The 288,358-nt window shown below is 37.6% G+C and overlaps 1 protein-coding gene across 8 annotated transcripts; it reads right to left on the bottom strand.

Moving 5' to 3' along the window:
* Nucleotides 1–77,797: 77,797 nt before the first annotated feature.
* On the bottom strand, nt 77,798–239,974 carry MPDZ (multiple PDZ domain crumbs cell polarity complex component). 8 transcript variants are annotated; one of them, XM_061132568.1, is made up of 47 exons: nt 239,783–239,974; nt 215,047–215,126; nt 212,690–212,856; nt 188,390–188,599; nt 187,815–187,954; nt 186,744–186,957; nt 185,701–185,829; nt 183,550–183,759; nt 180,867–180,981; nt 180,420–180,508; nt 170,664–170,847; nt 169,761–169,850; nt 166,064–166,161; nt 163,667–163,813; nt 162,672–162,836; nt 161,101–161,286; nt 159,740–159,949; nt 157,063–157,179; nt 155,524–155,691; nt 148,935–149,219; nt 148,558–148,681; nt 141,436–141,634; nt 135,465–135,569; nt 131,174–131,266; nt 124,359–124,536; nt 121,465–121,575; nt 116,335–116,433; nt 113,119–113,281; nt 111,206–111,402; nt 109,770–109,861; nt 109,472–109,562; nt 107,105–107,185; nt 103,841–103,933; nt 103,676–103,750; nt 98,259–98,433; nt 95,985–96,130; nt 95,170–95,253; nt 94,794–94,987; nt 92,662–92,809; nt 90,033–90,119; nt 89,155–89,245; nt 88,207–88,250; nt 87,288–87,410; nt 85,937–86,041; nt 85,237–85,349; nt 84,253–84,376; nt 77,798–82,396 (listed from the first exon to the last, which is right to left on the bottom strand). In XM_061132568.1, the coding sequence occupies exons 2-47, from the start codon at nt 215,060–215,062 to the stop codon at nt 82,250–82,252; spliced, it is 6,222 nt and encodes a 2,073-aa protein (XP_060988551.1). In that variant the 5' UTR covers nt 215,063–215,126; nt 239,783–239,974; the 3' UTR covers nt 77,798–82,249. The 8 variants fall into 8 exon arrangements, with proteins under 8 accessions (XP_060988551.1, XP_060988544.1, XP_060988547.1 ...); XM_061132561.1 differs by lacking the exon at nt 116,335–116,433 and having other exon boundaries at nt 239,783–239,973; XM_061132564.1 differs by lacking the exon at nt 116,335–116,433 and having other exon boundaries at nt 148,558–148,657; nt 239,783–239,973.
* Nucleotides 239,975–288,358: the final 48,384 nt, after the last annotated feature.

Raw genomic sequence — 288,358 nt, 5'->3', positions numbered from 1 at the left:
TTACCAGTTGAGCTATCAGCTGTCTCTAGCACACATTTTAGAACACCCTAGGTGAGATTATATATTCATTCTTCTGTCAATTCGTGGCCATTTGCTAACCAACCCTTTACATAAGGACTTTATTGCTTTTTTTTTCTAAGTTAATTATGTGCTTGATTTTCCCATCTAATTGCTTTTTAACTACCTGGAAACAGAATGTTTCATTTTGTGCTAAGGAAATCCCTGTATTAGTTTCCTATAGCTGCAGTAACAAATGATTACAAACCTGGTGGCTTAAGGCATCAGCAATTTATTCTCTCAGAGTTTTGGAGGCCAGAAATCTGAAATTGATTTCATGATACAAAATGGAAGAAAGGTCTGTCAGTAGGGCTGCATTTCCACTGGAGGCTCTAGGAGAGAAGTTGTCCTCTGATCCTTTCAGCTTCTGGGGGATATCAGCACCCTCTGACTTGTGGCCACATCACTGCAATCTCTACCTCTCTTGTAACATTGCCTCATCCCCTTCTTTATGTGTCTTATCTTCCTCTGCCTCAGGATGCTCTTGATGGCATTTAGGACACACCCAGAAAAGCCAGGAAGATTTCTCTATCTTAAGATTCTCATCACATCTGTGAAGACCCATTTTCAAAATATGGTAGTATTTACAGATAGCAGGAATGAGGACATGGGCATATCTTTTTGAGTGCCTCATCAGCCTACCACACTCCCCAACCCTTGTCCAGCTTGGAGCTCAGTCCTCTGAACACAGTACACACTCAGGAACATCCTGAGAGCAGTATCTGCCTGTCTCTGTCTCTGGTTGCAATGTTCCTTATCTCCACTTCTCCTGGGGTATTTATTACCTTTTGGGGGGACTGACTTATTTGCACACCATTAAAGTAAATCTAAAATGGCAGCCTTCATCTCAGGGACTGCCTAAGTGTCCCCCGCCTTAGTCTCCACAGATTACTAATTCATTCTCTCAGTAGCCTCATTTCAAAACTCATGAGAGCAACTATAAAATCCCTTCTTTTTGTCTCATATTCACTATTTCTGAAGGCAGCTTAGACCAGAAGGAAGAGCTCAGAATTACAGATGTTGCAGATTCTCTTTTAAAGAAGAAGGGATGGGAGAAGACATAACTCAAATATAGTGGAGGCATATGATAGACACTTCTTTTACCTTTGGTTTTGCAAGATTAACTTCAGTCTACAGGCTTATTAATCAGAGTTTTAGGACCTAAATTAGAGGAGATTTAGTGAATAACATCCCTTTCTTTTGTTTCCTACATACCACCTTCAGAAATCTGGAAATTGTTTTTTATTTGCACGTTTTGCTGGGTAACACAAGGATTTAACCTTGGACTCCCTGTGGTCTCAGGGCAAGGCATGTGATGTCTAACCCAGTTTAATCTCTACTTCTCTATATGACGTCTTTTGTCAAAATACATTCCTTCTAGTTCTGATTTTCTAACGTCAATAGGGAAACACTGTATCTTAATATACCATTCTCCACTAACTTGAAAAACTCCAAACTAACATAAATATATGCTTTTATATTATTGTTGTTGTTCAGTCACTAAGTCGTGTCCAACTCTCTGTGACCCCATGGACTGCAGCATGCCAGGCTTCCCTGTCCTTCACAATCTCATGGAATTTGCTCAGATTCATGTCCATTGAGTCGATGATGCGACCTAACCATCTCATAATATAAATTTCTAAATGAGTGCATTTTATTGCCTCTCCAAAGTAAATCACATGGTACATTGTGAAATCCAGTAATAGAAACAGAAACAAGGAGAAAAAAACAGAAAAATTCTATTTTGTTGCTGCCAACAGCCTGGAAATTCCCTTTAAGAAATATTTTAAAATTAAGATAGCAGCTGGAAGCATTTAAATATTCCAAAATACTTCAACATTCCTTATGGTCTGACATTTAAATAAATTTTTAAATCATGTATTTAAAAAAGAAATAGAGTGGATTTCTTAGCAAAACAATTTTTAGAAAAATTAATTTCTTATTTCTTCTGTGTCTTCAAGAAAATATCTCTGATTGTGCTTGCTCCTTCTCTTCTCCCCACTCCTACTTGAAAGGGGTACAGGCAGAAGACAGGATATTAATCCTACAAACACTGAACCAGTAATTAAGTAAAAATGCTTATGGTATTTCCTCTTAACATTTTACATGTATTTTTGTCTGCTATTTTACAGTTTGGACTTTGTTCTCCCAGGAGACTCCTAAGCCTTTTCCTTAAAATGCTTCTATCCTTTTGTTTTATTTTTCTCAAAATTTCCCAGGGCATTCTTTTGCTCTCTAAAAGCAAGGACTTTAATTTTATGAAGCTGGTTAGCTTTCCACATGTGAGAGTTGTTCTGGGTACTCAGCACAGAATACCTATCTATCTATAGGAGATGGGATCTGGTTTGAGGTCTGCATTACCTTAATGTCTGCTTGCCTACCACTAAATTGACCATAAAATATATGTTCCATGAAGCTTAATTATTGTTAATTAAGCACACTCACATCCTCACATGAAAGATAATACTTAATATTAAATTTTGACACATATTATATTTAGCTATAAATATACTTTATGAGGAAAGGACCATAAATTCTTGGAGAAATCTTCCCTGACAATATTTTCACTTTTCTCTCCAATTTAGAAACTTCATCATCAAAGACTGATGTGAGAACAAGACAAAGAAAGATTAGAGTTTAAGAATTCTGATTAAGGAGAAAAAAGTCTGGATTTGACAACAAATCTCTTTTTCTTTCTGTTCTGAAAATTCCAAGTTCCTAAATGCTTTTCTTTTCAAAGCTGAGAATTAGATTACTGTTAGGAAATCTTACACAATAAACAGTAATCCTGGGCAATCAAAACGTGCCTCTGGTCAAGTGTGATTAGGGATGCCTCACTGTTAGTCTACATCAGGCTGGAAGATATATGCACACTAATTCCGAGTCCAGTCTATGTATGCATATCCATTTTGTCACACTGAAACAGTCCTCTCCTCAAGAATCCCCAGTCTGTCTGTCTAGACAAAGTAACAAAATGGCCCTTAAGTTGTTAGTTTCCATCCTGTGATACTAGTGAAAAATTAAAATGAGTCTGCAAAAGCTTGAAATTAAATATATCATGTGTTAATCTTTTCTCTATAAAATACAAATGTTCCTATCAAATTTAATAGAGCATATATTTTTAAATTTCTTTCAATGGTTTATGCCAGAAACTTGAAGGTACAATGAGCCAAGAACACACAGGCAGGAAGTCTTTAGTGTGTCCTTGAAAAACTCCTTGCCATTTGGCAAGAAAATAATCCAGAAAGAAATTTCTATATTATCTGCATTTTGTATTAGAGAAGAGATAGGCATAAACTTCTAATTTGTCTTTACTGACTAAAGACCTCCATTTCTCAACATTTTAGAGAGAGAGAAAGAAGGTGGAGGAGACAGAGAGGGAGGGAGAAAAAGCAGAGGGCAAAAGAAGGAGTGGTAGATCATAAGACTGAGTTGTGCTTCTTGTTTTCCACACTGTCCTCACAATACCAACTTAATGTTTGGGAGTAAAATTTTACAAAAGCAATGGAATGAAAATAAGGTATAAACATGCTTTCTAAAATGATATTAATTTATAACTATAAATGAAAGCCCCTGTTTTTTGTTGTCATGGTAAAATCTATTTTAGCTTTAAAACTAATATACAGAAATCTGTTACATTTGTATACAGTAACAATGAATTATTAGAAAGAGGAAGTAAGGAAACAAGCCTATTACCATTGTATCAAAAACAATAAAATTCCTAGGAATAAACCTATCTAATAAATCTATCTAAGGAGGTAAAAGACTTGTACTCAGCAAACTATAAGACCTTGATGGAAGATATTGAAGGTGACACAAAACATAAAGATACACCATGTTCTTGTATTGAAAGAATCAATATTGTTCAAATGAGTATCGCATCCAAGAAAATCTATAGATTCAATGCAATCACTATGAAATTACCAATGGCATTTTTCACAAAACCTGAACAAATAGTTTTGATATAATTTGTATGGAAACACAAAATACCCTAGCCAGAACAATCTTGAGAAAGAATAAAAGACTGGGGGTATCATACTCTCTGACTTCAGACAATACTACAAAGCTAACCAATCAAAACAGTATGGTACTGGCATAAAAACAAACACACAGATCAATGGAACAGGATAGGGAGCCCAAAAATAAACTCACACTTATGGTTAATCAATCTATGACAAGAGGCAATAATACACAAAGGAGAAAAGACAGTCTCTTCAATAGTGGTGCTGAGAAAATTAGAGAGCTAAATGTAAAAGAATGAAAATAGAACATTCTCTAACACCATATATAAAAATAAACTTAAAATGGATTAAAGACCTAAATGTAGGAATGAATGCTCCTAGAGGGAAAACAGAGGCAGAATACTCTTTGACATAAACCACAGCAATATTTTTTTAATCCGTCCCCTAAAGTAAAAGGGGAAAAAAGCAAAAATAAATAAATAGGACCTAATTAAACTTAAAAGCTTTTGACAACAAAGTCATTGAAAAATAAGGCAACATACTAAATGAGAGAAAATATTTGCATCAATACGACCAATAAAGGATTACTATCTAACATATATAAACAGTTCATACAATTCAACATCAAAAAGCAAACAACCCAATTTAAAAATAGGCAGAAAAACTAAATAGACACTTTTCTAAAGAGGAAATGCAGGTGACCAACAGGCAAGGAGAAGATGCTCATCACTAATAATCAGGGAAATGCAAATCAAAACCACAATGAGATAGCACCTTTTATCTGTCAGGATGGTATCATCAAAATGAACACAAGTAACAAGTGTTGGCACAGATGTGGAATAAAAGGAACCCTTGTACACTCTTGGTGGGAATGTAAATTGGTGCAGCCACTGTGGAAAAGAGTATGAAGTTTTCTCAAGACATTAAAAACAGAACTACCAGTTGATCTAGAAATTCCACTCCTGTGCATATATATTAGAAGAAAGAAAAAAAAAAAAAAAACACACTAAATCGAGAAGACACATGTACTCCAATGTCCCTAGGAGCATTATTCATAATTGCCAGTATGAAAGCAATCCAAGTGTCCATCAACAGATGAATGGATACAGAACATGTGTGTGTGTGTATATATATAGTCTATACAGCATATATATTCTTCCCAGGTGGCACTAAAGGTAAAGAACCCTCCTGCCAATGTGGGAGACATAAGAGACACAAATTCCAAGCCTGGGTCAGGAAGATCCCCTGGAGGAGGGCAAGGCAACCACTCCAGTATTCTTGCCTGGAGAATCTCACGGACAGAGGAGCCTGGCAGGCAACAGTCCATAGGGTTGCAAAGAGTCAGACACAACTAAAGGGACTTAGCAATGGAATACTGTGTTGTGTGTGTGTGTGTGTGTGTATAAAACACAATAGTACCAAGCCCTAAAAAAGATGGAATTTTACCATTTGCAACAACATAGATGGACTTGGAGGATATTATGCTAAATGAACTAAGTTGACAGAGAAAGGCAAATACTGTATGATATCACTTATATGTGGAATCTGAAAAATACAACAAACTAATGAATGTAACAAAAAAGAAGCAGACTATTAGAAATAGAGAACAAGCCAGTGGTTACCAGTGGGGAGTGAGGAGAGGGAGGCAACATAGGCATTGGGGCATGGGAGCTACAAACTATTTCATATAAGACAGACTACAGAGGAACAAGATGGTGGAGGAGTAGGTGGACGTGAAATACATTTCTCTCCATGGATACATCAGGAATACACCTTCAGACATAGAAGTGCATGCACAACACCAGCTGAGAGCAGGCAGGAGTACCTGACCAGCAGAAAAGAATACACAGACCCATGCAAAACTCAGTAAAAATTGGAGTGTTAGTAGGACTGAACCTGCCCTCAGTGGTGGGGGAACTGAAGCAGGGGGGCAATCTCCACATCGGGGCAGTTGTCTGAGTCAGAGGAGAAACATTTAAGGCTGAGAGGGAAACAGCTGATCTGTGGCAGCCTAAATGGAATGAGAATCAGACAGTCCTTGCTGCAGCCATACATACCCTAGACGGTGCAGTGGCTGGGAGCTGAAGTTGAGGGACTGTGGAGCAATCCGAGGGTGAGGGCTGCTGTTGACCGTGGAGAGGCAGATCAAGGGGATGTGAGGGAGGAGACTGTGGTGGGAAATGCCTGTGGAGGAAAGCCGGGCAGCCATGGAAACAAGGTGATACTGCTGAGTCACGTGTAGGGGGTGGAGCCATCATCATAGCCTCTCCCCCCCACCCCACCCACCAGTATTAGCAGCTGAACAATAGAGAGGCTGGCCCACCGAACACCTGTCGCACTGAACTACAGAGTAGGACCCCACCCAGGGTGCCCCTTTAAGTGCCTGACACGCCGATCTACAGAGTAGGACCCCAGGTGGGGGGCCCTTCTATGTGCCTGATGCGCCAAACAACAGAGAAGGACCCCAGACAAGAAAGCCTTCTAAGTGCCTGAATGGGCAGAGCTATGGAGAGCTATGGAGAAAGACTGGCCAAAGAGGTCTTCTGATCGTCAGGTACAAGACGCTCAGAAAAAGACTCTGAAAGGGCCATAACTCCTGTGGTGGAGGCAGTCTGTGTCCCTACACACTTGGCACCGCCAGGGCCCTCGCAAGCCAAGCAGCTGCACCACCATCACGCTCAACTCTCACTGGGGCAGAGCTGCCACAGGCAAAAAAATGTCTTGCATCTATGCGCACAGGGTGGCTTCGGTAGTGCCCAACTCTTTATGACCCTGTGAACTGTGGCCTGCCAGGCTTTTCTGTCAGGGACTGGGGTTCTCCAGGCAAGAATACTGGAGCATATTGGCCAATACTGTTGCCATACCCTTCTAGAACACTACATTTCCTGCTGCCCTAGCCGCCAACTCCCCTGGGTACCTGGTGCTGCCAGAACCCCTGCGACCCAAGCAGCTGCACCACCTCCACACCTGGCCCTCACAGGGGCAAACCCAAGTCCTCCAGGGCAGCCTCAGGAGCAAACCCCAGTGGATGACCCATATCCAGAGGTGGAAATAAAACCACAATTGAAACACATGGGCGGTGACTAAGGAAGACCCAAAACCTTCCCACCAGCTGTACAACTGCAGATTAAATCCACACAACCAACTAGGCAGACTCTGTGTGGAATATATGAAGACATTGAGAGCTCCTACAAAAGAAAATGCACTAGTTCTGATAGCTGTGGACATTGGAGGCAAGAACACAGAGGAGGAGTAGGAGCAGATTAGAATCTGAGCTGCCCTCACAGCAGGTCCAGCGATCAGCACAATGTTAGAGGACATCCTAGGGAGGTGAGGCGGACTGTGACTCCCCGCGAGGGAAAAGACTCTGACAGCAATGACTCAAGAAAAACATGTTATCCTTATATTTCGACTTGTTCTGTAGATTCTTTTGGATTTTTCTCCTTTTTTTTCTCCCCTCTGTGGTAGTCGATTTTATTGGCACCATGATATCTAAGTTTTTGAGCTTTTTTTTTTTTCTCTTGAATTTTTTATTGTTGTTATAAACCTCTGCTGCTATATCAAGCGTTTGCAGTTGTGGGGAGTTTTGTTTTTTGTTTTTTTTTCTCTTATTTTAACTTTTTAAACCTATTACTTTTTCTAAATTTATTTCTTTTTTGCTTTTCCTATTGTTCTTTTCACCTTGCAGTTAATCTTTAATATATATAAGTCTTCTTTACTTACTTATATTTAACCTTGCATGTCTATTCTTTCTTTCTTTTCTTTCTTTCCTTTCCTCTCACAATATTTGTTAGTTTTGTTTTCATTGCTTTATTCCCCACTTGGCATCTTGCTTTAGTTTTGTTTTCCAGTTTACGCTTTAGTTAGTTTTGTTCCTGACTGATAAATATAATTTCTTTTGTTCTCTGGCTCAATCATTGTACTTTATTTTTGTTGGACTGTTTTGACTTTGCTCATGGGTGTATATGTGTATATTCCATTATTTTAATTATTATCTGCTTGGTTTTGTAACTGCCATTTGTCTGGGGTTCATGTTTGGTTTCTCATTTTTGGATATTTGTTTTAATCACACTTAATACCATAACAAACCACTTGTGGTATCTTAGTTCCTGATCAGAGATCAAACCCTGAGCCTTTGGAGTGGCAACACTGACTCCAAGACCCTAGATTACCAGAGAACTAACCCTAAGGGGTATCAGATAGACCTAAAGACACATATAGACTTTAAGTGAGAGGATGGAAAAATATGTTCCATGGAAACAGAAAGCAAAAGAAAGCTGGAGTAGCAATCCTCATATCAGACAAAACAAACCTTAAAAATAAAAAATATTACAAGAGGTAAGAAGGACACTACATAATGTTCAAGGGATCAATCCAAGAGAAAGACATAATAACTGTAAATATAAATGCAGCCAACATAGGAGCACCTCAGTACAGGAGACAAACACTAACAGACATAAATGGAGAAATTGAGAGTAACAAAATGAGAGTAGGAGACTTTAACACCCCACTCACATCAATGGACAGATGATCAAAATGGAAAATTAATAATGAAACACAAGTCTTAAATGATACATTAGATGAGATGGATCTCATTGATATCTTCAGGACATTCCATCCAAATGCATAAGAATACAATTTCTTCTCAAGTACACACGGAACATTCTCCAGGATAGATAACATCTTGGGTCACAAATTAAACCTCAATAAATTTAAGAAAATTGAAATCATATCAAGCATCTTCCCCAACCACAACAGTATGAGACTAGATATCAATTACAAGAAAAAACTTGTAAGAAATACAAACACATAGCAATTAAACAACATGTCTCTAAATAACCAACATATTACTGAAGAAATCAAAAGAGAAATAAAAAAATTTCTAGAAAAAAATGACAATGAAAACACAACTCAAAACCTATGGGATGCAGCAAAAGCAGTTCTAAGAGGGAAGTTCATAGCAATACAATCCTGTCTCATAAAACAAGAAAAACATCAAATAGACAGCCTAAATTTACACCTAAAACAACTGGAAAAAGAAGAACAAAATAAACCCAAAATTAGTAGAAGGAAAGAAATCATAAAGTTCAGAGCAGAGATAAGTGAAAAAGAAATGAAAGAAACAATAGTAAAGATTAATAAAACCGGTTCTTTTGAGAAGATAAACAAAATTGATAAACCTTTAGCCAGACTCATCAAGGAAAAAAAGAGAGAAGAATCAAATCAACAAAATTAGAAATGAAAAAGAAGAGGTTACAACAGACAATGCAGAAATACAAAGGATTATAAGAGACTATTATGAACGATATGGGAATAAAATGGATAATCTGGAGGAAATGGACAGATTCTTAGAAAAGTTCAATATTCCAAGACTGAACCAGGAAGAATTAGAAATTATGAACAACCCAATTACAAGCACTGAAATTGAAGCTGTGATCAAAAATCTCCCCACAAAACAAAAGCCCAGGACGAGATGGCTTCCCAGGTGAATTCTATCAAACATTTAGAGAAGAGCTAATGCCTATACTTCTAAAACTCTTTCAAAAAACTGCAGAGGAAGGAACACTTCCAAATTCATTCTACAAGGCCACCATCACCCTGATACCAAAACCAAAGAAAGACAACATGAAAAAAGAAAACTACAAGTCAATGACACTGATGAACACAGATGCAAAAATCCTCAGCAAATTTTTAGCAAACAGAATTCAGCAACACATCAAAAAGCTCATACACCATGATCAAGTTGGGTTTATTCCAGAAATGCAAGGATTCTTCAATATACGCAAATCAACCAATGTGATATACGATATTAACAAATTGAAAAATAAAAACCAGATGTAAATCTCAATAGATGCCTAAAAAGGCTCTGACAAAATTCAGCACCCATTTATAATTAAAACTCTTCAAAAAATGGGCATAGAAGGAATCTACCTTAACATAGTAAAGGCCACATATGATAAGCCTACAGCAAACATTATTCTCAATGGTGAGAAACTGAAAGCATTCCCCTAAGATCAGGAACAAGACAAGGGTGTCCACTTTCAGCACTATTAGTCAATATAGTTATGGAAGTCCTAACTATAGCAGTCAGAGAAGGAAAAGAAATAAAAGGAATCCAGATCAGAAAAGAAGAGGTAAATCTCTCACTGTTTGTAGATGACATGATACTATACATAGAAAACCATACAGATAGTGTCAGAAAATTACTAGAGCTAATCAGTGAATCTAGCAAAGTTGCAGGATACAAAAACAATACACATAAATCACTTGCATTTCTATATACTAACAATGAAAAACCAGAAAGAGAAATTAAGTAATCAATCCCATTCACCACTACCACAAAAAGAATTACATATCTAGGAATAAACTTACCTAAGGAGACAAAAGAACTGTACACAGAAAATTATAAGACACTGATGAAATAAATCAAAGATTACATAAACAGATGGAGAGATAGTCCATGTCCCTGGGCAGGAAGAATCAATACTGTGAAAATGACTGTACTACCAAACACAATCTACAGATTCAATGCAATCCCTGTCAAATTACCAATGGCATTTTTCACAGAACCACAACAAAAAATTTCACAATTCATATGGAAACACAAAAGATCCAAGACAGCCAAAGCAGTCTTGAGAAAGAAGAATGGAGCTGGAGGAATCAACCTACCTGAATTCAGATTGTACTACAAAGCTACAGTCATCAAGACAGTATGGCACTGGCACAAAAACGGAAATATAGGCCAATGGAACAAGATCAGTTCAGTTCAGTTCAGTTCAGTCGCTCAGTCCTGTCCGACTCTTTGCGACCCCATGAATAGCAGCATGCCAGGCCTCCCTGTCCATCACCAACTCCCATAGTTTACTCAAACTCACGCCCATCGAGTTGGTGATGCCATCCAGCTATCTCATCCTCTGTCATCCCCTTCTCCTCCTGCCCCCAATCCGTCCCAGCATTAGGGTCTTTTCCAACGAGTCAACTCTTTGCATCAGGTGGCCAAAGTACTGGAGTTTCAGCTTCAGCATCAGTCCTTCCAATGAACACCCAGGACTGATCTCCTTTAGGATGGACTGGTTGGATCTCCTTGCAGTCCAAGGGACTCTCAAGAGTCTTCTCCAACACCACAGTTCAAAAGCATCAATTTTTCAGCGCTCAGCTTTCTTTATAGTCCAACTCTCACATCCATACATGACCACTGGAAAAACCATAGCCTTGACCCAGACAGACCTTTGTTGGCAAAGTAATGTTTCTGCTTTTTAATATGCTATCTAGGTTGGTCATAACTTTCCTTCCATGGAGTAAGCGTCTTTTAATTTCATGGCTGCAGTCACCATCTGCAGTGATTTTGGAGCCCAAAAAAATAAAGTCTGACACTGTTAGAAATGCAAATCAAAACCACAATGAGACATCACCTCACACCAGTCAGAATGGTCATTATCAAAAAGTCTACACACAGTAAATGCTAGAGAGGGTGTGGAGAAAAGGGAACACTCTTGCACTGTTGGTGGGAAAATAAATTGATACAGCCACTATGGAAGACAGTATGGAGAGCCCTTAAAAAACTAGGAATAAAACCACCATATGACCCAGCAATCCCACCCTAGGCATATACCCTGAGGAAACCATGGTTGAAAAATACACATATATCCCATTGTTCATTCCAGCACTATTTACAGTAGCTAGAATATGGAAGCAACTTAGATGCCCATCAACAGATGAATGGATAAAGAAGTTGTGGTACATATACACAATGGAATATTACTCAACCATAAAAAGGAATGCATTTGAGTCAGTTCTGATGAGGTGGATGAAATTAGGACCTATTATGCAGAGTGAAGTGAGTCAGAAAGAGAAAGATAAATATTGTATTCTAAAGCACATATACAGAATCTAGAAAAACGGTTCTAAAGAATTTATTTACATGGTAGCAATGGAGAAATGGACATAGAGAATAGACTTATGAACATGGGGAGAGGGGAGGAGAGGGTGAGATGTATGGCAAGAGTAACATGGAAACTTAATTACCATATGTAAAATAGATAGCCAATGGGAATTTGTTGTATGGCTCAGGAAACATAAACAGGGGCTCTGTTCAACCTAGAGGGGTGTGGTGGGGAGGGAGATGGGAAGGAGGTTCAAAAGGGAAGGGATATATGGATACCTATGGTTGATTCATTTTGAGGTTTGACAGAAAACAACAAAATTCTGTAAAGCTATTATCCTTCAATAAAAGAAAAATTGAAAAAAAAGTTACTTAAAAAGCAGAAGATATTAAGGAGAGGTGGCAAGAATACATAGAAGAACTATACAAAAAAGATCTTGATGACCCAGATAACCACAATGGTGTTATCACTCACATAGAACCAGACATCCTGGAATGTGAAGTCAAGTGGGTCTTAGAAAGCATCACTACGAACAAAGCTAGTGGAGGTGATGGAATTCCAGTTGAGCTACTTCAAATCCTAAAAGATGGTGCTGTGAAAGTGTTGCACTCAATATGCCAGCAAATCTGGAAAACTCAGCAGTAGCCACAAGACTGGAAAAGGTCAGTTTTCATTCCAATCCTAAAGAAAGGCAATGCCAAAGAATGCTCAAACTACCGCATACTTGCACTCATCTCACACGCTAGTAAAGTAATGCTCAAAATTCTCCAAGCCAGGCTTCAGCAATATGTGAACTGTGAACTTCTAGATGTTCAACATGGTTTAGAAAAAGCAAAGGAACCGGAGATCAAATTGCCAACATTTGCTGGATCATCAAAAAAGCAGGAGTTCCAGAAAAACATCTATTTCTGCTTTATTGACTATGCCAAAGCCTTCGACTGTGTGGATCACAATAAACTGTGGAAAATTCTGAAAGAGATGAGAATACCAGACCATCTGACCTGACTCTGGAGAAACCTACATGCAGGTCAGGAAGCAACGGTTAGAACTGGACATGGAACAACAGACGGGCTCCAAATAGGAAAGGAGTACATCAAGACTGTATATTGTCACCCTGCTTACTAAACTTATATGAAGAGTATATCATGAGAAACACTGGGCCAGAGGGAGCACAAGCTGGAATCAAGATTGCTGGGAGAAATATCAATAACCTCAGATATGCAGATGACACCACCCTGATGGCAGAAAGTGAAGAAGAACTAAAGAGCCTCTTGATGAAAGTCAAAGAGGAGTGTGAAAAAGTTGGCTTAAAGCTCAACACTCAGAAAACTAAGATTATGGCCTCCCATCCCATCACTTCATGGCAAACAGATGGGGAACCAGTGGAAACAGTGTCTGATTTTATTTTTCTGGCCTCCAAAATTACTGCAGATGGTGACTGCAGCCATGAAATTAAAAGATGCTTACTCCTTGGAAAGGAAAGTTATGACCGTCCTAGACAGCATATTTAAAAGCAGAGACATTACTTTGCCAACAAAGGTCCATCTAGCCAAGGTTATGGTTTTTCCAGTAGTCATGTACAGATGTGAGACTTAGACTATAAAGAAAGCTGAGCGCCGAAATATTGATGCTTTTGAACTGTGGTGTTGGAGAAGACTCTTGAGAGTCCCTTGGACTGCAAGGAGATCCAACCAGTCCATCCTAAAGGAGATCAGTCCTGGGTGTGCATTGGAAGGACTGATGTTGAAGCTGAAACTCCAATACTTTGGACACCTCATGTGAAGAGCTGACTCATTGGAAAAGACCCTGATGCTGGGAAAGATTGAAGGCAGGAGGAGAGGGGGACATCAGAGGATGAGATGGTTGGATGGTATCACCGACTCAATGGACATGATTTTGAGTAAACATTGGGAGTTGGTGATGGACAGGGAGGCCTGGCATGCTGCTATTCATGGGGTCACAAAGAGTCAGACATGACTGAGTGACTGAACTGAACTTAAAGAATTATATAGACTATAGCGATGTATTAAATATAGCCAATATTGTCATAACTGTAAATGGGTATAACCTTTAAAAATACATTAAAAATATTTTTTTTAATAAAAAACAATCTTTGTTTTTTAGGTGAAAGCTGGCATAATACTTAAAATTTTCTTTCCTAATTTTATAAACTCACGTCTATTGTTCTCTAGAAGGAGGAAGGTATTTCTAAAAAGAAATTATACATCCAGGTAGCTTTTGATGTTGAAAATGATTTTCTATTATTTATCTTTGGTTACAATTTGAAATTCTACATTTTCATTGCTAGTACAAAGAAAAGTGAATAATTTTTGTATATTAACCTTGTATCCTGCACCCTTGCTCTAATTGCTCATTTGTTCCAGAGTTATTTTGTCAGTTATTTTGGATTTTTAACATAGGTGACCATATCACATGTGTAAAGACAATTTCATATCTTTCTTATCAATCTTGCCTTATTGCATTAACTAGAGCTGAACTGATTTTAATGTAATCAAATAACAAAGCTTTTCCTCATAATACCTACATATATCATAAAGGAAAGGAAAAAATGTGGGAATGAAATAAATTCAAATTTAATAGAATATAGCAATATAACATCTGTTAAAAAAAACTGTATATATTCTAGCATATGTGTATGTTTACTAATGTATTTAGCTAACACCAGATTTGAGGAAAATAAATTATTTCAGGTCACATCTCTGACCTTTGTGAGGTTACTCAGAGTCCAGCAACAGGTTTCTCAACTGTGCAGGTGGGAGGCATCCATAGTTAGCTCATTCCAAAAGGATAAGGCTTAAAGATGAGTAACAATGAGACCTCCAACCAAATGTATTCACTTAAAACGGGAAAAAAATTCATAAGCAATCAGTTAATTGATCAATTGTACACAGCATCCATCCCCTAATATAAGAGAGCTGTAAATAAGTCTAAGAAGTTCCTTGGAGATTGTAAAACTTAAGAAAAAAGGAGTTTTGAATGGTCTATATAGTCTGTCACCTGCCCAGAAATGTACAGAGTGAGACATAATCTTCAATAGGATCTGAAGAGATTCTTTTGACTTAATTACCATGACTGAGTAAAGTAACAATTTCCTTTCTCTTCTCATCATTATTATGACTTGGAATAGTTTCTACCTGTGAATGCTTGGAATACTGATAAGCTCCTTTTTGCGTTTTTAAAGGTCTCCAAGTCAAATGTAAGATTCAGATTCTTCTCAACCTAAATGAATTGACTTGATAGTTTTGTGGTTTAGTGGAGGTCCTGAACATCAAGCACCATGTTAAGCAACATTTTCCCCTAAAGGACAGCCTTGTGGGGCTGATGGATAGAATATACAAGTGTGTATAAATTGCAAAACTAATTGACAGATGACAAATGCTTCACTGCTCTGCCCTGGAGCCAAAGAACAGCAGGTAACTTATCTTTGCTGTTTCATTGTTCCCCTTTTCAATATTTTCTTTGCCAATAGTGAAATCTCATTATTCCCTATGCATTTATAGTTTGGTATTTCAAAATTTTCTCTTATTCATTTCCAAAACATCTTAAAATTTGTCACTTTTATTTCAACCTGTTATAAATACTGGATCATGGTTGCCCCTTTATATAAAGTAGTAACTGGTTTTCAACACAGATGAAGACAGTAAGTACATAAACACCAATCCTAAGTAGAAATATTTCTTTACTGACAGCCAAGAGCCCACATGCATTATCAGGCCTGACCATAATCAGGTGAAGAATGAAGGTTAAAATGTGGTTTTCAGTATATCTTTCTAATTAATCAGCAGTAGCACTTATTATAGCAAGCGTTAATTTTAGCAATTCCAGAAGAGAAACACAATTCCTACTTTCAAGAAGGAAATGCCACTGAAAATAAATAAATAAATAAAGGGGAAAAAAAAAAAAAAGAAGAAGGAAATGGCAACTCCCTCCTGTAATCTTGCCTGCAAAATTCCACAGACAGAGAAGCCTAGTGGGCTACAGTCTATGGTGTCACAAAGAGTTGGATATGACTGAGTGACTAAACAACAAAACCTTCAAGATGGTTATTAATTCTGTGAAAAGACAAAATATTCACACATGAAAAAGTGAACAATATGAAAGTTAGTTTCTTTAAAAAAAACAGCAGAATAGATGTCTGCAGGTATTATGCATGAATATGATACAGACAATAAATGCTATGGAATTCAGATGAATTCAGGGAGCAAACTTAGAGAATGTTTCATTGCTCGTCAGACTTGAAAGATAGGTAGGACTCACAAAAAATAGAGGACAAGGGTGGATGTCTGGATGGGTGAAGATGGAGTAAATGGTGTGAACAGCTATGCTGGCAATAAGCATGCTGTATTAAAAGAGTGACTTTATCAGCCTGAATAGATATGGCGGTCAAAGATAGAATGCTCTCTTTCATGTCTTACAGAACATTTGAACACTTCTTCTTTTGTGTTCTCAGGGGCTGTTTTAACGACTTTACAACAAAGCATATCCTATTACTCGAAGTTTTGTTGTAGAGGTTTGTTCTTCAGCTCATCTGAGACCTCTGAGACAGAAGCTGCCTTCTTTCTCTACTACCATGAGCATTTAGTACACATCTGGTACATGGAAGTCATTTACTAGAACTTAGGTGAATTAAAGAAAGCAAAATAAATACTGAGAAATGTTTCTTTTAGTAAAGATCATCACGCATGCGTGCGTTCTCAGTTGTGTCTCTTTGCAACCCTGCCAGCCTCATAGCCTGCCAGGCTCCTCTGTCCATGGAATTTTCTGGTGAAGATCATTTTCCATTAATTACTGGAGTTTTAATTCTCAGTAAGAAAGGCATAAGATATTCAAAGCGTTTCTAGTTTCCAATGAAATTTTATCTAGCTTTCCACTAAAAATGGGATCAACTGAAAAACGTATTTGAAAATGTTGACTTAGACCCCGCTAAACAGGTTTATTTTTATGTATTCATTCACAAATATCTATTGAGTACCTACTATTTACAGATCACTGTTCTAAGTGATAAAAAGTAAGGAGCTAAAAAAAAAACAAAAAACCGCCTTTAAGGAGCTTATATTCTAGTAGAGGGAAACAAAAAATTTAATTAAAAGTTCCAACAGGTATGGTAGTTTACAAAAGGACCCTGAACTGCTCACCTCTTGCTATATCCACATTTTCTTGGTATGTATTTTTTAAATTTTATTTATTTTACAATAGGTCCTTGCTGTTTATCTGTTTTAAATGTAACAGTGTGTATGTGTCAACTCCAAACTACCAATCTATCCCTCTCTCAACCCTGCCCTCACTAACCATACATTCGTTCTCTAAGTCTGTGGGTCTGTTTCTGTTTTGTAAGTAAGTTCATTTGTATTATTTTTTTAAAGATTCCCCAGTGATAAATGATATGATATTTGTCTTTCTCTGACTTACTTCACTCAGTTTAAGGCTTTGTAGCACTGAGTTCCTGCCTGCTCTGAGCTTGTGTCTGGCCATGTGACCTGCTTTGGCTAATGGGACATTAGCAAACTGATACAAGCACATAGAGAGGTTTGCTGGCTCTTGCGTCTCTCTGTCCGGAGACTAGTCCTCTGCTAGTCGAGGAGTCAAGGCTGAGAGGCACATGCAACAGAGCTAAGACACTCCCCTCATCTCACTGAGGCCCCCCTAGAATACCTAGCATCCTGGAGACCCACAGATAGTGACTGTGCCTAACCCATTTCAAATAGAGTTGCCAGAGAGTGACAGAGAGACAAGGGAGATGAAGACAGGAAAGTAAAGGGAATAGGTCAGACCCAATTTTGCAGAGCTCCAAAGTCCATAGCCTCGCAAAGAGTCAGACATGACCAGAATGAGCACACACACAAGCACAGGCATTCTCAAAGCCTTAATGTGCTAATAAGTCTTATGAGTTTCCAAACAGGAGACTTGGAATTCTGCAATTCCTCAAATGTATCTGGTAACCCAACACATTTTCTCTTTTTGACACAGAGCATCTCGAAGCTCTGCCAAATTCGTCAGTGGGTGGTTTTCATCTTTAGGTCCCAGGCTAGGCGGAGATGGAATGGTTGGAGACATGCTGAAACCAGCACCCTGACAACGTTCCAAAAGATCCAAACACTTAGGCGGAGTCAGCTCCAAACCGTGCCTCTCCTGGCTATGTAATTTGACGTGCACCAGATATACTGGCTTTTTTCATTAGAAAAGCTTCATATGTAGCATATTACATCATCACATAAAGGTTCCAAATGAAATAAAGTTCTACCAAGAAAAAATCAGATGGTATGTTAAAATACACAGAAGTTATAAATCACTAAGCCTTATAAGCTTTCCATTAATTAAAAAAAAAAAAGGTTAGGTTCTCCAGATGTTCCTAATCCACAACACTTGGATGAAAACCCAATACCTTAACCTGTCTCAGCAAAGAACATCTTATTTCTACATAAAAGAAATGGAATTGCTGTGATAATTTTAAGGATGGATTAACATTCAAGTGACTTACATATAAATGCACATGGCTGTTGATTTGTTACAGGAAGTATTGTCTCAACCCAAGATCCTGATGCCAGGGAGGTTTTGCTCTCTCTGCCGCATTTAAGACCATGTATGTATACACAAGACAAGAATTTTCATTCATAGTGTATTATCTGATCCCAAACTCTGTTCTTTCCCTAACTTCTTCATTATACCTTTTCACACCAACTCCTTCCAATTACAGCTACTTTTTCTGAGAATACAAATATTAAAGGTGAGGATGTATAGCATCTCCACCCAAATAGTATCCCTTGTGCATATTATATTTAAATTGAAAAACTCTTGGCCATTACAAAACTATTTGATCAATTATATTTTCCATATTTTCCCTCTGTCATATTGTATATGAAAGAATGTATGCAGAAATAATATAAACTAAGCACTTTAAGGAAATGGATTCTCAAAACAACATATCATACACACTTTTAAAAATTGTTGTTTAATGGCAAGCTTCCCTTCTGTAAAATGAGAAGCGGTCCCTTTTTTCTTTGCTCCCCTGAAAGGTCCATATTCCCTCTCTCTCTGACTGATCACACCCTGTCAATTCCTTTTCTGTAGGCCAGAAGGGAGATCCCCCCTGCCCCCAGCTTCTGTTCCATATTGCTAATGGCAGAGAAGACTTAAACACATGGAATTGCCAGAAAGCACACACAGGAGAACCAAAAGCAAGTTCCTAAGAGTCTCCTGCTGCAGAAACTCTGTTTCCTTCCCACCACAGGATATACTTCCTGCTAAGATGGAGTCCTCCCAGTGAATCCACACATGAGCATAGCACTACATCTTTCCAGGGGACAGAAAAGAAATATCTATTCAACCAAGAAACACAGATTTATTACCTACCCGAGAAGCCATGTATTGGGTATTTTGGAGACACGCACTGTATAACACCAATCCTGGCCCCAAGGCAAATTCCCTACCGTTGGGGGAATAAGGTAGCATTTTCTCTGTAAAAAATATTAACTGTTCAAAATATGTTGACTTATTCAGATAATAACTACATAGTTCAGTAGAAGAGATACTATTTGGGATGAGTCAGGTCCTCAGGAAGGAGAAGCTTTTATTTCAGTCATGCAACATAAGCCTCAATTCAGTTAGGTAGGTAGAGAAATAAGGAGATGGACACAAGCAAGGCTTTTGGTGGGGAACATATATTTCCTCCAGGGGAAAATAAAAAACAAACTTTCTTAAGTGTATCAGGTAATATTCCAGGTGGAGAGATGGTAACACCAGACAAGGCTGGTTCCCTTGGCTCTTACATGCTAGAGGAAAAGATAAATGAACAAGTGACTAGCAATAAGTACAATCATATCAAATCTTGACAAATATTATGAAGAAAATAAAACAGGAGGATGGCACAGGGGAGGGATGACAACTTCCACCAGGATGGTCAGGGAAGGCCGTTCTGAGGCATCCTTGGACCTGGGCAATGAAAGGAGCAAAGGATGGGGGTGGGGGTAAGATTTCCTAAACTCTAGGTCAGAGAACTCTGGGAAATACCAAAGAGTAACTCAGGAAAACAAAAACAATCTTTTTCCACAGAGATTCTTTTTGAAGTTTCATAATACACATGGGAACACTGAAGACATCTGAAAGTCCTTGAAGAAAAAGAACCTATTAATATTTGGCCCAGTGCTGCCCCAGTACACTACGGAAAGTAGTGATCCTTTCTTTCTTGGTGGTGGTGTCTGCATTGCAGGGGTTGGGAGAGTGGAGGGTGGTTCTAATAATATTTTTAGTATTGGCCCTCAAAACACTGCTTAATGCTAAACTAAGAAGTCTGCAGACTCCAGTAGAATAAAACCTGAATAGGGTTCCCTGGAGTTATGCCATAAGGAGACCTCTCTGGAATTTGATTTATAATAAATAGGAAGTCCTTCTAACTTTTGAACAGAGAATTGATGAGGTAAAAGTGTGTGTTTTGATGCTGTTACTGTGATACTGATAACGCTGAGTGGGTTTAATAAAGGAGAATATAGAATGAGGTAGATTGGCTAGGAAACATCTTTCTAGCATAAGTGAGAATGCTTGAACCAAGATTTAAACTGGATGAAGGGGAAGGGAGAGAGATGAAAAATAAGGAAAGAAGATGTGGCCAAACAAGCAGACATCTGTCTAGAACTTGGGAGAGACACAACACTCAGCTCTGAGTTGGAAGCAGTGGGTTGGTACTGCGATGGTGGATCAAACATAACAAATCAAACTGATTAACATTTCACAAGCAAACAAAGGAAATGCAAAGACAGAAGGATGAAATGGCAATGAGGAAGGAAACAAGGTTGGGGTTATGATATGAACAACCTACAGAGGAATGTTTAGGAGTTTACTATGCATTTTATTGGCAAACTACTAGGATTTTCTCAGCAAGAATGATTTGAAGTATGTTTTAGTTAAGTTCCACCGAGTACAGCGTGTAGGATTCCCTGGAGAAGAGAGAATGAAGATAGAGCCGCTCAAGGTCAATTTCAAAAGTCCAGGTGAAAGATAAGCAGTTGCCAAGGAGAGAATGGAACCTGGGGATGGGGACGAGGAAAGAGATGCTAAAGGTGTCTCACAGGTAGAACATGGGAACTCGTGGAGACCAAGTGTGAGTGAGGCATCATTGATGCAGATGGAAGAGATGATGGCATTTTCATCACAACTGAGGTGAGTCAGCCAATTGAAGTCAAGGGTGGAGGCAGCAGGTACCTGGGAGCAGATCCTCCATTCCATCTGGAATGTGCTGAATCTGATGATCCAGTGGGCTGTTTGGGAAGATATTCTGCAACCCAATCTGAAGTTGAAGGAGGAGTTCAGCCTATAGATAGGGATTATGGGGAGGATCCATTCAGCAGGAAGAGCAGGTGACAAGACTGTCTTGACTCCACCACCTCCCCTCGTGATGACTCTGGATGTTACTCCTCCTTCCTTTGATTCAGTTCTCTCCTCAATAAAATGGGAATGATAATAATACCAACCTTATAACACTGTGATAAGGGTTAAATAAGTCAGTATATGCGAGATGTCTAAAATGGTATCTAACACACAGTGTGACCACAGTAGTGTTATTTTATTGTGGTTATTGTTGTTATTAAACAACACAGTTGAGAAACTTTTAAAGCAATGAACTAGAGCAATAATCTTTAAAATAACCTTCTGCTGTCAGTGTCCAGTTATACAAACTTTCTTTTCCTTCATGAGAATGAGTAAATAATGCTATTGCTATGCAGTTGATATTTTGATTTTCAAATTCAGGCTCAGGAAAATAGTCTCATGAAAGCATAATACACTATATCATTCATTGCCTTGTGTACAAAACTATTATTTTCTTTGTACTGGTTGATTAATTAGACCCTTATAGTAACATAGAGACTAGACCTACATATGGAAGGGATTTTAAAGACAATTCAAGACTCTGTAAGACTGGGATAGACTTGGAGGTTCAGGGGGATGAGTTGAGAAAGTGTGACTTTATTCCTGAAGATTCTATATCAACTGTTTACAGTATTGATGACCTTCATCAGATGCCTCAGGTACCTTAGGGTTAGGCTGAGGGAAATTTTAAAGAAATAAGTTCCCCAAAAATGTATGACCATGAGAATACTAATTGTTTTCAATAGAAAAGTCTATTTATTTGACATTAGAATATCACTAGTTACAGTTACAATAAAACTGCAAAGATTATAAATACAGTTTAATGAAGCTGGCTGTGAACCACCACTTCAAAAATGCATGCCTGCTAATCTGTCTCTCAAGCAGCCCTTCACAAAGGCAAGGGGTATCTCATCAAGTACGTACTGTTCTGCTGTGCAGTGAGGACACTTCATTGGTTCAACCAATGATGGTTCTCGAAAGGCAGTTAATATCCTGAAGAGGCATGCTGGGATAAGAACAGCACAATTTCTCTTCACAAAGGTAAAACAGTTCATTCGTAGGTCTTAAATGCAAAGACCTCAAAAATAAAATTGCAAGGCATGCTTTCAGGTGACTTTTTAAGGTCTGAAAAGTATTTAAAATGTGCATTTAAAAATGAGGATTCAGTTCTCTTACTGGACTTATGTAATAGTCATCAGTAAAGAATTTGCTTGCCAACAGAGGACACTCAAGAGATGTGGGTTTGATCCCTGGGTCGGGAAGATCCTCTGGAGGAGGGCATGGCAATCCACCACAGTATTCTTGCCTGAAAAATTCCATGGACAGAGAGCCTGTGGGCTACAGTCTATAAGGACACAAACAGTCAGACATGAGTGAGCAAATGAGCACAGCACACAATAATATGTTTAAAATTCTGATGAAACCTAACTGTTCTTATGTATAAGCATACATAGATCAGATTTATGTCCTTAAAGGTTAGAGTCAGAGATACACAGAAGAATTTTCTAGTATTTCAGTTTGGTTATCAAAAGTATGTAGACAGTACCTTCTTTTAGCAACTGCAACCAAGTCATGTAAATATACAGAGATATAGGAAAAGGATATTTTCCATTGTTGATCACAAGGTTTTTTCCCCAAAGATTTTGCTTTTTTTCCTCTTGGATGGTACTCTGAATCCAAAGACATTTTCCTTGAAATTCATAGAGTGTAAGGTTGATTTGGTGTTTAATGTTTGAAACTCCTGGAACTATAAGGAAGTTGCCAAAGCATAGAATTTTTCCATTATATTTTACATGAAATAATACATAGTCTATATTTAGCTTCAAAATTTTTTTTTTAATCTCTCTAAAAATTTAAACAGAAGATTCTTTCCAAAGAAGCCAAACAGGAAGCAGAAAAGACTTACAGGCATGAGGCGCTGCGTGCGTGCTAAGTCATGTACGTTGTGTCCATTCTGGGCAACCCCATGGACTGAAGCCCGCCAGGCTGCTCTGTCTGTGGAATTCTCCAGGCAAGCATACTGGAGTGGGTTGCCACGTCCTCCTCCAAGGGATCTTCTTGACCCAGGAACCAAACTTGCATCTCTTGTGTCTCCTGCACTGTAGGCAGGTTCTTAACCACTAGCGCCATCTGGGAAGCCCCGAGAAAGCTGTGGCCCTGGGCTGTTAAATTTGGTGGGGAGGGTAGTTCAGTTTGAAGGGGAAACCCTGGGCTTCCTGGCCCTTACCTCTAGTGAGTTCCATACGATTATTTCAATCTTCTTTCATGTCAGGTCACTAGAAGAGCTTCCCTTCCCTGATCTGGCTCCCAAAGCTGGAGCAAATGGAAAGACAGCCTAGTCTGTGTGTGACTGAGGGGCTGAAGCTGTGGTCCTCTCCCTGACAGCCGTGAGCGCAGGGCGGGGGGTGTACATAGAGTGCTGCCAGCTTCCCACAATTTGCTATTTATTTTTCTTTCTTTCTTTTTTTTTTTTTTTTTACAATTTGCTATTTTGATCATAAAATTCTGAGACTGTCCATGTTTATTACATGCCTGACCCTAAAGCAGCTGGGAGAAACAGAGTAAACCTGGCAAATGAAGCATTTAATAGAACCAAGACAGAAGTCTTGTCCCAAATTCTGACTTCGCAGCTTAACTAATAAATGAAACCCTTCTGAGCAATAGGAAGTGCAGTCAGTTTCCCAGAACCCCTGAGAAAGAAGTCTTGATTTAAAAGTTTAAATCAAAAATTTTAAAATCAAGCAGTTTGACTTAAAAATCTCAAACTAACTTGAAACAGTTTAAAATAACTGTTTAATAATAAGTGGGGAATGGATAACATGACTGGGAAAGAGAAAATAAAAACAAAAAACTGGCCCAAAGTAAGAAAATACCATATGTGTGTGTGTGTGTGTGTGTGTGTATATATATATATGACATATAAATATTTTTTCTTAATAGTTCACTCCCCACACATAAGCTTAAAAATAAGAAATATTCCCTATCTTTTCCCTTTGTATCTGCATCTCCTGGCACCTAACAATAGTGCCTAGTATACAGTAGAATCTCAATAAATAATTATTGAGTCAAACAAGATATCAATCAATAACTATAGCTAGATTTTATAAGGTTTATGGGGAAATGACACAAGCAATAGGATCAACACAGGCTTTTCAGGGAATAAGATTATAACACCAAATATGGGAGGGGGGGGCGTGTAACACAGGAAGTCTGGCAAATATTAAAAGCTTCCATTTGGCTCATTTCAAAGGCACTGCCCCTCTCAGTCCTGCCTTAGAGCATTTGTGTGGTTGCTCTAATATTTCTGTCACAGGTCTGTCTGCCCCATAAGACCATGATGCCTGTTTTCCTCCTGCTTAGTACAGTGTCTGGCACAGAGTGTTTAATAAATGTTCCATGAATGAAGGAGCAAATAACAGATTAACCAGAGAGCAAACACGATTCCAGATGTGTTACTAATTTAGTTGCCAAGAATCCCTCTCGTTTTTAAATGGAAAAGAATTATACGGTGATATTCCTCTCAAGGTTTCTCAGACTCTTGGGACCACTTGGATTTTTAATTCCACTCTTCAAAGGTATTGAGGAAAGAATGCGTTTCGGCCTCTGAAATTCCACTGATGACCACATGATGGCGCCGGCACTGCACCATAAATACAGAAGCAGCTGAGCAATGCGGGTTCCCTCCAAGGGCCTCCCTGTCTCTTTCTCCTGCCCCCACTTTTCTGCTGCGTTTCCCCTCAGGTCCTCTTTTCCATCCAGTCGCACTTGATACACATAATACTTGCCAAGAAGCTGTCAGATCGGAACTGGATACTGCCCACCTGAAGGTGGTATGTTCTTTGTTCTCAGACAGGCCAAATTCTGTCTGTTCCTCCCATCTGAAAATTGCCTTAGAACACTTTGAAGGTTATTTAAAGCTGTGCATTCTTAGTTTGCAATACAGGTCTTTTCATTTTGCATCTGACTGGCTCTTGAAAGTGACCTACTCCTTCCTAACAAAATAGCTAACATAGCAAATTATGTCCTGATAAATTACGAGAATCCTCTCAATTAAGGAGATTGAAATCTAAGGTTTTGCCAACATTTACAGAAGTGGACTCTGACAGATGTTTGAATATTCAAGGTATACTGGATAACTTAGAGAAGAAAAAGTAAATTACTTGATAATACAGCTTTCAAAGACAGAAGGGATAAACATTTTCATAAAATTAAATGATTTTCTCTTTTTAAATTGAGGGAAATACCATATGTGATGAAATGCTCCAAGATTTATGTTTCTTTATAACATATTTGTTGAAATATGAAAGTGGTGGAATTTGTTCAGTTGTGTCTGACTCTTTGCGACCCCATGGACTATACAGTCTCTGGCATTCTCCAGGCCAGAATACTAGAATGGGTTGCCTTTCCCTTCTCCAGGGGATCTTCCCAACCCAGGGATTGAACCCAGGTCTCCCACGTTGCAGGCGGATTCTTTGCCAGCTGAACCACAATGTAAGTTGAGATATAATATACATTTAATAAAATGCATCTACTTAAATACATAGCTCAGTGGGTTATGATAAATGTTATATCAAATGTTATACACTAATATAAACAATGCCACATGTCCACAATGGAGATACAGAACTTTCCCAATACCTAAGACAGTTCCTTCAGGCCCTCTCAGGTCAACGCCGCCCCCCCCCCCCCCCCCAATACTGGTCTGATTTTTATTGCCTGAAAATACTTTTGCTTGACCTTGACCTTAACATAAATGGACTCATACAATATAAATACTCTTTTTGTTTCTGGCTTCTTTTACTATCTTGTCTGGTTTGGTTTTTTGATGTTCAACCATGCTATAGACTTTATTCTTTTTTTATTGCTGAATAGTGTTTATTTTACACATTTGACTTGTTTCCAGTTTGGGTTATAACAATTGAAGCCACTATCAATAGTCTCATACAAACAGTTTTGCACACAAATACTTTCATGTCTTTGTGGTAAACACTAAGAAGTGGAATTGCTGAGTCATAAGATAGGTCTTCCCAGGTGGTGTGAGTGGTAAAGAACCCACCTGCCAATACAGGAGACATAAGAGATTCAGATTTGATCCCTAAGTCGGGAAGATCCCCTGGAGAAGGGTATAGTAACCCACTCCAGCCTTCTTGCCTGGAGAATCCCATGGACAGAGGAGCCTGGCAGGCTACAGTCCATGGGGTCTCAGAGTCAGACAAGACTGAGTGACTAACACTTCACTTCAAGGCAGATATATATCTGTGTAAGGTTATATGCAGAGTACATCACGAGAAATGCTAGGCTGGAAGAATCACAAGCTGGAATCAAGATTGCTGGGAGAAATATCAATAACCTCAGATATGCAGATGACACCACCCTTATGGCAGAAAGTGAAGAAGAACTAAAAAGCCTCTTAATGAAAGTGAAAGAGGAGAGTGGAAAAGTTGGCTTAAAGCTCAGTATTCAGAAAACTAAGATCATGGCATCTGGTCCCATCACTTCATGGGAAATAGATGGGGAAACAGTGGAAACAGTGTCAGACTATTTTTGGAGGCTCCAAAATCCCTGCAGATGGTGACTGCAGCCATGAAATTAAAAGATGCTTACTCCTTGGGAGGAAAGTTATGACCAACCTAGACAGCATATTAAAAAGCAGAGACATTACTTTGCCAACAAAGGTCCATCTAGTCAAGGCTATGGTTTTTCCAGTGGTCATGTATGGATGTGAGAGTTGGACTATAAAGAAAGCTGAGCGCTGAAAAATTGATGCTTTTGAACTGTGGTGTTGGAGAAGACTCTTGAGAGTCCCTTGGACTGCAAGGAGATCCAACCAGTCCATCCTAAAGGAGATCAGACCTGGGTGCTCATTGGAAGGACTGATGCTGAAGCTGAAACTCCAATACTTTGGCCACCTCATGTGAAGAGTTGACTCATTGGAAAAGACCCTGATGCTGGGAGGGATTGGGGGCAGAGGAGAAGGGGATGATAGAGGATGAGATGGCTGGATGGTATCACCAACTCGATGGACATGAGTTTGACTAAACTCTGGGAGTTGGTGATGGACAGGGACGCCTGGCGTGCTGCGACTGATGGGGTCGCAAAGAGTCGGACACGACTGAGCGACTGAACTGAACTGAACTGAAGGTTATCACTTAAGTTTCTAAGGTGGTTGTATTCATTTACTGAGTGCCATAACAAAGCACCACAAACTGGGTAGATGAAAACATTAGAAATGCATTGTCTCAGAGTTCAGGAATCTAGAACTCCTGAAATCAGGTAGTGTGATATCAACGTGCTATCACAGACAAACTCCCTCCAAAGGTTCTGAGGAAGAATCTTTACTTGCTTCTTCTAGCTTCTGGTGGTTGCTGGCAATTCTTGGCACTCCTTGCCTTGTGCCAGCATGACTCCAATGTCTACCTAGTCTTGACACGACCTTCTTCCCTGTATGTCTCCTCTGTCTCTGTGATTCAATTTCCCACTTCTTACAAAAACACCCGTTATTAAATTTAGGATCCATCCTAATTCACGCTGGGAACTCCAGTTGCTCTGCATCCATACCAATCCTGGGTACGGCCAGTTTTTAAAGTTTTGGTCATTCTAGTGTATGCGTAGCAGTATCTCGTTTTGGTTTTATTTTGTAGTTCCTTGATGACTCCTGATGTTGAGCATCATTTCACATACTTGCTGGCTAGTTAGGAATCTTCCTTGGTAAAGTTCTTTAAGATATTTTCCAATTTAAAAGTTAGGTCATGGGAAATACATGTAACTCCATGGCTGATTCATGTTAATAATGTATGACAAAACCCACTGCAATGTTGTGAAGTAATTAGCCTCCAATTAATAAAAATAAATGAAAAAAATAAATAAATAAATAAAAATAAAAGTTAGGTCATCCTTTTTTTCCTGATTTGTAGGAATTAGTTACATAATCTGAATATAAATCATTAGTCGATATATATTTTGCAAATATCTTCTCCCTGTCTGTGGCTTAGCTTTTTATTCTCTACAGTGGTTTTCAATGAATGGAAGTTTAATTCTGATATAGTGTCCCCTCTAAGAAACTCCCCAAACACAAGGTTCTGAAGATGTTATATATTTTCCAGGAGCTTTGTGACTTTAGCTTTTTTGTTTAGTTCTATGATTCATGTTGAATTAATTTTTACATGGTGTGAGGTAAGAGTAAATGTTCATTTACCCCCAAGTTTATTTAATAGGCCTGACTATATTACTGAGAAGACTCTTGTTACTCCATTATAAAGCTTTGCCTGAAAATTAACTATTTTATGTTGAAAATTGATGGTACATGGTTGGTTCCAAGGATCTCTGCCTATTCTTGCCACATTAATTTAACTATGATAGTTTTATTGTTAAGTCTTAAAATCAGGTAGTTCAAGTCTTTCAGCTTTGTTCTTTTTCAGGATAATTTTGGTTATTCTAGGTACACTTCTTTTTCATATAAATTTCAGGGTTAGTGTTTCAATTTCCATCAAAAAACCTGTTTTGATTTTACTGGTTTCAATCAAATATATAGTAACTAGGCTTTTAAATAGTTATTTTGTTAAGTCCATTTCTTGCTAAGAAAACCTCATTTTCTAAGCTTTTTTATTTTTACCAAATTGCCTTGTCTTTGAAAAATATGCGTTAACAGTCTTAAGCTAGATCAGAACATTTTTAAAAATCTTTGAAATTATCCAATCCATTTTAAGCTACTCTTCCTTGAAAATAAAATAAAAACTTCTCAATAATTCAAGTCTAAGAAAGAATTTTTCTGACATTAGAAAAAAATGTACCTATTTATGACAAGTAAAAACCATAACTCCCCAAATGTTTTAGAAGTGTTATTTTAAAAAAAACAAAAAACATTAATTTCCATTTAACTGTTACATCTAAATACATCTCCAGACTAGATTTGATAGAAAAGTATGTTGTCTAGTCAATTTAATTCAGTATATTCAAATCATGGAAAGTTAGTAACAAAGTTACTTTTCTTCACATATCTTTCTTATTTCTCATTCCACTTTAATTATATATTTCACAATACGAGGGTACAGAGCGTTTGAGAAATCCACCACACAGAAGAAAACACCTGGCATATTTTACTTTGCAAATATTTTCAGCCTCAGGTTATTCTTGGTCTTGTTTGTGTTTCTTCACACATGAAATATTTCAATGTTCAGAAAGTAAAAACTCAAAAACAAAGTCTTAATTATGACGGCCCCACATTCCTTTCAAAAATCTTGTTCCCTGGTGCATTTCAAAGAAAGAAATCCAACTGCTACCCCTTCTCAGACATCTCTAAGCACTTTATCCTAACCTCACTTCAATTTTCAGTACATGAAATATCTGGATTCTAACATGCTGTCCTTTATCTTTCCAAATTAAAAGTGACAAGAGCTGCAAAAGTAAGGAATTTTTCTGTCTACAGAATTACAATGATTCAAGGAAAACTGCAGCTCTCCCCAGGGTGCAATTTAAGTCTCCACGGTGAAGGTGCCATCTGCTGGGCGGGTCAGGAAGCACAGACCTGCTGCTCATCTCCCTCACTGATTCAACAGGAGTGCTTCCTGTTTTTCTTCCATCATGATGTAGTATCCCCTCAGTACAATATTTCCTAAAATTTAAATGCACTGGAAAATCTCCGTTAAAATTTAACCGGAATAAGTAGTAACATCCCTCAATTAGAGAAATACACAACTGACTTTACTGAAGTTAAACCAATACAACAAAGCTTGTAAGCTTAGATCTGTTTGGGGAATGCCCTGGAGATTACTTACAAAGTAGCTAATTGAATGAATTATGAAACATCCATATAATGAATCCTTAGTAGTTATTAAAGATATTTGAAAATGTCTAATGAAAAGTAAAATTATTTTTATTTTATTATTAATGGGAAAATAAAGATAACAAAATATATGTACCATTTAAGCCCAAACTAAGGCATTAGTATTTTCTGGTTCAGATCAAATCAGTCCTGGGTTCCAATCGTATCTCTGACTTTATTTCCCATGTGACAGTGTGAAAATTAACGACTTTGAGACTGTTTCCTCATCAAAAAAAGCTAAAAATTACAAAATTCATAGCATTGTGAAAATTAACTGAAGGTAAAGCCCTGAGAATGATCCCAGGCAGAGATTACACTTTTATGGGACATATTTATGAGTTTATAAGAAAAATAAAATAATTCAGGCCAAAACTTAAAAATTTGATTATGAAAAACAATTTTAATTCTTCATTAAGTATGTTTGCTAGAGTCAGACATGGCTGAAGCGACTTAGCATGCGTGCATGCATGCATTGGAGAAGGAAATGGCAACCCACTCCAGTGTTCTTGCCTGGAGAATCCCAGGGATGGAAGAGCCTGGTGGGCTGCCGTCTATGGGGTCGCATAGAGTCGGACATGACTGAATCGACTTAGCAGCAGCAGCAAGTATGTTTGCTGTTGTTGTTTAGTCACTAACTTGTGTCTGACTCTTTTGTGACCCCATGGACTGTAATCTGCCAGGCTCCTCTGTCCACGGAATTTTCCAAGCAAGAATACTGGAGTGGGTTGCCATGCCCTTCTCCAGGGGATCTTCCCAACCCAGGGATCAAACCCCAGTCTCCTGCATTGGCAGACGGATTCTTTACCACTGAGCCACCTGGGAAGCTCCTAAGTATTTTTCCACTTCCTAATTTTTTAAGAGTGAAAATATTTGATTTCAACAATCAAGAAAATGAAGTAAAAATAAAAAAATAAGAGATAGCTATTAATATTAGTGTTTACAGGCCTGCGGACCAATTACAAAAATAAGGAGAAAATAACTGCTATCTGGTTCTGACGTAGGCTTCAAGAGTGGTGGGCCAACTATCAGAAAAGCAGCTGTTTCCATGTAAATCTTACACTGGTCCTAACTATGTTAGAGCTGTCGGTAAGAAATGCAGTGCAGTGCATTTAAAGACCTGGGCACCTGGGACCATCAAGATGGAGAGGCATCACTTCCTCTAGAATCTTATACACAGTTTTGGAAAAGCACAAAATAATTAATATAAAAAGTGATGGGTCCATACCTTTATCAGCAAGAGATGATGTTCTTCATTTTTCTAAGTACTAAGAACTGCACAAACCTAAAATTTCCTCACAAATGTATACCAACTAGGTAGGTGGGAACAACTTTATTTCTTATCCTAGCAGTTCCTATTTCCCTTTAGGATCCCATAAAAACAAATAATTCTTAATTATACAAAGATGAAAGGGAAAGTTATAATAAAGATACTGTAAAGAAGGTATGAAGGAGCATTACAATGTTAAACCCTATACTGTGGCAGTTAGGAAATACAGAATGTATCAGTTTTAACAATATGTAACTGTTCATGAGTTCCTTATTGCAAAATGCAGGCTTAAATTGAAGAAAGTAGGGAAAACCACTGGGCCATTCAGGTATGACCTAAATCAAATCCCTTATGATTATATAATGGAGATGACAAACAGATTCAAGGGATAGATCTGGTACACAGAGTTCCTAAAAGCTATGGACCAATGCTGTAACCCTACAGCGGGCAGTGATCAAAAACATTCCAAAGAAAAAAGAAATGCAAGATGGAAAAGTGATTGTTTAAGAAAGTTTTACAAATAGCTGAGGAAAGAAGAGAAGTGAAAGGCAAGGTAGAAAGGGGAAGATATAACTAACTGAATGCAGAGCTCCAGAAAAGAGTAAGGAGAGGTAAGAAAGCCTTCTTAAATAAACAATGCAAAAAAAAAAAAAAAAAAAAAAAGGAAAACAATAGAATAGGAAAAATGAGAGATCTCTTCCAGAAAATTAGAGATATCAAGGGAACATTTCATGCAAGGATGGGAATGACAAAGGACAGAAATGGTAAGGATCTAACAGAAGCAGAAGAGATTAAGAAGAGGTGGCAAGAATACAAAGAAGAACTATACAAAAAAGGTCTTAATGACCCAGATAACGAAGGCAGTCACTCATCTAGAGTTGGACATTCTGGAGTGTGAAGTCAAGTGGGCCTTAAGAAGCATGACTATGAACAAAGCTAGTGGAGGCATGGAATTCCAGCTGAGCTATTTCAAGTCCTAAAAGATGATGAAACTAAAGTGCTGCACTCTATATGTCAGCAAATTTGGAAAATTCAGCAGCAGTCAAAGGACTGGAAAAGGTCAGTTTTCATTCCGATCCCAAAGAAGGGCAATGCCAAAGAATGTTCAAAGTACTGTGCAAGTGTGCTCATTTTACATGCTAGCAAGATTATACTCAAAACCTTTCAAGCTAGGCTTCAGCAGTACATGAACTTATGTACCAGGTAGGTTTAGCAAAGCAGAGGAACCAGAGATCAAATTCATTGAGTTTGAGGAACCAGAACCAATATTCACTGGATCATGAAGAAAGCAAGGGAATTCCAGAAAAACATCCACTTGTACTTCACTGACTGTGCTAAAGCCTTTGACTTTGTGGATCACAATCAACTGTGGAAAATTCTTAGAGAGATGGGAGTACCAGACCACCTTACATGTCTCCTGAGAAACCTGTATGCAGATCAAGAAGCAACAGTTAGAACTGAACAGGGAACAACAGACTGGTTCCAAATTGGGAAAGGAGTACATCAAGGCTGTATACTGTTGCCCTGTTTATTTAACTTTTATGCAGAGTACATCGTGCAAAATGCTGGACTGAATGAATCACAAACTGGAATTGAGGCTGCCATGAGAAATATCAACAACCTCAAATACGCAGATGATACCACTCTAAAGTAAAGAGGAACTAAAGAGCCTCTTAATGAGGGTAAACGAGGAGAGTGAAAAAACTGGCTTGGAACTCAACATTAAAGAAGCTAAGATTATGACTTCCAGTCCCATTACTTCAAGGCAAATAGATGGGGAAAAAGTGGAAACAGTGACAGATTTTAGACAGTGTATTAAAAAGAAGAGACGCGGTCACTTTGCCTACAAAGGTCCATACAGTCAAACCTATGGTTTTAGGTATTATTGTTCAGTTGCTAAATCATTGTCCACCTCTTTGAGACCCATGAACTGCAGCATGCCAGGCTTCCCTGTCCTTCACTATCTCCTGGAGGTTGCTCAAACTCATGTCCATTGAATTGGTGATGCCATCCCACCATCTCATCCTCTGTTGCCCCCCTTCTCCTCTTGCCCTCAATCTTTCCCAGAATCAGGGGTTATTCCAATGAGTTGGCTCTTCCCATCAGGTAGCCAAAGTATTGGAGCTTCAGCTTCAGCACCAGTCCTTCCCACTGAATATTCAGGCTTGATTTCCTTTAGGATTGATTGGTTTGATCTCCTTGCTTTCCAAGGGATTCTCAAGAGTCTTCACCAGTACCACAGTTTGAGAGCATAAATTCTTCAGTGCTCGGCTTTCTTTATAGTCCAACACTCACACCCATACCTGACTATTGGGAAAATCACAGCTTTGACTCTACGGACCTTTGTTGGCAAAGTGATGTCTCTGCTTTTTAATACAATGTCTAGTCATGTATGGATGTGAGAATTGGACTATAAAGAAAGCTGAGCGCCGAAGAATTGATGCTTTTGAACTGTGGTATTGCAGAAGACTCTTGAGAGTCCCTTGGACTGCAAGGAGATCTAGCCAGTCAATCCTAAAGGAGATCAATCCTGAATATTCATTGAAAGGACTGATGCTGAAGCTGAAACTCCAATACTTGGCCACCTGATGCAACGAGCTGACTCACTGGAAAAGACCCTGATGCTGGGAAAGATTGAAGGCAGGAGAAGAGGACGACAGAGGATGAGATGGTTGGATGGCATCACCAAGTCAATGGACATGGGTTTGGGTAAACTCTGGGAGCTGGTGATGGACGGGGAGGCCTGGCGTGCTGTGGTTCATGGGGATGCAAAGAGTTGGATACGACTGAGAGACTGAACTGAACTAGATTTATTATAGCTATTTTCCAAGGAGTAAGCGTCTTTTAATTTTGTGGCTTCAGTGATTTTTCCAGGAGTCCTGTACAGATGTGAGAGTTGGACCGTAAAAAAGGCTGAGTGTTGAAGAATCAATGCTTTCAAATTGTGGTGCTGGAGAAGACTTTTGAGAGGCCCTTGGACTGCAAGGAAATCAAACCAGTCAATCCTAAAGGAAACCAATCCTGAATATTCACTGGAAGGACTGGTCCTGAAGCTGAGGCCTCAGTAGTTTGGTACCTGATGCAAAGAGCCAACTCACTGGAAGATTCCCTGATACTGGAAAATACTGAAGGCAAAAGAAGGAGGCAGCAGAGGATGAGATGGTGAGATATCATCACCGACTCAATGGACATGAATTCAAGCAAATTCTGGGAAACAGCAGAGGAGAGAAGAGCCTGGAGTGCTTCAGTCCATGGAGTCATGGACTGAACAACACTTAGCTACTGAACAACAACAACTGTTCACATATATTGTGGCTGTACAACTCCTACCAATATAAAAGTCTATTAAACTTACACATGAGGAAGGAATATAATGATGTGATCTCAGATATTTAAAACTACTCTGATGAGGGAATTAGCTTCTTGCAATGAAGATTATATCTTAATATTTCTATCTTCTTAGTACCAGACATTAGCTTTAGTCTATGCAGCAGGTATGAATTTGCAACCTCATATTTAGGTAACAGAAAGAGCACACTTTATTTTCTTTAATTCACTTAAATTTGACTCTGAGCAGCATCCCAACAACAGGCTGTCAAGAAATCCAGTCTCAACCAGTATTGGGACTCTGCTCCAAAGTCAAATATTGCAGCAAAGCTTGAGAGTTTTGTTTGACAAGGGGTACGGGGTGAGAGTAAATACTAGTCTTCCAGAAAAATAATGACAGCTGCTGAGATGCAGAATCCAGGCTCTCACGGTCATCACTGCCTCTATGTCATCCTCAGGGCATGTGAACTTGTGCCATGCATGGGAACCTAAAGGCCAGGAGGACACGCTCCCCTTCAAGCCTCTCTCTTATATCTTGCTGTCACAATCCTTCAGGCTAGAAGGAATTGGCCTTGGGCTTCCAACATCCTTTACATAATTTTTTATCCCACTTGGGCATAAGATAAAATTTTATGTTTTAATCAGCGAATGATAGAAGAACAGAGATACTTTTTTCTATCCTTTGTCAATCCTGACTATCCAATGCCTGGATAAGATGTCCAAACTTTCTTATTGAAGGACAGAAACTTAATAGTAACTCTTTTATATATTACTACAATAAATTCTTTAAATCTTCTCTAGTCCACTCATCCCAACACCCACACGTCCCTTGGGTCACTATGGAAATCACATATACAGAAAAGAGTCTGCCTGCCAATGCAGGGACATAGGTTAAATGCCTGGTCCAAGAAGATCCCACATGCGGCAGAGCAATTAAGCTCATGTGCCCTAACTACTAGGCCTTATGAGCCACAACTACTAAGCCAGTGTGCCTAGAGCCTGTGCTCTGAAACAAGAGACGCCACCACAGTGAAGAGTAGCCTCCACTTGTCACAACTACAGTATGTCCGAACGCAGCAATGAAGCCCCAGCGCAGCCAATAAATAAATAAACACATCAGTAAATGAAAAGCAAAGAGGGGCAGAACACTTATCTTCCTGAGTGCTGGCCCATCCATTATGATCTCCCTCCTACTACCTCTGCTAGGACCAGTTACATAATTTGTAGGGTCAAGCGCAAGATGCTAGGTCCTTTTATCGAAAATTATTAAAAGTTTCAAGACAATGATAACAGAACATGAAAGCTAGCCCCGGACCTTTCTAAGTGGGGGGCCATTCTTACGTGACTGCACAAGTCACATGACCTCGAAGCTTGTCCTGATCTCTATTTCAGCCCTTCACCACCTTCAACAACCTCCTAACTGATATTCTTCAGACTTACTCCCTTGAGAATCATCCTGTACACATTCTCCATATAAAATGCTAAAGCAGACATCTGGTTCTGTCACATCCTTGTTTAAATCCTTCAATAACTCTCTGAAAGGGGGGTGTCCATGCTATAAATGCGAACTGCAGCACACTCCTCCATCTGGCCTCTGATTGACCGGTCGTCTCCTATCTGTTTCCACTCTCTGCTCCACACGCAATGTTCCAACTAGAAGTCAAGATTCAGAGCCATTTATCAGATTCCACCCAAACCACCTCAGAAAGATGGTAAGTCAACATGAGATTATGCTACATACAGGCCTTTGTTTCATGGTGATAGCAGGCTGTCCTTCTAGAACAAACAGCTTCCAAAGACATTATTTTGTCAGCACAAGAAAGCTCAGGAACCATAAAATTAAATGCTATTTTAAACATGATTGAGATTTATAGACACTATCAATGTCATTATTTCTAATCCTGCTACAGTACAAATTCTCAAAGAGATTTCACCATTCATATATCTTTTTTTTTTAATCTTTTGAGCAAATATGTATTATACAATTGCTATGTGCCAGGCTCTTTGCTAGATGCTGAGGCCAGACTGATGAATGAGAAAAAATAAGATATAATCCCTTTTTTCAAGGAAGTCATTGTTTAAACAAGATGAAGACAGTTAACAAAGCAATTAGGATGTAATCTATTGTGGCTGTTATATGGTGAGCCCTTACAAGTATAGCATGGTATATTTCATACATGCTATTGTTAATCCTCATAAAAACTAAGTATTCTTATTCCTTTTTGACAAATGAGAAAACTAGGTTTCCAAGAGTATAAATGATATGCTATGTAGGTTATAAACGAGGACTTAAGTTCAAGTTTGATTCCAAAGCCCCCTTCTTTCTAGTATGTTACAATGCTTTATCTCATATACACTAAGAATGGTACTCTAAAAGCTGGTGTGTGCAGAGAAGTAACCAGCAAACCCAACCCAGGATTATCTATAATCTATATATTTCTATCTAATTTCTAATCTATATATTTCTATCTATATAATCTATCTTATTATCTATAATAATAAGCTAAAGAGAAGGGATAAGAAGTGACTGGTCTATGGACAAGAGTAAAGAACGGCATACAAAGGAAGTCCACGTTGCCAGGCACAAAAGAGTGTCATATTCTAGCAACTGCAAGTAGACTGGAAGGAAAGGATCATGTATGAAGTGAGGACACATGGAACCAAAAAGTCAGGCAAAGGGCCCTATCGTAAGTGCTCGGCAGGCCACCGAAAGAGCTCAGGCTTTGTTCATTAGGTGTGGGGGTTCCTGCAGAAGACTTCAGTGGGAAATGATACATCAGATATGAATTTTAGAAAAACACACTGTTACCAATTTGGGGAACATATCAAAGGAACAGGAGACCACAGGCAGAAAGATTGTTCAGCAGGTCACTGAAGTCTAGACAAAAATGGAGACAGCCTGAACAAAGTCAGTGAGGAGAATAATAAGAGGAAGCCCATTTTATGACACAGATAACAAGAAGAGGGATTTGGTGATCAGTTAAATCAGGACTTTGTGATAAATGTGAAAAAAAAAAAAACTTACATAACTTGAAGGGTTCTAATTTAAATACCGGAGTGAACGTTTCTTAACCCAGTTGCTCACCCAGATCTACAACCCCAAGTAGCAGACGTGTGAAGTTTTATCTTCTGTCATAACTTTCCATTTAAGAAACCACTACAGTCTTTATCTTCTTCATAATTGAAGCAAATCTTCATTCCCACTTTCTTGAATCACACAACCTTGTTGTTGTGTCTCTTTTCAACAGAAGAGTCAGTGATTACTTAGGGATGTTGCCTTTCTTCTCAACTATTTTCTAAGAAACTGTTAACTGTTCCAGGATAAAATGTTCCATAGCTTGTGTATTGGGAAATCTTTACCCTGTTAGAGCGCTCTACACCATACACTGCATTTTCACGAAAAGTTTCTGCTTGAATTCCCTATCTTAAAATATGGAAAAGGAAACTTTCAGAGAATCTGTGTCATTCCTGTTCAAACAGGGAACAGAACCCAGGTCAGGCTGGTTTTCTGAAAAAGGTGGGCATTCATTGCCATGACTCCTCCCTCTAGCAGCCCTGTCTGAATTTTATTTACGAGTATCAAAGTAATTAGCATGTGCCCTGTAATTAAACATGAATTTTTTTTTTTTAATGTATAAGGAGCCAACAACTTTCAGGATTTGGGGAAGCTAAGGCTCAAGCCAGTTGCTGTTAAATAAGGATTCATCTGGTCACTTGAATTTCCTCCCCACCCTCCTGAGACATTATGCGTGATTGGATCCAGGCAGATTGCACAACGCAGTGCATCAGTTAATTGCTCCTCTGCTTACGATAAGTACAATTGGCTACACTGGTTGGAAACCCAACCCAGGGAATAGGCTATGAAATTGGTATTGAAGCTTTGGCAGTGGACTGGCTGATCAGGATACTGAATGAAAAGCTACACATAAAGCACAGCTTGTTTTGTTTGGTTCGGTTTTTTTAACAGTAGTTTCTAGTGGCGGAGACAGATGTTTCTTGAAGTGGCAAGAGATTTGCTAAGCAGAACGTTATGGCACTTACTGTAATTGCTTTATTAATATTGTATGTGTTTATGGTTTCTATCTGTTGGCTTGTGGCACCTCTTATTTCAAATGACTTTAGGTTTCCTGATGACTGGCAGTTAATCTTTACTCCAGAGATCCTTTGAGTCCCATATTCAGCTTTGTTCCTGCACAGTGAATTATTTCATATGAAGTCACATTTTCGTTTGCTTTTATTACACTTAGAAGCCCTCAGGGGGCACTGGAACACCATCAGAGATGGCGGTCCAATATCTGCCAAGGAACCTCTAGTCTGCAGAGATATAAACACCCAGATGCAAGCCCATCCTTGAGAAAGAAATGACCTAGGACATCCTTAGCCAAGTCTCAGAGCTTAACGTCAGCTACCGTATCAGGAGAAGGGCCTGAGAGATTTTAGTCCAGGGTCTTGAAAATACTGGATTCATTTGGGAGGGTCAAGTTTGTAACAGGCATATTCTAAATAACCTCTTTTTTGGTGCATGGTTTACTCTGCTTGGAAAAGCAAGGACGGTATATTGATTCTCTTCTAGTGTGTGACCAAAAAAAAAGGGGGGGGGATAAGGAATTGATAAGGAAATTGACCAACAAATGCAAGTTAAATTTGGAGGTGATATTTCCAGAGAAGTTTGGTTGTTTTGCTCAATAGCTATTGTATTTCCTCTCTCCGCTTCCCAGACCCACCTGAGTGGCTCTGAGTGGGTCCTTCATCTTCTCTCAGCAGGCTTCTGCTGCCTTCTGTGCTTGCTCACTGGGCTTTCCTGGGTGAGGAGGGGAAAGGGGAATCCTTTGGGGTGTTTTCCTCTGTTTCATGGCTGACATCATTACTGTTGCAATTTGCTATAGAATTGCCCCTAATGGATCTGCGGGTTCAATGCAGGCCCCACTCAAACAAAGGCCATAAAGGGCGCAAGGAAAGAGCAGCAGAGCTACAGAAAGATTCAGATCACCAAGTCCTTTCTGAGCGCTGCTAGGACCCCCTTGCTGCTAGGACACCAACCTGCATGGCGGACGGAGCGGGGCATGATGTCCTCCGCGTTCTGTGCCATGTTGCGACGGTCATTCCTTTGTGAGTCCTTTTGCAAAGACTCACAACAGGAAGCTTCCAGACTCACTGGTGAAAAAGAAGCATCTTTCTTTGATTCATGTCTCTAGGAAGAAGCCTGCTCAATATTTAATTTTAATCTAACATGTCACACTTTTTCCATGCCAAGAACTAACCCTCCAGTTATGCATAATTCATCGTAGTGGACAAGACTGACAACAGCCCTCCTGCAGGGGATGCTGTCGAGAGGGGGTGTGTGGCAGCCAGCACTGTCACCTTCCCGCAGACATTCAGAAGAAGGCATTTTTAAAACCAATCACCATATACAGAAAATGTCTGATGCAGAGAAGAAAACACTAAAATGGAGTAAAAACATGTATATTTTCTTTTAATACACTCTGCACGAAGCATAAATAAGTGCAGAGCTAACCACTGCTCAGAGCTAAGCTTTCTGTGCTTCAGTTTCTCCATCTGTCCCAATGGCCCTTCTTTAAATAATGTGTGTGAGACAGATTTTAGAATAACTCAAGACAAAGAAACAGGACAGCAGATATACTTCCATGATGCTCCATTATTGTTGCCTTTCAGTTGTAACTAGTAAGAAATTGAGCCAGCCTTCTCATGGTGGAAAAAATACAAAATGATAAGAATTAACTGGAGCCAACATTCAACCTTCACACCTACAGAGTCACAGCTGCTTTTCTCTTCAATAATCATCATTCCTCGCCTCCAAATCTAATTCCTCTCCTTAAAAAAAGACATTAATGCTACTTTGTTAATACAAATACAAAATCAAATGAGGATACGTATCTATAGAAGTGACATTTCTGTACTTAAGCTAATACCATCTTGCAGGTAAACAAAGATGATTTATAAAGGCCAGGTTACCACATAATATTATTAAAATACTGCCATTCCCTCAAGCTGTTCAACAGCACAACCAATCTGACGCATTAACATACTGCATAGTGAAAAGGCTGCACTTGCAAAATCCCCAGATTTTGTTTCCTTTAAAATATTGTGTACAAAAAAAAAGTCATATTCAAGACTTTGCTTATCCACAACATCCGTGAAGTGCTTTGACAGCTATGAGACTTTTTTTAAGTAACTGAGCCATGTATACATGCATTTGTTCCTCCTTAATGCTTATTCTTTTTGTATCACTTACCAGCATTTAATTTCACTTTTCCTTATGGTTAGTTCTTAACGTTGTACATTTTTTTTTTCTATGTGGTAACCAACTTTCCAAACGGATACTTCTGAGAGGAAGCTACTTTATCTCATCTATATATTACATCTGATGCCTTTCTGGTGCATAGTTACAGTATCTTAAATTGTTTCCTTAAAAAGAAAAAAAACCAAGAACCTCAGGTTAGTATTCTGTGATGACCTAGAGGGGTGGGTTGGAGTAAACTCCGGGAGTCGGTCATGGACAGGGAGGCCTGGCGTGCTGCAGTCCCCAGGGTCGCAAAGAGCTGCACACAGCTGAGAGGGCTGGGATGCAGGATGCTCGGGAGGGAGGCTCACGAGGGAGGGTGTGTATGTATACTTGTAGTTGATTCATGCTGTTGTGCAGCAGAAATTAACACAACGTTGTAAAGCAATTATATTCTAATTAAAAAAAAAAAAAACAAGAAAAAAGAGAAAGAACAAGTGGAGGGTAGTGAAGGAAGGAAGCAGAGAGAGAAAGAACCTCATGGATATTTTTCCCTCCAATTTCTCATTTTCTTCAAATCCAAGATGTGCAATTCTCAAGAATATTATGTTCCCTGGGCTGATCAGTATTCTCTTTCAATAAAACCACAGGACATAGCTGTTGGGCACAGAAACTAAATGTCATGAATTCAGTGCCCTGCTACTTGGCAGGAAACGCTGGCTGCATGCTTTTTTTGTCATGTTTTTTTCACCTTCACTCCTTTATTGTGCTTTTTTTCATAAAAGTTAGACAGTAATAACGAGCACATTTACACACCGCAGTTAATGACTGTAATAGTATAAAGTAAGAGGATAAATACTTATTAACACAAAAAAGTACAGTATAACCCTGCAATGAATAGAAAAAATTATTTCAGCAGTTAATGAAAACATGGATACATTTGACAGAATTACTTAGGGGAAGAAAATCGCTTACATGCCTCCTGGGGTCAAATTAACTGGGTGTGTATGTGTTTAATCCTTTCAGGACTATAAAGTATAATTGTTGTAAACTGCCACCCTCCTTGCCTCCTACCCAAGTCTGAGTAGGCACCCCCCCAGTTCTATCTTACCTTTTGGTAGCTAATCTGAGTTTCTCTTCCCAAGAAGCACCACAATGTCTGCAGGAAAGGAGGCTAATAATGCCTTCCTGGGAAATCCTATATTCTATTCCCTGGGGTTAATTGTTGATCGAATAACAGACAATCAGAGCAGTAGCCACTTGGATGAAGAAGGAGGAAGGTGGGGAGCCATGGATAGAACAAGGGGAAAAAAAAAAGGATACTTTCAAAAACATTCCAAAAATTACCAAAGTTAATTTTTCTTTATTAATTAGCATTTTTATGTTTTTTGATACTGCATGCTGTTAACTTGATAGCCCAGACTAATAAAATTGAATATTTAAATATATATTAATTAATGGTCTTTCTACAATCACCTGGTTCCTTGTTAATCTAGGCATTAGCAAATAGCTTTTCGCAGTATATATGGAATATATATCCCCAAGGAGAAGGCACTCACCACATATATAGAGCCAGTCTATCCAGCCTTAGATGAGTAAAATAATCTTAAAGACATTAGCAAATAATTGAACAAGATTAGTAAAGGAGCAATCTAGAGTTAAGATCAATCCTTTCTGATTAGAAATGTCATGAAAATGAAGAAATTCTCTTGAGGCAATTCACTTATGATGGAAATTTTTTCTATAATTTTTGCAAGTTGAGGTGAATCACTTAATTACTCTGGCTCTCAGCTAAATCACAGCATCTATAGAAGAGCATGGCTGGGCAAAGCAGCTACAACTGTAGAGTTACTTGATTTATATAATGCTAAAAACCTGTGGGTATCATAACTGAAAGATATACATATATACTTCAGTGTTCACTGCAGCACTATTTACAATAGCTAGGACATGGAAGCAACCTAGATATCAGCAGATGAATGGGTGAGGAAGTTGTGGTACATATGCACAATGCAATATGACTCAGCTATAAAAAGGAATACATTTGAGCCTGTCCTGACGAGGAGGATGAACCTAGAGCCTATTATACAGAGTGAAGTAAGTCAGAAAAAGACAAACATCATCTATTAACACATGTGTATGGCATCTAGAAAGACAGTACTGGGGATCCGATGAGCAGGGCAGCAAAGGAGAGACAGAGAATGAACTTTCGGACGTGGTAAGGGAAGGGGGGTGTGGGATGATTTGAGAGAACAGCATTGAAACACACATATTATTTTATGTAAAACAGATGGTCAGTGGGAGTTTGTTGTTTGACACTTGAAACCCAAAGCCAGTGCTCTGTGACAACCTGGGGAGAGAGGTGGGAGGGGGGTACAAGAGGAAGGTGACATACGTATATACCTATGTCTGATTCATGTTAAAGTAAGGCAAAAACCATCACAGTATTGTAATTATCTTACAATTAAAATACAAATAACAAAAAAAGAGAAAGAAAACATTTGTGGTTATCAGCAAACAAGGAAGATTCAGGATATGAGGACATGAATATATCATCTTAGACTTCTTGATAACATAAACCTTAGCAATGTAGATTTCAGTAAGTTGTGTGTAGAAATATGTGGGATTCTACTGCCAGAGAATCTAAAAACATCCCTAAGAAAGAGTGGGAGATACTAAATATTGCAAGCAATCACAGAACAGAATAAAAGGGAAACAACTTAAGGAACTGTGTCTCTTGGAAGCAGACATGAAAAGGGAATTTGGGGACAAGATGTTTAACAAGGGAGAAGGGGTGATGATGTCCATCAGAGACGGGAAGGAGCAGGAAGCAGGTGTGGGTAAGGAAAGGCATCTGGTGACAATGCTGATCTGACCCTTGTGGAGGCAAAGCAGTGAGGGGGCAGGATGGGGCGAAGTTGCTGAAGGCAAATCTCCACCAGTAAACAGGAACTACAGATAGAAAGCTGAGTAACCATGTCCTGCCAAAATGGTCAGGTTCTAGAATCCCCCTGCCACCACATGCTCAGACATTGGCTGGGGACTTCCCAGAAAGTTTGAAGTCTTGGTCCAAAGCTAAAGTGATGATGTCTCACTGTGGATTTGATTTGCATTTCCCTGATGATCAGTGATGCTGAGCACCTTTTTAAGTACCTGTTGGCCATTTGTATGTCTCTTTTGGAGAAGGATGGCTATTATCAAAAAACTCAAAAGACAACAAGCATCAGCGAGGATGTGGAAAAAAGAAAATAGTTGTACTCTGTTGGTGGGAACAGAAAGTGGTGTAGCTACTATGGAAAACTGTGTGAGGATCCTCAAAAAATTACAAATAGAATTACTTCTGGGTATATATTCAAGAGGATTGAAATCAGGATCTAGAAGAGATATATTCCCATGTTTATTATAAATTATTCACAACAGCCATGGAAACAACCTAAATATCCATCACTGCACAGTGCAAATTACTTTTCAATTTAATACCATTTCAGACTTTCATTTTTCTCTATTGCATCTTATTAAATATTGAATTACACTGTATGTGAGCTATGAGTGCATCTTTTCAAGTATGAGATATAAGCACATGGCTTGTTACTGCCAATGAATTTAACTCAATTTTTTTTTCCACGCACCAATGCAATATTGGAATGTGTTATTTGACTATCTTAAGAAAACACCACAGATGATTATGATATCTACTTAATTTTAATTTATAATTAAATTGAAATGAATGATTTTACAATGATATTATCAACTTATTTGTATGGAAAACTTATAATTTAAAATAAAGAGTGGAAATGGTAAAATTAATATTGTAACTGAAGCAATAAAGAAAAAACAAAGAAGAATATTTGCCACAAATATACTAAATGCAAAGTGAAATTTGTTGGGGCAAAAAGAAGAGCTGTTTGTTGTATAAAATTTTTAAAACTAAGATACATGACTCTATGCCTTTGCTAAAATCTATTCAGAGTGGATGTTTCTGTGAGGATACTTTTCCATAAGATTAACATTTAAATCAGTCCACTTGCATAAAGCACACGTTCTCCCATAATGTGGGTGGCCCTCATTCAATCAGTTAAAGGCCTGAATAGAATAAGAGACTGACCTCCCCTGAGCAAGGAGTTTTTGAGCAGATGGCCTTCAGACTTGAACTAAAACATCTGCTCTGCCCTGGGTCTCCAGCCTGCCAGGCCACCCTGTGGATGCCAGACTTGCCAGTCTCCGTAATCACAAGAGCCACATCCTATTGGTTCTGTTTCTCTGGATAACCCTGACTAGGGTACACTGCAACTCATACCTCCACTGAGTAGGCAAACCCCATTGCCCAGCTCTCTCGTACCTTTAGTCCCATGTCTGACCAGAGCAGGAATCTAAGAACTTTAATTTCCTTCCCTTGGACTTCTCTTTTGATGGCTGTGTTTCTGAGAATGACTAATAATAACTGACATCCTCAGAGACTGTCAACCTGGGCCCCCACAGAAAGACAGTTCAAGGTTAACCCTTGGAAAGCACAGAGTTGAAGGGGCAGAAAGGCACCTGTGAGTGTCCCATCTTCCTGTCATTGATCCTCGTCCTGATGCTGAAAGACAAAAAGAGAGAGAATCGGGAACTTCATGTCATTCCCCTCTATCTAGACAAGATGAAGCTATTCATCACTCACAAATAAATGCTTTTCTGGATTGACTTCGTTACAATCATTTATTGCAATCAGTTTCTCACTTCTGTTATTCGTTTATTTTAAAGTGGATAAAATAGGACTTCCCTGGTGGCCCAGTGACTGAGATTCTATGCTCCCGGCGGAGGGGACCCACGTTTGATCCCTGATCAGGGAGCTAGATCCCACATGCCTCTACTAAGACCTGGCACAGTCAAATAAATCAAGTGGATGGAATATTTTGTCATGGTTTCTTCTCTGAAAAACTCAAGCAATGAAGGTTTCCTCAATTTGAGTCCTTCATTGACATACCCATCAGCAGTCCTTGGCTGAAGAAGACACAGATCCTCAGAAACATCTGTGCTTCGTTCAGTGGGATTCTGTTCCCCACTGCCCTCCAGGTCAGCCTTCACACAAGGAGAAGATTATCCCAGAGACAGCAGAGGTAGAAGGCAGCTGATGAACAATGTGGAGAAATATCACCTTGGGTGTTCTGAAATACCTTAGAAAGACAAATTATCACCCCTGATTAACAGTGTTTGGGATTTTCCCTGGAAACTCTACCAGACCTGGGAAGGTGGTCAGTGTATTTTGCACGGGAATCTCCAGCTCCACTCTGAACTCTTCCCTGCCCAGCTTCTCCCCCTAGAAGGATGGTGTTGTATTACTTTCTGAGAATTTTCATTCAGGTGTCTTTCTGTTCCTGGGAGCTGTTCCAGATTAAAGGAGATTAAAAAAAAACATTTTAAGTAAAGGATCCAAAATATGTGATCCTTAACTGTATTTTGAACTGGAGGGAAAACATGCTGCAAAGGTCATTGCTGGGTGGGTGAACTGATAAATACTGAAATAAAGATGGTAGGTAAGACAGAAGCAAATAGGACAAATTGTGAACAATAAGTGGATCTGGGTACTGTCTTTACAAGTCTTGCAAATTTTCTGTAAGTTTCAAACTGATTCCTAATGAATGGTATTAAGAAACAGTCCACTGATCATTCCTGATGAGTTTTAACACTGTGTGTTTGAGACACACACATTGGTGCCCACAGCTGCCACATCTGACTCCTAGAAGTGAGAAATTCACATTTTTTACAAAAATTATTTATTTAGTTCATTTTTGGCCATGCTGGGTCTTCATTGCTATGCGCAGGCTTTCTCCAGTTGCAGCAGGTGTGAACTATTCTCTAGTGGTGCATGGGCTTCTCATTGCTGTGGCTTCTCTTGTTGCAGAGCTTGGCCTCTAGAGTTCAGCTTCAGTGGTTGTGGTACCCCAGCTTAGATGCCCTGCAGCATGTGGAATCACCCCTAAAGAGGGATGGAACCCGTATCCTTGTGCTGGCAGGTGGATTCTTAACCACTGGACCACCAGGGAAGTACAGAAATTGCAACTTTAAAGGAATTTTATTAGATTCTGACTCAGACAAAAACACCAAGACATGATTACAACTATGGTTCTAACATTTTCAACATGGGTTTCAAAAATTATTGGAAAATGCAAATAAAAGAAAAATACATACATGTAAACATACAAAAAAGTAAAAGAATCATGTTAACATGATTTTAAACCTTTGCCCTGTAACATTCCTGCAGTGTGGCCTGGGAAACATCACTCAACTGCTTTCTTTCTCAGTTCCTTTATCTGGAAAATAGACATAAAAATCCTTTGCCACAGAAATAGAGTCATGATTAAGAATACTAACAACCAAAAGAAGATTTTCTGGACCTAAAATGCCTCTATTCAGAAGATTCCAATTTTTCTAAATGCACCTGGCACAGTTCCTAGTCCAACAGTACATGGGACACAGTCCTACAAGCTGATAGAGTGATCCTCCTCAACAAGGTAAAGAAAGTGCTCTGTTCTTCATATTTTTGCATGTTGATATCACTACCCCGTAACACTGGTCTGTTGAAGACCAACTCCAGGCAGACATCCCCCACTTCAGCCTTTTACGTGATCCTCCTGAGAGTTCTTTCCCCTCAGCCTTTCTCTTCCACTAAAACCCATTATTGGGTTAGCAGATTTCACTTCATTTCTATTTCTCTTCAAAATATTTCTACATTGGGGTAAAGCTGCCACATGTTCACTTTACCATGCCTCCTGTGACCTGTGAAACATCTCCCTTTTAATCTACAGTTGTCATTTTCTACCAACAGAAACATTTTGTTTCCAGACTCCTACAGAAGAGAAATAAATATTCAGGTATAATTAACCATGGCTGTGCCCTCTGTGCCTCACTGTATGTATCTAAAAAGAAATCTACATCTAGAAAAAAGTCTATAATTGCATGGAGAGTATGAACTGTTATTTGAAAACTGCAGCCTGCCAAACCTGAGGATGAAGGGTGTGTTTCACTAAATTCTTGAAATTCCCAATTTGAAAGCTTAAACCAATGAAACATAAGGCTCTATCATGTATTCCAATGCAAAATATTATTATACAGTTTTTATTAAAAAGGAAAGAATACAAAAGTTTTGGCACTTTTGCTTATGTAGTTTCAAATGCATACCAAAATATTGACATTTTTAAGATAAGTTTCTTTTAAAGTAATTTTTTGCCTCAAACCCAATTTTTTTCCCGGGTGTTACTTTTAAGAAATCCTATGGAGACTTAGCATTTCAGGGTTTCATATAATAAAATCACATTTGAGAAACAAGAAAAACTGTAACTCATACATGGCATAACTGAAGATAAAATGATAACCAATATTTCTGCTCTCTGCCTACGTTCCCCCAAAGAGAAAATAATTACCTTTATTTCTAGGGAATCAGACAAGGGACTTGTGGAATGAAACATATGGATTACAAAAATGTACATTAGACTTAGGAAAGAATCTAGGGGGTAAATTAGATTAAGGATTTAATACAAAACTGAGTCCTGAAGAAGGTTTGTCCATGGCTCCTCAGTTAGAAACGGCATCTCTACTACGTTGGTCTCCGTGCTTCCTGTCTTGTCCTATTTCACGGTCCTGCACATTCTACCAGTCCTATAGTCCTATCTCCGATATCCCTCCCCTTTAACAAGGCCCCCTAAGGGCTTCCTAGACAGGATGCTTCAGAATAACATCTTTAAAAATCTTTATTTCTACCCCACTTTCTTTCCTTCTGTGATATTAAGACTCTTTTCGATTCTAACAGAAATACCCCATTTTTTGTTCACTGAAATGCAATTTGATAGCCTTCACATCATTTCCTTTTTTCTTTTACCTCCTTTTATCCAACATTATTCAACTACTGCTGAATGAGAGGAACTTTGACAGATGTGGAGGACGTAAAGTTAGACCAAGTTCCTGCCAGAAAGAACCCACAGTGTTCTTTGAGTTATTTCTACTGTCATTATTGAGGCTATCTACCAATTTGCAATTCTCTTGTTTCTTCCTGATTTTTTCTATTCGACATGAACACTGGGTGACATTTGTTTACATGAGTACTAATATTGTCTGCTCATCTATCCACTGGTTCATTCTTCTATCTGTCCATCTATCTATTTATCCCATCAGCTAAAGATACCATTCTGTTGCCGTGGGCACCAACCTGCCTGATTTATTAGTTGGCCTAGCATAGACATGTTGAATTATATCACCCACTTCTCATAATGAATGGGCTTTTGTCCATAGGGGAATTAGTTTGGAGTTATGTAAGATGAAAATCTGTAATACAGTGGTTTTTACTCTTGTCCCCTCGGGATGATCATTTTGTTAAGGTTCTTCCTCTGTCATTTTTTAAGCTATAAAATGACATTTAAAAATAGTACCATATAATCAAAACTTCTCAAAATACCAGAAAAGAATCAGTAAAGCTCTGGAAACCTGAGTCTTCATGTTCTTAATGGTTAGTCTCTTAATTAACAGCTTAGAGATCCCACCTGCTGTAAAAATAAATGTGCCGTCTTTTCAGTTAATTTTTCTATGACCTCAAAAGCCTCCCATTTTTTTTCCTTCTTGGAGATTGACTTTAGTTCCCCATACTACTTTTCTCATAAAGTGCTTCAATACACATTCTAACTCAAAGGAATACTAGGGGGGGAAAAAAAAGAGTGTTTTCTTTGTTAACATACAAGAGCCTTCTTGACAGGGAGGGGCTCTGAAATAAAGAGAACAGCCTTGTTAAAACTTTGAGCTGTGCTTGAACACATCCTACAATGTTTAAATCGTCTGTTCCGGGAATAAATTATAAGCTTGGTAGTTTAAAGTCAACTCCCATTGACTAATAAAATGGAAAATACTGGAGTGGGCCAGATACCAGTTTTCGGTGAACAGCTTCTCCATGAATTGCAATGAGAAATGTTCAGTACAAGTGATGGTAAACAAAAGTTAGATTTAAAAACTGCCTGGAGGATGTGTGATTCATGAGAATTACAGAATTTGTTTCTGCTTCCCGATAAAGATGACTAATAAATTATAAGCACGTCAAATGTAGCTGCTGATACGATAATAAATATTGATATAAAACAAAACTCAGAATACCTTCTTTTGCTGCCTGAATCTTGCAGTCCAGTCTGGCAGCTCTATGTTACTCAGACTTTACTAAGGGAAATCTTTCTTTTTGTTTGTTTTCTTCAGATTAAACAGCAATAATAGAGAGCATTGTGTCTACAAGGCATTGCAGCTCACATGAGAGTAACAGTAGTCTCCGGTGGATAAGATTTTATATAATGCTAAGTCCCCAAAGGTCAAATAATGGATACCCCTAAAAGAAGCAATCATATCACAACAGCAATAAAAGGTGAGCTTAGATGCTGTCATTCTTGGTGTTTCATGTAAACCACAAAATTTGAACCTATTTCTACTTTTCTTCACAAAAAAATGATATCCGATCTTAAATTTTCCACTGGTTATTCCTACTCTTTGCTTTCCTCCTCAAAGTTCTTCTATTCTGAAACTCTATGAAAAATATTTTGTGTGTGTGATTGGCTTTGAATTTCACTATACACTAAAATCTGGAAAGTGCTATGTAAGAGGACCCCCAGTCTAGAAACTGGAAAATCTCCACTCTGGTTCAGTGCTTGCCTTGCATTAGCTGTGAGACCACAGGGAATTCACTTCTCATCTCTGTACTTCTGTTTCCACTTATGACATGAGAAAATTGGCCTGAATGGCTGATACAATTCCTCTCAACTGTAAATTGTGACTTAGGAAGCTCAGCTTTGCATATGCAAGAAAATGGACAAGTTTGAATCCATCCTATCTATGACTTTTTTAAAGCTTACATTAGTTTCAGAGTGACTTACTTCCCAGAGAAAACTAAAAATGAAGTGAAACATGTTCTAGCTTTTCGGACCAGGTCTTCATCCCATCTTCCTGACTGAGCCTGGTACAAAAAAGGATGTTTTTGCATTAGCTTTGCAAACTGCAGTTACTCTTTCTTCCATCCATCCTCAATTATGCCAGGCCTTTTTCTTTAACACAGTTCTCCTTTTACCATTCTTCTATATCCAGTCTTTGCATACTCCCTGGCTGCTATCACTTCAAATCTAAGTATTCTCATCCACCTGAGGGACCTTCTCCATCAACATCTCCTACCACCCTCCTCACATACCTTTTATCACAAGTTCCCACTGCTCTAAGCAGCTAATCACTTCTCCCCACAGCCACTGATGTCATGCGTTCATTCATATTGTTATGCACTTCTTCATTCATCTAGTTTACATTCCGATAGCATTTTTGGCAAAGATGGAAATGTTCTGTGCTGTCCAATTATGTAATCACCAGGCACAAATGATTATTGAGCATATGAAGTGTGGTGAGTCAGCTGAGTGAACCTTTTATTTCTAATTAATTTCTAATGGTCACATGTGGCTAGTGGTGAACATGTTGGCTAGCAGAGCTCTAGATGATACTATGATGTGATATCTAGCTCCAATCCCACTTCTTGCAGCATAGGGCTCATTAAAATTACCTCAGAAAATGAAAAAGAGAATTCTCTAAGCTCCATGCATCAGATTCTCTAATCTAATGGATCTGGGGTGCGATCTGGCCATGAATATTTTTGAAGGCTCTCAGACCATGCCAGGGAGCATCAAGTTTGGCCACTGCTGCTCTGTGAAACCCACTCAGGCTTCCCATGTCTCAGTATTTATTGCTGGATGTCTCTTAAACTCTGCACAATAGTCTGAATCATTCAAGTTAGCATTTCTTTTTACTGCCACTTTCAGTTTTCTTTCATTGGAAGCATCTTTCTCCTGTTTTGCCCACTAAATCTGCTGTCACTCATGGCAGGTTCTGAATACACTTTTGATTACTGAACACTTTTTACGTAGTACCCATAGCCTTGAAATGAGAAATATTTATAGTTACCAGATTTAATAAACTCTAAATGAGGGTTTCTATCCTGACTGAAAATCATTATCATGTACTGTATTGAGTCTATTAATGAGACTTGTGTGCTAGATGGTACGCTCCCTGAGAGCAGAGGCCATGGCCCTTCGCAGTGTACCTCTAATACCTAGTGCCTAGTCTGACACAAAGAGGCACTGAATAAGGCGTTGCTGAATAAGTCATTTAATGAAATAGTAAGTACTTGAATGAATGCTTTGAACATCATATCAATATATTGTCTTATTCATGGAATGTGAGCATACAGTCATCTGTACATTGAGGTGGTGTGTGTGTATGTGTGTGCACATGAGCATGTACACACATGCATGAATGTATGTACTTGCAGGCATGCGATATGTTATGTGGTGTGTATGTGTGTGTTTCAGATGCACAACCACTGTGAGCATCCATAAGGGGATCCGAAAGTTGCTGAGTATTCCAAAGGATCCCTTAGCGCCTCCTGACTCTGCACAGCTGGTAGCTCTGCTCTCCACAGCTCTCGTCCTGGGAAATATGGTATTAATGCTGAATGAACAGATGGTGCAGGGTGTGTTACTTAAGACAGTTTTGCCAGGAGGTAAATTTATGCTTTATAAATGTACTTCAAAACTATGCTATTTGATTTAATCACTTAATGCAAAGACAGCTGCATACTATATTTGCCTTAACTGCAGTTATATGGGTTATCTGCCAATCTGTTAATTATAGTATTTTGAAAGGCTTCAGGAAAAAAAAAAAAAAAAACAGTAATTACACAGATTGGGAAAGGGGGAGGAACATTTTTGAAGACTAAATTCAGACATTCATTTCCAGTGAACACAAACTTATTGAAGATTTAGAAAACCTGTTAAGAAAGTGGGAGTAGATGTGATGGCTTTCCTTTGAAAGGGGCTTCTGTGCGTGTTCTCAAGTCTGCATTAGCTACTGTGAGTTAACTCCCTGGGAGATGGGAACTGTGTGATGTTCCAATGGGGCAGAGCCCCGGCCCATTCTCCAAGGTCTTGGAACCACTGCTCAATTCTCTGAAATTAAAAAGAGAAGGAGGATGGTGATGAGGAGGAAGACCAGGATTAGGAGGAAAAGAGGGAGTAAGAGGGAGAGGAGGAGAAGAGAGGGAAGAGGAAAAGGATGAGGAGGACAAGGATGGGGAGGAGGTTCAACTTTAATTATAAACATGATTCCATCCTTGCTGTTCTCATACTTTTCCACAATCTGCTTGCTCCCTGAGTTCTCTGTGCCTATATCTTCTCTGCTAAACAGTTGCAGAAATGATTAAGCAGATTTAATTAATACTGTATCGGTGAAGAGGAATATTTCAAGTTTTAGTCTGACAACTTCCTTTTCTTGCCAAGGACTAAATGCCACATACTTGAAGGAGAAGTCTGGCCCATTTCTCCTACCCTCTGGGGATTCATGTTCAATGAATTTCATTGTCATTTTAAGAACAAGATTTCCTCTCTGTGGGCAACTGTACCAGGATGAAAGGACTGAATGGGATCCAAGCTGTAAATCAAAAAATTAGGGAAAGAGTGTTACAGGTTATCTGGTCCACTTCTCTATTTTCACAGATGAGGAAACCGAAGACCTTTTAAACTAATTCAGTTTGCCAAATTAGCTAAGGAATAATGGGGCTTTGACCATGAACCCTCGTCTATCAGTTTAAGCTCTTTTCACACACTCAGACCCTCTATAAATTATAAAGTAACAGGAAGTAAACAGAAAGAGCAGAGAATTAAATTTTCCTGTATTAGTCCACAGGCTGAACTGGCTGGAGCTGTCTTTGGGCAAAATTTAAAAGTAGCAATAACAAGAGTCATCACAGCTGTCTGCCTAGGACCTCCATGTTCCGCGGCTACCGGCGTCATTCACACCTAGAACGCTGCCTCATGGGCATGGCAGCCTGAGTGCTGGCTACTCTGTGCTAGGTATTTTCCAAACATCATCTCAGTTAAAACTGTCAAAAACTGACAATGCAAATATCATCTCCTGCACTTCACATACAGTGCTCTCAGAGCCTGGATAACTTGCTTAAGTCACACAACTGATTTCTAGTAGAGTCTTCTATTCAAACTTGGATTTACTGAATCAAAAAATACTATATTCACCATCCCAAGAAAATGTGCTTGTTTCTTGGCAACCTCCTTTCAAATATTCCCCCTAATTCTCTGAGGCCCTTTACTATATCTGTTCTCCCTAGCCTAAAGCCACTTTGCGGCTTGCTACTCCTAGGGGTACACTCTGCATCACAATTCAACAGACGGACATCTCACCTGCATAGCCAGGCTATGTGCAATGTTCAACAAGCCTCAAGTGATGAACTGATACAGGCTTAGACAAGGGCACTGATGCACATACGGAGGACTCACCTTCTTTTGTTGTTGTAAGTATACATTTCCATACAGTCTTAGCAATGCTGATACATAGGTGTCCAACTGACCTACTGGAGTAGAATTACTTCAACTTCTTTTATTAGGCAGAAGGAGAGGGTAACACCAAGGTTGGAGGTGAAGAGGAGTTAGAGGGGGCAGGCCTGACTTTTTGTACTTCTCAATTAATATTTAAATGAATATTGTACCTAATCTATGAAGAAGCTAGAAGGTACTTATTTCTTTAAGTGGTCTCTAGTATTTCCATTTCCTTGAGATCAAAATTATGGACAATGCGATCTCTCTGAGCCTTCACATCTCTGCTTTGAACCCATGCCATATATTAAAAACAAGTGTTTCATTAAAATTTTAAATGTATGCCTACAATCACAATCTTCATGTTTTAGGGCAATGTAATTATCAATATTCTTTGGCTGCTCTGTTTCTTTTTGTAGTATCTCAAATTTTTTTAAGAAATATTAATCATCTTTGAATGAAACAACTTTATCATCTACTAGTTAAACAAATGGTTTGATTTCTCGTGTATTATAAATATTGATATTTTACCAACAGCTTTTTCTATAGCTTTTGAGATTATCATATTTCCCTTTATTCCAAGGACAAGCAACATTTTCTAGAAAGGGCCATATAGTATATATTTTTGGCTTTGTGAGCTATATTATCCTTGTTGCAGCCAATCAACTCTGCTACTGTAGAATGGAAGCAATTACAGACCATGGGTAAATGAATGGGCATGATTATTTCCCAATAAAACTTTATTAACAAAAAAAGGAAGTTCATGGATGAAAGACTAGCATTCCAAAATAAGAAAAATTCTTTCTGGTTGATATTGAAGTACTTTATGTAACAGAGTTGAGTGTGAGTGTCTGTGTGTGTCTGTGTGCTTCTTTATAGTATAAAATTGCTTTCAGGAAAGTTGTGCAACTAGCCCAATTACCAATTTCTGTTCTTCCAAAGAAGGAATTACTCCTAGGAACTATATTGACTCTGGGGAATTCCAGCTAGTTAGAGATTCACAGCCCCACACAGAAAACCTAGGTGCCTCCTGGCATCCTTGTTTAACCAGCACAACTTCTCCCAATCCTTCTTCTGGATACTGTGATTTAGAGTTTAAAAAAATCTCCTCCAGTTAGCAAAGATAAAATCTGTGTCTGCCACTATCCTTATTGCTTTGGAGTGATTACTGAAACAAAGGGCCAAAATTACCTTTATTCAACCATCTAACAAATGGAAGCCTTCTCTTCATAGATAATTTGTGTTTTTCTTAATTATATTTCATTTTATTTTGTAAAATGTAGAAAAAACACCGGGTCCACTCATATACAGTCATTTGCTTTGTCACCAAAAAAGCAAATTAATAGAAAAAAGATCAGTCTTTTCAACAAACGATGCTGGAACAATTGGCCATTCATATTGAAAACTATGAATTTAGACACAGACTTTATACTCCTCACAAAAAATAACTCAAATGGATCATAATTCTAAATGTAAGATGCAAAACTATAAGCCTGCTAGAAGATAAAACAGGAGTACTTCTAGGGGACCCTGAGTCTGACAATGACTTTGTAGATACAATACCAAAAATATAAGAAAATATGCTAAGATTGACATTATTAAAATTAAAAATTTTTGCTCTGTGAAGGAGAATGACCAAGTAAAAGCACTCTAGACCAACTCATGCATGCTAAGTCGCTTCAGTTGTGTCCAACTCTTTGTGATCCTGTGGACTGTAGCCCACCAGGCTCCCCTATCCGTGGGATTCTCCAGGTGAGAATATTGGAGTGGGTTGCCATACTCTCCTCCAGGGGATCTTCCTGACCCAGGGACTGAACCCAAGTCTCTTATGTCTCCTGCATTAGCAGGTTGGTTCTTTACCACTAGCACCACCTGGGACTGCTTAAGCCTGGGATTGCTTAAGACCAAGACTGCTTAAAAGTAAGACTCTAAAAGTTCAAGCTGATGCATTCATAGGTAACTATCTGTCAGAACCAAGCTCAGCACTGTTTTAAGAAAAACAACAAAATCAAACATTTAATTCTATGTAAACATGATCCACATGAAAACTACAATGTTGAGTGGCCAATATACAGTAAAGTAATTACTAAACATGCAAAAGAACAAAACAATATAGACTCATTAAGAGGACACAGCAATCTTAAATATTCTAATAATGACTTCAAAATACATGAAGCAAAAACTGATAAAACTATAAAGAAAAAGAGACAAAGCCATAATTTCAGTAAGAAATTGCAATAGCTCTCAAAATTAAAAGAACATAAACAGATCATCATCACTGTAGATACAGAGGATCTTACACTGTCAACCAACTTCACCTAATGAGCATTTATAGATCACTCAACCCTATGAGAATGAAATGTGTATTAATATTTGTTCACAGCCCAGCCAATCCACAAAGAAAACTCCAGGCCCAGATCACTTCACTGATAATTTCAACCAAATACTTAAGGAAGAAATGTTGTCATTAAATATAAACTCTTTCAAAAAATTGAAAAGGAGATAATATTCCCCAATTTATTCTATGAGAACCACATTACTCTGACATCAAAACATGAAGACATTAATAAGAAAACTAGATGCTAATATCCCTCATGAATGCAGATGTAAAAATTCTAAACAAAATTTTAGCAAGTTGAGTCAAATAAAATATTAAAACTATAATACATTACAACCAAATTTTTTTTTCTCTAGGAAGTCAGGGTTGGTTGAACATTTGGAAATAAAAATAAATGTATTTTAACATATTAATAAACTCAACAAAAATAACAATTTAAGGGAAACAAAAAAGTCACTGAACACAATCTAACATACCTGGTATATATTCCCAGCAAACTAGAAAAAAAGGAATTTACTCAACTGGATAAAAGGCAAAAACAAAAAACTCACAGTTAATTTCATACTACATAGTGAAAAACTAAACACTTTGAAATAAGACAAAGATTTCTAGTCAATATTACACTGGAGGTTCAGCTAATGCAATAATCATGAAAAATAAATTGAAACCATTCAGATTAGAAAGGAAAAATAAAACTCTTTTATTCATAGATGAAATGATTTTCTAGATGTAAAAGCTAACAATCTGCAAAGAATGCTGTCATCACTAATAAGTGGTTCAGTAAGTTTGCAGAACACAAAAACAATAAAACCAACTGTATTTCTATATAACAGAAGCAAAAAACCAGAATTTGAAATTTAAAAAATACCAATCACAATAATAACAAAAATTTAAGAGCAATAAATCTAATAAAAGACGCAAAAGAACTGTACTCTGAAAACTGCAAAAGATTGGTTAGAAAAACCAAAGAAATCTAAATAAAGAAGAAATAGACTTTGCTCATGGTTCAAAAGACTCAATGAGGTTAAGGGGTCATTTCACCCCAAATTGATTTACATATTCAACATAATCCCATTCAATATCTTGAAATACTTGTTTTTCAGAAATTAAAAATTTGATTCTAAAACTCTTACGGAAATGCAAAGTTCCCAGAATAGCCAAAAGCATTTTGAAAATTAAGATCAGATTTGGAGGATTAACACTACCAAAGTTTAAAGACAGTGTGATATAAATGTAAAGACAGCAAAATAGATCAACAGAACATAAATAAGGTCACATGTATATGAACAACTGATTTTCCGAAAAGTGCAAAGATAATTAATTCAGTGGAGAAAGGACAGTCTTTTTAACAAAAGTGCTGAATCAACTGAATATGCTGCTGCTGCTGCTGCTAAGTCACTTCAGTCGTGTCTGACTCTGTGCAACCCGATAAGACAGCAGCCCAACAGGCTCCGCCGTCCCTGGGATTCTCCAGGCAAGAACACTGGAGTGGGTTGCCATTTCCTTCTCCAACACGTGAAAGTGAAAAGTGAAAGTGAAGTCGCTCAGTCATGCCCGACTCATAGCCACCCGTGGACTGCAGCCCACCAGGCTCCTCCCTCCATGGGCTTTTCCAGGCAAGAGTACTGGAGTGGGGTGCCATTGCCTTCTCCAAACTTAATATACACACACCAAAAAAAAAAAAAAAAAAAAAAGACAACTCATATTCATAGCTCATCCAAAATATAAAAATTGCATAAAAATTAACTGACAATAAATCATTGACCATAATATAAACTTATATCTAATAAGCATTTAGTAAATTAGAAAAAAATCTTTGTGACTTTGAGTTAGGCAAAGATTTCTAGATACACAGAAAAATGGATGACCTATAAAAGAACAAATTAATAATTAGACTGCATCAAAATTAAAATTCTGCTTTTTGAAAGACACTGGGATGAGAAGGAAAGGACAAATCCAAACTGGGAGGGAAATTACATATAAAATAAAGGATCTCTTAAAACTCAGTATTTAGAAAAATAAACATGCCATTTAAAAAATGTGCATAAGAGATATGGAGCGACACATCTAAGAAGACAGAAATAAAATAGAAAATAAACACATGAAAAGTTGTCCAAATTGTTATTCATTAGGGAGATGTAAATTAAAACCAGAATACAACATCAACACATGCCATTTAAATAAATACAATTTAAAAAGACTGATCATATCAAATTTTGGTGAGAATATCAACTAAAACTAAAACTCAAGCTTTGATGGAGGGAATCCAAATATTTCCCTTGTGACCCAACAATTCTATCTAGGCCTTACCCGAGAGAAATAAAAGTGCTATATGGACACGAAAACTTTTTTAAGAATCTTCCTGGTATCTTTATTATAATAGTTGAAAACCTGAAACAAACATCTATCCTAGTGGTATGAATAAGCAAAGTGGACATCTCAACAATGCAATACTACAGAAATTAACTATGAAAACATACAGCATATATCTCACAGATGGGCTGAGCAAAAGAAGTCAATACAAAGGTAACACATACTTCATGTAATTTTACTCATATGAAATTCTAATACAGAAAAATTAATTGATTTTACAGAGAGCAAGTCAGTGGTTGTCTGTGAACAGGAGTGGTAACTTGCAAATGTGGAATTTGACTGAATAGTGACACAACTGAATTCTGGGGGATATTGGAAATGATTGGCATGAAAATTTATCAAAGCGTATTAAAATCTACAGCTAAATCTGGTACATTTCATTGAATATAAATTATATCTTATTAAAGGTGATTTCGGCTACAGTTCGTCTTATCTCCACGAAACATCCTGACCAGAATACCCATTCAATAGTGAACAGTGTATCTACATAATTTTCTGTACTTAATGTAATTGAATTCATCTTTATTCCAAAAAAAGAATAAAGGGCATCAAAGGAAAGTTTGAAAATAACCTTCTAGAGATGTACCAGCTTGTTTTCAAAACAATCATTTATACCACTGAGATTAAAATGTAACTGGCCTTTTCAGCTGAAGCAGATAAAAATCTGGGTTGCTGAAACTTGTTTAGCTGCTCTATAAAATAGCTGCAGTATCACTGGCACTTACTAGGCATGAATCATGGTGCAATCTTCCTGTTTAAAGACGTTAGCAGAACAGCTGCATTCCAAGTTATAATGATGTGTTTGAGGGCAGCGTAAAGTCTGTAGGTGCAAGAAGGCTACGGGGGTTCATGCAACGGTTCCCATTAATAGCAATGACTCTTAACTTGGTCTGTGCTTTCAAACCCTGACTTAGTCCAGTTCATACCACTTTCCCTCCTTGGCATGGAACTACAGCTACAGTTTTGGCCAAAGCAAGAATGGAAATTGACATCAAAAGATGTGGCTTTGATTCTCACTCTTGCCCTTTAAACTGTGTGACCTTAGATTGATAATTGATTTATCTGGTTTTTTATTTTCTTCATCTGTAAAATGGAGATCACTGTTCCCATCACATGAGTGTTTTAAATGTTCAATTCTGTAATGTAATGAGGGAATTAGTCATCATAAGCTCTGAGTAAACAATGGTTGGATAGGAAATCAGAGTCTGGTGTAAAAAGCTAAAATGTTGGAGGCCACTGAGATATGACGCTACAGATACCAGGGGATGACTGAACTACGAGCCTAGAAGACGATTAACTGAAGGTTGCTCTCCAGGGCAGGCTGGCTCGCAAGTCCAACAGAGGAAATATTGGCAAAGTGGTAGTCTAGGCTGCAATGTTAGCTGAATTGGATTAAATACTGGGTTAACTCAGGTTACCCTCTTTCCAGCTTAATCTGATCAAGTATCTCTTTTAACTGTAATCTGATCCACAGAGAGGAAGAAAAGGATCTCTCCCTACCCTCAGAAAAAACCTTCCTCAGGAATAATTGCCAAGTAAGAATGTCTTATTTAAACTCCGCAATTTCATGAGACGAACAGCAGCTCTGACAGGCTTCCATTTTCGGAAAAGTCACTTGACAAATGCAGGTCTTCATACCTGAAATACCGACGTTCTGTTTTAGGGTCTGAGGATTTCTATTCCGCTCTGAGGAGAACAAAGTAGCATATTTGAGGTTAACTTGGATTTTTTTTTTTTTTTTTTTAAGAAAGAAGTGTTAGAATCCATGATGGCTGCCTCCCAAGGAATCTCGTTAAAAAATAAGACTGGATTCTTTTGATATGTGTGCACTGTTTCCTTAATATCATGTCCTCCTAGTTCCCTAAGAAGGGCCAATGTAAACTGAACCATTGCATGAGTAATAGACTTACACACCAAAGAGAAACTTAAACTGAACCAGGATGATTTTTGTCTACAAAGCTCTTACTGCAAAGTCTTTCCAGGAAGTTGCCTATCAAGCCCTAGGCCACATCCAGAATTAAATCTTTTGCAAATTTACAAAGTGAATTTGTGCAGGAGGGGCAAAGTACCAAAACTATGTAAGGGAGTTACCAAAAAAAAAAAAAAAAAATCCTGCTGACAACATGCAGGGAATTTGGAGAAAATTTATCACTTAGGCCAGTAATTGAAAACACTGTCTTTGAGACACTGCAGTTTGCCTGCAATAGTCTTTTAAGTTTTTTCTACAATGCTCTGCCACAATAACCCAATTCACTTTCACTGGAAAAAAATACTTATCACGGAGCACTTTTGTGAGGTGATTGGGAAACTTTAACAAAAATTAACAAATACAAGTTTTAAAATTAATTTATCCTAGAGTTAGCAATAGTGAACATTTATTACTCTAGAAACTATTAACTTCCATAAGGAATGGCTAAGAGTTCCCAGCATGTTTGGAATTTAGATATAACCAACAGATGCTAATTTTTCTTGAACAAATTGAGTATTTGCTCTATGCCCAATACTGTGTAGGGGAATAAATAGTTGTTCAAGAGTACAGGTGAAGGTTTAACCATACTTAATCAAATTTTCTAAGGAAAGCTCATATTTCTCAAAAAATACTTCTCTATAAAATTCCATTCTTTAGCAAGTAAAACTACCAGTTCTATAAGTATGTTCATAGAAAAATTTAAATTAAAATGAAAAATTTAAGTATTTTTACTCCAAAGATCCTAGCTAAGTTTACTTTATGTTTTTCCCCTGCAGAGGAAATTTTATGCACAAAATGTTGACAAATGCAGTGATGATCACTGATAAAAGTGGAAGCAGAAACCAGAAAAATGATTTTAACTTATCAGTGATGTATTAAAACATAATCTTTCTTTACTGGATAAAACACAAAGTACGTACTCACACAATCAGTTTCAACTTAAGTCAAAGAACAATTTCGGCCAAATCTTTTGTTTTGCCAAAGATAAAAGCTTTTGTTAAGAGAGAGAAAGATAAAGGAAACTGAAAAATAAATTTGAAAAAGCCTTTTTTCTCTTCCAAATTCTAGCAATTATATGCAATGATAACATCAATGAAAATCTAGGCTTCTAAGTTTCAACTATTTCATGTGGCTATTATTTTATGTTCTTCATACAGAGTTTCTTATTAAGAATACAAAGAGCTTGGCTTTATCACTTTTATATTTTCTCACTTTAAGTTAGCTTTTCAGGAATGGAAGATTTCTTAAGAATTGACTTAAGAATTAACTAGTATGTTGTATTAATTTTTTCAATAGCTACAGAAAAGCCTGTGGATATGCCCCCTCCTTTTTTTGCCCCAAGTATTTACTTCAAAATAGAGCTAATTTTAATAGACACAAAAATAATATAATCACACCCTTAAATTTGGAAAAAGATGCAACTCATATTCTACCTGTATTTCAGATATGTTTCTAGAAAATGTAATGCTCCAGTATTTTAGAAATAAGAAACAGTCCCCTTTCTGAAAAACACATTTATCTATTCAGAAAGAGAAAGATGGGCATAAGACAGAGTGGGGACGGGGGTCTGAGGAATGGGGCCGGCAATGGAGCTCCAAGTCAAAGTAGCATGGACTCTCCTGCCCTCTAGTGGCTGGATTCTGGAAAAAAATTAAACTGTTCCACGGATTTCTTTTCTTCTCATGGGTTTATTTTCTCTTTGAAAATTTAAACTAAATACAAAGGTGTTCAGCCAATTGGCAACATTTTTTGGAGTATCAGGAACAGCCTGATTTTATTCCATCAGGCATATTTATGATCTGGTCTGCATTTTTTCAGTCACTGAGGTAGCATTCCAAACACAAAGTCAGCACTTTGTAAAAGGCACTGGTGGAAAGTTGTCCCCCAAATTCAATAGCATAGTTTCACAATCACCCACACACTTGACTCAGTTATCTCCATTTCTCTTAAACATCTAACTTTCTTTAACACCTTGAAGCTTAAGAAGTAAGATAAGTCTGGCCCGGTGGTGTCGCTGTCGCACCGTATGTACGTACACGAACCAGCAACGGTTCTCAAAACCAAAATACCTGATGTTCACGTCGTGAGCCTCATATTTAGGTGCGGGTGTAAGGTTAGTTCATCTGTTACATTTATTATTGTATCTCTAAAAGTTGTACACTAATCCTCAGTGTATTTACCCTTAAATTTTCCCTTTAAATGGGACTTGTACTTTCAAAAACTTACACTGAGATATCTTAATAGTGTTCATTGCTAATTTCAACCTGTCAATTTGTAATGCATTTCCATTTATTGAATGAGCTTTATAATCACATATGATTCCAACTGACTATACATGCACAAATGCTTTTAAACTTCTCGAAATATTAATTTACCATAAAATGGATTTGTTCTATAACTTAATATTACAATCACTATCAAACAAGCATAGACATTTAATCAAGCTTATGCAGGGCTCTTGGCTCAGTAATAAACACAGTAATAATCAAAATATAATTTTGTTAGGACTTCCCTGGTGGTACAGTGGCACAGGTCTTGAGTTTGATCTCTGGCAGGGAACTAGATCCCACATACCACAACTAAGATTCTGCATGCTGCAACGAAGATCAAAGATTCTGTGTGCTGCAACTAAGACTCAGCTCAGCCAAACAAATCATATATACACACACACACACACACACACACACACACATATGCATGCGTGCATGCTAAGTCACTTCAGTTGCGTCCAACTCTGCGAGTTCATGGACTGTAGCCCAACAGGCTCCTCTGTCCATAGGGATTCTACAGGCAAGAATACTAGAATGGGTTGCCATGCTGTCCTCCAGAGGATCTCTCTGACCCAGGGATTGAACCCTTGTCTCTTATGTCTCCTGCATTGGTAGGCGGGCTCTTAACCAGCAGTACCACCTGGGAAGCCATATATTATATATATATATGTGTGTGTGTATATACATATATATGTAATATTGCTTATTTTTGTTTTTCTGTATCTGTCGCAAAACTTAGTTGCTGGAATGATAGTATACTGATGGGAGGTTTGCCTTATATTTTCATGGAGAATGTAGATGAAAATAAATTAACGCCAACTCAGAGAGACAATCTGAGAAAGAATAAACTTCAACAGCAACTGAAAAAGTTGCTCATCTGCAGCTTACTCCTGTCAAAGAAAGAGCTGAATCTGAACTATCTTTCAGATAGCATTCTACTAGAAATTTCTACATAGTGATGATGATGAAGTCTTATAGTTTAATGTCTGAACTTTTGAAAGTACAGCTCAATAAATTAATGACAATAATCAGCTATTATCCATTCATCTTCTTGGCTCCAATTTCAAATGTACAAGATTAACACTTGGTTAATTTCCCTCAATGAAATTAATATGGGAAGATACTATTATTATAAATCATTTAAGTACTGAATTCTTTTAAAAAGAATTCAAATCACATTTAAATACTTGTGTTCAATGAAAAGAGCCACTCATTGTCAGGAAACCTGAGTTTTAGTCCCAGTTTAACCACAGATTGCTGGTAACTTTGAAGATAGTTCCTTTATGATATCAGTGGATTAGATTCTTCTATAATTTAAAATTTTTAATCTTATGGAAAGTCAAGGATTTTCAGGCCTCTTATTTAGTATTCACTTTAGAATGACCCCACGCCAGATCCATAATATGTGATCAAGGTTTTGGTCAAATTTAATAACCTAAAAGATGTAGATATTGGAATACTAAAATATACCCATACATAAGAACTTGCCAAGGAAGAGCAGCCAACTTGGAAACATATTTGACTGTAAAAGGACTGGCTTGTACTCTACAACCTAATCTTGTAATATCAGCTAAATTACTTTGTTGCAACTTTGTGGACATGCCAAAAGCTGACCCAGTATTTCCTTGTCCAGCTCCATGCTCTCTGTGTGTTGGACAGGCACAGAGGGTTTCCTTTTTACCAGTCACAACTCAATTAATTTCTTAAACATAATAAACACATCCTCTCTACCTTCCTTGCTTTCAACTCCTTTCCAGTTCCTTTAGGAAAAAAAAAAATCTTTCTCTCTCAAAAAGAAAATGTAACATGGCCTGCTATATGATACATGTAATATTTCATGGGGGAAAAAAAATGTTGAATGAGACCCAATCCAGCCAGAAGCTTAAAATCTATTGGGGAAGAGAATATATAGCCAAATGACTTTTATCAGATCAAAGTCTGGTGGAGCAGAGATATGCTTCCTTAAAATGTATTCCTTGGAACTTCAGTCTCACCAGATATTTTTGGTCAATTTGGTTTGGAAAATGGCATTCCACACTCAGTGAAGATTTACAATATATTGCTATATTTGCATTCTGAGAAGCCTGACATAAAACAAATATCTTTAACTGAGTTTAACCAATGATCCAACAAATTATTTTTAGACCACAGAAGATTTTTTTTAGTAGGTAATATGTAACACTCAAAAAATTCTATGCCAGAGATAAAAATTTTTTTAAGTTTTACCTGTTTATTGCTACCAACTCCTCTCCATGGAGAATTCCATGGACAGAAGAGTGTGGGTTATAGTCCATGGAGTCACAGAGTCGGACACAACTGAGCGACTAACACCTTCACCGTCACTCTCCACCCCCCATCCCCTGCATGCATGCGTGCTCAGTCATGTAATCCCATGGACTGCTGCCCGCCAGGCTCTTCTGTCCATGGACTTTCCCAGGCAAGAAAAATGGAGTGGGTTGCCATTTCCTTCTCCACAGAGATGAAATTTTATGAGCATAAGAAGAAAGATGAGTTCTGATTAACAATAATCAGTGTTATAAGTACTTGCTATGGGAAGCACTTTAACACATACTAGCTCAATAAAGAGAAAACTTGATGAAGAATAAATGATTTGAGCTAGGTCTTAAAGAATGAATAATCCAGGGACAGGTTAAAGAAAAGGTTATTTCAGAAAAAGTTAAGTGTTAATAGAATCATGGAGGCCAGGATATACCAATCATGTTTGGAAAATTATAAACAAGAGCGATAGGACTAGCACTTCTCTGAAACAGAACTGGAGAATCAGATTGGAAAACTCAGGGCCAAGTTGTAGACTAAGCAAAGTATGGACATGTTTCTACACAGCGGAACGCCTAAGATGCATCTGGGTAGAGTGGCATGATTGCACAACTAGTCCAAATGAGTAATGTTAGTGACACAAATGGATCAAAAAGCTTAGAAAACACAGACGCCTTACACTTGGAAGCAAAATCAGGACTCACGAAGAACCAGCTCATTTGACTTCCAGAGTTCTTGAGCACATCCAAGGTTTCCTTTGATCTCCGCAAAAGTGTTTGACTTATCTTCCTCCTCTAACAAAGCCTGAAAATGAAAGTTGCTCAGTCGTGTCTGACTCTTTGTGACCCCATGGACTATACAGTCCATGGAATTCTCCACGCCAAAATACTGGAGTGGGTAGCCTTTCCCTTCTTCAGGGATCCTCCCAACTCAGGGATAAAACCCAGGTCTCCCTCATTGCAGGCAGATTCTTTACCAGCTGAGCCACAGGGGAAGCCCCTTCAAACACTGGTATTTAACACATACCAAACACTAGTTTTTCTATGTCAATTGTTTAAAAATTTAAGAGAATACAACATAAGCAGATAATCTTGGGGCTTTCCTGGTAGCTCAGATGGTAAAGAACTCACCTGCAATGCGGGAGACCTGGGTTTGATCTCTGGCTTGGGAAAATCCCCTTGAGGAGGGGCATAACAACCCACTTCAGCATTCCTGCCTGGAGAATCCCCCTGGAGAGAGGAGCCTGGTGGGCTACAAGTCCATGGGGTTGGAAAGAGTTGGAGATGGGTGAGCAAATCAAAACAGCACAATCTAGGCCAAGGACAAAGACAAGAACAATAAAAGGTCTTCGTAAGAGACAGGAAATGTGAAGTGGGGCTTTGAATCAAGGTCATGCTAGAAGCCAAGATAACCATTTTGACCTGCTGATTGCACAATGAAAATAAACTCTTTCCCTTCTGGTCTCTGCTTAGCACACACCCTGACAAAACAGGGATAGACACCCTCAGTGATCACAGAGCCCTGCCTTGTGGGAGGACAGTGCTACCAGGTTATATCTGAAGTTTCAGTAAGGGAAGTTTCTCCCCTTAACAAACCAGTCTGTGTCCAGGTTAACCATTAGCTAGAGCAGCAGTAAACCATGTTCCAAATGCTATTCTCAACCACCACCCTCTTCATCTCCACTTATTCTCGTTCCACAAAATTCTGCAATGCTAGCCACCCAGGAGTTAGAGATAACTCTTTGTATGGAGACTTCAACGTTTGCATGTGAGAAACAGAAGTGCCATGGCCCTTGCTCCCCTCTTACAGAACTTTGTGACTGACAATGATATGCAGTCGCCCTAACCAGGGAGTAAGACTTTTCCCTCCTGTCACCAAACCTACCCAAGTCCTTCAGCGCCCCTTCCTCCAGTTCCACGACCTGGAGTGTCTGTCAGAATCAGGGCTCTGCTGGTGGATTCAAGCAAACTGTCAGTGGGAGACATTCACTCAAGGACAAGAGGGCAGCGAGTGCCTTCCCCTCAGCTCCTGCGTCCTTACATCAGGTGATTCTGTCCCCCGCTTCCCACTTTAAGGCCTTTAATTCCTTCTATTCCTTCTTCCTCAGCAGCCATATTCTGATATAGTTTTGGGGAATGAAAACACTGTGTATTAAGAACTTAAACTTCTTCCTCTAATATTTTTGCCAGCAGCTACTTTGAGAGTTTGCTTATATTTTACTGTGGCCTGGGGCGGGGGGGGAAGTTTTTTGTTTTTTTGTAGGAGAGGGAAAGAAAGAAAGATAGGTAGAGGGCAGAAGGAGTGGAGTGAGAGCTATGCAGTGCACAGAAAAACAGATATTCAAAAAAAAAAAAAAAGAAAAACAGATATTCCACAGTTCCAGATACAATCTCACTACATGTTTATGCTATATTCACAAAAGTCCACCTAACCTTCCCTATACATTCTTCCAAGAAGACAGATTTCTTTTCTTTCTTCTTTTTATCTTTTTGCTTGCTATCATTTATATATGTGTTGAAACCAGATAATGAGATGATTTTGCCAAGAGGAAAGGTCAGAGTTAGAGATCCAATTCATTTCCTATGGGCTACTCTGCATTTCCCTCCATGACAGTCAAGGAGTTTATGTAGAGTTTCTGGGTTAGCCAGGAGTCCTGGGTCAACCTGCCCTGCTTGCCAGGCATACGTGACCATTCCAGTCTGAAGATGGAGCAAAGAAACAGCGTAGCACGTAGTATGGGAAAAGGATTAGGAAATGAGCAGGGCAGGGGATGGAATTTGCAATCCCTTCTTTGAGAGTGAAGACTGGAGTAAGATAGAGATCAGTCAAAAGATTTTTAAGAAAGTTTAATGAGCATAAACCTAAAGTTCTATAAATGAAATAAATACTTAAGTCTCCTTTCAGTTACATATTTTAGTTGCCAGTCTGTGCTTCTTTGAATATAGCCCATTTATCATTAATTATAGTTCATCCACTGCTCATGTTATAAAAATCAGCTTTAGACTTCAAGTCTACCATATAATACGTACTGGGAATGTGAAGAGGGCCGACAGGAAAGCAAAAGTGATTGAGAAGTTGATAAATAAGCTACGGACAGAAAAGACTGAGTTACTAGAGACGGCGCATTTTGCTATCAGAGAGTAAAGATAATGAGACTTCATGAAACTGTCTGATTCCTTAACTTCCACAAACTTCATTTTTTTCATTTGTCAAAAAGGTGTTGAGAACACTTCTTCTAGATGAAGTGTTACAACAATTCTGAGAATGAGCTGTGGTTCTTCAGTCTTTGTAATAAAACAATGGGTTACTGGGGTTTTCCCGGACAGTCACAGTCAGATGGCCCTTCCCTCCTCAGCTTCCCATAGCAATGAGCTCTCTTCATCTCACTAACCAGAGTCCTTAAGGTTATGACACTTCTCAAGGAAATGTTTGCAGTCACTGCTCCTTCTCATTTTTTTTTTTTTTTTTTAAATCCAAGGCAACAATTAAAAGATTTCCAGGAATTTAGCTCTTATCTATTTAAGAGAGGCATCAAATCATCTTTGACAGTTGTAGACAACACTGAAAAGAATCACAAGGACAGGAACACTGTTGGTATTGCAAGGGAACTGCTCCAATGGGCACAAATATTTTCGCTAAAAGGAGAGGGTTGTTTGGTGGAGGGAGAAGGGAAGACTGGGGAAGATCCTACAGAGGATGTCCCGACAGTCACTGAACCTCTAATCAATCATCTATTTCCAGGAGACATTCACTGTCTAACGAGTTCATGCAGAACACAGGTGAGAAAAAAAAATATTGGGCCAAAGAGTACTCTGGTTATCAACTCTTAGCTCATTTACCAAAAATTAAATCTATAACTCTATGTGTTGAATATTTTGTTAATACTTTGATTAAACTTCAAGCTAATCTACACTGTATAAACTGAAATACCTAGATTATGGCTTTACTTTGCTTTTCCATCATGCCACCTCTAAGGATGCTTCTCAGAGGACTTCAGATGGTTCAAACTAAAGTACAGAGGAAATATTCTCTGCATGGTATCAACTGGTACCACTGGAATAGACTATTGATTATCATTAGTCTACCTAAGGTAGAAGTCAAAGTGATAAACAAGGCCTTAGGACTAATATTTATGAAGATTTATTGTTTGTCCAGTAGATGCTGTATTCAGATTGATATATTGTGGAAAGTGGGCTTGATCAAATAAGATACACATAATATATTCTTTATTTTATAATAAAGACTATCTTGGGGACTAACTTCAATTGAGTAAGAAGAAGTAACTTTTCTTCAAGGACATTCTGGAAAGGTTAAAACCATTCTGCCAGCTTCTACCTAGATACCAAGCATTCCTATGGAAACCATCCATTGGCCCTAAGTTTCAGCAATGTCCGCAGGAACAAACAGCAGGAGCATTCTGCCCTTCAACCCCTTGAAACCTTGTGTAATTTTCCTACTTCCTCAGAGAATGAAAAATATCCATGATTTATCACCATTCTCTTAGTCAAAGTTAAATTAAAAGTTTGAAAAGAAGAAAAAGGAAAAAAAGTTGCAGAAGATGCAAACTAGCATTGGGCCCACTGGCATTATTTTTGGTTTCTTTTACCTTGATTTGGTCAAGTCTGTTCCAAAATGATTCTATCATTCATTTATTTGTAATTACTAAGTACTTAAAAAGGTCTTATTATTTATTTATATGTAGTACGTGAGATTTTCTAAATTCTGCTCTTTTGTCTCCAAAGTGTAATTGACCCCCTCCTTTTGTTTTCCATTGACTCTGAGGAAGAAAATATTTAACTTTCATATTCAATAGTAGAAATTTTATAATAGTCTTGGGGCTAAAGATCTTCTCCTTTTCTCTAAATCAACTTTTTCTTTCTTCCTGCCTTCCTTCTTTCCCTCCCTCACCTCTCTCTACATTGCTGAGTAAGACTCCTGAGCTAGTATGATTTCCCTCACCTCTGTATGGGGTAACACTTCTGAGAGGGGACTAAAGAAAAGATATTGTATGACTATCCTAGAAATCATTCCTCATAGTCCTCCTTTTAGAAATGAGGACACTGAAGTTCAGAGAAGTCACCTACTGGCACAAGGTCACATGGCAACTAAAGAGGCTCTTGATGAAGGTGAAAGAGGAGAGTGAAAAAGCTGACTTAAAACTCAACATTTAAGAAACTAAGATCATGGCATCTGGTCCCATCACTTCATGGCAAATAGATGGGGAAACAGTGGGAACAGTGACAGACTTTATTTTCTCGGGCTACAAAATCACTACAGATGGTTACTGCAGCCATGAAATTAAAAGACACTTGCTCCTTGGAACAAAAGCTGTGACAAACCTAGACAGCATATTAAAAAGCAGAGACATTACAATACCAACAAAGGCCGGTCTAGTCAAAGCTATGGTTTTTCCAGTAGTCATGAATGGATGAGAGAGTTGGACCATAAAGAAGGCTGAGCACTGAAGAACTGATGCTTTTGAACTATTGTGTTAGAGAAGACTCTTGAGAGTCCCTTGGACTGCAAGGAGATGAAACCAGTCCATCCTAAAGGAGATCAGTCCTGAATATTCATTGGAAGGACTGATGCTGAAGCTGAAGTTCCAATACTCTGGCCACCTGATGCAAAGAACTGACTCATTGTAAAAGACCCTGATGCTGGGAAAGACTGAAAGCAGGAGGAGAAGGGGACAACAGAGGATGAGACGGTTGGATGCCATCATCGACTCAATGGACATAAGTCTTAGCAAGCTCCAGGAGCTGGTGACGGACAGGGAAGCCTGGCGTGCTGCAGTCCATGGGGTCACAAAGAGTCGGACATGACTGAGCTACTTAACTGAACTGAATAGAGCCCATAAGGTACACAAATTAAAGCAACATGATGTAACTATTTGCTGTAAATGGTTATGTTCAAGATAGTAATGGTGGAAAGATCATGCTTGGGAATGAGTGTGGGTTTGTCCTTTAATGGATTTATCATTAATAATTTTTAAAAAATTATATAAAACAAATTTTAAATACATACACCACCTCATACTTTTGGAAAAGAGTGGCATATATAAATTTTTCATTCATTAATAAAACATTGTATGAGTAGGAACATTTCTAGAGCTATGTAACAGGAAAATGACAAAACATATTATTTTGACAGGACTGGTCAATTTGATAACTTTTAATCAAAAAAGTATGGTTTAGCTAATATATAATAACAATGATCTATGCTTTGAGATATTTCAAATCCTAAAAGATGATGCTGTGAAAGTGCTGCACTCAATATGTCAGCAAATTTGGAAAACTCAGCAGTGACCACAGGACTAGAAAAGGTCAGTTTTCATTCCAATCCCTAAGAAAGGCAATCCCAAAGAATGCTCAAACTACCACACAACTGCACTCACCTCACACACTAGCAAAGTAATGCTCAAAATTCTCTAAGCCAGGCTTTAGCAATACGTGAACCGTGAACTTCCAGATGTTCAAGCTGGATTTAGACAAGGCAGAGGAACCAGAGATCAAATTGCCAAAATCCACTGGATCATCAAAAAAGTGAGACAGTTCAAGAAAAACATCTATTTCTGCTTTATTGACTATGCCAAAGCCTTTGATTGTATGGATCACAAAAAACTGTGGAAAATTCTGAAAGAGATGGGATTACCAGACCACCTGATCTGCCTCTTGAGAAATCTGTATGTAGGTCAGGAAGCAACAGTTAGAACTGGACATGGAACAAAAGACTGGTTCCAAATAGGAAAAGGAGTACATCAAGGCTGTATGGTTGTCACTCTGCTTATTTAACTTCTATGCAGAGTACATCATGAGAAATGCTGGGCTGGAAGAAGCACAAGCTGGAATCAAGATTGCTGGGAGAAATATCAAGAACCTCAGATATGCAGATGACACCACCCTTATGGCAGAAAGTGAAGAAGAACTAAAAAGCCTCTTGAGGAAAGTGAAAGAGGAGAGTGAAAAAGTTGGCTTAAAGCTCAACATTCAGCAAACTAAGATCATGGCATCCGGTCCCATCACTTCATGGCAAATAGCTGGGGAAACAGTGGAAACAGTGAGAGACTTTATTTTTTTCGTCTCCAAAATCACTGCAGATGGTGATTGCAGCCATGAAATTAAAAGACGCTTACTCCTTGGAAGGAAAGTTATGACCAACCTAGACAGCATATTAAAAAGCAGAGACATTACTTTGCCAACAAAGGTCTGTCTAGTCAAGGCTATGGTTTTTCCAGTAGTCATGTATGGATGTGAGAGTTGGACTATAAAGAAAGCTGAGTGCCGAAGAATTGATGCTTTTGAACTGTGATGTTGGAGAAGACCCTTGAGAGTCCCTTGGACTGCAAGGAGATCCAACCAGTCCATCCTAAAAGAGATCAGTCCTGGGTGTTCATTGGAAGGACTGATGTTGAAGCTGAAATTTCAATACTTTGGCCACCTAATGCGAAGAGATGACTCATTTGAAAAGACTCTGATGCTGGGAAAGATTGAGGGCAGGAGGAGAAGGGGACAACAGAGGATGAGATGGTTGGATGGCATCACTAATTCAATGGACATGAGTTTGGTTAAACTCTGGGAGTTGGTGATGGACAGGGAGGCCTGGTGTGCTGTGGTTCATGGGGCTGCAAAGAGTCGGACACGACTGAGCGACTGAACTGAACTGATGCTTTGAGACTAAAAACTTTCACATCTATTACCTATTTCAACTTTAAAAATCTTAGGTGGAAGATATTATCCCCACTAAGAAATATATTTGGCAAAACTAAGTATCTGGCCTTAGTATAGGAAAGACTTATGGCTCTAATTTCATTTTTTTCTCCTTCAAGTAGGGAACATTTTCCACAATCCGATTCAAATTCTTTAGCAACTAAACTATCTTCTTTAGTATTTGGAATCCCTGTATGGAAAGTTAAAAGATATTTTAATAATTTTTTCTTGTTTTCACTTGGAAAATAGTTTTCTAAGTAATAACATCATCACAAGTGAAAGTTGCTCAGTTGTGTCCGACTCTTTGTGACCCTATGGGCTATACAGTCCATGGAATTCTGCAGGCCAGAATACTGAAGTGTGTAGCCTTTCCCTTCTCCAGGGGATCTTCCCAACTCAGGGATCAAACCCAAGTCTCCCACATTGCAGGCAGATTCTTTACCAGCTGAGCTACCAGGGAAGCCCAATATCATCACAAAGTATCAAGAAATATGTGATACATGGTCATCAGGGAAAACTTACCAACGCTTTTCCACTTTAGGACTTCCATTTCCAACTTTCTCAGGAGCTCATCTACCTGCAAAGGATCACTTCTGCACAGCTGATATAAACATATACATTCACTGGGATTTCAATACCTTTAAAGGTTTAAGATGATTCTTGGCTCTTAACTGGCTACCAATATTTACCAATATTTAATTGAAAAGCATGATTTCTTCTGTAAATACCAATAAACCATTTTATTAACAAGTGGGGACTGAAAATGCTTTATAGGCTTACCCCTCCCAATGTCCAAACCTAGAAATTAGGCTTACAGGTACTAGTCATGTGCTCTCTAGTACGGAAAAACATCACCCTTCATCACACCTAAAGAAAAGCATGCTGCAGGATCCAAACAGAGGCTTCTACTCTCTCGGCTGTCACCTCAATCTTTAACAGTGTGAACCTTCAAGAATCAGATGTTCATACACCTTGAAGCTGATTTTATAATCAACTCTGATTGTCACTTGGGAGTAGTCCTCTTTAAAACCTAATAATATTTCCTTAAATCCTTGGGGCGGGGGGAGGGGTGGTGGAAGGGAAGGGACTAAAGCATTTAATCACTAGTAGTGCATACCATTTCCACCTTACATTTCCCCAACTTGTTCAGTATCAATCACTTGATAAATATCTAAGAAAGGAGGATCTGACAGTCTGATCTCACCAACTTCCTTCTAGATGACTGTTTAGTTTACCAAGCTCATTTCTTCATTCCCTCCCTTCTGAGAGATTGTACCTAAAAAGGAAGATGAAAATAAACTTTACTTTTCCTATTAATTGAATACAGAGGACTAGGAGAGATTATGGGGTGATGAATATTGTACAACTTCCCATTTACTTTCAAAATTAGAAACTCTGCTTATTATGCAAGAGATGGGGCTCAGATTGATGATAAAAGCCTCTCACTAGGCTTAAATAACTCCCATACCAAAATATCTTATTTAAAATGTTAAGGAGTGACATATTTGCTTCAGCAACCAATGAGATTATGTCGTTCTCAGCTCTTCTGGAATAATTTCTGACTTTGCCTTCCATTCTAACAGAAAGTATGAGGACATTTCTAGGATGAGAAACTAAGAGGACACTTGACAAGTTTATTTCAAAGTTGAGATATAATTTAAGCCTAGTGACAGCACATTCTATTCTAGATGACCCCCACAATTTCACTACAGGTATCATAGCAGCCCTGAAGTTACACTAACTTAAGAAATACTAAAAATATGTCTATCAATTTACCTAGCGCCACCATGAGCAGATACATCATCTCATTTGACACTAATCAAGCTGTGAGGAAGATGCTATCATTTCCCTTTTATAGTCAAGGAGGCAGAGACTCCAAAAGGTCAACTGCCCTTCAGTCTGGGACCAAGCCAGGAAATGAATCCAGGGCCTTGAGACCCAGAGGCTCACGATGGATTTCAGAGAAATCTAAATCCTTCAGTGTAAGACATTCATCAGCTCTGACTTACATTCATTCAAGGCAGTCAAAGTGGATGTTGAGACTTGATGACTTTGTTACATGAATACCTGTAACATACAGAAAGGAAAATCTATAAAAAAATTAACTACTGAATAGGACAAATAGGTACTTAACAATAAATGTAGATTACTGAGTTGAACCTATTTCCCATTTTTTTTATCCAGATGCCAAAAAACATTACAAATGTATATTTTAAAATGCATAATTCCTTTATTCATTAGCCCTAAGATTAAATAACAAGATGAAGAAATTATATGCTCCCTAGCCCTCAATTTTTTTTCTTTAAAATGAGCCAGCAACCTTTATCATAAAATGAACATCTGGCACTAGATCTATTTTGAAAAAAACTGTGTCTGAAGAATACTTTACTTGCCATTTTTAAAATGTAAGTTATATAAATGGGCTTTCCAGGTGGCACTAGTGGTAAACAACCTGCCTGCCAATACTGGAGTTGTAAGAGACAAGGGTTCAATCCTTAGGTTGAGAAGACACCGTGGAGGGCATGGCCACCACTCCAATATTCTTGCCTGGAGAAATTGACAGAGGAGCCTGGTGGGCTACAGTCCATAAGTTCGCAGAGTTGGACACAACGAAAGCGACTAAGCATGCACATAGGTTACAAACATACATCTAATTATAAGAAAAATAAGGGCTGTATATAAGTATCATAAAAGTATTTAAAAAATTATTCTGAAGCTAAAACTTGGGAAGTTGCACTTTTAAATGCATAGGTATCCAACTGCAACAAAACAAAGCCAGAATTCACATTCCCTGAAGGAAGAAAATACATAATAAGTTTTATAAAGTTCAGTGACATCACTGAAATACCTGTAGTAAAAAAAAAATTAATTATTACTGACATGTTTTCTAGAGTAGCTACTTCTTAAACAACTGAACAAATTTATACATATCTTGAGTGATATTTGGCCAGTCTAGTTTGTACCTAGGGTAAGAAATCAAATCAACTGATTTAGGATTCTATTGTAAATTTGTCTTTATAACTAATGCATAGAAAGTAAAAATGTAAACTTAAACTACTTCCTAGCTAGTTTGAGAAAATCTTTTCCTAATGGAACTGACATATATTCTAATATTCACAGAAAGGACAAAGACTATGACTCTAAGAATGATTTACTTTAAAAACCAGGCAAATATTTAATCATTCAACTTACAGAATTACATGTTTTCCTCAAAAAATATGTTAGGCTATATTTTTTATGTATTGTGCTTGCTGTCTTACTCAAACGTGTCTGGAGCCACTGAACGAACATATTTTATACTCAGCTGAGATTTTTATCAGTACACTTAAAGGCAGCAGGGTGCATAATTAGGTATGCCTACCATCTGCATCGCCCTCCAGGTGCAGGAGACATTAGCTTTATTTAATATTATCACAACATTAATTTTAGTCCATTAATTTATGTCATTTGTCCTTTATTTCAAACTCAGATTGCCAATACTAAAGCACTGGAGGTGATGACCCAGTTCTGATTTCAGTGAAAGTCTTATAAACAAAATCTTAACCTCATTAATTAAGAATACTCTTAAAATAGGAATTGAATGGCTTCCTTTTACATTTTAAAAAGAAATTTACAATCAAAACCATTCAGAGTTTTTTCCAAAGAGATAGTATATTGAGAGATTTTTTTTTTGTAGGGCATAATGACAAGGCACTAGAAAACTTTAAATCACATTATGAACAAGCTATTTTTCTTTCAGTTCTTTTAAGTTCAGGAGTGTCTCCATTGAGTCATTAACACCATTCTAGTATTTGTAACTCTCCCTCACAGAGTGTAGACTTCAAGTTTTCATCCTTGGTAGGCAATGGTATTTTGACAATTTAATAACATTGCTTTTGCTCACAGTTACCCTAAAATTTATGGCAAATAACATGGTTTTCCACTTAAAGTGGTGAGATACAACTCTGCTTTTAAGCACACTTAAGTTAAACAGGAGTCTATTTTCATGATAAATATTCAGTAATTAATAGCAGAGTTATAGGAGGATATGGTAAACACCATGAAGATTCTATGCAAAACAACTCAAATTTTTGTTGTTTAGTTGCTAAGTTTTGTCCAACTCTTTGCGACCCCATGGATTGAGTGTGCCAGGTTTCTCTGTCCTTCACTATCTACTGGGGTTTGCTCAAACTCATGTCCATTGAATTGGTGATGTTATTTTGCATCCAACTTCAGAAGAAAAAAGACATGGTTATACAAAAATGAAAACAAATCTATTTAAAGAAAGCTACTGAATTTACATTATTCTATGTCTTTCAGGATATAATACTACAATAGCCATCACATTCCTTGACAGCTTATCACATGCATGGTTTAAATAGTTATCTAATCTTCCAAAGCAAGGTAAATCTGTTAAGTTTTACTGAATGGAATAAAGGATCTTTAGGGAAATGAAATTTAGAGAGTGGAATTTTGAATGCCAAATACTTCAGGGTAGACTCATGTGAAAAATCACAACTTCTAATACATCAATAAGAAAATAAGAGAAAAAGTAGGTTTTCCAAGGATAATTGTTTATTTCAGAAAATACACATGTGAGGAGGGGGAGGATGTTGGAAGACGAGAGAAGGGATCACAAAGAATCAGCAAATGACACAACTTTCTGAAAAATGTCCTTTATTAAATGAACAAGTTGAAGCACCCTCTTAGAAGCTGCCTTTTTGATGATGGTTGTAACTTTTCTGAAACATCAAGAAACATTTTCAGTGAGAGAATTCTGAGGTCATTACCATTCGTCTGTCACTGTCTTGAAAGAAATCCTTTACAGGGCCTATGACTGAACTTACTAATACTTGAATGATAAATAAGATTCCTAGAAAAATGATACAGTTTTTTCTAATTTACATAAAATGGAGTAACCATATTTTGAAGGCAAAAAGCTGCAAGGTCAATTATACAAAAATCATAGTAACCACATTTGCTTTCCTAGTCTCCACACTATTCATTTAGAAATGTTCCCGCCGCCAACATTTTTTCTTTCCTTGAGGTAACAGAGTCCAATCCCACCGTAAAAATAAAATAACTCCCTTTAGGAAGAGTCAAAGTTAAACATTACTTTTTGGTAGACAAAGTTGAGGAACATCTTTGCACAAATCAAATGCATTCCAGAATACTTGTCACTGATACGAAAGAACACACCAGGGCTGCTGAAAGCAGGTGATGATAGTTTTGTCATTTCCACACCTAGACCTCAAAAGCTTATTGATTCTTGTCTCCCTGCAGGCATCCTTTCAACTTTTCCACTCACCATGATGGAGATCTGAAGAAAGGTACTAAATCACTGTCTGGCATTCTCAGACAGTAAGCTAGATGACCAGATCTAAGGCAGCTTGGCACAGTAATTTCAGAGCAGGGAAGAGCTTCCTTTGCTTCTTTGAATCAATCAAAATCTGCTTTATCAAGAGTCTTAAAATGGAAAAAAAAAATCTTTTTCTTGTCTTTCATGAATTTTAATCTTTCATGTTTCCAATTTCATCGCTATTCTGATAAATGGGTTCTACTGACTTGCTACACCGCACTGCAACATCAGCTGCTATGTATCAGTAGATGTTGAAATTAAACACATCATCATTGTCACCATCATCATCATTCAGAAGATGTCACAAAGAAACCAGAAATGTCTGGCATTCATGGATGTGATTTAATCACACAAGCAAATATTCTGAACCTATTACGGGCAAACCACAATCATGACTTGCGCATGGTCTTGAGTTGCATATGGCATTAATACTATGATGTTCAAGTCTTCAAACTCTTTGTTCAAACACTTTTTTCCTTCCCCACAGAGAAATCTTATGTTTCCAAGAAGGAATAATATAAGAAGCATAAGCCTCTGTCATTCTCTAATGCTGATGCATCTATATTCTTTTCCTCTCAAATCTTCTTTTCCTTCCTTTTTTCCCTTCTTCTCTTCACGTCCACATGCTTCGACTTTGTTAATTAATAGCAGTTCAGGAGGGACGCTTTCCCCTAGTGTTTCGCACCCCTAAGTGGCATTCCCACTGCTTTCTGTTTTGAATTCAATATAAAGACCGTAGCTAGCTTAACTAAAACAAGGTAATACCATGAATTAACCACAACTTATAATTCAATCATCTACATACTGAATAAAAATGTATACAGTCTCTCCTATTTGCCAGGCATAGCAATGGTAGCTAAGAATATAAAAACATCCAAGATTATAGTGTCCTAGGGCTTCCATTGCAAAGTACTACATATGAGGTGGTTTACAACGGCAGAAATTTATTCTCAGTGTTCTGGAGGCCAGATGTCTGAAAGTGAGGGACAAGGTCTCTCCAAAGACTCCAGGGAAAAATTCTTCCTAGTCTCGTCGAGCTTCTGGTGGCCGCAGATATTTTTGTTTGTTTTTTGGTCCCTATCTTTACATGGTCTTCTATGTCTTTATGTCTCTCTTTGGCCTTCTCTTAAGAATTTTGGGCCTATTGTAATCCAGCATGACTTCATTTTAACTGAACTGACTGCATCCACAAATATCCTGTTTCCAAATAAGGTCACATTCTGTGGTTCCTGGGAGATGTAATTTTGGGGGCAACGCTACACAGACTAGTACAGTTACCTCTTGGGCTGCTGTCACTGTGGTACTCCCACACACACTCAAGCCAACACTCACTGGTTAAGCTGCCTTCCTAGGGCATGCCGTACAGTGGCCTCCATAAGACCTTTGCTAGTTAAAACATATAAGCGGGTGGTTCAGCTTCCAGCAGCCAGCCACGAAAGGATCCTGACATGCCTTCATGATGAAGGGCCATTTCCTTGGTGACTAAGAAGTTGACTGTGTCACTGGGATCCTGAAATGCATTTTGTAGCATCAGGTATCTCAGTTTACAAGAGATAGTTGGGAAGAATATCTCCTGAATTCTTGCAACGTGTAGCTCTATTCCGGAGAAGGCAAGGGCACCCCACTCCAGTACTCTTGCCTGGAAAATCCCATGGACGGAGGAGCCTGGTAGGCTGCAGTCCATGGGGTCATGAAGAGTTGGACTTGACTGAGCGACCTCACTTTCACTTTTCACTTTTATGCACTGGAGAAGGAAATGGCAACCCACTCCAGTGTTCTTGCCTGGAGAATCCCAGGGATGGGGTCACACAGAGTCAGACATGACTGAAGTGACTTAGCAGCAGTAGCTCTATCCATTCATTTTGTATATCTAAGAACCACAGAATTTTTATTTAGAACTTGATAACAAGATTTGGGATAAAATAACCTATCACTTCACACAGGAGATAAATCAGAGGGAATGCATATGTTCATTAGGTAACTGGGAAAGAACTGGCAGAACAAAGGCTCCCCAATTCCTTGCTCAGGGTTCAAATCATATTTCTCATGTTATTAAAAATAATTTTCACTATGACTTTTTTCTATCTGAACATGCTTTAGGTCTTGACCCCTCTAAAGAACAATTCAAAACACTGTTTCACTCATATCATTTCAGAAAACCACATACAGGCACAACACCTCTCTTTCTTCAACACTGTTTTCTTCCTCTACTCTATGCAGAGTTTATGAATCTTTAGCATAAAAAATCTGGGCAAAAAAAACATTGAGCTTTTCATAATGCAGTTGTCCAAAGTTCCTCTAACTGTAACTATGGACACCATATGTTCAGTTAGACATGATAAAAACCAATTTTAAATTGCAAATTTTGAACAATAAAGCTCTTTCCCAGTAAAAAGAACAAAAAAATTATATGCCTGCCTTTTTTTTTTTTGGTGCACCATGAAGTTTATTTATTCATTTCAATTCTGCATTTACACAAAAGTGCTGTAATAAAATATCTGTACACTACTTTTGTTACAAATATAGATAATATTCAAAATGACTTTATATATTCTAATGTAGGAGTTTCACGCTCTAAAATGGGAATGAACACATGATAATTCCTCACCAGTTGTCTCAATAAACAGCTCCATCTGTTTCCCTTAGTCTTAAACTATTGTATTATAAGATGTTAATATAAGGCAATGAAATGAAGTTATGTTAATCCCCTTAATTTTTCTATCAATTTACTAATGGCATACAACCAAAATAATTACTAACACATTGCTTTTTTCTCTGTCATTAAGATTAATACTAACTGAAAACCAATTGCACAGCACACAGACACATTTTCAGCAAAGCATCCCTTCATACCAGCACTAGCAATTCAGAGACCCTTCCACGTGCCTGCATGGTTAGCATGGAGGCTTTCTAGAGAAACCACAGTCAATACAGGACAAGGCCATCCTTTTACTTATAGAAAGGTGAAATGTTATACAATATGTCAAAAATGAAAATGAACCTCAAGATGTGCAATAAATGGTTTCTTTACAAACTTAGGGACATTGATTCCTATTGCTGCTATTTTACTCAATCATGAAGTCCATTTTTGGAGAAAACTATATATGTATATATTAGAGCTAGCAGATGCAATGTTTTAGTAATATTTAAAATAATTAAATATTGAAAGAATTTTTAAAGACTTTCAGTACAACTTTTCTAAGCTAGAAGTGGGGAGAGAAGGTAGATTAACAAAATACATTTTTATAAAACTCGAGATTTTCTTCCTTATACTTTCATTTTTCACCTTAATTTCATGAAGCCACTTCTCCTTGGTTAGCTTTTGAGTGACTTTTTCTTTCTCTACTAACCACTGATCATGCATTAAAATTTGCCCACCTGATTATAAAATGTCAGGTATCTTCAGGAAGTAAGACCAGCTTTATCTATGCAAACAAAGAGCCCTTCTCTTTGAGTTTACATCGCAAAATATAAAGAGAATGGGAAAGTGATGCTAGGGTGTCAGTAAGAAAATTATTTCCATATGACAAAGCAAACCTAAATGTTATTTTTTTTCCTACAGTATTGAAGAGCCCAGTGAACGCAGCCTGGGAAAAATGTGCAGGATCACTCTCTTTATAACGTGAGATGTGAGGGAGAAGTTGAAGTGGCTCAATTCTGGCAGCAAATTCAGGAGAGGACCATCAGAGTGACACTGCCTTTTGTCCGCTTAAGGATGGCAACCGCTTCTTCGTGGGTTACCCCTTCCAGACTCTGCCCATTGACAGCAATGATCTGATCACCCCTCTTTAGACGGCCATCTTCGGAGGCTGCTCCCTGCAATTATAAAGTGGGCTTATTTACTTCTCCAAAAAAAAAAAAAAAAATGCTGTCTCGCAGCTACACAATAGAAAAAGATCCAAACAAGAAGGTAAACTGCTCTGCGTGTACACACACATTGCTCTCAGTGCTCCAGGGTGCTCCACAGCCATTAAGCAATGATGAACAGACACAAAGGAAGCCTTTCTCCTAAATGGCTTTAGCACTGAGATTCCAATTTGAGAGAGAACTTAGCAGTCAGTAGATTAGTTGGATGGTTTTTTGGCTGTTCAGCACAGCAGCTGGTGGGAACTCAAATTAATAAAGAATATTTGGGAATATGCCTAGTAGGAATGATTTCATAGAATCCAAGATTTTTTATCCTGTAAAGAAGACCTACAGAAAGAAAACAAGGGATTAGCAGTTTTGTAGGACAAAAGCGGTTTTATAGGACAAGGACATGAGGGCCACCGAATCTCAAGTTCTACAGGACCACAAAAGCCCACGTGTATGTTGACAAGCACAGGATGAGGCCCAAGTCATGCGAACTCTAATCCTAATTCTTTCTGTGGCTTTCAAAAGGTGGCTTAAGCTGCTTGATTCTTTACTTCCCAAGCATAGATGGAGTCTTCATAGTCCTTGTGGGCCCGAAATGATTAAGACTGAATACAGACACTACTGTCTGTAGAAGAACCCTATCCTAAGGCATACTTACAGTAGGCAATTATGTAATTAAATATAAGATAAAAAATATGGAAAAGTTAATGAGGAACCCATAATGATGAAATTCTTAAAATATGCTCTAACTAGCATGCCTTAAATAAACTGTTCTAAGGCTGAGAAAAAGGACTGCATGACTCTTTTATTTACTGGAAAATGCTATTTGTGTTTTTGGACATACCAATGGCTTTAAAAAAATCTCACAAAATAGGCTCATTGTTAGATTGCTATAGATATAGCACTTTATATTGGTTAAAAAATAATAATAGAATGAAATCTCCATAAGTAAGCACTCAAAAGAATGACAACACTAATCTAAAGCCCCTAAATGAAATCTTTTAGTAGGTTAAACGTAATTGTTTTTGTGTGCTGCAAAATTTTGAGAATCTGAATTTTCTCCTGGAGGAAATTTTGTCACATTTTATAGTTCCTAAAAATTGTCTTCACAACAAATCACCAAATAATAATTATATGGGTTTAAATTATTTTAACAGCCTAATGTTTTAATAACTTGTATCCTAAACATTCTTACCATCCAACAGGATGCTCTATGATTACAACTATATATCAATGGTTTTCTTTTCTTCACTGAATCCCTTTACATAGAGCTCGTTTGTGGTAGGTGACAGGGCTGCTGGATACGCAAAAATTTTAGCAGTTATTTTTCTATTCCATTTAATGAAATGAAACTTGCAAAATAAACACATCTTAGCTATTCTGCATATGTATTATATGTACTCTTCTGTGCCTATTTTATATTTCACAACAAAAAAATGCAAAGAAAAAGAAATGCCAGGGCTCTTTAACATATACATATTTAAAATGCCCTATTTTCAAAAGACATTCAGTTATATGCATCTTGTTTGCAAAGGAAAACAATCAGGCCTGACTGTCTAACTCAAGTTCATGAATTTTATGTATATTGTTGACAGCACCCATGAAACTTCAATTTGAGCCTATATTCCTTTAAACATAACGAAACCTCAAATTGGACAAAAATACTTAATGACCTGTTCCTGCAGGGAGTTGTGCAAGAAAATAATCAAATGTTGACCATTTGGCATTACCTCAGGCTATAAACTAATAAGCCAGCTGCTGACCACTATTAGTGAACATTTAGGGGGGAAAAGGGTAGTTAAAATTTGAAAGCTTACCTTCGCAAACACTGTTTTAACATAAATGGGTAAGTCTCCATGAGGACTGCCATATCCTCCTACTATACTGAAGCCTAAGCCATCTGGTCCTCGGTCTAGTGTAATAGACTTACACTGAGGAGGCCTACGGAAAGGGAAGAAAACAAGAGCCATTAGATCTTATGTGTACACACACACACACACACACACACACACACACACATGGCATATATAGGGATCTGTATGAATCAGCGGGTTATCTGACACCCACCTAAAGCTGACCTAATTCTCTGTGTCACCAACAGTGAGAACACCATGGGTATTTAGGGACGCTTCCATTGTCAGTGTCTGCTGCGCTACATATCTTAAATTTACATAATCTAATGAAGCCCTACTTAACACCCTAATTCTATTACCCATGTATACTACCCTTAACCTAACATATTCATGGCAAGTTCTCATTGTACACTGTAGCAGCTCTTTTTCCAGTTCATTTAAAGTGAGAGGAAGAAGCACTGAAGACTAAGATGGAATAAGTCATAAACATCAGTATTCCCAAGATCAGAGACAAAAGCAGATAAACATAATAAAAGCTGCATCAAATAATTTAAAAATTTAAAAATATGCTCCTCTTTTCTCTCTATATGTTCTAATACTTTTGTATTCAAGTTTTGGGTAATTGTGAAGATTTTTACTCAAAAGTATGATCTATTAAATGATCAGGCAGTGTAGAAACTTTTAAAAGGATAGACTGACCCCAAGACTAAAATGTTTCTTCAAAAAACTCAACAGATGAAAATGTAGAAAGAGCAGCAGCACACATACACGCCTGTCTGTCATCTACCCACCGACCTACCTTCCTACCTACCTGTCTTTGATAAACTAAATCCATGCCAAACTCACACAGCTTCGACACACCTGGCTTTCAACTTTTATACTTCATTTCCCATCATTTCACCTTTCTGTGGCTCATAGGGACATACAGACCATAGTATGTGAGCTCACCCTAAGTCATCTTGAAATATACTACTTGACGTCAGCCCAGTGAAAGAAAGACTAGAACTGGCAGGCTCCTGTTGATGACCTGTGACCACACTCACATCTCCTCCAGCGACCACCTGAACACAGAAGAAATATGAATAGAAAAACATGCTCATGTGGCTAGGAAGACATCAGCAATTCTTCTTCAAAAAGAGCACTGGGATTAAAAATGTGTATTTCATCATTCACTTAATCATTTCTGTTAACATAAATTTCATAAGGTCCAGAGGTATCTGTGACACTAAGGATATTCTACTAATTCAATTCAATCAAGTTCCTTGATGTTTTCAAACATGGTATCACATGCAACTGTTTTCTAAAGATCTTTAGAATACAAGCCACTCAATCACACCACTAGAAAACTTCAGCAATTAATCATATCCTGCCAAGACTGAGAATTTTCCCCCTTAATTCTCCCCCTTAATTTCCCCCCTTTGTATACTTTTCCTATACAAAGTAGGAAATAATACATATATTAAGAAAAAAATGTGACAGAATGTATTTCCTATGTACTTTCTTAAAACTCTCAATGTAATCATTTATGTTCAAGGGAAACAGTAAATAAAATACGAGCAGGAAATTTCATCATTTTTATAGTTTTAACATCAAAGCTCATGTGTCCTCAAGGTACCCACAATCGGAAGAGTTCGGATAAAAATCTTACCTGCATTTCAATGGGGCCAGAGGCATTTTTCAGTAAGTTAACTGCCTGGGTGTGAGTCATCCCCTCCGTGGATGTGCCGCAGATAGTGACAATCCTATCCCCAACCTGAGATGGAGAGAAATAGCCGTCTGCTACAATGCCATGGAGAGGGGGACCATTTGCTTCCCCAGCCTCCACACCACACATATACTGCTAATCATCAACAGAAATATAACCAAGGAAACCTCTGATTCCTAGCAGCAGCAACCACAGAGAGAAGCTGCACATAATGGCTATGTTCTATCATCTTTGGGACTAGGGGCAGGGAACCACACTTCCCTTCTCTTCATTTCCCCCAAAGAACACTGCATCTGTTATCATTTGTGAACGAGAATTCTCTGGATATTATTATTATACACATTATCTGTGACTATAAGTCAAGGGTTGGCAAAATATAGCTGATAGGTCAAGACTGGCCCACTGCTTATTTTGGTAAGTAAAATCTGGTTGTAAGCCAGACACAATTATTTGGCTGCATTCACAGGGTAGAGTTGGGTAACTGCAATACAGACACATAAGCCCTGCAAAGTCTAAAATATTTATCTGGTCCTTTAGAGAAAACTTTTCTGACCCCCATGTTATCTGTACAATCAGTTTTAAAGTGCCAGTCATAAATTCACATATCAAAGGGAGATTGAACCATTAATGATTTACACAGTATTTCTTAAGTGGTCACTGTCTGAGACAATTTTAAGGCATTAGGCCATACAGATTTTACTGTGTAGAGACTGAGTTACTAATGGAATATTCACATGATTTCAGAACTGGGCAGTTAGCATAAATTCTATCATAGCGCTCTACATATGCAAAATCCCTCAATTTTGAAGCAAGTTTTGTAGTTTCACATTATAAATCACATTTACATCAAACTTCTGCAAAACTGATAAATAAATGCAACATAAACAATAATTTTCAATTTAATAAAGTTAAACCAGCACAACCAGCATTTAAACCAAAAAGACATGTAAATAAAAAACTTCACTTCAAAAAAATAATTTCACTTCATTCTGCCAATACTTTCTGAGAGTACTTTCTTCTTTAACTTCTTCCACAGGATTTCAAGCAAATAAAAATATTAAGAAACAACTGCAAATTATCCCATTTCATTTACTGACAAATTGCTTACAACAGCAAATTCTTCTTTTAAAATTTCTTCATTTTTACTCAAAGCAACTCCTGTTGCAGCTATATTAGCTGATTAAAAAGCTGATAGAGACATTTCAAACTGCTTGCAACAGTTGGCCAGATGCAAAGGGTTTATAAAACCTATTGGCAGATTTGCTAAGGCTACCAGGGACTTTGTAGAACTTACTCTGAGTTTCTGCGTCTGAGCTGCAACTCCATTTGGGTGCATCATTGCAATAAATATAGGAACATCACCCAGCGGACTGCCCACTCCTCCAGCAATGCTGACACCCAACGAGTCAGCGGGCCCCTGCCACGGGACAGACAGAATACTCTGGTCAAACTGTTATCTTTTATTGGCATTTGTTCTCTTTGGCACAACGTTCTATAGTTAATTCTGATCTTCTAGACTTGAGGGAGGAAAAGGATGCCCAGGAAAACTGCATTAATTTATCTGATACAAGTCCTTAATGTGACTTAGAAAACTAAGCATCTGTTCGGGAGGTAAAAGAAGCCACAAGAGGCTAAATAAAAATCACATTACGGGGAATGAGGACAACAGAGACCTGCATTCAAAGCCAGAAACCCACACTTAACAAATGCTGGGACCTGGAAGAAGTCCACTGCTCTCAATCAATCTCTAGATCTTCATGGACAAAATGGAAATAACCGGGCCTCTTACAAAGAGCTACAGTGACTACTGAATGAAATGGAGATGGTATGAAGTGTCTACAAGCGTGCTCAGCACTTAAATTTGCTTTTCTTTTCTCTGTTGTACATAGCTGTCAGAAGAATCTCTTTCAAAAGAATGGGAAACTTCTTCTGAAAGTCTGAAGAAGGCAAAGGTTTACTGATCCATAAAAGAAGTTAGAGAGGCCTGGCGTATTTTGTATGGGACTGGGTTGATACCATTTTGGGCAATAAAGGGTATACCAAAAATGATTTTTCAAACAAGGAAATTCAGCAGAGTCTACATTGTGTTATTTTCACTGCATGTAATACATATTTTATCAGATGCTACCATAAAACAGTAAGGCAGCTAACAGGAAAATATGCAGACAACCTTGAGAGCTATCAATGTATACTATTTTCTCTCTCCCCGTTACCTTTTTAATTTCAACAGTTCTTAATCCCTGTATTTCAGATGCCACTGTAAATTTAAAAAAAAAAAAGAGAAAAATATGATCATTAACACATTTTTAATGTTAATAATAGTTTAAATTTTAGTTGATTCTAGAACTAAATGGGACTAATTTAGTTCTAGGTACCCCAATGTTTTTGGAAATAGGGTGCTCAAAGTTACTAGCACACATGATTATGTCTGTCTTACAGAGGGGCTCCCAACTGAAAAAATGGCACACCATCCCATATCTTCCTTTTTATTTCAAGCACTGCTTATACAACTGCATAATCCACTCTGAATGAGGCAAGGACAGGATGTGTTTTGGACAGAGAGACACATGTGCACAGCTGAGAGGAATAAAGTCATGGAAACATTAAAAAGAATCCATGGACTTAAGTGTCTAAATTTCTAGAATATTAGTCACATTGCAAACAGAGACTGCCATATGGTTAGTTTCTTCAATTTGAACAACTTTCAACCAATGCTCCAAGCCAAAAAGCCCTCTGCATCATGATTTCATGTAATTAAAACACAGGAGGATCATATTAATTTTCTCAATCAAAATTTTTGCAATCTTATGAAAAATAGATGGCTTCAACTAATGGCATCTTCTGATTTATTGCTATTACGTTAAATAGAGAACAGGAATAAAAATCAAACACACCAATCTTCGTAAGAAAAAAATTACAGAATACTGATTCTGATGTTAACAGATCTCCTAGGAAAAACATCAAATGGGAAAAGCTGCCATAGGCATTGCTTCATGCTGCTCTCAATTTTTGCAGGCACTCATTTTTGCACCTATATTAAGAGTTTGGGATGACTTAGAGGAAGAAAGCTTCAGAGGTCAAGTAAAACAGAGGAAAAAATCAGTGTTGATGGCCAAAATTCAATCCAGTAAATCATGCTTAACGTTTCAATCCAATCTTACGTGCATTCTTCTTTGAACTACTTTCCAGTAACTCAGATGTACCGGATCCCGAAAGTGGAAAAGTGAATGAAGACAGGCTGGCTTCACTCATCTACAAAGACATAATAGTTGTCTTAGAGAGCTTGGGAAGTAATAACATCCCTTAAGTACGACTTATTTCATGATTACTTTAATGCACTTAGAAATACTTGTTAAGCAATAGTGGCATTTAATAATTAGAAAGGCAATCAATATAAAGAGTTTCCACTGAGTTTTGTTTCTTTTTAAGGAAGAATGTGCCCAGTGACATAACTAATTAAAGGTAAAAGAATTTGATTCCAACATAATCTCACCCAAGCTAATCTTCTCTAAATTTAATCTAGTTGCACACAGATGCAGACTTAACACAACTGCAGAAATAGGACCAGGGGACAGGAAGCAAATGGTAATCATTCAGGGGTGACTGTGAGGTCTTTAAGGACAGACAGGCTATCACTGTGTTTTATATGTAATGGTGAGCTTGTACAGTTCACCTACACAAGATTCTTTTCAGTTGAATGTTGACTGATAAATGTTAGCTATAAAAATAGCTTAAATACATGCTATCTTGGTATGCTTTATAATATATTAATTGGTTCATTTTTTAGATTATGCAAAAAGAATCATGTCAGAAAAGAAGAACGCTTGTGATTAAGTTTCTCAGAATGACTCACAAACTACTTAAGAGCTTCACCTTGCTTGCCTGTCCATTCCCATCTCTCAAACTCTGTACCCTTAGCTGCTCTGCCAAGCTGCCAGGCCTGTGTTGAGGACCCTGGACAGACTGACAGCAAAGGCCATCTTCGAACTCCTTTCGGCCTCTGAACTGCATCACCTTGATGAATTTCACAGCTACGCACCTGGCTGCTTTGAGAAGGTCTCCTCTCCGAATGGAATGGACCAGTTTTGACTCTTCCGACTTCCAAGGTCACTGTGCCTAGGGAACACTAGGGGGAGGTTGTTTGACAGAAACATTTAAATAAAACGCTACAGTCAGCTTTAGGACTACACTTTATTCTTTATGGCTGGGTTTTTGAAAGTCATGTTTCCTTTGGAATTTCTATAGGCAAGGAAAGCTCTCATCCTTTGTGGAAAGAGGTTTTTCTAAAGCATTAAAACTAGTAAAAATTTTAACAACCAATCAGTAGTAGCCACACCAAGTGTCTGTCTTGCTAGCTTATGATTTACATGGAGAGGGTCTCTGTCCAGGCAAAGAGAGGTGGAGAATCCACCAATTCTCTCATGCAACACACTAATGTAGAGCCAAATGTGTGAAGGAATTTGGATTTTAAAAAACAAAAGCAATAAATAACCACTATTGCAACAAGTTGCTCTGCGTTCAATAGCAGAGGTACTCAGATAACATAAGCTCTCTACTGCCACACTGCACCTGAATAGATCTATTACGCAATATTTAAGCCGAACTGCTGTAAACATCAAATGAGAATTGAGGAAAATTTCCCTGTTGCCCTTTACAAATAAATGACAGGCATGCAAGAAATGCTATACAGTCTAATGTGGAAGTAGCAAAATGAGGTAGGTGAGAACTGGCTTTTTGGAGTCAGATACTCTGGTTTAAATCCAGTCTGTGTGATTTACTCGCTGTGTGAACTTAACAGATGTCTACCTTGATAAGTCTTTTACTCTGCATTTTAAAAAACAGACAGAGATCATTATATGTTGCTGTGATAGAATAATCCATCCACGTACAATGCTCATCAAAATGTCAAACACAATGCAGTATTGTCAACTGTGTTGCTTCCAGTTTTTCTATCATAACAAACAGCACTGCAATGAACTTCAGCTGCGTAAAATTTTTTGTGTACTGAGGATTACTGATGCAAGACTTTAAAATGAAGAATTACTAAGTCAAAACAACAAAATGCAGCAGCAGTTACAACTAGCAGAGCTACAGGGATATTTAAGGCTCTCATTATATACTGGCAAACTGGTTTTTAAATGGGGATTTAACTGGTTTAATGTTACAATATGGATGCCTCCTTCTCTATCTTAGAGGTATCTGTCTCACAGAATTAACTATCATTTTAAATTTATCTCCTGAAGGAAGCGACTTCTCCTTAAAGAACTCTAATTACTTTATTTTTTTAAAATAACTCCAAGAAGAAATGATATTTTAAGTGTGCTTTACTAATAACCAAATTTATATGTACATATCAGGTCCTATGCAAACCAGAAGTCAACAACAATATGTTCACTTGAAATCCCTCTGTGAAGCTAAGCTTAATGACTGAAGAGGTTCTGACTAGAATCTGAGACCTCTGACATTATCCACTGCTGTTTAATAATGTCATCAAGTTATACGCTCATGTTACTCAACATGTATCACGTGACACGGATTCTGATGGCAAGAGGTTTCTAGTCAACTTTGAACGATACTTTGGGTCATAAAAACACACGGTAGTTAAAGGAAAACAATGAGATAAGAATTGATAGGAAATGCATCTAAATTTCCAAGAACTGTATTTTTAAGTGATCATTCTGTATTTTATAACTCATTTTTAAAATTAGACTGGTGCTGCCTTTCCAATCAGCAAATGATTTTTCACGGAATTCACTTTGGAGGAAAGAGATTTCACAACGTAAAACATATTTAAGCTTAGCAACAATACCTTGGGATGGAGGTCTTATAATTACTGAATTAACAACAGTGGTAACTGTTGAAGGTACTGCCAGGTAAATCTGCAAACACTGTTCCGCATTCTTCATCTCTGGGGAAATATTGGGTTGGCAAAAAAGTTCATCTGGTTTTTTCCGTAAGATGGTGCAAAAAAAACCTGAATGAAACTTTTGGCCAACTCAGTATAAAGATGTCCAACTTAGTGCACCCAGTAAAGGGTTAGGGTGGGGCACAACCGTCCAGAAAGCATGACTTTCAGAGGTTCCCTGCTTGCCCCCTCTGATCTCCCGCCTTTCTGTGGGAGCATCCCTGCCAGTATGAGACTCTCCCCTTACGCCAGAGGTCATAAGAATACATCCAGATATAAATATGGAGGTGGGGTGAATTGACATGAAAACATTTTTTTCTCTTTTGTGGCCTGAATATGTGCTTTTCTTTCAAGAAAAGAACCACGTAACAATCACTTTATGATAAAACATCTGCTAGGATCACAGATGCTCAGTTCATAGTTCTTACTGTGTGTGCTCCCTCACTCGGCCATGTCTGTCTCTTTGCAGCCCCACAGACTGCAGCCCGCCAGGCTCCTCTGTCCATGGGATTTCCCAGGCAAGAATACTGGAGTGGTTTGCCATTTCCTTCTCCGGGGGATAATACTTAACACTGTTCTATAAATATATAACCATATAATAAAGAGCTGATCGTAAGTATACAGATGTATCACTGAAGTATGTCGTCTAACATATAAATATGTCTTATTTGAGAGAACATATTAAATAAATACTTGTTGCATATGGCAGCTCCTCCTTCTCCTACGCTATTACACATAACCATTTATGGCACTGGATTTCTACCTTCAGCAGAGCCGCAACGGCTTCCTGCGTTGCATGACGGACGTCTTCTCCATTCACCGTTAGTATCTGGTCTCCCTGTAGCAGTCGCCCGTCAGCATCCGCAATGCCTCCTTTGACAACATCGGACACAAACACTCCAGTATCATTTCTGCAAGTGTGATTTTAAATATCACCATTATGATTTTTTTCCAAGTGGAATGCAATGCTTATTTAATGAAAGGCTAACACTTTAGAATTGAAAATTTCACTTCTATTTTTATGACTTTAAAAGTTTTATTGCTTTATCAACACTGGTGAAACTGAGAACTTTGTATAATAATAGTATCTTATGTCTTTATAATACTTTATGGATTAAATATATCTTTCATAAGCGTATTTATTCAAAACTTATAAACTGTGAGTAGAAGTGGTTATTATACAAATTTTACAGGTCACGTAGCTACTAAAGGCAAAAATAGGATTTAAGAGTCAGTCACTGGGAGAAAAATCTATTGTTCTTTCTACACCATAATGAAGCCTTGAATGGATATTGACCTGTGCCTATATAAGCATGTTGCTATTATCAACGACATCATTAACATTACTTAAAAGAAACAACAGATGTGTCTCAAACTAAAACCATTTGTTACTCAAAATTACATACCTTTGTGTGATGTCTCATTTAAATCATTATGGGTTTAACTTTCATACAAGATAGGTTTATGCAAAATGAACAAATATTAAACTTATTCCAACCTTCTTTTCATAAAAGTATAAATAACTCAATGACTTCCTATTGAGATATAAAGATGACCATGTAGAAACACTGAGTAAGGTTTAATTGCATCACTTCTTCTTGCCAAGGTCTTGACCTCAAACAAGTCATTTCATCATTTGATAACTATTTTCCCATCCTTAGAATAACTGTGCTGGAATTTACTAGATTAAATATTTTTTAACATTAACTATATATACATATTTAAATAAATTAGGTATTCAATTTATGTAAATTCACCGATCTGCTACCCCAGGCCTCTTAATTTACACTCTCTGTTCCCTTCAGATGGTGTGCTCTTGTCATACTGATCCTTCTCTCGAGAATATCCTCCTTCCCTTTTTGTTAGATCACCTCTCACATATCACACGTCTAGCTTCATCTCAGGCACTTTTTTTATAAAGCAGTTTTCCTAACCTACTTCCCTTAAATAAGGTCACACAATCCCTTTCTCCTTTGCTTCCATGGGTTCCTCACAATATGTTTCTGTCTCTCATTAATAGATTCCTTTGTTGCAAGAATATATTTAACTCTCGTTTACCAAACTGAGTTTTCAGATGTTAGCATTCATGCCTCCTTTAACTCTATTCCTCAGAACCTAGTGGATCTCTTGGCACCAGCAGGTCCTCAAAATTACCAAGTGCCTTTCTGTATTGCTGCTGTTGCTCAGTGGCCAAGTCATGTCCTCCTCGCGACTCCATGAATTGCAGCACGTCAGGCTCCTCTGTCATCCACTATTTCTCGGAGTTTGCTCAAATTTATGTCCACTGAGTTGGTGATGCTATCTAACCATCTCATCCTTTGTCACCCCCTTCTCCATTTGCCTTCAATCTTTCCCAGCATCAGGGTCTTTTCCAATGAGTCAGTTCTTTACATCAAGTGGCCAAAGTATGGGAGCTTTAGCTTCAGCAACAGTCCTTCCAATGAATATTCAGGGTTGATTTCGTTTAGGATGGACTGGTCTGATCTCCTTGCAGTCCACGGGATTCCCAAGAGTCTTCGCCAGCAACACAATTCATCAAATCTTTGGCAATCAGCCTTCTTTCAACTTTCTTTATGGTCCAACTCTCACATCTATTCACAACTACAGGAAAAACCACAACTTTGACTATACAGACCTTTGCTGGCAAAGTGATGCCTCTTTTTAATATACTGCCTAAGTTGGTCATAGCTTTCCTTCTGAGGAGCAAGCATCTTTTAATACTGACTAAAAAGTCTAAATCAGCATCTTCTGGTGTTCCACTGCTGCGTGGACTGACAATAGCTACCTACAGAATACAAGCAGTTGATGAAGATTCTACTACTGCTAGTACTCTTCAAAGAAATTTAAGTTCAATCCTTTCCAAGAATTCACCGCCTTTGCCCTGATCAGTCATACCTTTTACCAACAATACTCAACCCCAGGCCTTTCCCTGGCTTCTTCTGCAGCTCGACGGTGAGGGTGTCATACACGTCCTCCTCTTTGTATGGGGCCTCATCTCTGTAGAGCGTCAGGCGCACCCTTTGTGGTGTTTGTCTTAGGACATTTATCGCTTCATCATGTGTGGCCTTCCTCAAGTCAATTCCATTTACCTGTACGGAAGGGGGACACAGGTGGGGAGGGAGTAGATGAGTTGAGTAAAGTGAAGAAAGATGGAAAAGGGAAGAAGTGGGGAGAGAGAGGAAAGGGAGGGGCAGCGGGGAGAAACACAGACCACCCCCCCCACAGATGCCTTTCCTTTGTGGTAAAGGTCAAACGCACAGGCATCCTGTACCTCTAAAATCTGATCTCCAGCCCAGAGTCTTCCATCTTTACATGCTGCTCCTTCTTCATAAACTTCATGGATAATAATGGCACCCTAAGGGCACAAACAAAACGAACCATGCTTTACCCCATCCTCCCTAGGAATGGTGAGCAGAAATTCAGTCAAAGCACACTGTACTCTTATAGACACTGATAAGGGTTATACACTGACTGTATCCGTATGTGAGTCACGCGTCAAAATTCAAAGAAAAGCATAACAAGACAATTTGCTGTAAGTCTTAAAGAAACTTATATTTCTTTCAAATTATAGGGAATTTTTTAAAAAATTTATAAAATATGTAAATCACCCACACACTTATTTATAACAGATACACATCACCTTTTCTATCCACAAATGAAATTAACAGGTATCCCTCACCTTTCCTATCTACAAGTGGAATGAATGGCTTTTAAATGCATTTTTGACAATTAGAAATTTTTGTCTATAAATTATCCAATTTTTCAGATGTTTCCTCAGTATGGGTCTAACCCAAAGATATCCAGTCAGTAAAAAGAAAATTAAAATATGGCAGGAACTGGTAAACTAACACAAATATTTTGAACCTAAAGGGCACAATCACAAGTATAAAGGAATATTACTAAGTCAGTGTTGACTTACTCAAAGTAAATGAGTATTTGCCCCACAAATTAAAATAACAAGAAATGATACACTTTTCTAAGTCTTTGTATTTCATTTCATACAGCTGATGGAAATTTCCCTGCAGTGACCTCTCAGGGATCACTGAAGAGGCTGCATATTTGGAGTATCTCTGGCTACATCCTCACCAGCAGTGTGTCGGACCCCCCAACAATGCTCAGGCCCAGTCCTGTCCGCCCTTTGGAAATCTCAATTGTTGTTTCACAGCCTGGGATGATGGGGCAGGTTGCAGGATCAGAAGCAAAGATTGCTGGTGTTGACGACCTGCTTGTACCTAAAAGTAAATTTAAAATGAAATGCAAACAAAAATTGATCAGAAAGCATATACATCAAACTCACCACACCGGTTGCCTTGGGAGATGGAACAGAATCATAGGCCCAAGTTTGGGGACAAAGAAGACTTCAATCCCACCTTAATCTTTTAGTTGTATTTAAAACCATCCAACAAATATGACATCATCATTGTTACCTTAGTGCAGTGGGTGCAAAATTACCTGTAAATTATCATCTGCACTATTCTGTATTTTTCTTTAATTACTGGAGATAATAAGTAAAAGGAAAGAGAACAGAGTTGAACTTAACCACTAGTTTCACTCTGATATTCTATGTTTCATGGGAGCCAAACAAACGTCTTAAGAAACTATGATTCGTAAAACTTGGAACTGAAACGTGCGGAGGAGACCTAACTCACATTCAGGGAAGACAAAGCGTAAAGGACATCAGTAATTCTGGTCATGGTGCCTGCCACTCATGGCTTTTCAGGTTTCTGATTTGGTTTTCTTTTCATCCTGCCCTAGAGCATCTCTCCTTATGTAATTAAATCATACACGCAAATGGATTTCATATCTGAGTTTATAACACATTAAGTGAGCCCCACCTTAAGTTTGTTTCTTTATGTCTCAATGTTTCATAAACTTGAATATTAAATACCGGTGCATATATGCTCAAAATTAAATAAATAAGATTAGATTATGAAAAAATAAGGAGAATATAATCTCATACTCTGTTGTATAAGAGCCTTCATATCATGTTTGGTGATATAGCAAAAAGCATATAGCAAATAGCATATTCAGACAAAGCTGGTATACTTGATAGATTAGCTTCAGAGAAAACGTTCTTTTTAGGAATCAGAGGCAGACTAGTTTCATGCTCCTGAAATGGTAAGAACAGGTACAAGATATTTTCCTTTATGCTATGCTTCCATTTAGCATTTTATATGTTTATAGACAATGCTATTTAGGGATCAACTTAATATTGAAAAATTAGAAAATTACCATATTTTTTAACATTTTAGAGAATTATGCAGTCTTTCTAAATAAAGGATTACTTCCATTAGATGTTTATTACTTTAAGATTTTTTAGCAATAAGGTCCAACTGTATAGTACAGGGAACTATATTCAATGTACTAGGATAAACTATAATGGAAAAGAATATAAGAAGAATGTGTGTGTATATATATATACACATATATACACACACATATATACAACTGAGTCAGCAGAAATTAACACAACATTATAAATCAACTATACTTCAATTTAAAAACAGACTTTTAAACCAACTATATTACAAATGTTTTATACTGCTGTTTCTTTAAAAACCTGTCAAAAGAACTGAATGTTTCAGTTTGGAAACCAAAAGAGCTTTTTTTCTCCAAATGCAGAAAAAGCCTATGTGTTTTTAACTACTTTTTTAAAATGCCACAAAGCTTGAAATGTACTCTTTTACTGAAAATTAGTGTGATTTTTCTGAAAAAGAACCTCAAAGGAATAATTTGCCTCAATGTACAAGACTGGCATTTTAATGACATGAGAAATTGGCATCCCAAGCTCCACATCCAACAATTTCATCTACTTCGTCCTCTTCGACTGTATCTGCTGTTTACACCCAAAGGAAGAACTCATATCCACTGTGTTCATGTGGCAATGAGTAACCTTTTAGGCATCTGATATAATGCCAGGCAAAGTTGATTCTACCAATGAAGTGGTATCATGGTATCCATATTAAAAATGAGAATACTGACGTTCTAAGAAGTTACATTACTTGCTCAGGAGTATAAACAAGGAATGTACAAAATGAGGTATCTCATGTATTAGTAAGATACCTGGAGTCACAGATACTCTTAGCAAAAGATCCTTGGAGAGCAAAGAGCATCACTCCTTTGTCTTAGAGATGGGCGAGCAGAGGCTCAGAGCGGCTGGATGGGTTTCCCAAGGTTCTATGGCTGGTTAATGTACAGCACCAGATCCCTTCTCTTTATACCATCCTTTCACCAGAAGGCTGTCGGACTATGGCCTATCAGGCAGTGGACTACATACAGGCAGATGGCTCCCAAGCAGCGACTAGATACCGAGTTTGAACATGTCACGTGTGAAGAGCACGTGAAGAGACCAGCCCTTACTTCGCATGGGCTCTGGTTCTGGAGAGCTAGACGGTGGGACCACTGGAGACTGGGGGCTGCTCTTTTTTTCTCCGTTGGCTGTAGCAATTACTGAAGTAGTAGCCTGGGAGTCTGGATTCTCAGCACGAATCGTCAATTTCACTTTTGTCTTTGCGGTTTTCAGAAGGTTAATAAACTGGCAGGGTGTTGGTGTGGAGGAGAAATAAAATTAAAAGCAAGTTAGTAGACTTACACACAAAAAAGCCACTATGATAGCTGTAATTGGAAACATCTATGATTGAGACAAGAGTCAGAGGCAAACTTTTTCCCTGTCAGGACTCGAGAGGTCAAGAAAGAATGGCTGCAGTTTCTAGTCTTTTTTTTAATTTCCTGATACTGATTAAGGCCAAACAGTCTACTTCAGACTATATTCTTCATTATATAAGAAAGGGTTTTCACTTTTAACATTTCTAATTAATATTGTTCATTTCTCTGGATCCTTACAACCTTAGAAGAATATGAGGTGCTTTACCCACTTCTGGTCATAGCAAATACCATCTACAACAACACAAGAGAAGACACTACACATGGACACCAGATGGTCAACACTGAAATCAGATTTATTACATTCTTTGCAGCCAAAGATGCAGAACCTCTATACAGTCAGCAAAAACAAGAATAGGAGCTGACTGTGGCTCAGATCATGAACTCCTTATTGCCAAATTCAGATTTAAATTGAAGAAAGTAGGGAAAATCACTAGAACATTTAGGTAAAACCTAAATCAAATTTCTTATAATTATACAGTACAAGTGACAAATAGATTCAAGGGATTAGATCTGATAGACAGAGTGCCTGAAGAACTATGGATAGAGGTTCCTTCCTGACATTGTACAGGAGGCAGTGATCAAGATCATCCCCAAGAGAAAGAAATGCAAAAAGGCGGTTGTCTGACAAGGCCTTACAAATAGCTTAGAAAAGAGAAGCTAAAGGCAAAGGAGAAAAGGAAAAAGATACCCATTTGAATGCAGAGTTCCAAAGATAGCAAGGAGAGATAAGAAAGCCTTCCTCAGTGATCAGTGCAAAGAAATAGAGGAAAACAATAGAATGGGAAAGACTAGAGGGCTCTTCAAAAAAATTATAGATACTAAGGGCACGTTTCATGCAAAAACAGGCACAATAAAGGACAGAAACGGTATGGACCTAACAGAGCAGAAGATATTAAGAAGAGGTGGCAAGAATACATAGAAGAACCATACACAAAAGATCTTCATGACCCAGATAATCACGATGGTGTGGTCACTCACCTAGAGCCAGACATCCTGGAATGTGAAGTCAAGTGGGCCTTAGGAAGCATCACTATGAACAAAGCTAGTGGAAATGATGGAATTCCAGTTGAGCTATTTCAAATCCTAAAAGATGATGCAGTTGAAGTGCTGCACTCAATATGCCAGAAAATTAGGAAAACTCACCAGTGGCCAAGGACTGGAAAAGGTGAGTTTTCATTCCAATCCCAAAGAAAGCTAATGCCAAAGACCGTTTAAACTACCACACAACTGCACTCATCTCACACTCTAGCAAAGTAATGCTCAAAATTTTCTAAGCCAGGCTTCAACAATATGTGAACCACGAACTTCAGATGTTCAAACTGGACTTAGAAAAGGCAAAGAAATCAGAAATCAAATTGCCAACATCCACTGGATCATCAAAAAAGTGAGAGAGTTCGAGAAAAACATCTGCTTCTGCTTTATTGACTGTGCCAAACCCTTGACTGTGTGGATCACAACAAACTGTGGAAGATTCTGAAAGAGATGGGAATACCAGTCCACCTGACCAGCTTCCTGAGAAATCTGTATGCAGGTCAAGAAGCAACAGTTAGAACTGGACATGGAACAACAGACTGGTCCTAAATCGGGAAAGGAGTACATCAAGGCTGTACGTTGTCACCCTGCTTATTTAGCTTATATGCAGATACATTATGTGAAATGCCGGGCTAGATGAATCACAAGCTGGAACCAAGACTGCCAAGAGAAATACCAATAACCTCAAATATGCAGATGGCACCACCCTCATGGCAGAAAGCAAAAAGGAATTAAATAGATCTTGATGAAGGTGAAAGAAGAGAGTGAAAAAGTTGGCTTAAAGCTCAACATTCAGAAAACTAAGATCATGGCCTCCCATCCCATCACTTCATGGCAAATAGATGGGAAAATAATGGAAACAGTGACAGACTTTATTCCCCTGGACTCCAAATCACTGCAGATATTGACCGCAGTCACTGAATTAGAAGATGCTTGTTCCTTGGAAGAAAAGCTATGACCAACTTAGCATATTAAAAAGCAGAGACATTACTTTGCCAACAAAGGTCTGTCTAGTCAAAGCTATGGTTTTTCCAGTAGTCATGTATGGATGTGAGAGTTGGACTATAAAGAAAGCTAAGTGCTGAAGAATTGATGCTTTTGAACTGTGGTTTTGGAGATAACTCCTGAGAGTCCCTTGGCCTGCAAGGAGAACCAACCGGTCCATCCTAAAGGAAATCAGTCCTGAATATTCACTGGAAGGACTGATGCTGAAGCTGAAACTCCAATATTTTGGCCCCCTGACATGAAGGACCTACTCATTTGAAAAGACCCTGATGCTGGGAAAGTTTGAAGGCGGGAGGAGAAGGAGATGACAGAGGACAAGATGGTTGGATGGCATCACCGACTGGATGGACTGAGTTTGAGTAAGCTCCGGGACTTGGTGATGCACAGGAAAGCCATGGGGTCACAAAGAGTGGGACATGACTGAGTGACTGAACTGAACCACTTCTGTTTCTATATACAATCTGAAGCAGCTTACATAAACATTTTTAATAAAATGGGAACATTTATGTAAAAGCAAGAAAAAGAAAATTATGCAAGAAAAGGATCAAGCCAAATGGAACATTAAAAACATACACATGTGGGTTAAAGAATAAGACCTATACAATTATTAAAAGTGGTGCTGGAAAAACTGGACAGCTACATGTGAGAGAATGAGAACACCGTACACAAAAATAAACTCAAAATGCATTAAAAACTTAAATGTAAGGCCAGAAACTATAAAGCTCTTAAGAGGAAAATAGGCAGTACACACTCTTTAACCTACCTCCTAGAGTACTGGAAATAGAGAGGAAAAATAAACAAATGGGACCTATTTAAACTTAAAAGTTTTTGTATAGCAAACGAAACTATTAACAAAATAAAAAGACAAACCTCAGAATGGGAGAAAAAATTGCAAGCGAAACAACTGACAAAGGATTAATCCCCAAAATATACAAGCAGCTCATACAGTTCAATAATAGAAAAACAAAAACAGTCCAATCACCCAATGGGCAGAAGACCTAAAGAAGATATATAAGAAGATGGCCAATAAATACATAAAAAGATGACCAATATAGCTCACTATTAGAGAAAAGAAAATCAAAACTACAATGAGGTACCAACTCACACCAATCAGAATGGACATTATATATATTAAAAAAAACACAGAAGCAAAAACGCAGGAGAAGATGTGGAGAAAAAGGATCCCTCTCGCACTGCTGGTGGGCATGTAAGTTGGTACAGCCACTATGGAAAACAGTAGGGAGAGTCCTTAACAAACTGGGAATAAAACTACCAGATAAAAACCCAGTAATAAAACCCAACGATCACACTACTGGTTTACACCCCAAGAAAACCACAATTCAAAAAGACCCATGTACTCCAGTGTTCAATGCAGCACTATTTACAATAGCTAGGACATGGAAGCAATTTAGATATCCATTGACAGATGAATGGATAAAGAAATTATAGTGTACACACACACACCCACACACACTGGAATATTACTTAGCCATAAAAAAGGAACATATTTGAGTCAGTTGTAGTGAGGTGGATGAACCTGGAGTCTCTTATACAGAGTGATGTAAGCCAGAAAAACAAATATCATATACTAACGCATATACATGGGATCTAGAAAAGTAGGACTGATGAACTTATTTAGAGGAAAGAAATAAAGAAGCAAACATAGAGAACAGACCTGTGGACACAGTGGGTAAGGAGAGGTTAGGAGACACTGAGAAAGTAGCACTGCCATATTTACACCATCCTGTATAACAGACAGCTAACAGGAAGTTTCTGTGTAACACAGGGAGCCCAGGCTGGCACTCTGTGATGACCTGGGGGGTGGAATTGCGGAGGGGCAGGCTCAAGACGGAGGGAATACATATATAGTTATGACAGATTCACACTGATGCATGGCAGAGACTACCACAACACTGTAAAGCAATTTTCCTCCAAAAAAACACAAACTGAATTTTAAAGTGATTTAAGCATCTTGCTGGCCACTGTAGAAATAGACACAGTGGCACACCAAATTGCAAAGAAACACAGTTCTTTTTTTTTTCCTAGCACTTATGAAAGGCTAAAGTGAAAGTCCTAGTAAGTACAGTATTAAGATCACTTTTGGGAAGGAAGAAACTCAGGTATATATAACTATTTATCCACAATAAAAGTTACAAATTTAGTGTCTGAGTCTTAAAATCTGTTTACAAAGCAATATACATAGCGGATATTTATAGGAGCAAATCCATAGACAGTATATTAAAAAGTAGAGACATCACCTTGCCAACAAAGGTTCTTATAGTCAAAGCTATGGTTTTTCCAGTAGTCATGTATGGATGTGAGAGTTGGACCATAAAGGAGGCTGAGTGTTGAAGAACTGATGCTTTCAAATTGCGGTGCTGGAGAAGACTCTTGAGAGTGTCTTAGACAACAAGCAGATCAAGTCAGTCAATCCTAAAGGAAATCAACCCTGAATATTCACTGGAAGGACTAATGCTGAAGCTGAAGTTCCAATACTTTGGCCACTAGATGTGAAGAACCAACTGATTTGAATAGACCCTGACAATGGGAAAGATTTAGGGCAGAAGGTAAAGAAGGCGATAGTGCATGAGGTGATTGGATGGTATCACCAACTCAAGGAACATGAGTTTGAGCAAACACAGGGAGATAACTGAAGGACTGGGAAGCCTGATGTGCTGTAGTTCACAGAGTCACAAAGAGACAGACACGGCTTAGTTCCTGAACAAAAACGACAGAGCAGCAAATATTCATTAAAAATATTCCTTTGGTTTTAATACTAAGTTGACATTTGTTTAGAAGTTTCAAGTTTTAATATAGGAAAACAGAAATGATATTTATCAAAAATGCCCACTGAATACTGAATTTATCAGGTAACAGAAAAAACAATTAACATCATCTTAATTAGAAAACAGAAAATAGAAATTAAGTACTTTTCAAATTTCTTCTCTTCCTTGCAGATATATAATATAGCTACACAGTTCTGATCCCCATGACTGACTGCCCCCCACATATACACACTTAGCCATTTCCAAGGATGAGTTCACAGTACAATTTGCTTTCTTTCAGATAAGTACCTTTTCAACAGGATAGCCAACAACAACTTCATCATCTACAGCCAAGATCTGATCTCCAACTTTCAGTCGTCCATCCTAGATGGAAACATGGAAACTTCTGAGTGATTTTACAGACAGAAGCCCCGTCCTCACCACTTTCTGACTGTAAGAAGGGGGAGGCCTCACCGTGGCTGCTGCCCCGTGCTCTGTTAGACTCTTTATGATGACCCCAGTGAGTGTATCTTCTTCACTTATGGCAATGCCCAAACCCCCCTGATCCTACAGAAGCAAAAACAGAAACACAGGAAATGTGAAACATGAAATTTATCCAAACAGAAAGGTATGTGACCAAAACTTCTGAACATCATCTTCTTACTCAAAGGCTAGAAAAGCAATTAAAGGTGTTCTAAAATCCACTCTTAGAAATCCCCTTTTCTTAAGCAAGCTTTAAATTACTTTAGTGAGATTAAACTTCTCCTCCATCAAATATCCAAATGTTCTCATTCCTCCCCTATGTCTAGTATCTCTAGTACTCAGTCGTGTCTGACTCTTTGTGAACCCATGGACTACAGCACGCCAGCCTTCCCTGTCCATCACCAACACCCAGACCTTATTCAAACTCACGTCCATCGAGTCGGTGATGCCATCCAACCATCTTATCCTTTGTCGTCCCCTTCTCCTCCTGCCTTCAATCTTTCCCAGCATCAGGGTCTTTTCTTTTCAGCACATATACCAAGTAACATATTTCTAGTCACTTTATCAATAGATTCAGAAAATAAAAATGTATTCACTAACTTAATGAATGTACGTTTGAGAATTCAGTTCTGTGTAATTGGTTAAGTGACTCAAAACCAAAGCACACTCTTGCCTCCTTTATCTGACTTAGACATAACCACTAAGACCAGTCCTTGCATCCCTGTTCTGCTATCCCTTCTCCTTCAGCAGACAGGCTGCCCTCACTGCTCACGCTCTGTGCTTTCTGGGGCTGGAAATCCAGACTGGTTCCTTCAAAGACTTGGATTTTGATTTGATACAGAGTGAAAATGCTCTCAACTCATGAGTCCAAAGACTTACCCTGAAAACCTGCCAAGGCTAGAAGAGCTACACCTACTTTGGCTATATTTTCCATACTTTCTTTTATCAAAACTGGGTGTTCCATAATGTTGGCTTTTACCTCTTCTCAACATTTATGTGAATAAAATTTACCATAGGGTAGTGAATATTTTCATTCTGGTTAGAGCTAGTAACTTTCCTCATTATAGTTTCCATCCAGGGAGACAGAAAGCATGAGCGAAAGAAGTTTACATGAGAGCCACACTTGCCACTGCACTTTTAGGATCATGGCATCGAGGTAAAGCTCCATCATCATTTTAAAGACTACGAACACTGCCGCTTTGCTGACAGAGATGATTAATGCTTGATGACATTCCAGATTGTCACTGCTCATCCTCCCTACCACCACTCTTTTCATGTGCATAATACAGAGATAATTACACAGGTTTAGGGAGAGCTGAACTCAGCTATAATATACTTGCTGGCTAAATTTGGAAATCTGGATATATTACTTAACATCTCTAAACCTCTATTTTCTTATCTCCAAAAGCCTGAATAATAATAGTTGCCAACTAAAAGCTTGCTGTGAGGATCAAGTGTAGTAAAGAAAAGGCTTGAAAGTCTGATACACTATACAAAAGTGTTGTTATCATGCATATGTTCCTTCTACCTATAACTCTACAGGATATAATCAAATTGACTTCAGATAAAGTGTCCAAACTTGCCAGAATTTTGAAACCCCAAACCTTGATTTAGTGGTCAAAGACTCAGACACGATGAACAGGAAGTTCAACGTGCTACCACAATGACAAATTCCAATGTTAAAGCCAAGTAAATAACTGAGCTGCCTTCTATTTCGGATATTGCACACAATATTCTTTCCTAGTACCACAAAGAAATATTTCACTTGTATTAATATAAGTAATACTCTGTAATCTACCATGACTATAGGTACTCAATTCTGATATCTGATTCTATTATAGTCTATTTACTTAACTGTGGTCAGAAAAGTACTTTACTAAGTACAGAGGGCATTTGCTGGTTGTTTACCTATACAAATTCAGAGATTTGCATTAAAATATCCTGTCCCCTCTCCCTTACTGTCTCAAAGGACTCTCTCTGACATGGCAACAGAATGAGGGATGCTGGAATGGACATGTATGGACTTTTTGACAGAAAAAAAGCTTTAATTACTTATGTTCTTTTCCCTTTACCCACAGCACACACTGCCCATGACAACTTTTCTTAAATGTATATGATAAGATCAGAGCAATCCATTTGTGCAGGGTTATTTATTTAAAAAATAATAAATAAACCAAGAAGAATCAGTATTTTTTCCCACTAAGGGCTTAACAAACTCTGACCACATATCAGGCATTATGCCCACTAGTTTATAAACAACTCATTTAACCTTTAAAATTACAATATCAAAGGTAAGACTATCATCTCCAATTTATAGGTAAGAAAAATGGAGGCAAAGTAAGATCACAAAATGTGTTAAGTCTGTAGCTGATGGATGCGGAATACATGTAAATCCATGGCCGATTCATGTCAATGTATGACAAAAACCACTACAATACTGTAAAGTAATTAGCCTCCAACTAATAAAAATAAATGAAAAAAAAAAAAAAAAGAAATAGGATTCAACCCAGTCAGACGGCCTCTGGTGCCCTGCCTTGGAGCTGGGGAGTCTCGGAGGAAAACACTCCTTCCTGCTGTAGCATTACATGTAAAATCCCTCTGTCCCTCCATCCCACCTCCTCCTTTCCTCTCCTCTTCCCTGAGCATGTCACTGCTCTTTCTGTCTAGTCTGTTCATCCACTGTCCACCTGCATTCCAGCACGAGCCTGCAGCACCTAAAAGCATTTACAGGATTCTGTTCAACAAACCACCTGTTTCAAGTGGTCACTTGAATCCAAGGTTCAGATCTTTGCAAAAGCAAATACCTCAACGATGCCTATTAGTGAGACTTCTAGGCGTTTGGGCTTTCGGTCTGACGAAGGACAAAGCCTATAACTTGTTTCTTTAATTTTTTTATTTCGTCCATAGCAAGTGCTTGTAAATAAATCAAACATGAGATCGCTAAATGTCATACCTTGGGATAATCATAAAGACAGGAGAAGCTGGGCCCCTGCTCAAGTATCAATTAGCACAATGGTTATCAAACGTTAGTGCCCACTGGCATCATGGAAGAGGCTTATTAAAACATGAGCTGCGGGCACACCCCAGAGCTGCTCCTTTGGGAGATCAGGGTGGGCCCAAGCACCTGCAGTTCTAACAAGCTCTCCAGTGACCCTGATGCTGCTGGTCTGCAGAGACTAGTTTTGGGAACCAGTGAAACAGAACACCAGTGCCAAGGTCGTCACATCATTTCAGTCCAATTCAGAGCAGATTTACCTTAGGAAGTTCTAAATGTTGCACATTCGTCAATGAACTGAGGTCAACAACTGCGTCAGAAGTAGAAACACTCGGTTCAGCCTGACAGAGGGAAAGAAGTGACAAAATAGGTAAATGTTATGTAGTGTTGCTTGACTAAATAGTTGTTTATTGTTGTTGTCTAGTCACTAAGTTGTGCCCGACTTTTTGCAACCCCGTGGACTGCAGTCTACTAGGCTCCTATGTCCATGGGATTTTCTAGGTAAGAATACTGGTGTGGGCTGCCATTTCCTAACCTGGGGGCTCTTCTTGATGCAGGGACTGAACCCATGTCCCCTGCATTGGCAGGTAGAGTATTTTCTGCTGAGCCACTAGGGAAGCCTCAAAGGGGCCAATTAACTGACATTATTTCATATACTGTATTCCAGCATTATAATTTTAATACTTCATGACGTTTATGAACATTATATCTTAAAAATGTGAATGAGGTGTGATTAGACAGCAATTACTTTGGAGCACAGAAACATAAAATGCTTCACAAGACTGCATGGATTTACTCTACAATGATGCCGAGTAGTAACCCAGCTCTGAACACTGCAAGCACTGACATACAGACCACCAGCAGAGGCACCGTTCACTGTGTTACTGTGCTGGACATCAAGGGAATGTAGGAGCTATTAAATGTTTTACCTGAAAGTTATTAAAATCCATTTTCTTGATGGACATTTTTGGCACAACTCATATGAAAATAAACTCCTTTACAATCTTGAAAAATCACTTGACTCATTCAGCTCACCATTATGATCAGTGAGTCAGTTCACTAGCATGAGACAATGATTTGTGCATCTTGTGTACAGAAAAGCCTAATGTTTAGATATTAATTTAGGGAAGAGTGTTTCCAATTCTACACCTTTTCCACTGATAGTATCATACTTCCTCTAATTTTAAGTTCTCATTCTCTATCTCCTTTTACTCATTCTAAACAAAGTAAACACAAAACTTTCACCAAAACTCTCTTAAATTTGTGTCACCCTCTGGCCACTGCTTTCTCTTTCCTAATTTCTTATCCACCATTTGCTTTCTCAAAATCACTAATAATCTTCTAGTTGGCAAATACAACGAACCCTCTTTATTCACCTTCTCACTTGAGTTCCCCACAGTATTCAAGGCTGTGCTATACACCCTTTCTCAATGGGGCCCTCCTCAGCGGCTGTGCGACACCCCCCCCCCCCCCCCCGCCTGGTTCTTCATTTTGGACCTGTCAATTTTCCTTACAACTGATACCACACAATTCTGACCTCGGCGCTCATCTTCTCTAAATGTCCTCCACAGACAGAGCCTGAGCTCCCATGGCTCCCAAGTTGGCATCGATGGGGATTCATCTCTAAACTCCAGACCAAACGTCCCCATGAGCGCTTCTACCAGGCTTTCCAACAGACACTTCATTCTTGAGCTGCCTCAGAGAGGAAGTTCTCTATTTTCAAATAAATACCTGCTCCTCTTTTTTACCTTTTCTATTCTGATAAAAGTTAGCCATCTATTAAGTCACCAAATCAAGACATCTGGAAGCCTGGTACATCTCGTCTGCTTCATTCTGCGGCCTATGCTCAGCCCCCAAATGGTACCTGGTGTAAGTGAATGTATCTGTTGGATAAATACATTCTCAACCAGTCATTTTTCCTCACCAAATATATTTAGTTAGAGATGAAGTAATATCTGTTTGGGTTCTAAAGACCTGACACAACCATTTCTTCTCTTTTATTTTTGGGCATCAGTTCAGGTCCTCCATATCTATCCCGTGAACTACTCTAATTCTCTTACTCCCTTCTCTGTCCTGTAACCTGTGGTTTTTCTCTGTACCATTTCCAGAGTTCTTAAAAATAATCTTCATTCTTTGAGTCTGCAAAGATATAGCCTAAAAGACAAGGCCTGCATGGTGATCCTCATGCTCTAACCCCACCTGTTCCCTGCCTCCCACTGCTCAGCAGGGCTCTGCAGTTATCAATTCTCTGCATTTGCCAGAGCCCCCAGCCCATTCCTCAATCCATGTCCTCTGCTTGCAATGTTTATGGCCCCCAAGACATCTACTTTCAATGTACACCTCATGTGCAACCTCCCCTATGTTCCCATTCTCTCCCCAGAGGTAAAACTGACAACTCCTTTTCTACCTTCATTATTCCTTTGACAGGCTCTACTGCCAGGCTTCATGTAAGCAGTGCTTATTTACATGAGTATTCCATAAACTAGGCTATAAACATATTGGGGATCAAGGGGATCAAGAAGTTTACTTCTCTCTTATATCCCTGAAAGGGCTCTATAATTTTTAGCAAAATTAATAACTGATGCATAAACTAAAGCTTCCCAGAGAAACAAATATAAGCTACAAACCTCCTTATTTTGAAGATTCTCTGAGGTAGCAGGTGAAGGTTCCACTGGATGCCCAGGACATACGGCCATCTGACTCACTGCATCTTTATTTCTAAAGGAAAAAAGCACTAACCTGTAATATCATGACCATTCATACTATTTTCATTCTTTAGCTAAGATTATTAGACAAAATTTTGTAGCCACAAAGACTTGGAACTACAACACTTACACATTTCTATATGTTTCATCTTTATTCAAAAGAATCAGAATTGAATGGCTAAGGAAAAATATTTATAAACCAGGAAAAGAAAATGCTCACCTGATAAAAATTATTTTTACTTTAGAAGGGGCACATTTGATGATTGATGAAGCATTCTGATGACTTCTTCCATATAAAATTTGACCATTGATCTATGAGAAATAAATATCATTAATTGAGCCCAGAATTTTAATTTCACAAATTTTTATATCCTTTCTAATGAAAAGGACTTCCCTGGTGGTGCAGTGGTAAAGAATATGCCTGCCAATGCAGAATATGTATGTTAGATCTTCTGGGTTGGGAAGATTCCCCAGAGGAGGAAATGGCAACCCACTCCAGTATTCTTGCCTGAAGAATCTCATGGACAGAGGAGCCTGGTAGGCTACAGTTCATGGGTTCACAAGAGTGAGATAGGACTTGGCAACTAAACAACATCAATCTAATGAAAAGCAATTTTTTTTCCTTCCTTTAAAATAGAACATATGTTTTCTTTCCCAGAACATGAACCTGACTTTGATGCTGAGTTAAGAAAAAGCTCATGTTGAAAGCCAACATTAAAATTCCATGAATGTAGTCTGATCTCCATGGACTAACAAGGCATCACTTGGACTGACTACAGGAGAGTATCCAGACAGGCAAGAAGCTTCTAGAGTACTCTGTACAAGCAAGGGCTCTGCAGAGGCACCTGTGATCAGCATAGATCATCCTGGGAAGGCCTGACTATCACAGTTCACAGTTAACATCAGAACTCAAGGCCTGGGGGTAGGCCACTGGGAGAAGCAGTGCTGGTATATGCAGGTTTCAGGCAGTGGAAGGTGCTTAAGCAGCATACTACCTGGTGGAAACTGCCAGTCATCCTGTCAGTTAGCCCCTGCTGAGTGGGCCTTCCCAGCAAAGAGGGAAACACAGGAGGCATGGGAAAATGTGCTAAAGCAGTGTAAAGACACTTGGACCCCAGCCTATAGGAGGCAAGGACAAAAAATCAGGCAAACACAATTCTAAACACTATAAAAGTATAGTTTGCAAGTTTATTTTGCTTGGTGGGCTGAATTACTGTTTTTGTTTTTTAGCCTTAAATTCAACCCCACAACAATCTACCCCCAACAAGTCTGCCATGAGGGATTCAACTTCTAGAAGGTCCAGTGATCAGTCTCATTACAAGGGCGTGATTGGTCATTTGGTTTTTCAAAAGCTCCTAATAAAAATGCAGCACAAACAAAAAAATGTTTTTGAAGTGTGATCTTTATTACTGTCTTGGGGCAAAAATTTTTTCTGGTGCTACACAGTCACAACCTTTAATGGAAATTAATGGGAACATGGGTGGTACTTAGCAGAAATTTGGTCTCGAGCCAAATTTGCTGCAATGCATCTTTGTTATTAGGTGAGTGATAGTTTTCTCAGTCACCATATGAGACCCAGGTGGGTTTTCTGGAAACTGATGGCTCTGTCACACCAATTCAGCAGGAGTAAATGCAGCGTTTGTCATCAGAACTTACCTCTAGAAGCTCATCTGCAATCTGCAGTTGACCATCTTTCCCAGCTGCTCCATTTGGATCAATCCCCACTATAAAAACACTCATTCTCGATCGGTCTTTGTTCCCAGCAAGACTCAGACCCAAACCACTACGACCTTTCTCTAGTTCGATCATGTGGAGCTCGCCTGTGAGGCTTCCATAACGTTCTCTGATATTTTCTGCACACGACAAGAACAAAAAAACCACAGGCAGTAAGAGATAATTCACAGCCAAATGCTTTACTCTGGAAGGTTATTGAGAATGGCATTATAAGGTCATGACTGTACCAAAATTCTTAGCAGTTAAGGAAAGCTAAACAGACTGGCCTCCTGGGCGTCAAGACTGGTTTCCTAGAGCACCCAAATTCTGGGTAGTTTCTCTGCCTCTAGGATGCAGAGAGTACAGTGTCTGACTAATCAGTTCACCTGAGGTGAGCAGACCCAAAGAAGTGTTCCACATGATCATGTGAATAAGCTCTCCAAAGACTGTGATTAAAACAGAAAGCTACTTTATCATTTACAGAGAATAGAACATCCAGAGGCTTTGTCTTCCATGGTCAGGGGAAACTTTTCTCCCAGAGCAACACGGACATTGCACATTGCATCACGCTGGGTGGTACTGGATACACAGATCCAGATTAGATGGAATGGGTTTTCTTATCGCACAGAGCCATCCAACCAGGGCACATGGATGTACCTTTTCTCATTAAATGAGACCTTTCATTATCTCTCATCTCCCATGTTCAAAAGGTAGAGTTTATTCTGTAATCTGGTAGGTGTCCCAGGCCCAGATGACCAACCAGCCAGTGGCTAACACTAACCACCAGGCATGTGAGGGAGCTAATAACCTGTTTTCTTGAGCCATTAAGTTTTGGAGTGGCTTGGAATATGATAATAGGTAACTGAAACATTCCATTTCATGTTTTCCTCAGAGTACTTTCTGGCCAGTTTGATGGATTAGCAAAATATTCTAATTTCATTAGGAATAAAACTAAGAAAACTGCAAACTTTACAAATCATCCCTTAGAAAATCTTACTAAGGGGTTAATGTAATGCATTCTATATTAATTCTTAATTGCATCAATTTCATACACTGCCATTTCCTGACTCCTTCTAGAATCTAGCAGTACAAATTTTATACTCTGTACTTCCCCAAAGCACATATCACAGTATTCTTAAGGAAAACAATTACATTTTTTTAAATGAAACTTTTTAAAGCACTGACACATAACTTTGGGCTAACCTCTGTAAAATGGCTTATTTCGTTAGGAAACAGAGACACTCCCATGATCCTAACAACAACTGCCTTCAAATGATTCCTGTGCATCAGGCATCGTGCTCAGACATTATCTAATTAACCTTCAGCAACCTGAGGCAGAAAGCACATTTAAAAGGGGGGAAAACCACCCCACTAAAATTTAGAGGTCGTTAAACAACTTCCCAATGCCCCAAGTTTTTAATCTCAACACTTACACTATGTTACCGTGTCAGTACAGAAATACCTAAATTCCAGGCTGTTCAAATAGCAACAACAAATAGATTTTATAATGAAGAATCTGAGGCCTAAAAGGGGTGATGCTCTGTTGGAAACCATGAGAGGGCGGATCCAGTACAGCTTCTGACAGAGTGCCCTGACCACCTCAACTTGCAGAAAAATGCAAAGTGGGCTTGAACAGCGTTGCAGATTTAAAAAACAGAAGAAAGGTGATTTCATGCCTCAGGAATGTGTGTTATATTCAAGTACAACAAAATTAGTTTTTTTCTACACAAAACTGCATTACATGTAACTGACGATGAAATGTACTTACCCATCTGGGGCATAAGTCTTGAGAGACCCAGAGCTATGAACAGTTTGATACCTTTTACAAGTCAATGCATTTGAAACAGACAACTTACTCCAGCTATAACCAAACTCATCCTCTTCATCCACATCTTCTGAGGTTTCATTTGCAGATGACAGAGCCTGATCCCCACTCATTTCTGCCAACACTGGAGGCGGGGGTGGAGGTGAGTGGCACAGAGGAGGCTTTTCTGACTCTGATTCTGACTGACTGGGCACCTGTGGGAACAAGAAGAATGCAGTGGGTATGTGTAGTCTAAGGAAGGAAAACTCAAGGAAAAGAAGTAAGACTGCAACATCAGAAACCAAACTATTAGCTTTAAAATATCTAACATATTAAATAATGGGAAAATACACATATATAAAAATGGCAGACAGGATTCAGGTAAAGTTTAAATACACTAAACAAATCAGTATGTTCAGAGCATAATCCATTAAGTGATTACATGGTATTTTAGGTGAAGAATTACTCAATTTGCAGGCTTAAATAACTGAAGATGGAAAGTTGTACAAATTTCGTGTTTTGGGAAAAAAAATTCTCATTCAAAACTCATCTGGACAAGACTGTGGAAGTCTAAAAAAGTCTTCCAAGAAACTGGAAACAAAGTATCAAAGTTAATCATGTAATTGAACAAAGCAGTTCAAAGCTTGTTAGTGAGATTATATATAAATATTTCTATTGCTACCTGAATCCTCTCTCCACAAGACTCAACAAATTCATGAAATAAGCACTGCACATGCAGGAGCCTCTAATAGGGTGACTGCTTGTTAGCAAAGAGCACACAAATTCAGATCTGAGGGGCTGGTTTTAAGGGACAAAACCACCATCCGCTTGCCAAGGTAGCCCTAAACATAAATGGAAAAACAGGGTTGAATACTTCATAAAAACCCAAAGCTTGGTTGGTATGTTTGCTGTCACTTAAGTCTACAAGTCTTGATTTAAAAAAAAAAAAAAAGGATTTGGTATCATCAGGTTCTTTTCTTTTCTTAATTGAAACATAGTGGGTCAAGGTTTTATATTAAAGATTCTCAAGCAGATTAGAGTTAGAAACGTCTTTAAGTCACTTTACAGATTAAAGGCCAAGGCCATGGGAAGCGAAAGATTTTGTTCAGAATAACCTAGTGAAACCAGACTTCTCTTTGCTTAATTTCTAACCTACCCAATGCACTTTCCACTGTAACGTTTTCTACTCCAGTTTCTACAGTAAGACACAGAGGACCTAAACGAAGGGTCACAGATGCCCGGTTAAAGTTCCAACCCCGTTGTCAGGCTGTCCCTGATGCCTTGAGCCTACATTTCTCCTTCTTTCTCTGTTTTTTTTTTTCCTATACAAAAATCCCTCTGATTTGCCTCATTTTATTTTACACATGTATATCTGGAAAAAAAATGTGATTAAAAGTACTTCTCACAGAATATAGTAAATAAAAGGAATGTACAAATACTTAGAAATTATTCAGTGGTGTTAAGAGTCAAAATATACCTAAAAATAAAACCATAGGGCGCTGAATATGATCTTTCTTTAATGATTCAGACACTACTTCAGGACTCTAAGCTACCCACAAAATGGTCCTGGTAACCATGAATTACTATTTTTCTGGCAAAGCACAGGTGAGCTGATTGACAGCCACTAATGAATGGATGGGCAACAAATTTTCAAGTCACAGAATCTGCTGTATTTAAAATGTTTAGTTTACATACCATTGGCCAAACAGACAAAATCTACCAGTGCCAACAGAATCCTGTTATCTTTCCAAGTGCTATGCCATAAAACTTTCAAAAAAAACAATGTACAAATACGTAAGAACAAACAAATAAAAAACTTCATTTGATCCAGAAGGGTCAGTAATGATACTAAGGTAGGGAGAAACATGTAATTTAGAATATTTCTCATTAAAATTCTTTTAAAAATTTACTAACAATGGAAAATTTGAGAAGCATGAATTAAGCCCATTTCATTTTGAAAAAGCAGAATCAAGTCTATCTTAAACTTGTCATAATTTTAATAAATTTACAGATGCAAATTTTATAGATCTTACTCTCTGCATAACTTTCCTGAGCTGTTATTTCCTTAAAAACAAATGAACAAACGAAATTCACTTGTCTAAAAACTATTCAGGATCTTACTTAGGCAGAACATTTTCATACTGTGAATAAATTCAAATGTTGCCCTAACATAGCTGGTTAATCATAAAGCCAATATAAGCCTGCATTTACTAAAAAGGAAATAGGTGTTCTATTTTGTTATGCCTGATACTCTCATTCTTATTGAGATTGTGGAATTTAGCTTGCTGTTGACTTCTAAAAATTTATCCACAAAAACACAATTCTTTAATGAAGACCATTCAGCCTTCACTGGCAAAAATGCAGTGTACTTGAAATCACTCCATGCCATGTATGCACACAAGTATAATGTACACGCATAGCACACTGTAACACACTCACTGACTCATGAGAATTTCACACTAAGACAAACCTTAAATGGTGTGGGAGCAAAAGGATTAGTTGGGGAACAACGGAAGAGAACTCTACTTGAATTCTGTAATGCCTACAGTAACAGAAAACATATTCCTTCAGATACAGCATCTTTGATTATCTGTATTACAATAACATGAAAATCCAATGAATATTCATAAAATGCTCCCTGAAAAAAATTGTTAACAGCTTTTCTCCTTTCACAATCAAATTATTGTATACAAATTCTCATAAGTTTTTGTTTCATTTTTGGATTTATAATTTCATCAGAATATGACAAATCCAAGTATAGATTTACAAATGTTGAAACAGTTCCCTGCTTCCTGATCAGGCATTTACATGGACATCCTTTATGAATATTCAACAGATTCTCGCACACACACAATTATGTGTGGGCTGATTAACTAAAGAAGAGCTTTGAGGACCACCTTGTATAAGTCTGAGAAGGACTTAACACAAGGTTTTTAGAGAAATTATGTATGAAAGTAGCTTATACGTTTTGCAACTAACAAAAATTTACATATCTGAAAATTCAACTCATACCAAAATATAAGAAGGGCAGTGGACTCACGATTTTCCCTTACTCTTCAGAAGGGCCGTCTAATTTCAGCTATAAAAATGAATAGGTTCTGACAAGAAAATGTGCTTAAGAAAGGATTTGCATGCCCACTCCAAACACACAGTTGTTTTTTTTCCTTGCCCAAATTCAGTCAACATTGAACTGGGACAAAGGCACAGTAGCCACAAAGAACAGAACATGGGAAAAAAGGCAATGGCAAGACAATGGTCATTATACAACCTTGTCAGCGTGGAACTGTAGAGAACCAGCAAATGGGTTAGTGCTGCTGAGCTTGTACTTAGGGGAAAGCCAGTGCAGCAAGGAAGGCAAAGGGGATTTCTAAAAGGAAACATAAGAGGTGCTGAGCACAGGAGAAATGTATCTACAACTCCATTATCAGGACAAAGTAATTACTCACTTAAATAACTATGTGACATCGGATCCTATCAGATATCATCATTAACAACAACATTTTATCAAACAGTCTAGAACTAAGTGTTTCCTAGAGCAATGTGAATCCACACGCAAATCTAAATCTGGCCACAGAACACAGAAGGAAGCAAGTCTATCAAACTGGCCCCAAATTTCTTTCAATTTCACTGAATGCTGTCACTATCACCAACAGATAAGCATATATATTTCACCCACTTATATTAACATATGTTCCATGCATATCAGTAAACATGCTTCAATATTAAAAACCATAAATGGTTTTTTATTTATACTTAGAAGCAAATTACACTGTTTTGGTAAAAAAAAAAAAAAAAAAAAAAAGAGTCTATCAGTTGCAGAATGCAAACTAAACATGTGTCTTCTAGTCCACTGGTAATCTTCAGTGTTCTGTTATTTTGTTTCCCAGTTAGGAGTCTCTTTATACCTTGATTAGATTTTAAGGTTGCTTCAATCAATAGTATTATTTAAACAAGGAAATCAATAATTTTTAAAGAAATGAACCACTTCCTATAGTGGTGTTCTCTATTTCTGCCCACTTTTTATGGTGCTAGGAACACCACAAAATATAGACAGACAGCTATTTTTAATTTCCTATAAAAGTTCCCATCTTATTGGGGAATTTATGAGGTCTGGGTAATATCTGAAGTCCTGCCTTAGAGTGTTCACATAGGTTTTGTGGCTCGCCTGATATATCCTGAGCTTGGACTACTGGTGTTGAATATACATATTACAGGCAGGATGACTGCCAAGGAGAATGTAGCATTTTCATAGTAAAAAAAAGTAATTTCCTTAGCACAATAAATTTTTTTTCACACTACTTTTTCTTTTATTGACTGTATCTTTCAGAGGAAATTGCAGACATTTAAAATTCTGTTTGGCTCTAATTAACTGTTTGTGTTACTTCTCTCTATAAAAAAGCCCTACTGGAGAGCATCGAGAGTAGGAAGAGGTTGTCATGTGACACCACCCTGCCCTCTACAGAGACAACCCTCACTCAGTACTGCTATAGTAAAGCTTATGCCACATCACCCTTTCAATCTGCTCTTCCTACAAAGTTTTTTCCTACAGAAGGAAGATGGGCAAAAGAAATGGGCACGCTGACATTTCTGCTCATCTCAACTTTCCCTCTGCTTTTTTATTTAAAATGTCAACTCCTGCTTTACAAAGGGGAAGATCACAAACACAAAAAAAAAAAAAAAAAAAAAAAAAAATTATTAAGGTGGAAGAATTGACCAGGCAGAGATTAAAAGCACATCCTAGGCAAAGTAACTCAATGTTATGGAAGGTAGATTATTTCTAATCCTCATACATGGAATTGTAAGGTTTTACATTTCCTTTATAATTCTGTAGAACAAGATGAATCAAAACAATGACGTCAAGAAATGGAATATTTGAAAAAAGCTCTGGTTTTTTTTGTTTGGCTTTGCTTTTTGCTTTTTCAACTTGCAGCTCACATAGGATTAGAATTTGGCCCTGAAAGGAGAGTATAAAAGTACAGGGTGAGCAGAGCACAGGAAATAGCAGAACATTCTATTATGAGGGAAGGATTTATAGGGAGAGTGTATTTCTCCTTAAAAAATCAATGACGAAACGTGTTTATAGTTCCAAGGGCTGATAAAAAATAGAAATTTTATTAACTAAGAAGCACAGGGAAGACAAAATCATCATCTGGCCCAAATTAGTGGGGCCCACCCCTTAATACGACAATGTGGTCAGACTGAACTGTGAACTGTCATACCGGTAGAAATTATCAGGGTTAGTTCTGGGAAGTTCTAATTCTTGAACAGTTGAAGAGCTAAAAATACTGACTAGTTTTCAGTCTATGTACAAGATTTTCTTGATGCTTTATTATATCCACAAATAAAACATTTACCATTAAGAGACTCTTGTTTGGTCGCTAAGTTGTGTCTGACTCTGCAACCGACCCAATGGACTGTAGCCTGCTAGGCCCTTCTGTCCATGGGACTCTCCAGGCAAGAATACTGGACTGGGTTGCTATCTCCTCCTCCAGGGGATCTTCCCAACCCAGGGATGGAACCCATGTCTCCTGCACTGGCAGGCAGATTCTGTACCACTGAGCCACCACAGAAGCCCAAAAAAACTCTGAAGTATTTATGATATTTTTCCCTGTAGATTCCTGGAGACACGATTAATTCCACAGATAAGTAGATTACTGAAAACTAAGTATATCTCATTTTGTTGTACTGTGCTAAGGTGTGCATGCTAAGTTGTATCCAACTTTTGTGACCCCATGAACTGTAGCCCGCCAGGCTCTCTGTCCATGGGATTTTTCAGCCACGGATACTGGAGGGCATAGCCGTTTCCTTCTCCAGAGGATCTTCCGAACCCAGGGATCGAACCCACATCTGCCTGCATTGCAGGCAAATTCTTTACCCACTAAGCTACTGGGGAAGTCCTAAGTCCCTGCAGTCATATCCAACTCTTTGTAACCCTATGGACTGAAGCCCACCAGGCTCCTCTGTCCATGGGATTCTCCAGGCAAGAATACTGGAGCGGTTGCCACGCCCTCCTCCAGGGGATCGTCTGGACCCAGCCACTGCAGCGGCATGATGTCTTCTGCATTTGCAGGCGGGTTCTTTACTACTGGCACCACCTGGGAAGCCCAATATCTCATTGGATATTGGATCTCTGTAACAAACAACAAATTAATGAGAAAAAAAACATGCATACTGATGTAACCTAAGTTCTGTGTGACACAGGGCCTCCACTGGGCAATGAAGACCAGAAGAAATGGTTAAGTCTGAGTGCTTTTATGGGAGGGCTGATGAAGAGTAGAAAGTTGGGGAAAATATGACAGGACGAAACAGCATGAGCTAAGCATAGTTAACTGTGGAAAACTTAGCAACGCCTGTTCACTCAGATTCCTCTCAGGGGTCCTCCTCATCTGGAGGTAAGGACGCGCCTCTCCCAAAGATCTCTCAGGGGAGTCTTATGACTTGCTTCAGGGGAGAAAGGAGAGGTCAGAGTCCTTCTAGCACCTGCCTTTTCTCAAATAACTTCTATTTAAATATTCAGTATGCCAAGGTGTTTAGTTTTAGGGTATCAGGTCCTAAACCCTGTCACGTATCATGTGACTACACATGTCATTCTAAGCAAGATTTATTCTGGAATATTACTACAAATCAGGCGTCATTATACCTCAGATTATAAAACAGGAATATTTTCCAGGTGCATGAGAAAATATCTTCCCAGCACATTAGAAAATGCAACTTGGCATTGAAACAAATATTGCAGTTTAATATTTAAAAGTAATCTGAGAATCTGACTCAGCAGTTTGTAGTACTGTCCTAAATGATACAAAAGTTGGAAAGCAAAAATAAAAAAAGAATAAAACCCACATACACACACACAAAACAGCTTTAACTTAAACAGCCATTTACCAACATCATCATGCTGTGTCTATGTTTAACATAGCAAATGGAAACAAATGAAAGATCTGTAGTTATTTAAACAAACTGAACAGCATTTGAAAAGAATGCAGGATGATCTGGTCCCACCATTTGGCAGATTTTCTTATCTGAATGGATAATTATCACCTAACAATAAATAACTGAATGATTAAAAACTGCAAATGTGAAGATAACTGCTTACATTAGGAACTACTAATTCATTTCTTAGAGTGAACTCAGACCAGAGCCTCACCTGTCATGATGACCAAAGGAAAAACCAACAAGATAAATCTGGTCAGTTTGTTTCCTGGGGCAGCGAATATTGAAAAGTTTCTTTTACTGATCTCTAAAAACCTTTTCACTACGCTGCTTCCTCCATAACTTGATATTGCTATCTTAAATTTTTAACTTTAAAAATTAAAATTAAATATATTGTATGAATAAAATTACACAGTTTAAATTTCAGATGATCTTTTTCACTTTTCTTACATGTGTTAATATTTTCTTTTTAAAGACAACAAACCCTAAAAGCTAATAAGCAGTTATTTCAAAAGAATCAGTATGACAGATTCTTATATCCAGAAGTGGACCCTGTATGAGCCTCAGGAGTTCTAAGAAACTGCTGAAATGCTACGCTAACTTCTCAGTAAATCTGAAGAACTTTCTAAGGCCCAATATGTTTAAGAGCTACTGCACAGGGGAAAAAAATTTTTTTTTTCCACTGAGGCATAAAGAAGATATAGAAAAAATAGTTTTAAACTACTGGCATAATGTTCATCTTTGGCAACCTATCAAATATACAAAGCTTCTCTTAGTATCTTCATCAACAACATGCACTGGATGTGCTTAGATTTCTAAAATATTTTTAAAGCCATTTCACTTGTAATAACCAACAGTAAAATGGATTAATAGGTCTCTGTCTACCAGGGGCTACACAGTGATGAGAGCTATTCAGTGATGGTGGCTGGGAAACAGCAGGTATGAAATTCTGAGTATATAAACGTACAGCTTAAACAAACAAACAAAAAAATCCATCATATGCAAAGTTAATGTCCACTAAGATAGACAGATGCATTAAAGACCATGCACAGGAAATCACAGATTGCATACTAGAAATTCTGAATTTATAAAGAAAATGAACTCTCTCTAATTTCTCAGAGACCTGACTAGACATCACAGACTATCAACCTGAATAACTCCACCACATCCTTCTTAACAACTTACATATTTTATGACTATAGTGAAATGATTATCCATCTAGATGCCTATGGGCCACCAGTGAATCCTACTTCTATGTGTTTTCAACAGACTTCAAGTGTCTGTTATACATGGTAGAAGGATTTTCAGGATAACTCAATGGGGGAAAAAAAGCAAAACAAACTTTTTAAAAGTCTCCTGAGATTTCAAGGCTCGATCTCGGGTCCTAGAAACAACTTGGCCCTGGATACGTTAGATACCAAGTTGAACACTGTTGGATACGCCTACCTTGCCCTTTGTTTGCGCTTACCCTTGGTCTGTTTATAATGCTCTGTACCATAAAGACTACAGGGTTGCCTGCTTTCCGAATGGCTTCCACAGCTTGTTCATGGCTTGCATCTCTGAGGTCCATGCCATCCACCTGCAATGGAAGGCCTCAGCTTAACATTTTAAGAAGCTATAGAACAACAGAACAATTTGCTGATTTGGAGTTTTGAGAATCCTGGGTGAGGCTCCTAAAAAATCTTTTTCAGATTCAAAAATAATTGAGACTACTTGTGAGACTCCAGAATTTTTCATCTGTCCAGCAGACGTGTGGTCCCTTGTTTTGGACACAGATTTATGTCTCCAAAAAGCAACTGAAATAATAATCAATTAGAATGAAGGCTCTGCTTCTACTTTCCTTACACTGCCCAGTTGTTCCTTTAAATTGACAAATGACATCATCAGAGAAATAATACAAGGGAACTGCCTAGTAAGCGCTGTTTTCATCATAAAAGTCACTGTACAAATTTTCTTCCCAGTCATCACAGAGCAGTCTGGGAAGTGTGTGTGTGATGCTTTGTGTATTTCTGTTAGGGAAGCTTGAAGTTAAAAACAAAATTCTGATGTACAGAAAAATCAGGTTATGGTAAGGTTCGTTTGGCAAAAGAATCTTTGCAGTAGACATGACACGAGTTGGAAGCCAAGAAATTGTGCTTACTTGTTAGCAAATCTTGTATAAATAGCTTGAGAATGAAAGTTATTTTGGAACTTTTTATTGACCACGGCTTGTCTGGGTGATGATCAGTTCAGCTTACGCACTACATGAACAGGAAGGAAAACAGTCTGAAAGGCCAAATGCTAATCCTGCCAGAAAACTATAGGATACTGGTATACTTTTAACATTTCCAATTGCCAGAGAATGATATATACAATAAAAATAGCAAAATCAGAGTAGACACGATTCTGAAAAATAAAATTATTAGATCTCTGCAAAGAGCCTTACCACCTTTAAAATAATTATACACTGTATTTTATTTTAGATAAAATAAAAGTATCTAAGTATCAGGTTGATACTTAGATGAAATAGCAACATCTCTTTCAGTGCATATTGAAAATGGCTTCTAACATTTTGCAAAATAAAAGTATATATGTTTAGTATATATTTCATTAGTGGGAAAATGTAACAGAAAATTAAATATCTTTGCTCAAGTCCAAAGAACTGTATACTTTTCATGGAATATTTCATAGGTCTCTAGAATGTCAGATTCTTAGCAGAGTCATGTTTGAGAATTCCAAAGAGCACAGAGGCCTAAGGCTTTCTTATTTACTGAAAAAGGACCCTGCACATAACGGCATTCAAGAAACTGCCACTGAGCAGTATTTTAGCACACGGGAAAAAACTTCGTTTCAATTTCAAAGGGGTGTTTAACTCTACTGATACATTAAAACAACATTTTGGTGCAAAGTATGATTAATTCTTTCTCAAAATAATTATAAACATTTCTTAATTTTTCTACTTAGATCAAAAGTATTCAGTAGTCAAGTATTCATAAAATAAATTGACTTGGACAAACTTAAACTAGAAATTTCATGTAGTACTCTAATGAAGAAAGAATTATTTAACATGGGGCTAAAGTATCACTTAAGAGCAAAGACACAGGAAGAGAGAGAAAAAAAACCCATCATTCTTCCTTATAAACAGTCAGAAGAAGAAAAAGAAACAGCAGACAGAGCCCTTGCTTTCTCTCAAGTCTCAATCTTCTGTCAGTTCCCAGTATACATATACTTTAAACAATAGATCAACACCCACAATGTTCACGTTGTGGCTGATTTTACCACCTCCCTCTACACAATTAAGGCATCTTAGTGTGTAAGTTATATGGACTTAGAAAATGAGAGACAATCACTTGTACAAAGGAAAAATAACGGTTGCTATAGTAACAAAGTGATTGGTTGGTTTTTGTTTGGAAGTTGTCTCTCTTAACTGACTCTCTACCTCCTGACAACCTAGCAAATCTGGGTCAGGATTTGCTGACTTCCTCTACACATTTACTAAAACTATGCTTATGTTAATCAAATAATTCATCACACTATTCTGAAGTGACCTGATTACTTGTCAGGTCTGTCCCACTTGACAGGCAGGCTGGATGTTTTATTTACTGTGGGATGCCCAGAGCCTGTTATAGCACCTGGAATGCAACAGTTGCTCTAGGAATACTTGTTGAGTAAATGATGAGTGACTTGTGAGAAGAGTAGATATAAAATATTAAACTTAGCTTTGAATGAAGGGATTAGATATAATTTGACCAAATGCTTCTCTCTCACATATAATGAGATGTGTACATACATGCACATGTGTACATACCAATGCACACGTGCATACTCATACACACAGCCCTCAGTGATGAGTGGGGAATGGGCAGAGCAATGATATGGAGGAAAAGCCAAACTTGGGTTGGTGGGGGTGGTGGGGAGACCTTTCTATAAAAGGTAATGAGGATATTAGCATAAAAAACTACCAAGAAGACTCATTTAAAAAAATCTTATCCAACAACATTTAGGTATTTCCTGAAATAAAGTCTTATTTGAGTGTTCAACTGTGATGTATACATTTTGTGTGTGTACACATACTTTAAACAATTTAATTATTCCCCGAGAAATCTGCTTTGTTTTTTTAACTGAACTTAGTAATTTATCTCAGCACAAACATTTTTTAAAACAGTTGGTTATACCTCCAAACACCTATCAATATATATATATAATTTGTCATCATATACTGAAGATAAAAATTATGGATGAAAACAAAGAAATAAGAAAGAAATTCTTTAACAACAAACATATTTTACTCGAGTGTTGAGTCAGTGTAAAGATGATGATTCCCTTGGTAAAGAGGATGGCCCAGGTGAGTAATTTTAGCACAGAAAGCTAAGTGGAGGGTACCTCTACTATTCTATCTCCAGGTTTCAGGGTTCCATTTTTGCCAGCTGGACTATCTTCAAGAACATGTTTGATGAAAATGCCCCTCATCACTTCACCATTGCTTAGACGACTCCCCATCCCTCGTCCACCAACAATGCTGATGCCCAAGGATTTGCTTGGTTCTCGCCAAAGTTCAACCCTATAAAAAATAAAGAAAATTTTAAAGTCTCATAAGAAAGTACAAGGAGAAAGCCTCGTAAAGTTGGGTTTGGCAATGATTTCTTGGCTATAACACCAAAGGCACAGGCAGCAAATTAAAAATGGACAAATTGGGCGTCAGCAAAAGTAAAATCTTTTTTTTCATTGAAAAGTACCATCAAATGAGTAAAACAGCAACCCAAAGAAAGGGAAAATATTTGCAAACCACAAATCTTATAAGGGATGAACATCCAGAATATACATAGAACCCCTAAAACTCAATGATAACAACAAAAGAAAACAATCAAAATTGGGCAAAGAACTTGACTAGATATTTCTCTGGGGATGACAGACAAATGTCCTGTAAGCACATAAAAAGTTGCTCAATATCACTAACCATTAGGTGAATCAACACTGCTATGAGCCCACGTGCTGCCACTACTGAAGCCCGTGCACCTAGAGGCCACGCTCTGCAACAAGAGAGGCCACTGCAAGGAGAAGCCCACACACCGCGTCTGGCAAGCAGCCCCCACTTGCTGTAATTAGACAAAGCCCACGCGCAGCAATGAAGACCCAGGGCAACAACAAAAAACCCCCTCACACTCAGTAAGGTGGCTAATGCAAAAAAAAAAAAAAAAAAACAGAAAATAAGTTGGGCAGGGAGAAATTGTACAAATTATGGAGAAATTAGAAGCCTTGTGCACTGTTCGTACCCATGTGAAATGTTACAGCTGCTATGGAAAAACAGTATAGAAATTCCTCAAAATAAAAATAGAATTAACATATGATCTGGCAATTCCACTCCTGGGTACATACCCAAAAGAATTCAAAGCAAGGTCTTGAAGACATACATGTATAGTATGTTCACAGAAATATTATCCAGAATTCACAATAAAATATTATTCCCAAGCCAAAAGGTAGAAGCAACCCAAGTGCCAATGAATAGATGAATGAATCAACAAAAGGCATATAAATACAAAAGAATAATATTCAGCCTTAAAAAGGAAGGAAATTCTGATACATGCTAAGACATAGATCATCTTTGAGAACACTATGCTAAATGAAATAAAGGACAAATTCTATATGATTCCACTTATACAATGTACCTAGAATAGTCAAATTCACAGAGACTAATGGAGAACAGTGGTTGCTAGATGATGCAAGGAGGGGGAAATATATTTAGTGGGTACAGAGTTTCAGTTTCGCCAGATCAAAAAAGTTCCAGAGATGAAGGTGAATGGCGGTAATGATTACAAAGCAAAGTGAACACACTTTATGCCACTAACCTACAAGATTAAAAGTGGTTCAAATGGCTAAAAACAATAATAATACTAAAAACATTTTTAAAAATTCAAAGGAATAAGATATAAGTTTTGTAAATATCATTTGCTCAATTTGTTAAGGTTTTACCAATAGTAAGACAAAAATCACTATAAATTACTTTTCCAATTAAGTGTTTTATAGGGTCTGATAAGTACTATTAATAATATAATTCTGAAACTGATCTGTTACAAGTTAATATTAGGCTCATACTCCAGACTGTGGCACAAACGGATATAAAAGGACCATTTTCCAGGGGCCCTAATACTGCAGACATTAAAAAATTCAGCTACTCTCAAACAGATGGTAGCTTCTAAGCTTAGCAACCCAGTTAAGAGAGAGAACGTTTCTGTATATACTGAAGGAGCAGCTTACCTCTGCAACAGTCTGCCTCGCCAACACAGACCTAGAAACTAACAGTCAGGGCATGAAGAGTGGTTGCTAACACAATCCTCCGTGATCTGAGCCCATCAGCATCTCCAAACACATCCTCCTCAGCTCTCCACTCTCCTCTTTCCACTCCGGCTACCACATCCTCTTGCTGTTGCTGAGCTTCATCTCCCGCCCTGGGGCCTTGGCGCTTGCTACTGCCTCTGCCCTAAATGTGCTTCCTCCACCTACGTAATAAGCACATGAACTCATACCTAATACCTGTAGAGAGCGGTCAGAACCATGGATGAACTGAAAGTACATGTCTTATGAAAAGGCCGGGATACAAGGATAAGGTGATTAGCAGCAAGGTGTTTGGCCAAGATGTAGGGGCTCAGATGACTGGAAGCAAACAGGGTACCAAGTAGAAAGTTCAAAGACAGGTAATGAGACTCTGCATTCTACTCTAAGTTGCAGGAAGGGAGGCGATGCTGGACATCAGACAGGAGAAGAAAGCTTGGTCCAGCATACCCTCAACCTTGACATGTGACGTGCTCCCAGAGGAAACCAAAGGCTGGAGGTAAGACTCCCGGGTGCGGAGGGAGGTCCTGGTAAGAAAAGACTGGGGTAAAAAAGCACCTCAGTCAAGTGAGAGGAGGGACAACTGGTCACAGGAGGCAGGTGAGGAAATATTTCTTTTCTCTGGTCAGCACTTTTTTTTGTTTTTATTAGAAATCTAAGACCTAGAGGTCTGTGGTTTAGTTTAAAAGGATCTCACTATGATTCTTTATCTTAACAAATCTGTGAGAAAAGCTTAAACTAGTTAAAATTCTTTTCATCACTTTCTTTCATTCTAGGAATTCTGTGAAAGACAAGAACCAATTTCTTTTGATTTCTAAGGTAAAACAGCAAAGTAGTAAAGTCAGTAGAGTCAGCCACTGTCTTTAATACTTAAGAATCCAGAATATAGGTGGGACTCATTCCCTCTTCTTTTAAAAATGAAAAAAATAAAAGCATGAAAGAAAATGTCTCATAGATTCTTAGTAGTTGATATATGTTAGAGAATGGTTCTCATGATTCTCTGAACACTAAAAATGGCAGTCGCAGCAAAAACTCATTAAAGGCTTATGTACTCAGCCTTATTCTCCAAGTGAGTTCCATATACTTTGATTTTATTTTCAAGTCACTCCTGTGAGGTGGATGCTCTTGTCACTGTGTTTTACAAACGGAAGAGGCACAGAGGTTAACCAGCCTTTGGATACCAGTACCCCGTGCCTCCTCAGGATGTAGCATAGACAGCAAAGTGGTATTAGATCCAGTCCTAAGAGGAAATGCTGTAATTCTTCAAAACATCAGAGCAGATAACCAAAAACAGAGCTGCCAAAATGACCCCAGCACTGAGGAACCAACCCAGGATTCATGAAGCAGAACACGGTCAACATTCCATGTTAAGAAGAAAATAGCAAGAAAAAAGAAAGAAAGTGAAGTCGCTCAGTCGTGTCTGACTCTTTGCGACCCCATGGACTGTAGCCTACCAGGTTCCTCCCTCCATGGGATTCTCCAGGCAAGAGTACTGGAGGGGTTGCCAAAGAAAATAAGAAACCCATAAAAGAAAAATTGTACAGAACATGTGCAGAGCTGGTTTTACAGAAAATGTCAGCCTTTCTGGAGAACACAGATTTTCAAAAAGTGAAATTAATAAAAATCAAAGTAAAATAGAGCTCTCAGGCCAGGTTGCCTGAACTCTGAACCAAGATTTTCTGGGCTCAATTCCTGCCCTTCTGCTACTTAACAACTGAGTGACCCTCTTTTACTTCCTTAGTCTCTCTTTTCCTTTTCTCAGCTGGAAAATGGATCAAACAAGAGCCCCAACATCAGAGAGCTGCTGTGAGGATTAAATTCATGAATGTATGTCATGGGCAAAACAAAGTTTTACAACTTAGTAAAGCAATCAATAAATCTGATTACTCTTATGATGATGATGATAACTATGATTACTGAAGTAATGTCAACAAGGTATAATACTCAATTCATATGACAAATGAGCAAACCTGTACACCAGCACCTCAATCTATCACGCTTACACATTGTTTGCTAAGAGTAACTGGGCTCAATGTACCATATTCTACCCACTGGGTTGATAAAAGCATTTTTAAAGATGATCATATGATGTGGTAACAAGGATATGGGGGGGGGGAGCTCTCATATGTTGGAAATAAAAGTAAAAATTGGTATAGCCACCTTAAAAAGCAATTTGACAACTTCTAGTAAATAATAGAATTAAATCTACAAGTCAGCAATTTTCCTTTGGAATACATATCTAGACAAATTCTCCAAATGTGTAAGAAAATATACTTACTGCACAGGATTATTATAATAATTAACTGTAAACTATTCAAATATCAATCTGAAAATAAACTGAGCCATTTTCATATACTGAAAGGCACTGCCACAAGTAAACTGAATGAATTAGATACGTTTGTATCCACATGATAGTGTACAGAGACATTCATTTAAGAGTAAGCAAGCTGGAAAATGATACATACAGTATGATATAATCCTGCACATGAAAATCACATGCAAAATAAAAGTGTAACACAGGTTATTTACAAATTTTTCTTGACTGCATGAAAGAATGTCCAGCAGGTTTCTAATGCTGTAAAGCATATTCATGACATTTGCTCCTTATTTACTAAAAGCTCTAATTGTTTTGGTAAGCTTCCTCATGAACTTCTATGAACTTCTCCCCTAAAAAAAACTGAGGGAGTCCATATGGTTAGTGAGGGCAGATTATCTTGTTTAAGATTTACAGAATCTGTAGACATACTCTCTCAGTAAACTAGTTACCACCATTAGAGACATCACTTAGCGTGATGTGAAGGTTAAAATTGAGAATAAAAGTATAAAATCTTCTGGTCCAGAAGTTGTACCCAATTTCTCTTCATAAGAAAATTTCATAATCATTCCTGTGCTCAACATCTTTCACCTGCTCTGGTATGAATAATAACGAGGAAGACGCTGATGACTGCTGAGACCAACCACTGACTGAGTCTTCACTGTGTACCAAGCGTTGTACTAAGGACTTTAAGTCCATTATGATATTAAGTTCTCTCCCAAATGTTAAAGGTTCTACTTTTTTTATTTTTAAATTAAAAATGTAATTACTCTTTCAAAACTGTTTTATTTAAGTGAAGTATAGTGACACAGTACAGTGATTCAGTATTTTTACAGATTAACTCCATTAGAAATTATTACAAGATTATGGCCATAATCCCCTGGGCTATACAGTATGTCTGTGTTACTTATTATTTTACACATAGTAGTTTATATCTCTTAATCTCTCACCCCTAATTTGCCCCTCCTGCCTTTTCTCTCCCCTTTGGTAACCACTAGTTTGTTTTCTATATCTGTGAGTCTGTCTCTGTCTCGTATATACATTGGTTTATTTTTTAGAGCCCACATATATGTCACAAAATACAGGATTTCTCTATCTGACTTATTTCACCCTGCAAAATAGCCTCTAGGTCTATCCATGCTGCTGCCAATGGAAGAATATCACTATTTTATGACTGAGTAATAATATTCCATTGTATGTATGTGTGTATATACATGTATTTCCATCTAGTATTTATAATTCCATCTATATTTATAATTCCATCTAACATACTTCTGCCTCTATCTTCAAATAAACAAAAAACCTAACATCTTATAACTGGAGTAGGAAATGGCAACCTACTCCAGTATTCTTGCCTGGAAAATTCCATGGACAGAGGAGCCTGGCAGGCTACAGTCCACGGGGATGCAAAGAGTTAGACATGACCAAGCGACTGAGCACACAACATCTTAAAATATTTTTTCTGCTACAAATCTAGCACTTCTATTCTCAATGTGGGCAATAATGTAGAAAGACTTTGATTTTTTTAAAGCAGTCTGAATAATTTTTAAAAAATTCAAATCAAAAAGTCATTTTATTTGGCTGGAGATGCTGTTTCTTATGAAAGCAACATAAAAGGTTTCCGATACTTTGAACATGACTCAACCTAGAAAATGTTTAAAGGTGATGCAGCCTTAAGTTCATTTATGAGCTAGGCAAATCATCAAACTGTATTACACATCAGAAGAGTAGATATTTTTCTATCTTGAGAATTTTATTTATTCACTGTAGAATAAATAGTTAATAAATATGTAAAAGGCACCTCTCTGACAGTCAACTTTAAATCTGTTCAGAGAAAGTGTCCATTGATTATATTTTACTCTTAAAGCAAAATATCTTACATTTTTCTTTCATTATTTTGTGTCTCTCTACACCTTGTCTAAATCAATACATAGTAGCTTCCTTAAAGGCAGGATTTATGTCTTACACTTCCCTGTTATTTTTCAAAACTATCTGCCTCTCATCTTGTCAATAATGAGAACTCAGTAAATTCCTACTAAACTGAATTTTCTACTCAGAACAGGAAAATACACCTTAGTGATATACAGAGGTATATATGAGTAGACTTAGGAAAGTCATCATTCCTATTATAAATGAAAGTCATTCTAGAAAGACCATGGATTAGAATAACCACAGCCTATGATAAGATGCTCACACACACGTTTTGAATACATGTGTTTGAATATCTACTTTCTACAAATACTGGAAAAATTTCAAGTTAACATTTGGTGGTTTGCCTAAGATAAACTCTAAAGAACATATTCCAACTACCTATGCATAATTTTCTCTAGTCAATTTTATTTAGTCCCTACTATGTGCCAAATCCTCAAGTACATATTAGTGTTAACCCTGTGTGACACATACTATCTTCTCCACTGTGGCCAAAGAGAAATGGACAGTGAGTGATATTAAACAGCTTGCTCAAAGTCACAGTAGCAAGCTGTAATCTAGTACTTGAAACCACCCCTCTCTATCTTTAAACCCTGAGTAGGCAGAAGACAGAAATAGTCCTTACCGCCGAGGCTGATTCCAGTTGCTGTAGGCTGCATTTTGAAGGTCACTTTCTTCCCCCTCTCCTTCTTCTCGCTCGGGTAGCTCTGGAATGTCTCTGGTAAAGAGTCAGACAGTGAGTACTCCACAATCCTAGTAAAACCACACAGGCTGTCTTCTAGGTACTTTAGTACTGGTTTTGCTAAAAATACAGAACTGTTTCATATTTTCACCACACTTGGCTAACAAGCATATAATATTTTACATTAAAGGGAAAATAAAACCTGATTACATAAAATAAAAACCTCTTTCTGGAATCAATCTACTATACCTGAACTTCCCAGGTGGCATACTGGTAAAGAATCTGCCTGCCAAGACAGGAGATTTGGGTTCGATCCCTCAGTTGGAAAGATACCCTGGAGAAGGGAATGGCAACCCACTCCAGTATTCTTGCCTGGGAAATCCTTGGACAGAGGAGCCCGGGTGGCTACAGTCCACGGGGTCACAAAGAGTCAGACACAAATGAATGACTGAGTACACAGCACTATAAATGAGTCAGGAGATATAGCAGAACACAAAGTGTCTTGTCTAGTCTTTTTCTTCCCTAATGAAACATGGACAAAGGAAGGAAGGGAATGAAAAGAAAGGGGAAATGCCAGAATTTTTAAGAACAACTATTCAACAACTATTTCCTAAATTTTTCCCATGTGTGAGAAGGTAGACACCCCATGTGTGTTATAAGCTTGTACAGTCCCACTGGATCCCTGGCCTGACAGAGTTGAACATCAAGTATGCCAGGAGTGCAGTATCTCTACCTCCTCAGGATGGACCAATGCTTTCCCTTCACCTTTTGAAGACAGATGGAAGATGCTTATGGTCTGATTCTGCCCATCCAAAGGAGCCAGCCACAGTGTTCTTACGGGAAGCAGTTTACAGGCACTTGAGTCCAAGGTCAGTTGTCAATTTCTACAGGAATTCAGATTTTGCCAAATGCCAAGCATGTAACAAAATGTGTCCAATCTCTTAACTGACTATAACTGTAAAATAATAATCTTGTCCAAAAATATTTGGTTTTTACCAAAGGTACACTTTGCATCAATAAATGGTATTGTCAGGACAACAAAGAATGGTTAATCAATTATGGCATGGTCTTATGCTGTTAAGAAAAATTGGATTTCTAAAGAAATATATTCTTCTTAAAATAGAGGAAGCTTTAAAAACTCTAATTCAATAAATACTTGTAGCTGATACTTACAGAAATTGAAAAAAATCTGAAGATAGCATATGTTCAAATTATATCCATTCTCCCCCAACAGGAATACTGAACTCTGTCAAATTATATCATCTTCAGACCTTGAGATCAGAAGTCATCTAATCTAATAATCCATCTGTGCTTGAATGTGTTTCCCAACATTTCTGCCAAACAACTGTCCCAGCTCTCCCAGAAAATCTCACTCTTTCTTTGACCTGAAAGTTAGATCTTTGCTTTTCATCTGTCAGAGGGAAATCCACCTGCCTGTGGTTCCTACCTATCGGTCGTGTGACGGAATTCTCCTTCTGTGATTGAGGAAGGAGACTCGGGATGAGGCTGGGCTCGCAGAGACTAAGCCTGACTGTGGGACAGGACTGTCAGGAATGGAGCCAAAGAAAGATTTTCAAAATGATGTTAAGAAGTTGACTGAGAATGAAATAGTCTGAGTGAACCTCAATCTGAAAGGTGCAAGACAGTGGGGGGAAGCAGAGCCCAACCCTCTGGAAATACCACTGGGGAGAATATGACAGAAAAAGCGGGTACAGAATACAGAGAGGAATGGGAAGTAAGAAAGAGTCCTTCTCTAATATATCCAGTTATTACCCTAAAGCCCAGGCAGGGGGAGCTGCTCAGATGCAGTCACACAGATCGCATCATAAGCTCCTGGCTTGTGAGCTATAAGATGACAAATACTTGGAGTCTTAGACAAAAAGCCCCATTCTCTTCAGATGACTGTCCAATCTTGAACTATTTCACTAACCCAGATACGTTCCTATAAATGTGCTGATTATTCTTTATCCATCCTCAGGCGGGGTTTACGGGACTCAAGCAGTGTGCGCCTCAGCAGAATGAACCTGTTCTGTGTCCCCACACTCACTCAGCCAAGAATCAATTAGACTTCTCGGCACTCCTGTTTGATTGTTGAACATCAAGTAAGTTTCTGTCAACTATAACAAGTAACACTCTTTATATGTGCATTAAGATGGCCAGAAACTGGCACAAAGTCACACAGTAAAGGAACAGAGATGAGACTTGAACTGGGCCAGTTTACTCTAAAACCTGAGCTCTTAAACTCCATGCTACACTGCCCCACATTTTTATACAGGGCTAGGGCAATTCTTTTTTGGATCCAACGATTAACAACGTGGAGCCCGACCATTTGCATTTAACCTTGATTCTTCCACCCATTAGTTATGAAACTTGAGTAAGTAACTTAATCTCTCTGGTGCTGATTCCTCCTGCATGCTTAAAGAGAAATCTGTTACTCAGTTGTTAATATAACTGAAAAAAATACAGGCCCACAGCTGAAAATGTATTGTGCATTCCTTTTGGGATAGCAATTTGACATTATTTCTCTCCCTGTTCTGAACTCAGCAGCAGCATCAAAATCTAGTTTCTGCCTTTCCTAAGGGAGGAAAACAGGATGCAGACAGATTTTGTTTTGAGCATCCTTATATTAACAGAAAATACACTTTTTTGCAGGGAAAGTTATTCACAGCATTGACAGCTCAGGCCCTTTTCCTTTATGTGCTAGGAGAGAACCAACATGCTGAAAGCGGCTTTTTTGTTTTAATGTTAACATTTTGAGTGCTTTTAAGGCCTCAGAATTTCATAAGAATATCATGTTATCTTGTCATATTCTCTAATTAAGCCATGTGAAATGGTATTTCAGAGGGACACTGGAATTACTGCATCTAGCTTTTTAATAGGAAGTACCAGGTAGCTGTAATCAATTCATGTCATTAGCCCTAAGATGGAAATTCTAGAGAGAAGTATGGCTGAGCTTTGCAAAGGGTGGAATGAATACTCTTTTTCCCATAAAATTCAAGGGGCCCTTCGGGCCATGACATTCCTTCCCTTTATTAAACACATAACAAACCTTTCCTTCTTTAACACTGTCTGCATAGCTGTAGCCACATACAATTTGCAGAGGGAAGAGTGATGTGATGTTATAATGCCTGCAGAGTCACTGGACACCAGAGTGTTATGGGTTGTTAGAACTTTTGTGAACAGACCTCAGAATGTTTGCAAAGCTATTTCTTCTTTATAGCATGCTTAAGGAGAAATCTGCTACTCAGCTGCTAATGTAACTGGGAAGAAACAGGCCCATAGCTGAAAATGTATAGTGTATTCTTTCCAGAAAAGCAATTTGACATTATTTCTCTCCTTGTGCTAAACTCAGCAGCAACATCAAAATCTAGTTCTTCTCTTTCCTAAGGGAGGAAAAAACTATATTTCCTGTATTATTCAAAGGTCCTCAATACACTGTGTATAAAGAGGCTTTAAAAAGCCAAACATTCTATTACCTAACCTGTACATACACAAAGACGTTCAGCTCAACATACTCCAAAAGAGTAGAAATATAACCATTAAAATGTTTGTAAAGTAATTAGCCTCCAACTAAAAAAAAAAAAAAAAGAATGGTCAAAAAAAATGTTTGTGAATCTGTATGTACGTTAATGAGTAAATAAATAGTTTGAAAATGTTTATGACAGAGAAAAGTGATACAATACCATACAAATTGTAGGTTCCAGGGAGTGAGTGAAACCATAGTCATATCTGAGGTAAATGCCCCAAAACTCAGTAAGCTGACGGTGGTATATGGACTGATACAACTGAAGACAGTTTTAATTTCTTGCTTTGATTTTTCATATTTTTCCCAAATTTCCCACAATATGTGATCACTCCTTAAGTACTATGGGTTGCTGTTGTTTGGTTGCTAACGCACGTCCAGCTCTTTTGTGACCCCATGGACTGTTGCCCGCCAGGTTCCTCTGCCCACGGGCCTTCCCAGGCAAGAACACTGGAGCAGGTTGCCATTTCCTTCTCCAGGGGATCTTTCCAACCCAGGGATCGAACTTGCATCTCCTGTTTGGTAGGTGGATTCTTTACCACGGAGTCACTAGGGAAGCCCAGTAATATGGGAAAGGGGGGTGATTTTTTTTTTTAAATCTTGAAAGAGAGAAAAAGAATTCAGTCTTTTTCCTCGCTAGGCCTCCCTGACACTGGATTCAAAACTCTTCTTTATAACTTTCTGTATGGATCATTCCCATAGCAGACTTACCTGCCAGTGTAAGAAGCAAAAATATCCAGTGCCATTATTCCTCCAGATTGCTGCCCCAAGCTTATTTTGAACTCTTCCAAATATTCTGCAGGTACATACGTAATTCTGGAACAAGACACAATCCATGAAAGCAAAGCTCTGCCTGTTCGGAGAATCTTCCAAAATATGAAATAAACTTATTTTGTCCCCTCATCTCTACTTTTTCACACAACTCATTTAAATCAGCTTACTCAGTAGAGACTCTAAACTTCAAAACAATCAAGTATTCTATAGGGAATAAAAACAACAGAAATTAAAAATTTAAAGGCTGCTGATAATTATCTGTTTACCAATAATCATATGGGGGAGGAAAACAGCATAATATATATTTCCAAATGAGAAGACTAACAGCAATTTTTTTTTTTACATTAAAGAGATCTAGAAATCCTTAGATAAGTAATTTTCAGTAATAACATTTATTTTCTCCAAAGATTTTTGGGTGCCTTAGCAGAAGCAAACAGGGTAAACTCTACTAAAACACTGGGCATTCAAAATTACATTCTCCCATAAAACACAAGTAATTATGGACATTAACAAATACTATCAGTAATCATACTCCTAAGTATTAACTGTTAAGTCTGAGTTAAACCATTATCAGTGCAGAGAAAGATCCTCTTACTAATGTGTAGCAATGTCTATGTTCATTTTGGTTTCAGAGAAAAAGCCTGACACTTGAATGGTCACATACTAATTCAACAAGTGCTGGCTGGCTGAACGCCTATAATGAGGAAGGCACTGAGCAAGTTGCTGACTATAGTTATAATGCTTAGAAATGACATCTGAAAATTCAAGTTTACTGCTGTCCTAAGAGGCTACACAATTGATACACCTGTTGAAGCAGTCTGTTCTGGATCCGCAAACTCATACATGGTATGGCGAGTGAAAGAAAGGACTTCAAGTCATTTCAGGATATTTGTGGAAAGAAACAAAAGCATGTATCAAAAATGTGCAACACAAAAATCATGAAGACTATTATGCTGGCTAAACATAGCTTACACATGAAGATAGTAAGTATCAAAATCTTAGTACTGGAGGGCAAAGATAAAGGCTTACCTTTCATATTATAAAAACATAATATAATAATAGAAGTATACTAATGGCATAATTTAATCAGTGAGGAGGATATATAATATATACTGGTGATTCCATAAAAGGCATTCACTCTGTGAGGTTGCTTAGGTTTGGAGTCAGAGGACAGAGTTCTGTTACTTCTCTGGAGTGTTCTGGTACAGTAAATCACCCACTAATGGATCTCCATATCCCCAATCACAAAACAATGTTACTTTTGTTGAGGTTATTGTAAGTCAAGAAGCGCAACACACATGTAAAACCATGTTCTAACAGAGCCATCAGCCAGCTTGGCCCCCACATCCATTCATTCTGGCAGAAGCCAGCACCCTTATGACACTTTGTGACACTTTCACAACATAATTCAGTGATTTAGGACTAGTGTGGGTGAGAGAGCTGTATTCTAATTCTGGCCCTACTTTACTTATTCATCTACAAAAACACTGCTTCCACAGTGTAACAAAAATATATTGAATAGCAAATCTGCATGTATCCCTTCAAAAATAATGAGTCAAAAATGCAGAACACATTATACTTGGAAAGAAGACTGTCTTTTATACAAAGAAAAATAAATACAAAGATAAATTTGAAAAGTCTATTCAAGAAAATTATTTCTGAATTATATCTGAAAATTATTTCTGAAGGTTCAGTAAAGGTAAAACTCATATAAATAAAACCTTAAGAAAAAAAAAGCTAGGTGAGGTAAAAAGGCTAGAACACAAGAAAAATAAGAATACTCAGTTCAAAGTATTTAATTTTTTAATTAAATACTAGTTTGGTTTGAGAAGGAAAAGATGTGTCTATCTGAGACACTGTTGAAAATGAATTCTTCTCTGTATTTGTTCAAAGGTGTTAAGGTTTACTAAGGAAGACTTTTAGAAATATTTTTCTGATATTTTGGGGGAAGTGAGAAAGAAAGCAGTGTTCACATATTTAGCCCAATACAGACAGCAGGGGCACTGGAACAAGCATCCCACAGTGCATTAACCCATGCACAGAAATTATAATACATGCCTGTGTCACACAGCCGTACAAAACCTCCAGACACCAACCAAGAACACCAAAACACACACTGAACTGCATAAACACATTAAAACAGCTTCTCTGAGAGTAGTGTTAAAAATTCTCAAAGGCAAAAACTAACCTTAGGTTATACATGGAGTACAAGAAAACAGAACAGCATTAGTGATGCTGAAATGTGACTGTTACTAATCCAGAGGTGATCGCCCCCTAACAAAAGAGCTAGAAAGCTTCAGTAGTAGGAAAACATGATTTTCAAATGAGTTCACAATCACCAGTGCAATGTGAAAATGTAACCATCTCATAGCTCTGTTGGAAATATGCTCTTATATAAAGAATAAAAAAAAAAGGAAAATGTATATACACTGAATCTCTCTCTGGATCTAACCCCACATAGGGATGTTACAAAAGCACGAAGTGGTTTTCACAGACAAGTTGTAACACACAGCCATAATGAGCTTTTGAATCACCGATACTCACACATAAAAGGGGGCTCAATCGTCAGCAGGTGCTGCGGAGAATCTAGAATGTGAAGCATACGCCGCGGCATCTTTTTACAATGGTGTTAACAAATGTCAGTGTCTTGTACTGAATGTGCGATGCATACATATGTAGTTAAAAGTGGGTGCTCCTGGTTGTTTCTTCCCCTTTCCACAGCCCTCCTATCTACACCTCCCCCAGAAAAGCATCTGCTCTTCACTCGTGTCTATAGCAGTAATTATTAACAAGCACAGAAAAATGTAACTGCAATCAATCTTTTATTCCTTGATCAGGAATTCATCCCACACTTTAGGTTAAGGCAGGTGAATTCAGATTCAGCTTGGTAATTATCTGGCAGATGTTACAAGCAGCTGCCGTGAAGCACAGAACCCTGGCTATTATTACAGAAATATAAGCGCCCCTGGCAAGGTGGAGTGTGAAGTGAGACAGAATGCATTCTGGTGAGGCTTCACATCTGGTTTTCCATAGAAAATAATGAAACCTGGAACTTCAACTGGCTGTTTCTGAACTCTTGAAACACAAATTATCTACCCAGGCATGCACGAAGGCACACGCGTTCAGTTCAGTTCCTAGCCATCGCTATTAAATGGCAAAAAAGAAAGCCAGCTCATTGTCTCAATAAGCAATGCTTTATTAAAACCAATCGGTTATGCAATTGAAACAATTAAAGTACTTTTTTAATTAAGTACCTACAATACATTTCTCCACCACTAACCCAGATTAAGCTAGCTTCCTCATGAGAAAACAAAAAGAGGCATGGACGGAGCCTAGATCAAGGCAATGACTACAACACTTGACTGGCACTTAAAGTCATGATTTCATTCACAGTAATGAAAGGATTAGACTTTGGGTTTGGGAGAAATCACCCACATAGCTTTCAAAGTAATTTTAAACCTTTTGTTTGTGAAAGCAAGTAAAAGGGAGAAGAAAGGGCCAAAACCACTTCATGCAAAATGTATGGAAAATGCTGCTCGGCCCTGGTCAATCTAAATGACTATTTGTTTTATCATCTGACACATTTACTTGAAAAAGGATTCTATTATTCTCATTTCTTTTTATCATTTACCCAATGAGTCACAACTATAGCCATGTAAATCACAGCTTTAATAGTATACATGAGAAGAAATCAAAGTGATTTGTGGGTGTGTTTGTGAGCGTGTGTGTGTGTATGCACCCATGTGAACTTCTAAGAGAGACTGATAGACTGATTTCCAGAGGAGAGAAGGTTGTAGTATTTTTCTTATTTTTCTTTCAAATGTAAGATACTACATTACATCTTTCTTCCTGGGATCTTAAAGCAATTATTTCTGAATCTCGATATTTATGGATTTCTAGATACCCTTTACAGTCATAATAAACCTGCTGAGGGCATAAATGGGTAAATTCTGGTGCTACACCAGAGGATGGAAAAAAAACAACAAAACAAATCAAAACAAAACAGTACAAGAGAAAAAGATTGTAGCCTGAAAACGTACTGGATAGCTTTTCAGCTCTTCTAGAGGTGACTAGGTACAAGATTTAAGCTAAATCATTGTCACAGTGGTCTTATTTTCTGGCCAGTTTTTAAGTTCTGCGGTACATTTACAACTGAGAGGTAAAGTTAAAACCAAGTACCAATTCTAGCACTCAAGAGTGCCAAAAAGTGGACAGGAGACTTGCATTAGGGTTCATGACATAAGACATGCATTATCACATAATAAATCAAACGATCAGTCATGAGGTCATCTGTTTAGATTACCTCTAAAATAAAGAGTCTGCATGTAGATCCTTATCATTCACCTTTGAAGGAAAAGGAATGGACACTAGCCTGCAAGTGGTGAGGAAAGCACTTAACATTTCTCTTTCATTTACTGTAGGGGCACTGAAATTTTTAATGATCTTCACTCTTACTTGCATGATTAATAAAATAATCACGGGAGTGTCACATGACCTGATGATCTGTTTATTATAAAATAAAAGCCAAAAAGGCATTAAAAATATGAAAGCCCATTAGTGAAATTCCACCCTAAAAATAAAAATCTCCTTTTTATAAGACAACAGAACCCACTCTAAACTAAACAGTATGTATTTTTCTGCTTTTTATCAATGGATAAATGAAAAACACATTTCAGGTACAATCTTTCTTACCTAAGCTCTACCAATATGTATTTTATAAAATAATAGTACAGAATGCAATCAGTAAGACCATATTAATACAAAAAAGTCTCCCATACTAGTATTCATCACATCAATTTAAAGTAAACAATCTTTTTTTTGAACTCTTATTTTACTACTTTATCCCTTATACATTAAATGCAAATATTCAATTATTAATGATAGAGGGAAAAAAAGGCAAGCTATTACATTTTTGAGGTGTGACAATAAGGTTATGTAGTGATTTTTATGCTGGCTCGAGAAATGTTTAGTGATTTAAAAAACAAACCACATATATGAGATGCTTTTAGTACATTATGGGATGATGAGACATTTAAATTCTTCTTCCAACACTAGCCCGCATGAGCTACCATCAGACCATAACAGCATTTCTGTGAATTCTCTTATATGGGTTGAAAAGCAGTTCAACAAAGGGTAAATTATGGGTCAGACTGCTTCTATACAATCTTTTCCATGGCTGACCCCTAAAGATCTGGCTTACTTGGGAGTCTTCATACAGATCATTAGGTACTGCAATTTGCTATATTGAGGCCAATCCAAACTTCTATGTAAGTTCCTAAGTGTGGACCATTCTGCTCAATAAAAGAGATCTCATATCTTGTATAAAGATTTTTGTAGAAATCACTGGAAAATTAAAAATAATAATGGAAGCCAACATTGTTTTGAAATATTGTTGTTGCTAGGTACCTGTAGGGGATTGGCTCCAGGTGCTTTAGATACCAAAGGCCACGGATGCTCAAATCCCTTATATATGAAATGCCAGAGTACAGCTGACCCTCTGTATCCACAAGTCTTCCATTTACGGATTAAATCAATCTTGGGTGGGAATTTGGATCCAAGGTTGGCTACACCCTAGGATACGAAGCCCACAGAGAGCCAACTGCATATTTACTGAAACAAATCTACGCATATTTGGACCTGAGAAATTCAAACCTGTGTTGTTCAAGGGTCAACTGTATTTCAGTACTGTTAGTATTAAGATGTTACTGATTGCAGATATACTTTTCTAAAGTCTACAATCAATGCAATCAATAACTTTTCAGGAATAGTCAAATTCTTCAGTGATTAGTATTGAATATATGATCATTTTTGTATATCAAACAGAAGTATGCACTGAGAAAAAAATTCTGATTAACAGATTGAAATTTCTTTATTTCCCAAGCCAAACTATGGTCCAAATGATACTTACTTTATGTCAGGCCCAATGAGGGAATGTCTTCTCAACAAGGCTCGTGCCTGGGCATTGGTTAAACTGATAGTAGATTCTTCATTAATACACAAGATGCAGTCCCCAACAGCAATCCGACCATCTCGACTAATGGCACCTCCGTGAATAATGCTTCGAACAATCACCCCCAAGCCATCTTTATTAGCACTTACTGTCATTCCTATGGAAAAGGAGAAACACATGCTAAATATATGACTTTCAGAGTCTCCCACAGCAATAAAAATAAAAACAAAAATAAACAAATGAGACCTAATCAAACTTACAAGCTTTCTGCATACCAAAGGAAACCATAAACAAAAAGACAACCTATGGACTGGAAGAAAATATTTGCAAATGATGCGACCAACAAGAGCTTAATTTCCAAAATATACAAACAGCTCATACAACTATAACAACCAAAAAACCAACAACTCCGTCAAAAAAAAGAGCATAAGACCTAAACAGACATTTCTCCAAAGAAGACATACAGATGGACAACAAGCGTGTGAAAAGATCTCAACATTGCTAATTATTTAGAAATGCAAATGAAATGCGTACAATGAGGTACCACTTCATACTGGTCAGAACTGCCATCACTAAAAAGTCTACAAATAACAAAAGCTGAAGGGGATGTGGAGACAAGGGAATCCTCCACACTGATGATAGAAATGCAAATTGGTACAGCCCTTATGGAAAACACTATGGAGATTCCTCAAAAAACAAAAAACAGAACTGTCATATGATCCAGCAATCCATTCCTAGGTATATATCTGGAAAAAACTGTAATTCAAAAAGATTTACACACACCATCTATAATACACAGCACACCACTTGCAATAACCAAGACACAGAAACAACTTAAACATCCAAAGATAGATGAATGGATAAAGATGTGGTGTGTGTGTGTGTGTGTGTGTGTGTGTGTGTGTACGTGTGTATATACATGTATACATATACACACATATATATGTATATGTATATACATATATGTGTGTACATGTACATGTATGTGCATGTATATACACACATACATACACACAATGGAATAGTACTCAGCCATAAAAAGAAATTAAATAATGCCATTTGCAGCAGCAAGGATAAAGCAAGAGATCATCATACTAAGTTAAGTCCAAAAGACAAAAACAAATACCATTTGATCCCACTTATATGTGGAATCTAAAATATGACAAAAATTAACTTATTTACAAAAGAAACAGACTCACAGTAAGTACAGACTTGGGGTTGCCAAAGGGCGGGGGGTGGGGCACGTGGATGTATTGGGAGTTTGGAATTAGTAAATGTAAACTATTATGTACACTTATAACTGAACCATTTTGCTGTAAACTAAAACCTAACACAAAATTGTAAATCGACTATACCTTAATATTTTTTTAAAAAGCATGACTTTCAAATTCATTTAATTTGAATTTAATAATCTCTACAGATTATATATAAAAGAACAAGAGTAACTTTTTAAGCTTTGGACCATAAAAAAGGCTCAGTGCTGAAGAACTGATGCCTTTAAACTGTGATGTTGGAGAAGACTCTTGAGAGTCCCTTGGACTGCAAGGAGATCAAGCCAGTCAATTCTAAAAGAGATCAGTACTGAATATTCACTGGAAGGACTGATGCTGAAGCAGAAGCTTCAATCCTTTGGCTACCTGATGCCAAAGGATTGATTGATGTGAGGTGGCCATCATCAAAAAACCTACAAACAATAAAAGCTGGGGAGGATGTGGAGAAAAGGGAACCCTCTTGCACTGTTATGGGGAATGTAAACTGATACAGCCACTATAACAGTACAGAGATTTCTTTTAAAACTATCCTATAACTGAGCAATCCCACTAATCCTAAGAAATTCACAGCTCAAAAGGACGCATATACCCCAATGTTCAATGCAGCACTATTTACAACAGCTGGGATATGGAAGCAACCTAGATGTTCATCCACAGATCAAAGGATAAAGAAGTTGAAAGAAGTTGTGGTACATATATAAAATGTTGTTATCACTCAACCATAAAAAGGAAGAAATATGAGTCAGTAGTGAGGTAGATGAACCTAGAACCTGTTATACGGAGTGAGGTCAGTCAGAGAAAAACAAATATAGTATATTAAAGCATATATATGGAATCCAGGAAAATGGTACTGATGAACCTATTTGCAGGGAAGGAACAGACACACAGACATAGAGAATGCACTTACGGACACAGTGCGTGGGATGAATTGAGAAAGTAGCATTGACACATACATACTGCTGTGTGTAAAACAGATAGCTTCTGGGAAGCTGATATATAACACAGGGAGCCCAGCCTCTGTGATGACCTGGAGGGGTGGAATTGGGTGGAGGCTCAACATGGAGGGTATACATATGTAGTTTTGATTCATTACACACACACACACACACATACACACACAGAGTTATGACTGATACATGATGTTGTAAGGCAGAAACCAACACAACACTCTAAAGGAATTATCCTCCAGGGGATATTGCCAACCTAAGGATCAAATGTGGGTCTCCTGCATCACAGGCACATTCTCTACCATATGAGCCACCACAGAGACCAACAAAAATAAATAAAAATAATTTTTTTAAAAAAGCATAACAGAATTATTAAGAAGCTTGTATTCAAGTCTTATCTGCAGTGCCTATCATAGTGCCTAAATGTATAGTAGTCAGCTGAATTAAACTAATGTAAACGTTAACCTATTACTGCATCATTTCCAAATCTGAACTTCAATAGCTCCAGATTTTGATATCCACTTGTGCTCTTGACAAGGTCTCTGGATGATTCATAGGAAACAGCCCTAGTAAGTATAAAACTGAATTCCCTATTTACTATTCCCTATTCCCTAGTCTCTACCCTCATTTCTCCATCTGTCCTCCCCATTTTTGTTTACAGCACCACCATACTACTCTTTTTTACTACAGGAGAGTGAAAAACCTGGCTTAAAACTCAACATTCAAAAAACTAAGATGATGGCATCCAGTCCCATCACTTCATGGCAAATAGATGGAGAAACATTGACAGACTTTATTTTCTTGGGCTCCAAAATCACTGCAGATGGTGACTGTAGCCATGAAATTAAAAGACTCTTGCTCCTTGGAAGAAAAGCTATGACAAACCTAGACAGCATATTACAAAGCAGGGAGGTTACTTTGTCAACAAAGGTCTATCTAGTCAAAGCTACAGTTTTTCCAAGTAGTTATGTATGGATGTGAGAGTGGACCATAAAGAAGGCTGAGCACTGAAGAATTGATGCTTTTGAACTGTGGTGTTGGAGAAGACTCTTGAGAGTCCCTGGGACTGCAAGAAGATCCAACCAGTCAATCCTAAAGGAAATAAGTTCTGAATATTCATTGGAAGGACTGGTGCTGGAGCTGAAGCTTCAATACTTTGGCTATCTGATGTGAAGAGCCGCATCAGGGTCTTTCTGAAGAAAAGACCCTGATGTTGGGAAAGACTAAAGGCTGGAGAAGAAGTGAACGACAGAGGATGACATTGCTGGATGGCATCACCAACTCAATGGACATGAGTTTGAGCAAGCTCAGGGAGATGGTGAAGAACAGGGAAATCTGGCATGCTGCAGTCCATGGGGTTGCAGAGTTAGACATGACAGAGCGACTGAACTGAACTGAACTGACTGAAATTTTAAAATTTACATACAATAATATAATTTCATTTAAAATCAAGCACTAAAAGTTCCTTTCAAAACAAGATTATATGATTAAATAATATAAGGAGAGATGTAAGTCGATAAGGGTATTCACAAAGTCTTTGAGAGAAGCCACTAACTCATTTTTAGGTTTTTATAAATTTTAAAAGAAAGAAATCCTCTCTAACAGTCATGTCTGACTCTTCAGGACCCCATGGACTGTTTGCCCACCATGCTCCTCTGTCCATGGAATTCTTCAGGCAAGAATACTGGAGTGGGTTGCCATTCCCTTCTCCAGGGAATCCTCATGATTCAGGGATCAAGCCCAGGTCTCTTGCATCGGCGGCAGATTCTTTAACATCTGAGCCACCAGGGAAGCCCAAATATTAACTATAATTATACCACATTACACATGATATTTCAAATATTTTTAAAGAAATGATCCTGACTACAATATGTTCCCAGCCTGATATTTCATGCCTGGAAAGGAGCCATCCAGACTTCTAGTTACCATATGCAGATAGAAATGAGCTATTAATCAAATATACTTTAAAAGATTCTGTTAAGACTCATACAAATGAGTTTTACGTATATTGTCATTAAGGAAACACCTCTGCTTATCATAAACCAACAAAAAAGTTTCGACAATTCTTCAAACGAGGTGGGTTTCTTATGAGCAAAGAGGCTGGCTCTGAAATGTTTCAATAAGCACTCTGGTTTGCCCTAATGCTGCCATGTTAACTACCAAGTCCCACGAGGCAACTATAGTTTAAAAAAAAATGCAAGACTACAAAACACAATTTAACTCAGTGGCCCATCCTGGGAATCTCACCCATCATCTTGTTCTCACTGGCACCACGCATCCTACAATAAAGCAAGCCACAGACACGGGACAAGTTTTCACAGGCTATGGCCAACATGATCTCTAAATTCTTTCTTAACAGCAGATTTAACACATGACTCTCCCCGTTATGAAAGCTGTCAGGTCAGGTCAACCATATTAAAAAAAGAGGTTGACATCAGTTAGCTCAGCTTATACTTTCCTTTCACCAAACGATCACTTCTAGGTTTCAACAACTTCAAGGTAATATCTACGGACTGGATTTTGGTTGTAACTTGTAAGATCTCTCAGTTTTGTCCTAAAAGCTGTACAGGACAACAGTCCAAGCCATCTACTGCAGAAACAGAACTGGCCCCAAATCTGACTTGCAGCGCTTCTCGTCAGCGTGGCTTTGGGCAACGGACTTAACCTCACACTGGTCTGCAGTTTACTCATCTAAACAATGTGGATAATGTCCACATTTGGGGTTATTCAAAGAATTTTTTGAGAAGAGCACCTGTAATGTTCCTTTCAAAGTGCTCAATAAAGTACAAAAAAAGAAACAGAAGAAAATGCACAGAGTATATTTTAAAAGGGATCTCTACTCCAATCCACAAATACATCGCTTTCTAAAGGCTAAATGCAAGCTTGTAATTCAGCTTCAAAATAACGCTTGTTATTACAACAGTGCTAACACAGCCTTTGGGTGACTTAAGGACTCAGGTGTCTTGTGTGATGAGCAAAAAATCAGAGACAGATTCTCGCCTGAGTTCTGGTTCCACCTTGTAAGGGCTGAGTTCTTCCAGAGAAATTCCTGAGTCTGCTTATGTTCCAGTACTTCATCAGTGAAGAAAAGATAACACTTTCCTTTTACTGTTTTACCTTTGCTTTTTACCTTTCAGATTCTAATACAACGTAACTAGCCAATGTACAACAGATCTATCAAAAATCGTCAATTAAATTTTTCAAAGGTCACTACACCTATGTGTACATATGTGTGCAAATAATATCGCCCCACCAACTAAATGTAACAAATTTTGTCACTCCTTCAGCTTCAACTCTCATCTTGCCCTCCACTGTGCCACGCTTCGTCCACACCAAACTCAGGGATGCTTCACAATTCTCTGCCTTGGCTCTAGCAGCTTCCAATGCTTCCAATGCCTCAACTAGGTGGTAAAATCTATTTCTTTTTCCAGGATGAAATCAAACATCTTCTGTTCTTTAATATCTTTCTAAATTCCTCCAAACTCAGAGAGGAGGGCTTGCTACTCCTTCATTTAAGCCTTCAGTGTTCTCTGTGTGAATGTCACTCATAGCAGGTATGATATGTTAATGCAATGAGGGTCCTGTAAGTCGGTCAGTCTAACTCTCTTAAACTCATGCTCCTTGAAGAAAATAATTATATCATGGTGTCTAGAATAGTGGCCAGAATATAGAAATAATGCTTGAAGGTTGAGTAAATACATAAGCTAGAAGAGGGTTTCTCATACAGGCTCTGCAAAATTTCTGTCTTATGAGTTAATTTTAAAAATGGGTTCTGTGGCCAATGATGTGTGAGAAATGCGGCATTTTGGAACATGTTCTTACAGATACACAAGGCACAAGTGCAAAGCTACTGAGTGATGCGAACAGAAACACCTGTCTCCTTAAGTTTATCACATCCCAAACTTGGAACCCAAGTGTAACTCCCATTAACATCCTACAGAACTAGTGTTCCAAGTAACATGCTCTCACATACACTGCATTAGCAGATGAAATACTTCTGTCACAGTTAGCTGTCTACAGCATGTATCCCATAATTAATGATTAGAGAAAGTTCTGTAGCTTAAGTTTTGTATCATTCTATTAAATGTAATATATAAGAGATATTATAACCAAGGAGAAATTCCCTGCTACAATTCTCCTTTTAGCTACTGTTGGTAGGACCCAGCCACCACCAAACGGAACAAAATCTAGGAGACAGATTGGAATCCCAATCACCAGCTACAGTGGTGTTGCTGCTCGACTCCTCTGCCAAGCCCCAAATATAACAAGGAAACCAAATCCCACCATAGATACCAACATAAAGGGTAATGGCTGGTTACATCCTAAGAGAAAGAAGACTTCTGACACAGAGCTAACCACAGAGTCTGAGACTGCAATCAGGCTTCTGGGGGAAATGATTCCTGACCCTATTTTCAGTCCTGAGCACCAAACACAGAGCTGAATCACGTCACTGCCTAAGTCAAAAGAAGTATAAATGTGAGCTGCCTTGAAATAATTTTAGCTAGTGTAATTAGGATTTTATTTCTACAGGCAGTCTTCTTTGCCCAAATCAGAAGACTTGAGATTTTTAATCAGTCACGATCTTTTATGGGTGGAAAACCCTCACACCTGGGAAGGACTGTTGAAGAATTGCATTAATGCTTTGGTAATGACACAGCTGACTGTCTTTTTAGTCTTTATTTCAGTGAATGGAAGAAATTAAATACAAACGAATGCACGCATAACTGGTACCATTCAAATTAACAATTTACTTTTCCATCCATCTATTTTCTTATCTACAGTTAAAAGTATTGATTCCATGTTCAACATTTCCTCTTGGCAAGGGGGTTAGGACGGAAGGGGTATGTGGAAAAGAAACTTACCTAAGCTAGAATTGCCTTTTGCTATCGCAATAGTCCTCTCGAAAGATTCTCTGGGTGCATTTTGGAGCATGACGCACTCAGCAGCAGAGGCCAGGGAACCCTGTGGAATTAAGAACTTGGAGCCCTGTCAGAAAATAAAAATAAGTCAAGTGGAAAGGAAAACTAGACTTTGGAGTATGATTTCAACATCACCCATATTCTCTAGCTGGTTGGGCTTTACTCAGCAAGAACTTACACAACAAGTTCATAGGTTGTCTTTTGAAAATCTGAGCCTTGGGAGAGCCCTGCCTCCAAATGGAGAGAGAAGCCAGAGTAAGCTAACCCTTCACTGCTCCCAACCTCACCATCACACACAGACTGTATCTTTAGAATGTCACCTTTCCAGTCGAATCAGTCAGCACAGGAGAATTCAGCTCTGCACTTGATACAACTTCATTGGGTAGGCGAGACTCAGTCCAAGCTCTGATGCTGCCACATTCATAGTGCTCTTCAATAGCATTTGCAGGTGTATAGTCATTCATGGCAAAGCCAGAAGCCGGCCCCATGCTCAAGTCCACCGAAGGCGAACTCTCATCCTGTCTTTGCAAGAGATTTTGGGCATACAGCTCCTCCAAGGACATCTGCAGATCAAGTACTGAATCTGAGGAATTTTCAGTAATATCCTGATGATTAAAGAACAAAAACAAAAATTACAGCCAGAATTCTATCAATGCACTTCCTAAGATCTTAATGAAAAACTATTTAGTGAAAAACAAACACAGCATAATTATTACTCAAAAAGTATTAGCAGATGTACAAACTCACTGCTCAGCTTATATGTTGCATATGTTTATTTTTATAAATATGTATACTCTTCCTACAAAACATACATCTACTACTGAGTCATACTACAATATACTAGTACTTAAGCTTATTAAAATACAATATTTTGTTGTACTCACAAATAAAATTATTCAGAGTTCCATATACATAGGAAAGTAAATAACTTATATTTCTAAATCTCATTTAAAAAGTAGTTCATTTCCAATCTTTCTGAAATTCTTATTCGTTCTAAGATTCAGAATATAAAGAATATGACATTGATTGAGAGGTCTCTACTTACAAGAACCTCCAAGAAAAATTATTTGGATAGGGATTTGTAGGTATTTATGTAGTCAAACAGAAGTCACACAATCCATACTTTTATAGGGAATTTTTTCTTAAATCCTCTGCAAATTGCAGCAGAAGGAATAGTACTAAGAAAAGTTGTCGTAAGATGTAGATTCCAATCCAGGCTCTTCATTAATAACAACATCACAGAACTTCTCTTTGTTGTTGTTGACAGTTACTCAGTCGAGTCTGACTCTTTGCGACCCCATGGACTGCAGTATTCCAGGCCTCCCTGTCCATCACCAACTCCCAGAGCTTGCTCAAACTCAAGTCCATCGAGTTGGTGATGCCATCCACCATCTCCTCCTCTGTCGTCCCCTTCTCCTCCTGCCTTCAATCTTTCCTAGCATTAAAGTCTTTTCTAAATAGGTGGGCTCCTCACATTAGGAGGCCAAAGTATTGGAATTTCAGCTTCAGCATCAGTCCTTCGAGTGAATGTTCAGGACTGATTTCCTTTAGGATTGACTGGTTTGATCTCGGCTTTATGTAAAACAATTTCTAGAATTCCATGAAATTCTAAAATTCTACAGCTCTACAAAAATATATATTATCTACTTACAACACATATATTGTATCACATCTGTGCTTTGGACAAGTACTGTCCCATGAACTGCTGTTGAATAAATTTATCAACTGTTCCTTCAATCCTTTTACTGATGTTTTTAAAGTATAAAATCAGTGTATGAATATATTATCAAAAATCATTCGGACCATACTGCACACAGATTACAGTATGAAAGTCTTCCTTCACTGCTCATTCTGCCAGTCCTTTCCTCAGTAGAAATAAATGGCTCCATTAGTTGGGTGTTTATTCATCAGAGTTTTTTATGTATCTGTATAATATATATGTATAAGTACACATGCACACATATGTACATATTCATATCCATTTTTAAAAATTAAACTAATCTAAATACTAAATAGTATATTCCTACTTGAATTTTTGAGGTATCTTTATACCTTAACATGAGAGATTTCCAATATCAGTAAATATGTCATCATTGACATATTCTGAGTCATTGTGATATATACTGCAAGTATTTCCGAGGTTGTCAATTGTCTTTTAAGTCTGTATATGTCATACACATACACGTGTAAAAGTTAATGCTTTATGTAATCAAGAATTATGCAATTCTTTATTATTTATGCAATCAGACTGGTCAATTTCTTTATGCTTCTGGTTTTATATGCTGTTTAATAAGTCATCCTTTTGCACAGAATAAATGAAATATTTTTGAGTATTTTTCTCCAACTTTGTAAATGGTTTGTTTTCAGATACAGTTTTAACCCATCTAGATTTATTTTTCAGAGTTTGGTGTGAGATATGCATCCTTTTCATTTTTTTTTTTTTCTAAATTGGCAATCAATGGTTTCAACACAATTTATTACACTTGTCTTGTTCAATCTCTTTTCTGTTTCTCTGGAATTATCAAACATTCCTGGTATAAAGAATTGAGGCAAGTGGGAAAATCATGCAAGCAACCGACATCTTTAAAATCCTTAGAAACAAAGGATAGGAAAGTATCATCCTCCACACTCCCAAAACCTAAATAATAACCTGTTGGCTCATACAACCAACATTTAGTCTTACAAAAAAAAAAAAAAAAAAACAACACAAAGTACTTACTAGAATAGTGGTTAGCTTCTGTATTTCTAAATTAATCATAACAATTAGCAGAGATCATTCTTACCACTCCTCAAATAAAGGTGGCAATTAAAACTACTTTCCACCGGGAAAAGAGGTCAAGTTGCCCTTGTTAGCTGGGGTTCACTATAAACCATGGAACAGAAATCTCCATGCATTATTCATGAAGGAGTTAACACTGACACATATGAAGAAAGAGCTCATCCACACAGCAGACAACACACGCCTACTTCAGAAACATTTCTGGTTGCTGAACAACAACTGAGTTTTATTTTTAAAAGTCTTATGGATCTAAAAGAAAAGCAGCTCTTCCCTCATAAGATGTCCAAAAATAACCACGATTTCCCAGTACAACTTGGGATCTAAACTGGAATCTTTCAAAAATCCACCTTAATAGGTTCCTCCACTTGACACATTTATGTTCTTAGGGGAAATGGGGAGAAGGTTAAATGAAAATGACAATTATACTTGGAAATATATTGTAATGCATATTAATGTTATACTTAGGCACATTATCTACCCAGAGAATATATTTACATAGACAAGATAAAAACTTGAGCATTGGGTGGACACAACCTGCTTTTTTTTCAATAATCAGTCTACCACAGAAATCTTTCTATACTTTAGAAGAATATACTAGAAGGACAGCTGCTCCAACTTGCACTGCACCCCCACTCTTTCTGAGATAAGGTACACGTGCTGTACTATCTGTACTCTCACCCTACTGAGAGAGAAGGCAACATCTCTCGTACCTTTGCTAGCTCACAATTTTTGTCACTAAGATTTCCACAATCACTCTCATTATCTTGATTATAAGTGATGTAATCAGTTTTTGAGACTAACCCTTTCTCCACAAAATAATAAAAACTGGTATCAAGATTTAAAACATAACTGAAAAGGTGGCAATATTTTATGCTACAGAATGACACCAGTGGAGATTTATTCCTACGAATATGTTGATTTTTTTTTTTTTTTTTAAATCATGGAATCCATTGGTTTTGTCTGATTTGTAAGGTATGAAGAGGGGTTTCTATGGTGACAAACATGAAGTTCAACTTGCACTAGAATCAACCGCATTTCCGGGGGACCAACATGCAGGAATGCAGGATATGCACCGAACTGGTAATCTTTTCATCCCTGGAGCAAGGAGAGAGATGACGGGTGCACTAGGGAGTGTGGGGCACGGGCGTGTGGATAAGAGGAGGAGGAAATGCATCACACAGCTACTGAATCTTTACTGACTGGACTATTAAGTCAAAATAGAGAAAAAGTATCTTCTCCCACAAAACCGTATTGAGCTTTAAAACGAAAGTGTACAAGTATTTAGTAAGTTTCTAAAACAATTATTTCTGCATTCTATTATGTCTTTGGAGGTGAGAAGGAAAAGTGGATAAAAATACTCATGAAAAAATTAAAACCTAAAAGAATAAGAAAACCAACTAGCTTCTTGCCTTTTATGTACACCTTTCAGGGACCTGACTCTAGTAATCCAAATACCATGGAAATGGCCATATTTGTCAGATTCTTGAGTAATGTTTTTTCCCCTAAGCCCCTAAATGATTATTAATCAAATTAAGCAAACACAACTCCTTTATTTAAAAAAAAAAAAAAAAGGCAGAATGATGCCCCAAATGGGAGAATTCTTTGCAGAGGAGCTTCAATGTATCCCTACAGTGCCATGCTAAGCAGTGGTCTAGGTCCAGGCCCTGGACCTAGGAAGAAGGCCTCCCTCTATAATAAGACCCTGTTCTGGGTGACCAGCTCTCAGAGCTTCCAGCAGCATGCCTGGCAAAGGGCAGAGCCTTCTCACAGGGTAAAGAAAACAGGCAAACTTATTTGTGCATTTCCAGTCACCATTTAAGGCTACAAGATTATTACATAATTAGCAAAGTCAAATATCTGAGGAATCAATGAGATCCTTGCACTCTTTTACCCTTCTTTCAAATCAGTATGGGGGTTTTCTCTTTTTCTTAAAGATCACACGTGGTAAGATTTTTTCAATTAAAGAATCCCCAAATGAGCTCACTTTTCTTTAAGAAAAATGGTTGGCTCAAAGTTCTATAACAAATTGTCGCTCTGTCTTTTTAAAATAAATTTAGTGCAAAGAAATAGGAAGATGAATGAATAATCTAACTTTTTCAATTTTCCAGCAAAATATCTTAGTACTGAAAAAATGCCACAAAACAAATACAAAAACAAACAAGCCAAAAAAGTGGCAAAGATGCACGATACACAAACAGTCCTGCTTTCTAAGAAAACTGAAATCACACAGGAGTTTCACAATGTGTTTTAAAACACCCTCATTAGTGTCTCCTTTGTTGTTTTGTAGTTTAAATATTTCAGTTGATAGGCCAGCTTGCCAAAATTTGCTTCAACAAAAGAGTAAACTGCCTTGGAAAAAAAAAAAAAAAAAAAGAGGCAAACAAACTTCAGTAAGCCAATATGTTATACTGTGCATAGCCAGCATTCACCCTGTAAAATATATGCTTCTCAGTATGCACATTGTGTAATCCCGTTAAGTAACAATTACTAAGTTAAACAATGCAATATGTCCCACTGGCAAGAAGGAGTGTGCTATGCAGCAGATTAGAAGATGCCATTAGGAGATGAACTCAGCTTCCAGCCCTGGGGCCACAAAAGAAGGAACATGCCCCAGACAGGACTCAGTCAGATAGTCTCAGGTGTTGTGACAGAGGAGCAGCTGCTCCATTCAAGATTATACCTTGCAAACCAATTCAAGGAGATTGCCCAGCATCATTTGCGAGGATAACAGGTGCACCTTGAACATAAGAGAAAATGCTTTGAAAATGTTCTGGCCAAAAAATTTCCTGTTAATCAGAAAAGGAGGAAAATTGCCCAAGGCCTATCGAAATTCTACTTTCCAACCGACTTATAAATACAGATTCCCTTCCTACTGAATTTATGTGGAAAATATATATTTCACATATTTAAAAAAGAATTATTATCCAATCTTTTACTGAATTGATTATGTTTATTTACAGTATATTTCCAACATGGAAAAATAAGGAAAATATACCCTTATATGAACCTTTTGCCCAGATTTAACATACAGTAATATTTTGGCATATTTTCTTCAATTTCTCTTTCTTCTTAAAAGGATATAAAGTATCAATATTACAGATACAACCAACTTCCCATGCTTTCTTTTTTTCTCCAAGAATAACTTCTTTCCTGAAGTTTAAAGGAATCATTCCTACACATTTTCAGATTTTCAAAATATACACACTCACATACACACTCATAAGTAAATATACACTGAATTGCTCTGTTTATTAAATTTCTAGGAAATATAAATGAGTCCAAGAAATCAATAGAAAGACAAGCAACTCCACTATAAAATGACCAAAAGATATGAAGATGCCATTGGTGGATATGAAAACCAGATGGCCAATATATGAAAACCTGTTCCACTTCATAAGCAATCAGAAATCCAAATTGAAACAGTGATATATCATCTCACACACAAAAGACTGAATAAACTTTATAAAATGTTACTTATTAAAAATTATAGAAAAAAATTAAATAAAGGAAAAAAAATCATAGAGTGTGTCACCAAGAAAATGAATAGAGTCGGGTGAGGCACTTACACCGGTAACCTATTTCGAAAATATAGATGGCAATAGCTAAATTCTTCATTCACTTGCAGTGACTTAAACATTCTTTGCCATTCACTGTGGTTTTTATGTATTCTTTGACATTATTTTATATAAAAATAAATGACAGCATTAAGTTCAACTTAGATAATAAGTATTAAACTAATGCAAGGACTATTTTACTATCCAACGTTCCACGGAAATCAGTTTTAAAACCATTCAGAAAATAAAGTTACTCTTGTAATTTTTCCAAAGTAGATACTACCAAAAACACAATTTAAGAAATATATTTCAGTAAAATTTTTGTCTAATATGCAAATCCTAATCAAATTTTGAAATCTTGTATCTATCACACTGTATCACAGAACCCAGATTTAAAGAGTCCCTTGGAGTCTATAAGATATCCAGCTAACACTACCAAAAGGAAACTGCACTTTAAGAGTGAAGTCATCACTGCATAAACATAAGGTCTTTAACATGCCACTCCCACAAAATCCCATTAGAAATGATCTCTGGGAAGTAAGTTCTCTCATAAATAAAATGGTATTTCCTTTGTACCTTGGGAGGAGAAGATGGAAGGGAGGGACCATAATTCAGGTTATCACTACAAGCACTGCCATGAAGAGATAAAATAGAGGCTTGAGTAGAGTAGATACTGTCATTATCAGGAGAGTACTGTGACTCAAAGGCAGATTCATCTGCTAAGTCAGCATCATTTGCGTTCACCTAGGAATAAAAACAATAATATCAGATGGGAATTCTGTTCTAAGACTAAAGGGCATACTGGTATCATTCTTTGGTCTATCCTACTTTCTATTTAAGGACCTCTTCACTCTCTTCAACACATCAGAAACTAACTACTGTAACAGAACAAAGACAAACTGGTGCAAGCATAGAGGGTTATTTTGTTTCATCAATGAAAGGGCAAAAGGTAACAACAAAGGGCTTGGAGCAATTCTAAGTTTAAATATTTCTATAATTTAAAAAAATGCTTTTTTCCAGTTACCTGGAATTACAAAGTGAAATTATTGTACTGATTGCAATACACACCAAAACTTTTCAAATGGCTGATTCAGGAGCTGGCAATTGAAAAATAACTAACAAGAACCGTATCCTTCAACAATAGGATTATTAGAATCAAAGCCAGATGTGCACAATTAGTTATAAACACCTAATGGAGAATTTCACAGATTTGAAACCTCTCACTAGTCCAACACCACTAAGACAAGTATTTAAAATATTCCTTTCTAGTCACACTGAGGAATGCTTCCCAGCCCTCCAAAAAAATTTTAGGTCAGGAACCTGGCTTTAATGGTAAAAGTACTAGAAATAGGATGTGTAATTTTTACACTTGTATAAATGTCATATGCATATTTAAATCTGATATTTAGTTTTATACTTTATTAAGTATTAACATAGCACTGGCTCCTCTACCAGACCATAAGGTTCTCAGGAGCAAGAACCATGTATTCACCCAACAAAGTTGGGCCTCCAGTGGTCCCTAAGTGTAGTTATTACAGTGAATGATTTTATATAGACCAAGTAAAAATAAAATTTTAATGTAAAAGCTTCTGGTAAATCAATAATGCTAACAAACATGTATTCATAGAAAACATGAACATTCCCTCTTTTGGAAGCTTCTGTGCTCTTAATCCACAAGTGAACCAATGTATGTGACTTTCATATTATTAATATCTAATGAAATAATATAACTTACATCATTAAAAGGAAGGTAAAATAAGTGATCTATGAATGAATACTGAAAACAGTTAAAGAATGCTTAGAGATACTCAAGTACGTATTTACAGCAAACAGTGCTCTAATAACTTTTGGTATGATGTAAAGATTAATTTTACATGTTGACATAATACACTGCTAACTGAATTTCCCCCACAAATTCAACATTTTTCAGGTATATAATGGTTTGCTTTTCTTCTCATTTTGAACTGTGAGAACTACTGAAGTTGAAAATAAAATGTTAAGTTTTCCAAAAGATAATGAACAAAGAATACAGTAAAACTTCAGAATGTTTTGAAAAGCAAAAATAAGACATGTAAGATTTTGAAAGAAAGCTTGATAAGCCAGGGCGCAACTAACCAGAGCCAAGTCAGCCCTGAAGAGGGCTTTATCAGCCAGCCCTTCCTCCTCGCGGGAATGTGGCGGGTAGAGAAAGGAATCCTCCTTAGCAGAAACATAACCCTCTTCTGGGGACAGCTGCAGGGAGAATGAAGTTCAGTGTTTGAGGATGAGTTCATGAAAAAGAGGGAGAACAGAAAAGAGGGAGGGAAAGGGAAAATAGAGGAGAGGGGAGAAAAAAATAAGGGGGGGAGAAAAAAATGGAACGTTTTCAAATAATGTTTTCAAGTTATAAAGTCATCATAAACAAACGACTTTAACATAAATGATGAGCAAGAAATATAATAAATATTCATACTGAACAGTTTTATATTTTAAGACACAATAAGAATGCTTATCCCAATACCAACATCATATGCTAGATGAGAATGCCTTTCTACGAATTTCTTTACCCTTCTTACAAAAAGATTATCAAAATCAACGATTTTTTACATTATAATAGTCTTCTGGTCACTTTTGGTCACCTACCAAATACTCGACTTGAATAATGACTTCTAAATACAGAAATAAGGCAACTTTTAGGTGTTAAGACAGAAGAATCTGCAGAAAAAGAAAACATTAAAAAGGAGGACCAATATCTCTCTGTCATTCCTTACTAGAATATTACTTTAAAGAATGTAATTTCTCTGACAAGGATAGTTAGTGAACTCTCAATGGAGTCTCTTAGTTTAGCATGGCTCAAAATACAACCATCACCATCAACTCTATATGTACACTGCACTCCTGATTATTTTAAAGAATGTTAATTTCTTTGACAAGGGACGTTAGTAAACTCTCAATGAAGTCTCTTAATTTAGCAAGGCTTAAAATACACCACCAACTCTGTATGTATACAATACACTTATATTGCACTCCTGAGAAGTCAAATTATAACCATGATCACAGTGATGGAAAAGCTAGCATTCTTCTTAAATATCAGGAACAAACAGGCTAAAACATTTAGATTGTCTTGCCTACATCACCCTGTATCACCAATATGTGCAAAAGTATTTCAGAGAAAAAAAAAAATGTTTATCTTCTTTGCCCACACATATGAGCCTAATTTTTAGTAAAACTGACTTCATATAAATGAGATTTATCACAATTGCAATGCATATTCAATTTGAAATACTAAATACTCGTATGAAAGAAACTTATTTTGGAAACAGCTAGGGAAGAAAAAAGATTGCTTGAGTTAAGTGGCACAATTTTCCCTTAAGGGCAGTAAAACACATGTATTGATCATGTTTGCCATTTTCTTTGTGTAACAGAAAGACCAGAACCATATGTATGGTCAATCTTAATATGTAGAGTCCCATAATGCACTATCTTCATTCTTACACTCTTCATACTGAACCCTTGTTCTGATTCCTACAATCCTGGTTTCATTTCAGGTTTGCTTAATATTCTCTTTCTTCTTCCCTTCCTTTCTTCCTGGTTTCATAAATACATTTTCACAGGTTACCAAAATTTGTTGTGGAATGAAAAGCAGAGCATGAAAAATCTACTCAACATTTTAAATACATCAACAAGCTTACAATCTAAACAAACTCTTTGACAAAGTCAACAGACTTTTATTTGATGCTTATGCATATATATCTATGTGTTTATGTTTATTTAAGAGAGAATATTATTTGTCCTTTTCACTTAAAATATATTTATACACTGAAAAAAATACAAATAGTGAGACCATCTCTAATATTTCATTGCAATTCAATGATAAGTGCTATGCTGCAATCGCTGTACCCAATAATCATACTGACATTATGTAGCATGAATTTATTAGTTGTTTTTATATTGCAGTAATTAATAACATGAATGCTATTCCCTCCCAGGAGGAGAGCTACAGGCTGATGAATCTAAATTAGAAAGTTCAATTTCTTGTTCTGCAGTAATTATACAACAAATATTTTGAAGTCAACAGAATACTAGGACTTAATCCACTCTGACAGAGATTCTATTTCTTCCACTATAACTGAAGATTCCACTGTTTGCTGTTGTTATTAATTTCTCTAATACGTCAACTTACTGGTATAGATATTTTAAAGCCTATTTCTTTGAAAAACATTTGTTTCTATATTGATCATGACCTTATTTTTGAATTAAAAAAAGCTAAAAGTAAACCACAGAACAGTAACTTTTTTTTTTTTTTTTTTTTTATTATTATTTTTTTTTTCCAGTGGGTTTTGTCATACATTGATATGAATCAGCCATGGTTAACTTTTAAATTTATTTCTGAACTTCCTGGCTGTTTCTTTCCTTTATTCTTTTAAAAAATATTAGAAGTGAAAGTGAAGTCACTCAGTCGTGTCCAACTCTTTGCGACCCTGTGGACTGTAGCCCACCAGGCTCCTCCGTCCATGGGATTCTCCAGGCAAGAATACTGGAGTGGGTTGCCGTTTCCTTCTCCAAGGGATCTTCCCGACCTAGGGATCAAACCCACGTCTGCCCGCATTGTGGGCAGACGCAGGCAGACGCTTTAACCTCTGAGCCACCAGGGAAGCACTCAAAATTAAATTTTTACACTCATGGAGCCAATAACCATGCTGATGAAAAGTATCAAAAATCATGATTCAATCATGAAAATACCTGAAGCAAAAAGGTTGAAAGTCACTTTTATTTGCAAATAAAAAGAAATCAATAAAATCTGAATTCTTACAGGCAAAGGCTTGGCAACGCCTATTCTCACAGTTCCTGATGGTGCACCCTTCAGGGCCTGTACAGCTTCCTCGAGACTGCTGTTTTCCAAGTTAACATCATTGACAAACATGAGTCGATCTCCAGGGAGTAGTCGTCCATCCTTTTCGGCAATTCCACCAGGCACCAAAGAACGAATGACGATCACAGTGCTTGCTGGGTCAATTGGATCCTGACAGGATGAGAAAGCAAAGAGCAGGCAACTTCTTTCTACACTTAAAAATGTTATTATAGGTTGCACTCTCTGCATTGTAATGGATGGGTAAATTTTTCAAAGTGTCTTTTAAAAATTCCATACAACACTTCCAGTGAATTATTTGGGTGAAGGCTATCTCCATGTAAAAGAGTTTAGGAAGAATCCACCCTAAACAATGGCATCCCCACTTTCAATGGTTCCCAAGTAGATCTTTTAAATTTTATAGGTAAATTTAAAATTGTGACTTCAGCTATTGACACACCGTCCAATTTTATAACTATCATCTGAGATTCATGAATTATTAACAGCAGCATTTACTGACAGGCTATTACTATTGTGGAATGTCAGTAGATGTGAGTGTTCTGAGGAACGGGCTTGTTTTTGGAATGAAGAAATACAGAAGGAGGCCATATAGTAGTTGATAATGCAGTGTTTTCTGATACACAGCAACCTTAATATTAGAATAAGACTCCAGAACCATGCCTGAGAAAGAATACAACTCTCTGGAGTCATCTGAGATAGCCTTCCAGCTCAGCATTAATTTATGAGGAGCAGCAGCTGCACTCCATCAGACCAGCAGTCGCCTCCCCTCAGTAACTCAGCCCAGAGCTCAGCACAAGGACCCAGGCTACACCTGACCTGACCTCATTCAAGATTATTCATTAAGTTTGGTCAACTAATAAGAATACGAGAATTTACAATATTTCCAAAATGATATATCTATCATTCACTTCAGACAAAAGAAGTAAGTATTTGATAGTTTCTGTCTTATCACTCAAATATGAACCATCCATTAAGAGCAAGGAAATAAAAACAATTTAGGCATATTCCCCAAAGAAACAGAAAAACTGTATTTCTATGATATTCCTTGAAAGTATTCTGCATAATCTTCATAATCTGCATCATTTCCGAGAGCTGAAATATAAAAGAGCTCAAAAAACTTAATGTCAAAAGAAATGCTTTATAGTAATAATCTTATTATGAATTATTATTCTGAAAGACTAGAAACAAGAATACATATTTGATGACTCTAAAGTATTATCTACTTTTGCTCTGCCAGTAACAATATGTGTATAGCGTCTGTTATCTTTTTAAAAAAAAATTTGTTAAAAGTAGGATATATTTACCTGGTAATCTAAAATGCTAAAACCAAGTCCTTTGCTCCCTTTCTCCAGCTCTATGTTCTGAACATCGGCTTCCCACATAGCCAAAGGTCCTTGAACTTCCTCTGCATTCCGACCCACATCAGTCATAGTCAGCACAGGATCCTCTGTCTCCGAGGACCCGATGAACTCACCTAGATCTACGTGAGGCTGGATAAACAGACCAGACAGCTCTTATTTCAGATGTACTAGATCCGCAGATATACAAACCAATGCTACGAGGAAACGGGAGATTCCCAGCATCTGTCCAGAATATAGCACTCACATATGAGCAGCAACAGTTTATCAAGAAACCTTTATGAATTAAGGTATCAACTTAGAAATAGCCTAACTTGTAATAGGCACTTAAAATGTATGGTTCAAAGAGCTTCCATAAAAATATATAGTGATTCTATCTTAGCAGCATAATTCTGTGTGAATTTCACCTTTTTCATCAGTGTCTGAATCACATCTGTTGTTAGAAAAAGAAATGTAAAGCTATTTTTGATATTAAAGAAAAAGAATGCTTATGATAAACTAAAACAATTCAAGAGGAAATGGCTGTATGTATAAGTTCTGCATACTGAGCAGACAAGGGTTCTAAAATCCTGTGAGTTGTGCACGTGATTATTTCATTAATAAATTAACATGCATAGTGCCAAGATGATATCTGAAGACACATTGGCCTTGGCTTGAAGACTTCCTCTATTATTTTTCTTTTATCTCTGTTGCCTTGAGCTGCATTCTTAACCTGGGCTTCACAGTTACCCATCTCAAAGAATTTTTGTGGATAAAATAAGGTAATATTTAAAAAGCACTTGGCACAAAAATAGGGGTTCAAACATTAGCTTCTTTTAGTCAAATATACTACAGTGAATCTAGATTAATTCAGTTTTGTATATCTCTTGAAAACACTAGATAGGAAAAATGTTTTTGATGATGAAATGCTACTTTAAATGCTATCTTTGCTTTTTTAACAATTATTGCACAGTAGAACCACAGATGCAAATCCGTCCACCTGCTTTATTGTAATAATCCCATTTATAGCACATTAAAATACATCTGGACATGTATGGTGGTAGACTGATTTCTACAGAATTTGGCATTATGTTTCTTATTTTCCCCTATTCTTATCACCCACATGACAAGCACTGAGCTGAGGAGGTTATACAAAAGTATCTGACTAGATATGTACTATATACTCACTACTTTCATATTTCAATCTCCTGTTAAGGGGGCAAGTGTCCATTTCATAGGAATCCTGTGAATAAACTATTCAAGCACCTATTTTGCAATAATACCTAATGACTGACATTTTACCTCAAGAAAAGTGAGATTCAGAAAGATGAAGTGACTTGCCCATGGTCACAGAGAGAGTAAGGGTCAAGCCTGATTCAAACCTAGGTCTGTCTGACTCCAAAGTCTATCCTATATGCCACAGGATTTGTGAGGAAATGAGCACCACGTAAGAAAAAAAAGGCTTAAAAACTTTTAAATGCCATATAGCCTTCCCGTTATACATTCAGATTAGTCTCCTATATCCGCATGTCTGATACCTTCTCTGTTAGTTCCATGTCACATAAGTCCAGGCTCTCCAACTCCGACGGGGCAGCAGGTGGCACGGTTCGACGACAGCACACCATTGTCACCGCTACAGGCAGCTCTTTCAGAACAGTCACCACATCCTGGTGATTCTCCCCAAGTAGGGTTATGCCATTCACCTGTGCAAAAAGAAAAGTTGGCCAAGAAAGAACACTTCCTAACAGGACTACTCCTTTCAAAGCAATATTTTATTACATTAATATAAATTGTACTCAAGGGATGATCATAGCTGTACTATGCTGGATCTGTAGTAGTGTTACCTAAAATAATTTACATGCAACACTACAGTCTTATTGGAATTGGACCTTCTAAAGTACTCACAGAAAGATCACTAGCTTTCACCCATGTTTCATATGCCTGTGTAATAGTTTGGAAAGGGAGAATTAACAAAATTGCTCCCAAAGAATAAAGCTTGTTTTAAAATGATATATCACCATTAAATGAAAAAGTTCAAGATAAAAAATGGAATGTATTTTATTATATACTAATACATTTTAAAAGTGGGATAAATTAATAAATTCAAATTTTCTTACATATTCATTAAAAATATCTGGAAGATTTAATAGAACCAATAATAAGCAGTTACACTGAATGAAGCGTTGGGACAGAAAAAACACTACTCACTGGAGTATATCTTTGTCTTATATGTGATTATGAAACATGAATATATTACCTATTCTAAAAATTGAATGTTTAAAAAAATGTAAAGACAGTTTTTATATTCTCTGGACCTAGAACAAACAAAAACCATGCATGGAATTAGGTCTGATGATCAACGTACATACAGATTGGAAATTTCTGCTCTGGGTAAAGTTTTACTTGTGTATCTCTCTCAAGTACCCTTTGGAGGAGGAACTTAAAATAAGAACTTAATTGTTCACCACATTAAGCCTCCCACAGCCTTTTCAGAATTTTATTTACGAAGGGGAAGATGGAATAGCTTGCTTACTTCCAACAGCTCATCTCCACTGAAAAGCTTCCCACTGTGTCCAACAGGACCTTCTGGGAGGACAGATCGAATAAAATGATGGCCTACTGTTGCTTCCAGACTTATTCCCAACCCACTGTTCTCGCTGAACTTGCTCACATGAGCCACCTGAAAGGAGAAATATCATCACAATTTTTAATATTCTTTCATTTTTTCTTTTTCTGTATATGTATTTTATGTTCACCCCCCAGAAGGTCAAATTTCTCACAAAAACTTCAAAAACCTTATTTTAAAGCTGCAAACCTTTAGAGTTTTGCCTTGGAAAGAGTATTGATGTCTATTAGTTTCCTGAACCAACACAAACCAAGAGGAAGCAGCCAGGTGCAAGCTTCCAAGACACTCTGTGCTATCTAAGATGCTGATACCAGATGGAGGGTAGTCAGAGGACCACTGATAAAATCAGAAGCCTGAGCTCAAACCACACACAGAAAGACACACCCTAACCACCTTCCATGTGCCAGGACTATACTAATCCCATCACGCAGACTATCTCACTTACTTTTCATAAATAGGCACAATGTCTATCCCTGCTTCCAAACTTACAAAAATGAGGTTCTGAGAGGTCAGTTTCAATAGAGTCACACAGCTAACAAAAGCGCTTGGAACTTCAGCAGTCTGAACCCATGGCCCAGGCTCTGGACCGTAAACTGTATCAAGGAGACAACACTTGTCTTTAAAAGTGAATCAAAGCTTAAAACAGGAGAGTAAACTTTTTATTTCTGACTGTTACTCTAAATAATGAAGAACATTAGGAAATCACTATTTTTACAGACAGTCCAATCACTATAATATTAAAATCAGAAAGTATACTAAAGATGATCTGCTTTATCCCTTTTATAGTTAAGGGAACTGATCGATAGAGAGACTGACAAAAATACTGTTTAATTATAAAAGATCTTTTTCAAATCTTAATGATAATAAGCACAGAGTTAATACTGGAAGCTGCATTATCTGAGTTTTAAATCTATTCTTGACAAAATCCTTCAATTCCTTATTTAGGTATCACTTCCTCCATGCAGCCGTCCACGTCCCCACTTACAACATCAATCCTTCTCTACCACCCCACTCCTCCTATAACTTCATTCATGCTGTGTAAGTACATAGGAAGCAACTGTAAATCCAGACATGTCATAGTCACCTGTGTTTGATAAGGGCCTTTAAATAGCTTAGTCCATTCTGACTTATAATAAATTTTCACCCTTGATACATTACTGGAAGTGCCACCAAAATAACATGTAGGCAAAGGGCAGTTAAGAGTCCACAGTCTCCGTTCCGACCTCTGTGAGAAGTAGCTAGTGAAAGCGTGCTCTTACTACTCAAGTGTGACCCAAAGGAGCGCAGTCTCCGTTATGCACGCCAGCCATGTTAACCCCACCCACAAAGGAACCTCCCAAAGCTCGTTTCATGCTAAACTAACCATAGTTAAGCTGGACTTGGTTGTATTCTTTCTTAACTCAATTTAATATGGTGGTCACAGCTGTACTTACTCAAATCTTATCTGACACAAATTGAGTGTTGAAAAAAACAACTTTGTAATGAGGATTAAAAGAAACACTGAGAGTACTGCTTGATACAAAGTACTCAGTGAATGTTATTTTTACTAATATTATATATAATTATCTCGTGTTTTATCACCTTTAATCTAGAGCTACTTGAATATCATAAGCAATATGAAAATTTTTACCTAACCAAGCATTTTATTGTTCCTTTTGAAATTCCTGAAATTTGCTGGTATATACCTAAAGATTCACAATCAATTTCCACTTCATTAAAACACATTTTAGAACAGCAGATCACAACTGCTACTCTAGGTATGCAAGTTGTTAAATAAACATAAAATGTTCACTATGGCCTAAGTAAAATGAAAGAAGCATGCAGACTAAAAACCCTCAAGAAGAGTAACAGCATAAGAATGATAAAGAGGAAATAGGGAAAAGTTCTTTTTACAGTTCTGTACTAGGTCATGATGATTTTTGTTTTATTTTCAAGTGAATTCTGTCATTCTATTCTGATTCTTTCCATAAATCCCAGGAATGAGAACCCGAAAAACTCTTCCTTTTACCCATATAATATGTACTACTATGAGAAATAGTGATGAATTATAAGTTCTAAAACTCCCATTCCATGTACTTTAGCACCTTGGTTACTTACCATCCAACTTTCTCCAACTTGAATTTTTTAATATCTGAATCAGCACACTTAGGTCTTTGAAAAAAACCCTGGTGTTTGCAACTTCTCTAGGACTATTTACAATAGTCATCTTTGACAATTTACAATAGTCATCTTTATCACTGTCAGAAACTCCCTGCTCAAATACAGTTTACAAGTTGGGAAGTTAGGGAGGGGAAGCCAACGTACCACTATCTCATAGTTAATCCCCATCGTCCTCTGCCACTTGGCCAGCAGGGCAGCCTCCTGCTGTTGCGCATCTTCTGCTTCCTCTCTGTCAGCTGACACTAATGGGAGAGAGGACACGATTAGTGACGCACTACACAAATCTCCGTGTCTCAGTATTCAGTGCCAGGGACACAGCGACGAGAACCTGTCTGCCATACTGTCAGGTAGGAAGTCAGGCATGAGCAATGAGGGGCTGCCTGGCTGAAAACAGGATGCAGACTGATCTCTAAACCCCATCCTAGACACACCCAGGGGAGCTCACAAACATGCTACAAAATAACCACAGAGATTGTTCCAATTCCTGCACATGCAGTCCAAGGCACACTAACCACGGGGGCTTCTCCAGGTAACCTTAAGTAGCTAGGAAGAAGCCCATAAAGGGTTCATAAATACTACACACACACACACACACACACACACACACACACACACATCTGACAAAAGACTGAACTATGGGAAGGCATAAACAACACAGCCTGCTGTTATATACCTTGCAATTGTCAGTAGGCTTTGAGCGGATGCCCATTTGCATTCACTTTCACTGACCGGTGGTGAGCACAAGCCCTATTTTGCATTTTGCACCGGGCATAACTAAGAGGAGGAGACAGAAAGTATAAAAAGGGGGAAGCCAAGAGGAATCAGGAGGAGGATGATAACTCCTTTGGTGTTGACCTGCTCCCATGTCTTCAGAGTGTCTGTCTGATAAAGGATCTGTCTGCTTGAGCTGAACTGAGATATAACTGTCTGTTGTTTTAAACCCTTCAGTCCATCATACCAACTTTTTGTTGAAATGAGACAAGAACTGAGGAAGAACTGACATGACAATAATAAGTTTGGCTCTTCTCCTAATACATGATTTACTCTTATTTCTATAAACATTTTAATAATTCAGTTTAGAACTGTATATTCCAAGACTATTCTCTTTTAAGAGATATCTTTTAGGTCTTAACTATATTTCAATTAAAGTATCCATATATTATCCAACTTTTATTTAAAAGAATGAGGACTCCAAGTAGCTCTAGGATTCACTTGATGATCCTCTAGTGACTATTAAAAAGCTATACTGCCTGCTATGTTAATCTCTATTTCATTTTCATTTGGTTCTACAGAGTACAGAAGGAACATGCTATGACTCAGAAAAAACAAACAAAAGAAATTAACAGATAATATATGCAACTCCACATACTCCATGTACAATGAGAAAATATAAATAAAAAAGAAGAAACAAATGGAAAATGTACATTAAATTAAAACCCTATAATAGGAATCGTACTAATTGGTTAAAAAAAAAAAGGAAAGTGAAATCTGTTTTGTGAAGAAATTCACAAAACCATTATGCAAACAATACTGAATTAAAACAAAATAAACTGGTTGAGGATAATTTTCAAGTCATATTCAAGGATTTTCATGCCATCGTATTTCTTACTCATAAAGGTTGTCTTTTAAAAAAATCTTTACAAGGCACTACCCCCTAAATTAGATTTTAAACATCACTTTTAGCATTCAATTCTCAAATTTAAAGAGTAGTCTAAAATTCAGATGTCTCATTAAATGCCTCCTTGTTAGTGGAATGAATGGGCTTTTACTCCAGGCCTATTCCAGGTTTTTTATGCTTTAAATTAATAATATTCAGGTTTATCTTTGAGAAACTAGAAACAGTAAACTATGTATTTCTTTAAAAATCTGGAGTCTAGCCCCCCAAAATGAGTGTTTCCTCTTCAAATGCGTATTCAATGCTGAGAGGATAAAAGTGCAGGAGTGAACACAGATTATAGGAAATGTTTCAACCTGGTAAGAGTTAAAAACAGGAGGGTCAGTTTGGTACCACCTCCTCCCATATCCCATTTCCCTGATTCTGCAGTGGTTACACAAGTGAGCAGTGAGCAGTGTTCAAGGAGGGTGAGATTCTGAATAAAGTAGGGAATCTGTAAGCTAATAATAAAAGATTTGTATTCATTCAACCAATCTACAGTCACAAAAACCCTCCATGTTCCCCCTTTCCCAAATGCCCCAAGATGAGATTCCAGGCATGTTTTAAAAAACCTTAAAGTTCAAACTTCTGATGTTACTGATGTTACTGATGTTCTGATGTTACTGAGAAGTCAAATGACTTGCCCAGGCTCACACAATGAGTTAAACTTATGTGGAAGAGGCAACGATATCTTATCCCTTGTCTGAGGACCAGCACTTGAGTAGATGCATTAGAACTGTTTATAGATATTTTTTCCTTTATTTTAAAAAGATTGTGGGACTCCTGATCCCAAGTCTAGACCCTCTCACTCTCAATGCACATCACCAAAGAGCCTTTAAGACCATCCACTACCCTCACTCCATCTACTATCTCAAGTTTTATGCTTTGAAACATTTTTAATCTTTTTCCAGAAACTGTGGTGCTAGACAAGGCTCTTGAGAGTACCTTGGACAGCAACCAGTCCATCCTAAAGGAAATTAACCCTGAATATTCACTGGAAGGACTGATGCTGAAGCTCCAATACTTTGACCACCTGATGCAAAGAGCCAACTCATTGGAAAAGATCCTGATGCTGGGAAAGATTGGGGGCAGGACGATAAAGAGGCGACAGAGGATGAGATGGTTGGATGGCATCATCAACTCAATGGACATGAGCTTGAGCAAACTATGAGAGATCGTGAAGGACAGGGAAACCTGACATGCTACAGTCTATGGGGTCACAAAGAGTCAGACATTACAGAGCGACTGAACAACAAAGCACTTGCTGTATTCACTTTATCCTAAATAATTCCTACACTTCCTAGTGTAAAAATCGCAGACTGTGATTAACACCTGAGAATCCTATATATCTCACTCTTGGGATATCACTGTGAACACAAATATTCCCTTAAAACAAAAAAGTTAAATCACAATTTTCAGCAAGAAAAATACTTAACAATGAAGGAGCTAATGTTTTAATGAACTGCAGCGCTTCAATATAACTATTTTAGTGAAGGGCAGAATTCTCATAAAGACATCTGTCTTGGGCTTTCTTCAGTGGATTTAGTTTGTCAAACACCTAAAGCAATATGACAGGTCAAGGAAGCATGGACCACCCAGCCTAGAAAGACAGCAGCAACATGTTGACATAATTATGTATAACAATGCTGCCTTAAAATTTCTTTAAGCAGTGTGATGAATTCTAGGTGTATAGAGACAGAAATCTCAGAAAGGCTTAATAATTTCTCTGTATAACTCCTTTCAAAATTTAGAATTTTAAAAAAATTTGGAGGAAAAAGCCCCCAAAATAGGCATACTTTCATTTGAGAGTTTAAGCTTTAAAGATTCATTTTTTATGTTTACTTTTTAAATGCTTTAACACTTTACTGTTGCTTGTTCAATAAGAGACATATTGGCTCTATCTTAAGAAACAAGGGGTCTGAAATATCAACTGTGTATGTAACAGAATGATTTCTAAAGGTTCTGGTTTTTAAAAAATGAAGAAGAGAAGACTGACTCAGCAAGAAAATCTGCCAGTTATAAATAAACAATTTTAATCAAGTAGAGCAATTAATCACATCTATGAACAAGGATTTAACACTCTTTTTTGAAAGTTATTTTTCTAATAATTTATAATATATCCATAGAGGTTGAACCACATTTGTAAAAGTCATTTCTCTAAAAAAAAGTAATAAATATCGTAATAACCTGGCTCCATGTGTTTACCTTCTTCTTCAATTGGTAATATGCTGGTGTTTCTCCTCAGAGATAAACAATCTTCATCTTCTTGATAAGTATCTTAAAGATAAGAAGATTTTAGCACTTAGGGCTGTAATATAATCGAGCAACTTGACTTTTTCAAACTCCACTTTATTTGAACACCTAGATGAGAGCTAACTTTTTGTATATAAAGTTTTCAACAATCACTGGTACTTACAGGAAAGTTCTCCTGCTAATGGAACAAACAAGTGATAAAATTCCCCTGGGATTTGCCTCCCTGTTTCCTGGTCTGCAATTAGTAGTGTGTGGCATAAATGGTCAACAGTTTGAGAAATGAAACACACTTTCAAACCAACAGCCTGACTTCTACGAATAAATGCTTACATCAGGAAGCTACGTGGGAATTTGGTAATTTTCAGAGATGTTCATGTACAAACACTTACGAAAGACATTTCTAAATGTGGAAATAAGGGTCTCATGGTCTACCAACTGACCTAGTCAAGCCTAAACACTGAATTAAAGCTGATTCCTTCAAGAAAAGGCTGAGCAATTTGGAAACATTACAGCGCTCACAGGCAGAACAAACTTCCCCCTAAAAAGAAAATGTATCAATGACATCCAAAAGTAAGGCAACAACAGAAAGGCAAATGACTACATGATTCCAAATGAGAAGCGGCAACTGAGAAAACAGGACAGAAATCTGCTTCATTCAGAAGTTGTTTCTACAGTTAATGGACAAATCTCTGCTTGCAGTTAATCCCCATTGTATTAAAATCCCTTTTTACTTGGTTTATAATGAATAGTTACAACTAAGTTGCTCTTTAAATGATTTTAGAATTAGAAAAAAACTGATATGAGTCTAACCGAAAAATCAGACTCACGTGTCCTCACCTTTGCTAACATTCGCAGTAACAGGAGACAAAGCCGCGTCTTTTGTGACATCCTCCCGTGACGCCGGTTCAGCATCCTGCTTGGTCCCTCTTCTCATTAGCGTCAGATGCACAGTCTGTCCCGTGTGGCGCAACACCTCCACTGCTTGTTGATTGGTAAAGCCCTGAAGGTTTGTGCCATCTACCTACGGTTAGAGCAAGACATGGTAAAAATAAAAGTATACCATCCCATGAAACACGGTTACTGCTGCACAGTTACAGAATTAGGAATGAGTACTCCCCTAGTTAGGGAGTGGGCTGACACCTGTTCGTGGACCAGTACTAGCTCAGATGCACTGGAATCATGCAGGAGTGTTTCATTTGTTTTAATATAAAGTCTCACTTCTAGAAATTATAAGCCAGGAGGTCTTTGGGTGAGGCCCAGGATTCTGTATCTCTTAAAATATTCTTCTATATTTCTCAAGAGATCCTAAAACACAGTCAAGCTTGGAAACCAATCCTAGGTAGGACACAGAGGTATAGAAGATAGTGAAGAAAGTGGTCACTGGGAGTGCTGACAAATTCCAAAGAAAGATGATGAAACTACCTTCCTTTTTTATCTTTGCCTCTTCAAAAAATATTTTCCCTTTTTCCTGTTCACAAATGATAAAACACTTGAGGGTGCCCCAGTGATCTTTGCTAACTACAGATATGATCCTATCACCCCACCCTGCCGTACAGGAACAATCCTTAAGATGCTCCACATTCTCAGTGTGGCTTAGAATGGCCTGTGTCAACTCCACCTTGCATCACTGACCTCATCCCGCAGCATCCTATTTCTCTGCGCTCCAGCTCCAGAGGATCGTTTCCATTTCTCTGACTTGCAGCACTCCTTTCAGTCGTGAGGTCTTTGCAAATCCAGTTCCCTCGGTCTAGACTCTCTGGACAGCCCTCTCCAGCCCACACTGCTTCTAAGCTATTCACTTAGAAAAAGCCCGTAACTGCTTAGTTCAATAGTTATTTCCACAATTAAGCTACTGATGTCCCTGACTATAGTTAAAGCCCCCTTTACCAATTCTCCTTCACGGCACTTATCAGAAATTTAATTTCATGTTTTCCAGCATTATTTGGTCTATGACTGCATCCTCCAAGAGGACAGGTTCTGTGTGTCAGCAAAACAAAATGCTGGGAATTCCCTGGCAGTCCAGTGGTTAGAACCCTGTGTTCTCACTGCTAATGGCCCAGGTTCAGGCACCTCTGGGTGGAGAACACAACCCACAAGCCATGCGGCCACACACACACACAAACACAACAAGACCAGTGCTGTTTTCACAGTAGATATTCACAAATGGGAAACTGGCTCATATGGCTAAGATTTACTGGTAAAGCAAATTATATTTCTGAATAAATAAATGCAGGTTATAACAGCTTAATTTTTAAAATACATTTTAAAAGGAAAAATTTGGAAAGTTGAAAAAGTAGTACAATAAAATTAATGCTGAAATTCAAAGTCACTGACACACCTTTTGAAATGTGAAATAGCTGTAAAATGGCTATGTAAGTATCATGCTTTTCTGAGCACAGTACGGACCATAGTAGGCTTTCAAATATTTACTAAATGAATGAGAACTACAATAAGACCTGTTATCAGTGGTATCCAAGATGAAGTACCTTTACTGCAGAGGTTTCTAGAAGAATGTAATAAAATTCATAATTAAATATATATTTAAATCTCATTTTGTTTTATATACACATATATATAATCATACATTAACTTTGTATATAAAACAATATATAATACATATATAAAACAAGATGCATAATATATAATTATATATAATATAATATATATCATATATAATATATATTATATATAAATATAATAATATATAATATATATCATATAACATATATAAATACATAGGTGAAAAAAGGAAGGAGAAAGGAATAGGTTATAGATCGATTGATCCCTTAATAGACTGACATTTTTTTTTTTTTTACCAATGGGGATAGTCAATAAAAAATCTAGAGACCTCTGATTGAAATTATCAATATCAGAGACCTCAGCATCAGAGACCTCTGATACTCTGCAAGTTAAGTTTTGTAGGATAATTTTGTGCTAAATGGCAACTTGAACATAGGTGACTAACTCTCTCCTCTTTCCTCCCACCTCTATCTTATTGATTCCCTTTTAGAAAGACTAAATAAAATATAACAACAGAGAAAACACTAAAACAAAACTGCAAACCAAGGAAGAAGTCCTTATACCAGTAACTTGGAGGAACTTCTATGAGGAATGGTCTGAGTATGACCAGATTGAAGGCAGGGCAGCTGGATCTCTACATGTGAGGGAACATCTTGTTTGGTCTGTCGGATGAAACATCAGTAAAATCCAACAACTGTCTTTCATTAAAAGGAGGCTGTCAAAAGGTACATGTGGACTCCAACTGGTGAGTCCAAAAACCAATCAAGTGCCAGGCATCACACCAAGCTGGGAGCATACACCACACAGACTCATATACACACAATGAAGTCACACTAGGCACACACATGCATCCACACACAACCCCAACCAGCTCCACAACACGCAGGGAAAACAATCTGTCAGTACAGACACGCAATGTTCTTCATCCTGTTTTCCTGGTTTCCTCTATATCTATTAATCGACCAGTGAAACTGACTTGTAAATTTAAACTTTCTCCTTCCTTCTTGCTTTGCAATTCCCGAACTGTTTGTATAAAAATCCATCTCATTCCCCTTTGGCACAAGAATAGTTCTCACTGAGATCTCTGAGAAAAAAAGGTCACAGGAATAGAATACCACAGTCTGAAAGAAAATGTGTGCCCTGAATCATGAGTACAAATATCTTCCAATGAGACTGTCACTGCAGGGAACAGACAGATATTTTATGAAGCTTCTCTTCAAAGAGATTCATTTCTCATTGTATTTATGGAAGTGGAGAGAATGCACACAAAGAAGGACAAGTATCTACCAAAAAGAAAACTATTACAGTGAAGGCATCAACAGCATTTTACACACTGTACAAAGTCATGGAATGAAAGACAGGAATACGCAATTTTCCTATGTTTTCAGAGGATAAGAACAGGTAGATAAAAATGACCAGGGAAATAAGACTGAAGACATATTAAGGCTGATATAGAAAATCAATATAATTACAAAAAATTAAAGGGAGAAGGGAATAACTGAGGAAAAATAATCCAAGAAATTATGAGCAGATAAAGAAATCTGCCTCTATAAATCAGAGGTATATGAAAAACTAGAAACAAAACTAACACCCAGACAAATCTTGATTAAATTCTTGGATTTCAAGAATCAGAAGAAAAAAGCCCATTAGCTTCTAGGAAACAGAGTGAGCAGATGACTTGTGAAAGAAATTATGAACCCAAAATTTTATACTCAGTGTAACATATATGAAAACGGAAATTATGGTTGAGATGCTATGATGTTATCCTATAGTATCATAAGATAGCATCTGATAGCATCAATTATAGCATGAGATGCTATAATTATATATTATACCAAAGTGTGTTATGAGAAGACCACAAAGCAGAAATTTAAGCAGTACGGAATTATAATCTGTACATATTTAGGGCATTAAAGGGCTGGGCTGTAAGAGATTAACAAAGACTTAAGAGGAGGTTGCTTTGCTTTTTTAGAGAGAAGAGTGCCATAAATCCCCACTTAGATGTTCAACCTACGACCACAAGTCAAAAGAGCTGTGTCACGTGTTGTAAGGAAGGATGCAGTAAGTACCTCGTGTTTAGCTCTATCAGGAGGATAAGGGTGAGGCTCTTTAACTGCTCTGACAGTGAACCAAGAGAAAACTGCTATTATGTTGAGAACTGTTTGACAGCCTGACTCTGTCTGGGCACAGATCAGAAGGGGGCCACACACACACACACACACACACACACACACACACACATGAGAAAGCCAGGCTTCTCAGAAGGGGGCCACACACACACACACACACACACACACGAGAAAGCCAGGCTGGAGCCACCTTGAAACCTACCCAAAAGTATCCCTAGGGAATGATGGTGCCCAAAAACGAGAATTTACGGAGCAGAATGTTGAGAAACTGCAGCCAAAGGAAAGAAGAGTCAGTCAGATGAAAAATTCACCATCTGTCATGGAACGCTCAGTCAAATATCTCTAGTAGGGTCTCCCAGGAACCCAAGAAGGGACCCTGAGTGATAGTCACATTTAAGCATGAGCCAGGCTCACAGAGCAAGACCACATTACAGAAGTGCCAGTCAGGGATGAAGGGCCCTGCTGTCTTTCACTCTCTTCCTTCACACTGGTAAGGGTCAGCAGGCACAACAAGAAGGGGAGGGAGGAAAAGGAAAGCTCGGTATGGAAGACAGACTAGGAGTGCACACTCTATCTCTACCAGTTCACAGTAGGCTGCTGCTAGGCCAGGGTAGGGGCTGAAATTAGAATATCATTTAGGATGGGAAATCTTTAATTACTGAATTGGAGCTGTATCTGGTGATCCTGATTGGCCATAGGACATTTTACTCTCTGAGAATAATAACTTGACCAAGATTTCCTCCAGGGGAAAAGGAAGACATTTTCCTATAGAAGATAAAAGAGACATCTAAAGACAAATTTTAAAAGGCTTTTTAAGACTAACCCCCCAAGTCTTCTTTATGCGAAGTCTAAGTTATTGCCAGCCAAAATGTCCAAGTGTGCAAAGGCAACATACGAGGTTGTCAGAGAGAAAAGCTTCTGAAAGTCTACCAACACATTCTCCTCCTATGAAATTTACTCAAAAAACACTAGCTGACTGAGCGATTAACCAGATTTAAAACTCCTAAGTGAGAAAAATGTGGCATACAAGGTTTAGTGCTGAGTAACAAGTAAAATTCAAATCTAAATAGTATTACAGCAAACTTATACGTTTTAAGTCTTGGTCCATAAAAGACATATAAAATGGTATGCAACGCAGTTGTTTATAATAGCAAACCACTATAAACAATATACCTCTCCATGAACAAGAGATGGAGAAGGAAATGGCAACCCACTCCAGTGTTCTTGCCTGGAGAATCCCAAGGACGGGGGAGCCTGGAGGACAGCCGTCTATGGGGTCGCACAGAGTCGGACACGACTGAAGCGACTTAGCAGCAGCAGCAGCAAGTATATTATGACAGATCCATATGTGCTGATACAACTACACATACCAGGTATATTTCTAAGCTAAAAAAATAATAAAAAGGTATAAACTAATACAATCCTATGTACAGATACATGGAAACTTTCTGAATTGTTACACCATAAAGTATTAAGAGTGATTTCTATTAGAAGAGCTTTTTAAGCCATGTTCAAATTTAATGTTCTTTAGACCTCAAAGACAAAAATGAATCTAAAAGAAATAAACATGTTATTTATTCTCAGGGTAGCAATAGAGAAAAATCTCACAAAAATCTCAACTTTGAGGTGCCATAAAAATTCTTAAAAATGCACATAACTTAGGCTGCAAGTTTTCATGTGCAATAGATTTTTACAGCTCAATTCTTTAAATATGCGGTTTAAGAAAATCAAATGTCTATGATTTTGTCTACTAAATAGCAATAAAGTTCATTATGTAAAGAAAAAACATGTTTCCTTTTTTCCCCCCAAAATGTGATGACCTGAATTTAAAAATATATTCCTTACTGAAAGCTCACAGATGGTAGGTACTAGCACAGAAGAAATTGCTATAATGGAATAATTACAGACTTTTAATCCTAGACTTTGGTTCAAAATTTCTCAGTATCTTCATCTGTAATGTGAGAATAATGGTACCTACTTTTCCAAAATTACAGTGCATGGCGCTTTGTACTGAAAAGTTACTCAGACACTTTTATTAATATTTGATTTAATAGCAGATTTCAAGAGGTACTATTATTAATAAAATGAAGAAGTGATTCATAAACATAAAAACCCCATGTCTTATGGATGCACTTTCTGTTCAACATAATTACGCACACCATACATACGGGACAAAGCACTGAAACCCGAATGAGGGCTCAGTCCAGCTCCCGTCCCTCATTATCACAGTAAGACAGCTAAAAGGCTGCTTCAGACCCACTTGTCGCAGAGACAAAAGTGCTCTGGAACGAGGTACAGTGACAGTAAACTGTCTGGGTGCCATCTTGAGGAGATGGCAGGGCAGTGTAGATACTGCTATGAATAATTATAGGGGAGAAATTCTAGTTAGAACAAATGGAAAAGCCTGCTCCTCAGTACACTCAATCTAGCTGGCCAAGCCCTCCTCCAACACAGCCTATAATTATACACATATACAAAGAGGGAAATTGAGACTATTAACAAAGTCACAGAATAGTAAAGGCAACATCTGATACCTTTCCATATTTTCTTTTCACAATACATTTCCTGTATAACATTTTTTAAATCAGATACATAATTCTATACTGCTTTTATCAAAGATATCTGTATACCAATCTGAAAAAAATGAATATATGACTTTATCTAATGACAAGTTTGGTTGTCTTTACAAAATAAGAGTCCCCTTATTAAATAATTCTTATGTAGTAAAGCAAAAGTCTCATTTGCTCTATTCCCTGCCCCTGTAACACCTACACTGAAACCCTAGGGGTTAAGAAAGCATAATTCAAAAAACGGGAAACATAACAAAAGACTTTAATTTTTTAAAATAATACATCTTAAATAATAGGAAATAATTTCTTAATTCTCTCACTTCAATAATTAAAAAATAAAAACATTATAGTTCAAAATAGCTGCTGCCAAGACAAAATTGAAAAAAAAAAGAAAGATAGCAGCCATGAAGAACAACTAGTGTGAAGAACCTTCCTACCCATCTCTCAGAAGACTGTAAACTGACGGCATTTTACACAAAACTAATGCATGATCAAAGCACCGCATGGTATTTCTTAAAAACCAAGGTGTTTCTAACTGTGAAGTAAGAGAATGTTGCTAAAAAATAAAAAGTCATAACAATGATGAGAGCAAAGACAGTGACTTTATTGAAAGCAAGACAATACTTCATAAAAAAGGTGCTTCCATTTTTGAGTCAACAATCTCCTTTAGCACTGATCTTGCCCAAGCAAAATTATATGAGGTTCCAGTTATAAATCAATGCAAATAACTACAAATTTGAAGGGAAGCTTTTGTGAGACTTACATGTGTAATCATTTCAGACCCTCAATAAATATCTGCTTAATTAATTAAACCATACTTATGTACCTAGTATACTATGTATTTTAAATAAATAATTCATTTGGTTTTTTTAAAAATCATACAAGGGAGGTTTCTTTATCTCAATATTGTAGGTAAAGGAATCCTGCTTCTCACTAAATGGTTAAATATAGAGGTATATGATCCAGCAATTATACTCCCAAGTATACACTCAGGAGAAATAAAAACCTATATCTACACAAAATCTATACATGAATGTTTATAGTGGCATTGTCCATAATAGCCAAAAAGTGGAAACAACGCAAACGTCCATCAACTGATAAATGGATAAATAAAATATGGTATGTTAATACAATAGAATATTACTCAACTAAAAAAAGAAACTCAGAATTGATGACGCTATACATAGATGGACCTTGTCCAAACCTACTTGAAAACATTATGCTAAACAAAAGAAGCAAATCACAAAGCACCACTTATTGAATGATGCTATTTACATTAAATGTCCAGAATAGGCTAAAAAGACAGAAAGTAGGTTGGTAGTTGTTCAGGGCAGGGAGGATCTAAGAACTAGGGAGTAACTGCTAATGGGACAGGATTTCTTTTAAAGGTAATGAAATTGTTCAAAAATTGACTGTGATCATGAAAGCACAACTATAAACATACTAAGAGCTTCTGAATCATATACTTTAAGTGAGTAAATTGTATGTTCTCCTGAGTTTTAGCTCAAGAATGCTGATTTTTAAGAAAGCATTCTATTGGATTAAAATATATAGCCTGGGGGGCCAATTAGCTATGTATTCAATTTTTAATTCTTTATCAGATATAGATTTAGAGTATGTATATATTATATTCACTCTCTCCGCTTTTTCCTCCAAAATTTAAAAAAAAAAAAAGTAGCTAATTTTCACTGTATGTTAAAATAGAGCTACAACAGGAAAGCTCTTTTACATAATATGGTCAGCTTACATGACATGTACAACTTGATCTTTAGAGCAGATTTCAAGAGGTGAACAGGTGTAGTTAGGAGTTTTATAGAACTAAGATCAAGCAAAGTCAGGGAGTTGCAATGTAGAAGCAAAGGGCACATACAGATAGAGGACATCTCTATCTTTTAGTTTAGTTGTGAAAGAAAACACAAAAACATCAAATTTACCATCTTACTCATTTTTATGTGTATAGTTCGGTAGAGTTACGTATATTCAAGTTGTCATACGTTTCTGGAATATTTTTATCTTGCAAACTGAAACTTTAAACCGATTGAACAATAGTTCCCCATCTCCTCCTCTACCCTGCCCCTCACAATAACTGTTCTACTTTCTGTTTCCATAAGCATGACTACTTCTGATACTGCATATAAGTGGAAGCACACAGTATTTGTCTTTTTGGGCCTGGCTTATTTCACTCAGTCATGGATGGGGTCACACAGAGTCAAACACAACTGAAGTGACTTAGCAGTAGCAGTATTTCACTCAGCATAATGCTCTCGAGGTTTATCCATGTTGTAGGATGTAACAGAAATTTCTTCTTTATAAGATTAAATAATATTCTACTCTATGTATATAACACATTTTTATCCATTTATCTGCAGATGGAACTCTGGGTCACTTATTCATCTTGGCTCTTGTGAATAATGCCGCAGTGAATAGGACTCCTCTATCTTAACATTCTATTTTCTCACTATTATTAAGATCTCAAGGGGAAAATCAAGACTTCATTAAAGTATAAGCAAATGCATATTAAGATAAATCAGTATTCCTCAAATCTACTACAGAGAATATTAATATGTTTGGGGGAAGAAAGAACCCATGATTTCAAAAGTTTAGGAATCTCTGAAATAAAAGAGTTAAACAAGATTCTTTATTGGAAAACTTCTCAGTTTTTTATTTTTCAATGTGTACTGTGAATCCCTAAGAAACTGTATCCCAGGAAGCTTTTCTTAAACTTATTTAAGAAAGCCCTTGATGCGAGGTTTCTTGGATTCATGTTCTGAAAAGTAGCTAGGATAGGTCAGTTTACAACTGAACACAGAACTGAAAGCTGGATTCTTTTTACACTACCTTGAATAGCTATATGTTCATACATACTAATGTTACTAGGAAAACAATGCTGCCTTGATCTAACTAAGAGGGTCTGGCTCTATTTCTTTTACTCTTTATACTCTTACAGCTAAAGAAGTCTTGGTCATGTTGCCAACAAAAATAGAGTCAATTCTGCTGATATTAAAAAATGCACACAACTCAAATTCAGATTCAAACACACTAAAAGTTATAATGTATGGTCTTTATCTTCAGAGTATCTGCAGCTAAAATACAAGAAAGATTATTAATGTACCAAACTCACTGAAACCAGAAATCAGATCTATCAGAAGCTATTCAAGACAGAGTCCCACTTTCAGAAATGACATCAATAAACCTTCTATCCAATGCTGACTTCCACCTAATAATACAATGAGTAATACTGATGACACCTCAAATCACAAAAGTAAGGTTAAATTAGTACAGAGCTATCTGTAGCTCTCAAAATGGTGTAAACCAGGAGAATGCATCTCTCAACCATGAAAATTAACAAAGCTGTCATTAAATGTGTTACTTACTGCTATAATTTGGTCTCCAATTTGGATTCTTCCATCATGTTCCACAGCACTGCTTTTTGTAATGCTCTTAACAAAGATCCCTGAAGGTTCTAAGATTAGAAACAAATTTGTTTTGTTTTACTATTTACAAAGTACCTCAAAGAATACCCATCCTCCATTCTCCTAAAAATAAAGTCCTAATTCTGAGTAGATGTAAACCAACAAACCACACAAACAAAATCACTAGTAGAAACCTTGGCTACAGAAAAAGACAATGGTTTTGTTTATGTGAAATAAAATATCACAGTCACCTGTACTACTCCAAAGGAAGATTTCCATTAGTTTACCATGAAAATATATCATTAGACACATGAAAATATATTATGTTGATTCAGTATTTCATAAGACAAAGACATTAGAGGTAATTGCCAAGATAAAAGAAATAAAATATTAATGTTTAAAAACTACCTAATTTTTTATCTCCAATGTATCCAGCAATGGTAATTCCTAATCCTTGGACATTTTTTGTGAGCTCTACGTCAAATGTCTCACTTTCTTCACTTTTCTGAGTTGAAGCATCAACCTGAAATACAATTTGTAAAAAATAAAAATAAAAAAAATACATATAAATAAACACACAGACAAACAAAACAAGCTTTTTCAAGCCACACTCTTCATTTAGAAAAGGTATGATGTAATTAGTTCTTAGAGAACTCTGCTAAAGAATTATAGTTAGGAATGACTCCTTCAATCTTGACAACTTGGCCTCAGCATCACATTTTTACTCAAAAGCAATGTCAGGAGTAAAGCTGAACACCCTCTTCAGAGAAATACATTACTGATTTTTTATGAAAATCATAAAAAATTAGTTTCTTATTAACAGATTCTGTTTTCAGGAGTGGCTCACCTTCCTTTTTGAAGAAGTTAGAGGATATAATAGAGTTGAGATAAGTCAGGCTTTGAATCCACATTAACAAGCTCAAATCTAGCTTTGTCATTGACTTTTTCTAAGCATCACTTTGCTCAGGAATAAGAAAAAGCCCAGCTAACATTCATTGAGCAGTTTCTATATAACAGACATTTGATATGTCTCAATTAATTTACTCCTTAGAATAGAAGCCTATGAAGCAAGTACAATTACTGTCAGTTTTCATCTGGGGAAACTGAGGAACACAAACTCTTCCAAGGACTCACAGTGAACCATCTTAATAGAGGAAGAATTCAAACGCAGAGCCCCTGCTCTTAAAAGATGCACAGTATGCAAATCCTCTTAGAATGTAAGGGCCACACTGCCTGCTCAAGGCATGCCATTATTTCTGTCTTAACTTGGAAGTTGATTCTAACATCATGAAGGTGAACCTGTCCTCCAGATAAAATATTAATAGACTGATGGTTATTTTGAAAGCCAGTGAAAGGTACCAAATATTAATTAAAACTGTCCTTGTATTTGCTTTATAAATTTAAACTTCAATATGAAAAGCTAGAAGGGAAGCATGCTTTTCCATGCTGATTTCCTTCACCCTGGAATGATATTTGAAAGCAGTGTTCTCTAATATGTAGAGTTGTTATTATATACTGGACTAAACGGCAAGGCTCCCTGAAAAAAGCATGAATGGACTAGTGCGGTAAGTCATCAATAAGTTGCTGGTATTATATACTGGTGTGGTGTCAGCAGATTCCAGAAAGTACCCTAGAAAGATCACAAAAGAAAGAAGGCTATGGTTTGACTAGACAGGCAGAATGGGGCTAGCTGGTAATGCTTTCTGATTTTCTTTAAGCATACTCTATATCTCACTGACAGTCACCTAAATGAGATATAATTTTATAGTAAAGTTTGATTTATTTTTTCATTCCACATAATTATCTATGCAAACTTAGCAAAAGTTTAAAGTTTAGATAATTACAAGAAAATGACAGGATGAAATCTGCTTCAATTGTAACAAATGTGTTTTCTATTTTTAATAAGACTTATGCAAGTGCTATTTTAGAGGGTGGCAATTTGACTATCGAATGGTTTTAAAAGGGGCACAAGCTTCAGAAATGATGCTATGCACAGAATAGATATTTTTCTAAGCTTTCAATTACATCAAGTGGTTTTCGGTATTGCATTCATTTATATATTGCTGAATAAAATGTTTTGTTTACCACAAAAGAATGCCACTTAAATACTTTCATAAACAGGCTTTCTTTACTTTTTTCTCCCTGCAAAAAATAGCAACCAAACACAATCCTAAAAACAACAGAATCATGGAAATTTCAAGTGTTCTAATAAAGTTTTAAAGGGCTTGTAGAGGAGGTTAGAATAATAAAAAAGGAATTTGTAGCAACTATCTAGAAAAAACTGTAATAGAAAAAAAAAAAAACCTGCTTTTAGATCTACAAGAAAGGAATAGAGAACTAGAATTTGCTAGAAAACATATAGAAAGTGAGTATAATTCTCTTCTTAAATATTCAAGAAATTTCTGGATAAAATCATGTTGTTGATATTTAATCCATGATATTGAGTGACTTTAACTATTTGAGATAACATTACACTATAATAATTTTGAAACATTCTAGCTTTTTGCAGATCAAGTTAAGAACAAAGATGGAATGCTCTATGAATAAAACTTTTGTTACAACCCTGAAAGCATAACTTGTGTCTAAAAAACTTATGTAACTAGGTCAAGAATAGCGACTTCTCATTATAAATCTTATAACAATTATATGATATACCTTAAAACAATAATATTAAAAGGTTTTAGTAAGTTTTGTTCATCCACCTTGCCCTCCAAAAGACACTAAGAAGGAAGCTGTTGAAAGGGAATGATTAGAACTTACAACCCACCTTACAGAAGACCTTCTAAATAAGAAAAATATAGAATAAAACATTTTAGGTATTAGTAGCATATAATTCATTTAAATTTATTAATACTTCAAAACACTTATCCTCATAAAAGTGCTGCTTAGAGAAAAATGCAAAACATTAATCTAGAATTTTAAGCAATCTATCTTTCATTTGTGAGACAGTATTCCTATTCAAAAAACTATTATTAGTGCTAAAACATTCTATATTTGAATTTTGTTTCATTCTTTAGCAATAATACACTAACATTAATAAATCTAGTTTCTAAATAAACATCACTGTCTCATTAAGTTTTTATGTCCTTACCCGCATTTCTGGCGTAGAAGCTGGGGATGAGGAAAGGGTGATGCCCAAAGAGGTAGTTGCTGTTGGTTCTTCAATGGCACCTCTTGCAATCATCAACTTCACTCTATTTCCACACTGTCTGAGGACTTGGGCTACCTGCTCACTGCTCATTCCTGCTAGGTCTGTATCACCAATCTTTAGAATGTGGTCTCCACTGCATAATCGCCCATGCTGAATAAAGAGGAATTGGTTAGTCAGTTTGTTGTTATTATTACTAAATTCATCAGAGAAACTCTAAATGAGAGAATGGGAATAATAACAAAAAAGAGCCATACTGTGAATTCTTGGTACATTGAACATGTGTTGTAGTGTTAACTCTCTTTTGAAGCATCCTAACATCATTCAATATGATATAAGTAATTTAAATTCATAAATATTACTTAAATCAATAATTGATGTGAGCTCTTCAATTTGATTTCTTCACACTCGATGCAGGAAAGCACTAGCCTTTCTGTGAGTTTTTTGAGGGAAGTAAAAGAGAGAAAATGCCACCAGGTGAAGCTGAAACTCCAATACTCTGGCCACCTGATGTGAAGAACTGACTCATCTGAAAAGACCCTGATGCTGGGAAAGACTGAAGGCAGGAGAAGGGGACAAGAGAGGATGAGATGATTGGATGGAATCACCGACTCGATGAACATGAGTCTGAGTAAGCTCCGGGAGCTGGTGATGGACAGGGAGGCCTGGCATGCTGCAGTCCATTGGACGCAAAGAGTCGGACATGACTGAGCAACTGAACGGAAGTGAACTGAAAGATAAGGTATAACTCACTACGCAAACATATATTACTCAAAATACAGTGTGAACCACAAAAAAGGCTCTGAGTTAATATCACAACTTTCTGCCTTGCCATTTCAAAGATAAATATCCTTAAAGGACTCGCTTGCAGATTAAATCTTTGCAAGATGTAAATTCAGACAGACCAGGGAAGCAAACAGCAATCTGGTAAGCCCCCATACAAGCATTGTCCACAAGAACATTCTGCAGTGATTAAAATGTTCTGCAATGTCCAACATGGCAGCTACAAGCAACACAGTGCTCTAGAGTAGGGATCCCCAACCTCCAGTACCTCCTATCATATCAGCAGCAGCATTAGATTAGAAATAAAGTGTGCAGTAAATGTAATGCACTTGAATCATCCTGAAACCATCCCCATCACCCCAGTCTGTGGAAAAACTGTCCTCCATGAAATGGTCCCTGGGGTCAAAAAGGTTGGGGCCTGTTGTTCTAGATCACTTGAAATATAGCTCATCTTATGGAAGAGCTGAGGTGGTAATATTACTTAATTGTAATAAATTCAAATTTGAATTTAAAAGTGGTATGTGGCAAGTCCCTACAGTATTAGTGCAACTCTATACAGAAGGGAAAGCTTATTCATCACAAGTCTGTCAATTAGACAGATTTCACTGGATACTGCTTGATACTGGCTAATATTTAAAAGTGAGAAAACACACACGCTATTGAGTTACCCTCAATATCTCTACTGATTTAAGGTTGCCCATAAATTTGCATTTCATTTACCAATATGAACAATATTTGATGACCCTGACTGCAAATAGCTTCATACACAAAACATTATTATCAAGGCAAAGAAGACACCAGAACCTGTCAAATTAAAATATAAATCACAATTAGTAACTTTATAATTTTCTCACATATATTCCAACAACTTTATATAGCATAAATGGCAATGGCTTAATGAACTACTCTAAGAAATAAAAAATAGGCCATACTCTTGTTTTTCCCTCTCAGTAATGAAATATTCTTTTTTCCACAATACCTTGTGGCTATCAAATAGATAAACAGGCTTGTAAAAATGACTTACAATAATAAATAAAGAATATCTACCTCTAAAATGATCAAAATCACAACTTGGGCTTTACTCTCTCATTTGAAAGTCTTATGATCACTGTCTATAACTGTAAATGAAAATCAAGGTTTCTTCTGAAATGCATTTCACCCCAAGTCAAAGAAAATCATTTTACAAACAAGTCCAGTAAAACAAAAGAATTTGACCTTATTTGAAGCCAAAGTTTCTTCTTTCTGACAGAAATAAACAAGATGAAGCTGTACTATTGGATAAAACATAAAATACCTGCTAGAATAACTTACCTGATCAGCTACACCTCCAGGAAGAATGGTCTTCACAATCACACCAGTTGCTTTTCCTCCTACGATGCCAAACCCCAGACCAGAACCATCATTGACCAATTCAATAGTTTCCACATGCTGCCAGTGAGCCTGAAAACAAAGCCCTCCTGTGAATTTGAAAACTAAAATTTTTATTGTAGTTGAGATTTCTGTGAATATTATTTTGTGATTAGTATTAAGTAAGTGCAGACATATAGTGAGTTTTAACAGGGTTCCTTTTATTTAGTACACTTCTCTTCCAACAGGTTGTTACTACTGTTGATATAACCATTTCTTGAAATTATCAATACATCATTATAGTGGCTCTATTTAACCAGGTAAAGATACAGACTGGCAAGATCCTTTGAAGAGTTTTAAAAAAAGATGATCAAAGAAAAAGAGAAAAAAAATGTTAGCTGTTAAAAAATTCTTCTACATAAATCTTGTTGCACGCGATTTCAAGTTAAGCGAGAAAGTGTTAATCACTCAGTCGTGTCCAACTCTTTGCAACCCTATGGATTGTAGCCCACCAGGCTCCTCTGTCCATGGAATTTTCCGTGGAATTTTCCAGAAACACTGGAGTGAGTAGCCATTCCCTTCTCTAGTATATCTTCCCGACCCAGGGATTGAACCTAGGTCTCCTGCACTGCAGGGGGATTCTTTACTGTCTGAGCCACCTGGGAAGCCCCCAAATTAAATGACCTCTTAAAGTCACTAGTAGCTAACTCTAACAACTTAAAAAGTAAAATCAAGATTTTGTTTACAGATAAGTCAATTTTTTAAGGGACTTTTTTTTCTTTTTTTAGGAATGAATTCAAGTTAAAAAGCTACATAAGTAAAAGTTTTTTGGAAGCCAGAAACTTAATCTTAATTGCATAAAATATATTCTATGCTCAGAAGGGAAAGAAGAACAAAAAGGCAAAAACCCAAGAAATACAAAGAACCTAAAGGATTGCAAACTTGTGCAAAAAGTTAAAGAATTAGAAAAATATGTTCTGTTCCCCTTGAAAATCTTATGTACTCACTGGATTAGAATGAGCTGACAGTGTGCTCGCCGCAGATGGAGAACGGGAAACTATGGGGCTGATGAGCTGAGGCAATGAGCCTCTGGCAATAACCAGCTGGACGGTATCCTTGGCTTTCTGCAGGATGCTGATGGCCTGCTGATGGGTAATTGTCTGATCAAGTGCCTGTCCATTAATAGCAAGGATCTGGTCAGTCTCCTTCAATCGTCCATCTCTAACGATGAAAAGGGGGATAAGAGATAACTGATAGAGCTCAAGAAAATGACTGCTTCTTTGGCATGCATTTTCAGGTTATTTTTAATTCTATTTTCTAATGTTCACACTATGTAAGTTTTTTCTTGCAATTGTACTCCTAAAATATTTTTTCTCTATTTCTTCAATTTTGTTCTATGTGAGATGCTGTTCACAAAACCTAACATGATAATCACTCCATGATGTATGTAAGTTCAATCATGATGCTATACAGCTTAAACTTACACAGTGTTATATGTCAATTATATCTCAATAAAAAAGGAAGGGAAAAATATATATGCTTTGGCACCATCTGACCTAACCCTAGTCAACCACTCCCGGTTAACAGCCACCTTCTTTTTAGCTACTCATTCAACCTATATGTTGTATTTTAGTACTGCTATAATCATCTACAAATGAATGGAAAGAAGTATATATTTACTTTTTGCTTTGAGCATATTAATAAAATACAGCTCCTACTTGTTATTTTGAGCATATTAATAAAATACAGCTCATATTATCATAGACCACTTGAATGCTTTTCTATAATTTTTAAACCTAATCAAAAAGAGCCTGTTTAAAAACAATGGGAGTAATGTCCTACTCAAATTTTTATTTCCTTACTAAAAAGTGATTAAGTCATGACTATATTTAAAAGTTACTCTGCTTTCAAAGGACTTTCTTGTTATTGTAGCAATGTTAATGATTTCTAAAAACTAGTTAATAATGTTTTATACTGTTTTTGCTTTTAGGCATTTTTGTTTCTTGAAATTCTCCTAGGGTGAGCAGCACCTTGTGAATGTGATATCAAAATCAGAGATGTCACAGTGACAGTCCCACCTGTGGGCCACACTGCCCTCCTGGATCTCCTGCACAAATATACCCAGCTCTCCCCGGTTTTCACTCCTCAGTCCCACCACACTGAACCCAAGGCCTCCACATGGAGGCTTGAGGAGCTCAAAAACTTCTATCTGGCGACCCTGTCCAGGAAAAGAAGCAAGGAATATAATTACATGCCAGGCACTGCAGTCATAGTCTTATTAGTGGCATTAATCTGTTTAAAAGTTTTTTTAATTTTTTCTAAGATAACCTTCATTTAGAAAAATCCCTGAAGCACTTAAACTTACATGAAATCTACATCTTTTTCATTCTAATTTTTTCATTGTTAAAAATGTCTTCATAAATAAGAATATATATCATAGTATAATATATATTTAAGATATACTTTATATTGTTGCTCAGTAAAATGTAATAAAATTTATATAAGATAGAAAACAAAATACATTGTTGCTATATTTTCTATAATAATAATATGTTTAAAGTATATATTTAACATATGTAATATACATATGCAAGTATTCTTCAAATTATCCAGGACACATTCTATCATAACTAACAGGAACACACGCTCTTACCTGGGCCATATTTTTGATCAGTTGATCAAATTCATCACAAGCAGGTTTCCCATTGATATGTGCAGTACCCAATCCTGTAAGACCTTCCAGATTTCCATTATTTGGGGATGATAAAAATGATTCATTTTGTAGAACAGGAATTACACCTGGGCTGAGATGTGGAATGTGACCATACTCGACATTTGAAATTGTTGAAGTTGCAATGTTTACCTAAGAGTAATATGGAGATTATTAACAATTCTGATATTCCATAAGCTACCTCATAGAAGTCATCCCAAGAGGGGTAATAATGAAGTACATATGAAATTTCAAAATGTCCATACCGTTTTATCCAGCAACTCTATTTCAAGAAGAAAAATCAGAAAAACACACGAAGATATACATGCAAGGAAGTTCAATGAAGCACTATTTTTCAGTGGAAAAAGTTTTAAACACTAATTATGTGAAAAAAATTAGCATTCAATTTCAAGATACTTGTTCAAACACACACAAAAACACATATATCTATACATTCTTAAGTGAAAAAGCCTAGTTAATCAACAATAAGCAAAGTATAGTTCAATGTACACTCAAAAAATTATTAAACACCTAGAACAATATATACTAAATAACCAATACAGCAATAGTTGTCTCCAAGATATGGGAATCCAGGGAGACACAGCTGCTCCCAAGATATGGGAATCTAGGGAGACATTTACTTACTATATTACTCGAATTTTCATAACAACTTATGCAGTAAAGAATTTGGTCTTTCCCAAAGGGAGGCCTGGCCTTTGTCTCCAGTTCACAGAAATAATTTCTAAATCCTTGGAGTGTTTCCAGATGACAGAAGTGTCTCTGTTCTTCACGGTGGGACCCAAGGCCACATGATATCCATTCAAATTCTGAAACTAAGTCATCTCACATGGGCAATCAATCACACCTATGAAATGACGCCCCAATATGTACACACCAAGCTCACGTGAGCTTCCTGGGTTGGCAACACTCCATGTGAGCTGTCACACACCAATCTGGGAAGAGAATACTTCCTGAGGAGAACAGAAGCTTCACATCAGGAATGCTCCCAGACTCGGCGCTATGCATCTCGTTCTTATGCTAATTATTTACCTGTATCCTTTCCCTATAACAGACCACAATCATGAGTCTAACAGCTTTTAGTAAGTTCAATAGGTCCTTCTAATGAATTAGTGAACCTGAGGGTGATTTGGGGAACCTCCTCAACATACATGGTTGGTATCAGAAGTGAGAGTGGTCCTGTGTGGACTCGTCCTACCAACTCCGTGTTTGGAGCTTAACTCGCTGCTGCTTATGTCACAAGTTTGGGCAGAGCTGCCAGGCTGGACAGTGCCCTTAAACTTCACAGTATGGCTAGCGCCAGGTACAGTAACATTAGTAAACAACAACAAAAAAGACCATTCCATTTTGGAAAAAAATTCTAGTTACTTGCATGTGCCTGTTACACAGAGCTAAATAATTAATAATAATAATATAACTAATATATTATCAAATAATATTATGCTAAATATTATCTATCCAATTAAATGACAATGATATTAACATATTAATGCTAAATAATAATGAATATAAACAATAATAATATTTCATTAAGGTAAATAATCATTCAACTAGTACAAACAACCAGACCTAATTTTATATAAAGTATATGGAATATAACTTTTTATTTATAATTAATAGAAGAAAGACTATATCAATGACATTTTTGGAGCACTCTCTGAACTCATCAGCACTTTGTCCTTCACACACATAGCTTCAGCTATAACTGATCACTGTTCTTCAAACCACCAAGCTTCTCTCTCTAGCCATGAAGGCTAGACATCCTTCCCCCAAGTATCTACATGCTTACATCTTTACTTCATCCAAGTGCACTCAACATCATCACCTCAGAGAAGGCTCCCTGACAGTGCATCCCAGAATTATGCTCCATGAGCTGACTCTGCCCTGTTTTTCCTCATGGTGCTTATTATCACCTACATGTTCTCTGTTGTTAAGTAGCTTCCATCCCAATCTGTAGAGACAGACTAGAACATAGAATACTCCAGTGGATCAATAAAATCTGACTATTTTATTCTCTACTGTATCCTCATTCTCTATGTTAGTGTCTTGCACAGAGCTGGCATTCAATATCCACTTGCAGAATAAATGTTTATCCAATTTTTAAGGATCTACTCTGATTTAATCTGCCGAACAAACTTTCAAGAATCACTATTTCCATTTTACACATGAGATGATTACACAAAGTCACACAGTAAGTAGATTATGACCTATGTCTTTTCCTGTCATCTTTGTATTATACACAGAGCAAACAATCATTTAGATATTAATTTATAGAAAGGAGACATTAGTAAATGGCTTCTACTGACAGAAGCAATCAAAATATTTCACAATATGTCACCAATTGATGCCTAAGAGTTTGTTACCTATCCTGAAAAATAAAACAGGAGACTCAGTAAATCACCATAGTTACCAACAATCACAATTATTTGGTTGGCTATCTATAAAGACAAATGAAAAAGAGATCAATGTGTCTGAGGAAGAAGCTTCAGGGAAATCTTTCAAATGCTTCTTTTAAAATCTACAGCAGACATGATCAATTACTATTTTTTTGAAAGCAAGCTTCTTACACCAAACCTGGTTTTTTTTTTAAACCTGAGCATAGCAACTTCAATAAAGTCTGCCAGGTGAAGAAACACCGTACAGGTTGAAGCAGACAGGATCATGAAATCTGTGACAGGCTGAGGATCTCGCACACAAGACCTAATACCTATGGGATGTTTGCATAGGGAATAAATAATTGGAGCTTTGCTAGTGTGAGCTAGAATGAACAAGTCATGTTATAAGAACAGTCTATGTGAAGTTAACAGGTGAAGAAGCTCTGAAAACTATGGTAGACAAGGTGTGAAGGCATTCTAAGAGTGAAGTTATATATACATATAAAGCTATATGATACTGGACATTGACTGTCTTTTCCAAATTTGTTAAAGGCTTAACCAATGACAATGACTCCTCCTATCTCCATCCAGCCACTGAGGTCTATATAAATGTAAAAGCAAAGAGATCACACATGAAAAAACTATAGTTTAATTATACCATCATACAAAAGACATCTTTTTAAATTTGAAAATTTATTCCCAGAGGGAAAAACACCAAGGCACAGCTATGACTCTGCCACAGCTTTATTAAAATGGTTTTCTGAAATAAAATCTCCTGGAAGGATAGAATGAATCTTCTTTGACATGACTAGTCAGTTCACAGCAGACACAGTACAGATGGTTAATAAAAAGGCCTTGACTCCCATCTTGGTTTATACAATATAAAATAAGCAGAAGAAAACACAACTATCTGGTGATTTGATATACAGATATACAATCTGTATTATTTGGGGAAGTTAGTAGATGAACAAGAGTCATCAAATAATTATGTTTTCAGTTTAGCTTCTGGCTATTTCAGTCTAAAAAGGTCTTTCATGTTCTTACTAAATAAACATGTATTAATTTAATTAAGGGATGTTTCATTAGTGCCAACACCTAAGGTAAGTTACGTGAAAATTACATAAGATATTCAGTTAAAAAGTTGTCAAATTATTTGTGAACGGTAATACGAAATACCCTCTCAGTATTTAGGACAGGAAGAGGCTCTCTTACAAGCTGCAGTCAGAACCAGCAACAGGTTCACTTACTTTAAAACGTCAGATAAGGCAAAAATCATAACAAAGGACAATTATACAATCCAAGCACACTGTTTTAATGCAAAACACATGCAGAGCCACTTACAAATACCTTGATGTATGGGAGGTCCCCATCTTCTTTCTTGTATAAATCACACTCATACAATATGATTTTTTTTTCAAATTTAGTCACTCTTTCTTTAAAAGGTGAAGCAAGGACATGGACACGTGAGAAATGACTTTAATAAAGAACCTTTTATGAGATCTTTCTTCTTCACAGTTTTATCTAACACAACAAAATCACCAACAATTGTTTTATCAAGTCACCTGTGTAGTCTCTCAAAAGAATTTAAATAAGTTTTTATAGAAAAATATCTCATCATATATTTTATACATGATAGAACCCTACAAATATAAAAGTAATTATGACTCGCATAAGCAACTCTAAAATGACTTTTTTTATAAATTTCTATTTATGGAACCAAACAGACAAGAAAATATCTGAGTAAACAACTGTTTAGTCCTCTGAGCATCAGTCAATATATGTTACAGGAGAAAAAGACAGCATCTTTTCCACCCAGCAAACAACTTATTTGTAGGTGTAGTAAGAGAGCGTCATCTTCTGTAACAGCATTCCAAGAAAACAAGAATTCTCTTTAGTTCTAAAAACAATTAAGCTCACCCTCTGGAAATAACTATATCAGAATAACCCTTCCTCTGAGATCAATCAGAATATGTGCATAAAAGCTGTTACAAAAAAAAAAAAAAAAACTTTAAAAGATCAAAAAGAAAGTGCCAGATCTGCTCTAGTCTATTCATTGGAAGTAAATCAGTAAGCCCAGCCCACACTCAAGAAGGTTATCACACAAGAGCACAATTACCAGAAAGTACAGATTATCTGGTGTCCATCTTGCAGGCTGTCTACACAGTACATCAGAGGAAAGCAGCTGACAGCCAAGACAGAGGGAAGACCTTAAAAGCTACTGGAGCAAAAAGGGACCTTATCTTCAAAGAAGAATAAAGCTGACATCTGCCTTCTCAAATGAACGGAAGACAGAAGAGAAACGAAAAATTTTAAAGAACTGACAACTCAACATTTTCAGAACAACTCCCCCACACACATACTCACACACAGAGCATTGTCTCAGTTTGGGACAAAATAAATACCAAAATAAATTCTCTGGCAGAAAGAAAACGACCTCTGATGGAATTTCCCGAATGCAGAAAACACTGAAAAGCATAGGAAAGGGTTTAAAATGTGAGTAAAACAACAGAAATTGGTTATGACACATAATCTAAAACTTGTGAAGTTTTAAATTCATGTAGAATTAAACTACATGAACAATTACACAAAAGACAGGAGTAGGATAAATGGGGTGGAAATATATTAAATTCCTTTCACTTTCCAGGAAGTAGTGAAAGTACTAAAGTCAAGTAAGTTAAGGATATGTATATCTGACAAAGAAGTCAGAACTAAAACACATAAAGAAAATACAAAACTCAAACGTTTAAGAAATTCAATTAAAAATGAACAAAAGACACAGACATTGCACCAAAGAGGACACAGAGATGACAGGTAAGAACATAAAGGTGTTTAGCATCTTATCCATTAAAGAAATGCAGATTAAAAGCACAATGAGGTATCACTCTATACCTGAAACAATAACCAAATAAAAAACAAATAATGACAACAGCACACAATGATCAGGATGTGGAGAGATGTGAAGAACGTAAAACAGTAGAGTCCCTTTGGGAAACAGTCTGGCTGTTTCCGAAACAAACTGTATATTTACCATATGATCCCGTAATGGCACTCCTGGACATGTGCTATAGAGAAATGAAAAAAATGAAAATCTAGGTCCACAAAAAACATGTACAAAATCGCTCACAGTACCTTCATTGATAAGAGTAAAATATTGGAAACAAAGAATCCCCCAGTAAGTACATTCATAGCCAGAATAAATCTCAGCAACAAAAAGAAACAAAATATTAAAATGCACAATAACTTGGAGGGATCATGTTGAGCGAAAAAAGACAATATCAAATAGTCACATACATTATGATCATATTTTTAATATTCTTGAGTTGATTATATACATAGAAATAAACTATATACATACACTATATACATATACTCCATTCCAGGGTCAGGAATGGTGTGGAATATACAGCTGTATATAAAAGGCAGCATAAGGGAGATCTTTGTGGTGCCAGACAGATCAGTACTTAGATGGTGGGTAGTTACACAAATCTATACAAGTGGGAAAACAACACAAGTCTCAAAAATTAACACACATTTTATCAATACCAGTTTTGCGGTATGATACTTTACTAAGATGTAACCATTGGAAGAAACTTGGTGAGGTGCACACACACCATACTGAAAATTTTCTGTGAATCTATAATTAGAATCATAATAACTTTTTAGGGTTAACTCAAATAGGTCAAGGATACTGACTATAATCTTTAAGCTAACCAATAAAAGAATAATAAGATTAAGTATAAATAACATGCTACCTAGGAAGAAAATGATATTAAAAACTTAACTAATACAAAACAGGCAAAAAAGAATATGAAAACAAAAATGTCAGGTTTATCAATAATTAAATATGAAGGAGTTAAATACCCAAAAGACTAAAATTGTCAGATTGGATAACACAGTAAGATTCAAATGCATACTGATTACCAAAGATATAAATTAATAAAAAAAAAAAAGATACAGTAAAGATGAAGTAGGAAGAATGAAAAAAAAATACACCACACTTCAATTAACCAACAGAAGTCTAGCACAACAAAACTAGCATCAGACAAGTAGATTTCAAGAAACACTACTGAACACAAAAATGGACAATCCCCAGAGACAAGGGGTCAATTCAACAGACAAGAAAAAACAATCTTAGCAATCTAAAAAGATAATCTCAAAACAGCAGGGCATTCCCCCTAAGATGAGGAACAAGACAAGGGTGTCCCCACTCCCACCACTATTATTTAACACAGTTTTGGAAGTCCTAGCAACAGCAATCAAGTGAAGAAAAAGAAATAAAAGGAATCCAGATCAGAGAAGACGAAGTAAAGCTCTCACTGTTTGCAGATGACATGATACTATACCAAGAGAACCCTAAAGATATTATCAGAAAATTACTAGAACTAACCAGTGAATATAGAAAAGTGCAGCTCACTTGACCTGCTCAGTCATGTCTGACTCTGCAACACCATGGACTGCAGCACGTCAGGCCTCCCTGTCCATCACCAATTCTGGAGTTTACTCAGACTCATGTCCACTGAGTCAGTGATGCCATCCAACCATCTGATCCTCTGTCATCCTCTTCTCCTGCCTTCACTATTTCCCAGCACAAGGGTCTTTTCAAATAAGTCAGTTCTTCATATCAGATGGCGAAAGTATTGGAGTTTTAGCTTCAGCATCAGTCCTTCCAATAACCATTGAGGATTGATTTCCTTTAGGATGGACTGGCTGGATTTCCTTGCAGTCCCAGGGACTTTCAAAAGTCTTCTCCAACACCACAGATCAAAGCATTAATTCTCCAGTGCTCAGCTTTCTTTATAGCTCAAATCCATACATGACTACTGGAAAAACTATAGCTTTGACTAGATGGATTTTTGTTGGCAAAGTAATATCTCTGTTTTTTAATATGCTGCCTAGGATGGTCATAACTTTTCTTTCAAGGAGCAAGCATCTTTTAATTTCATGGCTGCAGTCACCATTTGCAGTAATTTTGGAGCCCCCAAAAATAAACTCTGTCATTGTTTCCACTGTTCCCCATCTATTTGCCATGAAGTGATGGGACCAGATGTCATGATCTTAGTTTTCTGAATGTTGAGCTTTAAGCCAACTTTTTCACTCTCCTCTTTCACTTTCATCAAGAGGCTCTTTAGTTCTTCTTCCCTTTCTGCCATAGGGTGGTGTCATCTGCATATCTGAGGTTATTGACATTTCTCCCGGCAATCTTGATTCCAGAGTGTGCTTCTTCCAGCCCAGTGTTTCTCATGATGTATCTGCATATAAGTTAAATAAGCAGGGTGACAACATTCAGGCTTGACGTACTCCTTTTCCTATTTGGAACCAGTCTGTTGTTCCATGTCCAGTTCTAACTGTTGCTTCCTGACCTGTATACAGGTTTCTCAAGAGGCAGGTCAGGTGGTCTGGTATTCCCATCTCTTTCAGAAGTTTCTATAGTTTATTGTTATCCACACAGTCAAAGGCTTTGGCATAGTCAATAAAGGAAAAGTAGATGTTTTTCTGGAACTCTCTTACTTTTTCGATGATTCAGCGGATGCTGGCAATTTGAGCTCTGGTTCCTCTGCCTTTTCTAAAACCAGCTTGAACATCTGGAAGTTCATGGTGCACATACTGATGAAGCCTGGCTTGGAGAATTTTGAGCATTACTTTACTAGTGTCTGAGATGAGTGCAATTGTGTGGTAGTTTGAGCATTCTTTGGCATTGCCTTCCTTAGGGACTAGAATGAAAATTGACCTTTTCCAGTCCTGTGGCCACTGCTGAGTTTTCCAAATTTGCTAGCATATTGAGTGCAGCACTTTCACAGCATCATCTTTTAGGATTTGAAATAGCTCAACTGGAATTCCATCACCTCTACTAGCTTTGTTCATAGTGATGCTTCCTAAGGCTCACTTCACTTCATATTCCAGGATGTTTGGCTCTTGGTGAGTGACCACACCATCGTGATTATCTGGGTTGTGAAGATCTTTTTGTATATTTCTGTGTATTCTTGCCACCTCTTCTTAATATCTTCTGCTTCTGTTAGGTCCATACCATTTCTGCCCTTTATTGAGCACATCTTTGCATGAAATGTTCCCTTGGTATCTCTAATTTTCTTGAAGAGATCTCTAGTCTTTCCCATTCTGTTGTTTTCCTCTATTACTTTGCATTGATCGCTGAGGAAGGCTTTCTTATCTCTCCTTGTATTCTTTGGAACTCTTCATTCAGATGCTTATATCTTTCCTTTTCTCCTTTGCTTTTGCCTTCTCTTCCTTTCAGAGCTATGTAAGGCCTCCTCAGACAGCCATTTTGCTGTTTTGCATTTCTTTTTCTTGGGGATGGTCTTGGTCCATGTCTCCTGTACAATGTCACGAACCTCCATCCATAGTTCATCAGGCACCCTATCTATCAGATCTAGTCCCTTAAATCTATTTCTCACTTCCACTGTATAATCATAAGGGATTTGATTTAGGTCATACCTGAATGGTCTAGTGGTTTTCTCCACTTTCTTCAATTTAAGTCTGAATTTGGCAACAAGGAGTTCATGGTCTGAGCCACAGTCAGCTCCCAGTCTTGTTTTTGCTGACTATATAGAGTTTCTCCATCTTTGGCTGCAAAGAATATAATCAGTCTGATTTCAGTGTTGACCATCTGGTGATGTCCATGTGTACAGTCTTCTCTTGTGTTGTTGGAAGAGGGTGTTTGCTATGACCAGTGCATTCTCTTGGCAAAACTCTATTAGTCTTTTCTCTGTTTCATTCTGCACTCCAAGGGCAAATGTGCCAGGTGTTTCTTGACTTCCTACTTTTGTATTCCAGTCCCCTATAATGAAAAGGACATCTTTTTTGGGTGATAGTTCTAAAAGGTTTTGTAGGTCTTCATACAACCATTCAACTTCAGTTTCTTCAGCATTACTGGTCAGGGCATAGCCTTGGATTACCGTGATACTGAATGGTTTGCCTTGGAAACGAACAGAGATCACTCTGTTGTTTTTGATATTGCATCCAAGTAGTGCATTTCTGACTCTTTTGTTGACTATGATGGCTACTCCATTTCTTCTAAGGGATTCCTGCTCACAGTAATAGATATAATGGTCATCTGAGTTAAATTCACCCATTCCAGTCCATTTTAGTTTGCTGATTCCTAGAATGTCGACGTTCCCTCTTGCCATCTCTTGTTTGACCACTTCCAATTTGCCTTGATTCATGAAACTAACATTCCAGGTTCTTATGCAATATTGCTCTTTACAGCATCGGACCTTGCTTCTATCACCAGTCACATCGACAACTGGGTATTGTTTTTGCTTTGGCTCCATCCCTTCATTCTTTCTGGAGTTATTTCTCCACTGATCTCCAGTAGCATATTGGGCACCTACCGACCTGGGGAGTTCCTCTTTCAGTGTCCTATCTTTTTGCCTTTTCACACTGTTCATGGAGTTCTCAAGGCAAGAATAGTGAAGTGGTTTGCCGTTCCATTCTCCAGTGGACCACATTCTGTCAGACCTCTCCACCAAGACCCGTCTGTCTTGGGTGGCCCCACACGGCATGACTTTGTTTCATTAAGTTAGACAAGGCTGTGGTCCATGTGATCAGATTGGCTAGTTTTCTGTGATTGTGGTTTCAGTCTGTCTACCTCAGGGAACTCAAACAGGGCTTTCTGTATCAACCTAGAGGGATGGGATGAGGAGGGAGATGGGATGGAGGGTCAAGTAGAAGGGGATATATGTACACCTATGGCTGAGTCATGGAGATGTTTGACAGAAAACAACAAAATTCTGTAAAGCAATTATCCGTCAATTAAAAAATAAATTTTAAAAAACTGGTAAGGCAAATGAGAAATAGACAAATCCACAATCATAATTAGAATTTATAACACGTCTCTCTCAGAAACTGACAGAATGAAAAAAAATCAGTAAGGAAACATTCTAAATAATGTTGACCTAATTAACATACATAGAACAGTACACTCAACAATTGCTGAATGTTAAATTCTTTCCAAATGTAAAAGAAATGTTTATCTAAATAGACTATAGGCAGTTCACAAAGCAAGTGTCAACAAACCTCAAATAGAGACCTCTGAATACAGTAAATTAAGCTAGAAACCAATAACAGAAAGGTAACATGAAAACCAAGGCATGTCAATTAAGCAATACATTCTAAGTAAACCATGGGTAAAAGAAACTATATTAAAAATTAAACATTTTAATCAAATGATAAGATACAACAACTCAAAATTATGGGAGTGCTAATACAATGCTTAGATTCAGACTTAGATGAATATATTTAGAAAAATGAAAGCGTAAAACGCGATGAGCTAAGCATATTGCTAACAAAGCTAAAAGAGAACATATGCAAAACCCGAAAAAGGAAGAAAATAACATAGGTTAGGCCAGAATTGAGGAAAATTTTTAAAAATTACAAATAAGAAAATTCAAGAAAGCCAAAAGTTGGTCTTTTGGAAGAAATGGATTAACAAAATAGATAAACCTCCAGCAAAGTTTTAGAGTTGGACATTATACATTTTTAAAATTCCTGGTCATCAAAAGATACAATTATGGGAGTCAAAAGGCAAAACACAAAGCAGAAAAAGACAGGTGTGATACATATGTTCAACAAAAAAGTTGTATTCAAAATATATTAAAAAAAAAAACAAACCAAAAACCTTGTCAGTCAATAAGAGAAGGACTGACAAAACAGAAAAGTGGGCAAAAGACTTATATAGAAATTCCACAAAAGAGGATTTCTAAATGACCAACAAACATGCGAAAAGGTATTCAACATTATTGAGAACTGCAGATTAAATCAATAATGTGATTCTACAAATACCCTAGAGTAGTTAATAGGGGGAGGGGGGAAGAAGACTAAAGCTGGCAGTAGCAAGTAAAGGCAATGATATGGACGAGGATTTTCATACATTATAAGGAGAGATCGACAACTGATTTGGGAAACAGCCTGACAGAATATACAAATATTGAATATATACCCTAAGACCCAGAAATTTCACTCTTGAGAAATGCACACTTGTGAACATCAAAAGATACATGTTAGAACATTTGTGGCAGTTTTATTTACAATACAGTCAAAAACTGGGGGGGAAGGCAAAATTATAGTCAACAGTCCCTGATAGCTCAGCTGGTAAAAGCATCCGCCTGCAATGCAGGAGATCCCGGTTCGATTCCTGGGTCAGAAAGATCCGCTGGAGAAGGGATAGGCTACTCACTCCAGTGTTCCTGGGCTTCCCTTGTGGCTCAGCTGGTAAAGAATCTGCCTACAATGTGGGAGATCTGGGTTCAATCCCTGGGATGGGAAGATACCCTGGAGAAGGGAAAGGCTACCCACTCCAGTACTCTGGCCTGAAGAAATCCATGGACTCTACAGTCCGTAGGGTCGCAAAGAGTCGGACACAACTGAGCAACTTTCACTTTCACTTTCTTTCACAGTCAACAGGAGAAAGGAAAAATATATTCTAGTGTACTCATGCAATGAAAAATTAAAGACAGCTACAAACACCAAATAAATGAATCTCATAGACACTAAGCGAAGACAAAGAAGCCATGTACAAAAGTATATATACTCAGACTGTAATATATAAAATTCAAATACTTATCTATGGGATGGAAGTCAAAACAGTGCATGATCTAACTTACATGTGGAATCTAAAAACGCCAACCTCATAGAAACAAAGAATAGACTGGTGGTTGCTAGGGACTGCAGGGTATGGGAAATGGGGAAATGTTGGTCAAAGGGTACAGACTTTCAGGTAAGAGATGAATAAATTCCAGGATCTAATGTACAGCAATGATGACTACAGTTAACAATACTGTATTATATACTTGAAAGCTTCTAGGACAGTAGATTTTTAAAGTTTTCACCACACACACATATAAATGGTTAATTATGTGAGGGGAAATATGTATTAATTGGCTTTACCATTGATAATCATTTTGCAATGTACACATGTATCAACTATTTCAAATATCACGTTGTACATCTTAAATTTATACAACAATATATGTCAACTATAACTGAAAGAGCCTGGAAAAAATAAGTGATTCCTTTGGGATTGTTAGGACTGACTGCGGGAACAGAGAGTATTACAGAGTGCTGGTAACTTTCTACACTGTGATTTATGGAAAGGGTTATACTTCTACATTCAATTTGTGAAAAATCCTTGAGCTATGTAATTTTCCTTTGATTGTACTGAATATGTTCTTCCTTAATATTTTTTAAAGTTTACAAAGTAAGTGTTACAATCAGAGCAGAGAACCTCGGGTGCCCCAATGAATGATACAAACAGATACTTCTCCTAAATGGGGGGGGGGTTAGGAATAGCCTCTGTGTATCCAGCTGAATCTTTTCTGACAGAAACTGAATTGAAAGTTCAGTTATCTAGCATTTACCATAAACAAAGGAAAGATGAAGAAATGGATATCTGAAGATGAAGTTTACTCTATTACTGTGATAGATTACCTTCCACAGGTTTGATATAGATTCAAGAGGCTAATTCCCATTCCCAAAATAAATTTTTAACAAGTGCTCAAGTCAAGATGAATCCTCAGCAAACATATCTTAACCACTGAAGCACATCTAAATTTTTGTAACTTAAAGATTATAAATTTTTAAAACTCGTATCATTTAATTGTACATCAAATTAGAAGAAAAACAATCATTACACTATCTTATACTTTTATACTAAGGTATTTGACCCACTCTGGTATAAGGCTGATACACTTGTAAGATTTTTAAATTATAAACTTCTTTTTATTATATTTTCAATAATAATAAATATACTATTCTTCAAAATAAACATCATTCCAAAATTAGTCAAAACAATCAATAGAAAATTTTCAAATATATAGATTCATTTAACTAAAACAACTGACTTTTTACGTTTTATCTATCCCTTTTAGGCTGTTAACTGAAAAGAACTTAACATTACTAGCTCTATTTAATGGCAAACATCAATCTTTCCAGAAATACTTGTGTAATTGTCTAAGAAAATGATTGCTTAGGATCAAACTGAATTTCCCAAAGCATTACTATATAGATTACCCAAACCTAATTTGTGGTCCTGTTATTTTGACTTAATCTGAATTCACAGTACAGCAATGAGAATAAAATCACCCAAACACTTATATACATTTGATGAATATTATATTTCTATCATTTATAAGCTAAAATATATTATTTAAATTAAGCAAGAAAAATGACCACTGCTTTTACAATACCAGTTTTAGTTAAACTTTAAACAAATTTATAAATATATATTGCTAGTTCAATTTCCCAATTTTCTGTTTGTTACTCCTCAACATAGTGAAAAATAAGAAGCAAGGCATTCTCTGATTTTGCCATAACAGGTGCACCTCACAGAACTGCGGACTTTTTTTTTTTTTATTCCGCACCTTGTCTTTTCTTCATGCAGAGCAAGGAAAGTGCTTATTTTCTTGTGAATTTACAAAAATGCTGTATAACACTCTCTGGAACTGATCCCAAATATGAAATGCAAAGAGGGATAGAATCCTGAGAGTATTCAATGAAATACAGCACCTAAAATGGCAGCAATAATAGGAAAGAAAATTTTATACATAATAAAGCTCTGTTTCAAGTTTGGAACCAAGAGAGAGGAGGTCTCCTTTTCCATAAATCTTTCAGAGAAATACTGAGGAGAGCACAACTCTGATGCATTATTGAACAGGCAAACCCTAGCACAGTAATTGATGGTGGCACTCTGATTTAATGATCCTTATTTTTAAAGCTAATTAAAGAAATTGAATTGCATGTTCAAAGCAGATTTGCTTAATGTGACGAGACTATTTTGGACATAAAGTAGCTCACAGTTCCTGAACTAAACAAGTTACAAAATGGAGCAGCGAGTTTTAAGGGAGGGAAGGGGCGTTGGGGGAGGGGGGCTTTCAGACAAAACACTGTATAATTTTACATTTTCTATGAGACCTTCCTTTCCTTCATTGGAATACTTATTCAGCACCTGAAATGTTCAAGACATTCGGCTCTAGGGGATGGGACAGTAATAAAACAGGTGTCTGTAGAAGGCTGTGACAAAAGGGCAACAAATCATTTTCAGCTCCTTTTCCCAAGAACAAGTCTATTCCCCTTCCACAGAATCACATACAAAAGTCCTTTTTTGTGTGTGATTCAAAAGTAAATCAGTAGTAAAGTAGTAGTAGTAAAAACTATTACTTTTATTCAATACTGAATTAGTAAAAACTATTAATTTTATTCAATATTGACTCTTAAAAGCATGTCTTGTAAAATTCTGTGTTTCAAAGTGGTAAGTAGATATGAAGTAGTTCTCATGTATTAAAAATACAATTGTCACAAGAAAAGCACTATTGTTTGAGTTGCAAGCTAAACTAGGCTATTATTTTCATGGGCACTGTGTATTACTTGAAAAAATGACTTAAATCCAAAAACTGATTATACAGACTTTGGTATATGGCAGACACTTTCTCAAAAATAAAGTATGCCTGACACTTCAAAGAAAACAACTGACAGTAATTGTTGCCAGTAGTAAAATTTGAGCTTTCAAGCAAAAATTAAGAATTTTGAGAAACTTGAATCTGCCAACCTGGGCTTGACACTTTTCCATCGTTTAAAGACTCTATTGATAAGATCAGAAGCAATACCAGCAAGTGTAATTTTCTGATACTATGTAATGAAAGGTGAAGCGCAATTTTTCTATTTTTCAAATTTTCCGAGTGACCAATCAATGTAATATAAAATTATGCGTGGGTAATGAAAGTAAAAATTCAAAGCACAGGGAAGTGTTCCCTGTTTTGGTTTCAGATTCCACACTGCAACTAGCCTCTAAGAAACTAACAAGAGTTTTGGTGCCCTATCAAATAAGGATAACCACAACTATCTGGAGGCTATATACACCCCCTCTCCTTTTCCGTCTACATATTCATATGAAGCCAGATTTCCTCATATTCATAAACTAAAACAACAAATCCAAACAGATCAAATCCAGAAGCAGATATGAGAATCTTATATCTTCTACTGAGCCATGGTAAAGAGAAATGCAAAAATGTAAAACAATGCCACTCTTTTCACCAATTTTTAAATGTAATGGGCTTATTACTGTTATTTTTTCTGTACTACTAAATAAATATTTACAACAGTTCTCAATTTTAATTTCTAACCTGATATAAATATTGATGGATAAAACCACAAAAACAAAAGCTCTTTGAGGTCCTTAGAAATTTTTAAGAATGTAATGGGGTCATGAGCCACTGCCTTAGAACATTAAATCTCCATATGAAGAGGAAACAATAAGCAGAGAACTGGTATTTACTGAGCTCCTGGTAAACACTGGGCTTAGGCCTTACATTTTTTACATCCATGCTATTTAGCTCCCATTTTACAACTAGAGGAGGACCAAAAAAGGGCCCAGTCAAGATGAATGTATATTTTTTTCATTTTAAGAAATAAACTCATGCTTAAGATCACTGTCTGTCTCTGAACAACACTACAACACTGCCAGCATCTGAGAGCAGATAATCAAAACGAAGGCCTCGAGATAACCAGGAATTCCTTAAATTATGTTCATTATACTGTTTACAAGGATAGTGAAACAAAAAGCCACAGAGCTTTGTGATTAAGACCTGAGCTCTGGAGTCAGCTTGCCTGCATGCAAATACTAACTCCCTCACCTAACCTCTCTGTGTTTCCATTACCCCTCTGCAAAATGAGGAAAATATTATCCTCTACTTTACAGTATTGTCGTAATGATGAAACATGGAAGAGCTCCTTCCAAGTTAATTATGATGATGATGAATGATGAGTGATATATCTATTTAATATGGTTCCCAAGAGAAAAAGGAGGGGTCTTCAAAGTAACTTTAGTTATTTGGCTAGTTTACTGATATTAAAAACTAGTTCTCTAACAAGGAAAGACAAATTATTAATGCACAACAGTTCTGAATATTCAAGAACACTCATGTAATCATTCATTAAGAAATTGTTTACTGAGTCTGAGTTAAGTGTCATGTTAGGGATGAGGTATTCAAAGATGAATGCGTCATGGATTTTATTCCAAAAGTGGGAAATGGACTCCAAACAAACCTCCAAACAAATGAATTCTACAGCCCCTTTTCATGCTTGTTAAGAACAAATGGCGCAGTGGCGCGCAGCATATACAACACTAGTCTAGGCATGTGTGTTGATGTGTATTTACAGAATGTCTTTCCTTTATTTAAATCTCAACACTTCTGTGCTTTCTTAACAAAATTTCCAAAGGAAAAGACTGTAAAGGATGTAGCTTGACCAAAAATAATATTCTTATCAAAGTATGCTGGAATTTTCTACATTAAAGGGGCAAAGGTATAAAAATTAACTTTATTTCAAATGTCACCACAGATTTTAGAAATTAAAAATTTAGACAAATGACATGTTAGAATGTTTGCAGTGTTTTTTCTACCAGTCCCACATTTCTAGAAGACAAAATTGATTCACTGCTCACAGTCTGCTTAGAGAAAAATAAAAATAAAACCCTCTAGACAAGTATAAATATATGGAAATGGGCACATGAAGACTGATGTTACTTTACCATGCTGCCTCTCCATCTTACTATTACTCTACCCAGTCCATTTACTTTAAAAGTTAGCCTAATTATAAATAAAAGCAGAATGAAACTTCTGGTTTATATTTAAAAGGATTTCTGATTAAAATTTAGGAGGGATACTTCGAGGGAAACAGCAAATCTTAATACATGTGAATTTACAAAAGATTTATATTAACTGTTTTTTTTAAACTTATTTTTCCTTTATGTTATAGAACTAAGGATTTAGAAAAAGTGCAAATTAGAAGGGAAAAAAAAAAAGCATTGGCTTCAGGGTCACACAGACCTAGATTCTTCCCCTAAATCTATCAATGAATAACTGTATGGTCCAGATAAAATCTCTCTTAGCCCCAATTTCCTCACTGGACAAAGTGGGGAGAAACCCCACCTCAAAAAGCTGAGGCCTGAATAAATGAGACAGAGTCCATAGCACACAAGAGCTTCCTAAAAGGAATTGTTCTTACTGTTGCCATACTTCAAATGCAAATCAACCTCTATTGTTCTAAATTCGTGGGTTAAAAAACCGATTTAGATTATACTCAGTAAATTTCTTATTTTTTTCCCTCTTCTCCAAAGACCATTTAACTTTGTCACAAAAACACCATACAATTAGCACCATTTGCTGTTTTAGACACACATGCATACTCAATGGCAAGATGGTGTTGCATTTTAATCCAGCACTGTATAAAAAGCTTGAACATTGCCTTCTTGCCCAGGATAAAACAAGAATTTTAGTCCCTTCAAAGGCTCTATATTTACAAACTTTTAGTTAAAGGAACAAACATTTAAAAGCTGTTATTGTACCAAAAATAAAGTATTTGAAATTCTGACAGTAAATAAACTTTATGGTAAATGCAAAAACATGAGACTCAACTCCTCTCGTAACTTCTCCTAGATAATGTACATTGAAGTCTAACAGACACTTTCCTGTTAGGCTGCTGTAATGCTCGATCATAAAAGTACAACCATTTTAAGGGTAAGAAAAATATTTTTTCATTTTCGCAGGCAACATCAACTGGGAAGAATTCTATCTGACTTCTAGATAATTCTTGTTAATGGGTTGAGGCATATATTCTTTCTCTCCATTCCCCTCCCTTCACACCAAGTCATAATTTAACCTAAGAATTCTTGGGAGACAGTAGTCATTTCCCTTTTCCTGACAGCAAGCTTACAGATGAATCATCTTCATTTCAGTCTCAAATTAGAAACCATCGACACAGGGTTACGTTTTCATCTTTTATATAGGTAATAAATCAGGCTGAGGAAACACAGGCATTTCTGCTCTTTGAGACAAGAATTAGACAAAATAGTGGGGGTTTATTAATTACCTACGTCAAAACAGAGCAATCAAGTGCTCAATTATCAAAATCTTCAACTTTTCACCAATCTAAAAATCATAAATGTAAGAAAGCATCAGAGGTGCTGATATTACTGCTTAAAAGCAGCATACCTCAACACTTTGGCCATGAACTTGATTTATCAGTCCTACAAATACAGAAGAGCGGCTCTTTGGGCAGGCCCCAGCATGGTGATGTTCCATCTAATACCCTCTGCTGATGTCAGGTATTTGAAAGTACCTTCTGAAGTTTACTGTCCGTGCCTGATGGTTCAGACAGTAAAGAATCTGCCTGCCGTGCAGGACCCAGGTTCGATCCCTAGATCAGGAAGATCCCCTGGAGATGGGAATGGCAACCTACTCCAGTATTCTTGCCTGGAGAATGCCATGGTCAGAGGAGACTGGCGGGCTACAGTCCATGGGGGTGGTGGAGAATCGGATACAACTGAGCAACTAACACACTGACTGCCTGCTTCTCTAGGTTCTATAAAGTGTGTTTTTGTTTTAAGATAGAGGATCAGAAAAATATACATAGGGTACATTATCTCATGCATGCTTTAGCAGAAAAGCCATTACTAAATTAGTGTGTATCCTTAGTGTATTTCAGACTTCAAAAGATGAAAGAAACAGCCCTTTGAAGAATGATTCAAGTATTTTACAATTATATGTGAGGGTCTTATCCATCAAAATGTCATTAAAACCTTTACCTTCATTTTATGTTGTATGTTTTTTACTAGAGTCTTTAAAATGTGCAGAAATAAAAATAAATAATTGTTAAAATATTGTATTAAATAGCATAGTTAAGAGATAAAAGTTGATACAACTTCAACTTGTTACCAAAAAATTGATATGGAAAGCTGAATGCAAAAGAGCAATGATGATTAAAAAAAAAACACAAAGAATAAAACAGAAAACCTTACTAAAGCCTTCATAGTCTGGCTCCAAAGTTTCCTCTTCTATCCATAGCCTCCCATATGCTACTGCTCTGATAACACAGGTATATCCATGACTCTCTGTCGGGATTTGTCAGCCTCAGCACTGAAGACTCTCTAAACCCAGCAATTCCCTGTTTGAGGGGCTGTCCTCTGTATTGAGGATGTGAGCAGCATCCCTGGACTCCATACATTACATGCCCCTAGCACTGTCCCGCCCCTCCATCCCACTAGCTGTGACCATCTAAAGTGTCTCCAGACACTGTTCAGTGTCCCCTGGAGAGAAAGTGTAAAATGACCCTGAACTGAGAATAGCTCTACATTTGTAAACACTCTTCCCATTACCTGAAATAATTCCCTCTATCTCTACAGAAAACCCTACTCATTTTTCAAAACCTGTCTTCAATGTCACCTCCAATGTGAAGTTTTCCTCTAGTCAAAGTTAGTAATTTCTTCCTCTTCCTTTTATACCACTTAGCTTATTTTTCTATTTAATGACATAAGACTATATATGTTCTTTCCCTCTAGATAGGCAGAATCTCCATCTTACTTATTCATTGCATTTTTACTTATTTTAAGTGTTCAATAAAGGTTTATTACTAAATGATTATGAGCTTTCTATTAAAAAAAAAAAAAACCCATGAGCTCCCATAACCTTCCCATTGCCAAGGGGAAATTTGGTTTATTGAATGATGTCTCATATTGAGCAACATACAATCATCTGGTTCTTTTTTGCCTTTGTCCTGGGAAATGAGAATTAAATTATATACTCAAATTTTAGCCACCCAAGATTCTTGGTATATCTATTTCTCTAACATTTTTATTTGATCTTTATTTAGATTTACCTTTGAATCATCTATTAGGATGTTTTGCCCTCAGGAGTTGTCCCAGATTTTTTTCGGAATGTGAACAGATAAAACTTAGAAACACAGAAATATAAAACCATGACTTTTATACCGTGAAGACCATATTTTTCGAGAATAAAAATGAAAAAGGACTGAATTACTCTAATCCACACTGAACAGTAATTTCCAATACTGGTTCTATGTTAAATCAACGTCTCTCCAATAATTCCAAGAGATTTCATAAAATTTCATAAAATTTCCAAAGAAAAACCTAGAAAAATCTGTCTTAATTTTGTGTATATATACATATGCATCTAGATGATATATAGGTAAGCCAACACTTCCCTGTGAGAAAGGTGAACAAAGCAGGATCCTGGAAATCAAACAACAACAAAATAAGAAGTGCCATACTCCAAAAAGGCTGGAAATCCCTGACAAGGAGAAACCTCCAGAATACTGTGCCCCAAGGCGAATTTTCCAGATCAGCAGCTTTTGTAAGCCTGATATCCACATCATTTCTTCAATGTTAGAATTGGTCTCTGTAACCATAATTTTAAAAAATCTCAGCAATGACAATTTTACGTATCAGTCCTTTCTAATAAAGTTAATAATTTTAAGTCATAGTTTTCCTACAAATAACTCAAGATAAAAAGACATTTAACTTAGTACCCTTAGTCAATTCAGAAGGCAAGGCAATTAATTAATCATGAAAGTAGAATCCACCTATATTGGGCTGGACAAACGTCACAGAATAAATATGCTAATCCAATATCCTCTCGTCTGACAAGTTTCTGTTATTAAATTGCTAACGTGTTTATTTCCTCCACAAGAGTTGGATTTTTGTCATGAATATGCATGAAGCCCTGCAGTTATTAGCCTGGCTGACTAGGTGACAGTGAGGACACTACTTGAGAATTTGCATTTGACAGATCATTGACACAGAGTCACAGTTATCCACCCCCCTCACTTAAACAGGACTCATGCAATAGGAAATGAACTGGAGCTACTAGAGATTATTCAGGTTTAATAGCACACATCCTTTTAGCTGGTGGTTAGAACAATACACAATGCGGCAGAGCTAAACAGAGGCATGAATTATACTCTCAGACCTGTTAGTATTTTTGACAATATTTAAATAGCACATCCCTTCAGGGCATGGCTTTTTTGCCCTCAGTTACACACCTGTCAAGTGTTTAATTTGCCAAAGGGAAACAGTTTGATTTCTAAAGGCTGTCTTAATACTGAAGAAGCAAATTGGAAAAATTAAACATTATTGAAAAGAAGTAGTGAAAAGGATCCGAGGGGAAAAAAATAGTAGGTTTAATTCAACAAGGCATGTTAGCATCTGTCATTAATACAACAGTATGATCATGTTCTCCATATGGTGAATATACCTTGGGCTTTTCAATTATTCACTCCCTTTGCTTTTAAAAGGCAAAATGATGGCAGAGAATAATTAAAGGGGTCAAACTTTCCAGTAATACTAAAAGAGACAGAGACAGTAACTTGCTCCTATCATGCATATAAAATTAAATACTTGAAAATGTAATTTAGATGAAAGATAATAAATAAAAGCTGGCCATTCATCAGATTTGTATAGCTACTGGATTAAAAGCACAAAGTTCACTCCTTAGATGCACTACTTAAATATTAAATTACAAACAGTAATAAATTAGCAGTTGGTAAATGATGTAGAAAATTTAAATCTAACATGATGACACTTAGAATATGTAAGTTTAACTTTAAAACAGAAAATATTATATAAGCTTTTGAAAATTTTCTCTAGTCTGGCAAGGGAAAAAAATTAACAAATGATTTTGAACTGGTAAAGAATGGAGAGTAAAGTGAAGAGTACAAAAACTGCAGGACATTATCTATGGTTTCAATGGACAGTAAACTCGTGGCATCTAGGCACTGTTAACCTTGGTCTGGGGGAGATGAGATAAGCTTCAGGGTCAAATGAGGGAAAGGTCTGTACCTTGGGGGCCAAGAAGTCCAAGTTCCACTCCTGGCTCCACTCTCTAAACTAATCTGCTATAATCAGCAGGGGATGAACAGATGGTTTCCACAGTCCCTTTCAGTATTTGAAGAGGAGACCAATGAGCCAAAAACAGGAAAGTCACATCAAACACACCTACATAATTCACGAACATCACAGTCTTGAAATACAGTTGACCCCTGCACAACACAGGGGTGAGGAGTGGGGAGAGACATCAATTATGATGCAGTCAAAAATCCAAGTATTATAGCTTTGACTCCTCCAAAAGTTAATTACTAATAGCCTACTGCTGACTAAAGTCTTACCTATAACATAGTCAATTAACACATATTTTGTATGTTATATATATTATATACCATATTCTTATAATAAAGGAAACTAGAGAAAAGAAAATGTTAATAAAAACATCATAAGGAAGAGAAAATACAAGTTTGTACAGTTCACATCCAGGTTATTCAAGGGTCAACTGTATAATAACATTTGTCATTAATAAAATGAGATCACCCTGTCTGTAGCCCTAGACTACGGGGCTCCATAATATTATCCTCAATAATTTCCAAAGAAGTTTAAGTTGAATTACCTGGGACCCAAATAGTTTTAGATCCCATATCCTAGTTCCATTTGGAAAGGGTAAAACGAGCTCAACAACAAGCAGTCCTTTTTCTCCCTTCCTTTCAGCAGACCTGGTAAGTACAAAAGCTATTCCCCTCACATCAGACTAGACAGCAGGGACATTTTGACAGCTGCCTCACTGGACCAACAGCATTTCCTACCATAATCACTAGTAATTTTTCTTTCAACTTTCCCTCTCATTCGAGTCATATTTCCACATAATACAATAAGGGGAGAAGATATCTGTAAAACATCTTCACATTGTTTAAAAACCAGGTAATTTTCTATACCATAATTATACTAATATCCATAATACTGGTTTCTCCAAAAGAATGCCAACCCATTCTGAAAATGAGTACCTGAAACCAATTTTTTCAATAATTTACAAAGGAAAAAAACACAATTACATATAATGAAGCCACCTCTTTTTCATAATTCATGATCATAACTTTTAAAATCATTAGGTACAAATTCACTTGAGGGAAATATTTTTAAAGATTCTTCTTGATCTATGTACTTAATTTGGGGGAGGGCACTAAAATAACTAGATTAAGAAGTTATATGACATTTAACAAATTCCTTCTCTATTGCTACTATTGTTCTTTTTTCCATTTGGCAGATTTGGGGGGTTTTGTTGTTGTTAATTGAAGCTGTTCTTCAACTGAATTATGAAACTAGTCTTCAGGTTTCATGTTAAACTTTTAAGGCAAAATATTGGCTAGCCAGTCATCCATAACCATTAGATTAATGCTAAAAACATCAGAATGATAATTAACTTGGGCTGAAGACATAATTAGATTAACTTCAAACCTTGTGAGGATAACAACCATTTAAAAACTATTTTTTAAAAACCTGAGAAATGGTGATTGCATTAAGTAAGCTCAGTGACCATCTGACTTCCGTTTTCATTCTGTCATTGCATTATGTTTCAATTTTAATATAAACGGTAGGACTTTTTAATGCTCATAATTTTTACAGAAATAAACACTGTTTTACATTTAGAAGTCCTAATGTTTATCACCATCTGATGCTGTCATGGGAGCAATTGCTACTTACACTCTTTTTAGAAGTGAGAATTGCAATTCCTCTAACTGATGACAATATAATTATTCCTTCTACTGTCAATATAGAGGTGATTTCCCTTCCTTGCATACATGATTACACATGCAAATCCAGGCTCATCTGAAATCTTGTAAGTGTGCTGAATGTCTGAATTTGAATAAGCACAATCACATGAACCATGAGTCACAGTGATGACGGAAACCAAGCTACAACCATCCACCCTAAACATATTTTTATCATCTTCCTCTCCCGCAGGAACTCATTCTTCCATTTTCCCACAGCTTTCAACACAATGTCATATCATTTACAATATACAGCCACAACCATTAAGAAAATAACTGAGGGCATGGCAGGGTGGGGAGCCACAGTGAATATGAAGTCTCACTTGGAGGTTTAAATGACTTCATTAACAATTAATTCACACATACAAAAATCAGCCTTTCAGAAAACACAGGAGACTTTACAAGCTCTGTGCCATGCTATCCAGGCCTCAGGTGGGTACACACCATGTCTTACCTGGTCTTTCAGCTGCTGTATGGAAGTCTGAAGGGTCAGAATCTGGCTGAAGAGCGGGCTCTGCAGCACTGACTTGAGAAGGTTCAGTTTGTCTTCATTGGCTGCATCCCCACGTTCCCTCAGCTTGGCCTGCAAGCGCTCTGCTGCCTGCAGGGCCCGATTTTTGTCTAAACCAAAGAGCAGCATTAGTCAGTAACAGGATTCAAAAGACAGGCATCAAACCATGCTTATTTCTTGGGAGAGCTGAAAATTGACTTGGAAAAAAGAAGGGACTAAAACAGGTCACTCTAAATACATTCTTCAAACCTTGAAGCCTCTAATAAGAAAGTTTGTTTAAAAACAGCCAACTGGTTATAGTGCATGGTATACGCAACTAATGGTAAATATGGAAACAAATTCAGATGATGCATATCTGATACGCTTCTAATACCAGCTATTTCAACTCTTATAAAAACTAATTAAAACCAAACATTCTGTGATCTTATAAATGCTATTTCTTTTTTTATTAAAAATGTATACATAAGAAAAATGAGAAATATAACTAATAAGTAGAGGTAAATAATGTCACTGATGAATTATGACATCCAAAATAGAACAATTTCATGTATTAAGAGGCAAAGCATTATATACTTTTGCATTTACTTGAAAATACATTACAATAACACATATTCCTTCAAAAACACAATTTTTTACTGCTTGAAATGTCTTTCCTCCAAATTAAATAGCATATGTACATAAGCATAAAACTGAATACAATTTATTAATCACCTTGTATAAGGTAGAAAGGTGCCAACGTTAGTATTTTCCATAAGTGTATCCTTAATAACCCTAACATCTAACATGCAAGGCTCTAGACAGTTAAATGCTGTCACAAGTAACAGGGAAAACATCTCTCAAAACCCCACTCTCACTCCCTCTCTCCCTTCCATGTAAGTGAAGCTACAATTTTTAAAAAATACTGGAGAGTGCTCAGATATATGCCCTAAAGATTCTCAATGATATCTATTAAAATATATTTGCCATATCATAGTAATAAAAAAGAGTGAGAACTATCACTAGAGACATTTTTTGATAGCAAAAATATGATTTACACAGGAATAGAGAAACTAAAATATTAACTAATGCTGACCATGAGTTCATGCCAAAGTTAAACACTCATATGCAGAATCTCAAAAGCAAACAGTAATAAAGGTATGCCTAACAACCGATTTTAGGTCATATTTCCCATGGTATCTCAAAAAATAAATCGAGTATGAATTCTCACGTCAATTCTTGAAAGGTGTACAACTCAGTAATAACTTACAAAATGAAGATTATAAGGTAATGGTTTAAATAATTCTGTATTTCCCCTTTGCTGCCCACTTTCTTATGAGGAACTTTCCTGTGTAAACTATTAGTCTTTACTCTGTGTGATTTTAGTATAAAATAGGTGATGCAGGAAATGTGCACCCATGCATTCTTTTTTATGGTCATAGTACCAGGAACAAAAGTCAACAATAATGATTCTCATGATTACAAAAACAGCTCCTCCTTTCTTGCCACCCACTTCCCACTACCCCTCAAAACCTGCAGGTGTCAAGGCATCAGCCATGATCATCAAGGCATCACAGACAGCTTCCAATACCTTCCAATAATCACACCCAAAGAGTTCCCTGGAAAAGGTGAAGACTGCAGTGTCAGATAAGGGACCATGATAGACTGGATGTTCCATACCTGACATACCTGAAACCAGTTCTATAAACCAGCTTCTCTAAATCTAAAAGCAGGACAGTATGTGTGTATGGGCTGGGGTGGGGGGGCGGGGTGTGGGAGCAGGGAGGAGATGAACACATAAGTGTAGAAAATTTGTTGGATATTTCAACCTAAATTATCTACTGCAGAAATTAAACTGCCATAAATTGTCACTCAAGTTGGTCAACCTGTTCGGTATTATTATAATAGTTTTACCAACTTAAAAGCTCAGTACTATTTAACCTGCCAAGCGTAAAGTAAAAGTAAGACATAGGCAATGACCTTCAGTATTAAAAATATTGTTACACTTCTGATACTATCCAGAAACAAACTTTAACCAGAACTGAGTTCATAAATCAGAACTGGGTTTACATTAAGCTTTCTTAAAACCCATATTTGGTAGAACATTTCATATGCTTTTAACTTTTGCTTATAAATGATGTGTTTTCATAATACTTCATATGAAATCATCTAAATATCAAAACACACTGCCCTAGTACAATGATAGTGGATAAAAAAAAAAAAAAAACTAACCAAGTTATTATAGACAGAATCTTAATATGCAGAACATATTTCCAATGGAAGGAGTTTAAATCATTATTAAAACAGGGAGAAATAGGTCTTACCTATAGTTTCTAACATTTTTTTTTCCAAATTTCAATGTTCTTCTTTAGAATGATTATAAACCAACATCTACAATGGAACTCTAGGGAGAAAAGAAAATGAAATGGTTATGTTTTACAACTTTAAAGTTATATTCTAAAACTAAATATTTTAAAAAGCACTTGATACTACTATGATTTCTCTGACCATTAAGATATTGTGGAGATAAGATAGTTTTCTGTATAGGCAAAAAAAAAAACGTATTCATTTTAGGATCTATTCAAAATTATCTTATATTTGCAGGTAATACTTGTATAATACGGTAAAAGGCATAAAATCTATTTTAAATAAGTTGGTGCTCAGTTGCTCAGTCATGTCTGACTCTTTGGGACCCAATGCACTATAGTCCTCCAGGCTCCTCTGTCCATGGAATTCTCCAGGCAAGAATACCGGGGTGGGTTGCCATTTCCTCCTCCAGGGAATATTCCCAAACCAGGGATCAAACTCACATCTTTTGCATTGGCAGGCAGATTCTTTACCACTGAGCCACCTGGGAAGCCCCAAATAAGTTGGTAGAAGTATCCAAAATATTTCCTTAAAAGCTCCTCAACAGAGACCACTGTAACTCTGGATTCACTTACAGATCCTTAACCAAAGTGGAAGGAGCTTACTGGGCTCTGAATGAGAAATTCTGTAGGCAAAAGAAAATATTTTTAAGATAAAAAGCAGAAGATATGACCCTGCTGTTGAATGCTCCTAGCCTTAACTGGGAAGACAATTCAGACACACCAATTAAGAAATGAACTGTGATGCTCAATCAGTGAGTGAGTGCAAGATATATTAAACCATTGATGAAAAACTGAATAAAGGAGAGCACAACATTCAAAAGATATTTTACATTTTTAAAATACCCTCCTGTCAATAATCTTTTTCCCTACTCAAAAAAACTCCTTCAACCCACACAGATCTCATCTCTCTCTGATTATACTCATCTAAACTCTGTCAAGTACCGGATGCAGGTCTCCACTGACAATACCCACATCACTAACCCATCCTGAATCTCTGCTGTCCAACAGTTTTGTACAACTGACTTCAAGTTATATTGATCCTTCCCCTTGCAGAAAACCCTGAGTCATCAGAAGTCCGTGGGTCATTCCTTCAGTGGAGAAGAGGAATTCAGAACCAGACATCCTCACTTTTCATCTAGAAGATGAGATAGGGGACTTCTCTGAGAAGGAACAAGCTGCCCCTCTGTTTGAGAAAGAATGCCTTTGGGAGAAAAGGAAGAATCTGGTATGCAGGGGCAGATGCACAGACCATCAGTGCCTGCACACACCTCTGTGTGAACTCTGAGAATAACACCTCCTGACCTTTCTTAAGCCAGGTAGGATGTACAATTTAAAATGACTCCATTTCAAATAGTCAAACAGCTCAAGTACTGACACTTGTATTAGTAAGTCTCATAATGTTTTGAAAAAGTAAAATTATATACATGAGTGCTTGGTATGCACAATAAAATTTAATTCTATGCCCTTTCCCCTATGAAAACTTAACTCAGAAAGATAAAAAGTCAAGAAAAAAGAGCACTGATTCTAACTTGGAATTAAGAGTGATACAGCTTTGAACAAGGGGCCTATCATATGAACCTTGGTTTCCTAGAAAACATACTTACTCTTTGGGTATGTTATGAGAAGTGAGATAAACATAAAAATTTCCAGCTCACTGCAAAACATCTACCTCTTTGCTTTTATGATTAATGTTAGCCACATGTAGAGGAGCATTCCAATGCCAACCCTTGCATGGTTTCACAGGGAAAATATAGGAAGATCTTAAAGGACAGTGTAAGAATCCTTCATAAAAAAGCATTATTAGGTCCTCTCTCAAAAAATTATTAACTTCTGACACACAAACAAATGGAAAGATACCCCAACAGAAGGAAGCCCAGGACTACAACATGTAGTTAATGCAACCGCCCCAGAGGAGGCGTGACGGTAATCAAAGGGCATCGATGAGGGAGTCTGATGACCTGAGTTAAACTTTCAGCCTGACCATTTACTAGCTCTACATCCTTGTTATGTCACTCACCTGTCTTTTCTCAACTTGAAATCTATAATTACAAGTGAATGGTATTCAAAAAGTTTGAAAGAGTAAAATTATTTACACGAGTGCCTAGTAGGCACAATAAAATTTAGTTCTATGCTCTTTCCTCTATGAAAAATTAACTTCGAAAGATAAATAGTATTCATTGCTTGGTGGGGGATGGGGGTTGGCCTATGGATTCAGAGGCCCACTGATTCATGAGGAGTCTGCAGAGAAAGCACAGAGTAAATAGTTCTCAATTGTGAAAAACCCTGGCATCCAAAAGTTCACCTACGAGTCAGTTATGCGGAAGTAGAATTGCTTATTCTTTCAGAGAAACCCTTACCATAAATGTTTATATATATATGTATATATATATATAAGCCTAGACTATTCCTGCAAGCTTTCCAAAGACACTAATGGTTGGATGTCAAGAGGTGGAGAACAATAGAAGAAAATTTTGAGCTGCATTTCTTCTGAATTTTAAAATTTTTTGTCAGTATACGGTGGCCAGATTTAGCAAATAATAATACAGGATACCCAGTTTAAATAAATTCTAGTACAAGTATATCCCACACAATACTTGGGATATAATCGCACTAAACACTAACTTGTTGATTATCTGAAATTCAAATTTAACCAGGGATCCATTATTGTATCTGGCAAGCCTACTTATGTATATATTAGCTTAGGAAAAATGCAAATTTTAAAAACCATTTTTAATCTAAGGACTCTATGCTTCCTGCAGAACTTTAATGACAAACCCTTTAAAAATCCTCTTAATGATTTTAGCTGTGACCTTTTGATTTTCCCAACTGGTTGATAACACTAGTTCCAATTGAGGATAAAAAATCAAACAGCTTCTTTCATTTCTTTTAGAAACAGAAACTGATTAATTAGGAATCATTTTACTTTTCAACAAGTTGTACTGGTAATATGTAGGCACAGCTTTTGTGGAGTTGAGAATCAGTACTTGAAACATAAAACAAATCATTCTTGCCCAACACAGACTATATGGCAACTAACAAGTGAAAATGTCTTATGCTAAAAATAATTCTACTAACAGAAACTGCCCCAAATGCATACAATTTTCTAGATATCTTAACTATTTTGACTGTAAAAGGAGTACACCATTAGAAGAGCTTGCTGCAATGGTTTGCGGCTTGTCAAAGTTGTTCAGCATCCGTTAATGCATTTAAATTTAGCATTCGTCTCATTCTTAGCTGTCTCAGCACTACCTGAAGTTAGCAGACAAATGCAAGGCTATAGTCATCTGTAGGCAGTTTGTCATAAAGTCAATTGGCCATAACAGAAAAACACACTGGCAGTCATAATTCACATTCTAGGGTTACTGAACTACTGCTCCAAGAGCACAAAAATGTCCAACTACCCACCAGCATCATGCAATCATCCAACATAAAACAGTCAGCTCTTTTTAGCATCTGTTCTGTAGGACTTCTCCCTCATTTTTACAGGCTTGATCAGAAAAGCGTTTGTGAACAAAATCTTCCTATTCAAGTTGACATTTATGAATCTCTCCAAACTCCTTCAATAATAATAGAATTTATTCATTCTTTTTTGCTCTTCCAAATCAAAGAAAATCTAGTATCCAGGAACCTTGCCTTTAACATAAGTCAAATACTGATTGATGGTTTCACCCTTCCTTTATAAAATGGAAAGATAAATTACCTGTCCAAAATGAATATGCTGAGAGGGGTCACAAGCTTACAAAAGAACTCAAACTCTCTTATTTATTGATTCAGCAACTCACAGAGTGCCTACGTGATGAGCATGTTTCTGGGTGGGGGAATCAGAGGAATGAGGACACAGTCTGAGAACTCATGGGCCAATTGAGTGGAAGGAAAAAAAAAAAAGTAAACAGACATTGGAAATAATAAGAATAGAAAAGAGAGATGCCATCAAACCCAAACTGAAGAGAAAAGGGAAAGCTTCCTGGAGGCAGCGACCCCTGCATGGAATTTTAAAAAACAGGTGGGAGACAGGACAGAAGGGGTGATGGAAGGGCTCCCCACACAGAGGCAAGAGCGCACAGTACCTTCTGAGCACTGCAAGCGCTTACTTAGGCCTGGACTGGGCCTGAAGGACAAGGAAAGAGGAGGTGAGGAGGCTACAGATGTGGCTACAGGGTAAATCACTGAGGGCCCTGGGTACCATTCATGAAGAGTTTATTTGAAACTGCAGCTTCTTTTTCAAAGATATAGCCAATCTTTGGTTTAGAACAATCACTCTGGTGAGGGTGTGGAATATCTATAAAAGAAATCAAACCTGGAAGCAAGAAGACCAGTTAAGAAGCATTTTCAAAAAGATGAAAGTGAAAAGTAAATGAAAATGGGAGACAGATCTAAGGAATAAGAGCTGTAAGCAACAGGATCTGGTGATGTGAAGATAAGGCAGATGAGTCTAGGAAGAATCTCAGCTTTCCTGCTTGAGTTACTGATTGGATGGTAATATTAACACCATCAAGACTGAGAATATTAAAAAAAAAAAAAACAGCAAGTGATATGATGTTCTAGAAATAAAGCTCTGTCCTGACCAAGAGTTTAAAAGGCTGAGTGAGTGTTACAGTGCCTTAGAACACTGCTGCTGCTGGGCCCCCAAAATTCATATGCTGAAGCTGTAACCCTCAATGAGATTATATCTGGAGATAGGGTTTTTAGGAAATAATCAAGTTTAAATGAGGTTATAAGGGTGGGGTCCTAAACCAAGAGGACTGAAAACCTTATAAGACAAAGAGATATCTATGTTCCTCTCCCTCCTTCCTTTTCTCCCTCTCATCACATGCAAGCAACAAAGAAAAGGCATGTTTTTTCATTGAAAGTACAGAGCGAGAAAGTGGCCATCCACAATACCAGGAAGAGAGCTCTCACCTGAAACCAAACCCCGCTAGACCTTGAAGGTGAACTTCCCAGCCTTTAGAGCAGTGGGGAAATAAATTTCTACTGTTTCAGCCACCCAGTCTATGGCATTATTTATAGCACCCTGAACTAATTACTGCAGACTGCAACCTTCCCACAGCCCCTGCTCCAAGGAATATGCCATTTCACACTATGCTATGCCCCTCTCCTCCAACCATAGCCAGGGAAGCAAAGGGTGGGCTCCTCACTCAATGGAAGACAATCTAACTGCTGACCTAAGAGGTAAAACTGGGCTAGAGTCTCTCTCTCGAGAATTTGAAAGAATAAACCAATTGGAGAAGGGAATGGCAACACACTCCAGTACTCTTGCCTGGAAAATCCCAATGACAGAGGAGCCTGGTAGGCTCCTCCATGGGGTCGTTAAGAATCGGACACCACTGAGCGACTTCACTTTCAGTTTTTACTTTCATGCATTGGAGAAGGAAATGGCAACCCACTCCAGGGTTCTTGCCTGGAGAATCCCAGGGACAGGGGAGCCTGGTGGGCTGCCGTCTATGGGGTCACACAGAGTCGGACACAACTGAAGCGATTTAGGAGCAGCAGCAGTGGAGCTAGAGTTGAAAAGATAGAAGAAGCATAAGTAAGAATGAAGAAGCCAAGATGGGGCACACACAGGCTTGAGTTATGAGAGACAGAAACAAATCAGTGGGCAGAGACACAGCTGACATTAGGAGAGAGGCAAGTATTGCCCGGAAGAACCAACACAGCTAATGAGAGGAAAACAAAGTAAAACTGGTCCCCAAGAAATAGTCACTGACATCTATTTTTACAGTGCACTCCATTTGCCAGAGGTAATCTGTATGAGGCTCTCTTTGTTCCAATTAAACACACCTATTACACTCTGCTTAGGTACAGCATCATACTATCCCATCCCAAATAAACTAGTATCTTTCTTAAGATGAACCCTACCTCCTTTAACTAATTCATGGGGATACTCTACTTCCAATAAAGATTTGAGGGAACTTACAAGCAAATACAACTTTAATATGAAAACTAAGACAATTAAGAATTTTACAAGAGAGATAGTTACTTCAAAAAAACAAAGCATGGGGAACTTCTACTACAGCAGGTGAAAAATACTGTGAAGGATTCAGTTTTGATCAGAGCCTGAGAAAAGTCATCAGGTTTAAATCAAACAAATTATAAATCTACTGTTGATAAAGGAATGTGAGATCTGACTAACAAGATTTCATTCTATAAATGAAACCATAGTAACTGTGGAAACCATTTACAAGTAATGAAAATATTTCTGGCTAAAATATTCTAGTCAAAGGAGAATAGAAATACTTTCACTTCAAACTCCACTAGAAAAATAAGCCAAACATGTATGTTAAAATTAAAACACTAAAAAGAAAACAAAAACAGAATTTACAATTTATAAACCAGGAGGAAAAAGATGGAACAAACCATACTCAAGTAATCTAAGAGAGTTTGGGAATAGAGAAAATAAAGAAAAAAGGAAAAAGCATCATTAAAAAAAGAGGAATGAAATAAATTCAGATATCCACATTCACAATAAATATAAATGGGTTAGACTCACTGAAGAACAGGCTCACAATCTGTATCTCAAAAATGAAAATGAAGAGTTGTAAACAGTCTGATGTCAACCTATAATTTTTAATATATCAAATAATAATATATGCTACACATAAAAAGGTATTTATGTGATTTCATCATTACAACAATGAGTTATTGATAAAAGGACACATTCTAAAATCAATTACAGTTATAGTTACTTTTAGGAGTGGACAGATGGAAGTGGTAGCTTTTGATCAGAGAGAGGTCAAAAGATGACTTTAGCTTTCTCTACCTTTTTACGGAAACTATAATTTTAGAATGTTTTAAACTTATATGTGTAAAAATTAATTCAGTTGAAATATTTATGGATAAAGTGGTGAAATGCATGGTATTTTCTTCCAAAAAATGGCAGAGCTCAGAAGAAACAGGACTGGACCTGCAACAGTGGCTATTGAAAGTGAATAATGGATACATGAGGATTCACTATAATATACACAACATAAAATGTACATTATAAAGTTTTCATAACAAAAATATAGAAAAATAAGTGACTGACAGTAAACATGTGAAAATGTTAATACCTACCTAATTTTGGAGGACGGGACTAGAGCTGATTAGTTCCTTCTTTATTCACAATATTTTTCAAATTCTCCCTATCATCCTTCCCCAACAAAAAAAGGTTTCACCTTGAACTACTAAATTACTTGGAAAAATGTTTTACTATTGGTAAGTGCTACCAGAAAGATAATTTCTTCAGGCTAGATCACTTAACCCCCACAAAATGACAGGAAATATCATGAAAAGATTTCTTCAAAAGTAGTATTTCAAAAGGAATCTGCATTTGTATCATTAAAAACAAATTTATTCTGATTTTCTGATGTTAGAACACTGCTTCTAGTTTTACCAAGCCCTGTGAGGTAAGAGCCTTAGAAGCAGATCTATGGCCCCGGATTAGCTAATTCCAAGTGAGGCTGAGCAGCAGGGCAGGGAAGTGATGAATGACTATTACTGCTCTACTTCCGAACATACACGCAGAGCAAACTAAAATCTCCGCCACTGGAAATGATGGGTCAATCCAAGAGAGTACATGAATGTAAATTTGTTTCAGTTGAAAGAAAATTTATCTTTCATGTTTATGTAAATGGTGATTCAACATTATGAAGAGGCACATAATATATTTAAGCTAAAATTATAATATGGGCAAGTGGCGTGTTAATCCACATTTGGACATACATAAATTATAATCATTCCTCTGATCAGGAATCTACATACTCTAAACAAATTTTGGTGATAATAATTATCTCATTCCTTTTCCTAGGAATTTACTAATAAGGAGAAAAGAACCTATGAAAATACTTATAGATATTAGGCTACTTAGTAACTTACAGACACACTTACACAACAATGTGTTTATACTAACAAACATTAACTTTATTTAATGTTCATTAACTTTATTTTGGTTTTGAAAGCTACTTCCTTTTATTTTTAAGACTGTTGGCCTGAAGTGAAAGGTTCATTGTCCTTTCAAAAAGTAAAACATGTTCTGTCCTTAACTGCGGATTTCCTAAAAGCACAAAGATACTAATTTTATACAGACATTTTACCAGATTTATATCCACTTCCAGAAACACACACATAAATTATATTTTGTGATGCTTTTGAGTCAAGCTCCTTATTTATTGCTCACACTCAAAGATGAAGTCAATTTTATGGTTGAAAGCATAGGGCACAGACACATACAAGTTCGCTAAGGTTTGGTGAACTATAATTTTAAAAATAAGTGTAACAATTTAAACAATAAGAATCAGCAGTGTGTCTGGGATTAGAACCTCGGGCTGCTTTATTACTCAATCGACTTTTTGAAAGGCTGGACTTTTTTTTTTAATATACTACAAACCAATTAAGTTTATATTCCATTAAACTATATCCATTTCCTTCCTCCTCCATCATCCATATTTTTTTTTAAAGAACAACCAAGGAGACACACACATACACACTGCTAGAGAACTAGAGATTCCAATACCTTCTCCCTGGGCAACCATTTTTATGTATTTTCCATCCATACTGTTCTCTCTTAAAACAATCATTCCTACAGGAAAGGGATCCTCTGTCCAAGTCAACTCACACCAAACATGGTGACTCAGAGAAAAGATTTAGATGCTTCTGAGAATAAAGATTTAGCCTCTCCTGTTCTCTCATCCCCTCGCTAAACTCAGGAATGCAGGCTGCTGGGCAGTTTGCTCCTGATTGCCACCTCACTGTCAGTGTGGGGAGCCGAGCAGCAGCAGGCCGGGCACGCTTCTTGGACAGAGCAGGCAGGGGAATTCCTCCAAGGGCTGCCCCTGCAGGCAACACCCCTGGTCCACATCAGACTCCAGAGGCAGCCGACCGTTCACGCAGCACTCACTCCAGCCACATCACTGTACTGAGGGAGGCCGAGGACGGACAGGAGGATTACCTCCGCCACAGCATCCTCAGGGGTCATCCCTCCAGGTGGCAGCCGATCCACCAGAGAGATTGCCCCAGGCGCCTGCCTCCAGCCCTTTGCCTGCCTGGAATGCAGCAGTGCTCCAGTGGGCGGGGCCGGCGGGGTCCCTGGCGCTTAGAAAAGGCTCGAATACACAAAGCATCCCCATAGGACCCTGTAACGCGCCGGCAGCTGCCAGCCCGCTCTGTGTGAGGACTGCCCGACTGCAAGAGGAGGTGACAGACCAATCTCTGTCGTCCCTGGCTGCCCTCTCAGAGATGAGCTTGTGAGATCGCAGCAACAATACTGGCATATAACAAAACCACTGATGGCTCTGTCAGTTGTGACTCAATGATTCCTTAGGGGAAAGCACTAAAGAACAGTACAGAGAGACAAACTTTACAACACAGACACACTGTGGAACTAGGAGGTGGAAGGTCAGAATATTACAGCCATGCTGGTTTGACTTACCTCCCATCCAACTAGTTCATGCTCTTCATCAAAGGTCATCCAAGGGCTTTGCCCCATAATTTAAAAAAGAACTCTACATTCACCGTTCCCAAATGGTTTTTCCTGTTCTGGAATCTTTTCTACAAAAATTATGAAGCGCCATCTATCATATCACCACTTAGCTATCATTTAGCTGTAAGTACTAAACATAATTAGATATTTTTATTTTTCCCCATCAATCAGTGCTTCCTAACTTCAGTCTGTGGCTTTCATAATTTCCCTTTGCTGAATTTGGATGGAAACAAAGATAAGGTTTACAAACTTTACCCAGAAAAGGGCAGCCTCAAATTTCTAACGGCATACTGCAGTGTGAGTTAACGGAGCTGTTTTTCTTTACTGGGCTATGCTTGTGGTGACTAGAGGTCTGCGCCCACGGTGACTCCGTCTCAACCCTTTGCTGTGCTGAGAAGTACCAGGCATGTGCTGAGAAGGGCTCATGAAAGGTCATGCTTTCTTGCTCTGAGTCCATTCTTTGCAATGCTTGTCATGGAGCATTTAGAACCCTTAAGTTTAGCTGGCAGAAGAAATTAATGATTCTTGCAGTTATTAATGCTTCATAATTTCAAATATCATATTTAATGAAATCAGAAAAGTTTGTGACCTTTTACCAAAACAACTTGCTAACACCTTATTTTGCTGATATGGAGTAAAAGGGCAAAGAGATTACTAACTTTCCCAAGATCACATAACTCAGACCTTTCATTAAGCAATCCTATTTCCACAGCCATTATTATGCAGGGGCACTGTAAAGTTTACATAATAAAACATCAATAACTATCTGAAAGTTTCAACCGAAGGTAGTCTTAATTCATCTACAAGAGGATATAGGGACAGAAGAAAAAGGGAGAAATAATAAGCTTAAAAACCTTACTCATTAGATTGGGTGTCTATTAAACTCCCTAAACAATGAACTGTTTAATTTTCCATGTCATTTTGTGGAATTTTTTTTTAAAAGCAACTTTATTGCTCAGATAAAAATTAACCACCAAATATTCCCTTCAAGAGCCAAAGGTTTCCAAATATATATTCACCACTGGAACATTTAAAATGTAGGTGTGTTGAAATCCATAACTAAACCAATAACTTGTCATTTAAGACTGTTAAAACATGCTCTTCAATAACAACTGATAATAAAACTGTATATAAGAATTGGTTTCTGTTGCATCTACTATAATAACAACCCTTCCACAAGTGAGTTTTTTAGACAATGAACTGGCATTTATTTTTAACTCTTTGAAATGAGACCGTTTATGAAATAGCTGTCATATATCCCCATCTTCCTAAACACAGTATATGTGCTTCAGAAACATGCATACCTTTAATCCTACCAATACCTCAATATTAGATATACCCACTTTCAAGTAAGAAAACTGAGGCTGAAAGATCCAAGTATTTTCTCCTATATTCATGAAGTATGTAAGCACCAGAGCTAACATTAAAAGCCAATCTGAGTCTGACTGACATCAAAGCCAAGTGCTTTCCACCAAATCATAGCTCTGTGCTCTAATACTACTACGACAGGAAAGAAAATAGCTACTTACCTTCAGATAAGTAGCCTCAGACAGCCACGCTTTCAGAGGTCCCAAACTGCTACTCTAAGGCTCTCTTGAAAAAACACTTACCATTTTACTAGTTGTGAGATCCTGGGCAAGTCACTTAACTTCTTGGAGCTGCTATTGTAAAGTGAGCATTAACAATAACATATGCAAAATGCCTGGAAGAAACAGGCATACAAAAGCTGCTGCTATGGTTATTTTGTCTTCCAGTGTCTGCACCAACTCAGTGGACATGAGCGTGGGTAAACTCCGGGAACTGGTGATGGACAAGGAGACCTGGCGTGCTGCAGTCCATGGGGTCGCAGAGTCAGACACCACTGAGCGACTGAAGTGAACTGAACTGCGTGTCTGTTGTTTCCAATTTGGACGTAACTCTTTAATAAGAGTGAAAATTTGATCATTTCTGACCTTGGTCTTGTAAGTTACACTATGTCTTACCTATGTAGTAAATAAAGCATGTAGCTTTAGGACAGCTTTCCCGTTGCTGAAAAATACACGAACTTTTTGTACCATTGAAGATCCCCCAAATCACTCCCTCTAAAATACTTCAAAGAAGTAGAAATGAACCCAAAGAAATTGTAATCCAAAATTCAGCTTAGTCAAAGAACTGACACTTAAAAAAGTGTTAAGTTACCAACCAGAGGAGACAGACAGAGAGGGAATAGATGTGGTGTCTGACAAGGCAGAGATAAACGAACAGGAAGAAAGGAAGAAGAAATATTGAGGTGAGGAAGCTGAAAGGGGGAAGAAACAGAAAGCTGAAGGACAGCAAAGCAGGTTAGAAAGCCCTGAGAAAAGTCCTTAGCATTTGCCAGGCTAACAGGAGGTGGAGGGCATGCTGACTAAGGTCACAGATGCCCAGAAGAACTGAATCATCTCCCCGCCAGTGTTAAATCTGATCTCAAAGGAAGAACTGCAACTCAATCTTCCTGTACCCAAACACAGTAAAACTCATTACATTTGAGTCACTATCCTTTGAGTCAGTTATCAGAATCTCCCTGAGATAAAGTATGTGAAAGTGCTTAGAAAACGGGAAGTTATAGAAGTATTAGGCATTATTATTACTATCAACAGTATTAGCATCAGAATGACTGACTGATGCTGTTGTTTCCTATCCCTAATTTAAGAAAATCAACAACGATAAAAAATTATATATACACAGCACTATTTTAGCAAGTTTTAAATAAGCACTTACATTTCCCTAGGCCTAAGGCACAGGCAGATTCAGCACGAAGATACCTGCACCAGATACCTCCGTTCTCATACAAATAAATACACACTTTCACATCTAATTTTGCATTCATAATTGTTTTTTTTTAAGAAAGCCATCCTAAATTCTATAAACTTTAAGCTCCCCCCCCAAAAAAAAAACAAACTGTACTATCTGTCTATCACTAAATCATATGGCAAAGAAAACTAAAGACAGGTATCTTGCTGCCAAGCTCTCAATTTTGTAGAAAACAGTACATAATTACACTGCCACAAGATGTGCTAAATTTAGGGAGAGTAAAAGGAATCCAATGCTATCAGAATGAGTCAGAAAAAAAAAAAACAACTGGGAATGTGACATGTGAATCATCCTGAAAGACTTGCAACTTGGGATATGAGGGACAGCCAGGAGAGGGAATGGCAACTCTTACAAATGGAAAGACACCTGCTAAGACAACAAAACCACATAATTTAATGACAATGGTCTGTAGCACAAGGCCTCCCCACTAGACAGGGAAGAGGAAAGCCACGTTTCAATGGCCTTCATGGGACTTTGCCTACAGGGGTAGAGCAGTGACTTTTAGATACATGGGGTGGCAGGGAAGAGGGGCGAGTTACTAAAATTTATTTTCTGGGGGAAAAAACATTCTGGCAATAGGCTACATAGTTCATAAAAAAATAGAACTAGGAATTTCCCTGGTGGTTCAGTGGTTAAGTCTCAGCGCTTCCAATATAAGGGGCCCAGGTTCAATCCTGCAACCGAGGGTTCATGAGCCTCAACTGAAGATTCCTTACGACATAACTAAGAAAAAATCCCACAATTCTCAACCGAGACCTGGCACAGCCAAAGAAAGAAAGAAATATTTTTTTTAAAAAATAGAAAAGAACTAATAATAGTACAAACAGACGTCAGGTTGTTAAAAAACAGCCCAGTCCGCGGGGTGGGGGGCTTGCAGAAATGTGAGCAAGATTAATGCCAAGAAACAAGAGAGGTGATACAGACACACACATTAGAGAGTATTAAAAGGATCAATGAGCACCAGTTGTGTGTTTGGGACAGGTGTAATGAGTGAATGACAGCAACAGAGGTCAACTCTCAGCATTTCTAATCTGGGAAACTGAAAATACCAGAGCATCATTAGCTTAAAGAGCAGAAAAAGAAATGTCACTTAGAGGAAAGGGGTGGAAATGCATTCCTTTGGGGCATATTGAGCTTGAAATGTCTAGAAAACAGGAAATAACAGAATCTAGGCTCCATGAGGATAGGAACTTTTGTTTTTGTTTTTTTAAATGTTGTTGATTTCTTTTTCTCACTGGGCTATATCACCAGCCCTAGAAACAGTAGCTGGCCCAAAGTGGGCACTCAATAAATATTTGTTGAAAGAATGGATCAATTACGTAAGTGAATCTAAGGAGAAAAAAATTTGGAAGTATAAATCAGGGAATCATTGGCCTAAAGATGTTGCTGAAGATAAAGAAAATTAATCTGGGAGAAAATAGAGATTAAGGAGAGAACAGAGGCTGGAACTCTGGGAAACACAGACATTTAAAAATAAAACATAAGAATTACTTTGGGGTAAAAATCCATTAGAAGTAAGGATTCTTCATGCTTTATCACTCTCAACAGGTACTTACAAAACTCCCACCAGGGCCAACACTCTAGGCCAGGTTACTGTTTATTTAGCTGACCGTAAATAAGGGTCTTCATTGACATCACATTTGACATCACTTTGGTTCCTATACTAATGTGATCACAAATGACTTACGGAAAGTGAAAGTCGCTCAGTCAAGTCCAACTCTTTGCAACCCCATGGACTATACAGTCCATGGAATTCTCCAGGCCAGAATTCTGGAGTGGGTAGCCGTTCCCTTCTCCAAGGGATTTTCCCAACCCAGGGATCGAACAAAGGTCTCTGGCATTGCAGGTGGATTCTCTATCAGCTAAGCCACAAGGGAAGCCCCTGACTTATGGAAGATAACCTTAATTAAGCCAAATTAAATATAGAAGATCGAAATATCTTAGACATCAAACAATTATTTGTAAGAACAAATTCAAAATCCTAGTGGAATCAAAATGTTCCAGCCAGATCCAAGATGAAATAATATCTACATATATGAAAACTCTGGGCTTCCCAGGGAGCTCAGTGGTAAAGAATTTGCCTACCAGCACAAGAAATGCAAGGGACACAGGTTCAATTCCTAGGGAAGATCCCCTGGAGTAGGAAATGGCAACCCACTCTAGTATTCTTGCCTGGGAAATCCTACAGACAGAGGAGCCTGGTGGGCTACAGTCCACAGGGTCGCAAAGTGTTGGACACGACTGAGCAGACACGCATGCAAAACATGGGGGGGAAAAATCTAAAAAATCAGTGAGCATGCTCTCTTATTTACCTCCATACTAAACCAAAATGAATTCACCTCTAGATCTTCCATTAACTGAATATGCAAACACTCAAAATAAATTAAAGTTTGTCCACAGTAACTGAAACCAAGGTTTTTCATAACCTGTACTAAAAACTCTCTAGAGAGAATGCTGTATCCCTCTGACAGCAAAGAGATGCCACTCTCTAAACCAGCTCATAAGCTCATCAGGCAGTGGTAGTCTACACTGCTGAAGACACACTGAGGAAAATCAGTTGAAAAGATAATTTACATCATGCTGGCCAGATTCCAAGTTATTCAGATAAGGGAAAATTATACAAAGAAGTCAAAAGTAATATAAACCTACTCAAACACAAACTTCAGCCATATAAGATAAGTAAGTGTGGGCCAATTCAATCCCTTAATTACTAATTCAGAGATAATTATAACAGGCTACACTATTTAGTTACTTTATGTAATTCCATAGGACTCACTAAGGCCATCCTAACAACCTGGTATTTTCTCTCTAAAAACAATTTAAAAGACCTTATTCTTTCAATAAACATGACTATTTGCTTCTTAATTAACCCATCTACTACTTAATCACATACACTAACTGTATTTTACTATGGCACTCAAAGGGCTGTTAAAATTAAGATGATAAACCAACTTTTACTTTTGTAATAATCCAGAGAGTGTACCTGCTTTAAATGGTGTTGTTCTAGGGTTTGTAGTTTTTGTTGTTACATAATTTCATTCAAGTGATAAGAAAGTAGCAACAAACATATAAATGTTAAAAATGACCTGAGAAATCTGAATGACCCCAGTAAGAATAACGTGTTTTCAAAAAATAATGACCATTCCTTCTCCAATTCTTGGTGTGTCCAATGATATTAGATGTAACATACACTAGGGGGCAATTATTTGGTTAACTTGGGCAACAGATTACTCCTTTGTTATCCAATTCACTATATGATTATTATATAAAGTTGTCAAAAGAAGTAACCAATAAATTTTTCAAATATTATAAGAACTACCAAAAATATGCAAAAGGGTCAGGAGAACTAGACAAGCACTCTGGAATAAAGTTTGGGGCTCAATACTAAGAGTGACTTCACAACGTCATCTACAAAAGCTTGTGGAAAGCCTCAATGCTCATGCAACTTTTTTTTTAATTACCTGACACAGTAAAGTAATTTTCTAAAATTTAGAAAATTTTCTAAAAATTAGAAAAATTAGAAAATTAAAAATTATAAAATTTTCTAAAAATCAGAAAAATTTAAAACTCTTTATTTTACAATTTACCAGGCTTTTTTTTTAAAAAAAAAAAACCTAACTTACATATTTTGAAACTTCAACTAACATTAAATAAGGGTATTCAGATTTTATGTTGATCTAAAGGGACAGGAATTTAAGAAGATAAAATAAAACTATCAAATACAAAAGTCTCACCCAACACAGTTGAAACCAAACAAGCACACTACAAGACAATGAATTATAAGAGAATTCTGAACTATTAAAAAAAAAAACTCTGAATGGTATATTCATACAATGAATTAATACTCAGCAATAAACAGTAAAAAAAAAACCAAAACCACAAGTAAAGGCAACACAGATGAACCCAAAATAGAGTCAAAGCAGTCAGACACAAAGAACGCACTGTCTGACTCCATCTATTTAAAGCTCCAGAGAATGCAAACTAATCTATAGTGACAGAAAGCAGATCAGTGGTTACTTGGAGATGGGGAAGTAGGAGAGGCAGGAAAGAATCACCAAGGGGCCTGAGAAAAAAAACTGCCAGGGATGGACATGTTCAGTCTTGACTGCCAGGATGGTTTCACAAGGGCCAAAACGCAACAAACTATACAATTTCAATACGTGAAATTTATCATATGTGAACTATGAATTACATTAATCTCAGTAAAATACTTACACAAGCCTTCCCCACTCCTTGAGAAAAGGGGAGAGCCTAAACATCCTGAGTTTAGCACCCAACAGATATTCATTGAATTTAACAGAGCAGCCTAGGGAGAAAAATCCAGGCCTAGGAAGGCTGTTTAGACAGACAAAGATATTGATAGATACATGGCTATGGCTATAGACAAATAGCTGAGAAAAGCAGAGAAGCTAAAGGCAAAGGAGAAAAGGAAAGATACACCCATTTGAATGCAGAGTTCCAAAGAAGAGCAAGGAGAGATAAGAACGCCTTCCTCAATGATCAGTGCAAAGAAATAGAGGAAAACAATAGAATAGGAAAGATTAGAGATCTCTTCAAGAAAATTAGGGATACCAAGGGAAAATTTCATGCAAAGATGAGCACAAAAATGGACAGAAATGGTATAGAACAAACAGCAGCAGAAGATATTAAGAGGAGGTGGCAAGAATACACAGAAGAACTGTACAAAAAAGATCTTCATGACCCAGATAAAAACAATGGTGTGATCACCCCCTAGAGCCACACATCTGGAATGCGAAGTCAAGTGGGCCTTAGGAAGCATCACTATGAACAAAGCTCGTGGAGGTGATGGAATTCCAGTTGAGCTATTTCAAATCCTAAAAGCTGATGCTGTGAAAGTGCTGCACTCAATATGCCAGCAAATCTGGCAAACTCAGCAGTGGCCACAGGACTGGAAAAGGTCAATTTTCATTCCAACCCCAAAGATAAGCAACGCCAAAGACTGTTGAAACTACCGCACAATTGCACTCATCTCACTTGCTAGCAAAGTAATGCTCAAAATTCTCCAAGCCAGGCTTCAGCAATGAACTGTGAACTTCCAGATATTCAAGGTGGATTTAAAAAAGGCAGAGGAAGCAGAGATCAAATTGCCAACATCCACTGGATCATTGAAAAAGCAAGAGAGTTCCAGAAAAACATCTACTTTTCCTTTATTGACTACGCTAAAGCCTTTGACTGTGTGGATCACAGCAAACAGTGGAAAATTCTTCAAGAGACAGGAATACCAGACCACCTGACCTTCCTCCTGAGAAACTGTATGCAGGTCAAGAAGTAACAGTTAGATCTGGACATGGAACAACAGACTGGTTCCAAATCAGGAAAGGAGTACGCCAAGGCTGTGTATCGTCACTCTGCTTATTTAACTTATATGCAGAGTACATCATGCAAAATGCTGGGTTGGAGAAGCACAAGCTGGAATCGAGATTGCTGGGAGAAATATCAATAACCTCACATATGCAGATGACACCACTCTTATGGCAGAAAGTGAAGAAGAAGTAAAAAGCCTCTTGATGAAAGTTAAAGAGGAGACTGGAAAAAGTTGGCTTAAAGCTTAACATTCAGAAAACTAAGATCATGGCATCTGGTCCCATCACCTCAAGGGAAATAGATGGGGAGACAGTGGAAACAGTGTCAGACTTCATTTTTTTGGGCTCCAAAATCACTGCAGATGGTGACTGCAGCCATGAAATTAAAAGACGCTTGCTCCTTCGAAGAAAAGCTATGATGAACCTAAAATGCATATTAAAAAGCAGAGACATTACCCTGCCAACAAAAGTCCATCTAGTCAAAACTATGGTTTTTCCAGTAGTCATGTATGGATGTGAGAGTTGGACCATAAAGAAGGCTGAGCACTGAAGAACTGATGCTTTTGAACTGTGGAGTTAGAGAAGACTCTTGAGAGTCCCTTGGACTGCAAGGGGATCCAACCAGTCCATCCTAAAGGAAATCAGTCCTGAATATTCATTGGAAGGACTGATGCTGAAGCTGAAACTCCAATACCTTGGCCACCTGATGCGAAGGACGAACTCATTGTAAAAGACCCTGATGCTGGGAATGACTGAAGGCAGCAGGAGAAGCGGACAACAGAGGATGAGATGGTTGGATGGCATCACCAGCACAATGGACATGAGTTTGAGTAGGCTCCAGGAGTTGGTGATGGACAGGGAAGCCTGGCATGTGCAGTCCATGGGGTTACAAAGAGTCGGACACAACTGAGCCAACTGAGCTGAATTGATAAGAGGGATGAATACACACACATATATATGTATATTCTGCAGATTTAATCAGTATAAAGACACATTTCAGCGCTGTACTTTTTCTAAAAGGGAACAGCATGACTACATTCACCACCCCCGGATAAATCATGAATGAAGTAGCAAGCAAGGGGTCAATGTCAGTCAAAACTACACTGAGTCCTATAGATGAGGCCCCTCCAGCGCGACAGTTGGAAATAAATGTTGCCCAGAGGCAGACTTCATGTTTGACTTACTAAAAAAACAAATTACCTTCAAAAGCCTGGGGTGGATGCAGGGAGGATGGGGGATACTTGACTTAAACCTCTTCAACATTATCCAGTAAAGCCTTAGACAAACTGGACCTGTTGGTGAAGGGGAGAACTAGCAACATACAAGAGAAGCTAGCCATTCCTTGTACAGATCAGAGAGGACCCTTTCAACTGTAGAATAATCTTTAGTATTTATGGTTCTGTTGCCACAGTTCTGTCAGTTTAGTGATGTCTTATGAGCACTGGATAACAGATTCCCATTATCATTTTCTTCAGCTAGGTCCCTGAAGCAAGGCCTGTGAGGGCCCACCTAATTACATATTGTAAAGTTAATCCAAAATTAACTATGGTCTATAAGAACATTTACTTTTAAGCCCAGATCAAGATTTAAACATGCCTTCTCCACTGGTGTCCTGTGTCCACATGGTGCTCAGCCATATTATACCTCCTTAAAGAGTCAAGAGACACTGGTTCTAACGGATGCTATTAATGTCAATTCAAATGTATGGATGTTTAATAATCTCAAATTATCCTCACTGAGAGGAACGACAATTAGTGAAAACTACTGATCAACAGTTGTACTTGTTCATTTGTATATCACAACAAGCTGGGCGTCCTCATTTCACAAAATACTTGTGTTTTAGGGAGGGGTAGCACCTAGGTGAGAGAACTATAGCTAAGTTTTCAGCTTCTTTGCAACTATCTATGTCACCCATATTTTTCAATGTGCTTTCTTTATCATCAAAATAAGTTACTAAAAGAAAAAACTATCTTATGTATTTTAGTGTAACTAGTTTTAAAACATAACTAATAGAGTAAATGAAAAGCATTCCAAAATGTATTCTTACTGTCAACATTAAATCATCAGCACAAAGGAAATAGGTTTTTCCTTAAGCTTTTGTTTTTTTTTGTTGTCTAGTAACTGATGTTTCTATTTTTTCCTTTCTTACAAGTGTTTCACTTTTCACTTTCCCCTCCTGCATTTATTTACAGCACCTCAGATATGGAGGTAGAGAGGTTTACAACAGCATAATAATGAATGCTGATTTTGCAGATGTAAATAAAACTAAAAGGAAGATAAAGATAACAATTCCCTAGATCAAACAAATTTAACCACCATAGGCAAGAAGAAAAAAAGCCGGAATTTAAGTACTGTTTTACCTTTTTTTAAAAAACACTCAGCTCTCCAAATTTGGAAGAACTGCTTTAACATTTCTCTAACAAATATAATTTCATCACTTCAAAAAAGTTTTTATTTTAAGATATAGGATATAAATTACTTTTTAAATTATATTTTCTCAAAATGGAGAATAAATTTCTGGGGGGAAAAAAGACTGTGCCAAATACTTGCCCACAAAATGTGCACAGGATATACACACAATTGTCAGGCCACCATAATATAAATAACAAATTATACTGTTTTAATCACACTCCAAAGCCATCACGAGATGCTGACAATGCTAATAGTTCATCTTTGCCAAATTTAATGTTTTATTCATTCTGTGAGAGAAGAAATATTTTAAGAAAACTGATGCTTTTACGAAACACTTAGAAAGAAAACTAATTCTGTCTACAAAAGGAGGCCAATTTCCCAGTGAACCTCAGAAAAGACAAAACAAGTGGCCTCAGAACAAAGATAAGATACCTTTTTCCTCACGTAACAGTTTTCCTTTCTTTCCAAATATCAAATTACCAGAGTAATGCTTACTTACACCACCACAGGAGCCTCCTACAGGACTTCCCTCCCTGACTCTGAAACAGTCCAGTTCTTCAAGGCCTCACGAGTTTACAAATTGCAGCCTGAGAGAGCCTTGCAGTGTCTGTAAGAGTCTATCATGAACTGTGCCTCCCCCCAAATGTACACGCTGAAGTTCTAACCTCTAGTATTTCAGAATGTAACAGTAATCTTCTGGAACACTGTATTTATTTGGTGCTCTCTTCAGGGCCTAATCCAGTTCCTCCTATCTCCTAATCTACTACTATCTACTCAATGCAGGACTATCTTAGACCTTCTTGGGAAGTGTCTCACAGGAAAGCTAGGATATCAGTTTTCTCTATCTAGAAACAATTCATCTCCTTATTCTTATCCGCCCATGTGGAAAATCAAAGTGAAGCCGCTCAGTCGTGTCCCACTCTTTGTGACTCCATGCACTATAGCCCACCAGGCTCCTCATCCATGGAATTTTCCAGGCAAGGATACTGCAGTGGGTTGCCATTTCCTTCTCCAGGGGATCTTCCCAACCCAGGGATTGAACCCGGGTCTCCCGCACTGCAGCAGACTCTTTACTGTCTGAGTCACGAGGGAAGCCCCCGCCCATGTGGAATCCCACTATCATTATTTAAGCACAGTGTACCAACTTTACCATACTACATGTCATTTCCAATTGTATTTATACTGATGCTCTTTTATGCAGGAAACTAATTTACAAGAAAAAATAATATTGTTCTTGTTATAAATATGGGATTGATAATGTTATGTAACAATGCATTAATAACAATATCAAATGAACTGCTACTTTACGCCAAATGTGTTTTAAGGCACATATGACTGTTTACAAAATACAACCGGTGCTATATCATCATTCACATGCACCATCAAGCAGTCCTGAATTGTACGGGAACGTGTTTACTTCTCCACTCAATTACAGAATCTTTGGCTGACAGATGTGTAGCTTGCTCTACTAACATACAGGGACATTTCCAATCCAATATGTTATCTCTGCCCTAAGATCTTTTATGAAAAGCACAGAGGGCTTTGTGCATATTGTAAATGTACAAAATGGAGCAACTCAACCTGAGTCAAATCTATGACATCAGACTTCAGATGTAATCTGGAGAAAATCATCTACACAGGACAGTATCTTCCAGGCAATTCACTGCTACTCTCCAGCTTCGAATCCCTTAATCTAAACCCTAGACAATGGGTGCATTTCTTTAGAAAGCAAAGCCTCTCCACCACAGCAGCTAAAGACCTGAATCAATGTGAAATTACATTTCAAGGCCTTCCATAAATATCTCAGAGCACCAAGCTTGGCAGACATGTAGTCAACTCTGGGGACAGCCTCTACTCTGACACCATATATATGCATTCAAAAGTTACCTGACATGCAAAAAGGACTGCGGGGACCAAACAGGGCATTGCCTACATGCCAGAAATTTGGAACACAACAAAACCTGTCTTCCACCTCCCCCTTCCGCAGCAACAACCAGCCCTGGGCCCAGGAAATACAATGAAGCAGTGTGTTAAAGGAAGAAAGGAAACCAGAAACAAGTGAAGGGAAAAGAAATACTGAAAAGAGCCAAGGAAATCGGAGGGAAGGTATTACATGTGAACAATCTAGTAGTAATACGCTGAGATAAACTTCATCGATTTTTTGTTTGTTTTACAAATAAGGTAGGCAAGACAACCGATGATGAGTCAAGGAGCCCCCCAAACTACCTTTGTGTAGGTGACAACTTGCCTGTGGAAAGGAACTTATGACACCTCCTAACCTTTGCTTCTCTCTACATAAATAAACAAAGATACAGTTCTCAAAACTGCTCAGGTAACAGAGTAACTAGAAGTCACCAGATCTCACTGCAGAGCACCCTGAAATATAGCTATCTCTGTTAAACTCAACATAACTAAATATATAGTTTTTGCTAATCAGAAACCCCACTTTAGGCTAGACTCTAAACAAGAAAGATGCCAAAAGGTTAAGAAAACTTTTTGAGAGTGAAACATGGAAATGAGAAAATCCAACACATTAACTAGTCCAACTATTGGGGAACAGTCTGCTAGTTCCTAGGATACCAGAAACAGAACCTAAAAGGCAATGAAATTAAACAATACACTCATCACAAGAGGGAGTATGTAAGCAATACTTCTGAAGCCTGATCTTGACTGGCAACTTTTTCTGTAGAGTAAGACAGTAAACTTTTCAAACTCTGAAGGCTATCCATCTCTATCTCAACTATGCAACCAGTCAACTACGTCACTGCTTCTGTGAAAGCAGATAACAACCGTAAGGATGCATCACAGAAAAAGGAACTAGTGTGGCTGTGCTCCAACTAGACTTTATGGGCACTGAAACGTGATTTTCATGTAATTTTTACATGTCATGAAATGTTATTCTTTTGATTGCATTTTTCAACCATTTAAAAGTGTACAAACTATCCAAAGCTCTTAAAGTTTAGGGAGCGGAAAACAGGCTGCAGCAGAAAGATTTAGCCCATGGCCCTTAAGTTTATGTATCTCTGCTTTTAAGGATCCTCCTGTCAACTGGAGGAGCAGAGTGTGCAATACTGCCCAGTCTAGGTAAATGTCGCCGATTTGTAAACTAGCCTATTAGCAAGCAGGAAAGCTGGGCATCCCAGACAAAATTATCTCCACCACCCTCCAAAGCTTCCAGCCCCTCCCTCAGGCAAGGGTGCAGGTGCATTCATCTTGAGCTTTGCATTGCATTAGAACTCAAGCCAAGGAACTTCAAGTTTTGTGAGGTTTTTTAATTCACCTCTTTGCCTAAATTCTACCAAAGGCTAAAGCAAGTATTAAGCAAATTTAGATGATGCAATTCTTATAAAAAGTTCACTTTAGTCACCTACACCCAAATGTGCATGTAATCCTGAAATCCCACTGCATCACCTTGTAAGTTTTTCAGACTAGATGTTATCTATTCTTAAAATGCAACCTAAATGAGAAATGTCCAGAGAAACACAAAAAGGAATGTTTACGCCACACCTGTCCAACATAACTGGATGGCAAGTTTGGCCACTTTTCAGATTATTCCCCTCTCGACATCCAAAGAACTTGGAGAGGTTTCCTTCAAGGCTGGTGAAGGTAAGGTCCTCTCATCTGGTGTCTCTGAAACACTAGCTGCCACCCGCTCCCATTCCGCCCAAGGCACATAGCACCCATACCCAGATTCTGCCCTAGTAGAGCGACCTCAGCACCCCCGGCCGCGGAGATGGAGACAGACGTCCCGCCGCCCTCGACTCGCCCCCGGACACTGGGCAGCGGCGGCCACCTCCGGCCTTCGCACGGCCCCTCCTCCTCCCCGCAGTCCCAGCTTGAATTTCCACGCGATCTACAGGAAAGAATAGCCCAGCCTTTGTGCCTCTGTAAGAATGCAAGCAAGAATTTACACCATCACCACCGGTGAAACACACACACACATACACACACAGCGTATTCAGAGCAGCGCTTCCCTAGAAACATCCGGCATCCCGAGGCTGCGAAATTGCAGACAAAGGCGCCCCACTGGCGCGGGCTGGGCGTGGGGGGCAGAGGGGGGGAGGCGAAAGCAAAATGCTCCCATCAACGCGGACACGAGATGTTAAGGGCACGGGCGCTAGGGGGAGGGGTGAAGATGGGGGCGGGTACCAGTGAGCCGCCTGTTCTGGGTGCCCCGCTGCAGCCGAGGCGAGGATCGCCAGTCTAGGGGCGCATCCCCATCCCCTGCCCACCCTCGCGGAGCGATGGAGTGGGCGTCCGGCCTGGGGCGCGGCCAGAGCCGCGAACAGCAACAGGCGCCCGTGCCAGGCCCGGGGTTCCCCTCCCTGGCACCCTTACTATGCCCTTCCAGGCGAACGAAAAGATGAAACTTTTCAGCCTCTTAGAGTCAACAAGAACAGAAGAGGAGGGAAGTGGCTGAAAGAACCGGGACGACCGCTCGGGAACCCGGCGAGTCGCAAAGGAAACTTCCAGACTCCCATTCAAGAGCCAAAGCAGCAGCGGCTTCTCGGTAGCGCGGGGTGGGGCAAGCGCACCCCTCAGGCCGCCCGCCCCCAGCGCCCAGCCCCCGGCCCCCGGCCCCCGGCCCCCGCGCACCTTCCCAGGCGGGGCGCGCGCAGGCCGCGGGGGCGCGCTCCGGCCTCCCGGCCCGGGCCCCGGCGCCGCTTACCCGGCTCGCGACGGCCGCCCCCGGCGGGAACGCTAAAGGGGCGGAGGGTGGGGACGCGGGGAGCCTCGCCTGCTCTCTTCTGTCCCGAAGTAACGGCCCGGCGAGGAGCTTCGGGATGGACGCGCACAGACGCTCCCGCGCGACCGAGAAACTTAATCCCGCCCGGCCACCGGCGGCCCGACGCCAGCTTCAGCCGCCGTCGCCCCCTCCCCCTGCGCGCGCCGCACTTGCGCCGACCGGGGCTGCCGCGGAGGCGGCGGCGTTGGCGGCCGCGAGGTTCGGGCCGCCGGGGCTGCGTGACGCCTGCGGCCGGCGGGGCGGCGGGCGCGCCTCGGCCAATCAGGGGGCGCGGCCCAGCCGGCCGGCCCGGGGTTTAAACCAGCTCGGCGGGCGCTCGGTTGGGATGTGGGGAGTGGGCTCCGCGAGGTTGCTGGGGGAAAGCCCCGTTTAATTGCAATGTCAAACTTTAAAAAAGAAGCGTTTATTTGCACAAGTCTGCTCCAGGCAATATTTGGGATATTTTTATACGCTAAATTCTGATACACTTCCCTGGTGGCTCAGACGGTAAAGCATCTGCCTACAATGCGGGAGACCTGGGTTCAATCCCTAGGTCGGGAAGATGTCCTGGAGAAAGAAATGGCAACCCACTCCAGTATTCCTTCCTGGAAAATCCCATGGACGGAGGAACATAGTAGGCTACAGTCCATGGGGTCGCAAAGAGTCGGACACGACTGAGCAACTTCACTTTCACTTTCTATAAACTAAAAAATTGTTTATCTGAAATTCGGATTTAACAGCAGCCTTGATTTTATTTGCTGAATCTGGCAACCTTCGGGAACTGGTAGGCCCTATTTCTAAATCTGAGAACCTTTTTTTTTTTCTTCTTCTTTTTAATCCCAACGTAAATGGCAACCCACTCCAGTATTCTTGCTTGGCAAATTCCGTGGACTGCCTACAGTTCATGGGGTCACAGAGGCGGGCACGACTGAGCGACTAACAAACACACTCTGTCTCAAACACACTCTCTCCCACAGTCTCTCCCCCTCTCCCTCTCCCTCTCCCCCTCCCCCTCCCCCCCTCCCCCTCCCTCCCCCTCCCTCCCCCTCCCTCCCCCTCCCTCCCTCTCCCTCTCTCTCTCTCTCTCTCTCTCTCTCTCTCTCTCTCTCTCTCTCTCTCTCTCTCTCTCTCTCTCTCTCTCTCTCTCCTTGTTAAAGTGATGAGAAGCACTTTAATGAGGATGCCTGGGGCTAATCTCACTTTGTAACAAGTAACTTGTAGCGCATCAATGTCCAGTTTTTGACAATAATCGAACTAAAAGACACAAAAGAATGCAAGAAGCCTTCAGAATTACAAGGTGCCAAAAAAAAGCATATTCATTTCTATCTTGTGCCGGTTAAGATTATCTTTCTGAAATCCTCAATTCATGAGTCCCAGGAATCTTGTCTGGGAAAGAAAACTGCTCTCTTTTCAATACGTAAGTGTAACATTAGAGCATATATTATAGGATACTCAGAAGCCGAAATAAAATGTCTAAAGAATGTATTTAATACCCTGAATTAAAGATCTATTTTTCTTTGGCAGAATTGTAATTTTTGATGTGTCTTTAAAAAGCGATTTGTATATATTTCTACAGTATTCACCAACTATTTGAGGGGAAATAGGTTACAAAATAGACAAGACTTCAAGGGGAAATTGGTTTGAGTTTTTAAATGGATATTTTCAGAAAGCTACAAAACAGAACATTTGCTTGCAAATGACTAGGAATTGAGTGAAGTGACCTCAGTGCGCTGGGTGGAGAGAGTGTCCTCAGCCCAAGGACCCTTGTGTTTTTATTAACATGAATCTGTCTAGTTTTTCCCACCAGCGAAATAAAAATACCGATTAGATTTTTTCATAGTATATGGATATTCATTTCCTCTGCGTCTTTTGAAAATAAAAGTTGAGATAAAATAAGTGCAAAACTCATCTCAGCTTAAGGTCTCCCCTTGTCTCTTCAGCACACCTCTGTGTTGTATAACCTTTCAATGAGCACACTCAGGTCTCACCATTCTGAAAAGGGGACAGAGAGGAGGAAGAAAGAGAGGAGAGAGAGAGGGACGGAGGGAGAAAGGAAGAAGGAAGGAAAAAAGAAAGGGAAGGATGGAGGGACAAAAGAAAAAATAACCTTCCTGAGCAGCTCCTTTCTCCTTGGCTACCACACTTTCCCCTTTTCCTTCACATTTAAGTTTGTTGAAACCAACTAACTGAATCTGGCTTCCTGGCCCATCAGGGCACTAAAGGGACTTTTCTAGAGACACAGTGATCTTCCATCCACTAAATCCAATGGATATGTTTCTCGCCTCCTATTCCTGTCGTCTCAGATGCATCCATAACTGTCGCACATTCTCTCCCTAAACTGTTCCCCTCCCGTTGTGTTTCCATGCATTCACCTTCTCTTGGTTTTATGCCTTCCTCTTAGGGGCAGATGTGTGAGACCTGAAGCTCATACAATTTGAGACTCTGCTTTAAGAAAAGAAAAACAAAGATATCCTTCTTGGGAAAATTTTACTAAACTATGTGACCACGTAAACCTGTTGCTAGGGCTTTTCCCAGACAAAAGGACCCAGAATCATCACCTTTACTAGCTGCAAAGTTGCTCTGCCTCTGTCAGACCACTCTTCAATATTCTTTGCCAACTAATCGCTCCTTAATCTTTAAATGGAATTCCTCAAGACTCAATGATAGGCCCTGTTTTCTTTTTAAGTCTATCTCTAAGTCAGTTCATTCTCACCTCTAGCTTATCATTTATTGGTTAAGGATTCCTAAACTGTTATCTTCAATCCAGACTTCTTCATCTATCTGAGTGTTTATTTGACTTTCCTGTATATCTGTCTCAGACCTAGATTACTCAAAATGGAGCAATGATATTTCTGCTCAGGCCATCTTTCACAGTTCAGTATTTCGGTGAATAGCACTGCCATGGACTTTACTCCATGTTTCCCATAATTAGGATAAACCCATTGAGATACATTCTCATCTATACTCTTGCTCCATAGTACTCATCCTACTCTGTAATTATACATTTAGTTTATGCATTTAGTTATATATGCAATCTTTCTGTTCTCTCTTAGACCATAAACTGCTTGAGAGGAGTGCCCACATCACCATTTTATCCTCAGAGCACAGACAAATGTTTCATACCTAATTAGTGTTCAGTTGACATGGGCTAAATACATGAATGCAAAAATGAGTGATTTATCTATATAACTTTTGTTTTCTTGCCGTAGAGTCATCTCCAGGCATCCCATTTGGAAAGAATTCTCTTACTGCTTAAAAATTCCAGATGATTCCTCCTGCTTGAAGAGGAAAGCCCTTCCATTTCTCCTTTTCCAAATCTGGTCATTCTCAGATGTAAAGAAAGTGCGTGAAATACTAGTTTGTAGAAGTACAGAAGGAAAATGATTCCATAACTAGCTACTAAAGGTATTCTGAGAGTCTTGAAAGGCAAAATGGCATTTCAAGCGTACACAAATTTAATATTTTGGTTTGTTGCAAGTCTATACATGAGATTAAAATAATGGTTTGGTTTAAAAGACATTGTCGTTCTAGTCCCATTTAGCAAAGCAAATTGTACATGCCCACCTTAAATGGTAATACATCAGAGGTGAAAAATTCATTTTGTTTCCATTGCTTCTTCCATAAAACTATCCAGCACTGGGATGATTCCACTCAGGATCATTGCCTTTCGAAGTAAACCCGTATCATTACTGCTGTTTTCTCTTATGCTTGTTCTAACCCAGACACAAATTTTCTGGTAGTAACAAAACAGTGTGGTTTATTGCACTGGTTTAAAAAATGTTTTTTTAATTAAAATAAAATCTTACAGAAAAAGCCCAAGTATAAAGCAGATAAAGTAGAGCTGCTCTCCTCTGTGAGGTGGGTTGAAACTCACTCCTGTGTATAGATTAATAATTCCTCCTATTCTTTCTATTTCATGTCAAGCACAGTCTTCGGATCTGATGATGAGGGAATTAAGCACATTGTCTGCATCCCAGTTGTTTTCCCAGGGAAGCATTCTGCACACTAATTTGTTTCTATCAAATCTGAATAATGTTCAGACCAATTTTGTAAGGGAAAAATTCTGTGGACTTCCAGTATTAGCTAGATTTTCTTAAATATAATTTAACAAGTATTGATACAAATATCAATTAAGTATATAAAACTTGGATACTGGCGAAAGGTCCAGTTTGTCTACTCAAAACCCTTAGTGTCTGCCAGAAAGAGATCCTGGAAATCCCATGTTCGATCCATCAAGATAGAAAGTTGCCTCCCAGGCAAAATAGTCTTTGTTCTGCTTTCTTGACAGTGGTCCAGTCCCTCCCTCACTTGGTAGATGTTACTACAGGGCCCCCAGGTCAGCATTGTGTATGAACCAGATCCTTTCCCCAGGACTAAATGACTTTGGAGGAATTCTAAATGTAGGCCAATGGTTTATTTCCATATCTTTAGACAGCTGTGTCTCTTATTAACTAATAATGCTCCATTTAAGTGGAAACTAGTTGATGTATTTACATCTCTTCCTGCCTAAGGATTAGCTAATATATAACAAATATTCATTTTTTATTTATTATAGTTTGCAGAAAGGTTTTTATATTCAGCGTTGGCTGGATAACTTTATGGTTTTAACTGGCCTCTAGTTTCTCCAGTAAAAGAAATGAGTTTGAATACTTTTTTTTTTCTGTTTGTTCAATGTTAGAAAAAAATAGGCTATTTTAAACAATCTTTAACTTCTTTTGATAATTGAAAACATACAAGATTGAAAAAAGAAGAATGTTAGGATAATAAATATATGTCTACAAGAAATCCATTAGGAGGAAAGAATGGCTGAGAGAGAATGCCAGGCATGTGAAAAATGTAAAAATTATATCTCTTTTGAGAACATGTAGAGTAATCTGTCTCTTTTCATATAACAAACTGTTTATAGAAGAATAGGAGCACTGAAACATACAGTGTGTGTGACTGGGTCTTATCTTTCAGAGGAAGAAAGAAAGGGCATTGGGAGGTCATGACCATCTGACCTTGACTCTATATACTCATGGACCCACAGAATTATGGTGCAGTGAGGAAATGCTGGGAGAAAGCTTTAGGAAGAGCTTGTGTTTTGGGTGGAACACATCCAAATAATCTGACTCAAGTTTATACCAGCTAGAATGACATTTTGGAATCTCTCTCCTGTAAAGTATTTCTTCTGCATCATGTGTAATATTAGAGTATAAATTAGTTGTCCAAAAAAAAAGTCAAAATAAGTAAGCAATAATCATAATGAGAACTTGCTTAAGTCATATCATAAGTTTTAGGTAATACACCTCCTTTGTGATGACAGAAAGAATAGAGAAAAGAATTGTGTTTTTGAGAGTGCCACTGGGTGACTAGATCACACTTAACCTGAAGTCCACGCCTGCTTTTCTATTTTTATTTACATGAGACAAAAAATATCCTTTAGTTCTTAAACTAGTGTGAATTGTGTCTTCTATTATTTGCAAGTAAAAGCTTTTGAACTGATAAAATATACATATTAAGCCATTCACAGTGATCTAAACAGTACTTTCAACTTCCTAGGAACACACTGGGTTCCGTCATCTAGTGGGAGTTGTTAAAGATTAGCTAGGAATATGGGAAAGAAAGAGTTTCCATAGGTGAAACTCACTGAGAAATGTGATATAGTTCTGGTTATACTACAAACGTCCAGAGAAAAATGCAAACTTGTTTCAGAGGTTGTCTTTTAGTCTCTGCATTTTTACCATAATTATGACTCACTGTAGTCCTTTCCCTGTTTCTCTTGCTTTCCATCTTCCTCTGAAAATATCTGTTTAAATTGGTTCCTTGAAAGTCTGGTGATCCTTAATGTTCTGATCTATTTAATAAAGAGGCAATAAACAGTTCTAGCCTCTATCCTTGAGAAGCCTTCTTGACCCATGTGTTTCACTTTTGAGGAAATAGCACGTAGGAGACCCTAATTTCCAGAAGGAGGAAGTCTTGGCTTATAGTCATTGAAATGTTTAGAGAGGACATTTCTGGGTGTTTATCTGAGAAATAGATGATAGATGCCTGGCTGCCAGGAGTTCTGTATGGAAGCTTTGTGTGTGTGTGTGTGTGTGTGTGTGTGTGTGTCTATGCATGTGTGTGGTGATAATGGTAATGTTGATTGTCCTAATCCCCACTTTTTGCACCTGACATTTTATTTCTATTCTCCATCATACCTTGTTTCCAGCTTCTTTGCAGTTTTTGTAGCTTCTTTGCAGTTTCCAGCTTCTTAGCAGTTATAGAAGATGATGCAGTTCTCCCCAGCTGTAGCTCTGTAGGCTCTTGGGTAGTGTTTCTCAAACTATCTATGCAGAGTCAGATTTTGCAGTTTAAACTCCCAGTGTCTCACTGCCCATTGTGCTTAAAATGGATTACTAAAAAAGTGATTATATGCATGGATGTTGCATCAGTATTAAATTAATATAAAGATATTCAAGTAACTCGAAATGTCAATGTGGACCAAGCTATAGATCACACTTTGGGGAGCAACTCTGCAGGGCCTTGCTACTCCAAATATGGTCTGTAAACCAGAAATACTTGCATTGCTTGGGAGCTTGTCAGAAATGCAGAATCTCAGTCATCACCCCAAAATTCTGAATTTGCATCTTCAGTTTAAGCAGACCTCCAAGTGTACATTAAAGTTCTTAGGGAGTTTCTACTCTTTCATCTCTTTCTTGTCTTCTGGGAATGTGCTGCTATATCTTTACCTGAAAAGATTTTTCTTCAGAGCTTCAGACAGCTCACATCTCCTCCTCATTCAGGTCACAGGTCAAATGTCACCTCTGTGAAGAAGGCTTCTTTTCTGCTCCAACAGAAGCAGTCATCTCTCTCATGCCACATTACCCTGTAATACTTTCTTTTAAGTATCCAAAATGGTTGCTGTCCTCCCTCCTATCTCCCAACCCCAGCTAGACAATCCAGGAGAGCAGAGATCTTGTCTGTCTCATGGCCTGTCTTTCAACCTATGGGAGCACAGTGCCTGGAAAGTGGTAGGTTCTGTTTACGATGCCAGGTTCATTACTTCTGTTGACTCACGACTTTTGCCCACCACTGGCTCCTCTTGCCTCCTGTTTCTGTTTATTGCTTTCATTGTGTGTCTCTCTGAATTTGTAATAGAAAATCCAACATAAACTGACTTTTAAATAAAATGGATACTGGTTCATGTCCAGTGGAAACCCAGTAATCAGGCATAGATCGGTTAGGGCACTGGGCCCTTTTGGCTCTGACTCTTTTGATCCCACCCATCTCCATGTGTCAGCTTCATATTCAGGCTGGCAGCTAGGTAAACAGGGCAGTCCCAGATGTCACACACACACAGAATGCTGTTCACAGACCATCCAATGTGCCCACTTGCTTTTAAAAACCAGTTAAACTCTGTCCTTCACACCTCCTGCAGCATCCCTTCAACACTCCTTAGACTGAATTAGTTTACATGTCTATTCACAATTCAAAATACTTATACACAAATAGAGAGTGGTATAATTATGAACAATAAAATGTACACATCTCAAGTGTGCATTTCAATCCATTTTGATAATTATATAGACACCAACAAATCAAGATGTCAGATATTTTCATCACCCCAGAAAATTGCCTTGGGTCCTTTGTAGTTAATCATATGAGTACCAGCCTTGCTGAGTGAGCCATACTGAAGTTGGAGGCAAAAGGAATAATCAGGAATACTGATCCTGTCCTTATTTAAAATTCTGATGTTTTATTCATTATTTACCTCAAATTTATTTTTTAACATTACATTAAAATATGATCTATTTTGATCATTAGGTTTTTTTGGTATCCCCACTTAAATTTTGTGCCAAGGCAAATGCCATACTCACTTCACTCACCTCTTCTGTTGTAACCCTGTGTTCAATGAACCTCTATTTCTGTCTTGCTATCTCTGTCTCAATATGATTTCTGCATGTAACCTCTCTACATGATGGCCTCAGAATGGCCAGACTTCTTCCATTGTAGCTGAAGGCTCACAGTGTAAGTGTCCAAGAGAAGCCAGAAGGCCAGGGGCATTCCTTATCTGATTTAGGCTCAGAAGTCACCCAGAGCTGCTTCTGCCATGTTTCATTCATAATGACAGTCACAAAGACTCACCAGGTACAAGGAGAAGGGACAGAGACGCTATGTCTTCATACGAAGAATGCCAAAGAATTTGAAGGCATATTTTAAAACTGTCATGGAGCTGGTGGCTTTTATGGCCAATTTGGGGTATTAATGAATAGACCTTATTTTCAAGTACTAAAATTTCCCAACCAAATGAATCTTTAAAAATTTTACCTTACATTCAATTTAAAGTATCTTCTCTTTGCTTCAAGGTGTAGTTGGATGGTTTTGGTTTTATTCATTACTTCCTCTCCATTCACTCACTATTTCTGGCTCGTCCAAGTTAAGGATAAGAAAGCTGGGAATAGGACAAAAAAGAGCACAAACAAATTTTTTTTTACTTGGCCAGATGTTGAAAACTCTCTTCCATGGCGGGTAGCCAAAGACTAACTCCATCTCTTAAGGGGTGATTTAGTGATCTGAAGACCTCCTCCACTCTGGATTCCTGGACCTCTGCCCATTTTAGAGATAATGTACATTCCTGCCAACCTCCTAAGACTCCCAGTCAGCTCCTGCTTTCCTGGTACACTCTCTACAGCCTCTTCCTCCTAGGGTCCATTCATTCAGGCGGGAAGTTCTTCGGAGAAAGCCTTTCAAAATGGGGCTAGTCTAGAAGCATTACTTTCTAAGGTGTCCTTATGACAAACAAACCCCCAATCCATTCAAATCTATAGATTGGTTTTGGACCCGCCATCTCAGGCAATTCAAGACAGCCTGTCACATTCAAACTTTTCTAGGGGAGAATCAGGCTCTCACCTCTATGATATACTTCTCACACTGTGGAGAGCCCCGACCAAGTTCCCTAAAAGATTTTTCACACCACACTCTGTTTTAATAGCAGCACCAGACCAGACTTAAGTTTTCACAGCTCAGAAACATCCAGTCTGTGTGAGGAAATGCCTCCCCTCCACAGACTTTATTTTCTTGGGCTCCAAAATCACTGCAGATAGTGACTGCAATCATGAAATTAAAAGACACTTGCTCCTTGGAAGAAAAACTGTTACAAGCCTAGACAACATTTTAAAAAGCAGAGACATTACTTTGCTGACAAAGGTCTGTCTAGTCAAAGCTATGGTTTTCCAGTAGTCATGTTTGGCTGTGAGAGTTGGACCATAAAGTAAGTTGAGCGCTAAAGAATTGATGCTTTTAAACTGTGGTGTTGGAGAAGACTCTTGAGAGTCCCTTGGACTGCAAGGAGATCCAACCAGTCAATCGGAAAGGAAATCAGTTCTGAATATTCATTGAAAGGACTGATGCTGGAGTTGAAGTTCCAATACTTTGGCCACCTTATGCGAAGAACTGACTCCTTAGAAAAGACCCTAATGCTGGAAAAGATTGAAAGCAGGAGGAGAGGGGGACGACAGAGGATGGCATGGTTGGATGGCATCACCAACTTGATGGACATGAGTTTGAACAAGATCTGGGAGTTGTTGAAGGACACGGAAACCTGGCATGCTGCAGTGCATGGGGTTGCAAAGAGTTGGACATGACTAAGCAACTGAAATGATTTTTGTTCAGACAAATCAGAATTGGTGAGTAATTCTCCTGAAACTCCATTCACTTGTCTGGGGAGATGTTGAAAAAGCATGGCTTTGCCCAGTATGAGCAATAGAAGAGAAATGTGTAGTATTTTCTACCAAATGTACAATTTTCTCCAAAGAAAGCCTCACTTTGAAAAACCCCTATGAATTCCTACTTGATGGCTTTGAAAATAGATAATAAGTGAAGTATATCAGGATTTGTGTTGATTCTTAGTAAGTGCCATGGGGAATGTATCTAGTTCTTCCATTTAGAATATGTGAATCAGATATCCCTAGGGTCCTGAGATTGGGACTTCATAAAAGTTTCAAGACAACAAAAATATCCCAGTTAACAATGATACAGATCCTGTTATCCCATATTAAGAGTCACATCTTATAGGATATGTTGCTTTAACATGTCCCATTTGTCTCATTTCTTGCATCAATATAAATTTTATTAACTGATATAGTTTTATATTGTATTTTAGTAACTAGTACCCTCCACTGCTATTTTTTTTCCTCAAAATTCTCATACATTTCCTCACCTGATAGAATTTTTAAATTATATATTTTAACTTATGGAAATCAAGAATATTAGATAATCCAAATGGAATTTATACTTTACTTTTTCTTCTAATAGAATCTAAAGTTGTTTGCATCTTTTTAAAAAGTAACAACATAGGCAGATTTTATGAAATCTATATTTTAGAGGCAAATACAAAAAAGTACTAGTGGCTTTGACATGTAGTTCTCCACCCATCCCACAAGTTCCCTTTAAAAATGCAATGTCAGCCAGAGGTCAACTACCAAGTTAATTCATTATATAGATATTAAGTGAGTTATGAGATTTGCTTTGTCATTTATAGCTTAAAAATATGTGCTTACCTAGGGGAAGTTGGAAATTGAAGAACAGTGATGAAGAGGAGAAAAGTGAAACACCTTTAAACTATGTGCTGCATCTGTATTATCACCCATACCTTTTAGAGTCTTTGCTTCCCACTATTAGTTTTTAATCTTCTCAGTGTGGTCGTGATAACTGAAATTAAAAAATATTTATTCCTGGATAAAGCAAAGGATTTAAATTATCTGTAGACTAAATAATTCACCTATGAAAGGTCTTATCTTTGTTTTCAGAGTATGATGCATTTAATGAACATACAGATTATATTTTCTAAAAAGGTTTATAAAATGAATGAACATGGAACATTCTTAGTAATCTTGGTCCAGTAATAAGATTGCAAAATTGGAAAGGGTGAGGTGAAAAATTTGACAAGAGCAAACTAACCCATCAGTAACATTATCTCAAAGGAATAGTTGAGATATTTCAAACTTTGCAGGGCTTTACCTCTTCATAATATTCTCTGAATTTTGGCTCTTTATCTCTGTGTTACATGCCATAGTCTTTATGAAATAGTTCCATGATTGAAGAAAAATTGGTCTAAGCTACTCAATAAGTACAGGTTTACTTATATTTGATATCAACTATAAGTTTGATGGTTTTCTCTTTTATCTTATGTTGCAATTATATTACTTATAATATGATTGACAACATGTGAAGACAAAGCTTACATGAACAATATTCAGTACACTTAGTATACTATTTAACATTTTAGAATAAGAAAATTTTAAAAGATTAATTGGCGTATATGTGGGACTGTGTATTATATGATAACTATGTATGTGTAGCAGGCAAGTTCACTGACGCATTTCGAAAGGTTTTTTGATTTAGACATATCAGGCAAACTTGGAAGAGAAAGAGGAACTAGATTATGAACTGTTCTGTGTTCACTCTAAAGACAAGTGGGATATAGAGCTCAGGTCACTGGACAAAATGTCTCATTTTATTTAAAGTAGATTTATATCCTTTGCTCTGTTGTTTCACTTTAATTAAGTAATGAATATCCTTGACCACAGTAGGGATTAGGTGATAAGTGGATGACTGCCATTCATTATTTAGTAAATGATAACTTAGTACCTGGAAAAAGCCCCACTCTGAATTCCTTACAGGAACAGAGACGATGTAGGTCCTGCTCCCAAGATACTCATATCGCAAAGGGGAAGGCAGGTAGATATGAGTGACACCAATGTGGCTATATTGTCCATGCAGACAAGGCCTCATTAGCATTTCTATAAAGGCATTAGAGGGCTACTAAAGGGCTTTAAGATGGAGAAGAACATCATCAACTTTATAAATCTCAAAGACCAAAAAAGTAGAGGGAAATTATCTTTTCAGGACAAGACCTCCTGTCTCTTCTTTTTGAGGTCAAATGCAAACGGCTTTTTTTGCACTTTGTTTTGAGGCTTTTTTTGGAAGCCTTTGGCCAGACCCAGACTTCAGGATCTGAGGCAAAGAGGGGAAGGACTGTACCTGCTAGAGATAGCTGACTGCAAACATATGTGCATCATGTATATAGGGGGTAATATGTACATCACAAAAGTACAGGAATATTAGTCCCTTTCTATGGCCATGTTCGGGGCTTCCCAGGTAGCTCAGCTGGTAAAGAATCTGCCTGCAATGCAGGAGACCCTTGTTCGATTCCTGGATCAGGAAGTTCCCCTGGAGAAGGGATAGGCTGCCCACTCCAGTATTCTTGGGTTTCCCTGGTGGCTCAGATGGTAAAGAATCTGCCTGCAATGTGGGAGATCTGGGTTCGATCCCTGGATTGGGAAGATCCCCTGGAGGAATGCATGGCAACCCGTTCCAGTATTCTTGCCTGGAGAATCCCCATGGACAGAGAAGCCTGGTGGGCTACAGTCCGTGTGATTGCAAAGAGTTGGACACGACTGAGCGACTAAGCACAAGCACATGGCCATGTTCACAACAGTTTTCACCAAAAATCTGGCTTCTGCCGATCATGTGCCCCGTATCTATCTGTTGCTTATAAAAATTGGCCCAGTTCCTAATTGAATGTCATCTCTACAACCAATGATTTATTTTGGATTTCAGGACTTCTCAGGGTCCCCACCAATGAGGTCCCAATACCTACACATACTACACATACTACTTACAGCCATGTCAACACTTCCCTACACCACCTCCGCTATTACCAATACCACAACTACCACCATTTCCACAGTCGTCTCCACTACCGCGCGCCCTTATAATCAACACTAACATCATCTTAACAACCAAAGCAACATTTAAATGTATACATTTTGCTATCATTCAAATACCCTGGAAAGCATACATTTTATCGGGGAATGCCCTTGGGATCAACATCTGGATGAGGGGGTCATGACAGAAGTAGGACTGGGCAAAGGGAGGTGGTGAATGTTATAGAATGTCAGTTAAACCCTCAGTAGATTCTACAGGCTGCTCTGAAACTAAAATGACTCTTTAGAGTAGTCCCACCTTGAAGAAAGCAGTCTGGTCTTTGATAAGTTTATGGAAATTGCATAACTTATAAACAGTATTCCCAAAGATTGTTTCAACATCATCATCCTTGCATGTATCTTTGTGGACTTTGGTTTCGTTTGTTAATGTTTTTCAGATATTTTCCTAATTCTGTATTTGTTCTCCAAAATAAAAATTATATTTAGTAGGGTCTGCCCAATTGCCCTTCTCTCTAGACACAAAAGTATAGTGCAAAAAAAATTCAATGCTGAGTACAGCAAGGTTAGAGTACAATCAGTTCATCAAAGTATCCTCAAGTGGAAGGAGACAAATACCAATACCATGACTGACTCAAGCCTGAAAAGCAAGTATAATGTGAAATCCAGAGGCAGAAGCTGGGTGACAAACAGGAAACGATTGGATATCAGGAACAGGATAGAAACTGGAGCAGGGAAGAAATTGGAACAGAGCAAGAATAGGTCAGGAACAAAGCAGTTACTACAAACAGCACCCAGTTACCACAGTTTGCTTTTAATAGTCAATTAGTGCTCCTTATGTGGTGAAATGGAGTTGTTAGCATGGCTTAAAAAGACACAGAAAGGAGGGATTTTAATATTTGGGTTTATTTCAAGAGAAATGGACCAGGGCTGAGTTATGAAGAAATAAAAAATCTAAACAGCCCTATTACTAGTGAGGAGATTAAATCAAAAATTAAATCAAAAGTCTAGGACCCAATGGCTTCACTGGTGAATTCTACCAAACATTAAAAGAAAAATTAATAACAATCCTTTTCAAATTCTTCCAGAAAATAGAGAATGAGGGAACACTTCCAAACAAGGTCAGCATTTCCTTGATACCAAAACCAGACAAGGACTCAACAAGAAATTTACAGGCCAATATTCCTGATGGATATAGATGCAGAAATTCTCAACAAAGTATTAGCAAATCAAATTTAACAGTACATTAAAAGGATCACATACCATGATCAAGTGGGACTTATTCCAGGGATGTAAGGATGGTTCTACATCTGCAAATTAATCAATGTGATATACCATATCAACCCAAATGAAGGATAAAATGATATGATCATCCCAATAAATGCAGAGAAAGCATTTGATAAAATTCAACATCTGTTTTTGATAAAACCTTTCAACAAGTGAGTGTAGAAGAAATGTACCTGGGTGTAATAAAGGCCATATGTGACAATCTCACAGCTAACATAATACTCAACAGTGAAAAATTGAAAGCTTTTCCTCTAAGATCAGAATTAAGACAAGGATGCCCACTCTCACCACTGCTATTAAAGATAATACTGGAAGCCATTACCAGACTAATTAGACAAATAAAAGTTACCCAAATCATAGAAGGAGTAAAACTGTCACTATTTGCATATGACACAATATTATGTAAATAAAACTACAAAAACTCTACCAGAAAACTATTAGCCTTAATAAATGAATTCAGTAAAGTTGTAGGATACAAAATAAATATATAAAAATCAATTATATGACTATATACTAATAGTGAGCTATCAGAAAGAGAAATTCAGTAAACAGTCTCATTTATAATTGCATCAAGAAGAATAAAATACCTAGGAAAACATTTAACCAAAGAGGTAAAATACTGGTACTGAAAACTCTAAGACACTGCTGAAAGAAACTGAAGAAGACACAAACAAATAGAAAGATATTTCATGCTAATAGATTGAAACAATATCATTAAAATGTCCAAACCACTCAAAACAATCTCTTAATACATATTCAATGTAATCTCTATCAAAATTCCAATGGCATTTTTACATAAATAGAACACATAATCCTAAAGTTTGTATGTAACTGCAAAAGATACATTTCTTACCCATCTCTGCAAACAGTATTTTTTAGGTTCTGTGGCCAATTGGATACCAGCTCACTTCTAGATTGGAAGGAAAGGAAAAATGGGAGAAACCAGGTTTCTGCCCTCTTTCTCTTTGCTTTGGGCAGCCTCGGGCATTGCCTTTTTTCCTTGTAGATTCCTGATACTTCTGGATGGATACACAGGTTGCCCTTCATCATGCTCTTGAGTTCTGGTAAACACTGCCTTCTCCTTCTTTCTCTTCACCCTTAGGCACACTAGAGACTTACTGTTTTAGCTAATGTTTGAGAGGTCTCACCATCCCCACCTTGGTTTGTCTGCTTTTCCAATATACTTGTAACTCATATCTCATGCAAAAGTATTTTTATTAAACCAGCTGGCATAAGTTCTGTTTCTTTCCTGGACCTTGACAGACCCTCTAATTTTTTCTGTTCCCTTGCGCAAAATGAGGATTGTATTGACTTCTATGCTCATTTCAGCTTTTTTGGAGATTACTGCCAACCAACCATTTCCCAGCAATCTGGTACACGTGTTCATGCATTCATTTAACAAATACTGATCTTTTGACTATCAAATGTGAGGCCCTATTCTAGTTCCTGAGGAAGCAAACAACAGTGAAAACAAAGTCTTGCTCTCAAAGAGCATACATCCTATTGTGGGGGAGGATAAACAAGTGTTACAGTTTGACTAGTACTGAGGTATTATTTATTAATTTTTCAACTTGATGTATACAGTTTTTTGTACTGTATTTTATATAAATTGTCAAGTATATACTCATACATTTCATAAATTTCACACTGATAAGACCCCATGTGAAATCTCCTAAAACATATGACTAATCTAATTCATATCCTTCATCATCATAATAAAATACATTAATAAATGGTTGCCCATTACAGGTGTCTCTGAAAAATTCACACATGCATTTTAATTATCACTTTTGTAAAGTACCCAATTTAAGACATTTAAAAAAATACTGAGATCTATATATTCTAATATCAAATATGAAATCTGTTCTCAGAAAATAAACTAAGATATTGATGAAATATGAAATCACATGATCAGTGCACCCTTATTATAAACAGGAAAAGAATTAGAACCTAAGAAAATATCCAAAGGTAAGGAGGTGCTGAAGTAAATGTTTTGTCCATGCAAGAGACTATCCCACAGCCATCAAAATTTAAGGGCTTCCTCAGTGGCTCAGCGCTAAAAGAATACACTGACAATGCAGGAGATGTGGGTTCAATCCCTGGGTCGGGAAGATCCCCTGGAGAAGGAAATGGCAACCTATTCCAGTATTCTTGTCTGGAAAATCCCACGGACAGAATAGCCTGGCAGGCTACAGTCCATGGGGTCGCAAAAGAATCAGACACGACTTAAGTGACTAAACAACAATGGCTTGTTTGCACTTTTGTATGGCAAAAACCAATACAACATTGTAAAGCAATTATCCTCCAATTAAAAATTAAATTTAAAAAAATCCCTGCCCTCATGAACTTATTGGTGGAATCAGCTAATGTGTAAATACATATAGAGTCTAAGTTATCTAAAATCTAATGAGTACATTTCCTTTCAAATTTATTAAATGAACTGGTAGAAATAAGAAAGGGATGGGATGCGATAGTAATGGGGAAATACAAGGAACGTATCAATGACTTTCGGTTCAGCCCCCAATTATTTCCTTCATTAATAATTTATGCCATCGTGTTTGTAATGTTTTATAATATCTTATTGGTCATTTAAAAATTGAAAATACTACATTTATAGTGTCTACAAATAAGATCAAAGTTCAGAGACTATAATCACTCCTGCATATACCTTTGATAACCAAAACGCTACTATCATAATTGCTCCACAAAATGCTTTAACCGTGGCTGTGATTCACCTACTCTGCACCTACACTCATGCTGGAGAACAGTCACACAGATAATTTATGACCATGACGTCAGGCGAGCCATTCTTTCAGTACTGAGGTATTTTTTGTTTTTTGGTTTTGTTTTTGATACAGAACTTTCAGTATTAAAACGGGGAAAATTCTAGGTAATTGGGGCAAGTCGGTCACCTTTGTGTGGGGAGATAGTTAAGAAAAATATTGTTGTTCAGTCTCTCAGTTGTGTCCAACACTTTGTGACCCCATGGACTGCAGCACGCCAGGCCTCCCTGTCCATCACAACTCCTGGAGTTTACTCAAACTCATTTCCTTTGAGTCAGTGATGCCATCCAACCATCTCATCCTGTGTTGTCCACTTCTCCCGCCTTCAATCTTTCCAAGCATCAGGGTCTTTTCAAATGAGTCAGTTCTTTGCATCAGGTGACCAAAGTATTGGAGTTTCAACTTCAATATCACCCCTTCCAATGAATATTCAGGACTGATTTCCTTCAGAATGGATTGGTTGGATCTCCTTGCTGTCCAAGGGACTCTTAAGAGCCTTCTCCAATACCACAGCATCAAGTTAGGTTAGGTGAAGCCTAGGTTGGAGAATTTTGAGCATCACTTTTCTAGATGTGAAATGAGATGGTCAACACCGAAATCAGATTGATTATATTCATTGCAGCTGATGATGGAGAAGCTCTATAGAATCAGCAAAAATAAGACTGGGAGCCGACTGTGGCTCAGATCATGAACTCCTTATTGCAAAATTCAGACTTAAATTGAAGAAAGTAGGGAAAACCACTAGGCCATTCAGGTATGACCTAAGTCAAATCCCTTAAGATTATACAGTGGAAGTGACAAACAGATTCAAGGGATTAGATCTGATAGACAGAGTGCCTGAAGATGTATGAATGGAGATTCCTAACATTGTAATCCAAGTAATTCAAGTGATCCAATATCATAGTAATCCAACTCTATGCCCCAACCACTAATGCCAAAGAAGCTGAAGTTGAATGGTGCTATAAGACCTACAAGACCTTCTAGAACTAACACCAAAAAAAGATGTCCTTTTCAATACAGGGGACGGGAATGCAAAAGTAGGAAGTCAAGAGATACCTGGAATAACAGGCAAGTTTGGCCTTGGAGTACATAATGAAGCAAGGCAAAGGCTAACAGAGTTTTGCCAAGAGAACGCACTGGTCATAGCAAATACCCTCTTCCAACAACACAAGAGACGACTCTACACATGGCCATCAGCAGATGTTGTTTTTCAGTCACTCAGTCATGCCCAACTCTTAGTGACACCATGGACAGAAGCACATCAGGCTTTCCTGTCCTGTAATCCAAGTAATCCAATTACTTGGATTACTATACCCTGGAATCAAACCAAGATCATTCTGTCATGTTTAAGATTGCACCCAAGTGCTGCCTTTTGGACTCTTATGTTGACTATGAGGGCTACTCCATTTCTTTTAAGGAACACTTACCCGCAGTAGTAGATATAAGGGTCATCTGAATTAAACTTGCCCATTCCCATTCCTTTAAGTTCACTAATTCCTCAAATGTCAATGTTCACTCTTTCCATCTTCTGTTTGACCACTTCCAATTTACCTTGATTCACGGGCCTAAAATTCCAGGATCCTATGCAATATTGTTCTTTGCAGCATCAGACTTTACTTTCACCACCAGACACTTCCACAACTGGGCATTGTTTTTGCTTTGGCTCACTTCTTCATTCCTTCTGGAGCTATTTCTCCACTCTTCTCTAGTAGCATATTCAGCACCTACTGACCTTGGGAGTTCATCTTTCAGTGTCATATCATTTTGCATTTTCATACTGTTTTCATACTTGAGAACCATCGGGTTCTCAAGAAAACCCATAAAAAATAAGACAAAAAATACAGATCTTTGAAAAGTCAGGTGGTAATAAGTGGGATGACAAAAAATGAATCCAAATATAAGAGAGGAAGGGTAGAGTTGCAAGAGGTCTCTTTTGATAGTGTGGTCTAGGAGACATGTTGGATAAAATAACATTGAACAGAGACCTAAATAATGTAAGAAAACAAATACTACAGATATCCAGTTTGAGAGGTCATCTAAAGGAAAGACCCTGGTACTGAAATATGTTTGACATATGTAGTATCAGTCATGGTTCCAGCAGGAAACAAATGACATAAACAAATAAACAGTAGACAGGAAGTAGGAATACCTTGAAGGATAGAGACTATAGACCAGTTAGTGAGGTTAGGTACATGGGGAGGTGCCATCTCAATTTCTCTATGATGTTTCTCAATATTTCTATTAAGTTTCTCAATTTCTCTGCTCTGCTCACCTCAAAGGCATCAGCAAAACCATCCCTTCCCACAAAATAAAGGGAAAATATATGCACAAAAACTTCTCACCCCAAATTATATACCTCCTGGATCAAAAGGTTTTTAGGGAAGTGATATCTTTCATATATTTATTCAAAGTATCTAGGTACCATTTAAAATCTAGCCAGAATTCTAGATCATAATGAAACACTTTATTATAATATTTTAGAATATATTGGGTTATTTAAAGCTTTGTTAAAATAAATATTACTATATAAAATAGCTATCTCAGGAAATATGTTATACTGTAGGCATTACTTATTTGTATCCAACTTTATTCCTCCCTACTCCATTGGTGATAGAAGCCTGAATTTTTTCAGGATGGTATTGTCTGTTAGGAGAGGCAGTCCACCGTGAGCCCTGCGCATTCTTGCTGGGTGTGCCAAGAATGCAAGGTCCTGAAAGCTCTTAACCTAGACCATTTTTCAGGGCTGCTTTTGCAGCAAATAGGGTCAAGAGCAGACTAGGCTGGCTTACTGCTTGCCATAAAATGTTGCATTTTTCCAAACCTCATGCTCTTCTCCTGTAATAATGTAACCCATGGCTCAATCATCCAAGCCCATGGCATAATTCCCATGGGACTTAAGGACCAGGATATTCTACAGGAAAATGCTCTGCAATGATTAATAAAATCCAAGAGTTTCTTGTCTTCTTTTAGCCACCATGAAACGGTAACAGGATAATTTAATAGACTGTAGGTTATTAAGTTATAAAAATCAAACTTACAGACCTGACTTGTGAAAAAGTAGATCGCAGCTAGTGTGACCAGGGGTCTACAGTCTGGCCAAGGACCTGTAAGTAAAAATTATTGGGAGGAATTTGTGCCAAGAGTGCTTAAAGGCAGATAGATGTCTAGGGTATACTTGCTCTTTGTGCTTTATCTCCTCTTTCTTTCTATTGTGAGAAAAAAGGTAAGATGGGGGGAGATCTAGCAGCCACCTTGGACCACACAGTGACCTTGAGGATGGTAGCTTACACCACTGATGGCAAAGGAGAGAGAAGAGCCTTAGGTCTCTGTGGACCTGTGTGGAGTCTTCATACATGTTTTAGTCTACTTCCCTGTCTCTAGATGGCTATTTTTGGTAAGAGAATAAAGGAGTATGTCTCTGTTAGTCCTTTCTATTGTAGCCTTTCTAGGGCTCTTCTACTTTCAGAATTATTAAATATTTTTAAAATTGTAAACATCTGATAAATGAGATAGCTGTGGATTTAAGTGTCTCAAGGGCATTAACAATTTCTTTGAAATGCCTCATGGACCTCTCTGAAAAAACAACTAATAAAATTTTTGGAGTCAGAGTGTTTGTTGGGTAGGCTTCTATTTTATATCAGCTGAACTTCTTGGTAAACTTTTATTTGAAGTAAGTGTTCACCTCTATAAGAAAGTTTGAAAACTACTGTGTTTGAAAACTGTGTTAGAGAAATAGTTTATGGAGTACCATTTATGTTATTATGTGAACTTTAAATTAGGAAAATTTATCTTAAGTTTGCTATTTGGACTCTATTTGATATTTTTATAATTGTGTCTGCAAGAATAGAAAATTAGTTTTAGTTGTGATGAAATTGTCTTGGCAATTCTAGTGCATGGATTTCCATTTGTAAGCAATTTTAAAAGGTTATATTCTTCCCTGAGTACACGTTTTCAAGTACTATTCTACTTTATTCATTAGTATCTTGGGAAGAATATGGCCCTTTATGTAGGACCAGGGATTATAATGCTATCATTTTTGAGATTTTTAACAACTAAGAGGACTCTGCAATTACAACACATTAAAATAGTTTTACTATTGCACAAAAATAATCTTATAATAACTGTTTCAGCATTTATCATAGTAAACACAGCAAAATTTCTGATAAAATACATAGCAGGTTAAATAAGCACAAAAGATTTTTTAAGGTGCTAACTTCTGGAGTAAAATATGATTTTATTCTATCTTATTTTTAAATAGTCATGTATTTATTTCTTTTGAATTCAGATCTAGTATGCAATAATGAGATGGGGGAAGCAGCTACGTAATAAACTAGCTAGTTTCAAGAATGCACCATGATGTCTTCTGGATAGTAAGTGTTTTTCAAAAAATTACAGTGGTGTTTTTAACAGTTGGCCTAGTAAAATAGCAATAAGACCATTTGTCATCTTGATGGCCACCAGAAAGGATGCTTTCATGAAACATTCAAAATGGCTCCATTTCCTTCCACCAAAGGAAGATTATGTAGCAGAATGATCCAGAATCAACAACTGATTGACAATGAACAGTGGATTGAGAAGGGGTCTATTCTAACTGTTTAATAATTGGTATAACCTGGACACTAGGGAGACAGTGAAAAGAGACTGCACCTCTTTATGGGAAGAGTCATGTATTCATTCATGCATAATGTTACATGATATGAGAGGGACAGTTATAATTTCCTCAGCTCTTGTTGCTCCAATTAGTTTATATCTGCAAATAAAAAGGCTCTCACAGATGTGCTAGGAGAAGAAGCATATTATTCTCTTGTGGAAATAAGAGATATTCTTAAGATTCCACATGAGCTATGGTAAAATGCCTGAGAAAGATCTAAGAAAACACAAGTCATAGTCCCTGCAGCAAGTAAGAACCAAGAAACCACAGTGGAATTCTGAGACTGAATTCTAATATCTTTGGCTTAGCATTATAAAGTGTGGTAGACAGGAAAACTTATAATGTGATCCCCATGACTTGTCTACCATTTCTCAGATGTCATCTATGTTGTCTCTGAGATGGGAGTTTCTCCTGCCTCTTAGGTGAAAATATTCCTGTTACTGAACAAAGCTTCATAAATAGCATGATCAATTACAAAATTACTATCCCAAACTCAATCGCTTAGTAAATATTATGGAAGATACTGTTTATAAAATCAATCAAAAGTATTAAAAACCAGGAATAAGGATTTATAAACATAGGATATATACTTAAGACTATATAACTTGACTGATACACATTAAAAAACTTGAATAAATGGAGAGTTATGCTTTGTTGTTAAATAAGAAGACTCAACATCATGTCTTTGCCTTATATTAACTTAGAATTTAAATGGAATTATAATAAACATTTCCATATTTTTAAGAGCAAAGTTGATAATGCTAATGCTTATATGAAATGATAAATATATGGAACTTCTAATTTAAAACAGTTAATAAGAACACGCATATTTCACTCCATTTCTGAACCACACAAAAATGAGAGTAAACAGATATGACCACATTAAAAGAAGCCATAAATACTTCTTTTAATTCAATGGAAGTAAATATATTGGGGGTAATTGGGAGACGAGACAATAGCAAAATTCTGTAAGTTGAAAAGGGATGGCAAGTTATAAAAATGCTTGATTTTTCTTGCAGATTTGGGCACCTGGGAATTGTGGAGAGGAAAACAGCATAAAAATAGTAGGAAAGTATCTTGAGAAGCAAGCTCCCATCATCTGCCCCACTCCACAAAGCTGGCATTGTTGCCTCTTTCCCATCATGGCAGAAGAAAGGCAGTTTATTTTTTGTGGAGAGTAGAACCAAAGGGCTCTGGCCTGGGGAATGTGGGGTAGAGCTGAGAGCCAGGACACTGTACTGAAAATAGGGATATTAAAGTGAAGGCTTAGAAAATAACTGTTAATACACAACAGTCTTCTCAATTCAGCTTCCAGAATAATAGCCTGACCTATTAGAGTACTAATAGTTCTTAAGTACAATGTTAGAAAATTCTTTATTGAGAACTCCAATCAATCTAAAGTAAATTCCTAAAGATAATGATATTATGTGCTCTCTAAATTTTTAATAACAAAAATTAAGACAAACTATTGTAGATGCTCAACATCACAGACTGTTAGAGAAATTCAAATCAAAACTCCAGTGTGGTATCATCTCACACCAGTAGGAATGACCATCCCCAAAAAGTGCACAAATAACAAATGCTGGAGAAGGTGTGGAGAAAAGGGAACCCTCCCACACTGCTGATGAAAATGCAAATTAGTATAGGCCTGTAGAGAACTGTATGGAGTTTCCTTAAAAAACTATAAATAGAGCTACCATATGTTCTAGTGATCTCATTCTTAGGCATATATCTGGAAAAGAGGAAAACTCTAATTCAAAAAAGATACATGCGACCCAATGTTGACAGCAGCATTATTTACAATAACCAAGACATTGAAGAAACCTGAGTTCCATCAAGTGGATAAAGAAGATGTTATATATATATTTATATATATAGGATGTTTTATATATATATGATGGCCTAAGGCCACCTTAAATATATACATATATATATATATAAAAGATGTTTTACATATATATATATATATGATGCTGTATATAAGATAAAATTCTTAAACACCAAAGTCTACCTCTTGTACTTATTACTTATTATATATATTATATATAATATATAATGTATATATATATACACACATAAGCATACATAAAATGGACTATTGCTCAGCCACAGAAAAGAATAAAATAATGACATTTACAGTAACATAAATGGACCTAGAGATTATCATACTAAGTGAAGTGAGACAGAGAAAGAAAAATATCATTTGATATCATGTATAGGTGAAACCTAAAAAAATAACACTAATGAACTTATTTAGAAATAGACCTACAAATACAGGAAACAACCATTTGGTTACCAAAATGGAAGGGAGAGGAAGGATAAATTAGAATTCTGAGATTAACAGATACATGCTGTTATATATAACATAGATGAACAACAAAGACCTCTAGTATAAGAAAACTATATTCAATACCTGGCAATAATGTGTAATGGAAAGAATCTGAAAATGAATATATATACGTGTGTGTGTGTATGTGTGTGTATATATATATACACACACATATATATATATAAAACTATATGCCTGAAACTAACACAACATTGTAAATTACTCTACTTCAATAACATTATATGTATATATATATCTCACATCTTCTTTATCCATGTTGATGGACCTCAGGTTCCTCCAATGTCTTAAGGCCTACGTCTGAAACTGCCATCACATCTGCTGCACGACGTGGGTCAGTCTTTTTCGAGGGAGGAGATGTAGACAGCAATGAGAGGAATTGCTGGCAGCTGCCTTTGCAGGTCATTTATTCTACTTATTCTTAACAGGTGGGAAGACAGAATTACTTGGTGACTGGTCATAATATTTTTCACTAGAGAGATACAGAAATCAAGTGTCTGAGGAAACCTCAAACATGAGACAGAAACCTAAACACATTGAATGAGAAACAGATTGGAAGAAACCACATGGAAAGAGGAAATTGTAAAAACAAAGAAGGAAAAACCCACTTAAAGTTCAAAGAAAAAAAAAGATTTCATCCATAAAAAAATAACATGATTTTTAAAAAGAGAAGGCAAAGAGGGTTTTGGAATTTTAAAACAATGGTAGAAATGAAAAAGTGCATTAGACATTTTGATTATTAAGATATCTGCCAGGAGATAAGGCACATATAAAAAATGGAAAATAATTGGAAAAAGATAAGAAAATAAGAGCATCAGTCTGGGAAGTCCAAATTTACAGTAATCAGAGATGCAAAGATAGAGAACAAAAGAAATAGAGGGAGGAAAATCACTAAATAAATAATCTGAGAAAATTTCCCAGAACTAAAGTTCATGAGTTTTCAGACTCTAAAGTCCCCTGACAGCAAAATGGATCAAAACAGACCTAAACCAAGACACACATTATGTAATTTCAGAAATTTAGAAGATAAGAGTCTACAAGTTCTAAAGAGGAAAAGATGTTTCATATAAAAGATCAAGGATCACAATGGCATGGAACTTAAGCATTAGTGATTCTGTGTGGGAGAAGACAAAGGCGATTAGCCTTCAAATTCAGAATTCTAAGAGAATGAGATTTCCAGTCTATAATTCTAAACTCAGTTAGCTATTTAACTGATCCAGAGTATGTTAGAAGGGTATTTAACAATAGTTTTCATGTATGCAGTGTCTCAAAATATTATCTTCCATTGATTTTATATTTAAGGGAATAAATAAGACAAGAGAAAGAAATGGGAGCCAGAAAGTAAAAGACTGATACAGAGTTAAAAAAGGTAAGACTGATACAAAGGTAGGAAGAAAAGACTGATACAGAGGTAAAAGGAGGTCCAAGATAACATCTGACTTACAAAGACAAAGAATTAAGAAGGAAAAAAAAAAGATGAAATTCATTGAAGACAATATATTTGAACAAACAGAGAAGATAAAGACTTCTAAGAGAGAGTTTGTGTGTGAATTAAAAATGAGTACTTACATGGTTCGTGTCTGAAAGGCAGTTACATAGCTTGCAGAAACCTTGATTATTAAACTATACTGCAAAGTATGAGAGAGGAGTTCAAGGAGGCTTGGAGGGGAAAGAAATTGGTGATAAACTAAGTACTCATTCCACAGTGGAAAGTCAATAGATAAGTCCTACAGCCAAGACCTGAAGAACTGAAACTACTCATGTTAGTTAGAAGTAGGAAGTGTAGCCCAGTCAGTTCAGTTCAGTCGCTCAGTCATGTCTGACTCTTTGTGACCCCATGGACTGCAGCATGCCAGGCCTCCCTGTTCATCACCAACTCCCCGAGTTTACCCAAACTCATGTCCTTTGAGGCAGAGATGCCATCCAACCATCTCATCCTCTGTTGTCCCCTTCTCCCCCCCTTCAATCTTTCCCAGCATCAGGGTCTTTTCAAATGAGTCACCTCTTCACATCAGGTGGCCAAACTACTGGAGTTTCAGCTTCAGCATCAGTCCTTCCAATGAACACCCAGGACTGATCTCCTTTAGGATGAACTGGTTGGGTCTCCTTGCAGTCCAAGGGGCTCTCAAGAGTCTTCTCTAACACCACAGTTCAAAAGCATCAATTATTAGGCACTCAGCTTTCTTTATAGTCCAACTCTCACATCCATTCATGACTACTGGAAAAACCATAACCTTACTAGATGGACCTTTGTTGTCAAAGTAATGTCTCTGCTTTTTAACATGCTGTCTAGGTTGACCATAGCTTTTCTTCCAAGGAGTAAACATCTGTTAATTTCATGGCTGCAGTCACTATCTGCAGTGATTTTGGAGCCCCCCAAAATAAAGTCTGCCAGTGTTTCCACTGTTTCTCCATCTATTTGCCATGAAGTGATGGGACCAGATGCCATGATCTTAGTTTTCTGAATGTTGAGCTTTAAGTCAACTTTTTCACTTCCTCTTTAACTTTCATCAAGAGGCTTTTTACTTCTTTGTTTTCTGCCATAAGGGTGGTGTCATCTGCATATCTGAGGTTATTGATATTTCTCCTGGCAACCTTGATTCCAGCTTATGCTTCATCCAGCCCAGCGTTTCTCATGACGTACTCTGCATATAAGTTAAATAAGCAGGGTGACAATATACAGCCTTGACGCAATCCTTTTACTATTTGGAACCAGTCTGTTGTTCCAGATCCAGTTCTAACTGTTGCTTCCTGACCTGTATACAGAGTTCTCAAGAGGCAGGTCAGGTGGTCTGGTATTCCCATCTCTTTCAGAATTTTCCACAGTTTATTGTGATCCACACAGCCAAAGGCTGGCACAGCCAATAAAGCAGAAATAGATGTTTTTCTGAAACTCTCTTGCTTTTTCAATGATCCAGTGGATGCTGGCAATTTGATCTCTGGTTCCCCTGCCTTTTCTAAAACAGCTTGAACATCTGGAAGTTCACAGTTCACGTATTGCTGAAGCCTGGCTTGGAGAATTTTGAGCATTACTTTACTAGCATGTGAGATGAGTGCAATTGTGCGGTAGTTTGGGCATTCTTTGGCATTGCCTTTCTTTGGGATTGAAATGAAAAGTGACCTTTTCCAGTCCTATGGCCACTGCTGAGTTTTCCAAATTTGCTGGCATATTGAGTGCAGCACTTTCACAGCATCATCTTTTAGGATTTGAAGTAGCTCAACTGGAATTCCATCACCTCTACTAGCTTTGTTTATAGTGATGTTTCCTAAGGTCCACTTGACTGCACCTTCCAGGATGTCTGGCTCTAGGTGAGTGATCACACCATCGTGGTTATCTGGGTCATGAAGATCTTTCTTGTACAGTTCTTCTGTGTATTCTTGCCACCCTGTCTAAATATCTTCTGCTTCTGTTAGGTCCATACCGTTTCTGTCCTTTGTTGCACCCATCTTTACATGAAATGCTCCCTTGGTATCTCTAATTTTCTTAAAGAGATCTGTAATCTTTCCCATTCTATTGTTTTTCTCTATTTCTTTGCATTGATCGCTGAGGAAGGCTTTCTTATCTCTCCTTGCTATTCTTTGGAACTCTGCATTCAAATGGGTGTATCTTTCCTTTTCTCCTTTGCTTTTGGAAAACCAGTAGACCATTCAGGTATGACCTAAATCAAATCCCTAACGATTTATACAGTGGAAGTGAGAAATAGATTTAAAGGTCTAGATCTGATAAACAGTGTGCCTTATGAACTATGGACAGAGGTTGTGACATTGTACAGGAGACAGAGAGCAAGAGCAGCCCCAAGAAAAAGAAATGCCAAAAAGCAAAGTGGTTGTGAGGAGGCCTCACAAATAGCTGTGAAAAGAAGAGCAGCCAAAAGCAAAGGAGAAAAGGAAAGATATACTCATTTGAATGCATAGCCCAGTAGAAACATGTAAAAGAGTAGACTATTTAGTTATGTAAATTAATAAATCTCCCTCCTTTTTTTTGCTTGTCAGTTTGAGTTGCATTTTCTATTTTTATTTTTGGTTTAAACTTCGCTTTCTTTTTGTTTTGTTTCTTACATTGAAAGAGTCCTGTTCAATACATATATATACATTCTCAGATTCCACATCACAATTTTTGGAAAAGGTTATTTTGAAAAAGTTTCTGGGAAATTCTAATGCACAGCCTGGTTTGGGCATCAGCCCTCTGAAGAACAATACTGTTCTTGATCTGTATTAGCAATGATCTGTATTCTTAAATAAGGATTCTAGTGAGCTCATCTTTCAAATTCAGATGGAGATGATAGCTCATGTTCCAGTACAGCTCTTGACATTTCTTATCTTCAATTTCAGAGGTAAGATTTTATCTTACATATTCAAGTATGAAATAGTGATGATGGCGGTAGCAAGAAACACATTGCTTTCTTAGGGGAAAACACAAAAAACAAAGAACTTGAAGAAATTAGGAATTTTGTTATCTGATAAACTTATAAATTGCCTAATGTTCTTTGAACTTTTCTGTTTTCCTAATACTCCTTCACCCCCCCTGCCCTCATCGTGGAGAAATGTCTTCGTGTTTTATTCTGTATAAATAAAGGTCCACAGAGATAGAACTTTCACCCTTCATTCTATGAAGAATCTATTTCTTCTGTCAGGAGGTATTTTTCCAGTTGAAGTGACTCTAAATTCACTTAATAAAATGTCAAGCTGGACTTTCTTTAATTCTACTTCACCTGATGAGCCAATGTCTCTGCACCCCAGTTTGCTCTGTTGAAGGTAGAATTTTCATGAGATCTACCATATTAGAGTTGCTGACATTAAAACGGTCATGAAGTGCTTAAAGATTAAAACTACCAAACTTCTTCAGTTAGAGAGGAAAGTTCTAGTTATCCTTGCTGTATAGCAAACTATCTCCAAACTTGATGGCTTAACCAACAACCATTTTTTAATATCTCATGATTTTGTAGGTGAGGAATTCCAGCTGGCCTGGGTGGTTATTCTGAGTCCTCAGTAGTCCTCAACGAGTAGGATGGTCTGCAGGGTTTAAGGTGGCTTCATTTGCTTGTCTGTCTGTCTCCTTGGCAGAGATGACTGGAAGGCAGAGCTCCCCAGGCACTGCTGCCTGAGCATCTACACATGGAATCTCCAGAATGGTGGTCTCAGGATATTTAGGCATTTTACCTGACTAGCCAGGGCTCCCAAGAGGGAATGTACCAAGAGACTTGCTTGCATTTTGCTAATATCTGAGAGATAATTATTCCAATGATGTTGACAGAATATGTGTTGAAGTATACAGGAAAAGTGCATACTGCTCTTTTTCTTATAAAATATAAAATGATGTTTGTGTTGACACTGAACATTCTGGGGCGTAAGAATATCAGACATGTTAGGAGATTGATTCTCTCAGACTGGCAGGTGTCCCATGAAGGAACTGTATTTCAGGAATAAAAAGGAGAAATGTCACAGTTTGCAATACAGTAAATGGAAAAGGAGAGAACAAGTTATCAGACATGATTATAGATCAGGACAAACTGATTGTTTTTTTTTAAAGAGACTTACCTGGGTAGTGATGGATAAGTTTACATAACTTAGAATTGGGAAACAATGGTCATAGTTTAGCTTCCTGAGTACTATTATAATTGGCTCTGCATTGCTGATAATACTAGCTGTATAGTATGGTGGGGGATGATACATACTGGAGACAGGTCAGGAATAACCAAAATGAATGTCTTTTATTTATATAGAATTATAATTATGCATATTAACACTTAGGTATAGTTACTCTTGCCTTGTTGTTTAATGGACTATAAGCACAGGGCTTAGGGAAGATTGGAATTCTGTTTTTAGTGATGTATATAGCCCCTGTACAACAGGAATGGGCGTGAAGTAAAAATGTAGAAATAAGAGTGGCTTTGGTTGTCAGATAGCTCAGTTGGTAACGAATCTCCCTGCAATGCAGGAGACCCTAGTTCAATTCCTGGGTTGGGAAGATCTGCTGGAGAAGGGATAGGCTACCCATGCCAGTATTCTTGGGTTTCCATTGTGGCTCAGCTGGTAAAGAATCCACCTGCAATGTGGGAGACCTGGGTTCAATCCCTGGGTTGGGAAGATTCCCTGGAGAAAGGAAAGGCTACCCACTCCAGTATTCTGGCCTGGAGAATTCCCTGGATTGAATAGTCCACGGGGTCACAAAGAGTTGGATACGACTGAGCGACTTTCACTTTGGTTATCAGAGTTGTTTCAGATCCTGCACTTTTTTGTATTGGTAGCATGGCTTCTTAGAAAGACTGAAATATCTTTGATCCAGGGAGGATTGCTCAGAATTTTGTTCTTAACCTAAATATGTCTAGGCTTTGATTCTAAAATTAGTATTTTCATACTGAAAGAAATTTGGAAATTTTCCAAGAGTAAAATAAGACACACGATATTCACCACCTCGGGATAGCTATCATTTACATGTATCTGCTTTTCCTTTCAATGTCTTTTTATATATCTCTGTGAATATACTAAATATTTCAGAAGTTAGAAAAGCACAATGGTTGCAAATATAAGAAGTTAGTATAGCATAGTGGAGCCAAAGTACTCGGATTAAATTCTAGTCTCATTAGCTTTTACCTACATGATCTTATATGATGTCTCAGTTGTCTCATTTGTAAGAAAATAGAGATAATAATTATTACCTAGAGTTTTTATAAGCATTAAATGACATAATCCTCATTAGAGCTCTCAAGAAAAAGTTCATACCCTTCTCTCAGCCCAACCTTATTAAAGAGGGCCAGGTTGTGGCTCAAGAATGGAAGAGAACGTTCTTTGGTGAACACTGAAGCGTTAGCAGAAGTTGCCAGGAATCTGCACTCTAGGGTCCCCTGTGATCATGTAAGATTTTCACAGGAAAGTGTCTCACAGGAAGCTTGGCTACAAAACTGACTGGGGAACGGGCAGGTACCAAGGTATGCCACTGGTCAAACGTATTGCAGGACTTAGGTGCTAGAGAAACCTATGAAACAGGAAGTCAAACCCTTTTCCCCAGCAACCTCTCTCTAGCACCCTCTACTGCCAAAGCTTAACATTGTGACAGATGGTAAAGGAAAAATGTTTAAAGGGCCTAGTCCCTTTTTCACAGAGCAGACAAAAAGGGTAAATGTGGAGCTGAGAGGCAATATATTGATAACTGCAGACTGTGAAACAGAACAATGACTAGAATATTGTAAGTGCTCAAGAACTATTAGTTTTACTTTTTTCAGTCACATATGCATATGTGTGTGAAAATATGAGATCATCTCTGCTGGACACATATTTTGAATCCTGAATTTTCATTTAGCATATACTGTAACCATTTTCATTAACATTTCTTGGAATCTCAATTTCACATCAATTTAATTATCCATCATGTGGAAATATCATAATATATTTAGTTATTTTTATTATTGTGCATAGTGTGGATGCTCTAATTTTCAGATTGATAAGTAAAGCTAGGTGAATGGTCACGTTTTTAATGTATATTAAATAATTCCTATGGTTAATTCCCCAAGATAGAACTCAAAGAATGGATATTCTTAAAACTGTATGTATGTTGCCAACTTTCTTTGCAGAAATATAATTCATTTTTATACTTTCTCTTGAAATTAGTTTCTGCCAACATACATTTTATATTATATATATATATATTTAACTTTGACTCTTTGATAAAAGAAAAAGTATCTTATGTTTGTCTTAGTTTCCAGTCTATTAATGAGGTTTGACATTTGTCATTTTATACCATATATGTGTCCATATTTTATTGGATTATTAGAGTTCTTACAATTTTGAAGAATTCTCTATGCATAAAGGATAATAGTCCATTATCTATTAGATTTGTAATAAATGGGTTTCTTTTTTTAATTTTACACTTGAGATTTATGTTCTTTTAAAAAGCCAAACTTAAATTTTATAATTCCTATATATTTTCCTTGATGATTTTTCTAATTATTTTATGATAAGAAAGAAACTACTTCAATTTTCTAAAGATTTTTTTACATATTTAGTTTCTCTTGGTTTTTGATTTTATCTATTTGATATTTAATGTACCTGAAAACAAGTTCGGTGATCATATAACACTGTGTTTTTTCAAAGTAAGTTATCCATCATTATTTATTTAATAATCTAGCATTTTCTGATTGGCTTGCAATATCCCCTTATACACATACATTTTCTTTCATTGTTCCATTTGTAAAATTCTATGCTAGTAGCAGATATATTTAACTGTATGCTTTGTGAAAATAGGTTTTTATAATTTATGCCAGTGACCTTGTACCAGGAGAGTAGTATTGCTTATTAAATAACTCCCTTATTAATCAGTTCCTATTCAGTTCTGTTCAGTTCAGTTCAGTCGCTCAGTCATGTCTAACTCTTTGCAACCCCATGAATCGCAGCATGCCAGGCCTCCCTGTCCATCACCAACTCCCAGAGATTACTCAAACTCACATCCATTGAGTTGGTGATGCCATCCAGCCATCTCATCCTCTGTCGTCCCCTTCTTCTCCTGCTCCCAATCCCTCCCAGCATCAGGGTCTTTTCCAATGAGTCAACTCTTCACATGAGGTGGCCAAAGTATTGGAGTTTCAGCTTCAGCATCAGTCCTTCCAATGAACACCCAGGACTGATCTCCTTTAGGATGGGCTGGTTGGATCTCCTTGCAGTCCAAGGGACTCTCAAGAGTCTTCTCCAACACCACAGTTCAAAAGCATCAATTCTTCGGTGCTCAGCTTTACCTAACATTCCAGGTTCCTATGCAATATTGCTCTTTACAGCATCAGACCTTGCTTCTATCACCAGTCCCATCCTCAACTGGGTATTGTTTTTGCTTTGGCCCCATCCCTTCACTCTTTCTGGAGTTATGTCTCCACTGATCTCCAGTAGCATATTGGGCACCTACCAACCTGGGGAGTTCATCTTTCAGTATCCTATCATCTTGCCTTCTCATACTGTTCACGGGGTTCTCAAGGCAAGAATACTGAAGTGGTTTGTCATTCCCTTCTCCAGTGGACCACATTCTGTCAGACCTCTCCACCAAGACCCGTCTGTCTTGGGTGGCCCCACACGGCATGATTTAGTTTCATTGAGTTAGACAACGCTGTGGTCCATGTGATCAGATTGGCTAATTTTGTGTTCCTATTACTAATTCTTTATTAATTGTTTGAAAAAGAGTTGAAGGGAATTGTGTTCCTATATTTGTGAAATTTTGTTATGTAAAATAATTCTGTCCTGCTGTTATCTAGGGGATCATTAACAGAATTTACCTTATGTTAAAACTACTGAAATTTTGTCATCTGCATAATTTTTCTCCCTCTAATTTAAATTCTTTCTTCTTTAGGATCTACTTGATTTCCCTACTTTTATAAAAATATATGCATTGGACATTAGCAGTGTACAGTAACACTATACTTTGGCCTGAATGAGTTTTAATTTTAGCAGTTTAATCATTAAAAATTAAATATTTTCTAAATCACACACACACACATACACACACACACCCTTCCTTCTGATTACATAAACAACTTGTGAAGACAGAAAATCTAAGCAACACAAATGTGAAAAAGAAGAAAATGTAACATTATTCAAAACTAACCACCAGGGAAAACTGGATGTTAACATTTTGGTGCATCTCTCTGCCTTAGACCCACAATTTTCCTGTGTATGCTTAGTTAAAAGAGACAATTTTTTTGAAACAAATTTATTCTATCCAATATTTTTCAACAAAAGCCTTTAGAGTTTATGTAGCATTTTAGTACATAATAGTTCCATAATTTACTGAATTCCATATTAATGAATATTTATTTTGTTTACTTTACAAAGCTATTAATGCTACGAATATTTGTCTATAGATCACTATGTGGTCTAATTGCCTTCTGTGGATAAAATACTAAAAAAACCAAATTACTGGGTCAAAGGGCATGGACATATTTAAGGTTCTATTCCATATTACTAGATTACACCTCACAAAGTTTACACAAATTTACACTTTCAGCAGCTATAAGAAGGACCTTTTCTTTACAGCTGACTTTGTACCAGATGTTTAAAACAGAGAGAGGTGGAAACCCTGTTAATTTAATTAGTAAAATGTGTATTTCATAGTTAGAATACTATTTTATCAAATTTCCCAATTGAGTGGGTGAGTACCTTCTTCAATAATCTATAAAAAATCTTAGAGTTTTTTTTTATGGCCAGTTTTCTTTCAAAACCATTTAAAAATAAATTTTAATTAAAAAAATTTTATTAACTTAATTGGGATTAGGTCAAGTCTAAAACTGATTTGGGTCAAAATGATATTTTCACAATATTCCAATTGAGGAATATGTTATCCTTTCCCTTTTATTCAAGGAATGTTTTTTATTTACTCTATGTATTTTAAATTTCATGTTTTGGTACATTTCATGTCCTTTTGTATTTTATGATTTTTGCTGCCACTGAAGTTGGAATCCTTTTTTCCCCTTGGATCATCTAAAGGGCAGTTTCGAGATTAGGGAGAAACAGTAAATGTGGTCACTGAAAGCTCATGTTCTATATCCAGATTTCTCATCTGTGTCTATACACACATCTTAGAATATAACCTGGCAAGCTGGGTGTGCTGAATATGTCTCTTAAATCTCCTTGCCACCCTCAGAGACCTCCCCCAGCTCTGCACCCTGCTCCATGTCTAGGGAGAGGGGAAGCCTCCTCTGATCAGGGCTCCCTTGCTTCGTGGCTTCCAGGTAGATTCAGCCAACGAGGGCATTGGTAGGAAATGAGAGTGGCAGGAAAGTGAGGAGAAGGTGATTATTTTCCCAACTCCCTCTCAGCTTAGTTGTTGTCTGACTCATGTCCTGCCAAAGGCAGCAGGTCCTGTCAGAGGTCCTCTCCACATTGCTACCCTATCCCAGTCTGAAAAAGCATCCCTCCACTTGCCCCTTCAGCCTTGTCAGTGGCCTCAGGCTTGCCACTGCTGCTCATTTAGGATGCTGCAGAATCCTTTGGTATTTCTCTAGACCTGGTATCCAGCCTGAGTGTGTCATCTGTCTCCTGGTAGGATCTTGACCAAGAGGAAAAAGAAGTACATATCCTGGCCCTTTTTTCCTCATATTATTGAGAATGCCTCTCGGTTTTCATCATAATGATAGTTTTGGCAATTGATGTAAGATAGGTGTTCTACATTATGTTCAGAAAATATCCCCTTCTGCTTGATTTTTTTGTCAGTTACATTTTATATTCTGCATGTATGTGATATATATTGAGTTTCTTTTGGACATATTGAGCTATTCTTTTATATTGTGGAGCTTTTATTAATCAATAAGATCCTTTTATTCCTGGAATAGTAAAAATTAAATTCACTTTACTAATATTTTATCATAAATTTAAAACAACATCTTTCACCTGGCTACCATAGGCACCTTCATGGATCACAGCCTTGTCATGGAGAAGGGGCTTGCATAACTCAATGAAGCTATGAGCCATGTCATGCAGGGCCACCCAAGACGGGCAGGTCACAGTGGAGAGTTCTGACAAAACATAGAACACTGCAGGAGGAAATGACAACCCACTCCAGTATTCTTGCCTAGAGGACCCCAATGACAGGATGGGAAAGCAAAAAGATATGACACCTGAAGATGAGCCACCCACGTCAGAAGGTGTCCAGTATGCTACTGGAGAGAGTGGAGGGCAATAACTCCAGAAAGAATGGAGCTCCAGTGAGAAGAGAGTGAAGTGGCTTGGCCAAAGCAGAAATGATGGTTAGTTGCGAATGTGTCTGGTGGTGAGAGTGAAGTCTGATGCTTTAAAGAACAATATTGCATAGGAATCTGGAATGTTAGGTCTATGGATCAAGGTAAATTGGACCAGTTGGTCAAGCAAGAGATGGCAAGATTGAACACTGACACCTTAAGAATCAATGAACTGAAATGGATGGGAATGGGCAAATTTCATTCAGATGACTATTATATCTACTGCTGTGGGCAAGAATCCTCTAGAAGAAATGGAGAAGCCCTCATCAGTCATGTCCAACTCTTTGTGACCTCATGGACTGCAGCATGCCAGGCTTCCCTGTCTATCACCAACTCCCAGAGTTTACTCAAACTCATGTCTATCAAGTCAGTGATGCCATCCAACCATCTCATCCTCTGTTGTCCCCTCCTCCTTCCACCTTCAATCATTCCCAGCATCAGGGTCTTTTCTAGTGTGTCAGTTTTTCTCATTAGGTGGCCAAAGTATTGAAGCTGAAGCTTCAGCATCAGTTCTTCCAATTAATATTCGGGACTGATTTCCTTTAGGATGGACTGGTTGGATCTCCTTGCAGTCCAAGGGACTCTTAAGTCTTCTCCAACACCATAGTTCAAAAGCATCAATTCTTTGGTGTTCAGCTTTCTTTATAGTCCAACTCTCACATTCATGCATGACTACTGGAAAAACCATAGCTTTGACTACATGGACCTTTGTTGGCAAAGTAATGTCTCTGATTTCTAATATGCTGTCTAGGTTGATCATAGCTTTTCTTCCAAGGAGCAAGCCTCTTTTAGTTTCATGGCTACAGTCACCATCTGCAGTGATTTTGGAGCCCGTAAAAATAAAGTCTCTCATTGTTTCCATTGTTCCCCCATCTATCTGCCATGAAGTGATTGGACTGGATGCCATGATCTTAGTTTCCTGAAAGTTGAGTTTTAGGCCAACTTTTTCACTCTCCTCTTTCACTTTCATCAAGAGGCTCTTTAGTTCTTTGTTTCCTGCCATACGGGTGGTGTCATCTGCGTATATGAGGTTATTGATATTTCTCCTGGCAATCTTGATTCCAGCTTGTGTTTCATCCAGTCCAGCATTTTGCATAATGTATTCTGCATATAAGTTAAATAACCAGGGTGACAATATACAGCCTTGACATACTCCTTTCCTGATTTGAAGCCAGTCTCTTGTTTCATGTCCAGTTCTAACTGTTACTTCTTGACCTGCATACAGATTTCTCAGGAGGCAGGTCAGGTAGCCTGGTATTCCCATCTTTTTAAGAACTTTCCACAGTTTATTGTGATCCACACAATCAAAGGCTTTGGCGTAGTTAATAAAGCAGAAGTAGATGTTTTTCTGGAACTCTTGCTTTTTTGATGATTCAAAGGATGTTGGCAATTTGATCTCTGGTTTCTCTGCTTTTTCTAAGTCCAGCTTGAACATCTGGAAGTTCATGGTTCATGTACTGTTGAAGCCTGGCTTGGAGAATTTTGAGCATTACTTTGCTAGCATGTGAGATGAGTGTAATTTTGTAGTAGTTTAACATTCTTTGGCATTGCCTTTCTTTGGGATTGGTCTGAAAACTGACCTTTTCCAGTCTTGTGGCCTCTGCTGAGTTTTCCAAATTTGCTGGCATATTGAGTGCAGCACTTTAACAGCATCATCTTTTAGGAGCCCTCACAATCAACAAAAGAGTCTGAAATACTTGCGTGCAACCTCAAAAATGACATAATGATCTTGGTTTGTTTCCAAGGCAAATCATTCAATATCAGATTAATTCAAAACTATGCCCCAACTACTGATGCTGAAGAATCTGAAGCTGATCAGGTCTATTAAGACCTACAACACCTTCTAGAACTAACATTCCCCCTCCCCGCCCCAAATATCCTTTTCATCATAGGGGATTGGTATGGAAAAGTAGGAATCCAAGAGATACCAGGCATAACAGGCAAGTCTGGCCTTGGAGTACAAAATGTAGCAGGGCACAGGCTAACAGTTTTGTCAGGAGAACATGCTGATCATAGCAAATACCCTTTTATACAACCCAAGAGACAACTCTACTCATGGGCATCATCAGATAATACCAAAATCAGATTGATTATGTTCTTTGCAGTCAAAGCTGGAGAAGCTCTATACAGTCAGCAGAAACAAGACCTGCACCTGACTATGGCTCAGATAATGTACTTCTTATTGCAAAATTCAGGCCTAAATTGAAGACAATTGGGAAAACCACAAGGCCATTCAGGTATGATCTATGTCTAATCCCATATGATTATACAGTGGCAGTGATGAATAGATTCAAGAAATTAGATTTGGTAGACAGAGTACCTGAAGAACCATGGATGGAGGTTTGTAACATTTTACAGGAGGCAGTGACCTACACCATCCCCAAGAAAAAGAAATGCAAGGAGGCAAAGTGGTTGTTTGAGGAGGCCTTACAAATAGCTGAGAAAAGTCGAGAAGTGAAAGGCAATGGAGAATGGGATACACTCCACTGAATGCAGAGTTCCAAAGAACAGCAAGGAGGGATAGAAGACCTTTAAATGAACAATGCAAAGAAATAGAGAAAAACAATAAAATGAGAAAGATTAGAGATCTCTTCAAGAAAATTGGAAATACCAAGAGAACATTTCATGCAAGACTGGTCATGAAAAAGGACAGAAAGAGTAAGGACCTGACAGAAACAGAAGACATTAAGAAGAGGTGGCAAGAATACACAGCAGAACTATACAAAAAGGTCTTAATGACCTGAATAACTACAATGGTGTGGCCACTTACCTAGAACCAAATGTTCTGGAGTGTGAAGTCAAGTGGACCTTAGGAAGCAGTATGAAGAACAAAGCTAGTAGAGTTGATGAAATTGCAGCTAAGCTACTGGAAAATCTAAAAGATGATGCTCTTAAAGTTCTGCAGTTAATATATCAGTAGCAGCCACAGGACTGGAAAAGGTCAGTTTTGATTCCAATCCCAAAGAAGGGAAATGCCAAAGAATGTTCAAACTAACATACAATTGTGCTCATTTCTCATATTAGCAAGGTTACGCTCAAAATCCTTCAAGCTAGGTTTCAGTAATATGTGAACTGAGAAATTCCAGATGTAAAAGTTGTACAAGTTGGATTCAAAAAAGGCAGAGGAACCAGAGATCAAATTACCAACATTTGTTGCATCATGGAGAAAGAAAGGGAGTTCCAGAAAAACATAAATGCTTCATTGATTATGTTAAACCCTTTGGCTATGCAGATCACAACAAACTGTGGAAAATGCTTCAGGAGATGATAGTACCAGACTACCTTACCTGTCTCCTGAGAAACCTGTATGCAGGTCAAGAAGCAATGGTCAGAGCCAAACATAGGAAAACTGACTAGTTTCAAATTAGGATAGGAGTACAACAAGGTTGTATATTGTTACCCTGCTTATTGAACTTATATGCAGAATACATCATGCAAAAATCTGGCCTGGATGAATTACAAGTTGGAATCAAGATTGGTGGGAGAAATATCCACAACCTTAGATATGTTGATGATATAACTCTAATGGCAGAACGTGAAGATGAACTAAAGAGTCTCTTAAGGAAGGTGAAAGAAGAAAGTGAAAAAACTGGCTTGAAACTCAACATTCAAAAAACTTAGATCATGGCATCTGGTCCAATCACTTCATGGCAAATAGAAGGGACAAAAGTGGGAGCAGTGATAGATTTTTATATTCTTGAGCTCCAAAATCACTGCAGACAATGATCGCAGCCATGAAGTCAAAAGATTCTCGCTCCTTGGAGGAAAGGTATGGCAAACCTAGATAGCGTATTAAAAATCAAAGACATCACTTTGCCAACATGGTAAAGTGTTGGTTTACCATGGTTTTTCCAACTGTGGAAAAAGCTGTGGCTTTTCCAGCAGTAACGTATGGATGTGAGAGTTGGACCATAAAGAGGGCTGAGTGACAAAGAACTGATGCTTTCAAAATGTCATGCTGAAGAAAACTCTTGAGAGTCTCTTGGACTTCAAGGAGATCAAATTAGTCAATCCTAAAGGAAATCAACTCTGAATATTCTTTGAAAGGACTGAAGCTGAAGTTGAAGCTCTAATACTTTAACCACCTGATGCGAAGAGCTGACTCATTGGAAAAGACGCTGATGCTGGGATTGAGGGCAAAAAGAGAAGGGGGCAACAGAGTTTGATATCGTTAGATAGCATTTCCAACTCAATGGACATGAATTTGAGCAAACTCTGGGAGATAGTGGAGGACAGAGGAGCTTTGCATACTGCAGTCCATAGGGTTGCAAAGTTGGAAATGACTTAAAAACTAAACAGCAACAACTGCAGGTCATCTCAAATAATAGATGAAAAAAGTAACACTTAAATATACATTTCGATTAAGCACAAATTGCTTTGAATGACTGAAAGTCTTAGAAGCCCTTTATCTTCCAAAGTCTTTTTGTGTGTTTTTCAGTTTGAAGTTCAGAATCAAGTTGCTTATCCAAGTTTTCAAGGTACCGTGTTTTGGTGGGATACAGTAGGAGTGGTGGGATTGACAAAGAAAAATGAAACAAGGAAAGAATAAAGCAGACCACAGTGTATCTAAGAATTAAGTCTGAAGCAGAGAGAAGAAGATATGAAGTGATTAGAGTGTCTTCTCTCCTTCCTTCATTTTTTTACTCTAGAAAACATTACTGTATTCTTTCAACTGTGCTTCTAATTCTATCAATCTTGGATTCAGAATGTGGCAATAGCTTGAAAGCCTATGCAATAAAAACCTTTCCTAGGTGATTACTGTAATGTATATTAGATCATAAACTCTAGAACATCAATTTATAGCAATTGATAATTCCAATATTTTATACCTGTTATACCATGCTGTACCATACTATTTCAAGCATGAATTTTAATTTTGATTCCCATAAATCAGTTCCATCACAGCAGAATCCTGAGCACAAAAATCCTGTAGGGATACAAATATTTTATTTAAGTTTTTAATAGTGCTTATAAATTTGGTGCCACGCCCTCAAAACATTAGAATAAAAACTGATATAATACTGAGTCATTGATATAAGGAAATACAGGCTGTTTAGTTCTACTTGAAGAGTCTGACATTGAAAACAGAAGTTGGCACCATGCTAAGTGAAATAAATCAGACTAAGATAAATACTACTTATTTGTGGAATCTGAAAAATACAACAAGCTAGTGACTGTAATGTAAAAGAAGTGACTCACATCTAGAGAACAAACTAGTAGCTACTGGGGGAAGTGGTAATGTAGGAGTGGGGGACTGGGAGCTACAAACTCTTGGTTGTAAGATCAGCTCAAGGAAGTATTGTACAACATGGGAAATACAGGTAGTATTTTGTAGTAACTGTAAATGGAAAGTAACCTTGAAAAGGCACAAAAAATTTTTAAAAAGGAAACAGAAGTAAGACTACAAAGATTCTATCTGCACTTCTAGATGACTATCTGACTTGGTCTGACTTAAGAATAGAATCTGTAATTACTAAACTATACATATACATTTCAGATTTTATCAGGCAAATTCCTAGTAAAGACAAAATGTCATTATTTATAATCAAAGATAGTTATAGTTGTCAAAGAGATTTTAGAAGTTGTTTGAGAAGGGGCAAGTTGCTAAACTCCAAGTGGACAGTTTACTTTTTGAAGTGTTTTCTTGTCTACTGTCTCTCCTCAGTTCCCACTCCCCACTTAAGGGGCTGTTCCCTCACTCTGAATACACTGGCCTTTGAGAATTCCATTCCCACATTCAACTTGATTCACAGACTTTCCTTTCCAGTACTCTTGTGGTTTAGAGCTGAAAAACCAAGCATGAGAACATGCAATATCCAGTACATGCCAGGATTATTGAATGAAATCATTAAAGTCAAGTGGGGATTGCAAACTCTGAAAATTAAAACATGGGAACATCTGTTAAAATTCTGTTTGTGTTTCTCTGAGAAAAATAATAAATCTGATCAACTCAGTGTAGCATCATAAAAGAATAAACAGAGGATCTTGATAAGTGAAATTTATTTAGCAGATGGTTCAATAAGTTAGGGTCTGGGATAATTCTTGGAAAGTTTCTTTAATTTCTTTGAAAAGTGAATATAAATCAAGAAAATTCCCAAGCAACAATAAAGTGAGCCTGAGAAACTGTCGTCACATAAGTTTTAAGAAATGATGGAAAATGATGAAGATCAACCAGATTATTTGTAAAGAAAAGGAAGAAAAATCAACTGACATGCATTTCATCAGCAAATATTTTAAGTTACCAGGAAAATTAAAAGCTTGGTCTTTAAAGTTGTTTGTTTACTTAAGCTTTATTTTTACAAACTACTTTCCCCCAGCTCTAAGAATGCCTTTGTTAACTTGCTTTTCATTCTTCTCCTCAGCCCTCCTTTATGCTTTATGGTTGGCTTTTTCTCATAATGACAAAATGAAATCTTTGTAGGATTTCACCAAAGATCAGGTTTCTATACAATATATATCATGTACGTGCAAAACGTATCACATATTCCAGGACTGGTGTAAACAGTATGTTTAACTGTTACTGTCTCTGTGTGTGGTCAGTTGCTCAGTTGTGTCTGACTCTTTGTGACCCCGTGGATTGTCATCTGCCAGGTTCCTCTATCCAGGCAATTTTCCAAGCAAGAATACTGGAGCGGGTTGCCATTTCCTGCTCCAGGGGATCTTCCTGACCCAGGGATCAAATCCGTGTCTTTTGCAACTCCTGCATTGGCAGGAGAATACGTTACCACTGTACTACCTGGGAAGCCCTTTTACTTTCTAGGAACAGTCAAATGCCCAACAGTCCTATCATAATTATTTATCATTGATCTTTCTCTGACTTCCAAATTAAGGTGTGATATCTCTGTTCTCTACTCCAGAAATTCTTATTTTTTTTCTTGTGGTGGCAAGTTTAAAAGCAGTAAGAAAGAAATATATGATTGATATTGCATGCTTTATTATGGAAGATGGTTTAATTATGGAAAGCACTGTTTCCCTAAGCCATGCCAGCATAGGTGTCAGATGGTATCAAGTACCCCTTCTGCAGTTGACCCTTATCATCTAGGGTTCTGAAACATCAACTCTATGCCACCCACTCTCATCCCTTTCACTTGAAGCAGAACAAAGGAAGCTGGGATGCTCACAAAATTCTCCTTGGCCTTTGATTTTGTCCTCCATGATATCAGGTGCTGCAAATAAGGCTATTTGGTGTCCAGTTTAAAGCCCTCTGGTTTTTGAGCTCCTAGCTCTAGATTTCTCAAGAATGTCTGGTATTTTTGTTGAAACCATCTGGAAACATAAAGACCTGCTACAAGTCATGAAAGAAGGCTCTCCATGAGGATACCTTCACTTGTTCACTTTTACCCAGATGCTATTTCCAGGCCTGGTGCCGCACCAGTGTCAAGTTGCAATGTTGCTATCTGTCCCTTCATTTTTTTTTTTTAAGCTATCTAAGCTCTAGGCTAAAGTTGAAACAAATTCCTGGGAGATTTCATTGTTCTCCCCATTCATGTCTTCTTTTATACAGGAAAAGCTCTATCCCTTTTTGCTCCACCTTCCTGGGTTACCCCAGCTCCAAGCAACTTCCCCCAACCTCATTAGAGACAAACTCAATACATTGCCAGTATTTTCCAGTCTTACTTTGGGAAAGGAAACAGAGCAGTGCTGACTTTAGATACAGAGTATTTCCACATAGCATTTAAACAGATAATGATACTATGTGGAATTGTGCATGAGTGGTTGTTGTTGTTTTATGTTTTAAATATTGCACACAGTTGACTCAGTTCAGTTGAGTCGCTCAGTCATGTCCAACTCTTCACGACCCCATGAATCGCAGCACGCCAGGCCTCCCTGTCCATCACCAGCTCCCGGAGTTTACTCAAACTCATGCCCATCGAGTCAGTGATGCCATCCAGCATCTCATCCTCTGTTGTCCCCTTCTCCTCCTGCCCCCTATCCCTCCCAGCATCAGGGTTTTTCCCAATGAGTCAACTCTTTGCATCAGATGGCCAAAGTATTGGAGTTTCAGCTTCAGCATCAGTCCTTCCAATGAACACCCAGGACTGATCTCCTTTAGGATGGACTGGTTGGATCTCCCTGCAGTCCAAGGGACTCTCAAGAGTATTCTCCAACACCACGTTTCAAAAGCATCAATTTTTTGGCGCTCAGCTTTCTTTATAGTCCAAATCTCACATCCATACATGACCACTGGAAAAACCATAGCCTTGACTATATGGACCTTTGTTGGCAAAGTGATGTCTCTGCTTTTTAATATGCTATCTAGGTTGGTCATAACTTTCCTTCCAAGGAGTAAGCATCTTTTAATTTCATGGCTGCATCACTGTCTGCAGTGATTTTGGAGTCCAAAAAAATAAAGTCTGCCAGTGTTTCCACTGTTTCTCCATCTATTTGCCATGAAGTGATAGAACCAGATGCCATGATCTTAGTTTTCTGAATGTTAAGCTTTAAGCCAACTTTTTCACTCTCCTCTTTCACTTTCATCAAGACGTTTTTTAGTTCCTCTTCACTTTCTGCCATAAGGGTGGTGTCATCTGTATATCTAAGGTTATTGATATTTCTCCCAGCAATCTTGATTCCAGCTTGTGCTCCATCCAGCCCAGCGATTCTCATGATGCACTCTGGATATAAGTTAAATAAGCAGGGTGACAATATATACAGCCTTGACGTACTCTTTTTCCTATTTGGAATCAGTCTTATGTTCCATGTCCAGTTCTAACTGTTGCTTCCTAACCTGCATATAGGATTTTCAAGAGGCAGGTCAGGTGCTCTGGTATTCCCATCTCTTTCAGAATTTTCCACAGTTTATTGTGATCCACACAGTCAAAAGCTTTGGCATAGTCAATAGAGCAGAAATAGATGTTTTTCTGGAACTCTCTTGCTTTTTTGATGATCCAGCAGATGTTGGCAATTTGAGCTCTGGTTCCTCTGCCTTTTCTAAAACCAGCTTGAACATCTGGAAGTTCACGGTTCATGTATTGCTGAAGCCTGACTTGGAAAATTTTGAGCATTACTTTACTAGCAGCATGTGAGATGAGTGCAATTGTGCAGTAGTTTGAGCATTCTTTGGCATCGCCTTTTTTTGGGATTGGAATGAAAACTGACCTTTTCCACTCCTGTGGCCACTGCTGAGTTTTCCAAATTTGCTGGCATATTCAGTGTAGCACTTTCACAGCATTATCTTTCAGGATGGGATTTGAAATAACTCAACTGGAATTTCATCACCTCCACTAGCTTTGTTCATAGTGATGCCTCCTAAGGCTCACTTGACTTCACATTTGAGAATGTTTGGCTCTAGGTGAGCGATCACACCTTTGTGATTATCTGGGTCATGAAGATCTATTTTGTACAGTTCTTCCGTGTATTCTTGCTACCTCTTCTTAATGTCTTCTGCTTCTGTTAGGTCCCTACCATTTCTGTCCTTTATTGAGCCTGTCTTTGCATGAAAAGTTCCCTTGCTATCTCTAATTTTCTTGAAGAGACTTCTAGTCTTTCCCATTCTGTTGTTTTCCTCTATTTCTTTGCACTGATCATTGAGGAAGGCTTTCTTTTCTCTCCTTGCTCTTCTTTGGAACTCTGCATTCAAATGGGTGTATCTTTCCTTTTCTCCTTTGCCTTTCACCTCTCTTCTTTTCACAGCTATTTGTAAGCCGTCCTCAGATAGCCATTTTGCCTTTTGCATTTCTTTTCCATGGGGATGGTCTTGATCTCCTGTACAGTGTTATGAACTTCTGTCCATAGTTCATCAGGCACTCTATCTGTCATATCTAGTCCCTTAAATCTATTTCTCACTTCCACTGTATAGTCATAACGGATTTGATTTAGGTCATACCTAAATGGTTTTCCCTACTTTCTTCAATTTCAGTCTTAATTTGGCAATAAGGAGTTCATGATCTGAGCCACAGTTGGCTTCTGGTCTTGTTTTTGCTGACTGTACAGAGCTTCTCCATCTTTGGCTGCAAAGAATATAATCAATCTGATTTCGGTGTTGACCATCTGGTGACGTCCATGTGTAGAGTCTTCTCTTGTGTTGTTGGAAGAGGGTGTTTGCTATGACCAGTGCATTCTCTTGGCAAAACTCTATTAGCATTTGCCCTGCTCCATTCTGTACTCCAAGGCCAAATTTGCCTGTTACTCCAGGTGTTTCTTGACTTCCTACTTTTGCATTCCAGTCCCCTATAATGAAAAGGGCATCTTTTTTGGGTGTTAGTTCTAAAAGGTCTTGTAGGTCTTCATATAACCGTTCAACTTCAGCTTCTTCAGCATTACTGGTTGGGGCATAGGCTTGAATTACCATGACATTGAATGGTTTGCCTTGGAAACAAGCAGAGATCATTCTGTCGTTTTTGAGATTGCATTCAAGTAGTGCATTTTGGACCCTTTTGTTGACTATGATAGCTACTCCATTTCTTCTAAGGGATTCCTACCCACAGTAGTAGATATAATGGTCATCTGAGTTAAATTCACCCATTCCAGTCCATTTTAGTTCGCTGATTCCTAGAATGTCGACGTTCACTCTTGCCATCTCCTCTTTGACCACTTCCAATTTGCCTTGATTCATGGACCTAACATTCCAGGTTCCTATGCAATATTGCCCTTTACAGCATCAGACCTTGCTTCTATCACCAGTCCCATCCTCAACTGGGTATTGTTTTTGCTTTGGCTCCATCCCTTCATTCTTTCTGGAGTTATTTCTCCACTGATCTCCAGTAGCATATTGGGCACCTACTGACCTGGGGAGTTCCTCTTTCAGTATCCTATCTTTTTGCCTTTTCATACTGTTCATGGGGTTCTCAAGGCAAGAATACTGAAGTGTTTGCCATTCCCTTCTCTAGTGGACCACATTCTGTCAGACCTCTCCACCATGACCCATCCGTCTTGGGTGGCCCCACACGGCATGGCTTAGTTTCATTGAGTTAGACAAGGCTGTGGTCCTGTGATCAGATTGGCTGGTTTTCTGTGATTGTGGTTTCAGAGTGTCTGCCCTCTGATGCCCTCTCGCAACACCTACCGTCTTACTTGGGTTTCTCTTACCTCGGACGTGGGGTATCTCTTCACGGCTGCTCCAGCAAAGCGCAGCCTCTGCTCCTTACCTTGGACGAGGGGCGTCACCTCACGGCCGCCCCCCTGACCGTGAACGTGGAGCAGCTCCTCTCGGCCCTCCTGCGCCCGCGCAGCAGCCGCTCCTTGGACGTGGGGTGGCTCCTCTCCGCCGCGGCCCCTGACTTTGGGCGTTGGGTAGCTGACTCAGCACATGGTAAACACTGAAAGTAATAAAAAAAAGTGTAGTATTAAAAGTGCATTTTCCTCCCATCCTTGATTTCTGTTTGTGTGGTTCTTCACCTCAGAGGACACGCCTATACTTAGTTTCTTATGTGCATTTTATAGATAAAAGATATATATGTATATTAAGGAGAAGGAAATGGCAACCCACTCCAGTATCCTTGCCTGGAAACTTCCTGGACAGAGGAGACTTTCCTGAGAAATTTCATGGACAGAAGAGAAATCTCATGGGACAGTCCAAAGGGTCCGAAAGAGTCAAACTTGACTGAGCACATACGCACACACATACACACATATATAGATAAGCATATTTATGATTTTCATACAAATGCTAGTATGCTTTATATTTTCTTTCTCATTTTGCTTTTTAAAAGTTTGTGAAATACAATAGAAATAATTTCATATCAGGATCATAGGTCTGTTTTATTCTTTTTAGTGGTTAGAGTATTCTGTTGCATGAATGTACCATATTTTAAAAACAATCCGTCACTGATGACATTGATGTTTCTTTCTAGTCTTTTTAGTACTACGATGATGTAGTCAGTATCTTTGTGCATTTGCTATTCAATAAAAGCTGAAAATGAGAAGGGGAATTACTGGGTCAAAAGATATGTGAGTTTTATATCTGGGTAGAGATTGTTAAATTTCCCATGCCAGAAATCATACCAATTTATACTCCTTACAATGAGTGGCTAGCTTCTGTAAACCTCACCAACATTATGTATATTTTTAAATGAAATAGTTGGTCTTTGTGAGAGTAATAAACGTTGTTATTTCATTGTTATGCACTAAGAGAGCAAAGAGGTTAACTGTGATCTTCCTAAGAGTGTATAGGCATAGTCAATGAGTCCTGATTGCTCCTAATCCCACTCCTCACTAGTTTGACTAGTATTGTGCATTCAGGCATGTTTTTTACTTCTTTAAATCTTATTTCCTTGTTTCAAGTCAGTAATATAAATAACTTACCATGTGTAACTACTATTATATACATCAATTCAATCTTTACAACAAATCTATAAACAAGCTATTAGCATCTTCATTTCACAGATGTGAATAGTTTTCTCATCTTTAAGACTGTGATGAAAGTGTACTTTTATAGGATGTTATGAGAATTAAATGATAAGCTTCATGTAAACAGCAAAATATGTGGTTGTAGTGCAGTTTACATTACTATTTTTGTATTAATATAGACATAGGAAAAGGCTTTATCACTATAGGTATGAAAGAATAGATCCTAAATATATGCTTAGCACATTTATTTTTTTTATTATACTAAACTTCCAAAAGCTAGAGTGAAATGTTTAATATTAATTTCTAACTGATGACTTGCAGCCTCTATTTCTTCAGTTATCTCTAGGATTAGCCTCTATGTCTCAACAAAATTAATTTAAATTTAGAAGGAAAGTTATGACCAATCTAGACAGCATATTAAAAAGCAGAGACATTCCTTTGCCAACAAAGGTCTGTCTAGTCAAGGCTATGGTTTTTCCAGTGGTCATGTATGGATGTGAGAGTTGGACTGTGTGTGAAGAAAGCTGAGCACCAAAGAATTGATGCTTTTGAACTGTGGTGTTGGAGAAGACTCTTGAGAGTCCCTTGGACTGCAAGGAGATCCAACCAGTCCATCCTAAAGGAGATCAGTCCTGGGTGTTCACTGGAAGGACTGATGTTGAGGCTGGAACTCCAATACTTTGGCCACCTGATGTGAAGTGCTGACTCATTGGAAAAGACCCTGATGCTGGGAAAGATTGAGGGCAGGAGGAGAAGGGGA

Source organism: Dama dama, chromosome 29 (assembly GCF_033118175.1).
Source record: "Dama dama isolate Ldn47 chromosome 29, ASM3311817v1, whole genome shotgun sequence".
Classification (NCBI taxonomy): Eukaryota; Metazoa; Chordata; class Mammalia; order Artiodactyla; family Cervidae; genus Dama; species Dama dama.
The sequence above is the reverse complement of the archived record's forward strand: the minus strand, read 5'-3'. Positions and strand labels throughout refer to the sequence as shown.

Excerpts from the sequence above, each read along its gene's own strand:
- MPDZ (XM_061132568.1), bottom strand. Across the intron at positions 95,254-95,984 it reads GGGGGTCCGACACACTGCTG|GGTGCCATTATTATCCATGA; the intron begins GTGAGGATGTAG and ends TTGTGCCCTTAG. Across the intron at positions 90,120-92,661 it reads CCGTTGCGGCTCTGCTGAAG|TGTTCCCTAGGCACAGTGAC; the intron begins GTAGAAATCCAG and ends ACCTCCCCCTAG.